Below are 206,008 nucleotides of genomic sequence, written 5' to 3'. Positions count from 1 at the left end.
CCAGCACAAGTAGGAAAGGTCCAGAAGCTCAAAAGCATCTTTTGTGACTTTATGAAGGAGTGATTCCCACTCTGATTGGTGAAGGGATATGGTGAGAGGCCATTCAGACTGCTGATTATCAGCTGAGGGAGGGCCGAGCCAAAATTTATGTTCTCCTGCTGAGCACTATTTAATTGTTGTCTTTAAAAATAATTTTTGCTTAAGAAGATTCACCCTTAGAAGTGACTTTGCGAATCTGTAGTTCAAATATCATTTCAGCTATTGACATAGTGGAAATTGTTCCTAACTACTGGATTAGTGATGATTTGTTTCCAGCATGTTTTCCCATTAAAAGTAGAGCGTTATGTGTACAGGAAGCTGCATGACTAGAAGCAACACCTGATGATGAAAAATAGCACATTCTGACCACAGTGGAGGACTGCCCGCGACGCCGCAGGCCCCGTGTGCAGGATCGACGTGTGCCGGACCCACTGCCCCTTCAGAGCTCGATGCGGCAGCTTCCTCGCTTGTGGCCGGTGGGGCAGGAAGAGGTCTGCATGCCAGGTCTCCTGTTTGCAGAGACTCAGACACACTCACATCCTCATCTCCTATGGGAGGGGCTCATCGGTCAGTTTCTATTTAACAAATTTGCTTCTATTTTGATATAATTTGTAAGTTATCTGATTCAGGTGGAAACAGGAAGAAATTGGTCAAATATGAAAGATACTCCAGGGGAGTGGCCAAAATGGTGGAAGAGGAAGACCCTGAGCTCACCACCCGCCATGGGCACACCAAAGTTACAACTATTTAGAGAGCAACTATTGATGAGAGTAACAGGAATGGTCTTCTACACCAGGAACATGGTGTTGCAGGCCCATTACACTGCAAAACAAGCAAACCCAACAAAGAGATCAGATTTGTGGTTACCAGAGAGGGTGAGTAGGGGAAGGGGGAATTGGATGAAGACAGTCAAAAGGCACAAACTTCCAGTTAGATGATAAATTAGTAGGGACGTACAGAATAAATGAGCACTTTCTGTTTGTTTTCCATGAAAGTTGTTAAAAGAGTAAATCTTGAGAGTTCTCATCACAAGAAAACAAAACTTTTTTCTAGTTCTCTAATTTTCCATCTATATGAGATGATAGATGTTTGCTAAACCTATTGTGGTCATCATTCCATGATGTATTTAAGTCAAATCATTAGGCTGTACACCTGAAATGTAAATATACAGGGCTGTATGTCGACTATATCTCAATAAACCTGGAAGAAAAATAAAAGATACTCCACAGCCAGCCAGCACAGCATGTTAAGAGACAGGGCAGTAAATCCACCGCCAGGTCAGCAGAGCACCTTCTGTTCCTCGGTGTCAGCAGCGGGTTTCCTTGGACTGTGAGAGGTCCCTGCAGTACTTGGACGATTCAGCTGGCTTAGCTAAGCAGAGGCTTTGGCTTTTGCTCTTTCAGAACATAAACCAGAAAGCTCATTTTCCTTCAGAGGCAACCCTTGCCCATAATGGCATCTGTTTAGAAATGCTTTTAACCTTGCACTGCTCTCTGGGAGGGGGTTCCACTGGGGGATGGCCAGATACTTCTGGGCAGGGCAGTGGGCAAGGAAATGGAAGCAGTCATCCTTTCCAAAAACACATTTGCATAGGGTAGCCAATGGAATAACTATATTTTTTTAAACCCCAAGTTTCAAGTAAGGATTTAAGATGTAGCTATACAGAAAGAGATGGTTGCCTGGGGGAGCTTTGTAGCTGCTCCATCCAGTCCCTGGGAAAAAAAAAAAAGTGTCCTTGTGGTATGCTGATTGAGACAAGGTCATTTTGACTGGAACTTGGCACACAGCAGCTGGTGGTAGACCTGGCTACAGAATTAGAGCCATGCAGTCAACATCAGTGCGCTTCTTGGCTCAGAAGATGGGACATTCAGACTGGAAGTGACGAGGGAATAAAGGAATCTGTTCCCAGCACAACCCATCCTGAGAAGTGCAGTCTCAATGGAAGGAAATGGGTTCTAGCATCGCAGTCCATCTGGAAGTGGTGTGAAAAAAAAACTTGTCTCTCTTTGGAAGAAAAACTTGTCCTGAAATTCGTAAAGGCTGTCGTAATCCAAACAATTTCCTAAATCAGCATGTGTAGATAGAAGTTCACCTTTGGGTTAAACTTTACAAGCTTGTGTTTATAAAAAAAAAAAAAAGTTGTCAGATTCATTTTTCAGTTGGTCTTGTGCTTGACTGAATTCTTCCTTCTAGTGATATTATAATACTGAAAGTGATTTCCCATTTTTTTAAAATGACCTAAAACATGATTTATGAAGATAGTAATTGAGGCCACAGCAGTCTGTTTTAGAACCAAATGTTTGAAGGAAAATAGTTTTCTGTATTCTGGAATCCCAACACTCTGTCTAGAACCCGTGTGGCCAGGGTCTAGCGCCACCTGGAACCACCAGGCACTGAAACACAGATCCTCAAGTGCAATCTTATCTCCAGCTCTATCCCAAGGGGCTGACCTTATTTAAAAATAAAGTTTAAAGGTATAAAACTGGGAACTGGATCCTTGGTAAAGGTCAGCTGTTTTTCCAGAGGTTTAATCTTGTCCTTAATAGTCTGTCCCTCACTTTGCAGCTTTTGGTTGAGGGATAAGGACTCTCCCAGTGTTGGAGCTGAACGATTCTGAGGGTGGTTTGTGTCCCTGGTTGCTGTCCATGGTATTCTTTGCCAGTCTTCATGCTGTGAAGGAAGAAAAAGGTAACTGAGTGCCAGAGGAGCAGGTGCTTTGAGAAACGTCACTTCATGAGTGATTACTTGTGAGCTCAGGAGCTGTTCTCATAGCCAGGCCCACCTGCTTCCTGGGAGGGCAGAGAAGATGAACTGCTTTCAGATGCAGAAAACCTGCTCCTCTGTTTCTCTCAGCTTTCCACTCGGGAGACTGTGCAGAAGCCTAGGGGCCGAGCTGCTCCGGGGCCTCTGGGTGCAATGTGGGGCAAAGCCCAGAAGCCAGGGAGCCCCACGCTGCAGCCAGGACAACGGGCCCTTTTCTAAGGTAGGTGATGGCATCCTGACTCATCCCTGGGGTTGTACAAAGAATATTTAAAATATGGAAGAATTCTATGTCTTAGAAAAGTATTTAAATTGGATAAACGTCCCTGTTCTTTGTTGAGTACATAGCATGTTATAAAAGGGCTTTGCAGCAGAGTTATTCTGAGAATTGTAAAAACAAGCATGTGTGGTCTAAGACAGGGCTGCCCAATAGGACGTTCTGGGATGATGGAAATGTCCTATACATGCCCTCTTCGATATGGTCGTCACTAGACACGTGATGATGGAACACTTGAAACGTGACTAGAGACGGAGAATTTTTACTTCAGTTTAATGGCTACCTGTGTTAGTCGCTACTGTACTGGGTATTACAGGGCTGAGAGAACACTCGGTATGTACTTTGTTGCTGTTTTTGTGTGAAAACACGAAGGAGGTTTTTGTGTGAAATTCAATTGTGCATAGAACTGCGTTGGACTGCCATTCTGTCAAGAACTTAAAGACAGTATCTAAGAAGCTGTGTCCACTGCCTGCCCACACTGTGTTCTGAGCCTTGGCAATTCTTATCCTCAGTGGAGAAATCTGTTCCCTGCCATGAAGTAGGCACCCTTCTCTCCCAGCGCATCCCACCGAGAAGATGCGCATTCTCTTCAGCAGTCCACATCAAGCCTGTGTGCATGACCGGGGATGCACGCCATGGGGAGCACACCCCTCCAACAGCTAAATCCACCTTGTAATAAAGATCGTACAGAGCACCACTTCGGTTCTTGTGTTTTTTTACCATGGTCCTCACTACAGCATTTCACTCTCATCATCTGGGAGGCCTGCGCTCAACAGATTTTATCCACATGAGACGAATTGTTTGGATGTTGACAGACATGCAGTTAGAAGCTTGCACTCATCCCAAGTGCTGCATTTACCAAGGTGGGTACTGGGCAAGGCCTGGGCGCTACATGCTGTAAGAAACACAAGGATGTGTAACCACAGAGGTCTCATTTCTCAAACCACAACTAGAGGGGCATTGTCTGCTAAAAGATTTGAGTCACAGCCAGTGAGTGGCAGGAGGGAGTCTGAGAGGCTGTTTGGATGCCAAAACATTAGAATATCAGCAACATAGTTCACTTGAACAGGGCCTTCTGAGAGAGGTGGTCTCTGAGCTGAACTAAGATGTCCTGAGAATTTGCATAAACATTTAAACAGCATTTTCACAACCTTTTTCATTACTTCGTTGTCTGTTCTATTGGTCTATCCTGGACTTAAGTATGAGGCAGCTCCTGATTTAGCATAAAATTGTGAATTAATTTTATTTTTATTGAAGTATAGTCAGTTTACAATGTTGTGTCAATCCCTGGTGCACAGCACAGTGCTTCATACAGGAACATACATATATTCACGTTCGTGTTCTTTTTCACCATAGTCACTACAAGATATTGAATATAGTTCCCTGTGCTGTACAGTATAAACTTGTTTATCTTTTTATGTGTACTAGTATCTGCAAATCTAGAACTCCCAATTTATCCCTTCCCATCCCCTTCACCCCTGCTAACTGTAAGTTTTTCTGAGTCTGTTTCTGTTTTGTAAATAAGTTTGTCTTTTTTAGATTCCACATAAATGATATCGTATGGTATTTTTCTTTGTTTCTGGCTTACTTCACTTAGGATGACAATTAATTGATTTTAAGTTTAATCTACTAATATTTCATGTGGTTCCACACTAAGCAGCATGGCTTGCCGGAGTAACACAAAGCCTCCATCTCAACCACTGAGGGAGGACACAGAAGAAGCAAGGCAAGATGACCAAAAGGTGAGTGGTACTGGCGTGAGGCAGTGTCCCACAGAGGGCTCTCCTCGTGGACTCACTTCTCGGAGAGCTCTAAGGTGGAGGCCCACTGGAGCCGGACTTTGGGGAGAAGACGTGGGACAGCTGGCCAGCATTGGCAGGTAGGAAGCTATAGGTAAGATGGCACAGGAGAACCACACTGGTATTTTGTTAGGAAAGGTGAGTGGATCAGATGGCTCATGTAGAAAGCTAATGGCTGTGAAGAAAGGCTGCAGTCATATTATAAAGAAGGGAAAAAGAAGGGACCAGCTTTTGATTTCTCACTTAAGTATTTAATGGATCACAGTAACTCAGCTGTTTTGTTCACCAGAGAATGCTTGGCAGGAGAAACAGAATCTGGTCTGGGTTGGCTTAAGCCAAAGGGAAATCCATCCCAAGATCCCAGTTTGGACTGTGCACTCAGCCAGTGCACAGCCAGCTGCACTCAAGGAGGCAGAGCTGCAGGACACAAATGCAGCTGCCAGGGGCCTCATGTATGTAAGTGGCGACTGCATTTGAACAGAAGAAAGTTAAGAATATATATTATTATCCCTAGAGCAACTGCTAAAATATAATGCAAATAAGTATAACTTAAAAGCCAATAGATAAGTTAAAATGGAAGTATTTAAGAATTAAAATTAGAGGGGTAAAGAATAGGTGTAGGGATAAAATATGACTGGTCCTAAGTTGGTCACTGTTGAAACTGGGCGACAGATACATGGGGATTCATTGTACTGTCTTCCCGAATGTTTAAAATTCTCCGTAATAAAAAGGTTTTAAAAATAGATGTATTCAGGCAGAAACTAAAAATGTCCCTTGGTTCTTTTGCTGCAGTCATTGTACATGCTTCACGGGAGTAGAAACAGGTTTTGAGCTCTTCTCCACGCAGTGAGAGCAAAACCACCCAGCCCCAAGAAGTAGGAAGTCTGAGACTCAGTGAACATTGTCGTCATCATTGTGGTTGACTGAAAGTCCCGATGCCTGGAATCTTCCCTTGCAATTTTGATTTAGGAGATCTGGGCTGAGATCTGCGTATCTTATTTTCTACGCACTCCAGCGACATTGACATACGTTCAGGTTTGGGAAGCACCACTTGAAGGGATTGTCTGTGGATCAGCACACAGGCTGCCCCTCGATTTGGGTGCCCCGCTGCTGCAGGATGAGCAGCAGGATGACGGGGCACAATCTCAGCTACAGCCTTGCGTCATGAGGCTTTCTGCCATTTATTCTTGTTCTGTAATTCCAGCAGTGCCTCTTTCTTGGGCAGCTGAGTTATATAGAGTCTAATGCCATTTTAATCAATCACTTTAGTTTCAAAACATTACTATCCCGGTGAGTTTCCCCCCATGTAACCCACTCAACCTACATACTGTCTGAAGTCTCACCAGGGTCAGCTTCGTGGGCGAGGATCTGTGCAATCACGCAGGGCCCCACACTCAGAAAGCCTCATGCTGGGTTTAATGCTCTCCTGTCACTGCCTTGAAGTTCTTAGTTTTATCTTTGAAGTATGTTTTGTAAGTCAAGCCTGATGAGACAAAGGAGCATCGACATGAGCAGAGGAGACACATGCAATGTGTCCACTGTGCCTTTCTACCCTGTCACTTACAGCCTTTGGGATACCCGTGAGCTTGGCGTTCCGGTGGGCCCACCATACGTGAGCAGCCCGAGAGGTTCAGAGTAAGCACGCGGCTAGCACGGTGTGTCTACAGCTGAGTAAGTGGGGAACACAGGCGCCCCAAGAGGTCATGCTTTCTTTTTGAACCAGACTTGATCTGCATAAAGGAGGCACTGGCATTGTAAGGAGCATGAATGACCAGGGAACCTAAACATACCCTTTCTTACTCATGTTACTTTCTTGTATTAATGCCAACCGCGTATGCTGGAAATGATGACTCGGAAGAAAAGGAAAACATAGGGCAGCTCATAATTTTTCTTTCAGTCCTTCCTTACTCATCCGTAAGTTGAGAATGTTGCTAGAATATGAACATATCAAGACACGAAATAACAGTTGAGCTAGTTTTGCACATTGTTTCCACTGTTCTGGTTAAGAACAAAACATACATGCATACAAGAGGTAATACAAACTGTGTAGTCTTGGTGATTCTATATGAGTTAAATGTTCTTATAGTTGCATTGAAAACTAGAATTGCAGAATATAAAGATGAATGATAAAATTAATGCTAATAATTTATGCAAACAAAAAACCCCCACCATAACAAGTTGTGCAAGAGACCACAGAAGAAAGGAAAAACATTTTAGTACTTTTAATGGTATTTTCCTCATTTTTTTGGACAAGAGGTGCCACAGCTTCATTCTGCACTGGGTCCTGCACGCTGGCAGCCAGCCCTGCCCTGGGCTGCTCTGCAACTCCTGAGGCACGTCTCAAGCCTTTCCTTATAGGAACCCCCTCCGGTCTACAGCCCTTTGGGGACTCCAACTGATTGATTGTCACTGATTTGAAGGGCGTCATTGCTCTTGTGGCTTGTGAACTCTAGAACTGGACCAGGACTGACTGACAAGTAATTCAGCAGCCCCACAAGTAGCAGAGGAAGATGACATGACTTCTCAATCCCCTTCTACCCTGGACTTAGGGGAGCAGGCAAATGCTGGCAGCTCTTAGCTGACACTGCAGGTTCTCCCTTTGATTTGATCAGCTTTGGCAGAAAAATGCTTCCGGAAGACTAAACTTCAGCTATTATCCTTGACGACTTGGTTCCTCTCTATCCTTTTCTGCCACTCTATGAGTTGTCGAGCAGCTGTGAGTAGGCAGAGCAGGTGGAAAGCCCTTGCCAACAGTGACTGATTGCCTCAAAGTGAACAGTCCTACAAAGGAATGCTTGGGAGGTTTTGGTGGTGGTTTTTTAACAGTACAGTACAATCATCACCTCTTCTTTAAAAAAAAAAAAAAAAAGATAATTTTGGCAAATGTGCAAATACCACATCACAAAACTGGAAACGAGAAACTTTAGAGGAAACTGAAAATGAGTAAAGCAAGATTTGCTTGTGACAAAGGACAGAAACAACATACAAATGTATCTTTAAGAGTTTTCATGGAACATTACAACCCATCAAATTAAGGTATCAGCATTCTCTAACAAAAACTAACTGATCTGAGGAAGCGTGATGCAAAAATATTCTAATGCCGCGCTGTCCACTGGAGCTCTCTGTGATGATGGCAATGTTTCACCATCTCTGTGCTCTCTCATACAGAATCCACTAGCCACGTGAATACCCACAGTGTGGCCAACTGAGGAACTGAATTTTTAATATAGCTTAAATTTCGCCACTTGAAGAAGTGGCTACCAACTGAACAGCACAGTTCTAATGCCTCGAAGGTCAAAACCAGTAGTTTCTTTGAGGGACTTCTCTAATTACCGGTGAGGGGTAGTTGGGTAGCTGGTAGTAGAAAGAGAAGAAAAAGCTCTTAGCAGATCCCTCAGGTCACTTACACAAGACCTTACGTTCTCCCGCTTCCCAGGCAGCAGGTGGCACAACCTGCTGTGAGGGGTCCGAGGGAAGGTTCTCGGGGAGACCTGAGAACGCCCCTCCAACTCCTGGCTAATGCCAATGCGAGTAAAAGGCCTAGGATTTTGGTCACTCGGATGGGCAGAGGACTATGGGTCCACACTCACAAGCCGAGGCTTGGGCCGTGCCTGGAAATCACCACAGTGGGGCTGGGGGGGGGCGGGCTGGAGGTGGACTCACTTCCTGACAGGGTTTCCGGAGCCAGAGGAGGGCTTAGAGGAGCAAGGAGAACCTGAGGACCCTTTCTGGCCACCTGCAGGCTGAACAGGCCCTTTCTTTTTGGGGATTAAGGTCTTGCTCTTGCTCTTGAACACCTTGCTGGGATCCAGCTTGTTCACGAAGGAGTCGGTCTCTTCCGTGAGTAGGTCTGTGTTGTAGGTGATGGGTTTATACATGTTGAACCACTGCTGTAAGGCACAATTGGGGGAGAGGGTCACAGTTCCCAGGACAAATGCGTGTGTTTCTGCTCTTTACTAGAGATACAGGGTAGAAAGCTGGGAAGGTGAGGTAGAGGAGAGTTAAACATTTTTCATGAAAAACTGCCTCTAAAATCTAAAGGGAAGACACTCGTTGCATTGTGACCTGTGAACAGTGCAGCATGAGGACCAAGCGTCTGAGAAAACATCCATCCTTCTGCCCTAGTGAGCCCCGAGCCTGGGGGGCAAGGCCCCACATCATCGGGGAACAGTGCCGTTCCAACCGTTCTGCCCTCACACCAGCCACTGGCTGCAGTCGCGTCCTTCCCTCTGCTGGGGGAAGCTGCCCGCTCTCTTCCCTGTGGGCTTTCTGGGCAGCCGAGGGCACAGAGCATCTAAATTGGTTAACTTTCATTGCTCATCACCACCCATCTGTTGACTGGATGGATGTCACTGTCATGTGACATTTGAGGAAGGTGAGGTCCACTCAATGAATAAATACATGGAGCTCAGTCCCTCATATTTTGCCACCTAAAGTTCTTCTAGACACACCTTGTGTTCTCATACCAGGCTGGGCATCAACATGACCTGACATCTGCATGGTGTCTGTGTCTGTTATGTAAATGAGGCACAGCCAGACTCTGGAATATTCTCTATCATTGAAAAGGACAGCTCTACATATACTGATAGAAAATGTGCTCCAACATGGAGTTAAGTGAAAAGGTGCAGCGCAATGTGAACAGTACATTGCACTTGTGATTTAGAAAAAAGGAACCCAAAACTGGATGCATAGATGCTTTCTATCCAATAGAGGATCTCAGTGAGGGCACACGACAAATTAACAGTGGCTGCCTGTGGGCAAGTGGCTGGAGGCAGAGAATAAGAGACGGATTTGTCACTGTTCCTGTGTGCATGTCCTGCCTGGCTAAAACCAACAATTAAACCTAAGCCAGCAAAAAATTTCATTAGAAATAAAAACTCCCCAGGTGATTCTGAGGGTCAGCCACGTTTGGGAACCACTTAACTAGTATAAAGGGAGACTGTCCACCTATATTGGAAGTACCTGCCCTGCTGATTGAAAATACAGGTTCCTGAGCTCCACCCCAGATCACCTGAGTCAGATGATAAGCTGGACATCTACAATGTAAGCCTTTCCTCAGAGAATTCTGACACCTTCCACAGTCTGAGGTGACAGGCGGTCCCCCCTTACCTTGGCCTGCGGGCTAATGCCATAGCCGGTGAAGGCGTACTGCCACTGGGGCAGCCCCAGGTGGGTGATGAGCAGGCGGTAATAGGCCGTAAAGGTGTCTGTGAGAAAATGCCAGTACAGCGCTCTGTCCAGGAACCAGATCTCAGCGTCCTGTGCTGATGCTGAAACAGACAAAGGAAATAAACGAGAGGATGGCTGAACACTTTTTTCCTTTTATCTAGAAAGTCGACATCTACTCATAGTTTAAAAAAAGCTTCAGTGGTAGAAGGGATGTAAAATATAGTAACTTTTTTTCCCTTCCAACCTCCCAGTTCCACTCTCCAGGGGCCACTGTGACTGGCTCTCTGGTGCTCCTTCACAGGCTCTCGGGTCAGTCAGTCCGCCGCTCTGTCTGCTGGGCTCTGGCCATCTGTGCTTTCATCAGCTCATCAGCACTGCTTTCTTACGTGGACGTAACACTCCGCCCTCCCCAACAGGTGCGTACTGTGGTCTCAGCCTTCCCGATGGGGAGCAGCTCTGCATGGCTCTGGTTTTCGGAGGTCTCTGTCTGGAACTGGAAGTGCTGTGAGAAGCCACCACGGAGGAGCCCAGACCAGCTGCCTCCTGGGGCTCCTGCCGGCGCTGCCGGGTGATGTGCTGGCTGAGCTCAAGCAGGCGCTCTCCGTGCTGCCCGCTCCTGCCTCATGCTGCTTCTGACCTTGCGCTCTCACTGCTGCGGGGCCTCTCTTCGTTCATCTCCTGTCTGGTGGCGGCCAACGCCCCCTCCTCCCTCCAGTACCCTCCTCTTCCACTTGTGCTCGTGGTCACATACATTTTCATTTGAAACCTGCCATTCTGCTGCTTAAAACCTTGAGTCCCCACTGTCTTCCAAAAAATGTCCAAACTCCTTCATCTGGCTTCCAAAACTCCACGTGAAGGGGACAAGTGGGCCTGTGGTGTCATCTCCTCACTACAAGAACCACGTGGCCCAATGATCTGGAATTATTTGTCATTCCATCCAAATCGGTTGCACTCTCCAACGACATGGCTTTTACCCACATCTCTTTATGTGTTTGCCCCTTTATGCTCCCCCACAAAATCTCACATCCCACCCCATGTCTCATTCTGACCCATAGATACAGCTGCATTCAAGATGCAGTTCAAAGGCTACTTCACAAAGACGCCTCAGCTGGGGACGGTCTCTCCTTCCCCCAGAGGTAAATCCTGGTGTGTCTTGTCACCCCTTCCAGGCAGAGAGCTACCTCAAGAGGGCTGGACTTTGTCCAGTCCTGCAGCCTGACATCCCCAGGCCACGGCCTGAACTGCTGTTGGGGGCCCAGGCGGTGGCCACTGCTCAAGAGGCCAGAGCCTTTTTCTCTTGATTTCCCATCTGGGATCTTAGATTGGGATCTAGTAATTTGGGTTTTTATTGCTGTTAATTGGCCTACATAAAGAAGTGTAAGTAACAATGTTTTGCCTGCATGAGCATGCAGGGAGGACTTATAAACAGAATGACAATTTTTCTCAGTTTTTATTCACTTACTATCCTAATCTTATTACTCTGCAGTAACTCACAAATAACACAAATGACAACAGCTTAAAAATACAAGTAACTGGCCTGGAGGGGATGCTCAGAGAGGACCAAAGGGGCTTTCTGCGCCTTGGTGTCTCCAGGAGACCCAGAAGCACCTCAGGAGGTCAAGGAGAAGTGTGCCTTTTGTGTGATGGCTGGAGAGCAAGGTCAGTCAAGGCCATTTTCAAGCTACAGGACCACGCCTGTCAAGATTCTTACCTGGTTTCCCTTTTTTGTAGACGAGGCAAACCTTCCCATTCCCACCGCAAGGGTCCAGCTCAAATATCACACTGCGGGAATCAAAGTGGGGCTTCTCCGGCCGGCCCTCACTGGCTGCAAACGCAAAGTTAATGGTAATGTTCAGACACACTCAGCTCAAACATACTGATTCATCCAGCTTTGCTAGGATGAAAAAAACCGAAGGGAAAAAAGCCTTATTGCAGACATATTCTTAACTATTTTTTTTCAAACGTGGACCAAATATATTCTATATTGTACATGCCGTGGGGTCTTATTCATGGTGTAAGTCTTCTGTCTGGGCTCCCTATCACCGATAGACAGTGTCGCAGAATCTGGGCAAAGGTGACATGAAGACAACAAACTGAACTTCTTGGGAGTAGGGCTACGTGAAGTCAGAATAATCTGCACAACGTTTTTCTTCTCCCCCAGATTAACACTTACAGCACTTCATGATCTTTTGATTAGAATCCTTTTTCCTAGTCTCAAATGTATATTTCCGGTATTTAATTATAATCTTACAATTCTAAGTCTGGCTCTGAAATACCTGCCTAGCAACCACATACCACGGTGTGACAGAAAAAAGATAAATTCTTAGACATGCACGCCTCGGAAACCTTTGCTCCTGCTTCTTTCATTACAGCAATTATGCAATAAAAATTAGTATCAGTGACTAGGGTGGAGGGTTTATAACCCTGGGATAGACTGGAAAAAAAAAGTATATAAAAATAATGTTTTTGATTTATACATCTATCCATACATATAAATATAAATGTTCCTTGGTATGGAATTTCATTTTCCCCTTGACTGCTTTTAAGATTTTCTCTTTATCCCTGATTTTTGAACAGTCTGTGTTTCTCAATATTGTTTCTTCATGTTCTTTATTCCTGGCTTGTGAAGCTCCTTAGATACGGTTTAAGTTTCCATGAAATTGGTAAAGTTTTAAGCCACTACTTCTTGAAATGTTTTCTGGCCCACATCCCTCTTTTTACAGACTCCAGTTACACACACATTACACCACCTGTCGTCCCTCAGTTCACTGGTGCTCTTTTCACTAAAAGAATTTATTTTTTTCTGTTATTTCAGTTAGTCTACTGTTATGTCCTCAAGTTCTCCAGTCTTTTCTTTGGCAATGTCTAAGCTATTGTTAGTCCCATCCAGTGTATATTTCATCTCAGACACTTGTTTCATCTCTAAAACTTACATTTGGATTTTTTTTTCCTATCTCCATGTCCGTACGAAGTTTTGCACGTACAGAATTCAGTAATATAATGACTGTTTTAATGCCTGTATTTGCTAGTTCTAAACTGTGTGTCAATTCTGGATTGGTTTCAATTAATCAATTTTTCTCATCATGGTCATTTTCCCTGCTTTTTTGCATGCCTGGTAATCTTTGGATACCAGAAATTGTTAATTTTGCATTGTTGAATGCTTGATATTTTCATATTCCTATAAATATTGTTGAGCTTTGTTCTGTGGCACAAAGTACTTGGAAACAGATACTTTTAGGTACTGTGCTTGGTACTTGTCAGGCAAGACCAAGGCAGCATTTAACCAAGGGCTAATTTCCCCCCACCACTGAGACAGGACCCTCCTGAGCACTCTACCTAATTCTGTGTAAACCACGAGGTGCTTCAGCCTGGCCGGTAGGAACAGGCACTGTTTGTGGGCCTGTGTGAGCACCCAGGTGTTGCTCCTTCTAGTCATCCTGGGTGGTTCTGTCCCTGGCCTTGGGCAGTGTCTTCAAATGCACGTGCTGATCAGTTCTTTGCGGAACCCCTGACTGAGGACAAGCCTCTGCAGATCTCTGTGGTTCCCCTCCATGCAGCCCATCCCTCCTCCGTACTCAGTCCTGTAAACGCTAGCTGTCTTCATCCAGCGGGGCTCTTAGCTCCATCTTCGCAGTTAGCAGAGTGCGAGAGGTGCTCCTTGGGTTCCCCTCTCCACGCCGTCAACAGGAAGCTCTCAGGTAACAAGCCAGGGTTCATCTCACCTGGTTCCCGTCATTCAGAGCTCACCGTCCTTCCCTGCCTGATGGTCACTGTCCTGAAGTCCAACTGCTTGTCCAGATGGAGGAGCCCTGCATCAGCGCTCTCTGCCAGAACTCCCATCACTCCAAGGCTCTAGTATTGGAGGTGCTGGTTGCCTACTGAACGTGCATTCATTCTCCCTTCTCTAAACCCCAGTTCTGTCCGACGAGGCCATACTGCGCAGCTGAAAGTACTCACCGCCTCAAATTCCCTCGCAGCTGTGGCTAACCTTCCGACTCAGTTCTGGCCAATGGCTATTGGGAGGTGCTTTGAGAAAGTTATTACTTTCCTGATAAAAAGGGAAATATTTGCCAAGAGAGAGTTATCTTGCCCTTTACTCTTCTTTTTCCTGCCTGGAACATAGGTTTGAAGCTTAGGGTAGAGTCCAGATGCTTCAACCATGAGGATGAAAACCACACCCAAAGGCTGCTGCACTAGGAATTCAGAGGGAGATTTTATCATTGTTTCTCAAGCAGCTACCCCAGCCTAGTTCCAGATTTCTTGTTATAAGAAAAATAAACTAGTTTAAACATTGTAATGGGGGCCTGTTATATGCAGACAAACGCAGTTCTGACTGAAGAAGTCCTCACTTATTCACAACTGATCATAACGTTGGCAGCCATTTGAATTATATGCCATTTCAATCAGAAGTGGCGAAGAGCCTGGAGGAGGAAGGGAGCCGCATTTAGCCTGTATTGGTCCCGGAAACCGCACGACACTGAAATGTGCAGTTTAATCTGTAACATCCATTCACTGACCAAGTATTCATTAACTGCCTACTACGTGCCAGGGACTGAAGGGGTGCTGGAAACAACACAAAGATCCCAACCCTGACATTTTCTTCATGAAAACTTCCTTTCTTGGTACAGGTTGTTTTTTTTCACGTTGCTCCCATGGTCCTGAGAAGCCAGGAATGGGAAGGCTTTGGGTTCAGGGGAACACGTTACAATGCCACAGTGTCTTCCTACGATCTTCAACATTATAAACGGGAAACAAGCAGGCTGATTTCTAACAAAGCAGAAGTTCTAGTTACCTTCTTGTGTCTCATCCTCTAGGTCTGCCAGAGTCGGTGCATTAGGGAGTGAGTACATGGCAGACTGGTTGAGTTGAGTCAGTTTTGAAATGCTGTTAATTGCCATGCTGCCCAATGGAATGGTATGCTCTATGGGAAAATTAAAAAAAAAAAAAAAAAGAATTACAGGGAGCAATAAGCTAGTTACCATAGTCATCAGTTTGATCTCAGGGCAGAGGAAGCGAATGGAAATTGGAAAGAAGAGAATCAGTGCACTACTACATGCTCCAAAGCACCAGCCTTATACGCATGCGCGCGCACGCACACACACACGCACGCACACACACACACGCACACACACACACACACACACGTAGCTGGGGCCACGCGTGGACGACCAAAGAAAAATTTACAAGGCGATGCTCAAAATAATTGGGAATTCTAGGGCAGGCCTTCAAGAACTGTTTCCTTTCTAAAGCAGGCTTGTGAAGGGGCTGGCCCGTCTCCATCATGTGGGCAGTCACTCTAGAATTTTCCACTGTCTCTGTTGCTCCAGTCTCCAAAGGCCAGAGCCATGAGGGTTCTGATGCTGGGGACAAGAATGGTTTCTAGACCAGTGGAGGAAATGATTCTAAGCTAACAGTTCATGTTAAATGCTCAGTAGTAAGCTGTAAAATGTGCCTCTGGTCAGCTGCAAGAGAGAAAGAGGAAAGTTTTGGGAGTCACCAGAAAAGGAAACTTAGGAGGTAGGGGCAATGAAGGGGAGGAGGCAGTTCTGCAGATTTGCAAGTGCCTAGAAGGCCCTGCATTCTTAGTGACAGCGTGAAGAGGTGCAGGATGTTTCCCAGGGACCAGCGCAGATTTGGGGATGTGGCTGGAGTCTGAAGGCAATAAAGGCCTCTTGAGGACAGGGAAGTCTGCGAAGGAATGAGCTGGAGCCCAGTGGCCAGATCAGGATTTTGTAGCCTATGAAGTGTTACCAGAGTCTTCACCTAAATGTGCAGCCCTGACTTTCACCTTTCACACCTGCTCAGTACCTGAGTTTCTGACGTGTACCAAGTTGTGAGCTTCCACATCCACAACACAAACATTTATCCGGACACATTTAATTCCAAGGATGACAGCCTATGAACTGAAGCGGTTGATGACTCAGGCTGAGGAGAGGTGAGGGAGGGCAGGAAAGGCTCTGGGCAGAGGGTCGGTGCCCTGAGGTGTCCAGCATGCCGGGAATGAAGGAGGAGCCCCTCCTATGGCCACCAGAGACTGTCACCACAGCTCCCCTGAGGAGACTGCTCCAAAGCAGAGTCCTCAGAGGGTTTTGAGGTGGCTCAGGACTTCGTGTGCCGGCTAATTATCCCCTCCACCTCACTGCAGCAGGAGGCCTCTAAACTGAGCTTCCGGCTAAGTGCTGGATGGACTCCGGCCCAGGGGCTCAGGGGCGGTGGGTGAAGCAGGGATGGCATACACTGGCTCTGGGACACAGTCACAGCGTCTGGACACCGTACTTCAGGAGAAGCCATGACAACTGTTCAGATTCAAAGGCTCATAAGTTGTAACGGCCCCCAGAGTTGTTTCATCTAACCTCTTGGCCAGGGAGATGTTCCCCAAACAAGGAGGCTGACTCACCATCCAGCTTCACACTCCACGTCATGTGGAAGCCATTGGTCATCAGGTAAAAGTTCTTCAGATCCTCAGGCAGCACACAGTTATTCTTCTAGAATCATAAAGCAGCAGAATGTTAGGTCAGGGCTGGGAAGGAGGGCGCAGGCCTATGCCTCAAAGCAACAGGGGATGCTATTTACTGTGTCGGATGCCCAAACAGGAAGACACTGGTAGTTATCTATAAAAGTCTACTGGAGAGTTCTGGGTTGAGATGGCAACACAGCAGCTCCTGAGCTCACCTCGTCCCACAGACCCCTCCACCCACAGCTACATACTGAACAATTCCCTCCGAAAGGAATCCAGAAGCCGGCTGAGTAACTTCTACGCATCAGGCAAGCAAGAAGACACACTGAAACGGGCAGGAGGGGTTGGTCAAAATCTTGTCCTAAAACCCCTCGTGGCAGGGTGACAACTGGGAGGAGCAAAGGGTCTGGACCCTACATCTGGTGCCCCAGCTTTTGTGGCTGCCGCCCAGAGGACACATGCTCGTCCTCTGATGAGCAGCGGGGTTTGTACTCATGGGTGCAATGGGATGGCAGAAAATAAAGAAACAGTTAAGAACTGGCTCTCCTCCCAGGGCTCAGTATGGAGGGAGGAGAGAGAACGCGCATCTCTCAGTCCTCCCTGAAAGAGGTATGCCCGCCTCCTTTAAAAGCTACTGCCTGAGTGTCCGGTTTCCAATCTGCTTGCATCTAGGTGCTGAGATCCTCGCCTTTAGGACACCGACAGATCTTGGCATACCCTCACCTACTGGGAGCCATTAACAACAAAGCAGGCTGAACATTCCCAAAGGTGTAAAAGACAACCACGGGCCAGGGCAGGATTGAATCATAAGGTTCATCTCTTACACGAGGCCACTCCTTGAAGACTGGGAGAGGTGGTTTGTACCTGATGCACAGAAACCAACAGAGAGAGTCAAGAAAAATGAAGAAACAGAGGAATATGTTTCAATTGAAAGAATTAGATAAAACCCCAGGAAAAGACCTAAATGAAATGAAGATAAGTAATTTTACCTTTAAAGAGCTCAAACAATGGCACAGAGATGCTCACTGAAGTCAGGAGAGCCGCACACGAACAAAGTGAGAATTTCAACAAAAAGAAAATACAAGGAAGTATTAAACAAATCACAGAGGCGAAGAGTCCAACAAATGACCTGAAAAATTCAGTAAAGGTGTTCAAGAGCAGACTGGGTAAGTGAAAGAAAGAGTCAGTGAACTAGGAGACAGTATTAGAATTCATCCAACCAGATCAGCACAGAGAAAAAGATTGAGAAGGAGTGAATACAGCTTAAGGGACTTAGGGGACAACATCAAGCAGATCAATATTCACACTTACAGGGGCGTCAGAAGAAGGAGAGAAAGGGGCAGAAAGATTATCTGAAGAAATAATGGCTGAAAATTTCCTTAACCTGGGGAAGGAAACAGACTATCTGGAAATAGATCCAAGAATCCCAGAGAGTTCCAAAAAAGAAGAATCCAAAGAGACATTATAATTAAATTGTCAAAAGTTATTTAAAGGAGAGGGGGGAGGTATAGCTCAGTGGTAGAGTGTGATTAGCATGCACAAGGTCCTGGGTTCAATCCCCAGTACCTCCATTAATAATTTAAGGAGAAATATAGTTTTCCAGAGAAGAAAGAGCTGAAGGAGCTCACCACCACTAGACCAGCCTTACAACAAATATTAAAGGGACTTCTTTAAGCTGAAACAAAAGGGGGCTAATTAGTAACAGGGGAAAAAAATGACAGTATAAATCTCACAGGCAAAAGTAAATATATAGTTAAATTCAGAATAATCTAATGTCCTGGTGGTGGGTTAATCACTTACAGATCTAGTATGAAGATTAAAAGACAAAGTAGTAAACTAACTATAGTGAAAACAGTAAAATATACTGTGTTTTAGAAGTAAAAACAACTATAACTACGATGATTTGTTAATGGATACATAAAATAAAAGGATGTAAGTTGTCACATCTTTTTATAAGTGTAGCAAGGAGAGTAAAAATATAAAGCTTTAGAATGTGTTCAAACAAGCTTTTATAGCTTAAAATAGACTGTTATAAATGTAAGCCTCATGTTGACCACAAAGGAAAAATCTATAGCAGATACAGAAAAGATAAAAAGAAAGGAGTCTAAGAACCCATTACAGAAAACCATCAAAGAAAGCAAAAGAAGAAAGGAACAAAGGGATTACAGAACAGCCAGAAATCAATGAACAAAATGGCATTAAGTGCACTACCTATCAACAGTTACTTTAAATGTAAATGAACTAAATTCTCCAGTCAAAAGACAAAGAGTGACTGAATGGATAAGAAATGAGGCAAACTATGTTGCCTACAAGGATGTAATAACATCTTCAGATTATGTAATAATACACAGACTAGAAGTGAAGGGATGGAAAGACACTTCTTGTAAATGGAAACCAAAGAAAGCTGGGATGGCTATACATTCAAAATAGACTTTAAGCCATGAGAGCGCCAGATGACTGCTACAAAGACTACCTTCCTGGTTTATAACAAACAGCACTTACCCCTCAGGTCCTAGTATTTCCTCTTCCAACATTCTAGAAGCTACTCAGCCCTTTTAAAATTACTCATCTTTCTGTCAGGCCTTTACCTGGGTCATACATGTGTCTGTTTTACCACATTGTGATTACACCTGCGTATCAGAAGCCAGACCTCTCTCTAGTAAATCAAATGCATGTTTGTTACTTAATTCTAGGCTGTTTCTTTGACATTCATGTCACAAACACCACCCAGATTTCATGCAGGACTGGATTCAAGTCTCAATCCCTACTGGTAGAGATGGCTGCATCAAGGTATCACGTCAGATCCCCTGTCCATTTTAAGGGACTTCCATGTCACAAAGTCAGGTCAGTCATTGGAGATGAAGAACACGTGGCCATAAGTTTCCTCTGTCTGGTTTTGAATTTTCACCTGGCTGTCCGCAGGATGCTCCTTTCAAAACTTCAGTCACACCTCCCTTTAGTACGTTTGTAGGAAGGAATGCTAAATGTGACAGATTGACACCTGCTATGGGTAGCACATCGGCTCTGCGTCAGAGCCTCTAAGTAAGTGCTGTCTGACAGAAATACGATGTAAGCCAAGTATGTAATTTAAAATTTTCTAGTAACCATCTTAGAAAGCATATAAAAACCAAAATTAACTTTAATAATGTATTTTACTTAGCTCCATATATACAAAATATTATGATATAATTGAGTTTTTTAAATTATTGAGATAATTTGCATTTTTTCATGCTAAAGCTTCACAATCCAATGTGTATTTTACACTTACAGCTCATCTCCATTCAAACTGGCCACACTTCATGTTTCAGCAGCCACAGCTGGTGTGTGGCTACCATATTGGACAGTGCAGACCTAAATGCTAAGCGGCAGAGCCCAGGTTTGGCTACTCATTTGCTTGAGAATCTCCTTTCAGTTCTAAAGATTAAAAATTGCTAACATGATATGAGCTCTGACTCTGTATACTAATGTACGTGTAGTCCATGACCAAGTGGAAGTTATTCCAAGGATGCAAGGATGGTTCAACAACTGCAAATCAATCAACATAACCTACAATCAATCAATACAACACTTAACAAAATAAGGATAATAATGATATGATCATCTCAATAGATGCAGAAAAAGCATTTCACAAAACTCAGCATTCACTTAGGGTAACAGCTCTCAACAAGTAGGTATAGAGGGAACATAACTCAACATAATAAAGGCCACATATAACAAGTCCACGGGTAACATCATATTGAAGGGTTAAAAGCCAAAAACTTTTCTTTTAAGATCAGACAGACAAGGATGCCCATTCTTGCCAATTTTATTCAACATAGTATTGAAAGTCCTAAACAGAGCAATTAGGCAATAAAAGAAATAAAAGGCCTCTAAATAGGAAAGGAAGAAGTAAAACTGTCACTATTTGCAGATGACATGATATTATATAGAGAAAATCATAAAAGACTCCACCAAGAAACTTTTAGAATGAATAAATGAATTCGGAAAAGTTGCAGAATACAAAGTCAATATACAAAAATCTGTTGCTTTTCTATACAAGAATAACCAACTATCAGAAAGAGAAATTAAGAAAACAATACTGTTTACAATGCATCGAAAAGAATAAAATACTTAGGAACAAGTTTAATCAAGAAGGTGAAAGACCTACACACTGAAACCTGTAAGACACTGATGAAAGGAATGGAAGAAAACACGAATACATGGATAGACCTTCCACGTTCATGGACTGGAAGAATTAACACTGTTACGTACATACTACCTAAAGCAATCTACAAATTCAGTGCAATTCCTATCAGACTTCCAATGGCATTTTTCACAGAAATAGAACAGTCACAAAATCTGCAGGAACCACAAAAGATCCGAAATAGCCAAAACAATCTTGAGAAAGAAGGAGAAAGCTGAAGGAATCATGCTGCCTCATTTCAAACTGGATTACAAAGTACAGTAATCAAAACAGTACAATACTGGCATAGAAGGACACATAGATCAATAGAACATAATAGAGACCCAGAAACAAACCCAGACACATTTAGTCAATTAACTTGTGACAGATGCCAAAAATATACAGTGGGGAAAGGACAGTCTCTCCAATAAAGTGTTGGGGAAACTGGACAGCCACATGCCAAAGAATGAAACTGGGCCCCTATCTTACACCATATACAGAAATCAACTCAAAATCAAGTAAAAAGTTGAATGTTAGACATGAAACCATAACATTCCTAGAAGAAAACACAGGGACAAGCTCCCGGACATTGGTCTTGGCAATGAAGTTTTGGATTTGACACCAAAAGCAAAAGCAACAAAAGCAAAAATAAACAAGTGGGACTACGACAAACTAAAACATCTCTGCACAGCAAAGGAAACCATCAACAAAATGAAAAGACAACCTAGAGAATAGGTGAAAATATTCAAAAATCATATATCTGATAAAAGATTAATATCCAAAACATACAAAGAATTCATACAACTCAATAGAAAAAAAACCAAACAACCCAATTAAAAAATGGATAGAGAAACTGAACAGACATTTTCCCAAAGTCATACAAATGGCCAACAGGTACATGAAAGATGCTCAGTATCACTAATTCAGGAAAATGACAATCAAAACCGTATAACTTCACACCTGTCAGAATGGCTATTACCAAAAAGACAACAAATAGTAAGTGTTGGTGAAGATGTGGAGGAAGGGGAACACTGGGTCACTCACCAGTGGAATGTGAATTCATGCAACCACTGTGGGAAAAAGTATGAAGGTTCCTGAGAAATTAAAAATAGAACTACCATATGATCCAGCAATTCCACTCCTGGGTTTTTAATCTGAAGGGAATAAAATCACTATCTTGAAAAGACGTCTGTACCACCATGTTCACTGCAGTTTTCTTTACAACCGCCTAAGTGTCCATTGCTGGGTGAATGGATAAAATATGATATATACAAACACATACACACACACAAAACCAAATATTACTCAGCCATAAAAAGGCAAATTCTGCCATTTGTGGCAACATGTATGAACCTTGAAGGCATTATGCTAAGTGAAATAAGTCAGAGAAAGAAAAATATTGTATAATCTCACTTATATATGGAATCTAAAAGAAAACTGAACTCACAGATACAGAGACTAGGCTGCCACAGGTGGGGAGTGTAGGTGAGCAAAATGGGTGAAGGTGGTCAAGAGGTGCAAACTTGCAGCTATAAGATAAGAATGTCCTGGGGATGTAATGTACAGCAGGGTGACCATAAATAATACTTTGTTGTATATTTCAATGTTGCTAAGAGTAAATCTTAAAAGTTCCCAATACAAAAAAAAAAAAATTGTAACTCTTGTGATAGATGTTAACTACACTTGTAACTTCACAATATATACACATATTAAATCATTATGTTGTAGACACAAAAGTAATACAATGTTATATGTCAATTATATTGCAATGAAGAATAAAAACAACAAAAACCTCTATTAGAGAGGCACTGGGTCTGCACAGCAGAGCCACCAGTTTGATCTCTTTTTTGCCTCGCCTGATAAGGCAGAGGAGGTGTCTGTGCTGCCATGGAAATGCCTGACTGGGGAGCTAGCTGGAGAAAGGGGATCAAGGAGGAGGAGACCTACAGGAACATGGTGCGACATGAGATCCTAGGCAAAGTCTCAATGATGTTGGAGCAAAGCAATTACTGCTACAAATTTCAGACCCAAGCTCATAAATTATTTTCAGAAATTACTGGATCAGTGAGAACATCTTAAAAGTGAAAAGTATATACTTTGACAGCAGTTAATGCACTGAACCTAACAGTTCTGGAAGTTCTTAGAAAGAAGCACAATGGGATATAAACAAATATTTCATACGAACAGCAAATCATCCAAACTGGTGCGGGAAGAACAAAGGAATAGCTTAGTATCCTTTCAGGAGGTACTAGGTAGGAGTGTGCCTTAAATTCTAAGTAGCTCACATCTGTGCACGTGCCTGGCAGCCTTCTCTAGCCCGTCAAACCCCTGGAGAACACAAAAGGATGCGTTCTCCGATGTCTGACTTCAGGGGGGGCAATATGTTAGTAACTCTGTCCCAACCTTTTCCTTACTGGACACTTTTGAGGTGTGATACTGAACACCGCTCATATCAAGTTTGCTTTAGGTCACACTGTCAGTCAGTTCCAGGTGCCCAATGTGTGAGGGGGTTAAGACTGGAGCAGGACAATCTGAATTTACTTCCCAGTTTTGCCCCTGAGTGACCCTGAGTCACTCTGAATCCAGGTTCAGAATAATCTCTAAGACTAAGTCTGCAAAACACTGGAGGCGGAAGGAACTGTGAGCTTGGCAGGAAGAGGGAAGGTGAGGTAATTGGTGTAATTATTATGATTTTAGGGCATAACATCTTAAGAACTATGGTGAGAAGAAAGCTTCAAGTTTACTGGTAATTTTAAGTGATGTTTTTATATTATTAAATAGACAATAGCTGCCATTTTAATGAAACAGGTTTTTCATTTTCTTGATCTAAGAACTAAAATATGCATTCTGATCAGACTTTGTTTTTTTCTCTCTTCACCATCTAGTTCTCAATTTCACAAATGTGTAACCTAAAGGGTTCTCAGACTCCTTGGGCTAAACATTTATTTTTCTACTTAGTAAGTTATTTGGAGTTTAGGGCTTGCTCCTAATGCCTCCTGTATGGCACCTTCTCTGTGCTTTCCAAAAGGAAAGTGTGCGCACAGAAAGCCCATCTCTCAACCCTGGGACCCTAACACAGGAAGCCTATAGTTATTAATGTTCTGACAAAGTTCCTGCTCCTCTGTCATCCCCAAAGGCCAGCATCCAGTATCAGATTTTGGTCACTAGTGCCATCTAGTGCTGGAGACAAGGAAACTACTGTCTATAAGTCTTAACCCAGTTCCTTCCATGAGATCTGAGCTGAGATGAGCTGGTGGCACTGTTCACCTTTAAGTCAGGCTAGAGTGTTCCAATAGCAGTGATTACAACTTTTATTATGGTATTGATTTCACTCAAAAAAGAAATTTTGGTATTGTTTTATACCAGTATTTTAAAAAATTATTCAGAATTCATAAAAATAGAAAAAAAAAGAATGAAATCAAATTTTTAATACATTTCAAATACTAACATAAACATACAAAACATCAAGTAAACCAAGGTCATAAAAACCATTAAGCCTGCACTGTCACTTCCATGTACATCACTGTGGCCCCGGCTGCACTGCCTCCTTGCTGAAGACCTCACCGCCTGGCCGCCCGGACAGTGGGGCTCCTACAGTGCTTCCAGCCCTTCCTTCTGAGTGCAGCTTTCAGGGTTTCACTTAGGTGGCTCCTATGCCCTGGCCAGCGACTCAGAGTTACCGTCATTTTCATTTTTTGCTCTTCTGTGGGTAGTAAGCTGCCCACTTCAGAGGGCTTCTCCTGCCAGATTCAGGATCAGTCTCTATTTTGGAGGAGGGGATGAAAAAAGAAGAGGAAGGGAGAAGACTGGCAGAAAGCACACACAGCCACACCAGGACTGACCAGCAGCAGAGTTCAACAGACAGACACTGCTCTGGAATTCCCTCTTCTCTGATGGGCTGTGGACGGAAATGGCAGTGGGGGCTGAGAGAGCCCATGATAAAAGTTGGGGTGCTGCTGACCAGAGGTCATGGAGGTAGAAACTGCTGCCAGCTTAGCTCAGGGAGGGTGAGCGCTGCTGGCAGGGACTGAACATGTACACATACCTGTGGACCGTCTGGCTGCCCAGGGCCCATTGCTAGAGGGGCAGTCTGGCAGAGCAGAAAGGATATGTGCCTAGAGTCAGACAACTCTGGGTTCAAATTCAGGCTTTGCCGCATGGTAGCTATGTGGCCCAGGACAATTCTTGGTGACCTCTCTGACCCTCAGTTTCTTCATCTAGAACACAGAAATATCAATACCTATCTTGCAGGGTTATTATGAGGATTAAATTAAATAACTTATCTGATATGTGTTAGCAGCGTTCACTAAATGGCAGGATAATTTTTTGCTTCCTTGTTAAATCCATTTGCTGCTACTCAGCCACAGTGATTTTTCCAAAGCAGGAATCCAACTTCTCTACTTAAAACATTTCAATGGCTCTCCTTTGCTCTCAAGACAAAGACCAAAATCCTGATGATCTAAGAAGCCCACACATCCTGGTCCTTGTCAACCTCTCTCCCTTGCTCTTCTCTGCTCCAGCAACATGTACCTTCTTCATGCGCTTGGAAAATGTAATCCTTTCCGTCTCGAAGCCCTCACACGGGCTGAAAGCCCCTTCTTCCCAGATCTCATTTATCTGGTTAACAACTTCTCATAACTTCTTTGGGAAAAATGTTTCTCAACCTCCAGACTCGGTCAGGCCTCCTGACAATGCTCCCTTTACCTCCCGTTCACAGAACTTGCTCTGCTCTGTAATTATGCTTGGAATGATTTACGCTATGTCTTAGAGAGTAAGATCAAGAGGTAAGAAACTGTGTGCCCTTTTTTGATTATCACTGAATCCCCAAGGATTCAACATCAACCATAATGCCTGGCCCATTTTAGGAGCGTAAAACTTTTATTGGATAAATGAAGGAATGAAAATTCAGAGGAGGGTTGGGAAGTACTAGCTATTAATCTGGTTAGTACTTCTCTGCAACACTTAACCACGTTCTGCCCGGCGAGCTTGTTAATATTTACTTTTTCCATTCCTTGCTGGATTTTTAGCTTTGTTGTATGTATACAACTTCAAATGTTCCACTGCCTCCATAGGACAGGCTCAGAGATGCTCCATGCTGGGGAGATGGCATGGAGTGCAAGGCAGAGTTAAGTGACCTGAAGAGGAACAGAGAGAAGGGTGAACTCTACGTTGAAGGCAGCTGTGGCCTAAGACAGGAAGAGGTTTTACTGCCCAATCTTTCCTTCTCAGGGGCATTTAGGTTGACCTCTCTTTCTTGGGAGGTAAGGATTCAACAGGGCACCACTTACTTGTTCCCATGAAGAAATCATATGACGTTCAGCAGGCGCCTTTTCTATGATAGTCACCTCTGTCACACCTGGGGATGATTCTGGAAGAAAAAACCAGAGTCTTGAAGAGTTGCAACTGGCTCATTCTCACACACTTCTAACTAGAGGTTGACTAGCTGTTGATGACTGCTCTGGGAATATCAGATCCCTCTGAGGAGCATTTATTACCCCTGTGATAAAAGCAGCTGGTCCCTCAAAGGCACTCAGTCCCATAACCGAGGACCATGCAGTCTTCCTGGCAATAACTATGTCAGTACACCTTCCATTCATCATAAAGTTTCCTTCGAGTTCTCAGAAGGCTCAAATTTTAGCTTGCAGCAATAGCACCCAATATGTGAGCTAAGAATTCTGGACTCCACCTAGCCTAGTCTTGCTTTATGCATTCATTAGTTGTGACCTTAGATGAGTATTCACTTACCTTTGCATTTGACAAGAATTATAATACTACTTTCCTTGATAAGGAAAGCAGAGGAAAGAGAAATGAAGGTGCTTTGGAAAAGCATAAAGTACCAGTTGCACCATTCTTCTGCCTTCTGTTCAGTGTTCTTTCTAAGGTATTGGGAAGCATGGTACTGTGGTAGAAAAGCACTGTGAGCTTCAAGTCATTCAAGGGTGAGTCCCTTCTATGCCTCTGATTGGCTAGGATGGAAGACACTATCTTGTCCCTTCAGGGGTGGTCCCACTTGGCACTATTTCACAGAAGATAAGATAGGGAGAGAGTGTCAGCCGATTCCAGGTGTCTCTTAGTGCTAGCAGGCACATATTCTGGGCAGACAGAAGCATTCCCTTCTACAACTGGGATAGTAGCTGAAGTGGCTAAGGCATTACTGAAAGATACAACCCCCCCCCCCCCCGTTTGGGCTCCTAGGACCCCTACAAAGCAACGATGCTCCAGCATTTGTTTCAAGTTACTGCCCTGGGCATAAAAAGGGCCCTGCACTAAGCCTGGAGACCCCAGAGGAGACAGGTTCAATCAGACCTTGAAACGAGCCTTAGCCAAACTATGCCAGGAAACTCAAGAAAACTGGATTAAGTTGCTTCTGATTGTCCAGCTCTGCATGCGGTTAGCCCCAAGGGATAAGTTAAAGTGCATCTGAACTCAGGTGTGGTAGATTCATTCCCCAAGCCTGAGAGAAGGAACATCTTAACCCCCTTGGAATGGAACAACTCGAGTATGCCCTCCAGGCAGGAGGAACCATGAAAGCCCTCACTGAAGACAGTCACCAGGCGCTCCCCACACTCCCCCACCTGGCCCTGCTCCCCTCCTGGCCAGGAGACTGGATGCACCTAAAACCACGGAAAGTCAGCAGCCTGCAAGACTAGCTCACTCCTAAGTGGAATGGACCCCGTATGGTGACCCTAATGACACGCCCTGCTCTTAAGTTGCAGGGGGTCACTCCGAGGGGACCTGACACTCGAGGGAAGAGGCCCCCAAGCCCCAACCTTCGCAGAGACAACCTGAGGCAACTGACCTCCTTGACTACTTGTGGGAACTTACTCTGACCTGAAGCTTCTCTTCCAAAAAACAACCGAAGTGTGAGCAGGAATATGCAGGGCACACGCCAAAGAACTAAATACCCTCATTTTTAGAAAAATGTTGACATATAACCATTATTCTCTTGGGCTGTTTATCTTAAATTGTCTGATGTTCTTTGTTTCCAAAAGGTTCAACAAATGGTCACTCAGGGTTAGGGTTAGGACCAAGGCCTGGTGACCGTCACACGATCTAAAGGCAGCTGGGGGAAGTTCTGCCCCTCCACCCGGGGCAATGATGACACCCCCAAATCAGCAAGAAGAGGTTACAGAAGACGCACCTGGGCCCCTCGGCCCCCCCATGAGAATCAGGAGCAGGACAAAAGGCAGAAGAGGGACTGGTCACCCGCAAAGCCCATTAACAATTCCCGGGTATTAAATATAGAATCTGGGTAATAAAATAAAGTCTAACCTTTTCAGGCATAGTTTAGTTACACTTGCTCATAGGATGCCACATGCAGAGGCCTCTCACCTGGTTCCTCAAGCGAAATGGCTGTGAAGATGCTCAGCGGCCCGTGTGCGCAGTGCTGCGCTCAACACTGCAATTCACGATGGCAGCGGCGGGCCGTGTGCAGAGACGCTGCGCCCGGCACAGGGATCCGGAGCCTGAGCAGCGCAGCTGCGCCTGCTCAGCAAGAACCCAGCCCCTTCCCCTGCTCAGGAGATCCCTATGAAGCAGCAGACCCTCCGACCTCGAGGAGAGCATGTCCTCACACCTCTCCATTCTTTGATCAAAGAATAAAACTTTCCTTTGCTTCCAAACCAAACTTGGGTTCCTTCTGTTGGCTCCAATGACACCGGGTGGCAGGACCCCTGTTGGGGCTCCCCTAGAAAGGGCTGGTAATAATCGCAGTGGCTTCCCCTGTTAACAGCCTGTTTTAAAGGGCTCATGTGATTAGACTAGGCTCACCTGTATAATCTCCCTTTTGCCACTTCACACAACAAATCACAGGTGTTATATCTCATCAGTTTCACAAGCCTCAGATCCAAAGTCATTCAAAAACTAAGGCCTATGTTTTCTTCTAAGACTATCATAGTTTCAGCACTTACATTTACATGTAAGATCCATTTTGAGTTAATTTTTGTATGTGAATTGAGGTAAGGGCTCAACTTCATTGTTTCACATGTGGCTACCCAGTTGTCACAGAACAATTTGTTAAAAAGACTTTTTCTCCCAGTGAATTGTACAGACACCCTTGTTGAAAATCATCGAACCATATATGTGATGGTTTGGTTTTAGAGTCTCAATCTTATTCTATTGATCTATATTTCTATCTTCACGCCAGTGCCACAGTGAAGACTACTGAAGCTTTGCAGCAAATTTTTTTTATTGCAGTAAAATACACATATAAAATTTGCCACTTTAACCATTTTGAGGTATACAGTTAAGTACACTCACACACACTATTTTGCAACCATTACCACTATTCATCTGCAAAACTTTTCCATTATCCCAAATGTAGTAAATTTTCAAATAGCGAAGTTTAAGCCCTCTAACTTTGTTCCTCTTTCCCAAGATTGTTTTGGCTATTGTGGGCACCTTCATTCTCATTTTAATTTTAGGACTAGATTGGCTTGTCAACTTCTGCAAAAGAGGCAAATGACATTTTGATAGAATTGTAGATTTTTAGATCAATTTGGGGAGAATTGGATTCTAACAGTACTAAGCCTTCCAAATCATAAATATCAGATGTCTTCAAATTTATCTAGGTCTTCTTTAATTTCTTTTCGTAATATGTTGTGGTTTTCAGTGTACAAATCATGCACTTGTTAATTTACTTGTTCACTCCTTACTTGTGCTAATTTTTATACTAAAGTATTTTATTCTTTTGACATGATTGTAAATTGAATTGTTTTGTAATTTTATTTTTGGATTGTTCATTGCTAATGTGTAGGGTTTTTTTTTTCTTTTTGTGGATTCCTTCTGACTTTTTTTTTAATATACAAGAGCATGTCATCTGCAAATAACTCTTTAGTTCTTTTTTTTCCCCAATTTTTATGTCTTTATTTCATTTTCTTGCCTAATTGCTCGGACTAGAATTTCCAGTACAATGTTGAATAGCAGTGGTAAGAGGGGAGTTCTCATTGTGCAGAAAAGAGTGAAATAGCAGGGCTGAGACTGCAATTTTTAGAAAGGTCTGCTTATAAGGTTGGCCCCTGGGTGGCATCTGGGAACTTGGAATTCAGGAGGGTTCCCACCATTCCCTGGTAAGAATGGCTCACTGCATCTGTTAGTGCAAACGATATGGTTTATGCTGAATACCTGCATTCCTCTGGGAGTCTTGAATTTGATATACACTAGGTAGAGTGTGTCTAAACGATGGACTTCCAAATGAGCTCCCAGTCTCAAATGAGCTTCCATAGTAGACAAGATTTCAGACGTATTATCACGTGTTTCTGGAGTAATTGTGTCCCACGTGAATCCACTGAGAGGACTCTTGAAAATTGTTTGGTTTCCTTGACTTCCCCACATGTATCTTTCCCTTTGCTTCTGCCAGAATAAATCATAGCATGACTGTCTCCCAGATCCTGTAATCCTCCTAGTGAATCATCAAACCTAGTGTGGTGTTGGGGATCTCACGAACATTTGTCTGGTTCCTGATCTTAATGGGAAAGTATCCAGTTTTTCACCATTAAGCATAATGTTAGCTGTGGGTTTTTCATAGATGCCCTTTATCAGGTTGAGAAAGTTTGATTTCTGTTCCATGCTTTCACCCCATCCCATCAGTTTTGGTGTTATATCATCAGAGAACACACTTTGTATGATATCAATCCTTTAAAATTTATCTTGGCTTCTTTAATGGTCTAACATATAGTCTGTTCTTGAGGTTACTCCATATATACCTGAGAAGAATTTTTATTCTACTGCTGTTGGGTTAACATGTTCTATAGACGTCTATTTAGGTAAAGTCGATTTACAGTGTTGCTTAAGCCTACTATTTCCTTGTTAATTTTCTGCTTAGGTGTATACGCATTGTTGTAAGCAGGGTATTTAGGTCTCAAACTACTGTTGTTGAATTGCCTACTTCTTTCAATTCTGTCAATTTTTGCTGTTCATATAGTTTGTAGATGCATATATAATGGTTCTCCTGTGTCTAAGCAGTAAGGGATTACTGAACTGTGTGTGTGTTTAATTTCATTTCATTTCATTTTTTTGTAGCCCCAGAAACTAGCAAAGTGATGGCATTAGGTAGAGATTCCATAAAGAAAACCACCCATTCAGTGGTGCAAGTCTTGACTCCTCAGGACCACATCAGGTGCCACACCCCGGGAGGTGCACGGGAGTTGTGGCCCTGGGAGGTTGGCTGCAGTATTCATTACCCGAGCGCTCTACTTCCAGAGGAAGGGCTTGGACACTCCCTTGGCCAAGAAGGCCTCTCGGGAGACCCAGCCTCCCAACCGTCAGGTACCTGCTGTCTCCCCTTTGCACGTCTCTGCCCGTCCTTCTTGGGCCCTGTGATGGACTTCGGGTGGAAGCATCTTCGGGCTTCCCAGCTCTGCATCCACAATCCTGGCAAACGCTTCCCGGCTTAGTCACGCACCTGGCTCACCCTCTTTTCTCCTTAACAACGGAAGTCACAGCCGCGATGCCCCCTGGCGTACAGGGACCGGCGTCCAGCCGCCCGTCCGTGCTTTCTCTGCACACCGCTCGTCCCGCAGTCGCCCCAAGGGCCCCCGCCCCACTCACCTAGGATGCGGGTGACCCCCAGGGTCAGCTTCTCCAGGTGCGGCTTGCTGCTGCCCAGCAGCGGGGGCGGTGTCTCCTCCATGGCTCGCGTCCCCGCTCCGCGCGCGGCCGGAGCAGCGGCGGGGACCGGGCGGGGGAGCGGGGCGGGCCAGAGGGCCGGACGCCGCCTCGGAGGTGCGGCCGTCAAGTTCACGGCATGCCGGGAGTTGTAGTGCTCGGCGCCTGAGAGCGCGGCGGGGCGGAGATGCGGAGCCCGGGCTGGTCCGGGAGTAGTAGTTCCGCGGGGCGCCTGCTCCCGCGGCCCCGGCGGGCGCTCCACACCACGCCGCCGGGACACAGCGACTCCTCTGTCTGGACCCTCCCGCCCCGCCGGGGCCGGCCACGCAAGCGGGGGCGGGCCTCTGCGCCGTGCGGCCAATCGGGACCAGGCCTGGAGGCCGGGGCGGGGCGGCCCCGGAGCGACGCCCCGAGTGGCGGTTGTTTCAAGATGGCGGACGTGGCGGGCCCCTCCCGCCCGGGCGCCGCAGCGTTCTGGAGCCGGGACTGTATCCTTTGCCCGCCGGGCAGGGGGCGCCGGCGCCCTCCCCCGGGCGGGGGCCGGTCGCGCGGGACTCTGCGTGGAGGGGGGGAGCTCGGTGCGGGCCCCGGGGGCGGGGCCGTCCCGTCCGGCCTCCGTCCAGGTGCCGGGCTGCCCCCTTGCTTGGGGACTCGGTGGCACAGAGCCTGCGCTGCCTCCAGGCTGGAGTTCCAGGCGTGGGGACCCAGCTCAGATGTTTCCCAGCCCTCCTTGGCGGTGAGCTCTGGAAAGATGGCCTAGAGGCTTGGCCCATCCTGGGGCTGGGAGGGTCCCTCTGCCCGTGGTGACCTCCGGCCGGCAGAGCCTGTGGGGAGTGGGCTTATGGAAGCAGGGGCGGTGTTGGCTGGTCCGAGAGAGTTTTTTGTCTTGGTTTAGGGGTATCCTTGGTCAGCGCTGTTAGGAGCAAGTCAGGACCTTGTCGGACTTCGAAGGCCTGTCAGTGATTTTATTTTCGTACTGGGGTCTTCGGAGAAGCGTGCGTCTTGGTTTCACGGGGACGTGATCTGGTGGCACTGATTACGGAATAAGATGCCATGCAGAACATGGGGCCAGGAAGTAGCGTAGATTTGCATGTAGATTGCGGGTCACCCCTAGCTGGACTGAAGTTCCCAGATTGTTTTGCGATGGAGAACCTGTGGTGCTTTTCCCTTTGGGGTGGTATTCCCAGTTCAGTATCTATGATGAAATGTGTGACAAAACTGGTTCTTTTCCTGGGTTAGGAAGACTGTTCCAGCCTTATCTTTGGTCCTGATAATATACTCATTTTTGTTAGAGGAGCGTTACATGAAAGGAGGGCTTTCACGGTAGGACGTCTGCAGAGGCAAGTCTTTTTGCTGTTTGCTAGTATTGGTGATGGCATTGTTGGAGGCATTGCTGTTAACTTTGGCAGAATTATTCTTTGTGCATTCTACTTAGCTCTCAGTAGAACTTACAAAATATCATCAGTTCTCCTTGTTGAGTTACTAGGATTCAAGTGTCATGCCGTGAAGAGAGAGGTATTTTTCATTTCTTGCCACTCAGTGTTTAGTGTTAAGCACTTTCTAAACATAATTACCACTTGTGTCTTATAGGTTGGTGAGAATCAAGTGAAGGCGTGTCCATTCACTGTGGATAAAAGTACATTAGTGCACTGTGCAAATTAAATATTTTTTTTCTTTACCTATCAGAAGAGTATGTGCATCGGGAGCAGCTGGACTGACTTAGAAAGTCAGGAAATTAGGATGAGTCTGATTTTCTCATGAAACATTGCCTCTGCAATGTTAGAATTTTGTGATGGAGGAGATATTTGAAGATTATTAGCTTATAATGTGCTTCTGTAGTGTAATTGTTTTCATAACCACCTATGTGATTTCGATTATTATTCCCTAACTTTCTGTGTAACCAATGCTGTTGTGCTGATACAGAATATATCAGAATGTTGTTCTGATATAGAATGTGTGTGGAGTGTAGGGTGGAGAGACTGATTAAGTTAGTAGGTATGTAAACTGAATGTAAGCTCTTAGTGTTAGCAGCTCTGTACTCTCATGTATTCATGTAGTCTTATTACTCCCTATTTCACATAGCAGTCATATATCCTCCCTTTCCTTTTACCTTCTCCCTTACTCTAAAAATTAATGTAGAATACTCATCTTCCCATTGACAGTGAGGAGTTGAAATTATATTGGGAAAATGGTAGTGATTATATTCTGTAGACATTCAGATATTTGAAAGGAATTGCAAGGTTATCAGTATCACCTGTTTCCCTTCCCAGTTCCACATAATGGCCAAGTAATATACAGCCTCAGATATTTTCATTGTAAATCTCTATAGCATATAAAAACAGTGTCAAATATAAATTTGTTACTGAATCTTTGCTAAAAAGTATAAGGATAATTATGAGTCATTTGGTTTAGTGTCTTTGATCTCTTTTTCCTCTCACATTGATGACTTCCTAGACCACCCCAAAGCCTTTATAGTTAGTACTTTGAATAGAAAAGACCAAAAAGTAAATCCTGTAATCTGGTATTCTTTTCACACTATTGAAAGATTTTCAGTGCTTTGCCTAAACAGTTAGAGAAATGTAATCAAGACATTTCCCAGTCCTAGATGTTTCCATCAAGTGAGAACAGATCATCTATGACTGAATGTCACCTTCTTCATACGGTTGTTCTTATGAGTTCTGCATCTCCTGCACAGTATGAGTCAGCAGTACTGTTTTGCACAAGGTGTGTCTTTATATCCAGTGTATAGACAATGAATATACCATGTTGTCATTTTAAGGCCTAAATCTGCAAATAAAATATGCCCCTTTGGTCATAAACTGCTTTCCTCCTTCATTATAGGTCTTGGTAATATCAGAAGAAGTTAGTGTTTCTGCAGTATCTAAATTTGATTGCTTCAGATGCACTCAAGTGTATTATCATTAACAGTATGGTTAACTTGATATTAACAAATATGAACTGTAAAGGACCTGGTCAAAACATTGCAGCAGCTGTAATCTCTGCCATCCTGAGTTTTCAATTAAAAATAGAGACTTTACATTGATGTTAATATACTACCCAGGAAAATCATCTTGGTCAATAGTATTACACATGTTGCTGGTAGGTGATTCAAACTCATGAGGGTAGGGAAGTGTGGGCAGTATTAAATGTATTTTCTTCAGCTCCTGGTGATCTAGGATGGGTACACTTCTTCCTCTCTACCACTCTGCCTTGGGTTTCTAATTCCTACTTTAATTCTGGGGATTTGGATAGATTGGTACCAGCATTAAATGTGCTTTATAACTTGCTGTACATGTCTTTTTGAGGCACTTCCAAATGAATTAAGGTGGCACACAGAGCCTAGTAAGAGGTTTAATATACATTTGCTGTATATTGTGTCTCTTTGACTTTCCTATAAAATAAACGTTTGTTGGGAATCTTTGTATTTGAAGAAGGTAAATATTTGGATTCCTAAAATAATGAGATGAAGATAGATTACAGATGATTATATAGGATAGGTTGGATGGAGGCAATTTCAAATATTCTTGTTCTTATTTTTAAAAACTTTTGTCAAGGTCAGTTATTTAGCATTTTTATATTTGAAAAGGAATTTAGCATAGATGTAGCTAATGGGTTTTGCATGCATATTTTGAGTGGGACAAAGAGAGAAAGAAAACACTGAGTTGTTAGACAGTGCCTCATAGGATTAGGTAAATACCAATTTCAATTGTCTGTAGATGGTTTACTATGAGCCAGGCATTCTTTGGCCTTAGGAGACACAACATTGATCAAAACAATGCAAATCTTCACCTGCTTGGTGCTTACATTTTAGTGAAATGAGATGAGTTTGTGAATAAGTAAAATATATTGTCTGTCCAATGATTGTAGGTGCTGTGGAGAAAAATGAAGTAGGAAAAGGGTAGCTCTCATGGGTTTTTATGCCAATACTATTCTGTTTTGATTACTGTAGCTTTGTAATATAGTTTGAAATCAGAACGTGTAATACTTCCAACTTTGTTCTTCTTTCTCAAGATTACTTTGTCCAACTGGGGTCCTCTGTAGCTCCATACAAGTTTTAGGATTGTCTGTTCTATTTCTATGGAAAATGGCATTGGAATTTTGATAGGGATTGCATTGAACCTGTAGGTTGCTTTATGGACATTTTAACAATATTCTTTCAGTTCGTGATTGTGGACTATCTTTCTATTTGCATCTTCTTCAGTTTCTTTCATCAGTATCATATTTTTCACCTCCTTGGTTAAATTTATTCCTAGATATTTTACTCTTTTTTGATGCAACTGTAAATTGGATTGGTTTCCTAATTTGTCTTTATAGTTGGTGGTTCTTGTATAGAAATGCAATAGATTTTTGTATATTGATTTTGTATCCTGTAACTTTACTGGATTTTTTTCTACTAGTTCTAACAGTTTTTTGGTGGTGTCTTTAGGGTTTTTTATATGTAATATCATGTCATCTGCAAGTAGAAGCTTGTAGAAGGCTTCTACAGTTTGTTTTTCTTAAAGAAATAGGAAGCAAAGTTATTAGGTTAGAGTAAGGATGGAGGGAAGTCGTATCAGATTTGAGAAGAGAGGAGAAAATATAAAATACTTGATAAGCTTCCAAATCAAGATGTAGCTGAGTGGGGTCCTCAGTGACATCCAGCTGTGAGCAGGCTCCTTTGTGAACGTTCTAGGGAAGTGTATATGTTTTCCAGGACTCAGTAACGTTAGCCTTTCCATAGGTCATCCTTGGAGATGGAAAATATTCTGCACATTCATCACTACTGCATACTCCAATTGAAGACACCGCCATGTGGAGCATGTCCTGAGTTATCTTGAAGTTTTTCCCCCGGGTGCTTTTTCCCATGTGTGCATTTCCAACAGCAAATAATTAAACATTTATTGAATACCTGCAGTGTATGCAGTCCCAAGGGATATAAAAAATTAATCTGCTGTTAAAGAGCCTGCACAATTTCATTTTCTAAGGCTTTTTTTTTTTTTTCTTAGATTGGGAGTCAGTGAATTTAGAAATTCTCTCTCTGCTCCAGTGTTAAGTTGCTATCAGTTTCCTTCCTAGTGGGATCTAGTTTTTTGTTTCTTTGCTTGTCTTATGTGCCTCTTAAAAATTTCTAAGCTCCATCCGTGCTGTCTGAGGGAATTTAAAGTTTTTAAAGATACCAGTTTTCAGCCAAAATCTTGAAGCTGTGATAGCACATGTACTCCTGCAGAGAGCTGTTAGAAGCCACCTGGCGGCTCAGATAGCACCACCTTTGTGTTCCTAAATTCCTTTAGGGATTCTAGGCATTTCCATTCAATATTCCTTGAAAAGCTTCCATTACTAAGATTGATCCTGGACTTAAAATGTATTGACTTTTTGAATATGTTATAACTCCACTATTTTACTCCAGCCTTTTCCTGGAAGGAAATAGTTAATATTAGATTTGTCTACAGATCTTGGAAAATAAAATGTTTTATAAAGTAACAGAAAACTTTGGAATTTTCTACATCATTTGGAAAAATTTGTTTAGACACTTCCTTCCTGGAAGTGTAATAGAAGGCTATCAAATTGTGAACATTTCTGGATTTAGATTTAGTTCTGAATAATATTTTGTTTCTGGAAAGTAAACTGTCTTATTATATTGGTTCTCTTTCTATAGCAGTGTACTGATCTTAGCCTTTCTAAATTTCTCCTTTTGAAATTTGAAATAATTCTTTTTGTCTTAAATTTCTTCCACTTGTTAAAGAGTAGGGCTTCTTGGAACATTTCATGAATGTGCTGCAGGAGAACAAAAAATGTTTTTGTGTTCACATGATTGACTTGCCCTCAGAGTGCTTGTTCTTCAAAGCTAATGCTCATTTTGAAATTACTTACTTATGCCTAAAATAACTTGTCAGGTCTCCAATAATGAGCAAAAAGGAGCACTTAACTCCTTGTTTACAAAAAGAAAGAAAATGAATCTAACTGTAGAATTTATATTGTTGGATATCTCACTTGGGAATAAGCATGGGTAAAGTTTTATGGAACTAGACCTCCCAAAATTTTTATGAAACAGATAGTTGTGAATATATAAAGATGAGCTTTAAAAGATTATTAATTTTGCTACATTTATTTTAATTATGTTGCCTTCTGGTTTTGTTTTTGAAAGATAGTTATAAATTTCCAGGTCAAAAGAAATTACAAATTATAATAGAAATACAGAGCAGCAGCATTTGGATATTGGTTACTCTTTCCCAGCATTTTCCTTCATGCCTTCCTTCACAGTTTCTGATGAAGAGCAATCAGTAGTATATGTTCCAGGTATGATTTTCTGCATTTGGTAGGCTTCCTTTGCTGCTTAAGAGATAGGAGAAAATAAAACATTTGGAAAACTTTGTAAGCATAAATAAATTCAGAACGGTTCGTCATAACCTAATTTATTTTAATATTTGGTATGACCCTACTAAGGTTTGAAATATTGCCTCAAAGGCTGGCTGGGCAAGTCAGCTTTTGATGAATCTATGAACTTCTTCATTCACGTATTAAAAAGCAAGGGATGCTTCTCTTATTTTTCATATTACAAATAATAGTCTAAATTTTATCTTTCAAAGATAAATGTGAAAACTTGTTATAGGGTTTATGAAGTAGACTTTAAAGTTTACTGGTTGTTACAAGATAAGTAGTAAAACTAAACCGTTGGAGACATCCTAATTATGTGAAAAATCAGATTTTTAATTTCCAGTAAGTTAAGGTATGTATGGCATGTTGTAGCTGATTGGTTTTAGTATAACTTGCAAATATTCACATCCCCTTTTAAAAATATTTCAGTTGAATCTTTAGTCAAAAAATAATCTTTTCACAGTTCGTTATTTATTACAAGAGCTTTAAAATAAAGCTTATAGAGTAAGAATTTTCCCCGTCAAGTCCCATAATGTAGAATATGTCAAGGAAGAGGCTGGTGGAGGTAAGGTTTAAGAGAATGAAAAGATAAAATTTTGAAATCTTGTTTTATGGAAATTTTTAGGAATTTCTGCAGAAGGAAACATCAGATCAAGACAGAAGATGGTGAATCCAAAAGCTGATGTTAAACTTAAGACTCCCAGGGTGACTGCTGCTTCAGTCTCCACGGAGTCCTTAAGAGGTGCAGGAGATTCTGTAGATGGACAGGTCAGTAATTTCTTTTTTTCTTTTTCTTTTTTCTTATTTTCCAATCTTTATAGATGGTGACCAATAAGTTATTTTTCTGTGCTGACACTAACTGATAGATAAAGGTATAAGAGCCCTTGAACATTATTTGATCTACAAGCATTTTTAAAAGATACAAAGGACTCTAAGACGCTTTGTTTAGTATGAGTATAGAGTGTGTATATTACTCAAAGGTTTTGTTCCAAAATGTCTAGGCTTGCTTTCAGCGTTAGTTAAAAAACATTTATTGTCTTATTATGTCTTATTATTTACATCCTAATCTGTGTGGAGTTAATAAGTCATATTGATAATTTTTTCTTTTATTAGGCACCTTTTATGACTTTCGTTCATCTGAATTTGTTAATTGATGATGAATAAACCTTTGTATACAAGAAAACTGCTTTACTAAAACAAAATTAGCCTGCATTATTATTATTATTTCCTTCACTTGGCAAATAATATCATAAAGACTCTTTATAGCTCGGTCATTGGTTTGTCTCTTGTCTTTGCCTCTGAAATGGTGTCTGTGCATTCCTTTGGCACATGCCCTATCTAATTGGTTTATTTTACTTTTTGTTATATTTTGTTTCCCCAACCAGAGTTTAAATCAGGGTTTGGCAGTCTATGACGTCTAGGCCAAACCCTCTTCTGCCTGTTTTGTAAATGAAGTGTTACTGGAAAACAGCCATGCTCATTCTTTTAGTATCTTTGTTGCTGCTTTTGTATTACAATGGTAGAGTCGCTATAAAGACATGTGCCCACAAAGTCAAAATCATTTACTATCGACCCCTTAAAAAATTTTTTTTTAAATCCTTGGTTTATGTTCTTGAGTTTATGATATTTCCAATATCTGGTTTGTTTCTAATTACAGTTGACTCTTGAACAACAGTGGGCATTAAGGGGCATTCATTGATTTCTGTGCAGTTGAAAATCTGCATAAACTTCTGACTCCCCAAAACTTTAATAACAGCCTGCTGTTGAATGAAAGCCTTACTAGTAACATAAATGGTCACTTAACATGTATTTTGAATGTTCTATGTATATCTACATATTTTATGCATTTATGATACACCTTTTCCTTAATTTTTTTGGTATTTCTAGGCTATGTTGTCCGTCTGCGAGTTTCTTCAAATTGTTGTAAATCTCCAAAAAGTTTTCCAATATATTTGTTGAAAAAAATCTGCTTGTAAGTGGACCTGCACAGTTCAAACCCATATTGTTCAAGGGTCAACTGTGTTATGTTTAATTGTCTACAGGATTTAACTGTGATTAGCTCAAAAGTCCTGTTTGTGTTACTTACATCCCCAGTGTATCCACTTCATAGTAGGATCTGAATAGTTGAATTTGCAAGTTCTTTTCAAAAATTGAAAGTACTTTTTCATATAATGGTTTGTGTGTTTAATAGTGAACAGAAGCTATTCCTCATTTGTGTCAGCTCCTAGCAACCACAAATCTGCTTTTAGTCTCTATATGTCTTTTCTGGACATTTCACATAAATGGAATCATCTAATGTGTGACCTGTTGTGACTGGCTTCTTTCACTTAGCATAGTGATTTCAAAGTTCGTCTGTGTTGTAGGTCATTCCTTCCTTCCTTTTTATGGCTGAATACATACTAGCCGAAGGACATTTGGGTTGTTACACTTTTTGGCTAGTATGAATGATGTTACTATGAACATTCGTATACAAGTTTTTGTGTGGATGTATGTTTGCAGTTTTCTTGGGTATACACGTAGAAGTACAATTACTGGGTCACGTAATAATTCTGTATTTAACCTTTTGGTGAATTGCCACAATGGCTGTACCACTTCACATTCCACCAGGAATGTATAAGGATTCCAGATTTTCCACATTCTCACCAACACTTTATATCCATCTTTTTTATTTATAATTGTCCTAGTGAGTATGAAGTGGTATCTTGTTGTGGTTTTGATTTGTATTTTCCTAATGGCCAGTAATGGTCATCTTTTTGTGTGCTTCTTGGCCATTTGTATATGTTCTTTAGAGAAATGTCTATTCAGATCCTTTTCAATTGGGTTATTTGTTTTCTTATTGATGAGTTGTAAGAGTTCTTTATAAATTCCACCTCCAAGTCTGTTGTCAGATACATGATTTGCAAATGTTTTCTCCCATTCTGTGCATTGTCTTTTTGGTTTCTTATTGGTGTCCTTTTGAAGCATGAAAGTTTTTAATTTTGATGAGGTCCAACTTACCAATGTTTTTCTTTTGTTGCCTGGGCTTTGTTGTCATATCTAAGAAATCATTGCCTAGGTCCCAAAGATTTATACCAACATCTAAGAGTTTTATAACTTTAGATATTACCTTTAGGCTTTGATCCATTTTGATTTAATTTCTGTATATAGTGTGGTCATGACTCAACTTCATTCTTTCTTTCGCATATGGCTTTCCACTTGTCCCAGCATTGTTTATTGCAAAGACTGTTCTTTCTTACTTGATTGTCTTGACACCCTTGTTGAAAATGTGTTAAATAAATGTAAGCATTTATTTCTGGAAACTCAATTCTGTTCTATTGATCTATATTCTATTTTAATATTAATACCACACTGTTTTAATTATAGATTTGTAGTATGTCTTGGAATCAGGAAGTATAAGTTCTCCAAGTTTGTTTTCTTTTTCAAGATTGTTTTGGCTATTCTGGGTCTTTTGGTTTTGCATAGAAATTATGGAATCAGCTTGTCAATTTTGGCACAAAAGTCAGGTTGAATTTTGATAGCAATTGTGTTGAATCTTTAAAAAATACAGTTTTTAAAGGTTACTTTCCATTTACAGTTATTACAAAATATTGGCTGTATTTCCCATTTTGTACAATACATCCTTGAGCCTATCTTACAGCCAGTAGTTTGCATTTCCCTCTCCCTCTATAGTGTTGAGTCTTCAGATCAATTTGGAGAATACTCTCAATTTAATATTAAGTCTTCCAGTCCTTGAATATGGTGTGTGAAATGTATTTCTGTTTATTTACATATCCTTTCATTTCTTTCAGCAATATTTTGTAGTTTTTGGTGTATATACCTTATATTCCTTTTGTTAAGTTTATTTCTAAGTATTAAGTATTTTATACTTTTTGATGCTACTATTAATGGAATAGTTTTCTTAATTTCATTTTTGAATTTTTCACTGCTAGTATATGGAAACAGTTGATTTTGTGTCCTGCAACCTTTCTTAATTTATTTATTAGTTTTAATCTAGTAGTTTTGGGTAAATTCCTTATAATTTTCTAAAGATAAGGTCATGCCATCTGTGAATAGAGATAGCTTTACATCTCCCTTTTCAGTTTTTTTCCTTTTATTTCAGTTTGTCTTTTCAAGAGATTTAAAAATGCAACAAAAGACTTTCAGATTTAGCCACAGAGTTACCATTTCTGGTGTTTCCCATTTGATATCATTGATATTTTCCATTGCTTAAAGGACTTCCTTTAACATTACTATAGTACAGGTATGTTGGGAATGATTTTTTTTCTTTGATTTTTGTATGCCTGAAAAAGTCTTTATTTCATTTTCACTTCTGAAAGATTTTTTTACTAGTTATAAAATTCTGAGCTGTTAGTTTTTTTCTGTCAGGGCTTAATGACAGTGCTGTGCTGTTGCCTCACCTGCGATGTTTTTGGGAAGTCTGTTGTCATCCTTATTTTTATTCCCCTGCATTTAGTATGTGTGAGGTTTAACTCTAGCTACTTTTAAGATTCTCTTTTTATCACTAGTGTTTAGCAGTTTGATTATATTATGCTTTGGACTAGTTTTCTAAATTTCCTTTGGATTGGAGTTTGTTAAGCATTTTGGATCTGTGAGTTTCTGGTTTTCATTAAATTGGGAAATTTTTGAGCCACGATGTCTTCAGATAATTTGTGTCTCCCTCTCTCTCCTCTCTTTGGAGGATTCCAATTATACACATATTAGACCACTTGAAGTTATACCACAGCTCTCTGATCCTCTATTTTTTTTTTTTTCAGTTTTTTGTTGTTGTTTTGTGCTTGTCTGTGGATAGTTTGTATTGCTGTGTTTGAAAATTATCTTCTGCATTCATCTTTTGCTACTAATCTTATCCAGTATATTTTTCGTGTAAGACAGTGTAGTTTTTAATCTCTAGAAATTCAGTTGAGGTCTTTTGCCTGTCTGGTTAATGGGGACTCCCAGAGCAAAATATTGTTCTTTTAGGATGCCATGTCAAGCAGAAATGGCCCAGTTCCTGTATCTCTGCTGTTGCCAGTCATTGGCCTTGGCATAAACAGTGCATTGGATCCTGAAGCTGTGGCAGTGGTTGTGTGAGGCTGTTAGCCAACTACACTCTTTGCAGCAGGTTCTCTCTCTCTTTTCGAAACCGCATTGTCTTGCTTTTCACAATTAAACCCATTATTCATCAGAAATTAATATCTGTTTGGTCTAAAGCTAGGGTCATGGTTCCTTTTTCCATGCTGATAGTCTTATTGGTCCAGTACAATTTATTGAGAAGACTGTTCTTTCCCCCATTGAATTGCAGTGCTGTACTTGTAAATCAGATGACTGTACAGCTGTGTCCTTCCCTTACTATTTCATCTTCTTTGGTAATCTCTATCCTGAATGTTGTGTTTATCATTCTTTTGTTTTTCTGTATCAGGGGCTGACAAGCCTTTTTCTGTTAAGGGCCAGATAGTAAATATTTAGCCTTTGTGAGACACATGGTCTCTGTCTCAGTTACTCAACTCTACTACTGTAGTGCGGAACGAGCCATGTATATGTCAATGTGTAAATGAATGTGCATGTCTGTGTTTTAATAAACTTTTTTTTTTAAACAAAACCAGGCTTTGGGCCAGATTTGGCTGGCAACCCCTATCCTATATAGTCTAAACATGTATTTATTTTTTAAACAATATTTTGTTTTATATATTTTGAACTTTATATAAATGACCTCATATTGTGTAATTTGCTTTTTTATTCAACATTATATTCACAGGATTAATTTATTTTGCACATAGTTATATTTCATTTCTTTTCACTGATATTTCAGTCAGGGTTTAGTTAGTTGTTTTACCTGAGACTGTTCAGTGTAAAGACTTGTTAAATTGCTGCTAGAGAACTGGAAAGCAAAAAGGCACACTCAGTTCTCTTGTAGATAATAACTGCAAGAAAAAACCACCATCCTCGGGCTGGGAAAACAGACAGAACAAGTTGTAATTATTAAAACCTAGAAGCTTGGAAGAGGAGCCGCTTGGAGCTGGAACTTGGACCTCTGATGGGGAGTCAGCCTGACTGGCCCTGCTCTCCCTGAGGGAGACACTCTAAAGGCTGGTTCTGCCAGGGCTGGAAAAATTACAAACTGGAATCAGCCGTTCTTGCCAGGGTGAAGATCTCTGACCGGAGTGACACAGACAGAAACAGGAAGCAAGTAGGACAGAGTCTGTCCTTTCTTCCTCTAAAAATGTCTAGTTCTTCCTGTTGGCAGAGTTTAACAGAGAGCCATGAAGGAGAAGAGAGGTTTCCAGAACCTCAGCCTGAGCATCACAGAGCAGAGCCTGGAAGGGTGGGATTGAAGAAGAATGTCCGTAGGTGACAACCAGTAGCTGCAGACTTCCACTGTATAAATACACCACAGTTCAACTGCTCTCTGATTGACAAACATTTGTGTTCTCAGGTTTTTGCCTAAACACAATGCTGCTGAAATTCTTGCCTATGTGCAAGGGTTTCTCTTGTTCATTCACTACACCACTAGTAAAATTTCTTTTAACAGGTTTTCAGCAACTTTAACCATTGTCAAATCCAGTGACTTCTTTTTATATTCTGTTTAACTTTTTTGATCATTAGCACTATTTACCCCACATTCTTCTTAAAACTTTTTTCTCCCACAATGTTGTATGCTTCTGATTCTTCTCTTGTCTTTTCAAATACCAATTTTAATTTATTTGCTTGGATTAGTAGATGATTTTTAAAAACTATTATTTTTTAACTTTAAAGAAACTTTAAAACATAGAAAAGTCTAAAGAAAATAATAAAAATCTTAACATCAACAATAACATTTTAAATCTTTGTGTTTTTCTCTGACTTGAGAGTCAGACCCACATTTCTGCCTTCTTACCTAAGTACTTCTATGTGAATGTCCTCCTGGCATCTTAAATTGACCATACCTAAAATCTACAATCAAATCTATTTGATTTTTTTTTTTTACCATCTCCTTTTGTCCATCTCCTTTTTCTCCCCTGTCTTTTCCATCTTTGGCTATCAGTAATTCCAGGATTCACTTTAGGGGTCTTGGATTATTCCTAGCTACCTGAAGTAGTTGGACTAACCTACTTTGCAGTTACACAAATGCCAAGGTGGTTTTTTTTTTTTTTTTTTTTTAGAGAAACATGTTTTCCCTTTTACATGTTATCTCCAGTTCCCTTGTGAATCCCTGGGCTTCATGGTCTTTACCCCTCTTAAAGATATTCAAGTACCGGGAGAACCTTTTATAGCACAAAAGATAGGATAGTACAGTAGGTAAGAATACAGACTTTGGAACCAATGCTCGAGTCTTGATTCTGCTACTTAGTTGCTATAATTCTAGGCAAGATATGTACCCTCACTGTAGAATAGGAATAATACCTACCTCATAGCATTGTTGTGAAAACGAAATGGATTAAGTGTAAAATACTTAGGATAGCCCTAATAACACTAGATATAATGTTAGCCATTATTATTACTCTGTGTTCTAATACTCTTTGAAATGAACCTTTGGATATATTGAGAGCTTAGAAACTGGTGCCTCTGCTGCCAACCTTAGTCTGCCTTTAAGCAGCCTGGAGGCTATGGTGTAGGACAGACTCTCAGAATCTTCCATTAGGTGTTTGTTTCTGTGACATTCACAAAGGGAAGGTTGTTTTCTTAATACTCCCTCATATTTTAGGAGGCATATTTCTGCCTTTGAGTTCTTTCCATGTGCTTTTCAGTGTAAATTCATGATGTCCCCTGGTGGACAGATAGTTCCTTAGCCTGTTTTGAGTTCACAGTAGGTTTAAATGAAACAGGTAAATGGTGTTCTACCAGATAAAAGAGATCTAAGAAATTTTACCTCCTGTGCTTATTTTAAGAGCTTTCTCGACAAGTCTTAATAATTGTTGTTAGTAAAAGTTAATCTGAAGGATTTTTTTTATTTGTTTTAGAATTTCTGCAGGAGAGGAATGAAGAGTGCATCATTGAAAGATTTATGTCTTGAAGACAAAAGACGCATTGCAAACTTAATTAAAGAACTGGCCAGGTGAGACAAACTTTATATGAAATGCATTACTGTACGAGAAAGAACAGCTTTTTGAAAATAGAAAATTGCAAATATGTTCTGATGTCCTTGTGTCATCGATCTTACGGGAACAAAGATTTTTTTCAAAAAAAAAAAAAGCTATTCTGTGGTGCCAAGTAGAGTTTTCATTATCTCAAATATTATTTTTTGTATTGGGAGATCATTTAATTGTTAAACACTTAATTTATGATCATCTCACAACACTTTTTAACCACGTAGATGGCTGTAGATGTCCCTAAAGCTATTACAATTAGTTTGACTCCATATAGTTAGTAATGGTCCTGCATTGCCATTGCTGTCCTGAGTGATATAATTTCAGCTGCCAGGCTTAGAGCATACCTGAAATATTAGAGCATATTGATTTCGTTTCAATCAACTTCTGCTTTCTAGCAAAGTGCTAGATTCTTGGTAAAGGGTCAGTGTGTTAGTACATACTAAGATTGATATTAGTACAAATTTGACTGCTAAAAAACCCCATTATTACTATATTTACTGTTAACATATAGGTATATGGGAATAATGTATCCTTGTTTTCTTTTTAAACTAATAACACTTTTCAATAAATAGAGAATAATGAAAAAGTATTAATAGAGGATTATTAGGAGGCTGAAGTTTTGAAAGTTGTTTTCATTCATGTCTTTTCAGTAAAAATTAGATATAAAGAATGGAGATTGTTTTAGTTGTGATAAAGGCCAAACCAAATGGAGAAAATGTCAGAAGACTTAAAAAATCTCATGTATTCCTACATCATATTCAAGTATAGCATACTTAAGAATTTCAACTACTATGCACAAGTGTAAAGCATTCTTTCAAAAGCACAGCTTTTTTTTTTTCCCATAAAAACATGGCCTTGACTTTAGCAGTGTAAGTGGGAAAACCGTATGTGTCCAAATTCCAAGACTGGCTTACCTATATCTTGGAGGCATCCATTGAGAACCTAGCTGTGAGATCCTCTTTAGTCAGTGTCTTTATTGGTGCTCTCTGTGAGAGAATAAAAAAGATGCCTGCAAGATTTATTGCTGTTTCTAAATAAGAATAAATGTTAATAGAAGATATAAATAAAATTCAGACTTGGCATAAGAGGTTGGGAAATGGTTTCATTCAAACAGGATAAAAGAGAGTAGTGACACGGACAGGTTATTATATGCCTAGGATAAAAATAAATTAGAAATTCATTTTAGGGAAACGCTTACTGGTTAGGCCCAGTCCATTAAAAAAAAAAAAAAAGCGTGGTTTATAGTTAAATTTAACTGGAACATGAGCAAGCAATATTTTATGCTATTTGGCAAGAAAACAGATAAAAACGCCTAATACGAGTTTTTAATCTTTTGGTGTCTCCTTAATAATATGATCAGAAAGCTTTTTCACTGTGTTAACTACACTTATAAAATAATAGAATACATACACAAATCAAAATTTACAGGTTAATGGATAACAGATACTAAAAGGTAAATTAGGAATATTATGAATTATTTAGTTTGTAGAAGAGAGTATTAAGAGATGACTTGATATATGGGTTTCAAGTAACTGAGGGGACTTCCCTGAGGTGTCCAGCATTGATTTACATTTGCAGAAGGATAAGTGGAATATTGATTAATCTTTCTAAGAGGTATTAGGATAGAGAAAATTCTTTTTGTTCAAGATTGTTGAATGAAGTGACCTCGAAAAGTCTTTTACAGTAAAATTAATGAATTGTTTGCGTGGATGGGAAAAGTAGTGTCATTTATGGGGACTTGAAAAATGAATGGCTCTGCAAAATATTGTAGTTTGTGCTGAAAGATGGTGACAGTTCTTTATTTATGCACTTGCATCTTTTTACTGAGATCTTTTAAGATGGGGAGGGGCACCATAGACTAATGCACAGACTGCATCATAGCTTATTCCTTAAAGGAAAAAAATGTTTAAATAATCTTGGCCACAATTGCAGTTTTTGTTGTATATGAGCCATATTCTAAGAAGCCTAAAAAAACCTGCACTATTTCATGTCCTAAGCCCACACTGTGAAATAATGCATGGTTCCCCAGTGAATACTTGTGTACTAACTCATTCGAGGACAGAGTTCTTTTTTAGGCTCAGATACTCTGATTTTTCCCAGAGGACAGTTTGCTATTTCAACTTGACATTTCTCAGAAGAAAAATAGAAAATGTAGCACCATTAGTTTCCCATTGCAAAATGAGTAGATCATCATTATTTTATATTTATTCTGGCCTTTTATTTTATTAAACTAATCATAACTTTTTGGGTCATAATTAAATGTGCATTGCAGTACAATAAGAAAATTAGGCTTTAATTTTTTAGTGACTTAGTTTTTTGTCTTCCCATTTGGGGTCTTTATGAATTTGGAGGGGGTTGATAAACAATTTATAATAGGTTACAAAGTAAATTTCAAGAGAGGATAAGGAAATTTTAAATTGCTTTAGGTAGAAAGGCATTCTCTGAACTTTATGTATCTTGACCCTGTAGAACAGTTAGTTTACCGAATTTCATTCTCAGATTGCTGATTCTGAGCACTACGATTGAGAGAATACTTTTTGAGTGCCTAGCGTGTGCTCAACAATCTTTTTCTTAGATCTGACCAGGTACTACTTCCAAGAAGAGGTTAATTTTTCTGTAGCATTTTTTGCCCCTTCTGCATGGCCTCTGGAAGCCTGTGCAGTGCCACATGAACGTGGATAGCCTCCTCTGACCTTGCTGCATCTACTCAGACTTACAGCTGTTTGATCTACTCAGTTATGGTTGGGCCACATTTGGGTTATGAAAAGTTGAAAGACCACAGTTGTCGGTATATGCGACATGCAAGTATATGTAGTAACTTTTCAGTCTTTTCTCAGGTAGTTTTCTTTTTTTTTTTTTACACATGGGCTTTATGTATACTGGTTATTCTCTTTCATGTTTTATTTGTATGTGCCTGTTGTGATGGATTCAGATTTCTTAGATCTGAAATCAATAGGAGAAAGGAAGAATCATTGAGCTCAGGGAAGAGTGAAGAGCAGAGGTTACTAGAAATTCTTACAAGATTATTTAGGTTGCTTTCTCAAAATTGGAACTATAGCTTGAATTATGACATTGAGATTTGAGTATTATTAAGTTAGTACTTTATAACTGAAGATGGTTATTCTTACCATATTAATTATCTGGTTTTGATCAAAAAACAATTATTGAATATTTGCTACATGATGATGTACTTTTTCAAAGCATTTGTGGAAGATCAACAGACACAAAAATATTGTCCTTTGAAAAAAAAAGGGGGTGATGGAACAAACTGCAAGCTCTGGATGTTTCTTGAAACAGAGAGCTCAGTTCACATGCAGAGCAACCAACTAACCCGAAATCTCAGAAGAGATGTCCCTACAGGGAAAGCTGAGATGTCAGCGCTAGCTTACGTGGGGCAGACACAGCTAGAAATGGGTAAGAACATTTCACTGCAGTAGGTAACAAATTGGTGGAGGCCAGATGTGGACAGGTAAGAATAGGAAGCTCCCTAGGGCAGCAAGTATAGAGCAGCTTCAACTCTATTGCAGGCTTTTTCTCTATAGGCCCAACCTGTTGAGAGGCCTGATAAAACACCCCTCTTCACGCAGGCACGGGAGGAGGAACAGCAGTTGTAATGGAAGGAGCACAAAATCTTTCCTGGATCCTTCTCCTGTAACTTTTCTGTGTAGCAAACCCAGTAAGTTTAGGAAGAGGGCTTCCATAAAATATAGCTCATATATAGCACTGGTGAAAGCCACTGAAGCTGGAGGTAGGCAGAAAATAACTTAGGGGGAGGGCAGGGTTACATGCTGGTCACAGAACTATAGAAGAGAGACTGGAGCATTTCTAAGACCCAGGCATACAAAGTCTGCTTAGCACAACCTAATTAGAATAATAGAGAGCACCACTCCAACCCAGACCCCCTACCATCGGGCTAATAAGTACCTAGTAAAAGTAACAGTTGAATACTAATGAGAACCTCAGAAGAAACAGACCCTCCAGGAGGGAAGACCTAAAGCTGAGGGTGGAGCCTACATTGAGGAAAACATCTGGTCCACCTGAAGGGAGTTTATCCCTAGAGGAATTTGAAGTCTGTGGTGTACTGAGGGTAACCATAGCAACAGTAAACCTGAAACCTGCCTAACATGTGATTACATAAACAAAGCCCCTGCACTAAAAACCTAGCCAAAGGAAAGGTCTGCCCATTACCAAGTGTGGGAATGATTTGCCTCAGTCTCTACTGTCCTGCCTAAGATATCCAGATACAGGTATATGGAAGGCAAGAGAACACAACATATTGGAAAGAGATAAAGCAGCAGAAGCAGATGCAGGTGGAATGATCTGATGAGGAATTTAAAATAATTGATTAATATGTTAAAAACTGTGTTAGTTATCTGTGGCTGCCTAACATTATCACAGAATTTTAGCAGTTTAAAATCCTAGTAAGCTTCCTAGAAGCCCCATTATTTGAGAGGATTTGTGAGGCCCAACATTAATCTCTTTTGTCTGACTCTCTTGAGTCAACTTTGATGTTTCTGAGGTCTTAAACAGAAGTTATTACCTTGGCTTTATCTCCAGAGCATGTTTTTCCTGGCAGTATCCTGTTTTGAGATCTGCTCAGAAGACATTTCTTAATTTTAGCAGTTTTGCTATCTGGGAATTTCTGAAAATCCTGTCTCATTTTGGTTTAATAGTCTTTCCTTCAATTTGTGTCTCTCTTCTCCCAATTTACTATGAGGACCAGGAAGAAACCAGCCAGTTCTTTCAACACTTTACTTGGAAATCTCCTTAGATTAGTTACCCAGTTGATTAGGCACATTTCCTCCTTTCCACATTACTAAAAATGATAGTGTTGGTAAACTTTCTGCCATCATATGCCATACTTCCCCTTCCTACAAGTTTCCAATAATGTCTTCAGTAATGTTTCAGCCGAGTTTCTCAGTTCCTTGCTGACCATCGGCAGGAGACCCCCCCCCCGTTTCTTATTTCAAGGGCCTTTCTGTATGGTTGCCTACAACTTGACAACTGGCTCTCATCAGAGTGAGCAAGAGTAATCAAGACAAAAGTCACTATCTTTTGGTAACCTAACTTCAGAAGTTACATTCAGTCAGTTTTGATAGTCACTACATCTATCCTATATACAAGGGTAGGGAATTAAACAAGGACATGTATACCAAGAGACATGGGCCACTGGGACCCATTTTAGAGGCTGGCTGCCACAATAACTTTGTGATTTTCCTAAATTTACTTGTTCTAATATATTTTCTGTAGATTCCTCAATATTTTCTACATACACAATCATATCATCTGCACATAAAATTTTACTTCTTTCTTTGCAATTTCTATGTATCTTATTTATTTTCTTGCTTTATTGCACTGGCTAGAACCACCAGTCATTATTGAATAGAGAGCGGTATAATAGTTGACACTCTTCCATTATTCCTGAAGTACAAGGAAGGGGACAAAGTTTTCTTTTTTCATCCTTACAGATGTGATACTGTAGGTATTTTATAGATGCTGTTTATTAGAATGAAGTAGTTCCTTCAGTACTAGAGTGTAGAGAGTTTTTATTGTGAATAGGGTGAACTTTGACAAATGCCTTTTCTGCATTTAGAGATGATTATGTAAGATTTCTCCTTTATTCTATTACCCTGGTGAATTACATCAATTAATTTGCAACTCTTAAATCTTGCCTTCCTGGGCTAAACTGAACTTGGATGTATTTTGTTTTTGTAACTCTGGATTTGTTTTTTAGAATTTTTCAGCTTTATTTATTAGATAGATTGGACTGTACTTTTTGTTTATAAGTCCTTAGTACTAAGATTATGGCTGTTTCATAAAATGTGTATATTCTTGAAAGAAATAACCAGTGAATATTGAAATGTTAACTTTTGTGGTTCAAGTTTAAACATGAATTTAAATGATCAGATATCTTACGGATTTAAGTGTTACATATCATACTGTCTCTTATGCTTTGTTCCTTGGAAAATGTGTTTTATTCTTAGGGCTTTTAAAACAACATGTATTTTTATCAGTTTTCTCTATACCTAATCTCTCTTCCTGTATTCAAATTTATTTTTGTCATTTCCATTTTTGGTATCTTCGTTACTATATTAATTTTAGAGTACACCATGCATTCCACCTTTCATCTCAGATTTCTTGTTTTACCTAGAGTCTTTAACCACTTATAATTTACTTAAAGGGAAAGAAAGTCATTTCTTAATAGGAATACAGTATACAGCTCCATTTTTTAAGATCTTTTTTATTTTTTCAATTTTTTTTATTGAGGTACAGTTGATATACAGTATTATATAAGTTTCAGCTGTTCAACATAGTGATTCACAATTTTTAATGGTTATATTCCATTTATAGTTATGAAATATTTGCTGTATTCCCTGTGTTGCACAGTATATCTTTGTAATGTATTTATTTTATACGTAGTAGTTTGTACCTCTTAATCCCTTACACTTAGTTTGCCCCTTTACTCTCCCCACTGGTAACAACTAGTTTGTTCTCTATATCTGTGAGTCTGTTTCTTTTTTGTTATATTCTCTAGCTTGTTTTATTTTTTAGATTCTACATATATGTAATACCATACAGTATTTGTCTTTCTCTGTCTTATTTCACTTATCATACTATCCTCCAAGTCCATCCATGTTGTTGCAAATGGCAAACTTTTATTCTTTTTTATGGTTAAGTAGTATTCCATGGTGTATTTACCACATCTTCCTTATCCATTCATCTGTTGATGGATGTTTAAGTTGATTCCCTGTGTTGGCTACTGTAAACAGTGCTTTGATGACCATTGAGGTGCATGCATCTTTTTGAATTAGTGTTTTTGTTTTTTTCAGATATACCCAGGCATGGAATTGATAGTTCATATGGTAGCTTTATTTTTAGTTTCTTGAGAAACTTCCACACTGTTTTCCATAGAGGCTACACCAATTTGCATTTTATTTCTTTTCCTGAGCAATCTATCTTTTCCTGTGTCTGTAATCTCCAGTACAAAGTTGAAGTGGCGAGAGCAGACATCCTTGGCTTGTTTGTGGTCATAGTGGGAAAGCATTCAATCTTTTACCATTAAATGTGGTATTAGATGTGGGTTTTTCATAGATGGCCTTTTTCAGGTTGAGGAAGTTTACTTTTCTTCCTATTTAATGAGTTTTTTTTGAATCATGAGTCATTGTTGGATGTTTTCAAACACCTTCCTGTATCTATTTAGAAGATCATGTGATTTTTGTTCTTTATTTTATTTTTATGTTGTATTATGTTAATTGACGCTTGAATGTTAAAACAACTTTTTATTCCTGGGCTAAATCCCAATTAGGCATATGTATGATCCTTTTTTTCTTTTTTCTTTTTTTTTTAATGTTCCTGCATTATGCTTGCTGGTATTTTGTTGAGGATTTTTGCATCTACATTCATTTGCTATTGTTTTGTAGTTCTTAGAACCCTTTTGACATGGATTGCTGTGTCCCTATGATTTCTTAAAGCACTGTGTTCCTTTAGACAGTACCTTTTAAATAACAGTGAAGTGTTAAAATCTGTAGAGAGCACTAAGATAATTTCACTGATATATTTTTTACTGATGAAATATTTCTTTTTCACCGTGCATTTACATTTGCTTGAAAACAATATCCATTCCTGTCTGCTAGATGTCTTGTGAAATCTGTTCCTTCCTTCTCTGAATCTTACCCACTAAGTTAATATTCAGAATTTATAAAATGCGACCAGCATTCCCTGCTCCCAAATGTGAGATATTAATCAGGGGAAGAAATTTATCTGGTTGACCACTGGGAATGTTTAAGCTGAAACATAAGCCTTCAGAGAAATTCAGTACTTTTGGCACAGGTTTCAGCCCAACCACCCAGCTCTAAGTGTATGAATTCTCTTGTTAGATAAAAGTGCATTTTGTGGACTTTTTCAGAAATACTCTCAGGTGTTAAATAAATGCTGACATTGGTGATTTCTTACGTTAAGAACAGACTGTTGTCCTCCTTGTAAATAATTAGCAAGCCACCAGCGGGAATATCCTCTTGTCCAGAGTTTTAACTTTTCTGTCCTATTAGTCCAATACTTCCATTTCCTGTATTGAGAGTCTCATTTTGTTAATTAGCTTATTGCTATGCTTTAAATGAGATAGAGGATTAGGTCTTTTTTTCTTACTTTGTAGTCTGAGAATGCTTTGATAAAAAATGTAGATCTTGATACCAGATATTTTCTCATACGTGTGCTTCGTGGGAAATATTGAACATAAATAAGAAGACAGATTTCTGAGTAGCTATCAGATCTTGAGGTTGTTTTATTGGCAAGTCCTCTGCATTTAAAGGCTATATTAATATACTTGCTCATATTAACTATGCTAATAGGCCACAGAGAAACCATGCATATCTTGAGATAGGCTGAGAGAAGTGTTACTCTTTGTGCTTAACACAGCTTGTTAATTTTACAGCCTTGCAGGGCATAATGAATTCTAAAGTGTAGTCCAATCATAGCAACATAACAAAGGACTTTTTAAAGCCCTGTTTCAATAGTGTAGCAACAAAAATTTTCAAACATACTGCAGAAACTAAATTAAGACGAGAGTGATTTTTCTAGATAGAGCACTTTAAGTTTTGGGAAAAGCTCATCACAGCCTCTAGCATTGTGGAATATATGCACAAGCATTTTTGCCCTCAATGGTCCCTACAGCTTCCCTGGATTATCTTCAGGTCCCACAAAGGGAGTAAGTAAATGCTGGGGTGTATGTTCTGACCTGGCAGGCTCCAGACATACTTTCTGCACTTACTTCAATGTTAACATAAGCGTGGCAGTATACTTTTTTTGTTACTGTTTTTCAGACTCTGGAAGCTTTGCTCGTTGAAGAAGCAAATCTTTGGGCCATTCCTCATATTTATATGTCTCTTATGAAAGGGATTGAAATGACTAGGGGCCATTGTTGTTAGGTTCCCTCTGGATATCCCAAACAGAATAAAGTTACTGTGGTTATTTTTTCCTATAGTAGGCATTTGGTAAATGTTTTCTTATTAAGTAAATGAAAATAAATGTTCTCTTACCACTTAAGGATTTTCCTCTTCAGTCTTGTCTTTAAGATTTTACCAGTCTAAACAGGGAGAGATTTTGCCACATATTTTCTCACCTTGACAGCACTGATTTATTCTCTCCGTACAGTATATAACATCACCTATTTCATCTTTATTTTATGCATAATCCTACAGATTCAGCCATTTGTCATCCACTTCCTCTTTCATCCCACGGCTCTAGCTTTTGCCTAGATTGCAGTATTGTATGCCTTGTACCCTGAGAAAATGCTTGATAGCTTCTTTCTTTACAAATATTCTGTATTTTTAAAGGACATAGATACAGTAGTGGTATATATATCATATAGTGGAAATTAATTGAACTTAAGCTGGAAAGAATTTTAAAAATTGTCTAGTCTGGCCTTTTTTGTTTACAAGTGGGAGTAGTGATGCCCAGAGAAATAGGCGCACTTTGCCACAGTCACCATTTGTACATGGTTTTCTGATTTACAGTTTGGGAGTTTACTTGATCTGAAACAGTTTCTTAGCAAAGGTGTTATAGAAGCTGGCTGATAGATCTGGATGATAGAAATAAATAATGGTTCAAATGGTTGACAGTTTTGCAAAAAACTTAGAGGCAATGGGGAATTATTGTGAAAGATGTTAGTGCAAGTGTGCTTGAGAGTTCTGACAAGAGAAGGGAAGGCATTGTAAAGAGATGGTAACAAGGGAGGCAGGATAACCTGAGACCACGGTGTGAATCCTCTACATATGTGTGTGTTTGTTCTTTGTTTAGTTGTGTGGACTCCTTGTAATTGTATCAGTGTTGGAGATTATCCTCTTAGAAAGATGCGCCTGAGTCCCAGTCATGAGCCTTGTGGCATACTAAACAAATAATAGGAGTTGAGGAAATGATTTGAATGTCATGATAAGCAAAAAGTGAAGCTTTTTTTGAAACTACTGTATGCCATGCACTTTCACACAAAGTATTTCAAAGACCAAGATGCAGTCAAGTCTTGAACATTCAGAATTCTAATTTTCATTCTGTTATCTCGTTGACTTTAATTTCTCCACTAGAAGGCTAGCAACAAAGGAAAGGCTGTGGAGTTCATGTTATTCAGAAATTGCTCTGGTAGAGCATGGGTGTGGAAGGAAGTAAATTTAGGAGCTCAAAGAAAACACTTGGATTTCCTGTGGATTTCATTTACCCTGTGTGATCTTATAGAATAAATGTGTTGTACTCTCCTTGGAGAATTAAGCACCAGTAACAGAAATTCAAGGCTAGCATCTTTGTTCACAAAGTAACGTGAAAATTAGGATTGTCGTTTTAAGGTAAGTTTTAATTTTGTTGTGTAGGTTTTTTGTTTTTTTTTTAAATATTTTTCCCCTCTGTGCTCTTGTCAGAAACTACCCCTTTTTGATTGATTTGAGTTGGAGTACTTTTCAGAGTTAAGCATTAAAGATCCATATTTTTGGTCATTGTTTTTAACTTTATAATTCTTTTTGAACTAAGAATAAATGTGCAGATTTTTTTTTTTTATTAATTCCATTTTACAATTCCAGTTCAGTATTTAAGTGCTACTGAGGAGTGCAGGGTATTTGTACCAGGAAACAGTAAAATTGCCCATGTATATTTACTGAAATATTTAAGACATATATATGTTGTTTATTTTTTTGACAGGATTTAAACAGAAGTATGAAAAAGACCTAAGTCGAAATAAATTGTGCTTATTTTACTAATAAAGAAATAAAACCTTTGTTTTAAAAATTGGTTATTTTTCTGTCCTGGATAATAATTGGGAGCCTATAAAGTGTAGGACTTTTCATGTTTTAAGATAATTCTGAATATTGGAAACATTCTTGATGTAAAAATCACATACATATTTTATTACAAAGGTATGGAAATCTGCCTTATGAAAAGTTAATTTAAAACATTTTGAAAACATAAGGTATCCCTGAAAAAAACAGCATGCCCCTGGAAGAAATCTAGTTTTGGTAAACCACAGCTGTAGACACATATTTTATTTTATTCTCATAGGCATTTTCTTTTCATTTATGTATTTCTTTCAGAGTAAGTGAGGAAAAGGAAGTGACAGAAGAAAGACTCAAAGCTGAGCAGGAATCATTTGAGAGGAAGATCAGGCAGTTGGAAGAACAGAATGAACTGATCATCAAAGAAAGGGAAGATATCCTTTTTGAAAGTCCTCTTTTTTAACGTGCAGAAAGTTTGACTCTTTTATGAAGAAAATGTAAACTTCAGAGAAATAATTGTTCTAATTTATAACAGGGAATAAATCTGCATGGGCTGCCATTTCTAGGCAATCAGAACGACACTTAACAGCATGTGCTGGTGCTTCCTTTGTGCTTGATACAGCCATCCAGCTGGTCTGCGGCTGCTGTTACATTGTGGAGCACATATTTGTCAACTAGAAGAGACAATAAGAATTTTGGGCATTAAAATGTAGTGTTGGAACTTTATTAAATTCTGTTCCACTTCTGTAATTGAGCCTGAAACCTCTTTGTCTTTGGCATTCTTTCCAGCTAGAGCTTTGACAGTTTGAAGGAATTCTACTCTGAAATCATTAAAAAAAAAAAATCAGTTGTTATTTATAGATGATGTAATTGATAAATATTTATAGTGCAACATAATACCACCAAAGTATTCTCATGGAAGAGAAGACTCTTGGGTTTAGAATTAGAGAGCCAGATGCATAGCCTAGAATATTTACTAGCCAGCCCTGGACGGAAGAGTTTGCTTACCTCTGAATCTACCTTATAAGCTAAAGAGAAAAGGGAAAGGCATGTAGATAAGGTCAAAGACTTGGACATGTGTCACAGACCTATTTTGCATTTGGTGTAAAAGGATTTGACTTGAGTATTTATTATTGTTATTGTGAGTGAAGATTGGAGTAAATGTTAGACCATTTTCAAACATTGAAATGGTTTAGTTAGTGTGATTGGTTTAAGATTTTTTAAATCACCGAAGATAAATGGTTTTTGTGGACCTTGTCAAAGAAAAAAGAAAGGAAGATATGATCAAAAAACAGTGACATCCATGGTTTTTATTCCAAGTAGATTGCTCAGGTACAAAATCTCCTTTACCAGCATAAACCTCACAAAGGTTGATACAGATGATTTTACAGTACATAAAACTCTATAAAACTTAGAAACATAAAGCAGGGATATAATTCAAAACAGTGTAATTTTAACTACAAATACATCTACCTATCATATAAGAATGATTCAGACATATATACATGGAATCAGATAACTTTAAATTATTTTAAAGTTTGTTTCTGTATGAGGAACTATATTGATTCTGATTTTTGGCATTTTAAAGGTATATTATACTAATTTATGGGTGTTTTGTTTTGAAAGTTCTAATAACTGGACTTATTGATTGACAATACAAGCACAGATCACCCCTTAGCAACAAAAAAGAAAAGATATTTTACATGTTTGTGTTTGGATCAGGCTTTTAAAGGATTTGTTTTTATATTAAATAGGGAATTTATTACTAAAATATAAAAATTCCTGGTAATTTTCAGTCTGAAGAAAGAAAGCTTATTTTCTGAGAACTTAACTATGTAAATGAATATGACATTTACAAAGTCAAGCAGTCTGATGAACCTAGTAGATTTTGCCTAGTTAAATGAGTATGAAAGGAGAAAGAAATCTGAAATGTAGAGAGAAATATATCCGATAGTAATAATTCTGAAACATATTAGCATGTAATAGTATAAGACACAAAGGATGTGGCCACTAGAAAAGGTGATTAATATATGAGCTAATTGTATTTCCAGAACGTATGTCTCAGGTCAGGATGGTATCAGAAGCTTGCAGAAGGAAAGTAAGGTCTGATGTTTGCTGACTTCACTGTTTTAACTGACAGAGCAAGGGAAGTGACAGAGAAGAAAGCGTAGTGGCCTTGTCAAAAAGTCCTGTTTTAGCCCTGACTAGCTGTCTAACCTTGGGAAAGCTACTGAACTTTTCTGAGTCTCTTTTTTCATCTATACTATGTGGGTAGCTAACAATGCCTTTTTGGCAGGCTTGTTGAAATTTGGTAAATTCTTTACATTATGTGTGTAAAGAATCTAGCAGTGTTTCTTCGGGGCACTGGAAGAAAGATGGCATTCTCATTATTATTGCTGTTAGTATGGATGAGGGATGAGGTGGCTAGCTCCTCTGTTTCTCACTTCTGTGCCTTTTTTCAATGGGGTTTTGATGGTTTTCTTTAGATTAAGCAAGTGCTTAGGCTGCTTAAAGGCCCAACAGGAGAGTGAAATTGATCTGTTTTCTGCTTTATCTTCTAATTTCTACGAAAGAGAAAACCTTTCTATATCAATTAATACCTGTTGTGTGCTCACTGAGAACAAACTAGGTCTTACTTTCCTCTCCCAGAAACCAGACTGACAGAATTGTTGGGCTTTTTTTCTCCTTCTGATCTGTTTCCATTACCTCTCTGATTGGGACTTAGTAAATTAAAGGGTTTAGATGTACTTATAGCTCAGATCCTTGAGCCCATTGCATCAGAGGTCACTTTAGAAACCTTGACCTAGGAGGAAAGAATTTTAAAGGAATCAACCTAAACCTTTTTGAAGAATGTTTTAGAATGAGCCAAAGGTAAGTGCTGAAAATAGACTAGTGAAAATTCACAAGGGTTTTATCTAATTATGTAAAAAGAAATCGTTGGTTCAAATAACAGTAATACTTTAGAGGTATTCAAGGCTTTCTGTTTATGCATCTCTGCTACAGGAGCCAGACTAGTGTGATCTGTTATAGACTTTTGTCAGGAATCGGAACCATACTGCAGGACTCTCTGTCTTAGATCTGGGTGGGATGGTGTTGGGTGGGTAGGCAGGGCAGGGAAGGGCAGTAGAAATATGTTTCATGAGAAAGGAAATAAATTTCAAAAGAAAAGGTAAGTATCCCCTTTCTAATTAATCTTTCTGACCCTTCATAAAAAAAAGGCAGGAGATTCTCTAGTCTTGGAAATAGTTTTGGGGAGAATTAAAAATCTAAACTTAGTGAAGACCAGAGGAGAGGGTGTTTTGGTGTCTTGCAGTGCGGTATATGAATATAGCAACACCTTATCAGCTTTGATGAATTTTGGCCTTTTTGTTTTGAATAAATATTGTATTTGGGTTTTTTTTTATGTTTACAAGTTGAATTTTACGGTGATAGTGTAACTTCTGTGTACTTGGATAAAGTCAGTTTATTCCATTTAACAAGCCCTAGACACTATTGTTTTACTAATCTAATAGCGATCTCTAATACAATAGAAGTTGTACTTTAGGGGGCCATTTTATTTGCTCTGTGATGCTGTATAACTTTAGCAGGTTTTGGACCATTATTTCTTTACATTATCCTGGAATGTCAGTTTAAATCATAATAGATTAAATAACTCTTGACATTTGTATTACAAAAAAATAACCAGGCTTAAGATGAGAACTGGTTGTTACTAGTATTGTTGTTGCCTAAACTGTTCTTAAAGGTTATTTTGTTCTCTTAAAAAGTACTTAGAGAAAAAAAAAGAAAGAAAGAAAGAAAAAGTACTTAGATGTTAATGCTAACTGAAGGGAGAAATTGATGATAAATATTTGCAGAAAGTAAAAGAATATATAAAAATTTTATCCATATACTTAATTTCATTTCAGTAAGCCTTTAGAGGTTAAGTTACTCTGTGGTAGTGAGTTACATTTACACTTTACTTTTCTGGAACTCATCCAAGAATAAGAATAAAGAGAAGTACTCCTCACCTGCTCTGGTCCCCATATGTGCACCTTCTCATATGAGAGTTCCTGAGGCTGTCATGCGTATAATGATAAAGTCATTATCTGGTATCTAGTTTGTAAGTCCGCTGCAGATTAGAAGCAGACAATTTAGAAGTGGAGAAAGGAGCTACAGTGAGAGTACTGAAGTTGACAGGAAGACTATTAAAAACCACGTAAGAACTGAAAATGCCCAACTGTCTAGAACGTCTAACCACCTAGATATCTCGAGGCCATCATATATCAAAAGCAGTGCAGTACTTAATTTAACATTCATAATGATGATTCTGAGGCATCAAAATAATGCTAAATTATTTTTATCCTGTTACCTTTTTTTTTAGTACTTCTAATACTTCTATTAGTAAGACATCTTACATTTGCGTGTTGGTTTTCTATTTACAGAGCACTTTCTCTTGTACTTTTTAATATTCACAGCAACCTAATTAAGTTAGGTGAGGCAGATACTCTTATCCTGATTTTACAGATAAAGATACAGGTCTGGAGAGGTAACTGGAAGAGCCCATTGCCAAATTAAGAGCGAAATCTTTCAACACCAAATGTCTTTACATTACACCAAATTATTTCTGCAGCGAATGATACAAATATCAATCAGCCTTACTTTTCTAGTCTGCTTTATAGTTAAAGCACAATTTTATAAAAAATTGTGATATATTTTACAGTACTTTTTATCCAAAGTTGATTAAAAAAATTTGGCGGGGGATGCTCAATAGAGTGTAACCTAATTATCCAGGAATCCAGGTATGTAGAATGTTCCTGAGATTCTCTTGTATTTTGGCTTTTCTACCCAGTCAAGTCTTTATCATTTTCCCTCTGAAATCTTATTCTGAACCCATTGTCCTTTCCTGTTGTCACTGAGACTTCACTGCTTTCCTGTGTGGCAAGTGTCCTTTTGCCCCATCTCCGTTGTCTCCCAACTGCCCTTTGACTGACTTCATTTTATCACTACTGCCAGATTAATCTTTCTTAAAGACTGCTTTTATTACATTACTTGGCTTTTTAATAACTTTCCTTGGCTTCTTATGGCCTAAAGTATCAAATGCATGTTCTTAATTTTGTCATTCAAGCCCTCTGTTACTGACACCATGTAACATACTTGACCTTCATTTTTATTACTCCCTTGTGTGGCACTTACATACTGGGTATAAGCATTGGAAAAACCAGTAAGTTTTTCCTACTTATTACGTATTTTTCCTATTTCTTTGTAATTATTCCTTTTACTAGTTTTCTTTGACACTTGAGGACATTTTCATTTAGGACATTTGTCTCTTAGAACTCCTCAAGCATTCATACCTGTATCAGCTGCCCTAACTTATGCACCTTGTGGTTCCTTGGGCAGCTGTGGTTAGTATTCTTTAAACTGTACTGGATTTTGAATAAGAAATTTTTAGTTGGTCTTAGATCAGGTACTTACACCTTTGTGACTTTACACAAGTCATTGTGGGAGCATTTCAATGGCATTTTAGAAGAATAAGCAAATTTGCAGCGCCTTTAGACTTGAGTGGGGATGAGAAAGGGAAGGCTGTGACAAAAAGGAGATATTGTCTAGCCAAAGGGATATCTATATTTGAAGAAATGCTTTTTAGATTGTGTTAAGACTGGAAAAAATTTTGAGTATATTCATATGTGGAAACAAATGTTCTAGGAAATGAGTAAGATCTGCTTTCCAACTCATAGTACCTTTTCCGATTTTTAGTTTTTCTTCTGTGCAAATGCAACAAGTCTTGAAGAAATCTTGATAAACTTATCTGTTAAACTTACATGCTTTGGAGAATTGAGATACAAGATTATGCTTTTCAACCACTTTGCCCTCCGTTCTGGGCTTAGCAAGGTTCATTTATTTACGTATGCATGTATTTTTTATTTTAGTATTTGCTATGAGCTGAATTGTGTCCCTCCAAAATTTGTATGTTTAATCCATAACCCCTCAGTGTGGTTATCTGGAGAAGGGTTTCTAGGGGATAATTAAGCTTGAATGAGGTCGTATGGGTGGGACCCTAATCCAGTAGGGCTGTGGCCTTGTAAGGAGAAGAAGGCAGACCCCTTTCCCTTTCCCCTCTCCCTGCATGTGAGGACACAGCAAGAAGGGGGCCATCTGAAAGCCAGGAAGAGAGTGCTCACCAGAAACCAAAAATCCCGTGGGGCCCTGATGTTGGACTTCCCAGCCTCTCACACTATGAGAAAATAAATTCACCCAGTCTGTGATGTTTTGTCATGACAGCCTGAGCAGGTTTAGACAGCATTTAATATGTACTCAGTTCTTTGATATTTTCATCCTATGTATTAACTGAAAGGGCCTTTCAGTGTATCTGTAGAAGGGTAGGGTTTCTAAATTTCCAAATAGTGTGTTTTCAGGTGACATTCTCTGATCATTTTCCCTTATCTTTATTCTCCTGGTTGGGTATTAATGCACTTTGAACAGTGATTTTTAAAATATTATTTTGAATTTTTTTCATGAGGTTTCCTTTTAGAGATCTTCCTGCCTCATTGTTTGAGATCCTTTTAATATCTGCAGTGTACCATCTTATGATAAAACAGAGACCTTTGCTTTCCAGGTTTGGTTTTGATAGTGTTTTGATTTCTTTGACTTGCTGAAGCCTGTAAATGTGGAGCCTGAGCACCCCCAGAGAGCAGTTTCTGTGTTGCTTTACAGTGAGTGACACTGGAATTCAAATAGATATGGCTTGGGGCTTCTAAAAAGGCTCTCGTGGCTAAGGTTTTCACTGGTTTTTGATATCCACATGTAAATAAGCTAAGCAGACTGAAATTCAAAAAAATTGATTTTCCATATCTCTGTTTAATTAAAAATGTTTTTTCAGTGATAGTTCTGCACTGGAGAAATAGTATTAAATCTGTTTAGCATAATTTAAAATTACTTTGGAAAGTTCAACAGTTCTGGCAATAAGAAATACTTTTGATAAATCAATCCCATAATAATTATTATGTAGGCGAGTTTATTATTTCATTTAGCCTTTTACATTACTGATGTTCTTTAAAGGGCTGTTCTGACGTAATCTCTCCAGCTAAATCTATTTGCCATACCACAGCTTATAATTGCTTTAGATTGGAAGATTATAATGAATGACCTTATTATTAACCAGTAGCAAATCTGTCTTGTGTTCCTAGCCTTAGTATGGCCTTTACTTATGAATAGTTAAATGATTCAGATGTCAACATTATCACTTTGGTTAGAAACTTACACAGTAACATTTCCTTTTTTTTTTTTATAGTTACGCTCAAGATTTGGCATCTCCAAGCTCTATAATTTTTCAGAAGTAGTAAATTTAATAATGGTATAGTCATGTAATGATCAGAAATTAACTGAATATCTGAAATGGATCTCCCTTTAGATAAGATGGTAAAGATTGTCACCCTCTCCCAATTTTATTATCTTTTGTTAATACAGAAATCCCAGACTATTCAGCTATTTTCCTGGAATCCTCAGACTGGTGAAAAATGGGGAAAGAGTTCTTCCCATCAAAAAATCTTACACAGTCATTGAACTTCTAAATAAATACGACCTAGAAAATTCAAATATCTAAAGATAATACTTGTTTATCTTCCAGTTGGTGTTCCACTTGGCCCGTTTTTCAAATAGTTGTTATAATGTGTGTGCTTCATTTTTGGTCGTACCCTTAAAAGACCTTTACCAAAAAGGCTCATTAACAGGAAAAGTGGCAACAGGGTAAGGAGAACATATGAAAAAGATGAAAATAACGGAACAGAAGATTAAGAATAATAATTGCTCTAGTGAGAAATTTGTACTAGAGAAAGTTTGACAGTGGGGAAAAGAGCCTATGATGTGGTGATGGAAGAGAATTGTTATAAGGTAAGTGCAGGGAAAAGTTGCCAGATAGCTACCTCTGTCTCATATAACCCCAAGGCATCAATCAGTGTGCCGGGCTAAAAGCACAAGGACTAGTTTAGCAGTCTAGTGGCAAGGGAGTGAGAGCAGGTTTTAGTATGACGGTAGGTCTAACCATTTAGAGATACTACATCATTTATAAGTATATTCTTTGTATAGCATTATGTAGTAATTTGAGATGACAGAGAAGTGCTTTATGCTGCTAAGGCAGCTTTTTAATTTTTATTAAGTGAAAAAAACTATGTGAAAAGTCCATTATATAAACTTTTAGTTGATTAGAAATTGAGTGTCACAAATATAACTTACCTCAGTGTGTGATATAACAAAAACACAGTAATATTTTGGAAAGAGCACCACAATCATAAACTTGAAATCTTGACTTAGTTTTGCCTTTAAACTAGCTGTATGACCTTGGATAAATTAATCTCTGCAAGTCTTATTTTCATTATATTTATTTAATATGTTAATAATATCTGAACTATGTACCATATAAGGTGATTAAAACTATAAAGCCCTATAAAAACTTAAGGTCTACAAAAATATTTCCTTGCCCTGAAAAAGTTTACAGCATACAAATAGATACGAAGATGTAGTTGATAAATCTTTTAGTTTTTATTCTTCAGTCTTTATAATATTCCCTAGCACATTTAAAATGTTATCATTTCAAGCATGCTGTGAATTTAAATTACCCTCTTTTTGTACAAAAGCAAATGCTATTACAGTTCTTTCTTAAGTTGTGGTATATTTTATTTTATAGTTTATTTTATTTTTTATTGAGGCAACATTGATTTATAACATTATATAAGTTTCATGTGTAAAACATTGTATTTCTGCTCCTGTATACCCCACATGTGCTCACCACCAAAAATTTATTTTCCATCCGTCATCATACAGTTGATCCCCTTTACCCATTTTGCCCTCACCCCTGATAACCCCCACCCCCAAACTGCTCTCCGGTAACCACTACTCTTCTCTGTATCTACATATCTGTTTTTGTTTGTTTCGGTTTGTTCATTTATTTTATTTTTTGTTTATTAGGTTTTTTTATGTTCCATACACACATGAGTATGGTATTTGTCTTTTTATTTTCTGACTTATTTCACTTAATGTAATACCCTCAGGGTCTGTCCATGTTACTGCAAATAGCAGTATTTCATCCTTTGTTATGACTCTGTAGTATTCCATAGCATATACACACAGACACACGCACATGCATACACTTTATCCATTCATCTGTCGATGGTTACTTAAGTTGTTTCCATATCCTCGCTATTGTAAATAATACTGAAATGATCATGGGGGTGTAGATATCTTTTTGCATGAGTGTTTACATGACCACTGTAATTTCAAAATAAACATATAATCATTATATATAACAAGACTGTGTCCTGAGATTTAGCAAATTTTTTCACATTTGGTAGGTGCTGAAATGTTTTCTCTTTTCCTAGATGCTAGAAAAGGATGAAGGAGTGGCTTAATTGCATACATTAAAGAAACAGAATAAATTGTGAAAGTTGACAGAAGTAGAGTGGTAGCAAGGCATTTCTCTGTTTGCATTTCTTCTCTGTCAGCATTTCCTTGCTGTTACGTGCTAACTAAACTTGAATGTTAAACAACAGGGATTTTCCAACTTCTTAAGTTCTTGCACTAAATAGTTAATACATTACAAGAAAGTCCATCTTTTGGTCAAAAAGGAAATTTGAATTTTGTTCTTAAATTTCCAACCCCTTAGTTCTACAGAATTCACTGAGACATAAATGCAGAACTGAGTGGAATTTATCTGTTTTATCTGGCATCATCTTGGAATGAAACTATCCTCTATACTGGTGTGATTACCACGGCATGTTTTCATTTCTTAGCCTCCCTCTAAAAAGAAAAGGACCATGTGCCATGTGTATGTTAATAAATTTTTTTAAATGCAATTCAAATATTAAAGATTTCTTATAGGTGTTACATGATCAATCTTGTAAAATTTTGATATTTTTACATAAAGGTTAGCCCTTCCTATGATCAAAATACCCCAGGGCAATAGTATTGGGAGTACTGTTTCAGTGATAAAGATTATAGTGTGGGTAAGTTTCCTACAAGGCCCCATGATGGTAATACCCCTAGATTTTGTCGTTAAAGAAAACTGCTGAGAGGCAATAATTTTTTTTGTATGTGTCCCATTTTCATTAATGCATGGTAATTGATGGAGTTGCAGTGACTTGTAGCAGTAATGAGTTCTAAACATAATAATGCACTCTTTTCTAATAAGTGAGCACTGCTGGGGTTTAAAAGCATACTAAATCAGTTGCTTTAGTATGAATTTATTAGTTTTTTTCAGCATTAGCTTTAATAGTAGTTATTTACATAAGCGTACATCCCATTAACCGCCATCAGGGCTGGAAAACATGCTGAACTGTTCATATTTTCATATAATTATTGAACATAATGGTTTCATTTGCATTTCTAAACAGTGATGTTTCTGTCAGCCTTGGAAATAGTGTCTTTACGCAGTCCCTATTTCACATCCACTTATTTGACATCGTTAAATTTTATGCTAATGTGCTTCCCTAGAATATCATCAGTAGGACAGATGCTTGTGCTTTAATATACAAATCAGGGATGCTTTTCCATCCCCCAAATGGCAAAGGAAGTTTTTAAAATCTGCACTTTTAGATACAGAGTCTGTCTCCATGTAAATAGGTTTACGAAATAAAACTTTCAGGGTTAAATGTCATAATCTGGTTTTCTCTTCAGAATACTTCATTATGAATAGCTATTTACCTGACTAAGGTTAGTTTTGTTGTCTTAAATGAGGAGATGAATCTTAGTAAAGATCTTGTTGCTTATGAATATTTAGAATTATGCTTCTGAAATGCTGATCTTGAGATGCACGATTTTTAGTGCCTTTGAATATCTCAGGCCACAGTGTTAGTTTTCAAAGTATTCCCTATATATTTGTTCCTTTAGTTTCTTAACCTGGATTGTAATATCTCACGGTGGAAGCTGTTATGTTAATGCTCTTGGGATCTCTAAGCTTTTTGTGTGCTCTTGGAAAATGTTCAGTGTGAAAAAAAATATGAGTCACTGGTGGGGGAAGGGTGCAGGATGGGATGCCAAGAGCATGTCAGTGAGGGAGCAGAACTAATACGGAAGGACAGGTTTTATGGAAAAACTCCTTGCCTTTTGGACATCTGTGTGTACTGTCAACTTTTGTTTCTCAGACATTGTGGATGCTTTGGTGAATGCTGTCGGTCAGATGGCTGGAAATTTTTAAACAAGAGCAACCAACTAAAGAATTGTTTGGAGGATTGATTCTTGGGACTACCACTTTTTGTTCATTTTCGTCCCCTTTTTTTCATGTGTTCTTACAGGGCAGAGCAACATTTTACTGTTGACTCTTAGTGGACCTGCAGTACCAGAGCTGACTCTGCAAAGTTCGAAATGCAAGGTTGGCATTCTGGCAAGATAGGCTAAAGAAACAGCTTTAAGAGTTCTTGCCCCAAATTACTTGCTAAAAATATTTTAGAACTGATAGAGCATAAAATTGATGCAGCATAAAAGGATTATTTGCATAGAAATGTTGTTGGGCTTTACAGGTCAGAAAGCACTGAAATTTTTGCAAGGACTTCTGTTCTTTGGGGAATTTCCAGAGAAGAAATATGATAAGAGTTGTGAAGAAACTGCTATAGAGGTAGCTATTCATTTTACCCCAACTTTTTCATGAGTTTTCTGTATTGTCTCTTAAGATAGTCTGAGATTAGTACTTCTCACAAGGATGGGATCCTCTGAACTCTGGTATTGAAAACTGGTCATGCCCCTCTGTCTATGGAAAATGTAGCCTTCACTGTTGCCAGGTAGACATTGTATGTGAAAAATTTTAGAAAGTTCTTAAAATCTAGCCTTACTTATTATAAGCAAGGCAGTGTTTTCAGCTCTCTGTAAAGCTATTTGTGCTTGCATTCTTCAGCAAACAACTTTTTTTGGTGGGGTATGGTTTATGTATTTTCTCTTTTATGACTGAGGGAAGACAATTACCACCACCCTTTTAGAGGTGGTGAGAGTACTTAGAAATAAATGTCAAGCACTGAGAGGTGCCTGAGTGACACCTGTTCTGCAAAGCTGCAGGGACTCTGGCATCCACTGTGTTGCAGCTGTTTAAGCAACTTTAATGTAGGGTACTTGATTTTTCAATGCATATATTTTATTTATTTTTCCATCATTAGCTAGGAAGTAATTCGTCTTAGAATTCTGTAGCCTGAGATATTTACAAATGTATATCTATTACTCTTTTGTCAGCTATATGATTAGTGCTAGTATTTGAGGACATAGGAGGAGCCTAGGGAATACTTGATAATTAATACTTTATTTAATTAAAACATTTTAATTAATTTTTTCCTGATTTAAAAAATAATACATGCATATTATGGAATATTTCATTCTTGAAATCATCAGTATGTGGCACATTCATATTTTCCTAGTTCATTTAATCATCACTTGAGTAGCTAGATGGAAGCAAGCAGGTCCAATTTGACATTACAATGAAATTCAGATCTCTTGCCTTTAATTTTCTTTTATTATATTTTATTTATATTTTCAATTATATTTTATTTAAGATAAACTATTAAACATCTGTTTTAAACTCAACAGAAAAGTCAGCCAGAAGATGTTTAATGGTATATGTTTATAGAATACTTGCCAGTTCAATTGTGTATTTGCGGAAGTTTGCAACTCAGTTTTACGGTTATGTCTAGGTGGCGAGGAGGACCCAAAAGAATGAGAAATCTGAAATTGATGTGATTTTAAGGGAAATGCTGGGAAAAGAAAATTTCCATGGAGCTTATTTAGTGCTCAGAACACCTGTGCTTTGCTAAGCCAGGTAGTTAAATACAGCTCTGTGATGGGTGTAAGTAACTCTTTAAACTTCAGATTCCTTTTCTGAAATATTAGGATAATAATAGCATTTACTTTGAAGAGTTGTTCTGAGGATTAACTGAAATAATTCACGTTAAATGCTTTGTAACCACATTAGAATCACTAAAAAAAGAGGAAAAAAAAGTTATTTTTGTCTGTCATTGACTTCCCAGAAGCAGGCAAAGCTAAAGTGACTCTGGCTTGCTTTCCTCACTTTCCTGTCATCTAGTCCCTTGCGACTCCAGGCGCACTCCGTGGATTTGTAATGTCAGCATCACCAGCAATACCTGGGAGCTTGTTAGAAATGTAGAATCTTAGAACTCATGCCAGATTTTATTTTTTTAGAATCTGCATTTTAACAAGATCCTTGTACAGTAAAGCAATGTTTGTACTAATTTCTTGCAGTAAGGAATTTTGAGTGTAAGAGATCTGAGCAGTGGAGAAATATAATTACTCTCTTTTCTAAGTTCTCCCTTCCCGATTTTTGGGCTTTGGGTAGTGAAGGGATGTGTACGTGAGAGGAGTGTATCTATTAGCATGTAGTCTGCTGCTGTTAGGTGTTTATTCTACAGGTATCAGATGTGTGCCATGAGGCTTCTTTATGCATATTGACTTTCCATCTACTTGTTTTATCAGTTACTGAGAAAGGGAGATAGAAATCTCTGAGTATAGCTGTGGATTTATCTCTTTCTCTTTGAAATGTCAGATTTTGCTTCACGTATTTTGAAGACCTGTTTTCAGGTGCACAGAAGTTTAAGATTGCTGCCTCCTCCTGATGAATTGGTCCCTGTATCATTATGAAATGATCTTCTTTATTCCTGGTAATATTCTTTGCTCTTAAATCTACACTGGCTAATATTTATTGGCCTTCTTTTGATTAATGTTATCATGGTATGTATTTTTGTATCCTTTAGCTTTTAACCTATTTGTGTCTTTATATTTAAAGCACATGATTCATAGCCAGCATGTAGGTGAGTCTTGCTTTTTAATCCAATATGACATCTATACCTTTTATTATGATATTTAGACCATTTACATTTTGTGATTCTTGATAAGTTGGTTTTGAGTTTATCATTTTGCAATTTGTCTCACTTGATCTTTGTTCCTTGTTTTCCTTTTTTCTGGCTTCTTTCGGATTGACTTAAAATTTTTGGAAATCTGCTTTGTTGGCTTATTAGTGATCACTTTGTTCTTTTTGGTATCTAACGGTTGCTGTAAGGTATTCATATTCACCTAACTAGTAACAGTCAACCTTCCTTCCAGTAATGGATTGTACCACTTTGGCTACCTTACAATACTGTAATACCATTTCTCACTCCCTGATCTTTGTGCAGTTGTCAAGATAAATTTTAATGTTATATCAATACCTTATTATTATCTTTGCTGAACAATCAGTTATCTTTAAAGAAGTTTAAATAGTAAGAAAAACCTCATATGTATTTACCCGTGTAGCTACCTCTGCAAGTGTTCTTCATGTAGTCCATACGTCTCTTACCACGTCCTTCCGTCCGACAGACTTCCATTAACAATTATTGTTAGTATGAATTCTTTGTCTTTGAATGTATGAAAAAGTCTTTATTTTTCCTTCATTTTGAAGTGTTTTCCCTTCAGTTCTTTAAAAATGTTGCTCAACTGTCATTTCTACCAATGAGCAGTGGTTACCCTTTGTCTTACTGACCACCTTCCTTTTTGCCTCCAGGCACAGTTCATTCACTGTCTCCCTGATCTGCAAACTACTGTGTAATATCTTACCATTGCTGATAAGCACTCATCTGTGTTTTTTGGGGGCCTGATACTTCATTACTTTTTATCAGTTGATAGTACTTCATTGTATGGATGTGCCACTGTTTGTTAATCTACTCATTTATTAAAGGATATCTTAGTTGCTTCTGTTTTTTTGGCAATTCTGAATAAAGCTGTTATAAACATTCACATTCAAGTTTTTGTGTGGACATAAGTTCTCGGATCCATTAGGTAATACCTAAGAGAATGATTGCTGGGTTGACTGGTAAACTGTGTTTAGATTTATAAGATACTAACAAATTCTCTCTCAAAATGGCTGCACCATTTTGCTTTCCCACCAGCAATGAATTGGAGTTCCTGTTGCTCTGCATTCTCACCAGCAGTTGTTATTTTCAGTGTTTTGGACCTAAGCCATTCAAATAGGTATGCCGTGATAGCTCAGTGTGGTTTTTAATTTGCCTTTCCTTAATGACATTTGATTTTGATCATCTCTTCATATGCTAACTGGCCACCTGCCTATGTTCTTTGGTGAGGTGTTTGTTAGTATCTTTTGCCTGCTTTTAAGTTGGATTGTTTGTTTTGTTATTGTTGAGTTTTAAGAATTTTATATACTTTCTGGATACAAGACTCTTACCAGGTTTCTGATTTGAAAATATTTTCTCTCAGTCTTTGACTTGTTTTTCCATTCCCTTCACAGTGTCTTTAGCAGCGCAAGTTTTTAATTTTGACGAAATCCAGTTTTATCATTTTTTTCTTTTGTCAATCATATTCTTGATGTTGTATCTAAAAGCTTGTCACCAAACCCAAGGTTATGCCCATTTTCTCTCTATATGTTCTTTAAAAAGTTTTATCATGTTGTATTTTACACTTAGGTCTGTAATCAATTTTGAGTTGCTTTTGTAAGGTGTGAAATCTCTGTCTTGGTTGAGTTTTTTATTCACTTTTTCCAGAACCATTTGTTAAGGAGACTGTCTTCTTATTCATGAATTACCTTTGTCCCTTTGTAAAAAATTAGTCAACTATATTTGTGTCAGTCTGTTTCTAAGCTCTCTTTCTGTTCTGTTGATTTATGTGTCTATTCTTAAACCAATTCACTCTGTCTTGATCACTGTAGCTTTACAGTAAGTATTTAAATCCTATAATACAAGTCCTCCAACTGTGCTCTTCCTTTTCAGAATCGTTTTTGGCTATTCTGATTCCTTTTTTATCAATATCAGTTTAGAATCAGCTTGTTGATGTCTACAAAAAGCTTATTGGAGTTTTGATTGGGGTTGAGTTGAATGAATGTATCAAACGGAGACAATCTGCATCTTAACAGTATTGAATCTTCTAATTCATGAACATGGTACATCTTTCAATTCATTTAGATCTTTTTTATTTCTTCTGTGAGTGTTTTCTAGTTTTCCACTTACAGATTTTCACGTATTTTGTTAACCTTTACCTAAGTAATTTAAAAATATTAGTTGGTGTTAACTTTTTTAAAAATTTCAGATTTTAATTTTTCATTGCTGATATAAAGGAACAAAGTTGACTTTAAATGTGCTGATCTTCTGTCCTGTGACTGCTAAACTTACTTATTAGTTTTTTGAAGTTTGTTGTAGAATTCTTTGAAATTTTTTTACTTGAGTGATCATGTTGTCTGAAAGTAGACAGTTTTAGTTCTTCCTATCTAACCTCTATGCTTTTTATTTCTTTTTCTTATCTTATTGCACTAAGTAGAACTTCCAATATGATTTCAAATAAAAGTGGTGCTAAAGGACATTATTGCCCTGTTCTAGATCTTAATGGGAAGGCATTTAGTTTCTCACCATTAATTATGATTTTTAACTGTAGGTTTTACATGGATATCTTTTATTAGGTTAAAGAAGTTTACTTCCATTGCTAGTTTGCTGATAGTTCTTATCACAAATAAATGTTGAATTTTGTCAAAAGCTTTTTGTATCAGTTGATGTGATCATATAATTTTGCTTATTTACCATATTAATATGGTGAGTTACAATGGTTGACTTTTAAGTGTTGAACCAGCTTTGCATTCTTGGGCTGAACCCCACTTTGTCTGATGTATTATAGTTTTATATATTGCTAGATTTTATTAGTATTTTGTTAAAGATTTTCACTTGATGAGAGATACTGGTCTATGATTTTCTTTTCTTGTAATGTCATTATATGGTTTTGTATCAGGGTAATACTGGCCTTAAAGAATGAATTGGGAATCATTTCAACTCTAATAATAAGGGATTTTTATGAACAACTTTATGCATATAAATTTGACAGCTTACATGAGTGAGAGACTTCTTAAACAGACTACCAAAGCTCACTCTGTAAGAAACAGATAATGAATAGTTCTATATCTATTTTTAAAAACCAATTTATAGTTTAAAACTCTTATAGAACATCCTTCTAAAATCCTATTAATTAAATAAGACAAGAAAAGGAAATAAAGGGTATACATATTGAGAAAGAAGAAATAAAGCTGTCTTTGTTCACAGATGACATGATTATCTCTGTCGGAAATTCTAAAGGATCAACTAAAATAACTCCTGGATCCTAATAAGCAATTATTAGCAAGGTTGCAAAATACAAGATTAATGTACAAAAGCCTGTTGCTTTCCTGTACAGCAGCAATGAACAATTGAATTTGAAATTAAAAACATAACATCATTTACATTCACAGCCAAGGAGGGCAAGGGAGAGAGAGGCAGAAATACATTCCTAGGTATAAGTCTAACAAAATATGTACAAGATCTGTATGAGAAAAACTGTACAACTCTGATGAGCAAAAACAAAGAAGAATTAAATAAGTAGAGAGAGAGTCTGTGTTTGGATATGAAGGCTTAACATTTTGAAGATGTCAGTTCTTCCCAACTTGATCTATAGAGTCAATGTAATCTCAGTCAAAACCCCAGCAGGTGATTTTGTGGATATTGACAAACTGATTCTAACATTCATACGAAAAGGTACAAAGACCTGGAAAAGCAAACACAATATCGAAGAAGAACAAAGTTGAAAGGCTGATGCTACCGACCTTCAAGACTTACTATCAGAGTGTGGCAGTGAAGAGAATGTGGTGTTGGCAATAGACAAATAGATCGATGAAACTGAAAAGACAACCCAGAAATAGACCCACACTAATATAGTGAGCTGATCTTTGATGAAGGAGCAAAGAAAATTCACTGGGGAAAAGATTTTTTTCAACAAATGGTGCTGAAACAATTAGCCATCCACATGCAAAGAAATGAATCTAGATACAGACTACATCCTTCATGAAAATTAGCTGCAAATGGGTTGCAGACTTAAATATAAAATGCAAAACAACAGAACTTCTAAAAGATAGGAGAAAATCTATGTAACCATGGATTTGGTGATAAATTTTAAGATAGAACACCAAAAGCACAATCCATGAAAGAAAAATTAATAAGTGGGAATCTATTACAATTAAAAACTTCTCTGTGAAAAGACATTGTCAAGAGAATGAAAAGACAAGCCATAGACTGGGAGAAAATCATTGCAAAACACATTATCTGATAAAGGACTTAAATCCAGAATGTACAAAGAACTCTTAAAACTCAATAGTAAGAAAACTAACAACCCAATTTTAAATATGGGCAAAGGATAGGAACAGACACCTCACCAAAGGAGACGTGTTGGCAAATAAGCATGTAAAAAGGTGCTCAGTGTTATATGTCATGAGGGAACTCCAAGTTTAAACAATAAGGAGTTACTACTGCACACCTATTAGAATGGCTAAAATTTAAAACACTGACAACAGCAAATGCTGATGAGGATGTGGAGCAACAGGAACTCTTGTTCTGCTGGTGGGATTGCAAAGTGGTACAGCCACCTTGGAAGAAAATTTGTCAGTTTCTTACAAAGCTAAAGATAGTCTTAAAATATGATTCAACAGTCATACTCTTTGCTGTTTCTCCAAATGAAAACTTACATCCACAAAACCTACACACAGATTTTTATAGCAGCTTTATTCATAATTGCCAAAACTTGAAAGCAACAAGATGTTCTTCAATAGGTGAATGAATAAACAAATTGTGGTATATCCATACAATGGAGTATTATTCAGTGATATAAGAAATGAGTTAGCAGGCCACAAAAAGACATGGAGGAACTTTAAATACATATTGCTCAGTGATAGAAGTCAATCTGAAAAGGCTACATTTTGTATATTTCAAATATATGAGTTCTGGAAAAGACAAAACTATAGTAGCGGCCAGGGACTCGGGGTGGGGGAAGGGAAAGAAGGATGAATAGTTGGAGCACAGGGGATTTTTAGGGCAGTGAAACTACTCTGTATGATATTGCAATAGTGGATACATGACATTATACAGTTGTCAAATCCCATATAACTGTACAACACCAAGAGTAAACCCTCATGTAAACTATTAATTTTAGTTAGAAATTTCATATCAAGATTTATTAATCAAATGTAACAAGTGTATCACACTAATGCAATGTGTTAATAATAGGGGAAGCTTTCCAGGGGTGCTATATAGGAACTCTGTTCTTTCTGCTCAATTTTTCTGTTAACTTAAAATTGCTCTAAAAGATAAAGTCTATTAATTAAGGGGGAAATAAAACTTGTCATAAAGAAAATTTCAAGCCCAGATGGCTTTACTGGTGAATGTTGCCAAGCACATAAGGAAGAATTACTACTAGTATCTGTCGGTGACCCCCACTGTCACACTGTGACCGTGTGTAACCAAAATCATAAAGTGGTCATTTCATAATTCTTAAGTTGTTTAGTTTGATTTAGGAGGAGAGGTGGTGCAAGATTAAAATAGTGATAGGTGATTGTAGTGTTGGAGTAAAAGTAAAACATATTTAACATTTATTGTACTTGGTTTCAGAATGCTTCTAATCTCTTTTTTCCCCTTGTACATACTGGTACCTTGGAGAGACAAGGACCCAGGAGAAGACCCAGGTAGTTTTTGGAGAAGTTAAATAAGTTTTGGATGTGTTTAGTTTGACTTGCACGTAGGTCTTTCAGAACATGTCCATTTACCAAAGTAGTAAATAGAAGTGTGCCTGTAAGGCTCATGTGAAAAGTCAGAGTCGTATGTATATCATTGGCAGAAGTGAAAATAAGAATAATCTTAATTGATCTCTCTCTTCTCTCTCTTATTTAGTATGTAGACATATATTTTGCAAACAGTTTTCAAGTGCCAGCTATGTACTAGGCACTGTCTGATGCATTGTGTGGAGGAAACAAACAAGATACTTGTAATGTGGTATTATTAAGGCTATGATAGAGATATTTGCAGAATGAGATTTCCGAGAGCAGAGGAGAGGCTAGGGATTAAGGAAGACTTTTCAGAGGAATTGACTCTTGTTCTGAATCTTAAAGCACAGAGGAACGAATCAGGTAGAGGAGGCCAAGGAGAGAATGTCAGACTAAAGGAAAAGCATGTGAAAAAGCATCAAGATATAAAGCAGCATCGCATCATTCAGAGGACAGTATCGGCAGATACTTCCAGTATCACACCTCTTAACCAGCTTTGCAGTTGTTTGTCCTAATGAGCAATAAATTTCTTACTACAAAGTGTTTACTTATTCTTTTTGTGGCATCAGTGCCTTGCAGTGTTTAATACATAACAGATCCTGAGTAAATATTTCTTAAAAGAATGACCACAATATGATAAATAGTACTTTTGGGGGGAGAAGGGGCATAAGCGGTTGTGGGAGTTGATAGGACAAGGAAGACTTTGTATAAAATAATCATAGAGTTGGGGCTTGAAAGATGAATAGAAAATTATCATGCCAGCAGGTAAGTAAGGGATAAAGAAAAGAACATTCTGGACAGAGGGATATATGCCAAGATATAGAGATGTAGAGAGCCTAGAGCTGCCCCGTTTAATATGGTAGCCACTAGCTACATGTGACACTTTAAATCTAAGTTATAATTGAATAAAATAAAAAACTCAGTTCCTTAGTCACCACGTCATATTTTAAGTTCGCAGTTGCCCACGTGTGACTGGTACCATGCAGAACGGATATAGAACATTTACGTCATCACTGAAAGTTCTACTGGACAGTGCTGTCATAATGCGTTTGGGAAACGTCAGGAGTTTGATTTACTGAAAGTACAGGCTGCAGTAGTGAGACGGAAGTTGCAAAGGCAGTGTGTAAGGAAATGATGCTGGAAGGGTAAGCTTAGTCCAAACCACTGGCAAAGGTATTGAACTTACCCTGTGAGATATCATCTGGGGGCGGGGTTGGGGGGTGTTTGATTTTGATATTGAAGATAGGCCCTGCTGAATTGATCTGGTTGGTGTTTTAAAAGAATCTTTGTGGCAGCGAGACAAAAGACAGATGGAAAGGGTAGAGTTAGTGTTCAGAAGCTTACTATGTAATAGAGCAGTAGTCCAGGTGAGAGAGATGCTAAAGCCTGAGCTAAATCAGAGGTCATGAGGATAGAAAGGGGGAGACAGACGGACAGCTATTCAGAGATAGAATAGGTATAATGATTTGTTGTGGAGCTAACAGAATCTAGATGACTCTGATTTCTCGATCGGGCATATACATAGATGGGATAGGACACACAAGGGGAAAAGCAGGTTTTAAAAAGAGAAAAAGGTTGTAACTTTCATTTTGACCACATTAGCTTTGAAGATAGGCTCAATCTAATTAAGATAAGAGTCTGGAGTTGAGAATAAAATTCAGACCAGATAGTACTTCTGGGAGTCAGAGTATAATTGACTTTTGAAGCTTTGAGTTTGGACGAGATTGCCCAGGAAGAATATGTAGCATGAAGAGGGGCAAAAGCCATAGGCAGATCCTAACATGTATTAGGTGTGAAAAGATAGGGTCTTAGAAAGAATGAGAAGGAACAGCTAGAGACAAAGGAATGGTGTTAATGAAGAGTTGTGTCAAAAGGAGCTGAAGGAAGGTAGCACTTCAGGTGAGTTACTTACCCTGAGAAGTCACATGAGAGGCCCATGAAGTATATGCTGGATTTGCTGAACAAGCAGTCACTGGGGACCTTTAGGAACTTAGTATGCTGAACTACCCAGTGAATTCAGATCTTCTTCTGAGGTGTATTTGTAAAGGGTCGTTGGGAGTGACAGAACTCAAGTCATGTAAGTTACCCTCACTTCATCTGTAAGATGATAATGCACCATGCAATTTTTATTATTATAAAGATCAAGTGAGGGAGTAAGAGAAAGTATTTTGTAAACTCTATAAAGTTTCTTTTTTTTAGGTTTACAGAACTATGATTACTTTTAGGTGAAATCTGTGTTAAGAAAATGGGAGAGGGAAAGCCAGGAGACACAAAGACATGTCTTGGTAGAATATTTGAGACTCTAAGGGACCAATTGGAATTGTATGAACAGTGGAGGTATGAGCCAAGAAAGAGTAGAGCTGGGCTGAGTGAGGAAGAGGAATGGAATATTTGTGTTTACCAGACCATTTGGTTGAATACCTTCTTCCTGGGCAGATCTAGAATACACTAAACAAGCTTGGAGCCTTTTTAATTCCGTGCAAACAGATCACTCTTCCTTAGATGTGTTCCTAGTTATATGAGTTACAATTGAGCCTGCTTGAAAAGAAATGGATTCTGATATACTTCTTACAAATGATTTCTTTGAAATGGTTAGTTTTGAACGTCATATTCATTTCATCTGGTTTTCTTCTCCTCTGTCTTCACCCCTTTGATTTCTTCTTCCTTTAAGAGTTCCCTGAACCTTTTATCTCTCACTGTTGTTTTAGTTGTTGTCTGAAACTCTCAGCTTTTGTAGCTCTTGAGTGCAGGTCTTCTGGGTGTGGGGTTTCCTAGGCATTGTCACATTCATTTTATCTTAAGGTGAACTCTGTGCTCGGGGGTTCAGTTTCTTGGGGGGCTAACTGATTGGATGAAGGACAGATTATGTGGGAAATGAGAAATTAGTTATAGCCTAACCAAGAATAATTTGAAATTCTTATTTTAACTTATCTGGTTATCATGCTTGCTTTGGCCTCTAGAGATGTAAATTCTGGCGGCATCTAGCAGGTGGCAGCACGAGGCAGCTGTTATTGACAGGAAAGAGGAACACCAGTTTCACTCTTTTCCTTTTCTTCTTTCCGTCCTACTCACCCTCTACCCTGAAGGGAGAAGGAGGGAGACAGGGAGACAGACAGACGGACTCTAGTTGCACAGTGATGAGATACCAAGTCCTGGTCCACGTTCCTCCGCTCAGTCCTGGTCCACATTCCTCCAATCAAAGCATACCCCGGATCATCTTGGCTTCTTTCCTAAAGTTAACTTTATTTGGATGCTGGGCCGAATTGTTTACTCAGCTGTGACACTTTAAGTGTGTGTGTGTGTATGGTTTTTTTTTAGTAGAGTTTGGCTGAAAAGTGGGCCAGGGGTTCTTTGTCCTTAAGAGAGTGAAATCTCAGCTAAAAACAGGTGCTTATCTGACCATTTTATATTCACCCCATATTAAACAATAGCTTAAGTATAAATTAGTCAAATGGGGGAGAAGAAACATCTCTTATAGAAGAATTTCAAATAATAAATGTAGATGCCCTCCCTTTCAGAAGGTGGAGCTTAATTTCCAACCTCTACTCCTGAGGTATGATCACTTACTTACGCTCAAAGAATAGAATATGAAGGGGAAAGTAATAGCCTTACAGTGGAGAAGCCCAGCAGACACTGCCTTAACCAGGTGCCCTGGGTTAGTATCACCAGCATCTTGTGGATGTCAGATACCCCCGTGTGACGTGATGAGAATAGTACTTCGTCTCTGTGGTATTCTTTTCAATAACCCGACTCTAACCATGAGGAAAACATCAGATAAGCTCAAATTGGAGACTGGCCAGTATTCCTCAAAATCATCAAGGTCACAGAAGACAAGGGAAGACTGAGAAATTGTCACAGACTACAGGAAACCAAAGAGATGTGATAACTCTATGTACCCTAAATAGGACTGTGGGATGGAAAAAGGACATTAAGGGAAAAATTAGTGAGATCTGAATAAAATCTGGAGTTTAGTTAACAGTAATGTAACAAGGTTGGATTCTTCGGTGTGACAAATACACTGTGATAATACAAGATATCAAAAATAGGGGAAACCGTGTGAGAGGTGTATGGGAACTCTCTGTATCTTGGCAATTTTTCTGTAAATCCAAAATTATTCTAAAATGAAAAACTTATTAAAATGAATTAATCATAATCTCTCACTGTGAGAGAATTGTTGTCTGAAGACTATGCCTGCTGTGAACCGAGACGATTTAGAACTAGTGATAACTTTTTCCTTGATATTATTATGTTCACTGTCCTTTAAGGGAGAGAAGTGGTTTCGAATGGGAGTGTCCTTGTAAGAACAAGTATGTGCAATTCAGCACCCAGATATATTCATACAGTACATTTAAAGTCCAGATTTTCTGTTGCCCAGAAGTATCTATCTCATTTAGAAAGAATTTTGGTGGTAGTAGTCAGGGTGTGTTGGTTATTGTTGTTTATGGTAACTTAATGGCGTGGAGATCAAGATCTTGACCAAAACAGAATGAATGGTATAATGATTAAGAGTATGGGCCCTGGTGTCACGCTGCTGGGACTTGAACCCTGATTCCACAGAGATTCTAACTGTGATCCTGAGCAATTTGCTTAATTAACTTCTTTGTATCTCAGCTTCTTCATCTGTACAATAAGATAATAAATGTACATCACAGGGTTTTTGTGACATTTAGAACAGTTTCTGACATGTAATAAGTGTTCAGTGTTAGTTATTCCTGTTGTCTTATTTGTAATTATCAAGTCACAAGTGTGAAATAATGCTGCTATTGTGATATGCTTTTTTTCAATGCTTTGAAATGTTTTTTTTTTTTTACCTACTGTCTTCAGAATTTTCCCTGTGGCTTTTATTTTCAGCAGTTTGACTATGATGTGTCTGGGGAGAGGTGAGTATGTGTTTGTGTGTGTGTTTATCCTGCTTGGAGTTCTTTGAGCTTCCTTTGTCTGTGGTTTGTTGTGTTTCATTAAATTTGCAAGTTCTTGGCCATTCATTCTCTCTCCAGACATTCCTTCCATCCTCTTCTCTCTCCTCTTTCTGGGGTTCTAGTTATACATGTTTGATATAGTACTAAGGATGCTCTGTTCTTTTTATCTTCTTTGTGTTTCATTTTGGATAAATTTCTGCTGCCTGACTTCCAAGTTGAATGTTTCCTGTGCTGTATCCAGTCTGCTGATTAAGCCATCAAAGGAATTCTTTATTTTTTATTTAGTATCTGACATTGTGTGTTAAAGAACAGCAGAGGCTGAAGTAAATAGTATTTATGCTCAGAAATGGCACCTGTCTCCTCTATAGGCAGGTAGTTAACATGCAGTTTGGGTCATTCCCGTCAGTTGTTGAATTGGACTCATACTTCCTTGTTTCTGTAGTTCTCCTCGGTGCACCAGACTTGAAGTTTCTCTTGTGGCGGGCTGCTGCTTCCTTGTGCGAAGTGAGAAAGATGTGGAGAATGGATGTATAGACTCTTGTGTCCGGTGCTCCCTAGGAAGTGTACGCTGTCACATTAGCCCACACTCAGCCTTTATTAAATTTTGTTATAATTTTTCAGGTGTTTTTTCTTATCTGCCTTTTATGATGACCACTGTTCCTCTGAGTTCTGTGTCCTGTCTCCTTAGAGGCTTGTCACCCTTTGGAATTCAGTTCACCTGATTGTTTTGTGACCTGAACTCTGATGGGTCCCCCAAATTTCTGCAGGTTATCTGGCTGTTTCTCCTTGTTAGTGTGGGAGCAGCCTTCTTTTGAGACTTTCTACATTCTAAGCAGAGTGGACCTCCCTTCTAATCATGGTATACCTTTTGTACAAAAGTTAAATAGTTCTAAGAAGAAATACTTCACATACAGAACGGCCTTTTCTTAACTTTGAATCTACTAGTAGTAGTAGGTTTTAGAATAATAGCAATGCTGAAATGAGTGGGTAGGCGCATATTGTTTAATAGGCATTTTGAGTACCACTGAGAGATGTTCGTGTGCTGTGTAACAAAATTAGTTGTACATCAGGATGCTTTGATTCTGTGGTGTTAGAAGAATGAACCTCCTACTATACTCTGAACTCAGTTATGGAATCCACTTTATAATTTGTCTTCTATGGATTAAATCAGATCAAAGCAATGGCTGCTCATTTTTACCTTAATTATTCTTCTAGCTTAAACAGAGGATGAATAAAAAGTATGCCATTTGAAATTAATCTGAAATACTATGGTATAGCTTCAGTGCTGTAACAATTCTACGTAACTCCATAGCAACTCAAAATAATTGCAAGTATCAGATGTACAAAGCTTTTCTTTCCAAAGTTAGGGCCCTACACTTTGCCACAGTTACCAGTTTTGGCTACCTCATAATTTCTTTATGTCCTTCAGTATATTTCCCCATTGGTTGCATATACTCCAAAATCAAGGCAGTCACTAAGACTGTCATGTGGATTTTTCTCCCTTTTGCCCAACATGAGTCCAGTGAGAAAGAAAAAAAAAAAAAAACCACAATCAGGCTAAAACCTCATGATGAAGTCTTTGGCTAGGACTTGGATTTATAAAGACAGTTCAAGGCATCCTGACCTTTCTCTTTGCATCCTTGCAGGTAGTAACAGGACTTCTGGTTCTAGTTGGCCTCACTCTTGAGGTGTAGCTTAGCCTGACCACATATTTGAAGATTTGTTTTTCTCTGACTTTCAAAATTGTGAAATATTCGTTTATTCTCTAGGTTTTATTTTAAACTAGAAATAAACAGTTATTTGCTATTTTGCAGTGTTTTTTTGCTGTTCTTTGCTTTAGGGAATCTATGCTATGATGTCAAATTTTGAACATGACCAAGCCTAATTATTTTCTTTCTTTTAATTTTACCTTGATTAGTTTTAACATGTAACAGTTTACTCATACTTATATATTCTAGAAGAATGGTTCTTTGTTCATTAGAATTTCACCTTGCATATTATATTACACAGAAAGTGTGATGTATAATTTAAGAAAATCAGTTATAAAAGATTTAAACCATACACGCTTAAATGTAGTGGCCCTTTCCCTACTTTCTGTTTGTGATATAACTTAGTCTGTCAGTTTATTTTACATCTTCAAGGGAGCATAGAGGAAAATACATGTAATATGAACCAAAGAAGGAAGTTTTATTGAAAGTAAGCTTCTGATGATGCTCCTTGTTTCTATGGCACAGGCCATATTCGACATCTCAGTGACCACAAACGTCTGCAAGAGTCAGTCTTTCGATTTACATTAGAAGAAGTTTGAGATTTCATTTAAGTATTTCATTTACTATAATTACCTAAAACCCTGAAAGGGAAATTAGTAAGTGTGGAAAAGCAGCTCCTTGGCATATTTGGAGGCGTTTATTCTGAGGTGAGAAGCAAAGGAACAAAACTGAGGTGCTCCATCTTGTATGCTTTTTGCTTGCAGAAAGCTTAAAAGTGTTAATGATTTTGGGACTGGTTTCAAATTCTGCTTTTTAATTAGTGCATAAAAATGATGAAAGTGTGTTCACTCTTAGATTTTCAGCACTCTGGTATATATGTTTATGTCTGCACTAGGTGTTTTTATGCCTTTTCATAAATCTTTTTACCTCAGAAGGACAGACTTCTAGACTTCAATGTAGGGCAGAAACTCAGTCAAAAATTGAGGGTACAAGAATAAGAAAGAAAAACAAAGCAGAGTTTCTTGGCCAGTTTTGTTAATTTTCTAGAGGGGAAATTAGGTTAAAGATAAATTGGGTCTTTTCTTTGTTTTTTGAGTCTTTGCAAGATTTTCCTAATCTCTGTGTTTCAGTCATTCAGTTTGATAGCACTTTTGATTGGAGTCCCAATTTTACCCTTCTCTGCCACTGATAGTCATGTTTCTTCCCGGAAGTAAGAGATCATTCCACTGCCATGATGATTAGTGATGTTGAGCACCTCTTTGTGTGCCTGTTTGCCATTTGTATGTCTTCTTTGTAAGAAGATCTGTTTAGGTTCTTTGCCATTTTTTAATTGGGTTATTTGGGTTTTTTCTATTACTCAATAGTAATATTGCACGAGTTCTTGTGTATTTTGGATATTAACCCTATATCAGATACGTGGTTTGCAAATATTTTCTCCCACCTCACAGACTGCCTTTTCATTTTGTTGATGGTTTCCTTTGCTGTGCAGAAGCTTTTTAGTTTGTTGTGGTCTCATATTTTTGTTTTTGCTTTTGTTGCCTTTGCTTTTGGTGTCAAATTCAGAACTCATTGCTAAGACCAATGCCAGGAAGCTTATGCTTGTATTTCCTTCTTGGATTTTTATGGTTTCAGGCCTTACATTCAAGTCTTTAATCCATTTTGAGTTGCTTTTTGAATATGGTGTAAGATAGTGGTCCAGTCTGACTCTTTCACATGTGGCTGTCCAGTTTTCCCAACACTATTTATGGAAGAGACTATCCTTTTCTTGGGGTATATTCTTGGCTCCTTTGTCATAAATTAATTGACCATACATGCACGGGCTAATTTCTGGGAGCTCTATTCTGTTCCATTGATCGATGTGTCTGTTTTAATGCCAGTACCATACTGTATTGATTGTTACACCTTTGTAATATAGTTTGGAATCAGGGAGCATGATTCTTCTCCAGCTTTGCTCTTCTTTCTCAAGGTTGTTTTGGCTATTTGGGGTCTTCTGTAGTTATTCTAGTACTGTATACGATGGCATTGGAAGTTGAATAGGACTTGCACTGAATCTGTAGATCACTTTGGATAGTATGGACATTTTAACAATATTAATTCTTCCAATCCATGAAATGGAATACTTTCCATTTATTTGTGTCTTCATTTTTTTCAGTGTCTTATAATTTTCAGTGTACAGATTTGTCCCCACCTTCATTAAAATTATTTCTTAAGTATTTTATTCTTATTAATACTATGGTAAATGCAGTTATTTTTCTTAATTTCTCTTTTTTAATCAAAATGTAGTTGATTTACAATGCTGTGTTGATTTCTGGTGTATGGCATAGTGATTCAGATATGCACACACATATATATTCTTTTTCATTGTAAGTTGTTATAAGATATCGAATATAGTTCCCTGTGCTATGCAGGATGACTTGTTGTTTATCTGTTTTATATATACTCATCTCAAACTCCTTTAATTTCTTTTTTTTTTTTTTGATTGTTTGTGATGTATAGAAATAAATAGAATTGATTTTTGTACATTGATTTTTATTGAATTTGTTTATTAGTTCTTAGAGTTTTTTGGTGGAGTCTTCAGGCTTTTCTATATATGATATCATGTCATCTGCAAATAGAGAATTTTATTTCTTCCTTTCTGATTTGGATGCCTTTTACAGTCAGCTCCTGTTATCCATGGGAGATTGGTTCCAGAACCACTACGGATACCATGGATGCTCAAGTCCCTTATATAAAATGGTATAATAAAGTCAACCCTGTGTCCTCAGATACAGAACCCATGGATAATAGAAGGCCAATTGTATTTTTCTTGCCTAATTGTTCTGGCTAGCACTTCTAGTGGAAACAAATTTTTTTATTTAATAAATCGGTGAAAGTAACAAGGGTAAAGCTTGGGGAAACTAAAACTATATGTCATTGCAATATGATAAAATAAGATCTGTAGTAACTGTGTGCTTTTATTTAAATATTAGTCCAAGTTAGTTTTCAAAGGGCTAATCGCTCTCAAAAACAGTGATCTTATTGACCACTTCTTGCTGGAGGTCAAGTGATTCTCACTCATCATTTCTTCCAACTGTTTCTTACAAAACCCCTGGGAAGCTGCAGCCATAGTTTTTCTAGTTATCAGCTAGGCTATTGCAGGGCTTGAAACTAGAGCCTGTAGGTCATATCCAGGCTACTGCCTCGTTTTGTAAATTAGGCTTTTTTGAAACATGCTTACTTGGTTATGCATTGTCTATGGCTGCTTTTGCACCACAAGGCAGAGTTGTTCAGTTGCGGGAGACCATGTGGTCCGCAAAATGTAAAATACTATCTGGACTTTTAGGAAAAGTTTGCCAAAGGTTGGGTGGAAACCCACCCTAAGTAAGATCTCTAGGTCCAAACAGGTCTCCCTTTTCTGTCTTAGTCTCTCTTGTTGTACTTTTATTACCCAGCACAGTTGTTTATTTTGTTTTTCCTCTCTTGCCGATTCTGATCTTTAACACTACTTATATCCAGAATTCCAGCATTTCAGTTCAGGAATTTGTAGCCTTATCTTTCTGAGGAAAGCAAAACATTGTCGTTCTACCAGTGAATTAGGAAGAAATTTATTTATTTTTTTGTTTTACTTGTGCACTTTTGTTTGTTTTTAACATTTATTGGTCATTCTGTTTGCCTGAGCATACATACTTTCTTCCTCACTGCGTTTTTCTTTATTCTGTTTTCCTATTCCCTTTTCCCTTTCTCCACTCCCCCAGACCTGAAGCAGATTTGGAGTTCCTTTGGTGTAAGCCTTTCAGTTTATATCTTAAGGAAAAGAGCATCTCCCCACTTGTGAACAGCTGCCCAGATAATGCCATCTTTGCCATCCCTGATAGCATATGACCATCTGATGCCTATGTTATCTGGAGCCACATAGTTGGTTAGTTGGGATTTTGGTTTTGGTTTGGTTTTGTTATGAACTTGTAAAGAACAGATCAAGGAGAGAAGAAAACTTGCGACTAGGAGATTAATAAGTGCTGGAGCTCTAATGCACGGTATGGTGAATATAGACAACAATATTGTATTATAATTATCAAACTTGCCGAGAGAATAGATCTTAATTATTCCCATCACAAAAAAGATATGATAATTATGTGACATGATAGAGGCACTAACTCGCTACAGTGCAATCATATTGCAATATATAAATGTATCAAATTAGCATGTTTTTGTACACCTTACACTTACACAGTGTAATATATCAAATATATTTGATTTTAAAAAAAAACATATACACACGCACAAAATAGGGAGAGAGAAGGCTGTATCCCTCAGCACCTTGCAGCTCCTCGTCCTACTGAAGCAGCCAGGCTAGGCTGTGTCAAGTGTATACTCTGTGTGTGCCTTTTTGGAGGTCAGGGAAGATAACGTCTGAGAACAGGGGACATTTTACCAGAGAATTGCTGGGAACTTGGCACTTAAAATTATATGGCAATGTGTATGTATTAGTGAACTTTACGCCGGTTTTCAGTAAGAATCTGTGATAAATGGTCCTATCACACCAAATCTTATAAAGGGACCATTACTAAACCTTTTCTTCTGTAGGTTTTAATTCATTGTAACCAGGACACTTGGTTTAGTGCTTTTATATACAATTGGGGAAGAAGCATTAACTCTTTGTAGTTTTTTAGAATGTTTATCTAGTTAATAAATACGTTTATTTTATTTATGTTTGTTTATTGTCCAATTAATGAAATATGTCCTAGATACTACATAAGCATGAGTTGCTAGGGTTTTTATTACCCATTTGTCTGCTGTTTTGCTTGTATAAGTGAAAAAGCATGTTTTATATTTTGTATATACTTAAATTTGAAACCCTGCCTTTTTAGGAATTAATATTTAGTCATATTTAATCACTTTTATCCCAGACATCTTTCATGGCTTTTCTATCCATTCTTATCCATTGTGATCCATGCGGACTGTGTTCTAACGAGGTTAGACAGAGGAACAAAGTGGCAGCACATTTTTTTGTAAATAAGCATTCCAGTTAATTCACTGTAAAAGAGCTATACTTTGGTGGCTTTTCTTAACTCTACAGAAGTGCAAAATAGGCAGAGATGAAGCCTGGGACTTCGTCTTAGCAGTTTAGCCCAGTGCTTCTCAGGCTCCAGCAGTCCCCTGCACAGCTGGAGAAAATGCAGACTGACCGGGGAGGGCCCTAGGATTTTGCATTTCTTAGAAGCTCCCAGGTGATACCAGTGCTGTTGTTGATGGCCTACACTTAGACTTTCCTACTAGACAGTAAGTTTTTCTTTATTTATAGCAGGTTGATAATGCGGAAGGTTAAACCCAGTGTAGACAAACTGCTAATGTTAAAGTATGCCCTGATCAGGAAGGTATGCAGTTGACAAAGCTTGCTGTCATTGTGAAGCATTAGGTATAAGCCAGAATAGTAACTAAGTGAAGAACTATGAATTCCTGGAGGTTTTACTGACTTCCCTTGTATCTGAATGCAATACTGGTATTTTTCAGAAAAATGGAAAACCTTTAAGAAACTGCATTTATCATTGATTGGCGAGAACAGCTCTGTGGACTCGTGTTCCCTTGAACCCCAGTCTCTCTCCTTCATGGATTGCTCATTTTTCTTATGCAGCTTTTTGGCTAATTCAGGTTTTGAGTGACATATGAACATAAAACAGGTAGTAATGCTGACTGTTTTTTGAGTCAGTTGGACCTGTTCTCACCTCGGACTTCTTCTGGAAAGTATTTGGTTGTTAAATCACAGCAGAGGCACAAATCATTTGATACGATTGACAGCTTGAATGGGAAAAGTGGTAGTGTGTGTATATACATGTATATAATTTTGTATTATGTATATATATTTTCCCTCTTTAATTCTTATAAACGTCCATAACTGAGGAGAGAGCCTTTCTAAAAGGAGATAGAAAATGAACACATAAAACACATTTTTTTAAGCTTACAAAATTTAGGTAATTTATTAATACTATTGTCATATACACAAATACAGTAAAGGCAGACATTTTTACTATTTATTGTACAGTTAGTTCTGCTATAAGGAGACATATGTGTTCATAAAACTCACAGTATGCAAAATCATGTCCCCAAAAGCCCACTTCACTTACGGGAAAAACGGGTTTAGTGGCACAACATTCAAAAATCTCATCAGTGAAGCATGTTTTCAAAAATAATCTAATAAAAATGATAGTGTAGTTTTACACATATTAAATAATTAAATGCATAAATACTACAATAAATATGATACTTTACCTTGGAAATACCTGAAATATGCTCGTGATGGACATTGAAAGGGTTGCAGCTTGTGAGTTGTTTGTGGTAGACGAGTTACTGAGATTGGATGGAAAGTTTTCACACCAGATGTAGGTGGGTGTGGCGTGCAACACAGGGTGAACCACCTTAGCTGGTAGATATTTGAGGTGTGAGGCATGTAGATGTGCTTTTGTGTGTTCCTACTGGGTTTGGGTCAGCTGAGTGTCATTTTCTGCATGCACTGAATGTTTCTCATGGGTGAGACTCCCGTTGTGCTCAGATTATTTTCAAATACATCAAATGCACTGAAACAAATCTGTGTTTTCAAAACTGACAGTGTATAAAATTTCACTCTCCTGGAGAAATGACTTTTTATTTTATTGCAATTCAGCTGCACAGGCACCAGGGGGAGTAGTAGGTTCACATTTCACAGCGGCACTGACCAGTGCTGTTCTCAGTTTTGCAGCTGCACATATGGTAGATTATTATCATTTTATGGTTACAGTTATAAGCAATTTGGTAGAAAATGACAGCTAAATTGTGCAGTGTTACTTTTATTTGTTTTAATTTTTTAATCTAAATATATATATTTTAATGAGGAAACAAAAGGCAGAATGATTTTTAGTTGTAGGAGTAACCCTGCCTGTGACTTAGCTGTGTGCCACCCAGTGGAGCTAGCATTTCATTTTTAGTTGATCTCTTGTGTGTGATAGTGAAACATACAGCTGAGAGGTTATCCTGGGTTATTCTGGGCAGTGAATGTTTTTAGCTACATTATCATGACACTTACTACTTATTAAAAGGGAGATTTTGCTGGCAATTGGATTGAAAGATACATAAATTCAAAAAATCCTCTACCATTTCCTAGAAACATAGAACATTCCCAGATTTTATTCCCGAAGGCATCCCTAGAAATGATGCCAAAGCAAATTTACTTCCCTGAGCCCTATTAGAATTTGGTATAGCATTATGTAGAGTGCTCACTGGTTACAGGCATCATGGCCCATTGGCATCTATAAATAAAACCTGTTTTTGAAATGAAGGAATGGGCCAGGGAAAAAATGTGCACAGTGCCTACCTTGTTTGTTTGAGACTTGTCTATTCAAAGGGAGTGTCAGATAATTGGTATCTAATACTTGTGTGAAGGTCACTGTAATCCATCTCTGAACACATCTCTACTGTAAAGTAATAGATTTGCCTTGAGTAAAGGCACATTTTGTTCATAGCATTTATTTAAGTATACAACTTTTGTTATTAAGTCTTCCTTAGGCATTTCCTTGGCTTGCTCAGCATTAATACCTGTCGATACCCATATGGTGATCACCATATCTTAAAACAGTCTGTCATTTCTATGTGGTCTCCATATTCAGAGTCATGACCTGAACTGAGGGGTAGATACATACAACCTGCTTGATCATTGAAAATCTTAAATTCAATGAAGTAATGTAGTGCATGGAATCTTTGTTCCATTAGTACAAATAGGTCATATTAGTGATTTTACCAGGGTGAGAAGTTTTTCAGCATTTTTCATTGCTTTCGAGTCATTTTAAAACAATTGTTGCACAAGTGGTATAGATGAAACTAGAAAACAATTCATCTGGGGATTGGAAAACTGAATACTACTGTAATCTAATTGATGCCAGTTGGAGACAAAGGAGAAATTTTATTTTGATGGATAACATAGTCCTTAATTTTATTCAGTGTGACTTCTTTTGTTGTATATAGGCATCTTAACCTAATTCATTTGTATTACAGCATATGTCATTTTGGATTCACTTCAAAGGGTAATCAAGTCAGGAACTGATCATGCAGTATTTTTCTCTAGTAAAGTAAATTTCATGTTTCTTTCAAATGAAACTGATATGTATTAGTGCTTTATAATAAAATGACATAACTCAGCAACAGTTCAACATGATTCAACATACAACAAAGGAGCAATAAGTAAGAAAAAAGCAGGATGGACCAGTAACTCAGAAACCAGAAAAGGAGATCCTTTGAAGAGGGAGAAAGTGTCCAGCAAGGAGGATAAAATCAGGTTGTTAAATTTAACAATTAATAGATTAGAGGATATTTGTCAAGAATACAGTGTAAATAAAGTGACAGGACAGGAAAACATTATTTTGGGTCAAAAATTAAATTGGACATGAGAAATAGAGATAATGAATATAGATTAATTTTACAGAGTTTTGGTAACAATGGAGAGGAGGGAGAGATGTTGGCTGCTCAAGAACAAGGTATTATTTGAGGAGAATGTTTCTTAGGATACACTTAGTTGAAGGCTGAGATCATGGGAAAGATAGAATAATTCATAGGACATTATCTGAATGGTAAATAAGAGGGTGAAGTCAGGAGCACAGATGGAGAAGTTTGTCTTAGAAAACATTCATTCATTCACTTACTCATTCACTAACATTTATTGAATGACAAGACCTGCGGGAACGATATGTTGAAACGGAAGTTGGGGATATTTAACAAGGTCATGCTGGCCATTGCTTTTTTCAGTGAAATAGGATGTGCTTAAAAATGCATAAATTTTTTGCTTCCAGATGCATTTGCTAAAGATATTTCCATTCCATTTTAAATCTTTTTAAATCCACATCAGACATTGTTATAATTTGTATGTTTCAACTGCCAAACATAATTTAGAAAATTTAAGAGGGGAAGTAAAGTCTGCTCATCCATATTTGTATTCTTTCTGTTCCTTCTTCCTTCCTTTATCATTTCCTTCCTATTTAGAGAATCTTTAGCCATTCTTTTAGAACAGATAGAAAACTCTTAGTTGTCCTTCACCTGAGAATTTATTGATTTCTCCTGCATTTCTGAAGGATATTTTTGCTGGATATTAGAATTCTAGAGTTGATAGTTCTTTTCTTTCAGCACTTGAACAATGTGCCGTTTCCTTCCAACCTTCCTGTATTGTGATGAAAATCCATTGTCATTCAGCTTTTTCCTTCTTTAAATAAGGTATTACTTCTCTGTTGCTTTTAAGATTTTTCTTCATCTTTAATTTTCAGAAGTTTGATTTATAAGGTATCTTGGCATGGATTTCTTTACATTTATCCTGTTTGGGTTTCACTCAGCTTCTTGACTATAGGTTTATGTTTCTTGCCCACTTTGGGGAATTTTCAGGTGCTAGTTCTTCATACATTTTTCCAATTCCACCTTCTTTCTGCTCTCTTTCTGGGACTCCAGTGACATGAGTGCTAGATCTTCTATTATAGTCCCATAGGTTCCTGAGGCTCTGCTCATTTTCTTTTTCAGTTTGTTTTCTCTGTGATGTTCATATTGGATAATGTGTATTGTTTCATCTTCAGCTTCACTTAATTTTCTCCTGTGTCCTCTCCATTCTATTGTTAGGCCCATTCAGTAAGCTTTTTATTCTGGTGATTGTATTTTTCAGTTCTTAAATTTCCATTTGATTGTTCTTTATACTTCCTGTTTTTTTTGTTTGTTTTTGGTTTTTTTTGTTTTTTTGTTTTTTTGTTTTGTTTTTTTTTTTTGCTGAGACTTGCCACCTTCTCTCCATCTTTTAGAGTCTTCCTATGTTTGTTTTGTGGATGATGTCTGGGGCTTTTAACTGTCCTTAGTGAGAGGAATAGGGAAAATTATATTTGTTCCATCTTGTCTGGAACCAGAAATCCCATTGTACTTATTTTACTTTTTTCTTGAATTTTTTTTTTCTTTCTACTAACATTGATCCAATTTTCTGTATATATCCTGTTATATTTAAATGTGTTACCTTAGTCCATCAGATATTTTCCCTCCCAGTGCAGAATGGGTGAATTGATTTAGCTAAGAATGATTTTTAAAAAATAAAAAATCACCACTAGACAGAGTCTATATATATAAAGTTTCTGCCTTCTAGTTGAATTGCTTAAAGCAGTCTAAGAGGAGCATAGAAATCATTGGCCAATCTGTTCATTACTTTTGAATTTTATTGTAGATTCGGTTCTCTATTGTTAAGCATATATAGATTAAAAACCTAGGTCTCAGGAATTGTCCTTTTAAATGTGGCCTCTTGAATTAATTTATTTAGTGGTCAATTTTGTTAAAAAATAGTAAGGCAAAACCTAACTCCTTGATTTTAATGATGCTGTAAAACTTTTCTCCTTGTGTATTTTGGGCTATTTATCTATAATTTTTACTGAGTGGATGGTCAAGCAAATAATCTGGTTCTTTACCAGTTTTTAAAATACCAATTCTGCTAAACAGGCCACATAAGCTCACTTATATTTAAGGAACCAGTGAAATGAAGTTGTTCATAATTTGTTTTATTACCTTCAGCCTTTGCAGCATTTGCTGAGTTTAAATAATAAACCTGCACGTAGACGTTACTTAATTTTTCTCTTTGCAATAATTAACATTTGTGAGCAGTAGCTTAGTCATTTTCAAAGAGGGAAGAAATGAGATTCCTACTACTTTTTACAATTTAACCTTAAAATGTTAGATGTGATTCCATTCTATGAGAATTCTCCTTTTTCACTCTAGTTATGAACACTTTTATGGAAACTGTTTGATTTTTTTGCTTAGAATTATTACATTGATCATATTTTCATACTACATTAAAAAGTGCATGCAACTCTGGTGAGAATGCGGTTTCCCAAGGCCATAGCTAATGGTCTGCAGCGTTGAACTGAATTTGGAAATTATACTGTAAACTTAGGCTTAAAAAGTGTGCTTGGGCAAGGTGGAGGATGGATATCTACTTGAAAGTAGAAGAGAGAAAATTTGGTTGTTTATTTTTTCCTGTGGACTCTTCCCCAATAAAAATTTTCAAGCCCCACAGGTAATACTGGCTAATTGTTAGGCCTCCGGTAATCAGCCACAACAGAAATGTTATACTGCTCTGAAAATGTAGAGTGCTCCTTTCTTCTGAAGAAGAAAATGGGTTATTTCGCATCTCACATTTTATTTGCCGTATGCTTCTTTCCAAAACAAACAGTCGACTGAAAGGGAGAAGAAACAGTGTCATGTTGTTAGGATGGATTACAGGGAGGAAGCATAGGCATCCAATAATGTATTAAAGTTCAGCATAAAGGGGGAGGATGGGCTTCCGCTGATACGGAGGAGGGGCAGGCTTCAGAGATGATGTGCACACTCAAAGTGTGGTCCCTGGACCAGCAATCAGTGTCGCTCAGAAGCTTGTTAGAAATGTAGACTCTTAGGCCCTGCCTCAGAGCTAGTGAATCGGTGTCTGCTGTCTAACCGGATTCACGGGTGACTGCTGTGTACAGTACTTTCTAGGACTTGACTCCAAACCCCAGCTTACTGGCAGATTAACTAACCTTCCATAAGTTGTTAACCATTCTCTGCTGTAAATATATTTGTAAAAGGACTAATAATTTTACAGTAATTATAATTAATATAAATTATACTAATAATTGTACTTCATTTTTTTTCTTTTGATGAGAGTTAAATATGATAGTATCTTTAAAGCACTTAGAAGTGCCCCACCCTCAAGTAGAGGTTATACTGAGCCGTCTTCAGATACCATAATTCAGGTACCTATTCCTGGTGATGAGCATTTAATTATTCAGTGGCTGATGGTAGTATCTGGCTCTTATGAAAGAACTGTAATGGGGAACTGAAGATGGGAGAGATGACAGCACAAAACTGATAAGAGCTGCAAGATGAAGTCTATGACGAAAGCGTAATGCCCCTGGAGTACTCAGTCTGGAAGAGAAATGATTAAGGGGCCTCTTACACTCATTTTACATTTCCACTCAGAAATGGATGGTCTTACATAGCATAGACACTTCAAGTAGACAAGGAGAAGCATGTGAAGGGAGTGAGACGTCGTATATGCTGATACTGATAGGTCATGAAGGCTTTTGATTTAATGGCAAGAACAAAGCTTCTTCTTGAAGACAGGGAGCAGAATGAGATGACTTCTTTCACAGGAGCTTTTAGCCTGCTCCTCGTGGCTGGAGCTAGAAGGCCCTAGCTCTGCTTCACAAAGCATTATACACATAGCTCACTGGCCTTTCAGAATCTAGAGAGCTCAGTGTGCAGATCACTGTCAGTGGTCTGCATTGTTAGGACTTTACCCTTTTTGAAATTTGAAATTTTCAAGAGTTAATCATGGTTATTTACTGCAGTTCGCCTTTTAAAGTAACTTCTGTTAAGGGGAAGGGTGTGATAACAGCCTTTTCTTCTACAATTCTAGGCGAGTTCCTGTAACTCAGAAAAGGCTGTATTGATTTAAAGCAGCCTTCTAAATGGAGAAAATACTTCTCCTTTGGATCTAGTTGAAGCAGGGAACCTTTACACAAAAGGTACATTTTTAAGCAAGTTAGAAGCAAGCGAAAATGCACGACTTTCGTTAGAAATGCTTTGGCAGCCTTGTCTTTAACATCTACCATGAATGCTTCAAAATGTCTGTCCTTAGAGTGTTATGTAGAAGGGAAACTAACATAAAGAAATCAAAGTTATCCTCAACTTGGAACATTGATAGCCTGCTTTTTAGGATATCTGCATGTGAGCTTTTAAATGAGTGTCCTTACCTTTAAAGCTGGAGAGGTGAACTTTGGGTCTCTACTGTGTAGCTGGTTTGCTGAAAAACTTCAGGGTCCAATGAGCTGAGCAAATGTAAAGCACCTCAGTTCAGAGTCTTTCCGCCCCATCTTGTTCTGTGACTCTGCAAGACATAAAATAGAAACTATAATGCTTTGAAAACTCTAACAAAGCTAGTGAAGTACTCTAGTTAGAGATCTTGCCATGGCTCGTGTATTTGCTGCTGTTGTTCAGACGGAATGAGTAGGGTCCAGAAGAAAGTGGGCAAGCATTTGACTCTTCTGTGCGTTTATAACTGTCCAGAGCATTGAGTTTTCCCATTTGACTTGGATATTTGTTCCCCTCCCTAACAGGTTACTATCATCAGAAAATTGGAAAACACTGTGGCCTTGCACTGCATTTGCCATAAATTTCTCTTAATTAAATGGAAAATTTCAGACTTGTATCAGTGAGTTGTACTCCAGCAGAGATCACAACTTAATAAGGGGGTGTAAATATTCATATGAAGTTCTTGTCTAGCTCTGCTAATCAATTCATCTTGGTATCAGTTTTTCTTTTCCAACAATCCATTTTCAACTGCATATATTGTCACTGAGTGCCAAACTAGATGTATAATTTGGACCTCAGTGTTTATCTCAGAAAATACATACTTTTTTTTTTCAAAAAAGGGGAAAAAAGGAAATGATTGTGTGGTAAGAAATATAACATGGCCAGAAACCAGATTTGCTTCAAGAGAGGAAAATCTTGTGAGGTTAGAGCAATTTAAAATTTTTAATGAATTGATATTTTTAGGTGTCGTCTTGGCTAAAGACCACATAGCCTGTCTTTGGTTTGTTTCAATTCCAAACCCAAAGCTAACTTGAAGTTCAGTAGGCAGTCCTTTTTCTCTCATTCCATTATTCATCCCTCTAACATTTTTAAAATGTCTGTTGTATAGTAGAGAGATACCAAGATTAATCTTCTGTGATTTTGGAAACACACTGGCTACTTCAGATGATAGTAGTATATGATCAAATAATGTTAACTATATGCTATTTACTATAATAAGGGTGCTTAACTCTGCCTGGAGGTCAAAGTTAAGAGGAAGAGATGGCATAAAAGCTACGTTTGAAAGGATAAGTTAGGAATTTTGTAGGACTGGGAGCAAATGCAAAACATTTTAAGTAGAATACACGGCGTATGCTGTCTTTATATATTAAATGGTATGTAGGTGTTCAGAGTGAAGGGGGTACCTGCCATAGTAAAAAAAAATCTTGGAGTTTTATGTCCCCCTGGGAGTCTTGTGACTAATGGATTGCACTGGAGTGAGGGCCACATAGTGAGCTGTTTTTACCTCAGGGTGGCCCTGAGTAAAACTGCTCTTTCTGTGCATGAGCTTCTCTTTGATATGAAAATAGCTTAACTTTCATCTATCAAAACCGTGGGGGGAATGGTGAGCAGCTAAATAATGTCAAACCTGTGTTCCAGCAAAGGTCACCACAGCCCCCTCAACTCAGTCTTCAGCTGGCGTGGCCTCTGCAGCACTGGGCACAGTTGACTACATCTTTTTATTGATTCCTCTTCTCCGCCTGCCCTTTACATGTCATTGTCACACCGGCCTTCTCTCAGTTTGAACATTTCTTTTTCCAAGAGGCTTTCCCTGGTTCCTCAGTTATTTGGGGCCCCTTAGGAGAGCATGACTGTTCTGAGGACTACATTAATGTTCTTGCCAGTATTTTCATCATTTGTTACCTTACGTACGTGTTCGATTACCTGCCCTCCCTGCTGGACGGTAAGCTCCCTGCAGGAGGCAGTGTTGGTCTCGTTCATCATTGTATGTCTAGCATCCAGCATAGTCTTGGGTGTTAACCTACTCAATAAATATTTTTCAATAAATATATGTTGAACACCTATTATGTAGGCTTAAGAATTCAGCAGTAAACAAAACAAATATTCCTGTCCACGTGGAGCTAATTTGTTGAGTGAATGAAAGAATGAACAAACGAACAAAACTAAACACTTCCCTGGACAGCATTACACACTCTCAGGTCTTCATCCACTGCATGTGAAGTGATTAACTCCCAAATCTCTATTTCTCCTTAGACTTCTTCTCTGAACTCCAGGCTCAGGGATCCAGGTGTCCCAATTGGCCATCTCAATTAGGTGTTCCCCAAGCATCTCCAACTCAGTGTGTCTAACTTTCATTCTGCATTCCCTGTCTTGGTAACTGAAACTGTGCATCATACAACAGGTCATATATCTTGCCACCCAATTCATAAGTTGATGTCGTCTTAAATTTCCCTCTTCAACCCAGTCACCCCCTAATTCTTACCACTATTACTTCAGTTCAGGCCCCTCTCACCTCTTGATCTAGACTGTTTAGACATTTGCTTTCATTCTATCTTTAAGCCCTTGAATCCATGCTTCACATTCCTACCAAGGGTATCTTTATAAAATGCAAATTGTAAGACATCAATGGGTTACATAGAAATAAAATCCAGACAACTTAGTGTAACATTCAAAATCTGGCCCCTGCTTGTCTCTGCAGCCTCTCCACTCACCCTCTCTGCTCAAGACCTGTTGACCATCCATGCTGTCCTATTGGCAGTTCCTTTATGTGCTCATGGGTTTCACTTCTCCACGCCTTTGCTCCTGACGACCTTTCAGCCAAGGCTACTCCCCACCCTTCCTACCCTGTGCATCTGTAAACTCCTCTTCCAGAATTCATTTCCAGGTCACATCTTCTCTGAAGGCTTTTCTAACTTCTCCTTAATGTGGTCAAAGTGACCGCTTTCCCTCATTTAAAAAAAATCTCGATTCTACTTTTTAAATGTCTCTCCTGGAACATATGATCCTTATTTGTTTAAATCTTTTTCTCTAAGCCCATGATGTCTTTTTTATCTTAGCTTTATTTAGATGTATTTGGCAGTATAACATGGTGAAGGTGTACACGTGATGATTTGAAATATGTATATATTGTGAAATGATTGCCACGATAAGGTTAGTTAACATATCTAATACCTCATACAGTGCGCGCGCGCGTGTGTGTGTTGAGAACATTTAAGATATACTTTCTTAGCAACTTCCCACTGTGCAATACAGTGTTGTTAGCTCTAGTCACCATGTTGTACATTACATTCCCCAAAGCTTATTCATCTTAAAACTGGGTGTTTGTGTACTTTGACCACCCTCACCCAGTTCCCCTACTCTCCGCAGCCATTGACAACCACCAGTCTACTCTGTTTCTGTGAGTTCAGTTTTTTTAGATTCCACATAAAAGTGAGATCATGCAGTATTTGTCTTTCCCTGTCTGATTTATTTCACTTAGCTTAATGCCCTCAAATTTTCATCCATGTTACTGAAAATGGGAAGATTTCCTTCTTTTTTAAGACTGAATAATATAGCATTGTATATACATAAATGTGTGTGTGTGTGTATATATATATATATATATACACACACATATATATATATATATATATATAATGTTTTAAAAAATCCATCTGTTGACAGACATTTAGGTTGTTTCTGTGTCTTGGCTGTTGTAGACAATGCTACAGTGAACATGAGGGTGTAGATAGCTCTTCAAGACAGTGACTTCGCTTCCTTTGGATATATATACCCGGAAGTGGAGTTGCTGGATTATATTTTTAAGTTTTTGAGGAACCTCCATACTATTTTCCCAGTGGCTGCACCAATTTACATTCCCACCAACAGTTTATAAGGCTTCCCTTTCCTCCACATCCTCTCCAGCACCTGTTCTCGCTTGTCCCCTTGATGTAAAAAATCTATTGAATGTGTGCCTTGTGCTCTGCACTGTACTGAATTCTTTCCATTTGTTACTTCATTCACATTCACAGTTCCTTGTGAAGTGAGGTAGATACTATTATTCCCAGATGAGGGTGTCAGAGGAGAAGTTTCTTGTCCAAGTTACATCATTACTAAGTACCAGAATTAAGATGTCAGCCAAGGATGGATGACACCTAAGTCCGCGCTTTTACTTACTCTGCGTTACTGCCTCTGCTAAATGACCGGAAGGCACCGTGGCAGGCTGTTTTTATATGATGGCCTTTTGCTCTCCTGGATGTGCCTATTCTTGGCTCAGAAGACAGGTTCCAGCTAGTGTGTCATCAGATCATACTAACAGTTTGTCACCGGACTTAATGACCATGGATACGTGGTATTGTAGAGAGCTCTTAGGAGTCTGACCTGATACTTAGGTCTCTGCTTTTACCGTGGTAGCTTACAGTAGGAATAGGAAGACAAAAAGAGACTGAATAACAGTAGAGGGAAGGAAACACAAAGGACACGATAAAAAGCACAAACAAAAAAAGTTTTTTTGTGATTTTTTATTACGACAGTTTTTAAGTATGTAGAAAAGTGGACAGAGTCGTGCAGTGAACTATCATATACCTGCTACCTCGAGTCCACAGTTGTTGACATTATGTGATTTGCTTTGCCTCCTCATGTAATTATATATAAATCTATGTACATTTTTGTTTTATTTATATTCTAAATTTATGTAAATAAATTTATTTACTTACATAACATTTATTTTGCTTATTTTTTCCACCACTTTAAAGTGGCAGGTGTCATATGTTACCTCTAAATACTTCACACTCATTTCATAAGAATAAGAACATTTGTCTTCATAAACCACATTATGATACCTAAGAAAATAAGCAATAATATCAACTGTTATCAGGTCTGTATTCCAGTTTCCCTAATTGTCCCAAGATTGTCTTTTAGAGCTAATTTTTCCCCCGAGCCAGGATCCAGTCTGATTCCTGGGCTGCGTTTGGCTGTGTCTTTGATCTCTTCATCTAGAATAGAGCTCCCCACTCTTTTCCCTCATGCCTTGACTTTTTGAAGAGTTCAGATCAAGTGCTTTGCAAAATTTCCCATATTGTGAATTTGTTAGATTGTTTCCTTGTGGTATAATTTGACTTGTTCCTTTATTTCTTCTAATTCTTGTGAAATAGATTTACAGATTTGATTAGATTCAGGTAAAACGTACTTGGGAAGAATATTTCTTAGATGATGTTGGCTACTTCAGACATTAGGAGGTACTTAATTTCTGTTTTTGCACTCTTAGTAATCCTGATTTACTTTGTTTAGATGATGACTACCAGATTTTACCATTTAAAGGTATATTTTCTTCTTTGCTGAAAATAAGTAGTCTTGGCACCTTATGAATATCTTGCTTTTTTATATTTTATTGGTTTTAATATCAATGATCTTTGCCTGAATTAGTTACTACATTGGGGATTATTAAATGGTCATTTTTAAAATTTGACCATTCCTTCTAAATAATTAGCATTCTTCCATAAAAAAGGACTTCAATTTTTTCTCCTTTCACTCTTCTTTTGAAGTATCACTATGAACCTCTGGATTTTTATTTATTTAATTTGCTATTAATTAGAGTCATTCTTTTTGATGCGCAGATTGCCCCAAATTTGGCTGAGAGTCCCCTGCAGAGTTGCTCCTATTCCTTTTGACAAGCCCTCATCTCTCTGCCTTTAAACACTTTCTTGCCTTAAAATAACAAGTTTCAAGGTCACATTGTACTTCCCTACCCCAGAATGGGAATCAGCCGTTTTCTTGGTTCCAAAAAAACCATGTTCTTTAAAAAATTAATTATTCTCCCCTTTTCTTCTCTCTTGGAGACCTTTCTTCATTTCATCCTGTATTAGATCAGGATTTACTTAGTGAACTACCAGATCTAAGTACCCCAGATACCCGAGGCAAGGGTGGGATGAGGTGATGGGAGTGGTCTCTGCTCCACCAGAGGAATCCTTCCAGTTTAAGACAATCACTTAGTGCTTGAGTAGCTCACCAACAGTATATCCTGTCTCCTGATCCTTCTCCTCCCACCCCTGATGTTTCCCTCACACAGTTTTCTTTCTTCTCCCTATTCATTCTGCTTCCAGCTTTAGTTTTATTTTTCTATATAATGCATTTTGGAGTTAAGGCTTTAAGCTTTGAAAATGACCATTTCCAGCAGCCCATTTCGGATAACTAATTTGATGTTTAGGTTTTGATATGATCGTGCTTAATATTAATTTATACTTACGTTACCTTCTGAAGCTTCCTTTGATGGGGTCGTGATGGCCACTGTTTCTCCCAGTTCTGGAACGGTGCTTGGGCAGGCCGGCCGTGTGCTAAGGTCCCAGCATGGCTGGTGCACACCTTCCCTGAGGTTCAGCCTCCTACAGCTGTTGCGTTCTTTTCTGTCAGTTGGCCAGGACTGAGTTAAATATGTCTCCTTCCTCACTGTACTCCCTCCCCTAAATCCATTAAGAAGGCATTTTAACCACATTTTCCTAACATAAATCTCTCTCTCCAGATGGAGGTTTGAAGTCTCATTGTGCTAGGAAGGAAGGAAAATTACTGTTTTGCATGTACATATATTTTGGATTTTACAGGAAAGGGGAGGGCATTTCAAAATCTGGTGAATCAATACAGATATAAAAAATTGATAAAGATAGGACGGCCTGTTTTTATATTCTGCCACATAGCATGTGTTTAATGAATTTGCCTATAATTTGTCTTCAAATGCTGACATTTAACTCTTAGGCTGTATAATTGTGCTGGCTTTTTCAAGAATAAAATTCATATTCTGTGTCCAGGCTAATATGTTCACCCACTATAAACATTACTGCCTATGGTAACAGCTAGAATAAGAAATTCTTTTTATGTACATCATAGCTGGCAGAGACTCTTGGGACCGTCACAAATCATTCTTGTCTTTTGGAGCTTGCTGAGAAAAAGCGTGGAAATGTAAAACTAACCCGGTCTGATATAGATTGACTTTGAAAAACACATTAGCTTATTTAGACCACTGTTCATTGTTTTATCATTGTTGTTTTTAAGGTACAGAGTATTAAACAAGCTCTTCTATTTAATGTATTCTTCAAGCGTAGAAACCTACCCTTTCATTACGAGCCAGCTCCTCTTCTGTAAGCCATCTCTGGCTCCTTTTTTGTTAAAGGTTAATAATGAGAATAATGAAGTAATTGGTTATTTATGCAGTCATGATTGGCAAAAGTTATTAGAACAGGAATCTGCCCAGAAGCAATGATTAGGTTATGAAAATGTTAAGAAGAACACTGAAGCCAGTCACCATTTTTGACATTTAAGAAATATTATTCCCACCCTTAATCATGATGACCTGTTGTAAAAGTATTTATACAGAATAATCTCATTGGACAGTAATTTTCATGCCAACAGCATACATAATTAAGTGTTGAGGGAGATTTCAGAAATTATATGAGAGAAAAATGGGCCTGGGGAAGAAATACCACGATGAGAAGTAACAGAACTCTCTCACGTCTCCCAGACTCCTGATCTGTGCAGTTAGGTGACCTTTCCAATTTAGTGTCTTCGTCTTGAGCACTTTGCAAGTTTGAGGAGCAGTGGGAGGGCACCCCAGGTTAGGTTGCTATGTTCTTTATAATGGACTATAAAACATGTAGGGAGGTACATGGGCAGGAAATTTCCTGATGCTGCTTTTATTAATGAAACATTGACTTAACTGACATTATGCAAAACCAAACCAATAGGGCAAAAATCTACTTATAATCCTGTTGTGTTTAACATAGTTAGACTTTCTATGTAAATTAGGCAGTAATTACTTTCACCAGAGCAATGTCATCACTTCTATGCTGCAGTTTTTGGTAACAGGTTTATTGAGACATAATTCACATGCAGTGAAAATGACCCTTTCAAAGTATACGATGCAGTGGTTTTGAGTATATTCCCAAAGCTGTGCAAAGACGACTGTCAATTCCAGAGCATGTTCACGACCTCCTCCACAAAACTCATACCCGTTAGCAGTTGCTCCCTATTTCCCTCCCCCATCTTACAGCGACCACTAATGTACTTTGTGTCTGTGGGTTTTCCTATTCTGGACATTTTTTGCTTTTTTTTTCTTTTTCCTTTAACTTTTCTCATTATAATAGGTACTTCAGAAAATAGGGGAAGATAGAAAGTGAATATGAATGAATGTAACTCTTACTTGTGAACTAGTATACTTAGACAAGTATTCTCCCCCCTCCTTTTTTTTTTGTCTATAATTCCTTCTTGTTTTATTTTTCCTGATTATAAGCACAGTGCGCTTTCAACAACACCACCGCATGTAGAATATGTAGACTTTTGTGTCTGGCTTTTTTAGTGTTTAATGTATTCAAGGTTCATTTATATCGTAGCATGTAACAATACCTTGTTCCTTTTTATGGCTGAATAATATTCCACTGAATAGGTGTACCACATTTTGTTTATCCATTCATCATTTGGTAGACATTTGGGTTATTTTTACTTTTGCACTATTATGAATAATGTTGCTCTGAGTACACATGTACAAGTTTTGATGTGAATGTATAGTTTCAATTATCTTGGACAATTGGACTGCAGTTGTTGGGTCATATGATAACTCTGTATCTGACTTTTTGAGGCACTGCTAAATTATTTTCCAAAGCAGCAACATTTTACATTCCTGTCAGCTATGTAGGAGGGTTCTGATTTCTCCATATCCCAGTCAATGCTTGTTATTGTCAGTCTTTTTGACTATAGCCATCCTAATAAATGCAAATTGGCATCTCATTGTGGTTCTGATTTGCATTTCCCTAATGGCTAATGATGTGAAGCATCTTTTCTTGTGCTGCTTGGCTATCTGTATATTTTCTTTTGGAAAATTCAAGACCTTTGCTCATTTTTTTAGATTAATAGCTTTTTTATTGTTGAGTTATATAAGGTCTTTATATGTATAGATCCAGGCCTTTATCATACATATGACTTGCAATTATTTTCTCTCATTCTGGAGGTTGTCTTTTCTTTTCTCAATAGTGTCCTTTGAAGCACAGAGTTTTAAAATTTGAAGTCCAGTTTATTTATTTAGTCTTTGGGAGCTGTGCTTTTAGAGGACCGTTGCCTAATCCAAGGTCACAAAGATTTGCTTTATAGTTTTAGCTATTACATTTAGGTCAGTTGATCCAGTTTTCAGTTAGTTTTCTATACAGTGTGAGGTAGGGGTCCAACTTCATTCTTTTGCATATGTTTGTATTTATTTATTTATTGAGATTTAAAGATTTGAGAAAATTGTCTCATTAAATGGAATGAACATTACTACTCTATGAATTATTGTTTCATGATTTTGAGGGGGATTTATGTACTGTGTTCATCTGAAGATTACACTTACCTACATTCTTACCAAGTATGGCTGCATTTCTGTCCCTGTTTTGTTTGTGAGAATCTGAGAAACAACACTCGTGGATGCAGTTTAAATCCATTTATTGGCTTTTTCCCCTTAATTTGCTATCTCACCTCTTCAACTACAGTATAGAGAGTGCCAAGAACTTCTAAGCCTCTATCAGAAATATCTGTCAGAACAGCAAGAGAAGCTCACTATGTCTCTCTCAGAACTTGGTGCTGCTAAAATGCAGGAACAACAGGTAAGCATCTTTTTTCTTACCTTTTCTTGTCTTTAATGGATCCACAAGATGTCAGAAGAGTCATTTGCCTTTTACTGTAATTGTCTCACAGTGTATAATATTGTCTTAAGATGTGCAAGTACAGCATGTGATCGAGTTGGTGTCATTTACTTCTGTCTTGCCTTTCCCTCTCCTGTTCCTGCAGCCCAGGACAGGACTGATTGCTTGAAGTAGGCTCAGGGTCAGTGGGGAAGCTCCTGGCTGTATGAAAGCCCAGCAGGAGTGGTAAAGAAAACCCACCACTCTGTTACTTAATGAAGATCAGCTGGGCTGTTTGTTACTCATAAGCCTCTTCTAAGTCATATTTAGTGTTTTAGAATAATAAAAAGTGCTTTGGTGACTTGTAAAAGCTTTAATTGGAGAAAACTGGAATATTGTGCATGATTTTGTGTTTGTATGTATGTATTAATCACATCAGTATATATGAGTGTTTTGCATATTAACATTTATATACATATCATCAAATAGTGTATATTATACAATTAACTGAATGTTCAGAACCCTGCCAGCTGTGATGTGAAACAAGCTCTGAGGACTTACTTCTTGCCCTCTAGCAAGTGATACTGGATGTCCTTTTCATGTCCAAGTGAATGTAAATCTTCAAATGGATGAGAATAGCCTTTGTATTAAAACATTGTAGAAAAAAACTATATAGTAGGGTCAGTCATTCATATTAGTATTAAAACATGGATAATGTACCAGTTAAAATGTATCCTCTCCCTTTGAATAGTAACATGTCCTGAATGGTTTTCTGTAAACTTTCTATGGTTGAACTGTTTTGTTCAACCTAGAGACAGCTGTCTCAAAAGAACTAAGAATTTTGGCCAAGAAAATTCCAATTTTGAACCTCAAGTTTGGACATATGGAAGAGTAGAAAGAAAAAAGAAGGAAGAAGAATTTCACTGGAATATGGTATAGCTTAGACTTTTAACAGATCCCCCCCCTTTTTTTCTGAAGTCATAACATTTATAGGAAATGGTCATACTATGAATGGTTTATTTGTATTTTAACTTGAAATATTTTCTTTTGTTCTGTTTTCTGAAAACCTAGGCTATAAAATGGGACAGAAGAAAATGACGGTTAATCTTAGTTGTTTGTCTGGATCTCTCCTGCCACGGGGGAAAAGGGCAGGGAGTCGTGAGGGTGGCCCTTGCCTGGTGCTCTCATGGGTGGACTACAGAAAACTGTAGCATGAAGATCAGATTGATGCCCTTTGGTTTTGCTTTTCTAGCCCCTCCCTCTCCATGACAGAGATGTGTGCAAGGGCACAGAAATGAAGGGCGGCCCACTTGGCAAGCATGTTGGAGGAGAGAGGGGGGGATTTTTCAGTTGGCAGTAGTTAAGGACATAGACTGAGAGTCAAGAAATAGTCATTAAGGGGAATCTAAGGACAACCAGATAAGGAGGCCTAACCTGAAATTGGTGAAAAATAAAACTTTCTCAAATATTAGTGTTTAATATTTAAGCTAGTGATTCTTGGAGGTTTCCCTAGAGACCAATCATAGTTAACACTGCCTCTCCTAAGCTAAACCTTGAGAAGGAAACCTGAAAAAAAAAATCACAAATACTAGAAAGAAATTGTTGATCAAAGGTATGGAGAAAGTATGCTCTCAAAAGGAGATACTTTTGAATTTTCATTTTGACTTAATCGTAAGAAAATTTATAAAACCATGTTTTCAGAAAGTGTCTGGTGGTCAGACTTTAGATCGTGTCTTATATACAATGAAAATGAAATTGAGGCCACCTATAGGCCTCTTTGAACCTAAAGAGGGAAAATAAGTTTCTTTTTGAATGCCAAATGAAGATTGTCACCTTGTCTCCTGTGCTGTCTGATTTGTTCTTTCTGATGGGCTTCTCTTAGCTGCGCAGAGATAAGCACCTTCTCACTCACCCTCATGGGAACTGGGTGATTTTGGTCGACAAGCCCACTTCCTGTTAGGAAGGGCATCACTGTGAACACTTGAGCCTGAAGAAGGATGTGGTAAAGTTAGATGTCTTCTTTATGTGCTCACTAAGTGACAAAGAAACCAAATCAAAGGTGTTATCCTCTTTGCGTATCTGTAGTATAATGTCTGACTCAGTGTACTCCCAAGCTCCTCGCCCAGTAAAAGGTTTGTAGATAGAACAATGTGATTAACAGCCGACTTCTCATCAGAAACAGTAGAGGAAAGAGGCAGTGGGATGGCATATTCAAAACGCTGGAAAAAAAACCAAAAACCAGCAGTCAAGCAAAACTGTCCTTCAGAGATGAAAGTGACATAAAGACATTCCTAAATAAATAGACAGAAAATTCATTGCTAGCTTACCTGCCTTAAAATAAATGCTAATGTAAGTATGTTCAGATGAAAGAAAATGACATAAAACAGTAACTCAAAGTCACACAAAGAAGTCGATCGCTGGTAAAAGTAGTTATGCGTCTCTCTTTTCTTAAATAACTTAAAAGACACCCGAATAAAACAATAATTACAAAACTGTATTGTTGTTGAGCTCATAAGATATAAAGATGTTGTACGTGCGTATGTGTATGTGTATTTGCACAAATGGAGGGGACAGAGGGAGCTCTATTGGAGCAAATTTCCTATGTATTGCTGGAATAAAACTGTCTTTATCCACAGACAACATGATCCTGTATGTAGAAATTCTTAAGGAATCCCCCTAAAAAACTGATAGAATTAACAAACAAGTTCAGCAAGGTTGCAGGATACAGATTAGTATGCAAAAGTCATTTCTATGTGCTACCGATGAACAATTCAAAAACGGATATATTTAATAAAAGCAGCACAATAAAAACACTGAAAATAACAAAACATTGCTGAGAGAAATTAAAGATCTAAGAAATTATTCCATGTTCATGGATTGCAAGACTCAATGTTGTTAAAATGACAATTTTTCCTAAATTAGTCTATAGGTTTGTTGCAATCTCTATCAGATTTCCAGCAGAGTTTGACATTTTCTTTTTTGCAAAAATTGGTAAGATGATCCTGCAAAGGAACAATAATAGTCAAAAACAATTTGAGAGAGAACAGTAAAGTGTAAGATCACTCTTTCTAATTTTAATGTTTACACTAAAGGTACAGAGATAGAATTATAACCTGACTTGTATGACTTTTGACTCCTGGTGAAATGGTTTTACTCCCATGACTATGTTATGTTGTATAGTAAAAAGATTATTTTGATGTGCCTAACCTAATTACATGAGAAAAGTGGAGCGTTTTCCCCAGGTGGGAGCAAAAGGGAAAGAGAGATTTGAAGCATAAGAAGGATTCAAATACCATTGCTGGCTTTAGAGGTGGAAGGGGTTAGGAGCCAAGAATGGTCTCTGACCAACAGCAAGAAAATATAATTTAAGTCTTACAACCACATGGAACTGTATTCTGTCAACAACCTGAATGAACTTGCAAGCAGGTTCTTCCTCAGATATTTCCAATTAGAGACCTGCCGAGCTGATAATCCTGATTTCAGTCTTGTGAGACACTAAGCAAAGATTCTAGCCAAGCCTGCCTGAGCTCCAGACCTACAGAAATGCGAGGTAATAAATTTGTGTTACTGTAAACCACTACGTTTGTGGTAATTTGTTATACAGAAATAGAAAGCTAATGATGGACATATAGATCAATGAAACAGAACTGTGAATTCAGAAATAAACTCTAGCAATTATGGTCAATTGATTTTCAACAAAGATGCAAAGGCAATTCAATGGGGAAAGAATAATCTTTTCAACAAGCATTGATAGGACAGTTGGAGATGTGCAGAAAAGATCGATTTAGACCCTTCACGCCATGCACAAAAAGTAACTTTAATATTATTCCAACATTTAGAACACCTTTTTTGAAACCTAACTTCATATATTGGTTATCATCAGTACTAGGTTTTGATCTCCTTCAGGTGCAGTGTTTTTTACACATACTGCAGTGACCACCTGAGCTTGAACGCTGATCACAACATACCATCTAGTCTTATGTAATTAATAGTAATCACAAGTATTGCCTTTAATTAAGAGAACAGAGTATTACTTTTATGATACATGAAATCCTTCATAAGAAAAGAAAAAGACTTTAAAGACTTAGACACAGACAGGAGACCATAAATCTCCGAGAACATAGGTAAAGCATTCTCTGACATAAATCATAGCAATGTTTTCCTAGGTCAGTCTACTAAGGCAATAGAAAAAAAAAGCTTTTTTATAAAAATAAAAGCTTATTTATAAAAAAATAAACAAATGGGACCTAATCAAACTTACAAGTTTTTGCACAGCGAAAGAAACCATAAACAAAAAGAAAAGACAACCTACAGACTCAGAGAAAATATTTGCAAGTGATGGAACTGACAACGGTTTAATTTCCAGAATATAGAAATAGTTCATATAGCTCAATAGGAAAAAAACAAACAACCCAATCACAAAATGGGCTGAAGACCTAAACAGGCATTTCTCTAGTGAAGACATACAAATGGCTTATAATAGGCACAAGGAAAGATGCTCAATATCTCTTAATTATCAGAGAAATGCAAATCAAAACTATAGTGAGATATGACATCACACTGGTCAGAATGGCCATCATTAAAAAATCTATAAATAAACGCTAGAGAGGGTATGGAGGAAAGAGAACCCTTCTACACTGTTGGTGGGAATGTAACTTGGTGCAGCCACTATGGAAAACAGTATGGAGATTCCTTAAAAAACTTAAAATAAGAGTTACCATATGATCCAGCAATCCCACTCCTGGGCATATATCCTGAGAAAACTCTAATTCAAAAAGATACATGCACCCCAGTGTTCAAGGCAGCAATACTTACAATAACCAAGACATGGAAGCCACCTAAATGTCCATCAAGAGAGACCGAGCAAAGAAGGCAACGCTTTATCAAAATGCAGAAGATCTAGCCGAAATGTAAATAAGGACAACTATAATAAAGAAAATGAGAATGACTCTAATGAAGAGCATGAGAAGCATGAGGACTTAGTCTCATTTCCTGGCTGACTCACTGTGCTATCTGGTCTGGAAAGAGTAAGCTGTATTATGTGGGAGATCACACCCCAAAATGTGTGGTAGAGGAGAAACTATGCAGACAGGGCTCAAGGAGAGGGCACGAGGGATGAATAAACACTTGTCAAGACCCATAGAACTACATAACACAAAGACACAGGGTGAACCCTAATGTAGCCTGGATTTTAGGTAGTTTAGGTAATAATGCATCAATATTGGTTAATCGGTTGTTACAAATTTACTACTCTAATGGAAGATGTTAACAATCAGGGAAACCATGAAGGGGGGAGAGGGAGTATATGCGAACTAACTGCTCAATTTTTTTTAAACATCTTTTTTATTGAGTTATAGTCGTTCTACAATGTTGTGTCAAATTCTGACTGTTCAATGTTTAAATCTAAAACTGCTCTTAAAATATCTGTTAATTTAAAAAATATAATGAAACTAAAGTACAGGATATAAGCTACTCTAAAATTCTTTGCTACAAAAATTTGTTTTATATTCTAAACAAACTACGTCCTCCCAGCTGTTGGCTGGAACGCCACAAGTTACTTAACTAGAGCATGAGCAGAACTAACCAGCTAGTATCTGTATTGTAAGTAATTTAGTTTTGCATATTTAATATGTCATCTAATTAATACAATAAGACTATGAGATATTCTTAGATGGTGTATTAGTTATCTATTCTCTGTGACAGATTGCTACAAAAGGTAGCAGCTTCAAAGACACTTATTATCCCACAGTTCTGTGGGTCAGGAATCCAGTCAAATCTTGGCTGGTTCCTGTGCTTCAGGGTCTCCCATAGGCTATGACAAACGTGTTGACAGAGGCTGGAGTCTCATCTGAAGACTTGACTGGGTGAGGATCTATTTCCATGCTCACAGGTAGTTGGAAAGAATCAGTTCCTTGTGGGCTTTTGGGTTGCTGGCCTCAGTTCCCACCAGGCTATTGGCTGGAGGCCAACCTTAGTTCCTTGTCATCTAGACCTCTCCAGTGTGGCTGCTTATTTCATCAAAACAGGTAAGCCAAGAAGGCAGTAGTCTACTGGCAAGACAGAAGGTGCTGTTTTATGTAACCTAACTGGGGAGTGACATTTCATCACCTCTGCTGTATTAGAAGCAAGTCATGTCCTGCCTACATGCAGGAGATGTTCACACACAAAGGCGCAAGTACCAGGAGACAGGCTGTGATCACTGGGGCCATCTGAATAGCTGCCTGCCACAGATGGAGAAGTTAAGCAAATTGTATGCCACAGTGGTATTTGAGTATTTGGAAATTAGTTAAAGTCTTAGGACCTGTTTCTCTAAATAGTTAGGATTCTGTTTTGCTTTAGAGAAATTTACACCTTTATTTTTGTTGTCTTAAGCACTTGATTTCTCTGGTATTTGAATAGAGTTGAGCCTTGAACAACGTGGGGATTACGGGTTTCCTAACCCCCCATGCAGCTGAAAATCTGTATGTAACTTTTGGCTCCCCTAAAACTTAACTGCTATAGGAGCCCACTGTTGCCTCTTACTGATAACATAAACAGTCGAATAACATGTATTTTGTATGTTATGTGTAACTATATATCATATTCTTACAATAAAGTAAGCTAGAGAAAAGAAAATGTTATTAACAAGATCACAAAGAAGAGAAAATACAGCTACAGTACGATATTTATCAGTACCGTAGTTTATGTCATCTGTGTACAGGATGAATCGGCTGTCTCTCACTGCCTGTATCAGTATTGTCTTATGTGATACAAACCACTGTAGATGTTTTACAGACTAACACTGGACATCAAAATGAAAAGATAATGTGGGAAAGAAATTCATGCTTATTTACAGGTATAACAGTTCATGCATTGTTAATGAACAAGTGGCAGAATGATTGCTTCATGGGAGCCTAGCCTCTTCACGAATGAGTGAATCATTGTAAAATAAAATTTTATGGCAATCAGTATTACAGTCATGTGGGAAACAAACCACTCAAGATATTTTAAGCACGAAGGAAGTTTATACTAAGAATACAATCTTTGAAAGGGCTTAAGCAGCGGGTTTTATGTTGGACTTCCAGTGGTGACTTCAGACGATATAGAACTAATATACTTGGGGCATAATGCTCTGAGAGCCTCACTGGAGCTATACTGGAACCAGGAACAATGCATCTAATGCTGCCATAATGGTCTCTGAACACCCAGGAAACCGCAGAATAGACTCCCACCAGTAAGACCAAGGCATTAGGAAGCCGAGTCAACAAGTCACTGGTGCTTATGCTGCTGCCTCACTGCTGCTTCTTACCCGAAACACTGAAAAATGTCCCCCTGTTTTGGCATGGCTGGAGGGAATTCTAACGTTTTCACCATTGTCCTTGCTGGAGGAGACAAATGAAAGAAGACCTCCAAGATCATGTGAAATAAGCAGAACCTGTTTGACTTCCAGGGCTCTGGCTGGATGGGAGTCTGGAATATGTGATTTGTAGCCTCCCACTTTTTACAATTAAATGGAGGGTGGAGTAGGACATGCCTCGATGGTCAGCGCAGTATCTGCTTCCATCAGTAAGGGACTGTTCAGTGAGTTATGGTATGTTACACAGTAGACGAAGAATTTTCCCAGGTGGCGGGGATTCTGTAAGCTGGAGTATAATTGCACTCTTGAGTGTTGCTTAATAAATTCTGGTGATTTAAACGTTGAACTCTTAAATCCAGCAATCCCGAAGTCAGTATATTTCAGTTTCTATAATACTGCTATTAAGTTAGTGCTGCAAACATTGCTATTTCTTGAAAAGAGTTAAATACCTTCTCTTTTTCAAAGTTAATTTAAAGGATTACAAGACAAGTTAGGCTTCCTAACATCTAGAATGCCATACATAAATTTAGAAAACAAGAATTTTTCAAAATAGGAAATAATGTAGACGAGGTCTTCAGCAGCTTTCCACCTGAGGGGAATCAGCTGCAGATGAAGGACTAAGCTTACACAGAATCAGTGGCAAATATGCAGTAGAACATAGCCTTATCCCCTGGCTCTTCCAAGGGGCGTGCGGATCACTGTTCTTAGAGGAGTGCCCTCGTGGCATCCTCTCACGTATCACCTGGTGTACGTGCCGGCCCCTGTGTGAAATACATACACAGAGGAAGGATTTGAGTAGGCTCACTGGAAACTTAAAGCTCGGGGACAAGTATTTTAGTTTGCGAACACAAATCTGTGAAGTTCTGCCCTCCCTTGCCCCCACAAAATGAAGTTCAAATCAAAAAGTATTTTTAGATAAAAAATAAGCTATTTTATTTTAAAGTGTGCAAGCAATGAGATTAGAGTGAATTGCCTCAGAAGCTAAATAACCAGACTTCCTGTAACAGATTTTAATTATTTGTATAGTTTTTTTTCCCTCAAATGAAGACTCACAATAGCCGTTTAAAGCAAACTAGAGCAGCTCTTTCATCTTTATTGCAAGCTTCAGACTCTAAACAAAGCAGGAAGCTGGGCAGTGCACTGCTTAATTTTCAAATTGGATTTTTCATTATGTTTTATGATAACTTTTTATTTTTATCCAGTTGCATCTCAGCCTTCTGTTTAGACTCAAGAAGATTTATGGCAAATGATCTGTGTGCTTATTTGGACAAACAAATGCAATAAATCAGCTTACTGTTTCAATAAAACATTAATAGAACACATTATTCTGTTCAATATTATGTTATCTTTAAAATTAAGCAGAACATTAGTGGCAATGAAACTAGTTTCAATCAATACATTCCTGTAATGAAACCTATTGTATAAGAAACTTTTCTTTTTAAGAAGGAAAAATGTCCTTAACACAACTACCAACTTCTGACTCTACAGAAGGCATTTCCCAGCTTCTAAAAATTGTTTGGTAGGATTTCTTAGTGTTTGTTTGTTTCGGTGTTAAGAAGAGGGTTTCCTGAAAGCTACCTTGCATCAGTTACAGCATGAATGTTCCTTAAATGCTTTTTTTTTTTTTTCAAATTGAAGAGTTTGGTTGGCACTTGACCTGGCAGGGACCCACTCAGGTGTGTGCCCCAATGAAATTGAGGTCAGGGAGGATTTTAAGAAAGGCAGAGCTGCTGTTGACAGGAATATAAGAACTGCCAATTTCTCTTCTTGTCTTACAGCATTTCTGGTTAAATTCTTAATGGAGTGTAAATAGACACTTTCCTTAATGGAGTATAGATAGGGGATATAGATTTTAATGTTTCAAAATTCATAAATAATGAGAATTTACTAGGAGTGAGCCCCGATTTAGACCCTCAATGACCCACTATACTCCCTATTCAGATTTTAAAATGATGGCTTTAAAATCAGAGGTGGCTGAAGTCCCAGGACGGTATTGCAGTCTTAGGAGACCTTCACCACCCAGAAACTGGCGGGTTGTTTCTGCTGCTGTGTTCTGTTTAGATAGCAAAGTGCCTTTAGAGACAGTTAATTAGCAAATAGGTAATGATTGGTGGTAGGCTGTGATCAAATACTTTGAGTCGGGATGACTTCCACCCTTTGCCAATGGATCTGTTTGTGAGTTGAGGAATATATTTACTTTCTGCCATGTCTTTTCATCTTCTCTACATGTGCATAAGATCTCACACTCAGAGACAGGTAAATAGGTAAAGCCCTGTCTAGACTCTGCTGAGTGTGCACACATCATACTACCTTCCATATCATCCAGTTTACTGGGATCTTATCAAGGCTCTTTGCTGCTGTCTCATTCCTTAGTCTCCCTGTTAAATTTCTAACTGCTCTACCAATCAATTGCTTGCTCCTCCAGGAATCCATCCTCAGGCTAGCTGCAACATCGGTTATCCTAATTGTCACAAAGGTCACTGTTGTTTCTACAACTCTCAGGGGTGTGGCAGTTTTCCACACTTCACTGCAAATCAAGTCAGGCTCCTTGAGTTACACTGCGAGTTTTCAAGACTTGCCCTACCCTCTGCATCTACCTTTCCTATCTAGCAGGGAGCAGACACGGGAGCACAGCCCCAGTCTAAAATGCTGCACTCTCTCCCTATTCTTACCCAAGGTTTAGCTTGAATAAGTGCTTCTTAATTCGTTGTATGCCTTTGTTTAACTCCCACGGTAATAGAATGGGATTTTTTTCATAATTTAGTATGATTTTAGAAGGGAAAGAAGCTTTATTGAGCTTCTCACTCTGCCACCCCAGAATTCCCACATTCAGCTTTTCTGCTTTTGATTACATCAGGAGCTAGATGTTTGTGCTAGGGACTTACATAAGTAGAACTATCCAGAACCATTACAGTTAGTGTAAAACAGAAGGGGACAGGAAGTTATTGTATCACTAAAGTATCATTTTTAGACCAAATTAGTTTGCTGATAATATAATGTGGCTATTTTTCTTAATGCTATAATGCAGTTTAATTATAGTTAAACCACCAAATATATTTGATTTTTTTAAAAAATTATATTTTATTCAGTCTATAGGAGTCTTATTGCAGTAAGCTAAGCATTGAAAGTTATATACAAATAAGTTTCCTTTTGTTGGCACTTGGATAGATTCCTTAAATAATTATATCTTCCAGAAAATACAATCTTTTGTCTTCTACCTTTTTCTAGAAGGATCACAGCATCTTTACAGGAGGAACGGAATGGGGGGTGGGAACCCAAGCCACCTGTGCTCCATAATTCTCTGTGTTTGACAGTTCACAGATTAGAAAAGAAATTTACTTTAGATTGAAATTAATATCTGTAGACATGTGTGCCATGTACATCTTTACATATATATATTACTTTATGCTTATATATGCCCATATTTCTATCCTTCCTTCTCTGGACTGTTAGTAGAATAAAACAGCTAATTCCTATGAAAAATACAATTATCTTAGATTTTTTTAAATGTGAAATTAACTATAATACAATGTTTAAATACTCATGACTGTTAATGTATATTGTTTCCTAACTCTAGAAGTTTTCTTCCCTTGGTATACTGTACCAACTTTTTATTTATACTGTGAGTACTTTTCAATTTTTCTTAAATATGTAAGTATATTAAGTCAGAACTATATGATATAAATCAAGGCTGCTATATGATTTCAAGAGCTGTTCCTTAATACCTCACACTCATGCTGTGAGTAAATTGAGAGCCATGAAAATGTTATAAAGTAGAAAAATGTGCATAAATACATATGACATACATTGAACTTACAGAGATGGCTCCTAGGAGAGAATTTGGTGCTTGTTTGTGTTTAGGCTACTAGACTTCCAAATAGTTTTAGCTTCTTTATTCACAGAGGAGCCTAAGGTTGCTAAATACTGTATTAGAAACACATGAAAGGAATATTCATTGTTGGTGAGATTTAGAATGCTAGACAAGAATTAAACGCTAAACATGCTTGGGTTGTATACATTTGTAAATGTTTAAGTGAGTTATTTTAAAGATGTTGAGCTGAGTAATGTACTTTGTCATCCTGAATTCTTTTAAGTCCTGAAGTACCTACATATTTAGTTTGAACCACAGTATGTATATTTACTAAGTAACATTACTACATAATAGCAAATGGAAGATGTATTTTAGAGCCTTGTAGACATTGCTGTTTTCTAAGCTCGTAGTACTGTAAAAGAATTTTAAATTAAGCTATCCATGGCAAGCAAAATGGCACCTTTGTTGATTCCACATGCTTGACTACAAAAGGTGAAGAAATACTACATAAGGTGAAGATTACATAAGAAATACATAAGGTGAATCTCTCAAAATAAGAAGCAAGTAGCATATTTCGAGACATCTTAAACATCAAGGGTAGTAGTTTTGACCTTCAATTTCGTAAGTCATGCACTATAACACTTCAAGCATTGTGCTTTCTAACTTCATTTCTAACTCAACCTTAGGCTCCTCTGTGAATAAAGAAGCTAAAACTATTTGGGAGTCCAGTAGCCTAAACTGTTCAGCATTCCCTTTTTGAGGAAGAGAGGAATTCTCAGACATACTGGTTATTCAGTTACAAGGTATCCCTTTTCAACTTCTTGAAAATATATAGTAGTCCCTGGATTTATGGAGAATGCAGGTACTTTTTCAAGGACACTAACTCTGGATTTTATCCATTGTCTCCCTTCCTTTATTGGGATTTGGAGATAGCACAAAAATGGTAGAGGAGAATGTGACATAGTTGTATGTTGAAAATAACCACGCTATGCAAAACCACACCATAAAGAACACAAGGCTTATGGGAAAAATGGGATTAGGACTACAACACTCAAGAACTTTAAGCAATACTTAGCCTAATAAAAATAGTAGCACAGGTTTACACAATGTTAAATGTTAGAAGTAAATACATGGGTTATTCAATAAATATGGCCCTTCACCTTAAAACAGACCTGGAGTTTGCTTATTGATGTGAGTGTTTTAAGAGGTGCAGCTTGTAAATTATTGTGATGTGGCAGAAGTAGTTACCTGAAATGAGACGGAAAGTTGTATTACCAACTGTGGAAGGGTGTGGCTTAGGAACCTAGATTAGAAATTGGCACTACACATTCTGTAAATTAATCTTTTGGCCTTCGATCTTGGTCATTTGAGATACGTGTCTTTTGAAGCATACCATTATAACATCTATCTGTTTCATCAGAATTGAAACTTTAATCCAGTGTGTTGCCTTCTTTAATTCCTGTATCACTGCTAGAAATTCTTTTGCAACTTCTCATCTACCCGCGTACCTTTGCGAGACAGATGAAGAGGTATTTGAAAGCACTAAGCCAGCCATAATGAGCATGAAGAGGAGCCACTTCTACAGGATTTGGTGATTCACACTGAAGGTCGTCGCATATTGATAGAGCTTTCTCTTTGTGAAGAAGGTTGTTCTCAGTTATTTTGCTGTTTGGCCTTCAATCCAGATGTTCACCAACCATTTATTGTTTTATGTCTTTAGGCCATGCTCATTCATAATGATTTCACAGCACTCGATCATTTTCTTGTGCTGCATCCCTAACTGAATCCAAGGACCAGTTGGCTTTATTATTCAATACATCTTGTTTTCATTTTGACCTATGAAGAGTGTCCTCTTTGCTTCTAATTTGCCTTTGTCTCATTTTCTCTATAAATTTATTTTATCTTCTTTCTGACCTTCATTAAATAACTTAAAATAGCCTTGTGCATCTGTTTCCTCTTGTAGATTTAGAAAATCATGTGTAAAGCTTTTTTTTTTTTAGCAATTATGATCATATACGTGAAAATGATTTGAATCAGGACCACTATTACATATTTCTGTGGTCAGTGGTTGTCCCATCCCATCAAAATATTTAGGACTCTCCTCACAACTAGTTTTTCGTCTTATTCAATCTTCATTTGTATCTCTTTCAGACTTAGTGACCAGAGAGATAAATTAAGATGCTGTTTTAAGTTCTTCAACATGTAAGTCATATAAGACAGTAATGTTAAAACACGGAATTTGCTAGGGGAAATAGAGTCAATGGACACTCAGTAATTTTGTAGTACATCTGTGAGTTGATAGGTGAACATTTACTGATTGGTATAATTTCTCATCCAGTGCCTTTCTTTTGTCTCATTTCCTTGGGATACGACAACCCGGTCCCTGGCTTTTTCAGCTCTTAAGGACAGCATAAATTACAGAGATCATCAAACCCAACCCTCTGTTTTACAAACATCTAAACTGCCTAAGAGATCCAAAGTGACTTGCCAAAAATAACGGAACTCCTAAATAACGGGACTGGAATTCTAATCAAGGTCTTTCGACTTCAAGTATACTGTCAGTTATTCCATATTCTCTGTTCATTTTTATAGCAAATCAACACATTCCACCTTTCAGAAAATGCAGTGATGATTAAAAAATATGAGGTTTAGCATTTTCTGAGTCTGATAGTTAATGTTAAAAATTTTGGCAGGCCTATGATGTACGTATCCTAAGAGTTGGTACAGCATTTGGTATCTGTTACTAGTATTCTGTCTTTTATACGTTCTGGTGTGCCTGTATTCTTTTAAATCTTGTAATTATTGACTTTAATGTCTTTTAGATTAAATAATCCTGGGTCGTGCCACAATCCCTATGGGAGCTAGAATAAGTTATTAGAGCCTTGCAAATGTGTTTGATTGCCTCATTCTGTTATTTTTCTCTTCCATTGATGGCCTACAGCTTCAGCTGCTGTGCAGTGCAGAAACTTAAACCTCAAGGGCCCATTAGGTTAAACTTGTTTACTGCATTGGTATCTATATGTTAAATGACAAGAGAGTTCAGGTTATTGAATAATTTAAAATTCAGCTCTAATTGGTGTCATATGACCTGGAAAAGGCCATGGATGACGCCAGGAGCATGCTGTGAATTTCTTATAAATAATTCATAAATTAGATGATTCATTTGCCTGGATGTCTTGCTAAATGCAAAAGTTTATAAGTTACAACTGATGATAGAACACCTGTAAGTATTTAGTTCACTACGCTAGAAGGTAATCTACCTTGATGATCTTCTAGCAAAATCTGCCAGTACAGGAGAGTTAATTGCGCTGGGGAGAATGAACATTTATTTGGGATGAGACTTTGGCAAACCACACAGTGCAGCTGTTGCATTCCGTAGCTTCTGTCAGCTTGACAACTGGTTCGCATAAGCTCGACTGAAAACGCAGCGTGGTGTTCTGTGCCTTATTTCACATCAACTCCAAGTGTTCTGGGTAATATAATGACCAGCCCCACATACAGTAGTTTAGGCTTAGAGATATTTATCTAGTTCTTGAATTTCTGACTTCACGATAAAATAAAGAGCACGGGGGAAGGTTCTGAAGTTATAACGTTAAGATTTTTATTCTTCTCAGGCTATCAGTGGGAACATGAGGATTGGTAATAGGGTGCTTGCCAGAATAGTAAATTATTATTTACCATCAGAGAAATGAATACCAATAAGAGCTGTTGGTGCTGTTGACTAATCCTGTGGTTAACAACTCATACATGCATTGTAAGTAATCTCTTCCTAATTATGCAAAGTAAATAACAACCTGTTGCAAGAAATAATTACTGCAGTTTTGTTCACCTCTCTCCATATGGCTCATAGCAGAGATTGGCCAGGCTTATAAAAATGATTTGCAGAAATTTATAAAACATCACTGTTCACTTGTTGATGGAATTTCACAAAGCACTACTACAGTTGTTATTTTTTTTATTATGTGAGAACAGGAAAGCCCTGGATTACCGTAGGGTGCGTGTACCATGTATGTACTTACACACCTGTGTGTGCATGCATACATGCATACAGGATGATATCATAAATGTTTATGATACAGACATCTTTATTTTCTATAAAGTCTTAAAGCCTTTGTCATATTTTAAAAAGATATCTTAAAGATTCAGAAAACCTTCTACCAACTCAGAAATTTACTAACCTTCAGGATCAGAAAATTCTTCATTGAGTCCAAGCTAAGTCTTTCATACTTTATTTAAACCTTATACATTTTGCATTGTTTTTAATTTAGTCATTAGCCTGTGTCTACCCCAGTTAGGAGACATTATGCTCCTACTCTGTCATAATATTGCTTACATTTTCTCCTGGTCTTTCTTTTGTGCTGTGGGTCCCAGAGCATGCCTTGTCAAAGATTTTATTGGCTTCATTTCTGCCACATTCTAAAGTCTCAAGTTGTAGCCAAGATTGTGAAGATAAATCCTAATATGCTACCGTTTTGAACTTCTTTATCTGTTGTGATCCATAGATCATTTTCTGTCTAAACTTTAAAAGTTTATGCAGTGTGTTTTTCCTGCCTAGGTGTGTTCTTCTGTAGCTTTTCTGCTAAATATCATTCTGTTGGTTTCTAATTAAGCACTCCATCCAACTCATTTTCGTCACACATAAAACATGTAAATAGATAGCACATCCCAAGTCATATTGTTCAATTTGCTTATTGAATTTTGAGCACATCTTTAGCATATTCAGACTCCTTTAATTAGAAGAACACTCTATAATTATCAAGTTCAATTGGCAAACTGTGGCAGACCAAATCTAGCCAACTGCATCATTTTGTATGGCTCAGGAGCTAAGAATGGTTTTAACTTTTTAAATGGCTGGAAGAAAAAGTATATTTCATGAAATGGGAAAATGACATGAAATTCAAATTTCAATGTCCACAAATAAGGTTTTATTAAAATAGTCATTCATTTATGTATTATCTCTTGCTTTCACACTACGGAAGCAGAACTGAGTAGTTATGACAAAGACTGTCTGGGCTGTAATGTTTAAAATGTTTATTGTCTGACCCTTTGCAGAAGTAATTTGCTGACCCTGCTATATAGCTATGAAAATGAACAAATTCCAGCCACATGCAGCAGCATGTATGAACTTCACAAATACGAGGTTGGATGAAAGACATTAGGCACAAAAGAATGTGTGTCATGTGATTTTGTTTATACTTTAAAAATAAGCAGGTAAAACTGAACTCTAGAATGGATATTTAGGCAGGGAAGTATTACAGCAAAGAAGTTATTCCCATTAAAGTCAAGATAGTCATTCCCTTTGGCAAGAAAGGTAGAGACTAGCGATTGTGCAGGACCACCAAGGGCCCCCTGCGTACAGGCAGTGTTCTGTTTCTTGGGTGGTAGTTACATGGACACTGCCTTGTGGTTATTCTCTTAGCAGATCATGATTGTTTTGTGTGCTTTTCTATGTTTATTCTATTCCATATTAAAGAATTTTTTTTAAAAGATCTACAGCAGGAAGTAATGGAAGATTTGGAGTGAGACATAGTCCCATGTCTCACGTATGGTGTTGATGTGACCTTGGGAAAGTTGTGTTGATTCCTTGAACTTCATGTTCTCATCTGTAAAATGGTAATTATAGTAACTACCTTATAGAGTTGTTGTTAAGAATACACGTTGAATATGTAAAACATTTAGCATAGGATGTGGTGAACTCTGAGTTAAGAACAGCCAAAGTGGCAGGGCGTTCTGGGAGTGTGTTCTGCTTCAGTGGTCAATGAAGGTGACCATCTATCTAAAGCTAAGTTCTCTCATCAGAAATAATTTACATGAAATTGTATTCCCTGACCTTCATTTTTCATTTCTCATTTTCAGTCCTTTAAATTTTTTTTGAATTATTTAAAGATTGATTTCAACAGAACTTCATAAAAGAAGATATCCAAATAACCAAGAAGCATAAGTTCATTGATAGCATTACATATCAGGGAAATATAGAATAAAACCACAGTGAGATTTCACTACACACACACCAGATTGACTAAAAATGAAACACACTATGAAGTGTTACTGTGAATGTAAAGCAACTGGAACTCTCTTAATTTGCTGATGGGGATGTGAAATCGAATGACCACTTTGGGAAACTTACGAGCTGTTTTCTAAGAAAGTCAAATATTCACTTACCCTGTGACCAAGAGGAATAAATGCGTGTATCAAAAAAGGCTTGTATGAGAATATTCAAAGCGGTTTTATTTATAATAGCCCTAAACTGGAAACAACTGAAGCCAATAAGAGTATATAAACATATTTTGCAATATTCATACAATGAAGTACTTTGCAGCAATAAAAAAAGAATGAACTATTGATACAACAGCATAGGCGACACTCAAAAATTATGTTGAGTTTAAGAAACCAGGTACAAAATAGTAGCACACTGATTTCATTTATTTGAAGTTCAGCATAGGCAACACTAATCTGTGATCATAGAAATCAGAATAATGGTTACCCCTAGAAGTGTGGGGAGATATATTGACTAGAAAGGGCAGCAAGGACCTTTCTGTAGTAATAGGAATGTTCTGTAAGTTGATCTCGGTGATGACTACGTGGATAAATGCAAGTGTAAAAATTCACCAAGCTGTATGCTTAAGATCTGTGCATTTTGTTATATATAAAGTATAAAGTATGCCTCCATTTTAAAAAAAAATCTAACGGTATCCAAGTTAATGTTTTATATCTGAAAAATTCATATCAAAGCCATATGGCAGAGACAGCAGTTTGGGATTTGTTGCTGGTTTAAGCCTTAGTTAAGAGAAGTTATATTTGTAAATATCATATAAAAAGCATGGAGCAGCCCCAGAAAGAAAAATACTTCTGTTTCATTTAGGCCCACTGTGACTTCCATGTGTCCCAGAGGCAATGTTTGTCTTAACTCCACTAATAAAATAATTTCTTACGTTCAGATTCTAACACGGGGTTTTCTATTTCTCCTCTCTTCTTCCTTAGTCGCTCATGATTCAGCCTAATCATGGATTCTAATTTTCTTTTCTCGAGCTACTGTGACCTGTAACCCAGCTTGAATTTTTCTGTTAAGCTGATACAGTCAACTCATAGTTATTGAGAATGTACTATGTGCAAGCCCCAGTACATACAGAGGAGTAAATATAGCCCCTGCCTTCAGAAATTGTTGCGGCAGGGAAGTCAGTGATAATAATAGGAAACGTTTTTTAAAAATATCTTTAAGAACTTTGTATTAAGCACTGTCCAAAGCACTTACATGAATGATCTCATCTAATCATCGCAACAATCCTGAAGAGGCAGTGCAAGGTGTTAGTGGAAGACTGACATCCTTTGTATGAAGGAGGAAGTTGAAGAACCTCTCTGTTATCTCAAGCAATTCAACTCTGGCCCAACTTACAAACCTCTCAGTAGCAACATAAAGATAGATAACTGAACTCCTTCTTTTTTAAGACAGTTCAAGAGGTGATCTGTTGTAACTGAAGATGCCTTTGGGGGAGTCTCACCCCCATCCACACACACACACACACACACACAACATACACACCCAATATTCTCCTCGAAGAAGTTTGGGTAAATAAAAGGTTTGCTTTTCCTTTTTGTAAATTCGTACCCTTATACATTAGCACCCTTGATAACTGCCCATCTGCCTCACCACCACGTTCAGTTTTGATTTAGGTGCTGTTTTAATCCCTGTTTTACTGTTGAGGGACCCGAGGCTCAGGCAAGTTGAATAATATGCTATATTAGCCTTTTATTGGTGTTTAACGAATTACTACAAACTTCACAGCTTAAAACAACACACGTGTATTGTCACAGCTTCTGTGAGTCAAGAGTCTGGCAGAGCTTAGTTGGGTCCTGGGCTCAGGGTCGCAGAAGGCTGCAGTCAAGATGGCAGCTGGGCTGCGTTCAGTCGGGAGCTCTAGGTCCTCTTCCAAGCTCACAAGTTTGTTGGCAGGATTTATTTTCTGGCATTTGTATGATAGGTGGCTCGTTTTCTTGCTCACTGTTGGCTGGAAACTGCCTTCTGCTCCAGAGGTCATTGCCACGTAAGCCCCTCCATTAGCCCTCCCACAATGTGGTAGCTTATTTCCTCAATGCCAGCAGGAGACTCTCTAACCCTGGGTAGAGCACCAGACCCACTATTAAAGGGCTTATGTGACTAGGTCTGACCCACACAAGAGAATCTCGCTTTTTATTCATTCAAAGTGAGGAGATTAGGAGTCTTGGTTACATCTGTAAAGTCCTCTTTGCCATATACTGTAACATAATCACAGACTTGATAGCTGGTCATATTCACAAGTTCTACCCACGCTCAAGGGGAGGAGATAATACTGGGTGGGTACACCAAGAGGATGAGAATCTTGGGGACCACCGCAGAATTCTGCCTGCCAGCATGCACAGTCACCCAGCAGGTAACTGGCAAAGCATTCTTCTCTTTGAGCAAAGCATGCATGCAAATCATTAAATTGTAGTGCATCTCAAAAGCATAAAAGTTAACTACAAAAAAACTTTGTAAGTATTCCAAATAACTGAAATTTGTGAATAATGTAGCAATCAGTACTATTAAAGTAAGTGTAAGCTGTCACTGCCTAAAAATGCATATATGTAAATAGTAAGGAACAAAAATGAGAGTGCAAAATAATACATACATCCTTGCTATTGTTATATTAATGATACATGGATTAGAAAATATATGATGATATAAAATAGTTGATTTAAGTTACTGGACTTTAAAAAAATTTAAAAAGACAGTGGTTCGTCATCTGCTCAGCATACAAGAGTGCATGTCTTCTTTGAAGAGAGGCCCAAGTCTTCTCCCCAGATGTGGCTCATTCTCATTTAAACAGAATTCCTTTAACATTAGAAACATTCACTTTAGAAACTCACTTAAAATCTTCAGAGTCATTGTAATAGCCCTTTTTACCATAGGATACGAAGCATAGTATTGCTATATATCTATTAACAGTTCACACTTTCTATCAATCAGTTTATCATTTTCAATATTGCAAAGTAAATTGGGGTGGGATTTTTCGCCTTCTGCTAGAGATCTCTAGAATAGATAACCATGTCAACTGTTTCTGAATTAGTTTTAATTTTAAAAGAAGTTGTGGCAGACTGAATAATGGCCTCCTAATACGTTCATGTCCTAAATCTTGGAACCTGTGAATGTTACTTTATATGGCACAAGCGACTTTGCCTGACAAGGGACTTTCCAGTTGTGACTAAGGATCTTGAGAAAAGGAAATTATCCAGGATTGCCTGGGTACGCCTGATGTAATCAAAATGGTCCTTAGAAGAGGGACACAGGAGGAGTCAGCTGGCCTGTGATACAGACCAGTGGTTCTCAAGTGTGGTTCCAGATTAGCTGCATCACCCGGGGGACTTGTGAAAAATGCAGCTCCCCCGACTCTGCTCTAGGGTGACTGAATTGGAAACTCTGGGGATTAAGCCAAGCAGTTCACATTTAACAAGCCCCCAGGTGACTGATACATGCTTAAGCTTGAGAATCATTGCTATAAACTAAGTTTTGCTCTCCCTCATAGAACAGGCTTGAGGCTAAAATGCTGGGAAAGCTCATTCTATTGGCCTGTCAAAGGTGATTTGCAACTGCTTCCTTTCTGCCTGAGTTCTATCAGACTGTAATCACTTGAACAGCTTAATTGAAAAATCACTTATGTTTATAGCTGAAATTCAGTGTTTTGTATTTAAATAACTGCTTTTGATTAGAATCATATTTTGTTGAAAGCGCTTGGTTTTATATGTGTGTTGAAAAGACATTTATAAAAACATCAAATTTCTAGCAGTAGGTAACATCCTATTCAGTATAAGGTGAAATGTTTTACATCACATCTCATGCTGTGTAATGGCCAATCAAAGAGTATTTAAGGTGGCTGAATAGATTTCTTGGCTTAGTATTCAAAATTAAACATTTTAAGATGTTAGCATTTAATGTTTTTCCTCTTCTCAAAGTTGATGTTATGTAATCTCCATTATTTGCAACTCCTGAAGTCTTGCTTAAGTGGCGAGTGGCAACACTTTCTTTTTCTCATCCTCCTGGATTTACTGAAGTGTAGATTATTTGGAAATGAGTTTAGCTTTGTGGCACATGTCTGTTTAGCTGTGTGAATACTGTTGTTTATTAATTAAGAAGACAAAAACACAGCTTTGTCTGGATAACTGTATGTCGCTGATTTCTGAAAAGCCAAAAGAAATAACTCCCTCTATTGTGCTCTTATTTGACAAGTGATCTTGTGGTTCCTTTTAGGTATCCAATAGGAAAGGCGCTCTCCGGTCTTCGTCTATGGAACTGGATGGTTCCTACCTGAGTGTAGCCAAACCACAAACCTACTATCAAACCAAGCAAAGGCCTAAGTCTGCAAATCAGGACCTATCTTCAGAATCCCTTGCAGAGTTTAGGAATAATTCTTTGAAACCAGCAGCTCTTCATTATCCCAAAAAGGATGTGGGCAAGGTGCCATCAGAGACCACGACGTGTAGTTATGGATCCCCAGGAAGAAAGCTAGTAGATGCAGTTCCTACAGAGAAAACTGCACCAGAGGAGCTGAGGACGAAGGAATGCCAACACCTTAAGGCCGCCCTGTCTAGTCAGTGCTGTGGTCACAGACTTGCTGACAATGCAGATCACATTCAAGAGAGCCATCCTACAAACGTGGCCCCTCAACATTCCAAGACTCATCTGGAATCATGCAGTTGTTGTGGGCTTTCCTGGGCATCTCTGTTGCGTGGCCACGGGGCGCTGCAGCCTAGTGAAACGGATATCAAAAAGCAACTCTCAGAAGATAGAAGGCAGCAACTTATGCTTCAGAAAATGGAGCTGGAAATTGAAAAGGAGCGCCTTCAGCATCTGCTGGCCCAGCAGGAGACAAAACTCCTCCTGAAACAGCAGCAGCTTCATCAGTCTCGACTGGATTACAATTGGTGAGTCCTGCCTTTTCCTTCCAGCAGTGTCTGTAGCTTAGAGAACTTGCAAAAATGTATGCATACATTTATAGAGATTTTTAAAAGCATTTTATTTTAAAATAATAATAGATTGACAGGAGTTGCAAAAATAGTACAGAGAGGTTCCATATACCCTTCACCCAGTTTCTCCCAGTGACATTTTATGCAACTATAACACATTATCAAAGCCAGTAAATTAGCATTGGTGCAGTGTGTATGTGTATTTCTATGCCATTTCTATCACATGTGTAGATTTGTGTAACCACCACCACGATCAAAATACAGAACTATTTCAGCACCACCAAGACTTCCTTTGTACAGTGCGGTTAGAGTCACTCTCTGCCCCTACCACCCTAACCCCTGAGGACCCCAATCTGTTGTCTATTTCTATAATTTTGTTATTTTGAGAATGTTATATGAATGGAATTATACAGTGTGTAAAATTTTGGTATTGGCTTTTCTCATTCAGCATAATGCTCTTGAGATCCACCTAGGTTGTCACATATCTTGTACCATTTGACTTCTGAATAGTATTCCATGGTATGTATATAGCATGACTTGTTTAACCATTTATCCATTAAAGGATAATTTGGTTGTTTTCAGGTTTTGTTTGTTTTACTAACAGAGCTGCTATGTACATTTTTATGCAAGTTTTTGTGTAGCCTAAGGGCTTTCATTTCTACAAGTGAAAGCTAGGAGCATGATTGCTAAATCATATGGTAAGGTCATATTTAGCTTATACCACATTTAGTTTAAAATACTCTTCTACCAGTAACGTATGAGAGAGCGTTTCTCCACATCCTTACTGGCATTTGGTATTGTCACAAATTTTTATTTGACAGGCTCTAATCTATGTGAAGTGATATTTCACTGTGGTCTTAGTTTGCATTTTCCTAATCGCTAGTGATATTGAATAACTTTTCATTTGCTTGTTTGCCCTCCTTCCGTCCTTTCGGGTAAATTGTGTCTTTAATACCTTTTGCCATATCTAATTGGATTGTTTGAGTTGTTTCACTGTTGAGTTTTAAGAGTTCTTTATATACTCTAGATACAAGCCCTTTGTCAGATTGCAAGTATTTTTTCCCATCTATAGCTTGTCTTTTCAGTCTCTTAAAAGGATCCTTCACAGAGCAAAAGTTTTTAATTTTGATAAAGTTTAATTTTTTTAAATTTTTATCCTGGTAGACATTTTTCCAAAGAAAACACAGATGGCCAACAGGTACTTGAAAAGATGCTCAACACCACTAATCATCAGGTAATTAAAAACAAAGCATGTAAATCAAAACCACAAGGAGATATCACCTCAGACCTGTTAGAATGACTTTTATCAAAAAGACAAGAAACAACAAGTGTTGGGGAGGATGTGGAGCAATGGGAATCCCTGTACATCCTTGGTGGGAATATAGAGTGGTACGGCCATTATAAAAAGCAGCACAAATGTACATTCCCACCAGAAGTGCACGTGTGTCCCCTTTTCTGCATATCCTTCCCAACACTTGTTATTTATTGTCTTTATGGTAATAGCTATTCTGACAGGTGTGAGGTATCTCCCTGTGGTTTGATTTGCATTTCCTTGATGATTAGTGACATTGAGCATCTTTTCATGTGCCTGTTGGCCATCTGTATGTCTTTGAACAAATGTCTATTCAGATCCTCTGCCTACGTTTTTAATCTGGTTGTTTGTTTTTCATGTGTCAAATTGTATGCCGGTACTGTTTTGATTACTATAATTTTGTAATATAGTTTGAAATCAAAGAGTGTAATGCTTCCAACTTTGTTCTTCCTTCTCAAGATTTAGCTATCTGGGATCTTTTGTGGTACAATATAAATTCTAGGATTACTTGTTCTATTTCTATGTCTAAATTTCTTTTTGCAGGTTAAGAACTCAAGCTGTTTTTAATTCAAGAGAACCGGTTGCTCATAAAGAGATTAGTAAACCCCAAGAGCTCAATCTGGATATGAATGAGAGTGACACTGGACCAAGGTAAACTTGAGCAAAATATGTATGACACAGGCATTAAGGATATGCTTGGTATATATTTATAGCTTCATATTGATGAATCCAGTTTTCTGATCATATAAGTAAATATATTCACATTATAAAATTCTTAAAAATATAGAAAAGTGTAAAGAAATAGATAAAAATCATTCATAATCCTACTATTCAGAGACAATTCTTTGAGCCTCTTCCCCCTTTCTGTCTTATAATAATGTATTCTATATTGCAATAGGAATTATGCTTATACAGAATTTTATTTTTGCTTTTTTCAGTGTGTTATAATTTATGATGTCATTATGTTATGAAAACTTGATATTCATTCATTCAACAAATATTTATTGTTTGACAAGTATTACTCAATATTTGTCTGTTACGGGATAATATACAGTTTTACTATTACAAATTATTCTTTGAGAAACATTTCTTTAAATACATTTTTTACTTTATCTCTACTTATTTCCTAGGTATGGATTCCTGTTAGGGTAATTACTAGCTTAAAATGCATATGAATCTTTTTAAGATCTTTAATTCAGATTGCCAAGTTGCTTTCCATAAAAGTCAAATCAGTTTACACCCCCCTAAAACCAATGTTTGAGAATTCTGTTTTCATGAAATGTAAAGGATTTTTGGCCAGTACTTTTTCAAATATATGTTTTCCCCTATTCTCTTCATTCTTCTTTTGGAACTTTGTTTACATATATATTAGATCTTTAGCTATTGTCCCTTAGGTCCCTCACTCTGCTAATCCTTTAAAATCTTTTTTCTCCATTCTTTATATTGGATGACTTCTGTTGATCTGTCCTCAAAGTCATCAACTTTTCTGCTATTTCCAATCTGTTGTTAATAAGCTCATACAGTGATTTTTTTTTTTAATTTCAGATATTGGATTTTTTGGTTTTAGATTTTCCATTTGGATCTTTGTTATAGTATCTGTTTCTCTGCTGAAATTTTCTGTTTACTTTTCTTTAAAATCCTTGTCTGCTAATTCTGACACCTGGTTTAACTTGAGGTTTATCTCTATTGATTAAGTTTTCTTTTCATTATTGGTCATGTTCTCCTGTTTCTTTGTATGTCTAGTAATTTTGGATTATTTCCTGGTCATTGTGAATAACTCAGTTATACAGGCATACCTTTTTATTATGCTTCACTTTATCATACTTCACGTATAATTGTGTCTTTTACATATTGAAGGTTTGTGGCAACCATGTATTAAGCAAGTCTATTGGCACCATTTTTCCAACAACATTTGCTCATTTTGTGTTTCTGTCACATTTTGCTAATTCTTGCAACATTTCTAACATTATTGGTATCATCATCATCGTCATCATCATCATCACTTTCACATTTGTTAGGTGGACAGTGATCTTTGATTTTACTCTTACAAAAATATTATGAGTTGATGAAAGCGCAGATAATGGTTAGCATTTTTTAGTGATAAAATATTTTTAATTAAGGTATTTATTTTTTTAGACATAACACTACTACACACTTAATAGACTACAGTCTAGCGTAAACATAACTTTTATATGCACTGGGAAACCAAAACATTTGTGTGGCTCCCTTTTTTGCAATATTCCCCTTATTGTGGGGGTCTGGAACTGAACCCACAATGTCTTCAAGTTAGGCCTGTATTTCTCTGAACAATGTTAATTTTTTGTGTGCTCGTGGGCAGTTAATTTAACTGAACTCAGATTCCAAGTTCTATCTCCCTGGAGTAAGTGGGCAGTGATAATCACTGTTGAATTATTTTCGCTTTAATTGTGATGCTTGAGTCTGTCCTGTTCATGTGTATAGTTCAGGGGTCAGCCAGAACTCACAGAGCTGTTACACAGAATTTGAGGCTTTCACTCTTTCTCTCTCCTCTTCAAGACTTTTCACTTTTCAGATGCTCTAGTGAGCCTAGACTCTGTCCTCTGATTATTTAATCCTGCCTTCAGCTAAAAGCCATTTAAAAAAAAAAAAACAAAAAGCCAGTTCTCCCAGTGCCACTGTCTTCTTTCAAATGCTGATCCTCTTACAGTTTCTGGTTGCTTTTGATCACTCTTCAGTGCGTTTGAGTTATTTTTTTCCTCCCAGAGTTTATGATTATTACCTGCAGGAGATTTGGTTCTTTAGGAGCTACTCAGCCATCATCAGGAGCAGAACTCAAAGATTCTTATTTTAGCACAATTTTGCCATAATTTATTGTGATAAAATTTACCATCTCGACCATTTTTAATGTGTACATTTCAATAATATTATTTACAGTACTATGTGACCAATCTCCAGAATTTGTTTTTTTATCTTTCAAAACTGAAACTCTGTGCCTATTAATAACTACCCCTCACCCCCAGCCCCCGGCAACCACCATTATACTTTGTTTCTATAACGTTGATTACTCTATGTACCTCCCAGAAATACAGTCATACAGTATGTGTCTTTCTGTGATTTACGATAATTTGACTCTATTACTATTGATATCAACCATATTCATAGTTTTAAAAAGTCAGTTAGTTCCACAAGTCTTATGCAAAGATAGTGGCATCCACTACAACTCCTTCCTGCTCCCAGTTTATACTCTTTAGAGAGAAAAGTTTTGGCTGTTTGAGTTGTTTTTAAATCTGTTCCTTGTAGTATTTATATCTGTATTTCTAAATATCACACTTAAGTAGGCATTAAGTATTGACTTTCTGCTATGAAAGATAATACAGCTGTCACAGATGACCATCCATGTGGTCTCTTTTTTCTCCCTTTTCTCTCCTTCCCTCTCCTTCTCCCTCTTCCCTCTCTCTCTAACATACACACCCACACACATGCTTTCTCCTTTCTTGTGTCCTCCGTTCTCTCAATATAGTTATATCACAATTTGTTTACAATAGAAATGTAAATATTTTTTACACAGCTGAGCCATGTACTGTACAGTTATTAAATTTAATTTTTATATAACAAATTGTCTTCTCTTGAATTTATAAATGCCTTACTTAATTTTACATGTACTCATTCATTCATTAATTCTTTCAGATATTTATAAAGTTTCCTGCCATGTGCTAGGGGCTTACCAGACTTTGGGGGAATATAGCAGTATACAAAACACCAAAGTTTTTGGCCTTATGCAACTTACCTTTTCATGTCTTTTCATTCTCAAACACACCCAGCAAGTATGACTATCTAAATATGTTCAGACACATCAGTTACTCTATCATATCTCTTCATTTTTTAAGAAATATCCTTTTTGGAGCCCTCTATAATTCTGCTCTAGTCTGAACTGGTTATTCTCTAAGCTTGCTGTCTACGAGTTTCATTCTGAAATTTTCCTTACCCATCATCCTGGCAATTTTCTTTCCTTTTCTTTGCTATCTTCCTCTTTTGCTGGATCACATGTCCTGTTTTTGGTTTTTATGCATCTTCCTGAACCATGTCCTTCAGTAGCTCACTGACATGGAGTACAGAGGCAGCAATTTTTTGAGACTTCATACCTCTGGAAAGTGTCTTACATCCATCTTCACATTTAATGTATAGTTTAGCTGCAGATAGAATTCTTGGTTGGTAACTACTTTTCCTCCAAAGAGATTGAAGGTTATGTTCCATTATCTTCCAGTTTCTGGTGTTACCATTAAGAAGTTTGGTGCAGTTTGATTTGTTATAGTGGCAATAGAAAGCTAATACAAATACTAACTTATTTCTTATAAATGGATAGTAATCCATGGTTCCTACATACACCATAACTTACTCAGCACTCTTATTGTCAGACATTCAAATTGTTTCAAGTTCTTTACCACTACACAGAATGCTATAGTAAACACGACTGTACTTACATTCTTGTGTTCTGGTACTTTTATTTTTTTTTTTTTGGATAAATTTCCAGAAATGAAATTGCCAGGTCAAAGGCTGTTTTTACATAAGGATATTTTATCTAAATTACAATTATAAATTGTAATGGTCCATGCCAACTTACTTTTCCAAAAGGTTGTAGCAATTCATACTCTGGCTTGAAATTTATGAAAGTTTTCATCACTGCTATTCAGAGAGGTGTCTTGAATGCTTTGAGAACTAGTGCTCCAGTCTAAGAGCTGGATGTGCTTTAAAGTTTAGGTGAATCTGGGCATGCATGTCCTACACTCAAATAATTACGACCAAAAAATCAGGTAAGACTATGCATTGCTTCCAAAAACCTCTTTCCCACTATAACTTTGATAAGATCACAGATCTTTTAAAATGTTAAGGTAGAGTTCAAGAGTTTGAAGAAACTCTGACAGTTGCTTCCAAAGTCTGACAGTCACTGGGGAGCCAAGAATTCTCACTCAACAGCCCTTAAATTATTTCATCGAATGTGAGATTAAAAGAAGTATAGGCAATGAGTTTTTTTGTCTCCTTGATTCATTTGGCTGTGGAAATGATGTTGTCTCCTCTCACCCCAGAAAGAGGCAGAGGTGAGTCAAGGGAGAAGCACGTGCAGCCTTGAGCAGCCTTTGTAGAATTATTTAAATGAAAGTGTCTGCTGACTTTAGAAAGTATAATCAAGAATTGTTACGGAAAATGACCTTCCTTCTACCTTGCAAGCTCTTTGATTTTGCCAGTAGAACTCCCTAGATAAAAATTAATTTTAAGCTAAATTTTCTTTATTTGAAAATTTAAATTATCTTAGTATTAAAAATACTCTGTGTATTTAAAATATTAAACTTACTCAAGTGAGGCATTAAGAATTTGGAACTAAAATAAATGAGATAATGAGGAAGTGAAAAACATATTTTTTTATAATTAACGGCTCATTTTGAGTTAATTATATACAATTACCAAAATCTAATTGCAATTTATTTTCTATTATCTGTGAGAAAAAATCATAGTCAAGGGAGCTTACATTGCTGCCTTTCTGCATAAATGCTATAGAATGAGAATAAATAGTATGTGAGGCCTTAATGACAAATAAGAGCAAATAGAACACAGCTGAGCCGAACCATTGGCAGCGAGCTGCCACATGAAAGATGGTAATGACTTAGAAAGCCACAAGCAATTCTGATTGCTTATAGATTCTCTGGTTTGCTTTGTAGTTTGTTTATTTGTTTTTTGGCTATGCAAAGATGACCCTTATGATGAATTAATGTAGTTTAGTAATTCTGCAGACTTCTAAAAATCTGACTGTTTTTGTATTTTCATATAATAATGAGCAATTCAACAAAAGTTATATTAAACATCTATTATTTTTAAAAAAAAACACCTGGTTTGCTAAATACTGTAGGAAATATAAGAAACCCCTACCTTCAAGTACTCTAGTAGTAAGGTAAGGCAAATATACAGATATTTTTCATCTATAAAGACTAGAAGAGCTATAAAAGAAATACAGAGAAATTAGGAAAAAGGTTTTTGGGAGAGGGAATATTTAAGATAAGTCCTAAAATATAAGATAGAATTTTGAAAGTCTATGGAGTATGTGTGTGTGTGTGTGTTTGTGTTTGTGTGTGTGTGTTTCTGGTGGGAGAAGGCATGGAGGCAGTCTGAGTAAAGGAAGGAAATCACACAACGTGTGTGGGGCACAGCAGTAAGTATGCTTTAGTTTGACCAGAAGAGTCAGGGGAAATGAAACCAAAGATTAAACTAATAAATTAGGTTAGATTATGAAAGGGTTTAAATACCAGGTGAAACATTTTTGGACCTTTGTGATTGGAATAATAAAAAAGTAAGGAAAAAGAACTGATTTTGTGGTGAAGATGATTAATTTGATTTCGATGACCACTGGAATAAGAACCCAAGAATTTCAGGTTTTAGCCTTTCCAGTAATTAGCCATGTGGCTTTAAAGATGCTCTGCGCCCCTATCTCCTTGCTTGTAAATGAGAGTTAAACTGGATTTTTACTAAGAGTTTCTTCCATCTCTAACAGGTCATGATTATTAAACAGGTTGAATTTCCAGGAAAAGCCATCTAGTGTATTAGTAGAAATTTGGATCTAAATTTCCTAAGAGAAATTGAAGTTAGAGATTTAGATTTGGCACTCATCTGCACTGGTGTTGCATCTGTGAAACTGGATATTAATTTCTGAGAAAAAGTTTAGAGAAATGTGAACAGAACCTTAGAAAATGCAGGAATTTGAAAGAAGAAAAAGTGACTGAAAAGTTGACAAAGAAGCAGGTGGTGCAGTGTCATGAAAATAAAGGATACAAGGCAGAAATAGTACTTTGGAAAGAACTATGGTTGAGGGAGTATAATTTTAAGGATAGAAGTGACAGACATTTTTATAATCTTGGAGAAGTGGCAGGCGAAGGAAGATATTGCAGAAGTTGAGTAATTATTGGAGCGTAGTCTTAGAAGAGGTTGGGGATCAATTCAAATCACTTGCTGATTTCTTAGTTATTTGTGCTGGCTTCTCTTTCTCTGCCTGCCCCTGGACCATTACCTTCTTCTTCTTTCTACACATTCTCCCTGCATGACCTTATTTAGGCCCTCGACTGTAAATATCATCCGTATGCTGATGATTCCGAGATTTATCTCTGCAGGCCTGACCTTTCCTCCAGTCATTAAACCCACAGGTCTTGTCCACACAAGACTTCACTGGACTGTCTAACAGACATCTCACAGATCACAAAGCTAAAACAGAGATCTTGTTTTCTTTTTCCACCACCCGCCACTCCACATTCACCCCATCTCAGTCTTCTCCATCTCAATAATTAATACTAGCGACTCAAGTCAAAAAGAAGTTCTTGATTTCTCCCCTTCCTTCCTTCTCCCCTCCCAAACAATCCATAAGTACATTCTTTTGCTCCTCTTCTGCCTCCAGAATGGATGCACTCCTGACACCAGTCCAAACCCAGACTTCTGCAGAGGGTTCCTAAGTGGTCTGCTTTATTTCTGTCCTTACCCCCAACCCCTACAATCCGTTTTCCACAGCAACTGAAAAAAAATCATTCAAAAATAGCAGTCTACTTTCTTGTCTTAAACTCTTTAAAGACCTCAATGCAAGGAGAACAAAATCTAAACTCCTTGGCTGTCTCAGAGTGTTCTGTGTGATCTGGCTTCTGCTTACCTCATCTCGTACCACTCTCTGTCTTAAACATCTAGTGATCCCTACCCCCATTTTACTTAAAATTCGAACGTCTTACCACGGCCTGTAGGGCCCTTTTTGTTTTACTGCCATGACTCTGCACTTTCATCCTTGCATCCTGTGTTCCTGCTACATTGGCCTTGATCTTCTTTCGGTTTCTAGAACACACTGCCTTTAACTCTTAATCCCGTTCTTCCTAGTATTAACTTCTTTTGACGAGAGCCTTACGTATCATCTTCTGCGAGGATGCTTTCCTGACCCTCCTGTGTAAAAATCACGTGTCTCCCACTGCTCCCTGTTCCAGTGCGCTGACGTTTCATACACCAACTCCCAGCCTTAAGCTTCATGAGGGCATCGATCATGTTACATATGATACAACTTCTATGTGTCATGAAGATTGTATCTTCAGCATATAGTAGAGGCTCATGAAATATTTGTGGAACGGATTTTTTAAAATCTTGATCTTCTAAGTAAAGTATGAAGGGAGATCATCCACTGAGAACGGTGACAGAATCTGGTAGGAGGATGGAGAGACTTGGAATAGCCCCAAGGGAAGGTGTAGGAAGTCATCAAAAGATGATGAATGAGAAGTCTTGCATCTATAATATATGCAATATAGAAATTCCCTCAGATCGATAAGGTAAGCTGCCCCAAATAGTCAACTCAGAAGAGTAAACCCAAACAGCCAATACAGACGTAAAGTCTTCTCACACCTAATCCTGGGAAAATGGAAATTAAAAACAATGAAAAGATAACATTTTAAAATCAATTTCAATTGATTTTAAACCAATAAATTGGCAAAAGTGAAAAGTTTAATAATGTCCAGTGTTAACAAGGCTGTGGCAAAACAGGTCCTTGAATACACTGCTGGGAGGAGTGCAAATTGCTGGAGCCTCTTTTGGGGTCAATTTGGCATATCATTTTATAATTGTTTTTAGTTATCAGTGAGAAGTGGCGTAGCAACTCTCCTGTCATCTTCCCCTACCTTCTAACTTCTCATCCTTGTTCTTTGTAACTCATAGATAACCTTTTGGCCTGAAGAATTGCTCAGGCAAAAAGAGAACATTTCTCCAATTTTGCTTTTCAAAGTTAACAACATGACTGACTAACGGGGGTGGGGATCACTGCTGTCTATCTGAGACACACTAGACATCATCAGGAAAGTTGTAAAGTAGGCTCAGAGACATCACAGTGGGAAATATCACTAAAGTAAAACGAGAAAAATGTTTGCTATCAGTTGAATGTTATGTAGCTTTGATAATAGAAAAATTTTCAGAGATTAGATGGGGATCTTCCTATCCTCTCAATTTTTTTGAGCTGTGATATAAAAATCTGTTTCCTTTTCAGTACTTTCTTCTAGACCTATATTTTAATCTTTTTAAAACCTATATCTTTTTGATAAATGTAAAAATCATCTCTTGAAAATAACAAATGACCCAACAATTCCACTCCAGGTAACATACATCCACATAAAGATTTCTCTGTGACTGCTCACAGCTGCATGATTCAGAATAGCCAAAAACTAAAAAACAAGTCAAGTGTCCAGCAACTGGTGAATAGATAAACAAATGTCATATAGCCATACAATGGAATATTTGGAGGTAAAAAGGAACAAGGTTCTAATACATTCTCCAACATGAATTAACCTTGAAAATACACTAACTGAAAGAAGTTCTTCACGAAACCATGGATTATGTCTTTCCATTTATATGGAATGTCCAGAAAAGGCAAGTCTATAGATAAAGAATATAAATCAGTGATTGCCTAGTGCAGGAGGTGGGAATGGGGAGCAACTGCAAATAAGCATGAGGTTTTTCTGGGGGGATATTGGAACTGTTACAAAATTAGATTGCAGTGATGGTTGTACTTACTAGTGCAGTTACTAAACTTACTACGAGTCAATTTAAATGGGTGAATTTTATGGTGTATATAAATTTATGTCACTAAAACTTTAAAAATTTTTCAGTATTCAAAATGAATGTAACTAAGAGCAAAAGAAATGGTACAGAAAGCTTCGCTCACTTTCAGAGTGCACCAGCCTTTCTCTCTTCCTCCTCAAGATTTTTCTGCCCACACACTCCTTCCTCTAGTTGGGAATTGCTTTTTAAAACTTAATTCTCCAAGATGACATCTCATTCTGTATTCCTAACAGATACAATGATAAATCAAGTAGGAGCAAATACTGTTCAAATCCTATTTATGAGACCTATGTCCTAGAGTAATAATTTGATTTTTAAAAGCTGTACATAACCAACCATTTTAAAAAGATAAATTGGTGGTAAATATATAATTTATTACATGAAATTTTCCATTTTCTTAATTTTAAGCATTAAGAGAGATGGAAGCACATCCCCAGTCTGGTACCTGTTCTGTCCAAGGCATGTCCCTGCCAAGGCATGACCTTACATAGCCTTTAAGAGCAAAGCTTCCTTCTTAACTTCCATACCAGGGCACCTCCTTTCTCTACCTCTCTGCCCCACTGAGAACAATAGCTGATAGACTGGAACGTAAGGCTACTCAGAGTTCTCCCACACTATTGTCTACACGTGCTTTGTTACTCGGCAGGTTGATGGCACTCAAATAGGAAGAGAAAGACTTCTGCCCCTTGTGTATAGTGTAGCGCATCCTTAGAATTAGCTTCTTCATGCGCGGTATCTACATGTCTTTGGCTCTGGATAATTTTTTCATCACATCTGTCATCTTAGTAGGTAACAAATTTGTGGCACAAAGATTTTCTAGCATGGCAGTTCACAGATGTTCAGGGTGTTGGATTATTTGGCTGCATAGCACTTCGCCAGGGCCTCGTGTATATGTGCATGAGTGTGGAGGATAGAGAGCACCCTTATAGAAGTTAGGGAAAGTTAACTGAAGAACATTGCTGCTACCACTGGTTAAATACAAAGAGTTGGGTAATAAATCATATAAACATTTATGCTTTATCTGCTGCACACAAATGAATAAAATGGTGGTGGTTTTCACCCTTTACTCTAATGTACTTACACAGATCTTCATGAAAGTAACTCCCCCCCATCCAACAATATTAGTGGGATGGGGAATTGGAAGTTTCATTGCCTCAGGAGTCAACTTACTTTGATAACCCCATTCCCAGATTTATTTGGAATTAGGCCAGTTTGATTTCTTTTTAGACAGTCACTGCCTATCCTGTTCCAATCTGAAACATGAGTTCTTATCACAACATGAAACAGAGGTGGCATCTCGTATAGTGAACACTGTTTCCCAGGAGATAAAGAAAAACAGTAGTGTTGGAGATGTCAGCTGGTTTAAAAGTGTCATTTAATTTTTAGCATTTTTTTCGTAAGCCCTAGTAAAGAGAGATTAATCTGAAGCCTCCAACTGCAGATTTAATTATCATATCAAATATTGGTAGAATCCAAAGGACTGTTTCTGGCTATTATGACCTAACTGATAAAAATGTACCGGTCTTGATTCCTTCTTTCTTTCTACAAGTACTTAAGATTTTTCTATGAAAGGGTTCTATAAACATACTACTGTGTTTCATTTATACAACCGGAGTATTTGCATATAAGATATTTTGCAGTGGGAAGAGGGAGTTAAGAGCTAAAACAAAATGGATGGAAGCCAAAAGCATTTTACCAAAAACATCACACTGGCGTATAAGACTTTTATATGCTTGTAAAAGAGTGGAGGCAGCAAGATTAAGACTAGTGATAATTAGGTCAATTTATTTATTCTTGTTTTCGGAAGTCCCAAGAGTTCTCCCTGAAAGGATATAAAGTTTTTAGATGCCATTAAAGTTTTTTATTTTTAATTAACAATAGCTTCAATTGGCTTTTCTAACTGCCTAGGTATAATTTAAAAATTGATGTTTGGATTCAGGACAATTGAATACACACAGGACAAGCACATATAAAAACAAAAGTTTAAAACCACAAGTGCATTCTTTTATTTGTTGAAGTGTGTGTGTAGGAACTTCCTGGGTAGATAGGGTAACTGGGGTGTTATTTGAAGGCAAGATGGAAAAAAAATAATGACTGTGTTTCTGAGCATACATTTTGATCATAAATGGTCTGAGGATATGGTTGTGGTCTTGATTACTCGGTGGTGGCTTGCTGTTGGTGGATGTCTGTCTCAGAAGAACCAGCTATTACATATGAAACAGTGCTAATTTTTGATAATCCTACAGAGAAAATTTTATACTAAACTCAACTCATTTGTTTTGCACATTGCTCCTGTGGTGAAGAGGATTGATTTCTGTGTTGCTTCTGCTATTTGGCATCTTCTCCTTTGGTAAATAGTGTGTGCAAGCCTGAATCTTTTGACCTTGAATCTGAGCCCTTGGCTATTTGATGGAAAGAGAGTCTCTCTCTGCTGTATCACGTGGCGTGGTGAAGCATCGTATTAGTCAGGGTCAACCAGAGAAACAGAACCAGTAGGAGATATATATTGTGAGATGTTTTACAAGGAATTGGCTAAGACAAATCTGAAGTTCATAAGGCAGGCTGTCAGGAAGGGCAGGCTGGAAATCTCAGGTAAGGGCTGAACTGCTGTCCACAGCGGGGATTTTTTTTTTTTTTCCTTTCTTTTTCGGGGAAGCTTTGATCCTGCTTTGAAGACTTCTCAAGATATTGATTCAGGCCCATCCAGATTACCTAAGATGTTAAGGATTTTAATCACATCTACAAAATACCTTCACAGTACAACCTGTATATCTTAGAAAAGGGGAAAACCATACTTTACAGTGGAGAAATATGGTGAACACTACCTTAATCAAATTATCAAAGCTGATATCACCAGTGAATAGTCTTGTTGATATCATGTAACCCCTGATATGTTGTCATCAGGAGGGAACTTCACTTCTGAAGTTTTCTTCCCAAACTCTTAACATCATACTCATCATGGGGGGAAAAAAACAGACAAATCCAAATTGAGGAACATTGTACAAAATACCTGACCATTTCTACTCAAAACCGATCAGGTAAAGTCATGAAAGACTGATCACCTGTCACAGGCAAAAGGAAACTAAGGAGACATGATGAGTAAATGCCATGTGGGATATCCTGGAACAACAAAGGCGCCTCATTAGAAAGTCTGATGAGTTTCTAGCGAAAAAAAAAGAAAAAGCTACTATAAAAGGAATCTGAAAGTGTGAGATTCTGAGCAAGCACATAGATTTTAGAAATTTCTAGCTTTCTTAAGAGGGGAAAAGCACTGTCATGTAGGTGGCAAGTAGGAAAATATGACAATATAAAAGAGGAAAAACAAACTCTGTTCTACCATACTTATACAATAGAAATTGTGCTTTTTAAAAAAGTTAAATTGTATGTTTTAGAATTGGAAGGCAGCAATATGTTTATATTCCTTTTTTTTTAACATGAAGTGGATAGCTGGTATGTCTCATCTTGGCTTTCCCATGGGGATTTTTAAAATTTATTCTTTTTTAATTGAATCATAGTTGATATACAATATTGTATAAGTTACGGGTATACAATATAGTGATTCACAATTTTTAAAGGTTATGCTCCATTTACAGTTATTATAAAATATTTGCTGCATTCCCTATGTTGCACAATATATCCATGTAGCTTATTTTATACATAGTAGTTTGTACCTCTTAATCCCTTACCCCTATTTTGCCTCTCTCCCTCTCCCCACTGGTAACCACTAATTTGTTCTCTATATCTGTGAGTCTGTTCCTTTTTTGTTATATTCACTAGTTTGTTGTATTTTTAAATTCCACATACAAATGATATCATACAGTATTTGTCTTTCTCTGTATGACTTACTTCGTTTAGCCTAATACCCTCAAAGTCCATCCAAGTTGTTGCAAATGGCAAATTTCATTCTTTTTTATGGCTGAGTAGTATTCCATTATATATATACAGAAACTGGTGGCCTCCGGGCTGAATCAAGCCTGCAGACAGTGTTTGGTTAGCACACTGTTTTTTAAACATTTAAAATTTGAATGCATTTGTATGTTATAACATGAGGCTAAAACAGCATCCCCAAATAGCAATGTTTTAGGAACAGGTAAAGGAAGAGGAGCCTGCAACAGAGACTGAGACTAGCAGTGAGAGAGACTGGTGGAAATCCAAGAGAAAATGATGTGGTAAAAGTCAAGGGAAGAAAGTGTTTCAAGAAGAGATTGATGACCTTTGAATCCTACTGAAAGAGCAAGTGTGGTTAAGCCACTGGACTGAGCCCCAGAGATGGTGGGGCTGGAAGATGTTGGGCTTTGGATTGAGTGAAAGGTGAGGAAGTGGTAATGAAAGGGACTCAGCCATGAAGGGAAAAAGAGGCAAGGAGCTTGGCTGCAAGCGAATGTGCAGAGACAAAGGAGGGTTTTGTTAAGCCAGGTAAGAAACAGAGACATTCCAGTGTAGGTGGTTAGGAGGTGGTAAAGATGAAGAGTCTGAAAGTCCAGGAGAGAAGGGTTATCAGTGGAATGCGATCTCAGCAGTACAGGAACTGGAATCTGAATCACAGGTGAGAGAATTACCTTTAGTCAAGAGAAGGGAGACTTTACCCATTCTAACAGGAGGGAATGTGGATAGAACAGTATTTTTAAATTTGTAGGTTAGTTAGCAGGTAGCTGAAGGTGTTCCCATGTGATATTCTCAGTTTTCCCTGTGAAGTAGGAGGTGAGATGATCTGCTTGAGTCTGTAGGGGAAGGGAGGAAGATACAGGGCTAACTGAGGGTAAGATTGAAGGTTTAAGAGTGGAGAGCTTGAGAGAAAAAGAGAGCCGACCCAGAAAACACAGGAAAAATGTCTGGTGGCGCTGCATGGCCAGCTGGTTTTAGAAATACTTGTTTTTACTGCCTTTTGAAAGGCAGATCTCCGGACACTGGGTACTGACATATGTCAGTGTGGGAGTGGACCGTCACAAGACAATGTAGTGTGGTGAAGTAACAGCTCAAGCTCTGCAGGGAGGCCTGGGATTCAGTCTCAGCTCTGCCACTTAAAAGTTGTGTGAACGTGGGTAAATTATCTAATCTTGCTAAGCCTCTGTTTCCCCAACCTTTCTTAAGAAAACTTCATAGGATGGTGGTCAGATTTAAGAGAAAAAGCACTCTGACTTATTGTAGTTATACTGCAGAGCAATTGGGTAAAATCAAAGAGGAAGGATCACTGGAAATCTTATTCTGCTCTAAGAAGTCTTGACTACCTATTGTTAGCGTTTCATATCCTGAAAGGAGATGCAGGCAACCAGCAGAGTTGACATATTCAGCCTGCTTTTGACAAATGAAAAATTGATCATAATTAGATGTGTAACCAAAACTTAAGAAAGGCAGAGAAAAAAGAAGCATGATCTTCTGATCTGAGATTCAAAAGGATGAGTCAAAAGAGCTGGGAAACTATCAAAATTGTAATTCTGACCATGCAAACATAAATTAGTTGAGGAACGAAGAGACGATTCTTTAGATTATGGGCGTAAAAATAAAAAGATATGTCTAAGGGTAGGTTTAAAAAGGATTTCAAAGATCAGTAAGAATACTGTCAAATATACTAAAGCCCAAAATAGGTTTAGGGTTTTAAAACATGTCATGGATGACTGAAATAGTTGATTTGATTTTGTTCAAAGGATTAAGGGCAAACCAAGGATAGGCTTATTATTTAGGGCCTATGATGTGTTAACACGTGGCAGAGAGAATGAAACATTATCCAATTATTTTTCTTCTCAGGATGAATGATCTTTGATCTAGAAAGAGTAGAACTGTTGGTACATGAAAACTGAAGCAAAAGATAGAGAAGTTTATTTTATATATATATATATATATATATATATACACACACACATAAACATGTATATGTGTACATGTACATATATACATACATACTTGTATAGGGATATATAAATTCAACTTCTCCAGCTCAGTTTATATACATTTCAGGGCAGTAAAAATTCCTAAAGATAAGGCCGCTGAACATGGGCCTCTGTGGAAAACCATGGAGGTGCCAGGAGGCTAACAATGGGTACACTTCATACAAAAATATTTTTTAAAGCAACAGATTCTGCATATTATATGCCAGTGAACTGGACATTAATTCTGGACATGATTCTTAATTCTAAGATGATTTATGATCTAAGAAATCAGATCGAATACATGGTTACCACTCTCTCCTACAGAATACCGCTAAGGTGATGAAGAAAAGGTGCTTGGAAAACACAGACCTACACCTTTCTTCGTACCCATCTCGAATAGATTTGTGCCCTGCTGCTCAAATCAAAAACTGCATAAACCACTTGGACTTATTTCAACTCCTCCCTCGCCCTCCGTGTCTAGTTCATTAGTAAGTCCTGTTAACCCTACTTCCGAAAGGATTCACTTCCTGCCATCTTTCCTCCATTCCCATTTTCTACTCTAGTCTATTTCCACCGCCACCATTTCCACTCAGATTATGGCAGTTGCCTGCTCACTGATATTCCTGTTTCTACTTGTAACTCCTTCAGCCTTTCAGTCTTAAAATGTATGTCAGAATCACATCAATCCTCTGCTTAAAACTCTCTAATGGCTTCCAATCAAACTTGAAATATGAATCCAGACTCTACAAGGCCCTACAGTGGTGAAGGCCCTCCGTGATGTGGTCCTCGCCCACCTCTCTGACTTCACTGTGCATGGCTGTCACTCTGCTCAGGACACTCCAGCCACCGTGGCTTTTCAGTTCCTCAAATAAGGAATAGCTAAGCTGATTTTCACTCCTGTCCCTTTGTACTTGCAGTTTTTTTCTGCCTGGAATGGTTTATCCCTAGCTTCGTACATGATTGGCTTCTTACTCATCAAGCAAAAAGCAGTCAACTGTCACTTCTCATTCTTCATATTGGCAAAAATTAAAGAGTGCTAACACCCATGCATGTAGGGCTGCAGGGAAAATGACAAAATGCGTATCTGGTGAAAATGTAGATGATTTTATAGAGCAAGCTAACTCTACAGTTGAAATTGAAAATATAGAACTGAGTGAAGGTGAAAGTACACCACATAAAAACGTGTGGGATGCAGCTGAAACAGTATTAAGAGGGAATCTTATAGATAGATGCTATTTGGTCCTTTCGTGGAGCTATGGAAACTGAAATCCACGTTACAGAAGAAATAATAGAAGAAACCAAGGACATTTAATCCTCAACCTATTAAGTCACAATTTCCGTGGATGGCGCCCAGGAATCTGTATTTTGAGAAAGCACCCAGGAAATTCTGATGTCTAATTTGGGAACCAACTAGACAAAATCCTTTCTATGGGCAAGTTGTACTTCTTGTGTGAATTACTTTATAATTCTTACATGTCCTGCTATAATGCAACTAATGTTCGGTAAACATTTTATTATAACTCTATTGTCGTTGTCCTCAGCAAATAATTCTTAGGGGTTTTTATGGCCACTGGAGATTCAGTCATCTCAACATTGCCTTTGCTCTCCAGAGCAGGTCTGTGCCAAAGGTGGCTGAGGAGAGTCACCTGAAGTCAGCCCTTTGAACCATGGTTCCTCATGCCTTGATTTGGTGCTTGCAGAGGCTTTGAGCAATGTAAAAGGAGCTTGCATCTCTAAATGAATGAACTTGATAGACATAATAAGCTGTCATGATTTGTTTTTCATGGCCAAGTGGTTATTATATATTCATACTTAGCAACTCCCTGCTCCTACCTCTCACATCTCTCTAACAAGCAATTCAGCGTGACACCTAGCAGTGAGGTTTTTGATGAAACACGCGGCACAGAAGCCATTTTGCAAAACCACGCAAGTCAACACAGACCGATTTTAAATGTTAGCAGAATTTTAAAACTATGGTTCATTTGGTAACTATACAGTAAAGCTGAGAGCAACAAACGCTATATGAGAAAAACATGCAAAGGACTGTCTTTGTGTAAATTATATGTAACTATTAGCATTAAGGTACAGGATTGATTTCCTTTAAAGCAGTCGCACTGGGGTAATTAAAGGCTTTCATTTTATCCTTATACTCTGCGGCTTTTCATACTGTTGGAGGGTTCTGGGTCAAATGGGTGCCAGGGCATGGCCCATAGAAACCATAATAAAACTGCAATTTTATAGCTCAGAGCTGGCTGCTCTAATTATGGGCCCTTTTAAGTGTTTTCTTTAAATCCCTCTAAGATGCTATTTTTTCCTTTTTGCTCAGCTTTCTATTTATTACATTCTCATTTACTTCAGTGGGTGATGGTTCTATGAATAGGACCTACTGGCCGGAAAAAAAAAAAAGGATTTCAAAATTGCTATTCATTTACCCAAAGCTTCCTGCTATCAACGGCTGTGAGCCAGTTCTAAGACCCCTGTGGTGGAGAATGGTGTGTATATACTTATGGTCATATTGAGTGTATGAAAACATTAAAGATCGTGTAGCATGCTGATGTGCCCAGGATTTTTATAGAAAGTTTATTGATCCTAAGTCTCACATTATGAGTTTGGTTGTCCCTCCATATAATAATCAAAGCACTAGAGGGAAACTCTTTGTTCTGTTTGATCCAAGGAGACGTGAAAGCCTGTTGATGGCCTGTTGCTAATTGATAGTACTCAGCAGTGAGACCCCAAACACACGTGATGCTGTAAATGCCAGAAAATGGGTGATTTTTGTGATGATTGTTGATCGGGCAAGGTTAATGTGAGTTTTCTTAAATGGGCAGAAGGGAAGGGCAAATTGGAATTGGAACTCCTGAGGAATTCTCAAGGTGTTTATTTGAAAGTGAGTTTACTTGCCTTCGACAAACGGAGAATAAGCATTCCTTTTAATGTAAACGATACAGCATGATCTCGGAAACTATAGGTAGTATTTTTGAGGTTTGTCATGAAGCTTTTGTTGAGAATGCCGGAACGGGGCTCCTTTTTATACATACCATTATCCGTTGTAAGAGTCAAAAGACTCCCTGCTTTACCCTCTGGCTGAAATTTAGGCGCTTCCTTTAGTTACTTGAACCTTTGTAGCAACTTTATTTACAGTAGCCAACACCCGGAAACCACACAATGGTCCTTCAGCGGGTGAATGGATGAGTAAACTGTGGCAAGTCCACACAAAAGGATACTACTCAGAGATAAAAAGGAATGAAATACTGATATACACAACAGCTTAGATGAATCTCAGAGACTTTGTGCTGAATGAAAGAAGCCAATTGCAAAAAAAAAAAAAAAAGGAAAAAATAAAGCTGATTCCTGTTTGATTTTATTTACCTGGCATCCTGGAGAAGACAAAACTATAGGAGATGGAGAGCTTATCAGTGGTTGCCAGAGTTAGGTTAGGGTTAGGAAGAAGGTGTAGGAATAGCAGAGGGAGTTTTTTAGGCTGATGCAATGATTTTGTATCTGCCTTGTGGTGATGGTTTAAAAAATTGACGCATGTGTTAAGACTCATGGAACTATGTATCTTACCCCACAAAGTCAATTGTACTATATACTAACTTTTTAAATTAAAAGCTTCTGCATGAAAATTTTTTCCTGCCATTGATTCTCTGGAATCTTCCATATTGATGCCACCTTCCATTTCCTGAGGATGTTGGTAATTATTTCCATGGACTCGTCATTTATCATATTACACAGAACAGCAGATCTCAAATACTCTGACCTCAGGACTCCTTTACACTCGTAAATTTTATGGAGTTCCCCAAAGAGCTTTTATGTACATGATATTTATTTAATGTGGGTTATATCTATTACTGGATTAGAAGTAAAAGCAGAGAAATTGAATGTTTATTCATTTAAAAGTAATAGTAAACCCATTGCATATTATGTACATAATACACTTTTATGAAAATTATCTTTTCCAAAACAAACAAACAAATTGAGCGAACACAGGATCGTTGCTTTACATTTGTGCAAGTCTCTTTAATGTTTGGCTGTTTTCTCACATCTGGTTTTGCATTCAGTATGTCGTGATGTCACATGTCATGTACCCTCACTGTACCCTCATGGGAGAATGAAACTGAAAAAGACAAACAGCATCTTAGTATTTTTGAAAATAATTTTTTTTTCATTCTCAGACTGTGCTTTGAGAACCACTGCTTTAGAAAGAGCAGAAACATGGGCTGGTTCTCCCCCTGTATCCTCGGTAGCACTCTGGCTGTGTGTTGAATCACCATTCGACCTTTGTTTTCTTTAGGAGTATATTCAACCGCAGTCCTTAATTGACTACCATAAGGTTTTTTGACATTTCCAGTAAATGTATAGGTCTTTGGTGCCATGGACTGGATTAGTCTTCATTCTAAAATTTTGTATTATATTCACAGTTCACGTGCAAGATGCTTTTTGGCATACTATAAACATGTCCTCATAATGCTCTTCTCAGCTTATACCAGATTTTTTTAAGTTTCGTAAGTGCATGCTTTGATGAAATTAAAATATGGATTCTAGATCTAGGAATGACTAAACGGTCCCTAATGCAAGGAAGAGGTAGCAGCTAACTAACTCAGAGTTCTGTTGTTTTTATTCCACAAATGCCTTCCAAATTATAATCATTCCTTCAGTAGGTATATGTTGGGCCTCTCCTCTGTGCACACCCACAAAGAAGGCATTTCTGGGGATGCAGAGAAGAGTAAGTAGGGCATGCTGTCTGCCCTTAGGAAACTGATTGTGTAGTGGACAGTCTTCATGTTCTTGTTCATATCTGTGTTTCTCAGTTTGTATTGAACTGACCTTTCATTTCCCAGCTGTCAGTCTTCTTTTATATGCTTTAAAAAAAGTTGAATAGTGCGTGTTCTGCGTATGATTAATCAGCTTAAAGGGCTAATTTCCTTTATTGAAAGTCATAGAGAAATTCTGAAGGCATTTCTAGGATCAGAGCAAGAGAACTCTGAATTAGTGCTTTGGTGATGCATACAGCAGTGTTTTATTTAGCACAGCTTCATCACCATTCTTTCTTAGCTCTCCCTCCTTCTTGGAAGAATTAAAGATGTTATAATTAATGAAATCCCAGCTACATTCCCTTTGATGAGGGAACAAATTAAGATCTAGTGACATCTTCAAGTACAAAGTGTGGCACCTTCACTAAAAATGAGGTCTGCCCTGACTTCTGATTGTATGGTAAGGGTCACATCTCTGTGTGAAGCACTGACCTCTCTCTAGAGTTCGTATTTTAAAGCACCCATCAGGCATTACTGCTTCGTGGTCCCGTAGCATATTTCAAATCCGCGTCTCCCGCATCAGTGCCTCATTCATATTCCCTTCCTATTTTCTCAAGAGTTTCACGGCACTGTTACTTCTCACGCATCTTTGGGCTCTTTTTCTGTATGCTCAAAGATCCTTCTTAAAAATAAAGAACCCTCATCCTTGCCTTGCCATTGATCCACTGCCCTGTCTTTCTTTTCTTCTTTCCAAATCTCTTGATCTGCATCATATCACCTTCCACATCCTCATCTTCCATTTACTCCCCTTCGACTGTATTATTCAACTAAAACCGTGCTCTCCATGGTCACAAGTATCCTTCTGATTCCCAAATCCTTTTACTTCTTTTCAGTCTTCATCTTACTTCTCAACAGCTAGTTAGCACAGCTACTCTTTCTGCTACCTCTCTCCTTCCCTGTTTTCTTTTCTTTCTCTGTACATCTCCCTGCTGGAGGCTCTCCCTGTTAACTTCTGCTTGCCTTCCCCCCGTGGTACTTTGCTGCTTCCTCTGCGTCTGCCTGCTGTTTAGACAGTGACAATTCCATCCTCCTCCCTCTTCTCGATAGATTTCTCTCCGTGGTGAATTCATTCCCATGACTTTAGATCATGTCTCTATGCTGATAAACTCTAAAATCTTTATCTCATGTCTCAGCTCTTCCCTCCTGAGGTCCAAACCTGTCCTTGGGACTGCGTGGTAATGTTCTCTATCCCAAATGACTTGATTCCTCAAATTTAGGGTTTTCAGATCCAATCTACTTATCTCTCCCCCTGCCCCTACCTACTCTTTCTCTGTAATTCTCAGCAATTATACCATCCATTTATTTAGTTAGTCTGTAGTAACTTACTGAGCAACTACTATGTACTAGATGTTGCTCTAAGTCTTTTAAATGTTGCCTCATTTAATAGTAATAGAAATGGTGATAACAGAAGCTAACATGTAGGTAGTGTTTATGTGCTAGGCACTCGTGTGTATCGTATGTATGTTAATTCATTTAATTCTCACAACACTCCTATAGGTTACATACTGTTATTAACCTCATCTTATAAGTGAGGAAATGAGGCTCAGTAACTTTAAGTAACTTGCTTAAGAAGTCACATCTATCAGAGCTTATAAGTGTCTATGGAGTACCCAGTTCTGTCTCACACCAAAACTACTTCACTACACTATTACATTGCCCTAACTACCCCTCAGGGTCAGACTCCTCTCTTTCCTATGCCATGTACATCTAAATTAGATGTTTCCTGCTTATAAATGATCTATTGTCTTCCAGAGACCATTATTCTACCCAGCATACCTAAAGGATTTTGCATCCTTTCGTAAATAAATTTTTTACTATGATGGCCGCATCTTTTGGAGCAAGGGACCATGCCGGTGCCTTTTGCATAGTACATGCTAGTAAATTGTCATTTCTTTTCACTGACTTCTTACTTCATCCCCTTCATGACTCCCCACGCCCTTCTTGCAAGCTTCTGGTTACATCTTTCAGCTCCCGCTAGCACTTTGTTTATACTGCCTTCATAACACCTGACACGTTATGTATTCATTGTAGAGCTAGCTCTCTTCTTGTTTACTGCAAATATTCAAAGGTGTAGTCACTTACTCCTTTGTGTGCTCCCAAAAACAAGCACAGAACTGACACATAGTAGGCCCTCAGATAACATTTATTAGATATATGGAAATAAAATGTGTATTGATGATTTTGGAATGGAAAATATGAAAATATGACAGTATACGGAATATCTCATTTTTGAAAATTGATTAAACTCTTGGTCTCAGAATACTTCGTTCATTGACATGTCCATCTCCAGAGAATGTGAAGATTTAGTTGGGACATTTAGGAAAATTATTTTTATGAGTTCTAAGCAGTAGGGTTATGTGACATCTGGCTTCGTATTCATTGGTAGCCAAGTAAGTGCAGAAACGGTAACCAGAAACTCACAATGCAGGAAGTAGCAGGTGGAATTTAAATACTAGATTATTGGACCTCCTTTTGCTACTTAAATCACTTAGCACACTTAGTGGATCCACAATATTCCATTTATAGACCAAGCAGACCATTTTTGCTAGATTGATTCATTGAGATGAACAGCTAAAACAAGTTAAATCCATCATCACATCTCTGCATAATTTTAAAATGAATTTAGTTGGTGTTAAATGGACATTTGTTTTTATTGTCTCAGAGATGGGACTTTTCCTCCAGTAAAGCAGAATAATGTATCTATATGGTGTTCTAGCTTGAGCAGTACATAAAGATTAGTAAATAAGGCCCCATTAAAAATACTTACATTGTAAGTAACATGAGTCCCAGTAGCGTTTCTAAGGTCCATTAATGCTTATTCTGAGGATCAGAGCTCATTTTACTGAGCCATTTAGTCAAACCGTGTGATTATTTAGAAAGTTAATTCATGCATACTAAAATCTAGCTTAAGTAATTCAGAGGGTAGGAGGTAAAACTCTACGGAGACGATAGTCCTTTTTGTTATTTAATGATCAACCATAATTAACTTGCAAATTTGAAATAATTAGAACAAATTAAAGGTATTTAACTTTGCCTCCCTAAAGAAAAATTCAAATTGCACCAAATGCAGCTTTAAATTATTCAAATCTCAGAGGTCTGGGCTAGATTTTTTTTTTTATAATGCCTTTTCTATGATGAGAATACCAATCTGCTCTTTGTCAGAAGGCATCCTATCAAGTAATTGTTCTTTGTGTTTAATAAATGACAGCTATTCTTTGTGAAAGTATTCCAGTCTCCCAAGACTGCATCAGCATTTCCGTGGCATTTTAATTCAATAAAACAAAAGGTTAATGTTTTTCCACTTTTTAAGGAATGCAAATACAAGTGGTATTCAGTTGGTCCTAAATGACATTTAAATTTTACCATTCAAGCTCAGACAGACTATCGCGACATGAGATTTGGGCGAAATAAAGAAGTTCAAGTTTTGGATGATTAGAATTTTATTGAACTTGAAGAACTAGAAATTTTTTTTTCCTTCTCCATCCTAAATCAAGGCTACGCAAAGTTTCCCATTTCATGTTTCATAATATTAAAATTCGGAGATAGAGTTCAATAAAATCTCAGTAACTTAAGAATGACTTACACGGTGTGGCAGTCCTAAATGCCATGAGTTTAACCTCTTCTGCTGTCTGTCATTATTTTGATCATTTTACCATCACTTTAACAACTCCAAGAGATACTAATAAGAATAGCAGCAAATTATTTCTAACAATGTCATCATATCAATGAACGAAGTCCTGTATAGTCATAGCCCCTCAATGAATTTTGTACACATTTTATCTGGACTATGTGAAATGATAAGAAGCACTGATCATCTGACAATTAGGTTCTGACTTTATGGTGCCCCATACAGAGAATGAGTGATACAAAATATGTGGACAAGTGAATGCTTAGTACCTAGTTCTATGTAGTTTTGGAAATAAAATAATTATTAATTTTGATATTATCTCCATATATCTAAAAGTTGCTTTGGTAACTTTTTTCTACTGGTTTAATGTTATTATTTTTATTTATTTATTGTACAATATCATATTTTTTAAATTGAAGAATGATTGATGTACAATATTAAATGTTACAGGTGTACAGTATAGTGATTCACAAATTTTTCAAGGTTATACTCCATTAATACTTATCATAAAATATTGTCTGTATTCCCCACGTTGTACAATACATCCTCGTGGCTTATTTTATACCTGATAGTTTGTACCTCTTAATCTTCCCCCTCCATCTTGCCCCTCCCCCTTCCCTCTCCCACTGGTAACCACTAGTTCGTTCTCTGTATCTGTGAGTCTGTTTCTTTTCTGTTATATTCACTAGTTTGTTGTATTTTTTTAGATTCCACCTGTAAGTGATATCTTACCCTATTTATCTTTCTCTGTCTGACTTATTTCACTGACCGTAATGCCCTCCACGCCCATCCACGCTGTACACAAGCAACTACCATGTTTGAAATCAACTGTACTTCAATTAAAAAGCAAAAACCAACCAACTCACCAACCCATTTAAAATATGGGCAGAAGAACTGAACAGACGTTTTTCCAAAAAAGGAAATGCAAATGGCCAACAGGAACATGATAAGTTGCTCAACATCACTCAGATCAGAGAAATGCAAATCAGAATTGCAATGAGGCACCGTCTCACACCTGTCACAGTGACCATCATCAAAAAGAACACAAATAACAATTTTTATTAATCCCTAATATTCAATTAACAGTTTATTTTAATTCCAATAACAATTTATTTTAATCCCTAACACTCATTTTTAGGACTTAGAAACATTTTAGTTATGCAAGTCTTGTTTTAGCAGACTTTTTATTTCTCCAGGTATTCTGGATCTTAGTTATACTCTGTAGCTTTATGAGCAGTTTCATGGGTCTGAGTCTCATTTCCCCAACTCCAAATATAAGTTTTGTGAGGATAAAGACCGTTTCTTCTCCAAAATTGTTGTGGCAGGACACAAAATAGACCTTTAGTAAACTATTTAAATTAAACCTCAGTGAAAAAAAAATAAGGAAAAGAAATAAAAACTTTTTACTACCGTGAATTACATTTCAACTCATACTAAATTATATGCCTTTGTGTGATCTATAACCCCTTTTGTGCTCTCTGCAGCTCATTCATGCTTATTCTTTTCAGCTTATTGAAGTCAAAATGTGATGACTGCTTGCTAGGAACATCATCATCCGTCAAAAAGTACCAAGGCTCTACTAACAGCGGAGAGAGTAGAAGGGAGAAGAAGACAGTTGAGTTTCAGTCACATGTGGAAGATGATGCCCTGTGGACGTGTCAAAAGAAAGATGCATTTCAACCCCAAAGAGGTAAGCTTAGTGTCAGTAATAGCAAAATGAGGAGCTGCTGGGGGCAGGTGGTTGCTGGTGGCTTCCAGCCATGAGCTCCAGACGATTTCCTGTTAAATGTTACAAACTGACATGTGCCTGCAAGGCCACAAGTAGCGCACCTCCCAGATCAGTGAATTGCATCAACGCTTCTCTTAGAACACTCATGAGAATCTATCTAATGTGGTGCTCTTTTTGTGTCAAAGCAGCAAACAAAAAGAATTTGTATGGCCTGTAAGTATGGTCACACTTGCAAAATAATGCTCCAAGTGAGTAAAGAGGACAAGAAATTGAACATGAATCTTGTGTAGGAAAGTAAACTGCAACACCTACAATTAATCCTCAGTTAACTGGAAAGATGGCGAGGGTGAAGGAGAAGTCATCGTGACTAAATCAAAAACCTCGTAAGTCTTAAGCCTATATTGCTTAGCAGTCTTTTAAGTGCCAGTAAATCTTCCTATTTTATATATCGTAGATCTTTTAAAAGAAATCAATTATAAATAACTGTGTGAAATGAGTGAATTTCAATGCCGTCAAATTTAATTGCATTTCCCAGTTGTTTCTGGAGTGGCTTTTGGCTTATTCTCTCCTGGAATCATTGAACAATGGACTCTAGAGCAGAATGAATCAAGTCTGAGCTTCACTGGTCAGAGGAGACCAGTGTACAGAAAACAAAGGGCCCCAAAAGATCTCGGGGCCAGCCCCCTTCTGCTGACTTCTCTTTCCTAGGCATCTTTCTTTCCAGCTCACAACCGTTAATCCTGATTTCCTTCTTATGCACTTATTTTTCCAGCAGGCTAGCTAGCACTGCCCACCTCTCGTGTTAATCATCCAGCTTTTCATAATCGCTCTACCACCCTCACGTTTGTGTATTTGAGAACTGGGCAGTGCTTTGTGAGAAGATCTTGCAGGTGTGCTGCTCTCTGCCTTTCCTCAGCAGCAGCCAGCTTTGTCCTGTTTTTTGGCTTTAATCGTGATGACTCTAGAAATCGTTTAGTCCTCTCCCAGATAACTGAGAGATGGTAATTAGTCCAAGCTTCGGATGGGAGACCATCCACTATTTGAAACAAAAGCTAAGGTGCATTTTGCTTGACATAGTGCAAAAGTTCTGCAGACCTCTGTTGTTTTAGGACCACTCAGAGCAACTTTTGCCTTTTGAGACTTTGCTACCAAAAAACAAAAATGAAATGGAGGAGACTTAGTATCCGAGATGGAATCTTCTTTACTTTTTCTATTAGTAGTCCTTCAGAGACGGGAAACTCTTACTTTTGACTCCCTCTATTCTTAGTCATTGCATTTTTAGAGATTGGAGAACCAACGAAAGTTGGTGTGGTGATTACACTGCAAGTCTCAACATAGTCTTCTCTTAACTTGACAACAAATTGTTGTCCTGTGTCAGCACTAAAATAAAATAGCAAAATGAGGAAAATATAGTGTAATAGCAAAGGGACAAATAACTTGTGTTATTGGTTAAGCCTGCAGCAACATTAGAAAGCTGCCATTGAAAAGGGAATCACCAGGCCAGCCCCGGCCCTGCTGGAGGTTAATCTCTCCCCTGCCCAGCTCCAGAAGCCAGGAGTCTAGAAAGGGCTTGTGTCCGAAAAAGAAAATCAATTTCTAATTTGAAACAAAATCATTTTTGACTAACAGTGGTTCAGAACCCATTACTTTTTGCTGTATAGTCTGCTGACTTTTCAGCACTTTCTGTTGTGCACAATGAATCCTAATAGTCGTTTTATAATGTTGCTGTACCAATCAGTTTAACCAAGAGAAAGCTGTTACAATTCTGCAAAGTTTTCACTCATGGTTTTATTTTTTCATCAGTTTTTTTTCTTTTCCCTTCCCCGACTCTTTTTTGAAAGGCAGGGGGAGGGGAGGCGTGTTGTAGTGTTGTACTGAAAAAAAAAAGAAAAATTTTCATCTTTTTTAAGAGTTTTGTTTCAAGGTATTCACAGGAATTATTAACTTTTTTTTTCTATTCATAAGAAATGCTGTCTTGTAGTTTTCTCTTCTTTTATTCTCATATGGAGCCTTTAGCAAAGGCTCCCTGATCATTGAGGGAGCTAAAGCTGCCCCTTGGAGCCATCCTGCCCATTACAGACCTAGCGTGCACAGCTTACGGTACAGGGCAAGGTGATTGCATTGGCACTTGCTGTGGGAGACAGACTTTCCAAAGTGTGCTGCAGCCGCATTGGACACCCTGTTTAGCATAAGGCCAATGACCTGACACTAATTGCCTAAGTTACACCGCTTGATTTAGCATCTCCTTAATTGCTTTCCCCTCTTTAGTGTGTCTGCATTTTTAAATATATTATTCTTCTGTTTTATATCCTTTGTTACTTTTGTTGTCCTTTAATCATTAAGCACTATACAGGACATGTACTGCAGGACCATTAATCTTTATTATCAGTCTCACTCCTTTACCTCACCTAGCCTCCTCACACTGTTCTGTCAACTTTATTAATACTAAACATAAAAAAAAAAGAAAAAGACCTGATTCTTCTCTCAAGAAATAACCTTGTGATTGCAAAAATATCAGTACAATATTATCAGAATTATGCTTAAAATATACATTGTTTTTCAATCATTGATACTTGGAATGAGCTACCTTAGTTGCTTTTATTTGAGCTCTGTGGAACATAAAGACCTTACTTAGGAAAATCTAAACTTGAGTCAAGAACCGTTAAGCCAAAGGCATAAATCTGGAAACACCCAATCTTCTGTCCTGTTTTCTCCTCCCTACATAGCAAGTGTTTTTATTCTCTCCTAGCTTGCCTGGAATCTCCCCTTCCTGAACAATCACCGATTCTCTTATATAAGAGCCCTCAAAGCTGGGGAATTTTTTTTCCCTTTTATGCTGATGGGCTAGCAGTCTGTGAGGCCACTGAACGCACACGTTCCAGAACTGAAACGTTAGACCTCGGGGCTCGGCACTGCCTGTTCATTCTGAAGTCAGGCTGCAAAGCCACTCCAAAGCCAATACTGCGTGAGAGCTGCCTCCTGTTCGTCCCTCTGTCACTGGTCTCTGACTCCCCTTAACACTCTGAAAGAGTCTGAGAGAGGCTGGACCTGGTGTCATGTGGATTGGCCTGATGGCATTGACCATGCCCTTCATGTTGTCGTTGGGGTTTTTTTGAGGTTGTGTAATACACAGCAGCTGTCACTGGTTGAGACTCCGAGGGAGACTCCCAGACACACTGGAAGATGATTATTGTGGAAGTGAGCAACAATCTCTGAGGCGCCTAATTATTCCTCTAAGTGGCCCTGCGCTTGCAATGATGTGAGTGTTCTTTGTAGCCCAGCGTGGACTAATGTAGACCATGTGATCAAAGACATGAGCAAGTTGAAGTGTCCCAAGTACAGAAACCATTTCCATCTTGCCTCTGAGGACCTTTTATTTATGTTTCTTTTATTATTAGCATCATCATTATGATTATATGTTTAATCGTTAGAAAAGGTACCACAATATATTACTTCTAGTTCCCAGTAGTCTGAGCTAAAAGAGTTATTAAAAGTTGATACCTTTTCCATCAGCACACAGAAGACAAGCATAGTACAGAGCTACGGGTAAACCCTAATGTGTAGGTTAATTTGTCCTGCCCAGCGCACCCAAGAAGGAAATTCAAATGCAAGAGACTAACATTCAGAGTGAAGTCGGTGTGTGTCGAATAGTCATTTAAACCAGAGGCCCTACATTTCCTATCCTCTGCGATAGAAAGAAGGATCTTAAAATACTGTATAACCGATTAGTTATTTTTTATATCTTGCATGTTCTCCCACCAGAACATAAGCACTCCATATGTTCACTGCTGTGTCCCCGTCTCCGAGAACAGGGCTTGACATGTGATGGGTGCTCATAATCTATTTGTTACATGAATTAACGCATTACCATTGACCCTTGAACAAATCAGGTTTGCGCTGCCTGAGTCTACTTACATGCAGGTTTTTTTCAGTAGTAAATTCTGCAGTACTACACAAGCCATCACTGATTGAATCCAAGAGTATGGAGGAACCACCTATACAGAGGGCCATCTATAAGTGATACTCGGATTAACCCCCATGTTGTCCAAGGGTCAGCTGTAGATGTATTGATTTTTCTTTCTGTGTCCTTGCCCCATTTTCCCACAACAAGGATCTAATCAATTAGATGTCTTGACCTCAGTGCCTGTAATGGTTTAATGATTTAAGAAATGTATGCACTGGATGCCTTCAGAGTCCATATGGTGATTGACTACTAATGTCAAAGAGGTGTCAGTAGAGTGGGGTCTTAAAACCAGCACTGTTTGAGAGCCAAGAAAACTGTGGGGGGGTTCATTTTCTTTTATTCTAATTGGGATTTAATTTATATACAGTGAAATTGCACAGGACTTAAGAGCATAGTTTGATAAACCTTGACAATTGTGTATGCCGACATAATTAAGAAATAGCACATTTCCATTATTCATGAAAACTTCCTCATGTTCCTTTCCAGTCGTTCCCCCCGAGGCCTCTCTCCTCGGTCGGCAGATGGCTGCCTTCTCGCTGTGTCCTCACGTGGCCTTTTTGCTGCGAACGTGCATCCTTGGTGTGTCTCCCTTTTCTTATAAGGACAAAGAGTCGTATTGGATTAGGGGCCACTTCTGTGACTTCTTTGAACTTAATTACCTCTTTAAAGTCCCTGCCTGCAAATACAGTCACATCCTGAGGTGTACTGGGGGTGAGGACTTCGACATATGAATTACAGGGCTGGGGGAGGGGGAGAGGCACAGTTCAGTCCATAACAACTACTCTCTTTCCAATCTTTCTATGCCTTTTATTTCTTTTTCTTATTTTGTTGTATTCTCTAGGACTTCTGTTACAATGTAGAACAAAATGGTAAACGTGGACTTCCACACCTTGGTGGCAGTGTCATGGGGAAGGCAGCCGTCTTTCACCATTAAGTACGATTTTAGCTGTAGGTTTTTGTAAAATGCCCTTTATTTGGTTAAGAAGGTTCCCGCCTCATTTACTGGGAACCTTTATCATAATGAGTGTTGAATTTCATCACATCTTTTTTCTTCACCTATTGAGACGATCATGTGTTTTCTTCTTTATTCTGTTAACTTGATGAATTACACTGATGGGACAATGTTGGTACGTAATGTCCTTTTTTTATGTAATGACCTTGTCAGGTTTTGGTATCAGAGTTATGCTAGTGTCATAAATGAGTCAGAAAGATGTCAGCAAAAACGGCAGAGTAGGGACTTCCATGGGCTTGTTCCTCCCCAGAAACTCTGAAAAACCTGGCACAGTCTGCCAGAGCCAGCATTATCAGAACTCTGAAAGATAGTGAATGATGTATAGAAACTAAGCAAATGCTTAACCGGGAAAAAGGCCACTGAAACATGTTGGGAGAACATTATAGAATCTTGGTTTATCGTTGTTCCGCTCCCTTCTGCGCCATGGCAGTCTTGAGAGTGGCAGCTGATTCCAGGTGTGAGTGAGTACCTGGTCCCAGAGGAAGCAGACCTTACTCTCAAGGAGTCCTGTTTGTCTGTTTCAAACTGTCTGTGGATTTCCCAAGGGCTGATACTAGGGGACTGCCTCTGTTTTTCCTACCTGTGAACTTTTTCAGGACAGAGAAGCAGGTACACGTAGGACATCCCTTGAAAATGTTGAAAGCCGAGTGAACACACCACTACCGATTGGGGTAAAAGAGTAGCAGTTGAGACAAATAGTAGATAACCAAAAGCCAACAAAACTAGATAAAACAGACACATTCCTAAAAGCACACAAACTACCAGACTGACTCAAGAAAAACAGAACATCTGAATAGACCTATAACAAGTAAAGAGATTAAATCAGTAATCAAAAAAACTCCCAGCAAAGGCAAGCCCAGGACCAGATGGCTCCACTGGTGAATTCTACCAAATATTAAAGAAGAGTTAATGCAAATCTTTCTCAAATTCTTCCCCAAAAATAGAAGAGGAAGGAACATTTTCCCACTCATTTTAAAAGGCCAGCATGTATCTGATACCAGAGCCAAAGAAAAGAAAGCTACAAACCAAAATCCCTTGTGAATGTAGATTAAAATGTCTTCAACAAAACAACAGCAAGCCGAAAGCAGCAGCACATTAGAGGGATTAGGTATCATGACCAAATAGGATTGAGCCCGGGATTCAACAGTGGTTCAACATGGAAAAATCCATCAGTGCAATATACTATATTAATAGAAAGAAAAAAATATGATCATCTTAACACAGAAAAAGCATTTGACAAAAACAGTAATAAAGCAGCAGTAGAAGGAAATTTCCTCAACGTGATGAAGGGCAGATTTGACAAACCCACAGCCAGCATCCTGTTCAGCTGTGAAAGGCTAACGACTTTTCCTCCAAGATCAGGAGCAAGACAAATATTCCCACTTTGCCACTTCTATTCAACATTTTACTGGAAGTTCTAGACAGAGAAATTAGGCAAGAAAAAGAAATAAAACATATCCAGGTTGCACAGGAAGGAGTTAAACTGTATTAGCAGATGACAGGGCTTCACAGGACAGGCCTGAAATGGCATATATAGTGTCCACTAGTTTCCTCCCTGACCACACAGAATGACAAGGGAGACTGGGGCATATAATCTAGCCGTGGACTCAGGAAGAAGGGACGAGTGCATTTCGGTGGATAATCAGCAGCATCTCTCACAGCAGCATTCTTTGTAGTAACCCCAAATCAGAAGCACTCCAAATGTCCATCAATCGCAGAATGGATAAAAAGTCATAAACGCATGCAATGGACTACTACGTAGCAAAGGAGGCAAACTGCAGCTACATAAATCATCAACACAGATCAATCGTGCAGACACAATACTGAGCACATGAAGTCTCAAAAAGAATATATATATAGTATAGTTCTATTTGTATAATGTTCAAAAGCAGCAAAACTACATCACTTTTTCACGATGCATACATAAATGGTAAAACTATGAAGAACAGAAAGGGGCTAATTATGAGAACAGTGGCTGGCTCTTAGAGGCGAGAAGAGATTGTAATTGGGGGTGAGAATCAGTGATGCTTCCAGGTGGCGATGCTGCCAGGACTTTCTTACTCTAGAAGAGGGTTACATTGATATTTTCTTCATCATTTGTTCTTTAAACTAAACTGAATGTTATAGCTCAGCTATTTTTAAAATGCACAATAAAACAAAGGGCTCAGAAACAGAGTTTTCTCAAACACTGAACTCTAAGAAGTTCTCTTATCATGAGATATTGATTGATGGATGAGCAGAATACACCCAGCTCTATATAAATAGGACATGACCCATTATGTTCAATTCCATCCGTGTATGCAAAAATATATCTGGGTGTTTATTTATATAAGTATATTCACATTTATTTACATACATAAGCATATGCATTTATATATGAAAGTTATCAGCCTAACGGATGATATTCTTACAAGTACTTTTATTTTTAAGACGTGTATATTGTCTTTGTGTATGTGTGTGTGTGAAAATATAGACATCTGTCATTTTATGAATATGCATAACTGTATGTAATTGTTGGTATACTTAATATTAAATCAAATTGTATAGATGGAACAAATATAATTAAAAACTGATATACAGCTTTCTGTAAACTTAATAAGGAATAGAACTTAGAGAATTAAGAAAAAGGGATAAATTTGCCCTATGCCTTAGAGCAATCATTCTTAACTTTTTGGGGTCCCAAATCCTGTTAGAATTTAATGAAAACTATGGCCCCAGGAAAATGAATGAGCATATATATATGTACATACATTATTGTGCCTGCAATTATGAGGGATTCACACATTCCTGAAGTACATAGAAGTCCTTGCACCCTCTGCTAAATTTTCTTTAAAAAATTTTTCCCATCAAATTATCAATTGTCTTTACTAAGTTTTTAACAGAAATGTCAAAACAGGAAAAAAAAAAAAAGTAAGACTAATGTTCAAGTGTTCCGTGATAGTGACATAAGAGATTTATTTCTGTTTAATCACTACCGGGCATACCGTCTTCCCTCTCGCCTCACTTGCAAATCCCTCTCTGTTGTTTCGCCTCCTGTTACCTACTTAACTTTCCCCTTCCACCACCCAGGATCCCACCCCGACGGCTGTAGTGGTAGGGCCTGCTTTGTTTACCTTCGGTCTGCCTGTTCCACTCCCTTCTGCCTTCTGCTGTAAGAAGAATCTCTCCAAAGACCAGTTAGGTTTTTTTTTTCATTGTTGTTACTGCTTTGTTTTATGTTTGAGACCAACTCACACAACGTTTAAGAGTTTGCAACGCAGAGTCAAAGAGACCTTGACTGCATTCAAAGCCCAGCCTTGTTCCAACCAGCCCCATGTGATATTGGACGTGCTGCTCGACCTTTTCAGTTTCCACTTGCTTATCTGTAAAATGAGGACAGTAATATAATTTATGGACTGCCGTAAGGATTAACGAGATAAGGCAGGTAAAGTGATTTAAAGTGATTAGCAAGGTACAAGGACATGAGATACTCAGTAAACATTTCCTGAATACATTAAACATTTAGCCTGGAGGTTTTTATAATTTAAGACTTTTACTAATTCCATGCTCCTTATTCTTTTTCAAAATTCCACCTCCTGCATCAGATCTTCCTGAATCCTATAGCCAGATGTGATCTCTCCCACTTCTTAATTCCTCAGACCTTTCATATTATTTTTTACAGCAGTAATAACATCAGTGGTGAAAAACTCTGGGGTCAGATTGGCTGGATGTGAATGTGGGTCACTTACTAGTTTTGTGACCTTGGGCAGGTCGTGTGAGTCCCCTATGGCTTATTTTCCTGATTTGTAAATTAGATATTAAAAAATAGTGTCTATCACAAAGGGCTTTTATGAGGACAAATACAACTAATTTCTAGAAATGACAAAACTATATAGAGAAAGCTGGAGGGGAATAGGAGCAGAGGAGACCGGGAGAAGGGACTGACTACAGATGGGCACGAGGGAACTCTCTGGAGTGATGAGATATTCTAAGACTGGACTGCAAAGATAAATAAGTAAATGCCATGACAAAAATGTTAAAAACTGGGCTGTGGCCACGCTTTCATAGCTGTATAAATTAACTGCTATTTATCAAACTGTACACTTAAGAGGAACAAATTTTATGGTATTCAAATTATACCCCAATGAAGCTGTTTTTAAAAATAAATAGAATATGTAGTCTATGGGAAAGACTCAGAGCAGCACCAGGCACATACGAAGCATCGCTGTGTCTGTTAGCTGTTCCTATGACCTTATCCTGCCTTGCGTTATGTATGATGCTTTACCAGGCTGTTCAGAGAGCATCGCAATGCCTACACTCACAGCTCTCTCCCCGTCTCCATAAGCTAAACCTGAGCTTAATCCCGGCACCAGCCCTTGTGCATCATTAGGTCCTCGGTAAACATCTCCTGAATGCACTGTGTGAGCCGATGGAGTTTGTGTCTAGTAAGAAAAAGTGCTGGTTTGGGTTGAGGGTCCTGCAGGGTTGTGTATAAGAAGTCTGAACTATGCATTTATATAACTGGTCTTTTACATCTTACATAATAGAGACCAGTCAGTGTCGAGTATGGCTTTTGAATTCCAAGGATTTTGGTGATCGTTCTGGTGCTAATCTCTACAGATGTAAGACTCCACCATGTGGTATTCCCAACATGCCAAAGCTGTCTTCATGTTACTTGAACATTCACCCTTTCCTCAAAGAATGAGTGACTCTTCCCAAATAACTTCTTTCAACACCCTGGGCAACAGTTTCCTAGGAACCAGGAAAAAAACTGTGAATGAGAGTCTACAAGAAAGGCAGGGATGTTCTGTGCTGTTTGGAAAATAATACCAAGGAGGAAGAGGAGAAAATTATTATTAGAAACAGTAATGATTAGAAAAGAACAACAAAAAATCCTTCTGTCCATGTCATCTTATTATTCAGCACTCTGGAAAAGAATAGTAATTATCAACTAAATACTGCTTGTTAGAAAGGAACAGAGGCCAAATGACCCCTATAGAGGCTCATCTAACCAGTGAGGCACTTGTTTTAGCCTAATGTAGAGTTCTTTAAAAGCAACATTCAAGATTTATATCTACCTGAAAGTTCTGGGGGTAGGATCAGTTTAATTTGGAGGGATTGGAAGTACAAAGTGCTGGGATTTTCTATGTTGTCAGAGAAAGGAAAGAGCTTTTCTTATGATAGTTAGAAGGAATGAAATAAAGCATTCTACCTTCTTGGGCATTTCTAAGTAAGCCCAGATCAGCGGGACTTTGATAGGCAGTCAAATTTAAGAACAAAATCCCTAGTTAGTCTGTTATTGCACAAATGCACTTTTTTAAAACATGATGTTGTGGATCACTGATGTTTACAAAACCAAAACAACCCGCTGAGTCTTCCATCTGCCATTGTTACATTTCAGGTGGGGAAATGGCTTCCTTCTAAAGCTTGGGGATGCCTATAATCTCTAATATAGTTCTCAGAATAGACCTTTCCATTTCCTTTTACTGAAAGCCCAAATTGTTTCCTTTATTGTTCATGCAGGGACGATGGCAGGAGTTAGGAGAGATGCATCCACATCTCCTATGACAACAGGAAGCCAAAAGGAGCTTGTAACCCCAACCACATCATCCGCCCAACATGGCACCTCCCGGTAAGTTGTCAAGGATTTTTTGCTTTAACACTCCAGATAAGAGCGGGGGTTTTTTTGAGTTATTTAATAAGAAGTGAAAAATCTTGACAATTCTTGATGTCTCTTACTCAAGAGAGAGGCTCTTATTTGGAAGTGTCCAGATTTGGCCAGGCTAAACTCATGGAGCCCTTTCCTCTGTACATGTCTTGCCTTAGTTGATAATGGTAATTGGCAAGGATTTTCATAGAAATGCAAAGCTAATCCTACCTCTCATCAACGAGTCTGCTTAGCATCATGTCCTTCCCAATGTATCATGGGTGGTGATACACTTGGACTATAAGCTTAGCTAACTGAATTAATGGATTCTAAAAACTACAGTGGGTTTTATACTACAATTAAAGAACTGTCAACATTTACTCATACCAGGGACATTTGAGGAGTTAATACTTTGATCAGTCTTTTCTGAAGTCAGGAAAAGAAATATGTTATTAAAATTTCTCCTAAGTCAACTCCTGTATTATATATTTAAAGCTAAATATATGAACATCAGCACCAAAAGGGCTTGTTTTATGTTTCCTTGGGGATATGATTATTTGAGCACTTAAATTCCTAGCAACTTACCAGATAAATATAGATTTTTTCAGACTTAATTTTAAAGAACTTTTGGGCACTGTCTCTAACATAGTGGGTAATAATAATTGCTATCATCCATTAAGCATTCACTAGGTGCCCAGCCCTGTGTATGCCTTATCTGATTTAGTCTTCATCACAGCCTTATGAGTTGGTAATACCGTAATCCTCATTTTCAAAATCAGGAAACTAAGGCTCAGAGAGATTGAGTGACTTGCCTAAGGTCACACAGCTGGTAAGAGGTAGACCCAGCATTTCAGACTCCAAAGCTCTTAATCTTAAGTATTATAATAGTTAACAATGACAATCTTCCTATTTTGGAAGCCACCCACAATCAAAAGAAAGTTTAACTAGTTTACCACATTCTCAGCCCATGATTCCTTCCTTCTGTTTTTAATGCTGCCATTAATGGCATTTTGCCAAAGACCTATAGTGAGTTGTGGTTCTTGAAGCTGTGATGGTGCTCCCTCTTTGGACCACTTAACATTGTGGCTTAATGCCTGTGCTCAGAGAGGATTCATCCTAGCTCACCTGGAGGAGTTTCTTTGGAGGAGTTGTAAGTAAAGAGGAAAGACAATCTGGATTTTCAAACTCAGTGACTTTTACTAGTTGAAGATCTTTGACGCTGAGATCCTCAGTGAGACCTTTCACACTGCTGTAATGTGTTTTTGATGGTTGCACTTCAGTTTAGAGAGCAGCATGAAAAAGAAGACTGAAATGTTTCCTCAGTAAGGGTTTTGTAGAACATTCTTAGCACACATTTTCTAAAATGACCATATCCACTTCGTTGAGTTTTACAAGCCCAGGTTAAAAAATTGCTGGGGAGGCTCCTATTTATGGAGCTTAAAAAAAGCTTTCTTTACCTGTTAGTTCTTAATACTGCAGATCAGCTAAATACAGATTCTCAGAAGCTTCTTAAATAATGAGCATTTGGGTAAATAAAACAATGTGTAGCACACCAGATTTTATCCTTAGAACTGCATAGTGGCATATTATAGGTCTATTATACAAAGTGCAGAGTCCAAAAAAACAGATTCAGTACTATGAAAATCAGTTACCAGGAAAACACAGTGGTTGCTTTCCAGATTTCAGAATCAAGATTATTTGAATTATTTTTATTTCAAAGTGTAAGGCAGGCATTTTTTATAGACAATTTTTACACGCAAACTCTTAATGCAAGAGAAAAACCTGTTGCTCCTCATCCCAACAAAAGCCTGAAGGTCCCGAGGAGAACAAGAGTAAGAGCCCTTTCTTTGTCCCCCTAACCCGCAAAACTTTTCTAGACCTGCAGAAAAGGATGGGGATGGGACAGATGCCAGTGGGAGACAGGTTTTCCTTTGTTCTCTGGACAGTGCTAACACCTAGAAGAGTCCCATATGGGTCCGTGTGCAGGTGATACAACCCTGTGTGGCAAAGTCATCTTTCTCATTCACAATGTAGGTTGCTAATTGTTCTCTCTGCTGCCTGTCAATATCATGTGAAATTTTCATTTCCCATTCAAGATGGGAAAAGTTGTGGCTGAAAATGTTAACATTTGCATTTTTATTTGTTGATTTATTTAAAGGACAGCCTCTCCTACAGCAATCCATCACTTGGTGACACCCCAAATATGAATACTGTATCGTAGACTTGCAGTTACATTGTGTAATAAGTGTTAGAGACAGTAAAGGAATGTTAACTATGTTGCAAATGTAATATTTATTGATGCATAAAGTTTATTGCTTTCCAGGTTCAATAATACTGACCATAGGACATTAATATCACTTAATCCTGATTTTAGCAGGGCACCTTTGTATGTAGAAATATTCATCTATCTCATGCTAACAAAATAAATCTGTAATTTACAGCACAAGCTAAGAGGGCTTTATAGTGTTCCGAGAGCTGCAATGCTTCTTGCATCCCATTTATTTCTGGCCTCCAACTCTGATCACACACCTCTGAGCTGTCCAAGAAAGTAACCACAGTGGGCATCTTGACGCAAGTGGGTGGCGCCACTGAACTAAGCAGTGCCATGCATTTCTGCTTGACCGGAACTGGTGACACCCACAGACCATTCCACCTGGAGAGAGGACTGTCATTCTGAACAGCTGATGGTTAGGTGCACCTTCGCTCAGAAAGAAAGTTGAACGAATACTTTTCCTGCCGTGACACTGAGTCAGAGTTTACCGATTCTACTTGATTCTCTGGCCTCCAGTGAGAAGCCAGAGCTGGGCAAGTTCCCAGTGAATCTGTTATGAGCACAAATGTTGCTGAAAATTAACCCTTTTGTGCCTTCCAGAATTAGTTGTGTCCACTGCCAGCATAAAGATCGTACAAGAAATATCTGAGACCCAAAGCAAAAGAAGTGATGTTAATTAGCAACCATCAGCTGTAATTGTCATCCCCATTAAGATGCAGAATTATGTAGTTCTTCGTTATAAATAACCTTTCTAATTGTACTTGATGTATGCCAATTTAATCAAAAAGTATACTTGCAACAGGCAGATATTTGCATTAATGTAGCTTTGGATCCTCAAATCTTTTATTTCAAATTTGACTGGGGAAAAAAGTCTATTACATGCTGTGTATTTTTTATATGTTGCTGTCTTTTTCTATTCAGGTATGTAGATCTGAGACATTTTATATTAAAATGAAGACAATATCTTCTGGATTATTTAATGAAACAGAAATCTTGTCACTTTTTTAAATACTAGTGGAGTTTCTATCTCTCAATCACATGATAACAAACTGATAAACAGACTCAGTCCTTGAAGTAAAAAGTTACTATGGCCCCTTCTCTGTTTTTCCCTGACTCATAAGTGTTAAGACTAGTTCTCTTGGCCTCTTTCTTGTGTCTCCTGTGAGATGTGAGGAGAGAGAGGCAGATCTCAACAAATCATGCTTAATTAGTGAATTTGGTGAACTGAAGTTAGCCTATTTCTAAGAAGTACTGTTCACCTCTCTAGCTTTTTTCAGAAAAATTAGTTTTCATCACAACACCAAGTTGAAGGTTTTTGTTTTACTTTGTTTTGTTTTTTGAGTTATGTCATGGGGGATAATTTTGTAGAACTTGTGTTTTGTTGAGGGGGGATGGAAATTTGTGTAAGTACTTTGAAGGACTTAATAGGTTATTTGGGGACTTTAAAAAAATAATAGCTTTGTTTCTTTTTTTTTTTTAAGACCTTGGTCCTTTGCTATCAAACCTTATACTTAATGTGTTCTGAAATTTTTGCTGTAAGTTTACACCTTGCTGAACTTCCCACAGCACAATTACCGGGGCACAGTCATGCTCACAGCTGACTTGAACGTGGCTCATGGAGACTCCTTTCCCACTGAGGTTGGGATCAAGGAACCCAGGCTCAGAATATTGGAGACTTGCAACCACACTCTCAAGCCCAGGCTAGGAAGGATCCAAGTACCCTGCAATCTAGAGCTTAAACTTCTCTCTGTTTTGAAGATACTGTTTTCCTTTGGGAAAATGTCTATCCAGGTCCTTTGCCCATCTTTTAAACAGACTATTTGCTTTTTGCTATGAGCTGTAAGAGTTCCTTATGCGTACTTATCAGATGTATAGTTTGCAGATATTTTATCCCAGTCCATAGGTTGCTGTTTCACTTTGTCAGCTGTTTCCTCTGCGGTGCAGAAGCTCTGTCGTTTGATGTAGTCCCACCTGTTTATTTTTGCTCTTGTTGCTTGAGCTTTTGCTGCCACAGCCAAAAACTTATTTCAAAGGTTGATGTCAGGAGCTTTTCTCCTGTGTTTTCTTCTAGGAGTTTTACAGTCTCTGGTCTTACATTTCAGTCTGAAATCCATCTTGAGTTAATTTTTGTATGTAGTGTAAGATGAGGGTCCAGTTTTCCCAGCATCATTTATTGAAGAGGCTCTCCTTTCCCTGTTGCATGTTGTTGGCGCCCTTGTTGAAAACTAGTTGACTGTTTATGCTTGGATTTGTTTTGGGGTTCTTGGTTCTGTCCCATGAGTCCGTGTGTTTTTTTATGCCAGTACCATACTGTTTTGATTACTATAGATTTATAATATAATTTGAAATCAAGAAGTGATTCCTCCAACTTTGTTCTTTCTCAAGATTGCTTTAGCTATTCAGAGCCTTTTAGGTTCCATGTAAATTTTAAGATTGCTTTTTCTATTTCTGTGAAAAATGTTATTGAAATTTTGATAGAGATTATATTGAATCTGTATATCACTTTGGGTGCTGTAGACGTTTTAACAATATTAATTATTCCAATCCATAAACACAGGGTATCTTTCTGTCTCCTTGTGTCCTCTTCAGTTCTTTTCATCAATGTTGTATAGTCTTCAATGTACAAATATTTCACCTCATTGATTAAATTTATTCCTAAGTATTTTATTCTTTTTGACACTATCATATTTTTTGCTTGATTTCCTCTTCTAATAGATCATTATTGGTGTAAAGAGACAGCTGATTTTTGTATCTCAATTTTCTATCCTGCAACTTTACTGAATTCATTCCTTACTTCTAACAGGTTTTTGTGCATGTGTGTGTGGAGTCTTTAGGGTTTCCTACATGCCACTTGAAGAGATAAATTTACTGCTTAACTATTTAGACGCCGTTTACTTCCTTCCTTCCTCCCTCCCTCCCTTTGTTGAATGGAAGTGGCAAGAACAAGCATCCTTGCTTTGTACCAAATCCTAGAGGGAAAGATTTCAGTGTTTCCCCCTTGAGTATGATGTTAGCTGTGGCCTTTTCATAAGTGGGCTTTATTATATTGAGGAAATTTCCTTCTATATGTATTTTATTGAGAGTTTTTAATCCTGAATAGATGCTGAACTTTTTCAAAGAAGATATACATACAGATTCCAACAGCTTAATGAAAAGATGCTCTTTGACACAACATTGTAAAATGACTATCACTCAATAAAAAAAAGTTAAAAAAAGAAAAGAAAAGAAAAGATGGTCAGCCTTACTAATCATCAGGTAAATGCAAATCAAAACCACAATGAGATATCACCTTATACCTGTTGGGATGGCTGTTATCAAAAAGATAACAAATATTGGCAAAGATGTGGAGAAAAGGGAACTCTTATACACTGTTGGTGGGAATGTAAATTGGTACGACTATTATGAAAAACATATGGAGGTTCCTCAAAAACTAAAATAGAGCTACCATATGATCCAGCAGTTCCACTTTTGGATATATATATGGAGGAAATAAAATAAGTACCTCAAAGAGATATCTGCACCCTCATGGTCATTCCAGCATTATTCACAGTAGCCAAGGTGTGGAAACAACCTGAGTCTCTATCAATATATGAATGGACTATGGAATATTATTCAGCCTTAAAAAAAGATCTGTTAAGTGAAATAAGCTAGACACAAAAATACTGCATGATCTCACTTAGATGTGGAATCTAAAATGGCCAAGTCATAGAAGCAGAGAGTAGAGTGGTGGTTACTGGGAGTGGGAAGGTGGAGGAAATGGGATGTTGGTCAAAGGGCACAAAGTTGCAGTTATGCGGGATGATTAAGTCCAGAAATCTAATGTACAGCGTGGTGACTATAGTTAGCAATACTGTATTAAAATAGTGGAAATTTGCTAAAAGAGTAGATTTCAGGTGCTGTTACCACACATAGAAAAATAATTATAATTATACAGGGAGATGGATATGTTAATTAGCTTGACTGTAGTAATTTCATTATGCATATGTATATATCAAAACATCATGTTGTATAATATCTACAGTTTTTATTTTTTTAATGAGTGTTTTTTTAATCTTTATTTTCACCTTAAGTAGCTTGACATGAAAATCCAGTTGCTTCCAGCTCTAGATGTGATGGTACAGCCTTTAAAAAGTGCTTGGACAGCTGGTGGTAGCTTGGTCCTCTGCTGTGCCAGGGAGGGGGACAACTCTTCCTGCATTTGTCCCCCTTCTTTCCCTGTGGGTTATAAACGAAGGCTTTGGCCCCTGGGCAGTTTAAGCATTGTTTAGTTTCCCACTGTACATTGCCAGGAACCACTCAGATTACAAAGAAGGGAAAATCGTGTAAATATGCTGTTCCTGATTATAACAAGGATCTGTTTTATCTCTGGCAGCAAAATTCTGGATTGACAGCTGCCAGGGGATTCAAAACCTTCACAAGAAAAACATTTCTATTATACTAGTAACAAAAATATAATGCTGAAAATTATAATTACCTGTTCACAGTCCTTGGCATGGCACCTTAGAGCTGTCAGAACAATTTAACATGCATTGTCTCATTTAAATCACACTCAAGCCCCAAGAGGTAAGTAGGAGTATTTTACAATGAGGAAATGAGAACTGAAGGAGACCGAGTGACTGTCCAAGGTCACACAGTAAGGAAGCAGAGAAGACCTGAATGCGGTGCTTCTGATCCCAAATTTCAGTGTTTTTTTTTCATTCTTCCACACTGTGTGGAACTTGGATTTGGTTCTGAGGTGTAGGCACTAAGCTGATAAAATTCTGGTTTACAGTAGGAATTGGACAGACTTACTTCAAGAGTTAGAATTTGTTTGTATAACTTGATATGAAGAAACGCAGTCTTACAGAGAAGGGAAGTGCTGTGTCCCTTACACACAGCAGCCAAATTGCAATGCTTTCTTGCGCTTGTGCCCAGAATCCTAACTGTAACAAAATCTTTCTTCAAAAAAAATCAGACTTTTTCTCACCTATACATTCACACAAATATTTTTAGTACTTAACCAAATTTCCGCAAGTGCCTAGCACACAATAATGTGTTATTTTGCCAAGATGGAGAGAAAGGTACTAAACTAAAATCCCAAACCTCAAACTAGAGCCTTACAGGTACTGCTTGGCTTCACGTGGTAGGTTTGAGCAGCAGACCTCACTGCCACTGTACAATAGAGCCCATGAGTGATGACCATACAGGTCAATTCTGGCTACTATTCGTTGGGCTTGTTCAGCTATATCCATTCATAATGTGTGTTCATACACATTACATATCACTGTAAAGCTCCTTTAATGACTATTAAAACTCAGTTTCGAAGTATTAGATAGGTTTTCCTCTTAGATTTTTCAAAATGACTTCCAAAAACGTGGGCTCCTAGGCCAAGAACTATCATCTTGGCTTTATCTGCCCTCCAAGTAACAGTTCACGCACTGCACACAATCAAAGTAGCATTTACTATAACTTTTCCATTTTGTGTATATTGTAAACAACAAAATAAAAACAAAACTTAATAAAACATTGTACATAAAATGACGACAATAAAAAGGGATAATATGAAAGCTTCAGAAAACAATGGGTTGATGTAAAAGAAAAAATGAAGTTACAAATATAACTGTCTTCCATATCAGGAGAACGAAAAGCCCAGCCATTCAAAAGGGGTTTTATTTAAACTGGGTTGATAAAGTGAAATTCCCTGCCAGCAGGTGCCTTGCTAACAAGAACAGTTGAATGCATGGCAATTCTTATGTGTTGGAGGAAAAGATGTTGCTTTTAGTTAAGCCATGATGTTGGGCTGTTACTGTGATTCCCACCGTTAAAAGCCATTAATAAAATCATCCATTCATCTTGCGCACACTGCTTATAGAGTGTGCAAATTAAGAAAACTGAAATAAATAGGACAGGTAGAAATGATGAAGACACAGTATAATTCCAAGAAGTGAATTCAGCTCGAGAAACTTGTCAAGACATCCTTGACACAGGAGGAACATACCGCACAGGAAAGGTGTACATTACAGCAGCTTTACTGGTCACTTTCTAGTCCTTGGCGTCAGGGAATCTCTCTAAATTCTAGGTGAAGGGATTATAAGAGCTGTTTTTCGCACTTTCCTACATTTTCCAGATGTTCTACAACAATAATGTATTACAGAATTTTAAAAACAATATTTAAAAGGAAAACAAAGGGCACACATTTATTGGAAGTAAACCCATTTCAAAAGTTTGCACTCTGCAGTTCCAGGTAGTCGCAAAAAAACGAAGGTTACCCTTGGAACATATGACATAATTATGTTATCTCTTTGTTGAGCCAGCAATAGGTGAGGATTATGCTTCCTTGGTGGGTCTCCTCCAGGAGACCCTGAACTCTGAAAAACGCTGCGATTGGTGACATCTGTGCAGCATTGCCAGTTCCTGCGATCATTTCACAGTTTCTCCCCTCATGAACTGCTGTTTTAGAGTTGTTCACTTGGTCCAAGGTCATCAAATTCCCTAAACCTCAATGTTAAGAAACATTTGTTGAGTGTCCCTCGCCGTCCTAGACACTTGTATAAAAATTCGTTAATGTATGTTACCTAATGTAATCCTTAAAACAGTCATGAGAAAGGAAAGCTCAGAGAGGCAATTAGAGAACAGCGAAGAGCCCAGGGGTAATCACTGTAACACCGAGGTTTATAGGCCTAGGTTTGAATGCTAGCCTCTGTGGTTTTGAACTAATCACTTAATTTAATCTATTAAATGGGGATAATAACATCTCCCTTGCAGTCTTATGATGATTAAGCAAGACAGTTTACATAAAGCACTAAGCACAGTCCTGGCATATGGCTAAGTCATAGCTATCGCTGTGGAACTTCCCAAGGCCAGACAGGCAATGAGAACAAAGCTCACGTTTGAACCTTGCCGGCGTGATCCCAAGCTCTATGTGAGTTCCCTGACAAAAGATTAGGAATAGGGTGCAGTTCATATCAAAGGCAATAGGGCTGTATTTTTTAATATTCACCACGCAGACGTGCTTGCGAACACGCCTGTTCCTTTATCTCCCTGAGCCTGATTCCTCGTGTGAAAATAAGAATATCACTAACTACCTTGCAGATTTGCTCAGAGGATTAAATGTAACTAGGTGTGCAAAGCCTTAACTTGGTGCTGGCCGCAGCGTGCACTCAGTGTTAGCTTCTTTCTCTGTGGTCTGGGCAACAAGACTTTTGGGGGGCATCTACCAAATGTGCTGAGGGGCAGTGCTCTGAAGTGTAGCCTAGAAGTGAACTGAATGACCCTGCTTTCAAAGTTACTGATAGTGGATTTCTTCCCATAATTAGCCCTTTATAAAAATTCTGAAAGGGCTTAGTTCCCTTCCGAGCAGAGTTCTGAAATCTGTCTGCACACTGGAATCACTTAGGAATCTTTGTCAAAGTACCTATCTCTAGGCCTCGCCCAGATTCATTGAATCAGAATTGCCAGGAATGGGCACCAGCAATGTGTATTTCTTTTTCCCCGATGGCTCTGGTGTACTTGGTCTAAAGACACACATTTGGAAGCCCCTGCTCTGGAGCTGCCTGTCTTTTCACTACCTAACTCCTGCACACCAGCATTCTCCCTTCCTCCTTTCTGCCCTCAACCTGCCCCAGGGCCTTTTCTTTCCATTAGCAATTTTCTTTAGCCATTGTCATCCTCTCCCCAAGGGACTATCAGAATACAATAATAACCCTGCAGTGAAAAAAGAAATGATTAAGAAGACCTTGAAGAATTCCACTTATCAATCTCAACTGTTTAAATTGGAAACCGATCCCTAAGACATATTATTGACGGCATCCTTTTCCATAAAATGCTTATGGACACATCATTCTATCTATGAGGGAACCCTCAGCAAACAGGAGAAAGGCTCCTAAGGAAATCACTCCTAATGTTTTCTACCTCTTTCCTCCTTCTCTGATTTATCCTTTCTCATAGTACTTATCACCTTCCAATGTACTATACAGTTTATTGATGTGTTTTATTTGTCATCTCCCTGTCCTATGCCACGTAGAATGTAAATTCATGAGGACAAAGATTTCTATTTATTGCTATTTCCCTGTGCTAGAGCAGAGCCTGGCTCATAATAGACATTTAATAAATATTTGTTGGATGAATGAAAATGAATGCATGATCACAAAACAAATGTTTCCTTATTTCTTTTTAAATGTTTTTTGTTGGGGGCAGGGCAGGTAATTAGGTTTGTTTATTTATTTATTTATTTTTGGAGGAGATACTGGGGATTGAACCCGGGACCTCATGCATGCTAAGCGTGGGCTCTACCACTTGAGCTATACCCTCCCCCCCAAATGTTTTCTTTTAAGTTGACCAGTTCATACATTCATGGAGACAACTATTTTACTTCAGTTCTTCTCCACGTCTGCAAAAGAATCATGGTTTGTACCAGCTTATACGTTTGTTGTGCTTCATTTACTTCCTAAAACTTTTTGCATTTTCATCTACTGGAAGATTTTCCCATTTTATAAGAATTGGAAATGTCTAGGTTTTCAGGAGGTTTCCAGGCTGGAGGACAGCAGATTCTCAATGGTGACCAGTGTCAGCATGTTCTTTGCATTGGAATTTGATTGCTTAGGTAATGTCTCATGATTGTGTTCACTTAGTGCGTATAGAATATACCCCATTCTGTTTTCTTGTGCTCAGCCATTCACAGAGCTTCTTCTAAAGCTCTGCTTTGGCCTGTGGCTAGTTTTTTGTTTGGATTTTCTCAAGTTAAAACCCTTGAATGCAGACAGGCAGCAGGGCTTATAGGAAAGGGCTTTAGAATTAAAGTGCAAAGACTTGGATTCATCCTGCCTTTACAGCTTAGCAGGGCAAAACCCTACCAGAGTCCCTGACCACATGGGACCCAAGTTTTCCAGCCGTCCATCCTATGTCTGAATCTTACCCTTTGTTTAGAGAGAAAATCAAAATGAAAACATTGGTGCCTATTTCTTGATTTCAGAGTACTTTACACATTTTGAAGATAAAATAATTAATAGATGAATATTTTCAAAAGTAATTAAATAATTGATTTCACAGTAACATGGTTCAAACTTCTTTTTAAAATCTTTGGTTTTTGTTCCATCCAGTAGCTTAGAAATGCTAAGTAGATAAGCAGACTTGGCACCACGTCATTCACAGCACAGCGAAGAGAAGTTCCGTGGGTGTCTCTGGCCTTCCCTGTCGACAGGGCCAGGTACACTTCACATTCCCTGAGATTATGCTCTGTGAACATGTGTTTACTGAAGGCTTTTTTCATTTTTGGTGCTTAAACGAAATTGTGTCTTACTTTAGGAAGGACACCAGGAGAAAAAGAGAAAAAAATTAGTATCCTTGAAGTCCAAATTGAGGTCATTAGTCATATTGAAAAAGGTGACTGTATATTAGTATAGGCGGCATGCTTTGCCTTAGGAAAAGAATGGTCAGGATCATGCAGAAGAGTGCCAAGAATGCCACTGAGTAAATCAAAGACTTTATCAACAAGAATTCTTATAATGAAGAAGATAGAGAATAATGTAGTAGTTAAAGGTCATTGACTAATGTGTTTTTCAGCTCAGCTGGACACTTCTATACACTGTTTATATATTCAAATATATATATATATACACACACCACTTTGAATATATTTAACACTTTACGTATTTCCCCCCATAAATGATTTGCTTTTGATATTAATGAGATAAGCTCCCCACCAAAAGAGATATGACAGTCCTTTTTTATTTTTTTCTTTCAGCCTAGCTTTTCTTTATTTCTTACAGAGAAATTCATTTCAACATTTTGTATCATCTGGAAATTTTTGTGAGTTTAACCACAAAAATTAAGAGACAGGTACATATAAAAGTTCTTTATAAATAGTAAAGGGGAAATACATGAATATTGTTATTTTCATTTCCCTTAAGACTTCTGGAAGATGTCTTCTATACCTTTTTAGAGAATATGAATGAGCCACTTGCTGTACAAATCCTAACATTACCCATGAAAGAAAGATTCCAAGTTGGTCTTGAAACTCAAGAGTAATTGGCCAGTGCGTTACCTGTTTACTTGCCAAATCTTTCATTGATTTTCTTTCTGATATGAGGGCATACTGAAGTAAGACGATTACTGAGATTGGAAGTTCATCATCTTGTTGCTTGGTACTCGTCCCTAACTGCTTATAATAATATAAGCTTGGTTGTATATATATATAATAAATATACAATATATATAATATTATTATATATAATTTATTGTTTATAATATATAATTTATTATTATTATATAATATATAACATAATATATAATAATATAATATATAATTATATTATATTATACATAATATACTAATTATATAATATATATTACATATGTATTTGTGTGTATAATATATACGCACAAACAATATATAATGTATAATTATAAAATATTATAATTATAATACATAATTTATTATATATAATATATAATAAAAGCTTGGTTGGAATGTAAGCCTTTGGCCGGCAAGGGGAGAGTGATCACTGTTACACATGAGAAGCCGTTTCTTCCTTGGTCCGAGGCTAATTAGTGGCTGAACCAAGACTGGAGCTGGCTCGGGAACCACTGGGAACCAGGACGCCCAGGACAGTAGGAGAGTGAGGAGTCGGCGGTACTGCTGTGAGGTTCGTAGGGGAGCCACCCTCTGCCAGGACTGCAGTCTCCCTTTGCTCCTCGTCCAGGTGCTGCTGGAGCTCGGTAGCTTTTCCAGATCTGTCCCCTTCAGTAAGTTTTTGCTTCACCACAGCTTGCCCCAGTTCTTTTATCTTCTCCCTTTGAATATAAATATTTTTGTGAACAGCAGAATGTTTCTACTGAGGTACGACTGTAGGTCGCGTGGCACTGACTTATTCAAGCCGGAAGGGTTCACGCTAGGACTGTAGCATGGTACCGTTACTTCAGAGGAGCCTTTTGTATCAGTGTGAACATTTTAATTTCACGCCCTGCAGACTTCACAGTCTTTTGTGCCCTCTCTGCTCCTGTTGTTGCATAAAGGGCAAATCCGTGTGTCACATTCATTTTAGATTGAAAAAAAGTAAAGCTGATCCATTTGAGATCTCCAAACAGAGACAGATAAAAATCTGTTAGCAAGAAGCTTTTATCAAGGGGAAAAAAATAATTATTTTTCAGCTAATATGGCTTTCCATATGGTTGAATGTGGCCTCAAGGCATAAAAGAGAGAAAAAAAAACCCTCTGTTAACATTGGTTACTGGTACTTTTTCATTAGTGCAAATTATCATGAATTTACTGATTGAAACACAAGGTATCTCCAAGTGTTTGGGTATCAAAAATAATCAGACTGGGGCCAAGATCTTTTTTTAACCAGTCATTGCTGGCAAAGAAATTAAAATTTCTCCTTTACACAACTGTTTATTTGCAAAAGAAAAGGAAACATTGTAGTAGAGAAAGCTGTCAGTGTAAGGAAGAGTCTGAAAAAAGGTAATAGCAAACAAGGTGGAAACAAATCGGAACTTATCATTTAAATTGGATATTTGATTTAAGTGAATTTTTTTTTAAAATGAAGTTAAAAGCTCACATATGGAAGTTTTCCATACCAGAGGTTTAAGCTCAAAGATATCACAGAATTAGAATTATAGCTAATTATCATAAATTATTTAACATTAACTTCTAAGGGATCATTTAGCCTTTACAAAAATTATGAGATAGTGCATAGGCTATAATGAGCTATTTCAAATTTACTTTCTTGCCACCACCTTCAGCCTGTGGTCCCAGCCAGGTTTAACTGCTGAATGAGGTCGGTCTGCTACAGCATGGGCACCTGGCATTCACTCCCCAATAATGCCTACTGCAGCCCTTTTTAGAGAGCTGTTCCACAGGGGCGAGGGAAGATCCATTCAAGAATCTGTTTGCTAATGAGTTTTTAAAGGCACTGACACCAGCGATGTGGCAGCAATCACTTAAGTAAGCACTCACGCTTACTTGGGACAATTGTGATGGTAATTTATATTTTTTAAAGTGACATTTAAAACTACTTACAATCCTTCCACCCACTTTATACACCATTGGTAATATTTTAGTGTTTAGTATATTTCCTTCCTATCCTTTTTTTCCTTCACTTCTTATATGTTTCTCTTTTTTTAGGCTACGTTTTTCTAAATTGTGAAATACCTGGGAGTTTAAAAACTCTTCTTGGTGTTAACTATCCCATGAATAAATAAGAAAGAGGTGCATGGGATTTAGCAGTAATAAAATCGCCGAGATAGACCTCTTAGCAAGGCTGATGGTTGGAATGAGAATGTCTGTGTTTCTCTCCTAAGTTATGTTAGGAGTGCTGCAGTGTGATTGTGTTTCCCATAAAACTTTTCTCCTTTTTATTCTTTGTTGGATCCACACACAAATTTAATCAGAAGTATAAATCGCTGCTATAAAGCATATGGCATATTCTAAACACGACCCCTTCATCTATCTTTCAGATGAGGAAAATATGTATTAAAGTTAAATCACACAATTAGAATGAATTTCTTTGTCGAGGAGAAAAAAAAAAACAATTAAATGTAATCTTCCTGGTCGGGAGTAGCGCAAGACCAAGGAGCTTACTGGAGGATCCCAGTCCTATTTGCCACTTGCCATTCTGCTTTGTCAGTTTTCAGGGGCAGGGGCAGCTTTGGCAAGCCATATTGCTTTATCTTCTGGGCACCTGGAGTTTGAGCTAAGAAAGAATATTATTGTCTTGCTCTGAGCCTCTCTTAAGACATCAAAATAATATTGGACCTTCACCTTAGCATACTCCGTTTATTTATTCTTTACCTCCTTCCTTCCATTTATCATTAACTTTGACCCAAACAAGGGATGTCAGGTTCAGTTTCCATGCTGGCCCAGTGCCAGCTGGCGTGAGCCAGGAGATCCTGGCCGTCCCATCAGTCTTCATCAGTTTCGGTCTTTCTTACTGACACCTCTTGTTACTTTAATATCAAATTTCTTGTGCTTTTCCTTGTCATCCAATTTTCTAAATTTTTCCAAACTGGGGTAGGTAGTTGATCTGTCTGGGTCTTGTTACTGCCAGAGCCGTGGGTTCCCCAGTGTTGGTAATGTTCTGTCAAAACTCTGGTTTCTTCCCCATCAATTTCTGCTTTTTCCATTCCATGTGTTTACAACAGTGGAAATATTTTCACCCTGTTTGGCTACTCTCGTTTTTTCCCCTGTTGACTCCTCTTCCTTTCCTCGCTTTCTACTGAACCCTTCTAATTTTCCTGGCATCAGTAAAGCCCAGTGAAAGAAGCTGGGACAGTAAATCACATATGGTTTCTTGCGCTATTTCTTATCCACACCCACCCCCTACCCCCTCCTCATCACCAAGCAACATGGGAGGAACGTTAGGTGCACTGAAGTCACATCTCTCCCCATGGCCTGGTCAAGCATGTTCATTAGGAGGACATCCTGGTAACCGTAATGCCAGTCCACCATGACTTGCGTTCACAGCATATCAGCTGCTTCCCCAGCAGCTTTCCATTTTGCATTTAACAGGGGAGTTGGGCAATTGCCTCTTTCAGGACAGGCATTGTGTATTGTTGCTCTTTTTGACCCCAAAAGACTGGATGTTCCCCCATCTCTAATTTTCATCCAAGATGTCACAGACTATAACCAGTTGGGGGGTCATATATTAACCAACACATGCCTCTTTATGCAGCTGAATCCAGAATTAGGGAAACAGTGAATCCATAATCCTGAAAAACCCATAGGGGGTTGCTGGATTCATCAGCAAAGTGGGTGAGCTCTTTAACTGTATATCCCCAGTTTCTGTTGTTTCATGATTTTGCCCTCTGCCAACCTGTATCACCTTCTCTGTGACCACAGGATAGAAGGGTATAATCTACTATGTTAAATTGCAAGTATCTGAGGTCTCTTCCAAAGAATTTCTGTTTCAGCTTGCGTACAGTCAGTTCAGGTCTCCCGGCTTCAGCTCTGACACTGAGAGCAAGCAGAACACCTTCCTGTCTGGCTCATGCTGTCCCCACTAATGCAGCCCTGAGCGCCTGGTTTTACTTAAACTAAAGGCAACAGCCTGCGGCACACACAGAGAAACTGTATGTGTAGGGGCGGGGGTGTTTCCTTTCTGTTGGGCTGTTCTCACTAATAGGTTCATATAAAGTCCATCTACCATATTGTCTTTCTTTTTGAAAGTACAAACAGTCATAAAACAAAACACTACCATTTAATTTTGTAATCTTAAATTTCAAACAATGCACTGATGAATTATTAATGTCATAGAATGTTTTCAATAATGTGTAGCATAAAACGGAATGGATACATGTCCATATGTGCCTTGAACTTAAGTGTACGCTAATAAACAGGGTACCTGGCATCTCTTTGGCCTAGCAGACTTTACAAGCAAGCCTTTCCCCTCTGTTTTGGTTTCTGTGTTATGTTCCCCAGAAGTCAATTTACTGCTTTTCCTACTGGAGCCTCGCAGGTAACATTCTTTGACTCCAAGCTAACAGTGCTTTTCTCTCGAGATAACCAAGGTTGGGGTCCATAAATTTCACTTGTCATTCTGGCTTCCAGCCATATTAAACTAGGCTTTAATTCATAATTACTAGGAAGCTATAATTCCATAGGAAAAAAGAATATTTTATATTAAATGGCCATTATCTAACCTCATGATTTCACAAAATGATTAAGATGCCAGAAAATAATTAAGATGTCAAGTTCCCCAATACTTAAAAGTACAGACAGGGGAGCAGGGGTGGTAAATTTTTTTAACCTGTGTGTAGCTCTTACTACAGTGACAGAAAAGAAATTCTCCTTAAATAATTTCATTTTTATAGTTGCATAAATTATCAGATTTGCCCAAATTTTCTTTCCGTATCAAAATCTCTGAGATCAAGTACATTGCTTGCATAGGGACAGTCTTTTACCGAAAGAATAGACAGAATAGAGAGCCCACATAAGTATAATGAACCAGTCTTGATAAAGGAGCAAAGGCGATACAGTGGAGCAAAGATAACCTTTCAACAAATGCTCAAAGATAGCCTGAAACAACTAGACATCCATGTGCAAAAAGATGGGTCTGAACACAGACCTTCCACCTTCCACATAAATGAACTCCAAATGTAAAATGCAAAACTATAAAACTCCTAGAAGATAACAGGAGAAAACCTAGATGGCCTTGGGTATAATGATTTCTCCTTAAATACCACACCAAAGGTACCATCCATGAAAGAGAGAATTGATAAGATGGACTTCACTAAAATTAAAAACTTCTGCTCTGCAAAAGACAATGTCAAGAGAATGAGAAGGCAAGCCACAGACCGGGAGAAAATATTTGCAAAACGCACATCTGATCAAGAACTATTGTCCAAAATATACAAAGAATCTTTACAGCACAACAGTAAGAAAGCTAATGATCAGATCATAAAATGGACCAAAGATCTTAACAGATAACTTTGTGAAGAAGATATGCCGATGGAAAATAAGCATATGAAAAGATGCCCACATGTTTAGTTATCAGGGAAATGCAGATTAAAACGACCATGAGATACCACTGAAATGGCCTAAGTCTGAAACAGTGACAACAGTAAATGCTGGTGCGGATGTGGAGCAGCAGGAACTCTCATTCATTGCTGGTGGAAATGCAAAATAGCACAGCCACAATTTGGAACACAATTTGGCAGTTTCTTACAAGACTAGATATATTCTTGCCCTATGATCCAGTAATCATGCTCCTTGACATTTACCCAAAAAGGCTGAAAACTGATATCCACACAAAAACCTGTACATAGATGTTTATAGCAGCTTTATTCATAATAGCGAAAACTTAGAAGCAACCGAGATGCCCTTCAGAATGTGGATGGGTAAATAATGATGTGAATAATACATGCAGACGATGGAATATCATTCAGCACTGAAAAGAGAGGAGCTACTGAGCTGTTGTGTGGCAGGTCAGGATATTCACCCCTTGTATCAAAAGTTCATGGAACTGATGATGGTTAAGATCACGAGGACAAATAAACTTTGCCATTGACACTAATGATTCAATAACACATAATAAACTAAAATATCTTCCTCAAAGTAGCTGCTGATGAATAAAATGATGAATAACCATAGCTTTCATTATTATAGGAAAATATAAATAAAATAACATGACCAGGAGATTTTATTGTTATTTGTGCCTTGTAATATGTTATATTAAAATTATTTTTGATTGAAGGATCTCCCATATGCCCATTATCTTTCTGGTAAATTCTTTAGCCTCCCTCCAAGGTGCAACTGACTTTGCATAGTATTCACTCTTTGGCTTATAAGCACTTCAGGAAGAAATATGTTAAGTTAGAGTTGCAGACTCTTTTTGTGACAACACCTCTGTTGAATGGAGAACAAGAGTTAGAAAGGTCATCCTGTGCCTTCGTATATCTGACTTTCTCTGCATCTCTGTGAATAGTTCTCCTGTGAAGTCGACAGTCTCATACGCAGGTTTGAGACCACTCCTTTTTCTTACTAACCTTTTTGCTGATGTTTGACAAATGATTGTGAAGCACTTATAAAATATGCTGTATCTTCTATTTTTCAGAAACCTAAATGCCAGCCTAAGTTTGCTTTAGCAATTAAAAAGTAGAGAACTTTTGAGAGGAACTATTCTAGGATTCTTGAGAAGACCTGTTTTAGGACTCCTAGCCCAGTGTGGTAATTGGTTATCCTTCTGCCCCCTTTATAAATTCATTCTTTCTTGAATTGGTACCATTTCTTTTCCGCCACTGCAGTAAGAATCATATATAGGGATGTAAAGAACCATAAGAAGGACTATAAGCAAATTTAAATAAATATAGATTATGTTCCCCCTATAAATACAGATTTTTAAACCCTAAAATAATCATAAAAATCTAATTCAAGAATAAATGTAAAGAATAATACTATATAACCAAGTAGAATATATTCCAGGAATTTAAATGCGGTTACTATTTTGAAAGTCAAAAATAGAATATTTCTTAACAATATATCAAAAAAGAAACAGTATATTATCATCTTAGTATATATTGAAAAGTTACTTGATAAAATTAATTTTTCATTCCTGACTTTAGTAAGCCAAAAGAGAAAATACTTCTTATCATAATAAAGAATATCTAGATGAAAAATGCTAAATAGTAAAAAAAAAAAAAAAGGTAGAATAATTCCTATTAGATCAGAATTATACAAAGGTACCTATAAAACTTGTAGTTTTAGCATTGCCCTTGAAGTTCTAGCCAGTACAATAATATAAGAAAAAATAATGCAAATATGGGAAAACACATAAACTTTATCATTATCTGTATTCAATGTAACTGTCCACCCATAAAACCCGATAAAAATCAATTGAAAAAATAATTTAAGGAATTAAGAGAGTTTGATAATGTAAAAAACTCAATTACTGTAAATCTTGACACCAGCATTAGCTATTTAAAAGATATAGCAGGGGGTGGTGATGCATTTATAATAGCAGTGAAAAAATTCAGAAATTCCTAATAATAAACTTAGAAATTTATAGAACCTTTCTGCAAATATATTTCCTAGCTAGGATGATTAATTGAGCACTTACATTTATCTCTTCTATTTCCTGAGACACCAGTAAAATGAGAGTAAATGAATGTTTTTAAAGGTATAAATCCATGAAAATAAATGGGAGAAGATTCATCAATATACCAGAGATTTATATACATTTTTGGAAAATGGAAAATGAATGGAGGATTAGTAATATTAAACAAGATAGAGAAAGCTACCACATAGGAAGCACTGAGAAAGGTATTCAAACGAAAAGAGATTGATACCACAGAACTTTGTAAAGGTTTGGGAATTAGACGCAATGTGAACCATGAAGAGTGGTGATATGGGGTAGAACTGAAAATAGTATGAGAGGGACATTTGAAGCAAGAATCAAAAAACCCAGTTCTGCTGCCACAGTACCATATGTAGAATATTAGTCCCTGGCAAAAGACGGGTATTGAAGTCTCTGGAGAGATTCAGTAGAGAAGAGAAGACTCAGGAATATCAGATACTTTGGAAGATGAGATGAGTTGAGTAGCACTGAAAATGGGATGAAGTCAAATCTACAAATGGAAAGGTCAGCCTCCTTCCCTGTCCTAGAAGTAGACCACGTCTCCCTCCCAAACAGAATACTGGAAGAGTCTTCTCTGAAGAAGCTTAATAGTCTCCAAATACTGACATGAAGTGGTACACCCACTTTGGAAAACAGTCTGGCAGTTCCTTGAAAGGTTAGACATTGAGTTTATAATCCCACCCCTAGGTATCTACCCGAAGAAAATGAAAACATATGTCTCTGCTAAAAACGTGTACATGAGTGTTCACAGCAGCACTGTTCACAGTAGCCAAAAGATAGAAACAACCCCATGTCTATCATGTGATGAATTGATAAATAAAATGCTTTAAATAGGTGTACCTTTCTGTATGTATGTTTTACTTCAATAAAATAGTTTAGAGTTTATGAAGAAGTAGTCTGCTACATTGAATGCTGCAGAGCCGTTACGTAAAACAGGGACTACAAAATGTCCATTGGATTTAGCATCATGAGGGGCATTAGTGAATGTGGTGATTTCAATTTTAGTCAAGTGGTAGGAGATGAAAGCCAGATTGGAAAAAAAAAAAAAAAAGAGAGAGAGAAATGGTTTGATTAAGGAAAGGAAAGAACTTCTTAAGGGCTCTTAGTTATCTAGCAAACAGGAAAAGATTGAAAGTTCTAGAGTGGACAGTCAATACTGAAAGGTTCCTACGAAGCACAAATGGAGTGATCACCCTAGTCTAAGAGAAGGACCACTTCCTTCAACATGAAAGGAGGAAATGATGGGTGCTGAAAGACTTGTAGACTTGACAAAGTGAAGACAATTTCTCTTTAATGACCTCCTTTCTCTGAAGTGGGAAGCAAGGCTATCTGTTTAGGATAATTTGTGAGAAAGGAAAATGAGGACAACAGGAGAGCTGATTAGAGAAATCCAGTAGCTCTGTCGGAAGATGTTTAGCTCCCACTTAAGTTTAGTGACTAGGAATCTATATTAGACCTCCTCTTTGTTTGTTTGCTTGTTTCTTTGATTTTGTCCTATTTACAGTAAGTGTCCCAACTGTAATTCACAGAAAAGGCAGACATTTGGATTTCTGCAGTATTGTGATTTTGCCAGATTTAGAGGAGGGGACAAAAAGACAGAGGATGTGTTTTTAAGAGTATTGTTAAAAGAGTGTTTGGAATGCTGGACCATGAAATTTAAATTTAATAAGAGATAAAAGGGTTAGGAAGAAAGTATGCCATTAATGGACCCACCTGGACAGAGATTTTAGCTGTCTTGCTCACCACGTTATTCCCAGTTCTTAGAACAATGATTGTTTGAATTAATGATCTGTTGAGACCAATAGGCAGAGATAGTGGGAATAGTTGAAAAAACAAGCCTTAGGGTAAGATGTGGGCATGAGGAAGTAGTGGGATATTTGAATTACTGAATTCAGAAGAGATATTATTTTAATTGGTCACAAGTTCCAGGATATAAAGAGAAAGGCTTGCTGAGAAAGTCTTAACCTGAGAGATCAAAGAACTAAGTCAGAGTGTTGGCTGGCGTTCACTCCTGTAATGTTGACATGAGCAGGGATGATGGTAACAGCTGAATTGAAGGAGAAGACTGAATCAAGGGTTAACATCATCAGTGATTCAGAGTGAATGGGTAAATAGATGATTTAGATAAGAGAGGTTGAGGATGGTAGAGCAGATGACAAGATCTTCAGAGCAATAAGAGTTTAATGAGAGACTGGGAGAATAATAATAAAAAGCAAAAAGTGGAAGCAATGATGATCCCAGTTACTACACCTTGACCCTGACATGCGAAAGGTATGTTGAGTATAAACAGTTCTCCCTGAGAAGGATGTAGGGGAAGCACTGACCTCAAGAAAGAGCCAGGTTAAAACAGGAGATGTAAGAAGTACTCTAAGAAGAGTACAAAAAATACAGCTGAATATATCATAAAGCAAAAGCTCCAGAAGCAATGGGGACATGGAAAGAGTCGGGGGGAAAAGAAAGTAATACTATATAACATAATAGGGATAGTAATACTTTGCTAATTTATGACGGATTGGAGTAGAGAATACCCTTTGCGCATTGACTGATTGAAAAAAATGTAATGAGAGACATAGCTGATTTAGTCTCAGAAGACCTTGGACCTAACCTAAGTGCTCTTCAATAGGGGATTGGTTAAATAAATTAGAGTGCATCCAGGAGACAAAGTAATCTGAAATCATTAAAAAATAATGTTATAAATCATTAATCAATGTTATAAATCATTAAAAATAATGTTATAAAAAATTGAGGAAAGTATTCCCAATATATTAATTGAAAAATTAATTTGCATAGTCCATGTGTATACTGTCCTTTTTCATAAGCGGAGAACAAGAAGTATGGATGAGTAATGCTTTCATAATGTTTGAAATATATTGTAATTTTTTTAAAAGATCCAAAGATCAAAAAAGCCGCCTGTGGAGGAAGGAGCTAAAACTTAAGCCATGGGACCAGTCATTTTCTTCAACAAATATTTAGCACCTACCTTGCGTCAGATACCATTCTTGGCACTGGAGATATTAGCGTAAACAAAGTAATGACCCTACTCTCATAACTATTGAAAGACAAAACCAAAAAAATAAGACCTGAGAGAATAGCAAGGGATTCAACCCATGCACTGTCCCAGAGGTAGGAATCGAGCGTAACAGCAGGGGTTAGGTCTGAGCAGTTGGGTTGATGGAGAGGAGTGGAATTTGGGGGGAAAAAAATAAGTAAGAGTTCTGTTTTGGGTAGTTTGAAGTGTCTATCACACATCCAGTGGACATATCAGACAACAGTTGGGTGTAAGAGTCTGGAACTCTACAGCAAGGTTGACATTGGAGCTATACATTTAGGAGTCATTGATAAATGATGTTATTAAAAGTTGTGAGAATGAATGGAATCATCTAAGACTTCAGGGTCAAGAATTAAGCCCTGGGTCATTCCATCATTTGAAAGGTAAGAGAAGATGAAGTTAATCAGAAGAGGTCTACTGAAATCACCAAGGATGGAAACAAGAGTGGGAGGGGAAAGCTCCTGCATCATGTTTAGGTCTTCATCCAGTGCAGCTGATGGAATGGACCATGAAATCGATTCATTTCCCAGCCTTGTGCCAATATTCTCAGACAGCGTGTCAGACTGTCCCTTTCTTGAGTTGATGGCATTGAGCCAAGTCAAGTCTTCAGAGGCTACATCCTCCCCATGGATGTCTTAAGTTTCTTACTAGCTCAGAGGCAGACAAAACTGGGAAGAGAGCTCTGGGAGGACAGAATTAATGCTAGTACAGCCAAGTTCAAATTGAGTCCTGGATGGGACTGGCAGAAGAGACCAAATAAGCCTTCTGCTTATCACTGCTCCATAATGAAGCTGTTAAAGTCAACCTGTGTGCTTAGGTAACTCAGGAGTACTGGCTCTGTGCAGTGCAGAGACAAGAAAGGCCAACATAGTTTATGCCTCTAGCTAAAATATAGTCTTAGTTTTTCAAGGGATGGTATTTTATGAATTTAAATAAGTTGTATAGTCCTTTAAATTATTTGAATACCAAATATCCCCATCAGGGTCAGGCCAAGTTAATCAACTTTTATAGCCTTCTGTCACATGTCACCCCAGCTGACTAAGGCCCACTGCTCACAGAGCACAATTTGATAAACACACTGCTCTTTGCTGGTATTTAGTACAAAATGCCATGGGAATTCATTTTTTATTTTGCTTGATTGCATATATAATTCTTCTGTAAAATTGGGTGATTTCTCAAGCTTTGGTTTTTAAAATAATCTTTGCTATTTTGTTGCTTTTCATCTGCCAAATTATTTGATCTTTCCTTATAGCAAAAGAACTGTTAAAACATTTACTGAACAAAATTAGCTATGAGGTACCACTGATATCTGAGTCCCTGGCTACCACACACTTTCTGATTCTTCTGCCACAGTGTAATCCATGATTGAAGGTGACTTCAAGAGAAGTGGAGTTTTTTATGGTAACAGGAGAACCATGGAGATAAGCATTTGTACTTTAGGGTAGATTAAATTGTTGGTGAAAAGTTAGACCAGTTGAATAGGAGTATGGATGTGTTCACACTGAGTTACAACTAATCATACTATATTTTTAAAATAAAATCTAGTTGGAAACAGCAACCATTTTCTTCTTTTACTTTTATGCTAGTTACACATCTTATTTATCTTGATGGAAAGATCAAAGATATACTAGTCTAGGAAGTCAAGGGGCCTGGGCTAAAAACCACTTTGCTCTGCCACTCAGTTGTTGTGTGACTCCCAGCAGTTCACTTCTAGCTCTCTGGGCCTCAGCTTCTTCATTGGTAAAATAAGAGAATTATCCAAAATTCTGTCTAAGACCCATTCCTCAGTGGGTGTGGCCATTACTGGTGTTCGCCAGGATCCAGTTCTCCTCCCTTCTGGAGCATGACTGGTTCTGGCCAGTCAGATGTAAGGAGAAGTGTTATGTTGCATCCATGCTGTGGAAAACCTTTGTACAGTTCTTCAGTCTGTCTTCCCTGCCAAGACAACAGAGAAGCTCACAGGCTCTGGGAGATGCTGTCATAAGACAGTAGCGCTGCAATCTGCCAAGACCTACTTTGAGCACATGGCATAAGCACAAGATATCTTTGAGTTGTGTTAAGCCATTGGAAAAATTTTTTAATTGAAGTATAGTCAATTTACAATGTGTCAATTTCTGGTGTACAGCATAATGTTTCAGTCATTCATGTATATACATAAATTTGTTTTCATATTCTTTTTCTTTATAGGTTACTACAAGACATTGACTATAGTTCCCTGTGCTATACAGAAGAAACTTGTTGTTTATCTATTTTGTATATACTAGTTAATATTGCAAACTTCAAACTTGCAGTCTATCCCTTCCCACCTCCTTCCCCCGCCCCCAGTAACCATAAGATTGTTTACTATGTCTGTGAGTCTATTTCTGTTTTGTAGATAAGTTCATTAGAGTAAGCCATTGGAATTTGGAGGTGAATTTGTTACTGCTGCATAGCCTAACTTATCCTGACTAATATAGTACATCTAACTTTCTGTGGTGCTGTGAGTCACTCTTCCCGTATTATAAAGATATTTTTACTATACTGTACGTGAATAAAAGTACTATAAAGAAGTCTGAAGCCCACAACATTATTTCAAATTATCTAATAATTATCAAATCAGTCTTTAAGCACAAAGTCTTATTGTTACTCTGGATTTCAACTTGCATCACTGAAAGACTGATTTCTGATACACTGCCTGACCCCCAGTTATTCTGGTTCTGCTTTTTAGTAGAGAGGAAGGCTGGTTTAATGTCTTCATTTACAATACCTCTCCCCATGTTGTATAGAGCAAAATTTTGAAATTGTATAGAAAAATATAGGCTTTCCATTGTTTCTGATTTTTTTTTAATTTAATGGTCTACATGGAGAGATGAGCATTACTGCAAGGTTTGCCACGTGCTCCCAGAAAAGTTCAAACAAAGCCTATTCCTTCTGTCTTACTTATAAACGAACTTTCTCGGAAAGCAGTTACCTGGTGCGCTGGCTTACCCCTTAAACAAAGATGTTTCGGTTGAACACAGAAACCATTGTTTTGAATGACAGAGACAACTGTATTGGAATATTGGCTTGGTGCTATGAGAGTAAAAACTGTAAATAATTTTCTGCTAAAAAGGATTTCAATTTACAAGTTTTTATGCCATACTAAAAACATGACATTTCCATGCCTGAGATGGTAATCTGGTCTTACCTGGGACGTAAGGGCCAGGTCAGCTACACAACTTACAAGACCAGTGCAACATGAAAATCCGTTATTCAAAAGATAGGATGAAATAAATGCAGTTCAAGGTACTAAAATTACAAAACACTTTCCTTTAAGAAGAAGAAATTTATAAGACAATGGGTGATACATGAATAATATCATAACCCTATAGATAGCAAAAATATATTTTATGTCATAATTTTATATAATACAATAAATAATAATGCTTTATTAATGTGGTAACTTGGTTGATCGTAAGATTTTTCTGGTTCACGTTTCTTCAAATTCATTTATTATATCATCAAAGTTTATTCTTTTAGCAACTTTATTTTAAGTGATATAATTAAAAGATTAGTTGCTCTTGGCAAACGAAAGATCACACATAAATTTTGGTAATTTTTAATTTTGAGAAAGAACTTTCTGCTGTTGCAACTGACACTGGAACTGTTAAGAATATTTTACAGGCTGTGAAACATTTGGATAGATTTCTGATAAATTATTTCAAAATATAAATTTTAGTATATCTAGAGCGATGATTCTTATGGAACAACTTTACTAAAATGATTTAACTCTTCATACACATTAGTCTTATGTATGTATATAAACTTAAATTTGTACAAAGCCATTTCAGTGCTTTCTCTGGCGTGTCCTGTAACTTGTAGAGGTCATGCAGGAAACCAAAAGTCACTTAATGATTTGCAGATATTTCAAAATGCCTGTTATGCTTTCTATTACTATATCTTCAATTACAAAGAAAAATTAACTTTAAAATTGTATTCCTCATTGATTCATTTGAAGTTGCATATGAAAACAGTGTTCTTTTCCATCAAATGCAACAGTCTTTTTATTTATTCTCTTATTTTTATTTTTTTTAATTGAGGTATAGTCAGTTTACAATGTTGTGTCCATTTCTGGTGTTGTGTCCAATTCTTCAGTCGTACATACATACATGAACATACATATACTCATTTTCATGTTCTTTTTCACCGTGAGCTACTACAAGATACTGAATATATTTCCCTGTGCTAACAATCTTTTTATTTAATTTCTACTTCTCAGCCTGTGCATATTTGCTTTGCAATGCTGCAGTTTTTAAAAGCAGAGATTTAAACTCTTTGAAGAATTCTAGCATCTCTTTGATAGCTTTATTGCAATGTCCATGTGTATGCTTTTCTTTTGGAATAATGTACTGATGTTTATTGCCTAAACACTAGCGTTCTTATCCCAGTGCTCAGGCCAGAGAGCTAATATTTTTGCATTGGGGCTGAGCTCTGGGAAGATAAGTAAGCCAGCCTCCCACAACTGCCGCCACCACCACTGCTGCTTCTGCCACCATCACCATCACGAATGTGGGGCCCTGCACCACCCCAGACTGCTTGTGGCGTGTGTGTACACACTAGGCAGGCCAGCCAGCTGTTTGGCATCCACACTGCCCATTGCCCACCGTGCCTGAGGGCCTGAGCCCACACATCCATGACCAGCGTTATCTCCTCCTGCGCCTTTGTCCCAGACTTGATTTCTAACGCGCAAGGTCAAGGGTACGATCACTAGGAATTTCAAGACAGCAACAATAGAGCATCAAACCAAACGCAGGACCCCGTGCAACTACGCAGCCCACGCGTGCCCTGCTTGAGGCTTCACGTCATGTCAGTAGAAGTTACTTGACCCCCTGGATGAATGAATGTGGAGGCAGACGTATTTATGTCTTTGGCTTTCGCCCTGGAAATATGAACAGTGGGGCCTGGATGAGGGTGTCATTGACCATAGTTAGTTTCTCGGCCTCTAAACTACTCCAAGCTTACACTTTGATAAAAATACTGGACATTGAGGCAGTCCTTCTTTAGAGGGAACTCATCACATTCAGATGAGGGTTCTTTTTCCCAAGATTCTAGAGAAAGTAGGAGTTTTTGAGTACTTATCACATGTTAATTTATACCAAACCATTGCTTTAATCCTGACAGGAGTTCTGTTGGTCCCTTACACATGACAAACTGAACTGAGAGACTGAGTAACTTTCCCAAGATCACACAGCTTGCAAACGATGAGAGATTTAAATCAAGTCTGTCTCACTGCGAAGACTTGAGAGGTAGTTTTAGTGCCCTGTGTAGGAGCCCTGGAAGCAAACGGCCTGGGTTCAAATCCTCACTCCGCCGTGTGACAACTTCGCGTTAGACGGGTTACCTCCCCGAGCCTTGGCTTCCTCACGTGTATCACGGGCATCGGAGGGGTTACCTACCCCGTGGGGTTGAGTGGAGGGTCCAATGAGGGAGAAAGACCTGTAAAGCATTGAGAACAGCCTGACACTTAGGAAGCCTGCAATAAATGTTACTACTCATTTTATTACTGCTATCATGATTATGTTGCCCACTCCACAGTCTCTCCTCACAGGTTAGAAAAGAATGTTAGTAGTCAGCAGAAGAGAAGAGCTTACAGACAGACAGACGGACAGCAGGGCCCCTCTGGTGTCTGCCGTCCCTGAAGTTCCCCTAGAAGGATGACCCTCTTATGTGATGTGATCTGGGATCTGATTCTTGCCCAGGGCAGCCCATCTCTGTGGGCTTTTTGGATTCTAAGGTTCTACTGGTCTGACCACTTTCTGTCTGCGTTGCATGTGTTACAGGTATGAAACATCGCTGTTGGATTTGGTTCAATCTCTGAGTCCAAAGACTGCTCTCAAACCTCGGTCCCATCCCTCCAGAGAAGCGGGGTCCTGGAATCACAGCACTTGCCGGTGCAGTCCTCTGAAATCGACCTGGAACAAGCCCAGGGCAGGCAGGACCCCTGAAGACCTGGAGGAGAACCAAATTCTGGAAGATATCTTTTTCATTTGACACTGAAGTACACGCTGCAGAATGTCCGTCAGAAATGAGTGGGTGTTTTTATATACTGATCTAGGATTTTAAATTATTTGACTGCAATGTAATCGTGTCTCTCCTTTCACAGGGGCCTGTCTCACTACCACCCTGTTTAGTATCGAATATAGAAACCATTCTAACAACCCAGGGTGTTTCTGATCAGACCAGTCAGTAGGTAACAGCACATTAAGGGGGATGGTGTGGAGGGCAGTATCTTTTCTATGCCAAGCAGAATGGAGAAAATGACCATAGGACGCTTTCTGCCTGGCAGGGGCCATGGCATACTCAGCCTCACCTCAGAACTGTTTCCTTCTCAGTATTTTGCTGGAAAGGATTGGCTCTGTTTTCTACACAAGGGAAGCCATTCCACTGAAAGAGCCCTCTGATCTAAGCATAGCCCCGTGTCACACAGGCCGTCTCAGAGACAGCCCCTTTTACCTCTCACCCGGTTTCCCTACCACCTACCTCATTCTGAGTGTACTCTTTTAATTCTGAAGTTGGAGTCAGTGCCCTTCCTTCCCAGGCAACGCTGAGGACCACTTGTGAGTCAGTCTCAGTAGTCATCAGCCTGGCACACCCCATAATGCAAAGGGCTCAATGATCTAGAAGGAGAGAGGGAGGGGACCCATCCATTTGGAGGGACCCACTCAACCCTTGGAAACCAGCCTTAAAATTACACAAGAGAGTGCTGCCCTATGGAGGGACAAGCCTGAAATGCTTTTCCTGCTGCCCGCCATTTCCCAGGGTAAATAAGAGCAATCTCTCAGTACTTTTCCCTGACCCAGTGTCTGCTTATTACCCGGCTGAACTCGTGTGGGAGATGCCACTAGAGGGCAGGTGGCATCAGCTGGCCTCCCCTCCCACTCTGTGGGTTGGCCAGGCCTTGCCTGTGCTCTGCTCAAAGCCACCATCCCATGGCCCCAGAGAACCATCTCCACTTCCCAGATTATGTTCCACCACCCCAAGCAGGGTCTCCCCCGCTCTCCCACTGGGCCTCGCGGCGAAGGCTTGTGGAAGAAGTACCCTTGAAATCTCGTTTTCTCTCTGCTCTGCTATTCCGCAAAGCTCTTGAGATGGGTCCTTCAGCTTCAGTGGGCTCTAGTGGCCTCTCAAGCCGATGGGCAGTGTGACGAGCCCAGGAGAGCCAGTGAGTTTAAACTTCCCAGTCATTAGAAGCAAGGGGGAGATGTGTATTACTTTCATGACTTTATTTGATGCAGAGAGCTGCTTTTTTTTCTCTCTCCCTTTCACCAACCCCTGGCTCGAACTGAAACCAGGGCTGTCAGTCATTATTGGTAGCCAAGGTCAGACCATCGCAGGGTGGGCTGCACTTCATCAGGCTGCTTCCCTGAAGTCTTTATCAAAACTAGATTGTTTCAGCCTACAAACACTTCTGAGCAGCTTCCTCGTCTGGATAGATCCAAATCTCATTGTCTCTTCAGGCTGAAGCCCTGTCACCTCCACCCAACCTTCCTTCTCTTGGGTCTTCTTTGTTCTTTGGAGGAGAGAATATAGCTTCCCGATGCCTTATTCTTAATCTGAGCTGAATGTAAGATCAGGACGAACTAGTTGCCATCGTTCAGTTGAAAAGTTCAAAATCATTGCAGATTACAATTTCCTTTTAAAGTTCACCCCTATAGGAGTCACTGAATCAGTTTCATCCCATTTCAGAAGCCTTTGGAAAATAGAGCTTTCTTTGGTCTGGAAAAAAATGGGTGGAAACAAACTGAGACCCCTTGACTATTTCCTGAGCCAAAGTTAGTTTTCCAGAACCATCCTTTCCTTGGCCCATGTGTCGTGACCTCCTTAAATACACCCAGCTGCCTTGGGTCATCCATAACAGACATACTCCCATTCTGGACACCAGCATCCTTACTGCTCTCTGGAGTAAGAGGAGGCCAGAAGGACCCAGAAAGGGGTTGTAATTTCTTCAAGAAGCTTGTTTGCCTTTAGAAGAATCAACAGGATCTAAACTAGAGGCTTTGGGGGAGGGGAAGTCCCACAGGATGGAGTTTAAGTGCCTCTTGGCCTCTCCTGAGTGAGCAATTTGGAAGAGCAAAGATGAATTTTCAGCAGAGCATCAGTCAACCTCTTTTTCATGTGCCAAGTTCCCCCTATGAGTCACCTTTCTCTATCCTGTAGGCATTTCCTGGGGGTCAGAGCTATAGGATGTGAGTTTGTGTCTAGTGTAATGTCTTCATTGTGAATTGAACAGGATATGTTAACATTTTAATTTGTGTCTCACTTTGAGAAGTTGTAGAGCCTCAAGGCTCTTGTAGAGCCTGGAGGCTTAACCTAATTGCGGACTAACCTACCAGGGAGAGGGTCTGGCACACATAGGAATCTTCCTTTCCTTCCCGTTAGGCACTCCTATCCGTGACTGGCAGGGATGCGCGCACCCCGTCTCCAGCCATTTCCCCAAAGCGAGACTGGGCACATACTGGGGGTGCTGCCAACAGCGTACCACCTTGCCCGCCCGGCTTCCCACCATTCTGTGCAAGGAAAGCCAACGAATGTTTGCCAAATGGGAAAGGACAAAGTGCCCATTGCAGCTCTTTAAGTAGGGCCCTCAGTGCTTGATTTTAAAAAAGTTAATCAAGGAAGAGTTTCACTGACAGTCATCCTTCTAGGAGGCATTCTCGTGTTTATCCAGACCTGACCTCCATGGTTGGGACTTACCTCGGGCACCCCAAATGTCATGGGGAAGGAGGGGCTCTCTCCTGCTCCAGAGCCACCCCCTTCACTTGGCACTGCTTCCGGCACCATTGTTCATACAAGAGATTTGCTGGTCAGAGACTCTGGGGATGGGGGCAGGCTTAAAGGGGCAGAGCTGCAGGAAGTCTGCATCACGGGGGAGGTCGAGGCTATGGCAGATTCCCCCAGCTCACGCTTTATCCCCTCGTCAGTGTGTTATTTTTAATGTGGGCAGATGTTTGTATCCATGTGAGGCTGTATGGTAATGAGTTACCTTTATGGCTATCTTCCCCATGTGCTCTTGCTGTTGAACTGTTCCGTGAACATCCCTCATCAGATCAGTGGAGCATAGCTTGAAAGCACCAGCAGATCCTGGGGTTATCAAAATGTTATTTCTCCAAGTACTTGTTAAAACAACAGGAGCTTGTGGTCCATTGAAAGAAAGGAAACAGTTTGCCACATCCTGTAGGTTTTCCGGGCTGACTCCAGCTCACTCCCGTCCCATGAACACCAAGCCTCCTCTAGGCTGTGCAGTTACCAGAATGGAAGTTTCAGTCTCTGCGCATTCCTGAGTCCCTCCTACCTGCCTGTTCCCAAAGCTGCTCAGCAAAGAAATATCTCGGCACTTTGACACGGGAAAAACAGTCCTGCCTAGTTGGCTTTAGGTGCTGGGAGGATGTTGGTGAGGCCTTGAGGGCCTGAAATGTCCAGTTCTGAGATCACACCTGTGGATGCAACCAAAACAGCCAGAGACCCTATCCTGCCCACTGCTCCCCCAGCCAGCCTGGCACCCACCCCTGAACAAGGCGGTTTTGCAGCTGCTGCCCCCTAGAGGCAGAGGTGGCAAGAGCAAAATCATCACTCAGCTGGCTCCCAAGCTGAAAATGAACTAAGTCAAGGTTTGCCTCGATGAGATTACCCTTGAATCTAGGAACAGAGCTAGAGATGAGTAGGGTGAGAGTGACACCCCGGTCCTCAGAGGAAGAATGACCTGGTAGCTAGAGTGCCAGATTCGTAAATCAGTAACGTTACCCAGTTTCTCAGAGTTGCTGTTCGAGGTGGGTTGTTCCTGAGCCCCTCCGGTTCCATTGTTCCCTTCAGGAGTGGACCCTTCTCCTCTCTCAGGCTTCAGAGCTCTTCCGCCTCCCTGTCCGCCTCCCACACACACCTAGGAAATGCTCGGGGCCTTTTCTGCCTCCACTCCTCCTCCCCGCCACCTTCCAGGGCACACTGTTGCTGGATCGGCCCGCAGAGCCATGTGGTCCATCACTTTCACTTTACAGATAAAGGAAGTTCAGAGATCAGTGAGCGCTCCCATCCCGTCCAGGCCAGGTCTTGCTCCCAAGCTGGTACCCTCCCCACTGCAGTACATCGTCACCTTCCTTGCCCTGGTGTTCAAAGATGAACATTTTTAAGAATCTCAACTAGGACTGAACATTCCACCACCATCTCTTAGAAGTGAGCTCTCACAGACCACTTGGGCCAAGGTGAGCAAAACCGTAGCACGTCCATTTACAGGGGGTTTTTAGGTCCATAACCCTCAAAGAGTGAGTGCACCGTCTGGAACAGAGGTGCAGAGGCCATGGGAAGACTGTCTACAGAAACCTCCCTGGAAGCAGAGAACTCTCTCCAGGTAGCATGATGGATGTCACTGTCTTCTCTAAATAATAAAGACTGTTATAGCCCTAGTTAAGACTTCTTCCAAAAAGACCGTGGCCAAAATGGGGTGAGCCCCACCTTCGCTTGGGTGGAGGGGGTGGTAGGTGTACTAGTAAAATCAGTAGGAATGACCTGTATCATATGCTGCCAGCGGGGCAACCAGCTGCTTGTCCACGATCTGCCAAAACCTGAGGCTTGTCTTCATCAGTGCTCCTGGCCAGTTGAGTGCCTCCCCTGGGCCCAGCATTGTGGTAGATGTTAGTCAGAAGTGCTAACAAGCCACAGAACTGAGGAGACCTTGCACCAATCTCAGTTACGCTGCTTCCTGGCGGAATAATCTTAGGCAATATATTAACCACACCGAACCTAAGTTTCTTAATCTGTAAAATGGGGATGGTAATGCATCCCTCTTAGGATGGCCATAAGGGCGAAATTCAATGAGATAATGTACGTGAAGGGCCTAGGAGGAGTAATCTGACACAACGTGTTCCGCTCATGGTCACCTTCATTCCTATCATTTATTTCTCAGTGAACTTGCAGACTAGATAGAAGACGAAGCTTCATACGTTAAAGTTGTTAACAATAATAAAACAAGAGCCATGACAGTACATTTCCTGGTGACTGGTAGGAAGCTGTAAACCCTATGGTTTCAGATAGCAAATTGCTGGGCTGAGTTACCTTAGGATTTGTGGAAGGAGGAGGAGAAAAAGAAGGACAGATTTGACCCAGGCTTTGGAAGAGGATCTAAGATAGATGGAGAGTGGGGAGAGACTTGGGGATGAGACGTTGAGCATTCATTGGCAAAAAAAAAATACTCAAGATGTGTTTTGAAAGAATGGTGAGGTCACGGCTAACAGGTGAGATACTGGAAAAGAAGGCATGGACATAAGCAGAGAAAAATATGCTGGGCCCAAATTGTAAAGGATGTTCAATGTCAGGCAATGGAATTTCATCCTTCAGTGACAAAAAGCCATAAACTATTTTGGAATTACTTGCTTAGAAATATTTACCATGTAGGAGTGTCAGGCTCTCTTAGAAGGAAACTGACATCTCCTGAGTGCCTACTAAGTGTTAAGCAAGGTCTGTAGATGCCTTATTTAATCCACACAGCAACCCTAGAACGTAGGTGGTGGTAACCCCATGTTACAGGTAGGGAAACCCATCTTGGAGAGATTGGGTGCTGTGCTTCAGCCACTGAGTGGTGCAGCCCGTCAGTGGCCTGGGAGACCACAGCTGCGTTCTTCCTACCGTACGAGTCTTCCTCTCGCCCAGGCAGGTGGCACTTTAGGCAGAGACACCCATTGTTATGAAGTTAATGCCACCGGCCAGGGGAGATGTTGGGAGATTGTCACCCACCACCCACAGGACTGGACAGAAGGGTGTGGATTCGATACACTGCTACCAACAGGCGTCCTAATTCCTGCCCCCAAGTCTGGACCTTGTGATGACCCCCACGAGAGGAGAGTTGGGGGCTGCAGATCAGACACCCTAGGATCCACATCACATGCTCGGGACTGAGTGGGAAAGAGAGACCTCAAAGGTAGCACTTAGATGCACCTTGCTCAGCTGAGAATGGGCACCAAAGGAAGGCAGATTGCCACGTGGTGAAAAGATAAATAACAGGGCATCCAAGAGGGAGTGATGAGCAAGGGCTGGGGAAAGAAGTCAGAAATCATGGAAACACTAGGCAGGGGAGTGGATAAGGTGCTGAACCCCAGCAGTGGCAAGGGCAGGAGTGAAGGGAGGGATCTGAAAGGAAAGTAAGAAGTGTCCGTGAACCCTCGTACCCTGCTGGTGACGATGTAGAATGGTACACCTGCCTTGGAGAACAGTCTGGCAGTACCTCAAAAAGCTAAACATAAAATTACCTTATGACCAGCAATTTCACTCCTAGGTATAAACCCAAGAGAAATAAAAACATGTCCACACAAAACTTTTTGCATAGACAGTCATAGCAGCCTTATTCATCATAACCAAAAGGAGAAACCACCCAAATGTCTATCAGCTGATTAATGGACAAAATAAATGCGGTATACAGACACAATGGAATATTATTTGGCAGCAAAAAGGAGTGAAGTACATTCTCCAGCATTAATGATCCTTGAAGGCATTCTGCTAAGTGAAAGAAGCCAGTCACAAAGACCACAGAGTGTGATTTCATTTGTATGAAATGTCCAGACAGGCAAATCTGCAGGGACAGAAAGTCTATTAGTGGTTGCCGAGGGCAAGGGGGAACAGGGGTAATGGAGAGTGACTGCTAAAAGAGTGTGGGGTTTCTCTTTGGGGTGATGAAAATGTTCTGAAAGTTGATTGCGGTGATGGTTGCATAACTGCGAATATACTAAAAACCACTGAACTGGACCCCTTAGATTGGTACATTGTACAGTTTGAGAATTAGATCTCATAAAGCTATTACAAAAAATGAAGTGTCCGTGGGGGTTGGTTGCTGGCTGGCCAAGGGGTGCTGGAAAGTCAAAAGCAAAAACTCTGACTCTAAACAGGGCTTGGGTGGAAGGGGAAGGTGAGTCCAAGACCGCTCATCTTAGAAATGTGCCTGTGGAAGGAAGGAGAGACCAGGATGGTGGATGGGAGAGAAAGCTGGGGCTAGCTGCAGGGCACTCTTCCAAGTCAGTGTCCCCCTCTTGACTAAAGCCCCTCAATTCCCAGCTGGTCCCCACTGGTGTTACCAATAATCCAGAAGCAATTTTCATTATTTCAGAAAGACTAATGGAAAGCTTGCACGTCTGTGGAGAAAAGCCACACAGGCCAACTGTCGTGTCACTTCTTTATGTTGAACTGGAATGACTACGTCAAGCTGTGACAGCCTCGGCTCTTGTGGGGGGTCATCTCTGATTCGTTGGCACAGCTACATGCCCAGCACATTCATCTGTGTTTTAAAATGGGCAGATAACTCTCTACATGCATTTCAGTAAGAAGATTGTTCCCCACTGTGGGATGCATGGGGGTGTCATCAAAAGAGCCATTTGGAGGTGTAAAAACTGGGGACTGCTCTTAACAAGCAAAGGAGAGAACAAAGCTACGGATAGGAAGCAACTGAGACGGGGGACAAAAATAACGTCATTGCAGGGTGATGATGCGGGAGTGACAGGTGAGCCAGGAAGGAAGGATGGAAACCAGATGCTGTACCGGGAAGGGAGGGATAAATACAGAACATCAGGCATGTGCCAGTGGGTACCAGGAAAACACCAAAAACTCCCGAAGGACTTACTGTGCGCCAGACCCGAGGCTGATCCCTGTGTGTCTTATTCAATCCTTATGAATTTCATACTTTAAAAAAGTCATTTCATTATGTGGGGTTTTCTCATAAGTGACCTCAAATCCTTTATGGACTGAGGCTAGGTGCAGATCTGTGAACACCTAAAATTTGAGGGTGATGTCTTTGGCACCAATGATGAAAATGAGGCTTAACAAGACTTAACCAAGGTCATCGGCTAGTAAGGAATCGAATTCAAACTTGGAAATTGGGGGGTGGGAGGGTCATTTTTCACTTCTGCTCTCCTTCCTCCAATCTCCAAGTCGTACCAAGTCCCCCAGCTTCTCAGCCTGCCCACTTCTCCCTCTCTTCGCTATTGCCTCACTGGTACAACGCTCTCTTCATTGGTCTTCCTGCTGGGTGGCCTGGATTCGTCCTTGAATACGTGACTTCACGTCTGCCTCACTCTCATCTTTAAATGGAGATCCCCAAAGACCTTGTCTCAAGGGGTTATTGTTAAATGACCCAGTGCATGGAGAGTGCTCAGCAGAGAACAAGGCAGCACTCAGCAAGGGCGACCTGATACCACTGTTATCCAGGAAGCTCCCGGGGTCCTCGTCATGTCACACCCTGCTTAGCGTGTTAGTTTCCTATTGCCCTTACAAGAGAGCTGGACTTCTGAGCGTCATGCACAAGGCTCTTCGTTATTTGACCCACTGCGGTCCGTAGACCTCCAGCCCCTTTTCCCACTCTTTCTTTCCCTTGACTTCCCTGCTCCAACCACTGTGAACGTCCCTTAGTTCCTGAAGGCGCTGAAATGTGTTTCCTGACTTTCTTCTGATCTCTTCTAGGCCTTTGTACATCCTTAATGACAGTACTCACCGCGCTAGATTGCCCATGTATCTGATTCCTCCTCTGGACTCTAGGCCCCAGGATGGCCAGACTAAGATGTCAGTCTTATCACTCACTCCCCAGAACTTAGCATGGTCCCTGACACATTGGAGGCTCTCAGTTTTATCAGATAGATGAATAGATAAGGTGCAGGGGAGGACGGGAGGCAGAGAAGGAAGAAACAAAATAAATCTGTGTTTCCAAAGTCTAGCACACTTTGCACTAATCAGGCTGCTGGCAGCTCTCCCACGAGGGAGAGGGGACTAGGGCACAGTGGGGCTTCGGACGCCTCCACGACATCCCCACACTGACTAGCATTTTCTTTCCAAAACAAATCTGAGATTGTAACTTCCCTTTTAAAATCCAAAGAACTCTGCAGTGCTCACAGGGCAAGGAGCACACCCCTGAGGCGGACATCCAGGCTCTGACCCCACCTCCCCTCCCCTCCCCTCCCTCCGTTCTCCGCTCTTCTCACCACTCACAGCCTCTGGCCGGCTCCCAAAGACCCACTGCTCTTCCCCGCCTGGGTGACTTTTCCAGGCCCTTCCCTTTGGGGTGTATCTTTCCAGACCCAGCTCCGCTGTCACTGCTGCCATGGAATGCTGACCTCGCCCTGGAAACCAGCCCAGAGGAAACCCAGAATGATGAGGCCAACATGTCCTGAAAGCAGGGCAGGCAGGCTGTCCCGTGGAGCCAGAGGGGGAGCTATGAGAGGGGGCTGCTTGGAAGAGGAGGAACCAGAAGGTCCAGGAGCAAAGAGCAGGGTTGAGTCAGTGAGAAGGAGGAGAGGCGACTGGCTGGAAGACCAGGCCGGGTGTGATGTCTGGACAGGGCGTCCCCCACCACCTCCTCCGCAGCCCACAGCTGGCAGCACCAGCACCCAGACCGTGGCCCCCGGCCTGACCACTGTCCAGCAGTTGTAAACTCTGCTTTTCCCTCCCTATGTCCTCCTCGTCCCCACACTTCAGCTGCTGAGCTGAGGGCGCCGGAGGAAGGGGAAGTTGGCTCTCCGGCCTCTTGCTGCGTCCGGTTGAGATAGGATGGACTCCAGCCCCAGCGTGTGGGCTTCTCCTCGCGGCTGACAGTGATTTAGGCATGTAGGATTTATATAACACCAAGGCTCGGTAAACTGTGTAAATTTGCTCTGTTTTCCAGGGACAGTTATTTATGGAGGGGCATTTTTAACTCAAGTGCAGAAGTATTAAATCATTATAATAAATTCATGCTATTCAGACTTTCTTACATTGTAATAAATTTTTTCTCAACATGAATGAGGAGCTCCATGCTTCCTCTAATACACCATTATGTATTTCTTCTCAAAATGACACAGCTTACTATATCAACTTGGAGAATAATAGGAGATTTACTGTGTTGGAGAAAAAAAAGGAAAAGTTGAGTAGCAGTGAGTCTGAGAAGGGACTTGGGAGCGTGACCCCCAAGCAGAACTTCTCCCAGCCTCTCTGCTTGCTTCTTACCCGACGGGAGGGGCAGCGCGTGCAACCGAAATCTTCCAGCTGAGCCTTTGAACAGAGAAATGCGGCCAGGGACTCCAGTGGCCTTCTGGCCTGGCCTGGCCTGGCTAGGGGCAGGTGTTGGAGGGGAGCTCCATCAGAAATGAAAACTCTCTCTCCCCACAATGTGAAATCCTTTCCAAAAGCATCAGTCTGGGCAGAGAGCTGAACTGTGGACAGTCTCAGCACCTGTTTCTCACCTCACTCCTCACCTGGGTGCTCACCGGGACCAGAGGATTCATAGCTCTCATCAGATTCTCAAAGGAATCTGTATTCCAAAAAATTTGGGAACCACTGGTCTTCAGGAAACTCTGAAGCATCTTTGGACTGTACACTGTGTACTAGACAAAGTCCATTGGCATGGTTCCCGGCCTCCAGCCACACACAGAAACTGTCGAGCTGCAATTAGCGCCTAGAGGTTGGTGCAGCCAGAGGCCTGAGCAGCAGCCCCTGGGAGGGGGACTTCAATCAGAATCTCCCAGAAGATAAGATACTGTTGCTATGCAAAAGCAGAGAAGGAAGGAAGGGTGCTCCAAGCAGAGGACAGTGTGTCAAAGACACGGAGACAGGGACCCCAAGTGAGTGAGCTCATGGACAGTCGTGAATGCCAAGCGTGGTGTTTAAACCAGAGGAGCAGCAGGGCCCAGCAGGAGGAGACCTGCTTAGATGCCAGTACTCAGCAACAGTTTCCAGTCTACCTAGTGCTCCGTCAGAGGCTGAAGTTCAAGTTCTTGCTCTGCCACTGTAGCTGCGTGACATTGCACAATTCCCTTCACCAGTGCAAGCTCCGTGCCTCTTTCTGCAACATGTAGACAGTGCACACGTGCACACCTGACTCTCAGTCTTTGTCGGGGTACAGCGAAAGGATGCTCAGACATCTGCTGGGTAAACAACTTCGAAGCACTTTATCCACATCAGGTGCTTTCATCATTTATCTGAAGGCTGCCAAGGGCAGCGGGCCCCTCTGAAGCATGGAAAACTGGGATTCCATGACAGCCAGGCAGGCTAGGCCGGCCAGCTCCCTACCATCAACACCTCAGGCAGTGCTCCCAGCCCCATTCTTGCACACCTGCCCCAGTTTCAGAATGCTGTTTACCTCCATCTCTTCCACCAGCCTGGGCTGCCTTCCTGAGAGTTGGGACTGTGCCCTCATCACCCCATGCCCTGTGCAGAGTCCTGGCTACCTCCGCCTCAACAGCCCTGAGTCTCCAGACCCCAGCCCTGAGGACAGTCTGGAGGAGACAGTCAAGAGCTGTCCCAGAGTGGGGACTCTGGAGTGGTGGTCTGCCTGCCTCCAGGGGGCGCCGGTGGGCTGCTCACTGCCCTTCCCCTCCACCCATCTCCACTCGCCACCTCTAGTATTTTCAATTCTGTCCCTTCTCTCTTCAGAACTGACAATGATGTTGTTTCCTTGTTTTGCCAGTCAGGCTGCTCCTGGGGATGGGGGTGGAACAGGAACCAGGATAGGGTAGCATTTTCTCAATGGTATGTAGGTAGGAACCACGGGGGTCCCATCATGCTGCCCATGACACCCACTCCTCATGTTCACATTGAGGGGTTTCTCCTTTCAGATTCCCAGGATGTTTCCTGGGGGGAGGAGGCCAGAGTGGGTGTGGAGGGGGGACTGGTCCCTGCAGTGCCCAGTCCAAACGGCTGGCAGCTCTCCCCAGGCTGACCCAGCTAATGCTCAAACTGGCCACATTTTTTTCCCCATTTTATTTTGAAGTCAGACTTACAGAAAAGTTTTGAAAATAATACAAAGAATTCCTGTCTTTGTTAGTCCCCAAGTGTTAACATAGTGTTAACATTTTAACTCATTATCTTTATCATTCACCCTTCCTCACACACCGGAATCAGGAAACGAACATTAACAGAGGGCTATTACCTTGTCTACAGACCATATTTAAATTTTGCCCAATTTCCTTTTTAACTTTTCTTTTTAAGTTTCCTTTCCTCAAATATCCTTTTTAACAAAAGAAAAATAAAATCTAGCCCAGGACCCAATCTACTGTCATATGTTGCATTTCATTGTCATGTCTCTTTAGATGAGAACAAACCACTGATGTTGCAGGATGTTCCCCAGTTTGGGTTTGTTTGTTTCCTTGTGACTAAATTCAGCTGTGCGTTTTCAGCGAGAATGAGTGACGCTGTATCCTTCTCAGTATCATTCCAGGAGGCCCGTGATGGCTAGGTCTTTCTTTCCAGGTGATTTTAACTTTGATCACAAGGTTAAGGTCATGTCTGCCAGTTTCTCCACTGTAAAATTACTACCTTCCCCCGTGTAATTTATAAGATTCTTATGTATGTGTTGGGAGAGGGGTTACTTGAAACTATGTAAATACTGTTTCTCATCTACCTCTGACCCTCGAGTTTGAGCATCCATTGAGGACGATTTGGAACATTTCATGTAAATCCTCAGTCTTCTGTGTTCCCACTGCTCTTTGACCAGCCAGTGCTAGGAGACAGGCTGGCAAAGGAGACAATTCTTGTCCTCAGGGCCTTCGGCTCAGGAGGGAGCTACATACTCAGAGCCACGCAGAACAGTGTGAACTAGGGCCCGGTGACGTGGTCCCCGCTCTGAGGGCAGCAGGAGGTCAGAAAGTAGGTGCTCAGTTTGACCTGGAGCCCCTGGAGCAGAGGGACCCTGGACTAAGGGCAGG

The 206,008-nt window shown here is 38.8% G+C and overlaps 2 protein-coding genes across 8 annotated transcripts; one reads left to right on the top strand and one right to left on the bottom strand.

Annotated features, from left to right (window-relative positions):
- Positions 1-514: 514 nt before the first annotated feature.
- Positions 515-31,570, bottom strand: TPGS2 (tubulin polyglutamylase complex subunit 2). Of its 4 annotated transcripts, none has more exons than XM_031438942.2 (7): positions 31,212-31,570; positions 25,952-26,031; positions 16,442-16,529; positions 14,837-14,965; positions 11,756-11,869; positions 9,985-10,145; positions 515-2,709 (listed from the first exon to the last, which is right to left on the bottom strand). In XM_031438942.2, the coding sequence occupies exons 1-7, from the start codon at positions 31,291-31,293 to the stop codon at positions 2,491-2,493; spliced, it is 873 nt and encodes a 290-aa protein (XP_031294802.2). In that variant the 5' UTR covers positions 31,294-31,570; the 3' UTR covers positions 515-2,490. The 4 variants fall into 4 exon arrangements, with proteins under 4 accessions (XP_031294802.2, XP_010975807.1, XP_031294800.1 ...); XM_010977505.3 differs by lacking the exon at positions 515-2,709 and adding an exon at positions 7,083-8,765; XM_031438940.2 differs by lacking the exon at positions 515-2,709 and adding an exon at positions 7,083-8,762.
- Positions 31,571-31,693: 123 nt separating this feature from the next.
- On the top strand, positions 31,694-203,066 carry KIAA1328 (KIAA1328 ortholog). 4 transcript variants are annotated; one of them, XM_064481494.1, is made up of 12 exons: positions 31,694-31,756; positions 37,509-37,544; positions 38,248-38,390; positions 45,539-45,633; positions 56,737-56,852; positions 104,661-104,788; positions 126,215-126,888; positions 128,786-128,893; positions 153,657-153,838; positions 164,356-164,464; positions 193,145-193,393; positions 200,452-203,066. In XM_064481494.1, the coding sequence occupies exons 1-11, from the start codon at positions 31,699-31,701 to the stop codon at positions 193,353-193,355; spliced, it is 1,860 nt and encodes a 619-aa protein (XP_064337564.1). In that variant the 5' UTR covers positions 31,694-31,698; the 3' UTR covers positions 193,356-193,393; positions 200,452-203,066. The 4 variants fall into 4 exon arrangements, with proteins under 4 accessions (XP_064337564.1, XP_031294797.1, XP_031294799.1 ...); XM_031438937.2 differs by lacking the exon at positions 200,452-203,066 and having other exon boundaries at positions 193,145-198,426; XM_031438939.2 differs by lacking the exons at positions 31,694-31,756; positions 37,509-37,544; positions 200,452-203,066 and adding an exon at positions 31,817-32,004 and having other exon boundaries at positions 193,145-198,426.
- The last annotated feature ends 2,942 nt before the right edge of the window (positions 203,067-206,008 follow it).

Source organism: Camelus dromedarius, chromosome 32, assembly GCF_036321535.1.
Source record: "Camelus dromedarius isolate mCamDro1 chromosome 32, mCamDro1.pat, whole genome shotgun sequence".
NCBI classification, from domain to species: Eukaryota; Metazoa; Chordata; class Mammalia; order Artiodactyla; family Camelidae; genus Camelus; species Camelus dromedarius.
Note: the sequence above shows the minus strand (reverse complement) of the source record. Positions and strands in the feature narration are given on the sequence as shown.

Bases quoted from the DNA above. Each gene is read 5' to 3' on its own strand.
- KIAA1328 (XM_064481494.1), top strand. From the start codon at position 31,699: ATGGCGGACGTGGCGGGCCCCTCCCGCCCGGGCGCCGCAGCGTTCTGG. The intron at 126,889-128,785 runs GTGAGTCCTGCC...TTCTTTTTGCAG, and splicing joins TCTCGACTGGATTACAATTG to GTTAAGAACTCAAGCTGTTT. The intron at 164,465-193,144 runs GTAAGTTGTCAA...CATGTGTTACAG, and splicing joins GCCCAACATGGCACCTCCCG to GTATGAAACATCGCTGTTGG.
- TPGS2 (XM_010977505.3), bottom strand. From the start codon at position 31,293: ATGGAGGAGACACCGCCCCCGCTGCTGGGCAGCAGCAAGCCGCACCTG. The intron at 26,032-31,211 runs GTGAGTGGGGCG...TTTTTCTTCCAG, and splicing joins GGGGGTCACCCGCATCCTAG to AATCATCCCCAGGTGTGACA. The intron at 8,766-9,984 runs GTAAGGGGGGAC...TGTGCCTTACAG, and splicing joins GCATTAGCCCGCAGGCCAAG to CAGTGGTTCAACATGTATAA.